Consider the following 288358-nt stretch of genomic DNA (forward strand, 5'->3'; position numbering starts at 1 on the left):
AGTTTTCCCATCTGTAAAAAGAGGATAACATTTTGCTTCTAACTGGGGTTGCGATAGTTAAAGCAAATTCACAGAGTATCTCACCCACAGCATGCAGTAGACATTTAGTTAGTGGTGGGCTGTAATTTTTATTACTAGGAACAGTTCACTCACGGAACATTTATTTTAACCAATGAGCCTGCTGAGGCAAAAAATGTTATTCCTGAATGATGAGAAGGTTGTACTCAAAGTGCTTTAGAAAATAATTTTTCAAAGAGTGGTTCCATTAAGTACTTTCTTTTGATCACAGAACGCTGGAACACTAGGATAAAGAAAGACTTGTCCACAAAGCCTTGTTCAGGATCACAGAATTAGGCCTTGGCAGAACTGGGCCTACTTCTAATTTCTAGTTTTGAGTTTCCCCGCTGGAAATAAGTCTTGCACAACCACTACGTGCAGAAATTACATATAACAAAGTGCACCTTTTACTTTATGCTGGGACAGCAGAATTGGTGTCACTTTCACATTTTCATGTCATTTGATGATAAGGGGACACCACTGGGTACCATTTCTGTCCCAGTCAATTAAAAATGTGAGCAGTGTTTTTTCTTTAATTGTTCAGTTTGCTAAAGCCTTGCTTATTTCTCCTTAGCGACTATTTGCTTCTGTGTTGCTCGCTCTAAGACCCCAGAGACAAATAACTGTGATTCTTCCTACAAGGTCCTGAAGTTGAATAACCACAATAGTTCCCTAGAGAAATTAAGTCCCTAAGAGCCCAAGGAAAGGCCTATCAGCAGCAGCCAAGCAATCTGTGATGGGAAACGTGGCACCAGGGACTCATGTTCACGTTTTCATCTAAGTCAATTAGGAAGTGGTTTCCACCTTTGAAATATTAGCCATCTGCAACAAACTTTGCCATTGATGTCAAGGTGAAATCTTCAACATGATTTCCCCTTAATGCTCAGAACTGCGTCAGGTGATGTGTTCTAGTCAGGTGGGAGAACTTGGATGGTCACTGGAAATGAGGATACAAGCAAATCTGTTATTCCACCCATGGGACTTGCGCTGCTTCCTGTGCTGCTGAGTGAGCTCTGTAATCCAGCCTTTGCTGAAGGCAGTTTATTGGGACCCCTTCTCAGATACGTAAGGCACCAGAGATTTTGGGACTTGTTTTTCTCTGTCCTGTTTCAGAGATTGTCATCCCAGCCTGGAAGCTGGGAGCCCATGAATCCTTTCTTCAGCAGCTGACGTGGTGATCAAGGCCTGTGTGTTGTGCTGCATACCACCAGTTATTTCTTGCTTCTTTCGATCTCAGTTCAGGCCTCTTTGTCTTTTGCCTGCATTGCTGCGTCAGCCTCTGGTCTCACTGAACCTTGACTCAAGTTGTGCTGAAGTCAACCCCTCCTAATTAACTGCGACCTTGCCTATGCTATCTGCACAGTGACAGCTACTGGAACAAAGACTGATGTTGTCATTGCATGTGGCTTCAGGGGACCTCCTGACTCCTGCAGATAATTACAGAGGCTTATCAAGTGGTAGGCACTGTTCTGTATTTTAAGTATACTAATTTGTTTAATCCCTGTAACATGAAGTAGGCATGATTATCTCCAATTTGCAGATGGGGAAACCAAGGCACAGAGAAATCAGTGAAACAAAGTGGTAGAGCTGAGAATTGTCCCAGCCAGCAGGACCAAGCCCTCCAGGCTCTGCTGCCTCCGGTTCAGGACGCAGTCTGTATGTTTTTGAGTACACTGACATACTCTGAACCACGAGGGGAGCCGCCTTCAGTCCCTGTCTTGTGATATAACATACAATCCAGTTAGTTTACCAAATAAGCAATGCCAGATTAAGTAGCCAAGATTAAAAAAACACTGTGTACTGTTGTTCCTAACGTAAAACCAACGTGGCCTGCCTGATATTCTCGTAACATCTTATATATGGCTGAGTTTTAAGTAGTGCATTTATAATTATGAGTTAATTGGCTGTTGCTTCCACTTATCTGGCTAATGGTTCTAATTTCAGGATTATTACTGATAGAAACCAACTTAACACCATAGATCTTTTCCTTGTGTTTCCACCCCTGGGGGATGCAGCCTTGGAGGAGACCCTGTTTCTCACCACTTTTGGCTCTGCTCCAGCTTCTTTGAATTGTTGGAACTCTTTTTTTTTTTTTTTTTTAATATCAAATATTTAATGATATCTTTGCCTCAACTGTACCTTTCAAACACCATGCTACAAAATACCATGCTTGTTTTGGTAAAACAAGAAATCATGTAATACAAGAAATCATATAAAACAAGAAATCATGTAATACAAGAAATCATGTTAATACAGTGTCAACCACTTCACAACTACCAAAGGACGTGATTTTGTATAGGTAGAATAAAATTGTGAAACTCGTCACTCAAATCTGGAGACCTTGAAAGGAGGTATCTGACCGATTATAACTTCCTTTGCTTAGATGTGCACTCCCCAGGAGTTGCTTGACTTATATTTAGGTTGTAGCCAATTTCTAGATTTGGAAAAACAAGCCAATCTCACTAGACAGGAGGATGCTTTTCTAGGACGTCTTCTATGATACATAGGCTTTGACAACCGAAAGGGTCTTCTGGATTAGGATCAGAGTCAGAAAGGGCAAAGCAAAACAAAAAAACAAGAGACCCACACTCAGAATTGTGACAAGGTCTATGAATGATAAAGTGGAAGAAGTCTTCCAATCCTATTTTGCATCTGTATTTTTCATTGAGAGCTGGAAAGGACCAAGTGGATACCTTCAGTCACCTAAGGTCTGTGAGAGCAGCCAGTCTGTGTGAGTGGAAGTCTCCTGACCCAGGCGAGTTCACATCCTGGGCACTCAGATCTATCAGGCTGCGGCTGAATCTCTGCCAGCACGTGGGAGAGGCGTCCAAGGTGTGGGTGCCACGTGGCACCGATGCAGTGCTGCAGAAGAATTTGGGTGTTTAGACGTGGCTTGAACCCAGCTGTCCACCTTCCAGCTCTGACTGTGGGCAAATAACTTGGACTGTATATCTTTGGAACAGAAATGACAGTACCTACCTGGCAGGGGTGTTGGATCATGGGAGATGAAAAATGCAAATGCCGAGCACTTGACAGAGTCTCAACAGACATTAATACAGAGCAGCATGTTTATCAGAGATCCAGGGAGAGTCTGCAGTGGGTTCTTTGGAGTATTTGTAGAAATCTGATTACAGCTTCTCTAACTCTCTTTCTCCTCTGGAGTAGTTTATTTGAAAGAAGATGCTAGTCTCATATTTTTAATCTTCACGAATCTAAGTGCTAACGGTTTTCTTTATACATCATATCATGCTCTGATGGCTTTTTTATTCTGTGAAAAATGACTGACATTGAATGAAGTTTCCATGGTGACTTTTCAAAGGAACTCAAGGATTTTAATAATCACGAGAGGCACATAGTGACCTCGAGGATGCTGCAGGGATTCACTAAGATGACCAGCCACTGCCCTCTCGGACACAACTGTGGATTGGATGTGGGAAAGAGGACACATGGGAAAGACGGCATGTTTGCCTGTCTGTGAGGCAGACAATTGGGTCTTTCCTAACGTTCTCAGGACAGTTAAGCAGCAACACACCCTACAGGTCGAAGACCGTCATCCATGGGTGCTGCTCTTTACTGGAAGGGAACTGGTTGGTCCAGTTTGTTAACTGTACTAGGTTGGTCTGGTCCTTCTCATCTTTTCAATGATTTGCATGAAAATAAGGTAGCATGTTTATTAAATCTGTGGATGTCATTCATTGTAAATAAAAAATCGTGCAAGAAATATAGCAGTAAAACAAAAATAAAACAGTTGTGGTCTCTGTGCTCAAAGCTAACAAACTAGCTGACAGAGCTAGGAGCTAAAATGACCTTGGATGCATGGCCAGTCCTGCTTCTGGGCCAGAGATCTGGCACAGCAACAAATCTTAGAAAAGGACTTCAGTTCACAATATGCTCAATATCTGTCAAACAGCAACTTTCAAAAAAGAAAAGAAAAAGCCAAGTGATATAAAGCTACATCAATGGAAGTATCGGCTCCAGAACAGTAACACTGGCTCATCTAAACACCCAGAGAAACGTGCACATTCCCATGAATCACTACTGTGGCTCTGGAAACATGCTTTCTTGAGAGTATCATCATTTTCTGGGGGTGGGGAAAGGGCACAGAGTTCAAAGCCAAATCTTGGCAACACACCGCCCACCCAGCACTCAGGCCAGTATCGCTCACTCTTCTGCAGACCTGCCCAAATCTAGGACTAGGCATTAACAGTTCACCTGCTGCTCTGTGGGGCATAGGCTAATGTATTCTAAGCACACCTGGTGTAAAGCTGGTGTTCAGGAAGGACCTGACTGAATGAGTAAGACAGAGATTCGCAATTTGTACATCCAGTAACTGGTCAGTAAGTGGTCAGCACAGGGACTCGAAACCGAGTCCTATGAGAAAACAAATATTTACTGAGAGCAAGAAGAATTTGTTTTTAAAAGCCTGAAAACTGCCACGTGGAACATGGTTTAGACTTTTTTTTGTTACACAAGGTAGAACGAAGGCGGGGAGACACACTGCAGTCCACTGTGAGGAAGAACTTCCTAAAGGTCAACGTGTTGGAGAAAGGACTGGGCCATCGCAAGGGGATGCAAGGCCCCTGGGTGAATTTCAGCGGCTGTGCACACCATCAAAAGGTACCGCACGTAATACGTGTCTCAAAAGAGAGAAACCAGCAGCTTCCGAGTTACCTTTTCTCGTTTGCTTATGCTGTGATATGTTTTCTGAATGGAGACACAGAGGTGGCCACAGCGCACATCAGGGGTGTCAGTGGGAATGTGCAGCACATGGGGACTTCTTTGGGGGAAATTCCTGGCTAGAAGGCACTAGAGTTTTGTAAAAAAAAAAAAAAAAAAAAAAAAAAAATTACTTTTAAGATGCTTTTCCAGCCCATAACTGCTATCTGAACATACACATTTTTCTTCTCTGTATAAATACTAAGAACACTAATATCTCAAAAGCTATATGATTTTATGTTTTAAGGGCTGGTAAAAGATAGATTTTATACATAACCCCAGGGTACTGCAGTCAGTGTCTCTCTTTCCACCTCCCTATACATACATTTTTTGGTAAACTAAACCAAATTAATTATTTTTGGTAAAATTTTTGCAAAACTCATCACAGACTTATTTTAGAACAAATGATAAAAGATTATGGTTAAAGAACAGATTTATAGTAAAATGTTTAAAATGTTTTTTCACTCTGATTTGTTTGAGAATTGCTTTGGCAAGATGGTTCAGCTACGAAATATTCAATATCTGCTGAATAAATGCATGGCTGGATTGTGGCTAATGTTCTCCCTACAAGGGGAAGCTACGGTGCTCACACCAGAGGAGAAGCCAGAAGATTACTGGCTGCCCCAATCTGCATAGTTGTGTACAAAGGAAAGAAGAAGTAATCATATCTCCTTTCTTCCTCAGGGAGACACAATAAAGAAACATGAATAAATAAGATGAACGGGCTGTGCCGTCCTCAATTTCAGATTTATGTAATTTTCCCACTCATAGTCTGTCTCCTAAAACAGTTCACAGAATAAGTGACACTGACTCTGTAAATGAAGTTAAGACTGACATGGAAATTTGATAATCTCCACATTTCTACATCAGAGATTTTTAACCGACAATTTCTTTTTTCTATCTACCCCACCACTGAGCTATATTCTCAGTTCTTTAAAAAAATTTTTTTTTTTTTTTTAATTTTGAGTCAGGGTCTCCTAGTTGCCCAGGTTGGCCTTGAACTTGTTATCCTCCTGCCTTAGCCTCCTGAGTAGCTGAGATTATAGGTGTACACCACTGTACGTACCCAGCACTAATAAGCTTTCCTCAAAACAATGACAAAACCCCATCATGCTCAGTTCAGTTGCTAAAGAGCTTAAATCTGTTCAAATTCACAGAAGTCAGGGTGGCATATTGTTATAGGCCCCCGTCTTGGAGAATATCCAAGTACTGAAGAGGGGCACCGAATGGAGAGCCAGTTGTCAATATCAGACGCAGAGGGGAGTCCTCCTGAGCTCCCCGAACAAATGCAGTCATTCTGTTCGGTCCTGTCCTTAAACACTCAGCGTATGAACAGTTACTGAATGCTATGTGGGGGCAAGGGTACCATGATGGCCCAGGGCAGACATTATCCTGCTTCCAGGGAGCCTGCACTGCAGTCTGCTGAGAGAAAGACATTTCAATGAGGTCATTACAGATTTGATAAATGCTATGAAGGAAAAACACAGCACATATTACAAGTGTCCTCACAAGGATATTTACGCTCATGTGGAGGACGGAATGTTTGAGATCCACAGATTATGTAAATGGTAAAGGATATGCTGGGAGGGAGGACAGTGTTGATGGAAGTAAAAGAAGGCCATCAAGTCTAGAGCACAAGAAATGGAGGGGAGATTGGGCATGGTGGCACTCGCCTGTAATCCCAGTAGCTCGGGAGGCTGAGGCAGGAGGATCACTAGTTCAAAGACAGTCTCAGGAACTTAGTGAGGGCCTAATTCAATTGCTGGTATTAAAAAAAAAAAAAAAAAAAAAAAAAGAGAGCAATGAAGAGGAAGGAAGACCTGGGAAGAGAAGAGGTGGCTAGTGACATCACGTAAAGTCGGAGGCAAGCGCTTACGTTTCTGTGGCTATAATTTTTGGCTCTAAGTCAGACTCCTGTTATTACCCAATTTTTTTTTTTTCTTTTTAGCACTAAATATCTGCACGTGGACATTTTCATGTTATCCCAACTGTAACTCATTGTCTTTTATCTGGGCAAGGCAATAGTCTCCTAACTGCTTCTCCAGATACAAACCTATTCACACTAGTCACAGAAACCAGGGTGCATCAAGCTCAAGCAGGAAGCAGGGAATGGATCAAAGATCCACAGGACGGTAATAATCAAAGCTATGCAACTCTCAGAATCAAGGACCTCCATTTGATTAGTACTGCTTTCAGTAATATTAAAAACCCCTCCCCAAATCTTAAATATCAAGTTATATAAATACTGGAAACCATGTAAGTTAAAAATGAAGTACTATGATTATACATTAAAATACATGACAGCGTGATTTTGGAAAGTGCATAATTTATTCCATGGAAGAGTTCATAATAAAATGAATTCTTAGGAACTTTAAAAATGAGTCAGGAGTAACAATTAGATGTAAAATTCCCAAATCTTGGAACCTGAAATATTAAGCTCTGAAATTTTCGTAAAACCTCTTTCTCGTGATTAGCATAGTTTAAAAAGTACCATACTCTTCCAAGGGAAAGGGGGGATTAAAAAATAGACACACTGACGAAGCCCACAGTTCTTCTTGGCTGGCTTTATTCTCCACTGAAGCTCAAATATGGGATCATGTTTCCTTTACTTTAAGGACGCTGTCACTGCTCTGCTCCCAAGACCCTTAAGACAGAACGGAAAATGCTCATGCGAGACCACACAAGCCTCAGCCATTCTCTGCAGGCTTCACCATTCAAATACCTCTAGGCCAACAGCTTTCCCAACTCTACAGTTCTGGGGGTGAATTACGAATATTTTTAAATATTTTCCAGATTCATCATGGAGGCTGCTTTTCTTCTCTGTACTGTAATCGCACTGAGCTGCAATTAAAATAAACAATCAGTAAGTAGTTACTTTTTCTACAGAAAATCTTAGATTAATACAAAGTATAACGCATCACAACCTACAGTTTTTGAAAATCTCATGGGAAGAGGTCTTGAAAGAGGTTACTTTTTTGTTTTTATTTGTTTTACTCCTGTGTGTTTAAAGTATCTGTATTACATGAGAGAAATGCATCCAAGCATGACCTTCCACGGCTCAGAGTGACATTCTCGGAATTCCCAACATGTTCCAGAGGGATGAAAATCACCTAAACAAAAGTTAATCAGAAAAATGTCTATCGCACACATTAAACGTGAGCAAACAGAATGCAGGCTGGTAATAAAAGGATGATAGGATGTGGTGAGAAAAGTCTAATGGGAAAATAATCTTTACTAATTTGAATTGATAAAATACATACATAGCAGAAAAGATCTAACAGTACAGAAGAACGAGCAGCACAGGGACAGTACCTTCCCATCTGGGCCTTCATTCCACAGACACAACCACTACTTCCCGCTCCTAAGTGTGTTTTTAGAAATACTCTAAAAGAGAATATGTATATATATGCACACAGACACACGTGTATGCATTTTTTTATTCCTTTGTATTTAAAAATGATAAAGTCTACATTCACTTTTCATAATGACTCTTTTCTTCTAAATGATCTGAGTTAGAAATAATTTCATATTAGATCTACTTCATTTCTTTTAACATTTGCAAACTATTCCCCTGTGTCGACACTCCACAACTTAAGTGGTCTCCTATTGTTGGGTATCTACATGGCTTTTAACCTTTTAAAATTGGAGACATGTTGCAATTAGTGTTTTTACAAGTTTTCTTCCTTACAAAGACTTTTCCAGGTATAAAAATGGGTCAAAGATTATGCACATTAAAATTTCTAGAGAGATACTGCCAAGATGTCTCCAAAGAGACTGTATCAGTATACACTTACATCAGTAATGTGCACAAGTGCCGGCACAATGCATTATCAAGTTTCATGATCTGATAGGTGAAATGATATGTGATTAAGATTTAAATTTATATTTGTCCTGTTGATGCGGATGAGCATCATTTTAAATTATTAAAGGCCATCTGTGTTTCCTTTTCTGTAAAATCCCTTTTATCCACTGCCTGTTGCACTCTAACACTTCTTTTTTTTAAACGTAGGCACTTTAACATGGATACGAGTCCGTATGTGTTGCCGTATGTGTTGCAAATGTTTTTCTCAGTTTGTCACTGGGTCTATGACCTTTCTTCCTGGCGCGGGGATCACAGCAGGTCCTTGTGCATGCCAGGCAAGTTCTCTACCATCGCGCTACCTTCCTAGCTGTATGACTTTACTTAGATGCAGATACCTGAAATTTTATGTGGTCACATTTATCCAATCTGTTTTTATGTTCTTGCACAGAATGCCTTTACCAAGCTGATTTTAAAAATGGTTCTGTTAAAGAACATAGTGTCCGAGTTGTACAATAGGAGTGGCTGAAGAACACAGACGAAGGTGCTCGGGTAGCCCTTGGCCGGCCAGCACACTGCCCTGCCGATCCCGAAGGACGGCGCTGGGCTGTGCGGTGACCTGCAGACTTGTGACAGGCACAGCAGCTCTTCATTCCTGTTTCATTAAGCTTCATGCCAGTGTGGGATAGTATTTCTAAGAGCAATGTCCAGTTTATAGAAGAAGGAAAAATTGGGACAATTGGAAAGCATTCAGAGAAGGCAAAGATAAAGATGAAAACATGAACATATGTTTTATAAAGAAAAATTTTCATTTGGTCTCATTTAAAATAGAAATAAAATCAACTCTAGAGAAGAAATTCCTTTTTGTGTATGCTAAATGGTTACCTTCCATCTTCAAATAAAAACAGAATGGAAGGAGGAAAATTTCTAGAAAAAATTTATTACCAAAAACATGTGAAGTGGTTAACTGTCAAAACATAAAAGAGCTCTCAAAAAGAATGGAAATGTTGCCACTGGAGAGCTTAAAGATCAGAAGGAACAAATGTTGGACAGTTTAGGTTTCTTTTTGTCAGGAGGGAAACTTCACTAGATATCTTATAGATTAAGATTCTATAATTATACCCTTTCCACTGTTCAGTGCATGGTGGTTGGCTTTAAGGAGGCATTTTCTTTACTATATTTCTTAAAAAGGTAAATGTGTTAGCCAGGTATGGTGTTGTGCAGCTGGAGTCCCAGCTACTTGGAAGGCTGAGACAGGAGGAGCCCTTGAGCCCAGGAATTGGAGGCTAGACCGTGTAACATAGTGAGGCCCCATTTTAAAAAAGGAACTGTGAAGCTGTAAGGAGTATGATACGTAAGTTAATTTATCACATAGCTATCTAACTATTTAGCACTATTTCATCCTTCAAATAACTATATGAAGGAGGTGTAACTATCCCATATCAAACAGGAAACTGATTAGGAAGCTGAAATTGCCCACTCACCTGGCTACTTAATGGTATTAGGCCATGCCATTTATATCTATGAATAATATTTATTTCGACAGAAACAGTACATTCATAATTAAGCATAAATTAATAATATAGCAGCACGATTCTTTCTTGTTGTCTGCTGCTTCATCTATCTGTCCATCAATTTCAACTGTTTCTAGCTTCTTTGTTACTACTGAACTGGTCTCATTTCATTCCAAATAGGAAGGACTATTGCTCCCAAGTTAGTTCAAATGGCTCATTTGATTGATTGATTGATTTAATGCTGGGGTGGAACTCAGGGTCAGGTGCATGTGAAGCAAGGGCTCTACCCCTGAACTACACCCCAGCCTCTGGCCCATTTCATTTATATGACGTTATAAGATGTATTATAGGAAATTATTTGATTCATGTTCCTATTCTATTTCCCATTGGACAATTTTCATATTGTATTTTAGATTTATTTGGTTATACATAAATGTGCATTAAATAAAGTTAACCTGTAAGTGAAATAGTTTTTCCACTTAAAGTCAGTGTGATCTGAAATAATATATTCAGAGCAATATTATCTATCTGTGGATGAATATCTGCCTAGTTTTAGACAGACTGTAAATCTAGTGCAGTGCTGTCTCAGAACCCTTTCGGATGGCAGGAAGGTTCTGTAGCTATACCATTCACTCTGTCACAGAGACACAGGGCTACTGAGCATTTGAAATCTGGTTATTATGACCAAGGATCTCAATTTTTAATTTTATTTAATTTTAATTAATTTAAATTTAAACAGCTACCTATGCTCAGCTGCTAGATAGTGTAGTTCTAGATGCAGATGTCAACTGCAGGACATTAATATTTATTTTTGTTTCTAAAGTTCACTTTTTTAACCACAAGTATTAAAGGGACCAATTTTAAATAGGTTAATCAGGTAAAAATAAAACTACTAGTCTCTGGGAACTTCTGAGGAGCTCTGTGCCTCTTTGATCTACTCTGATTGTTTACTATCTGGGGATAATAAGGATGCTCCCTACCTGCTGGGAAGCTGAAGCTGCTCTCTCTTCTGCCTGAGTCAGACGCCTTTGAAGTCTGTTGGCTTTTTCTTGATGCTCTAGAATTAACTTTTCATTCTATTAAGAGAAAACACAAAACAAATTAGAAAACCATATGTGACATGAAAATGTTTCATGGAGAAAAAAATCAATGAAAAATCTGGACATCATATTCCCACTTAAAAATAAAAGAATATTATCTCCAAATTTCCATTTTCCCAGATATGAACTTCAAAGTACAAAGCTGGTTTTACATTCTTTCTAAATGTTTTCTCCCCTTCTCTACCTCCAGAGAAAGCAAATTTAGAGATTCAAAAAAAAAAAAGTGAATTAGACGTTAAGAGCAAGGCTTTCTGTTTCTGACCGGTAATCTTGAGATGCTAGCTCACTGCTTCAGAAGCACGTGGAGAGCTTGTGCAGGTAAGGACTGTTGGGCCTCAGCAGCACAACCATGGCAACAGGGTTGGGAAGAACGCTTTATGCATCCCTGGAACACCTGCATGCTGCAGAGGCTACCAGAATCAAGATGCTGAAATGTGAACCTCCAGTCCCGTGAATGTGGCCTTATTTGGAAAGGGTCTTTGCAGATGACTAAGATCAGATCATTATGGCAGGCCATAATCCATGTAACTGATATCACATTAAAATGGAAACGACACAAAGACAGACGTGTACAAAGGGAAAACAATGGGAAGACACAGAGAACACCATGCACAAGCCAAGTGCCGCCTGAGGCTACCAGAAGCGAGGGGCGGGCCTGTCAGGCTCTCCTTTCAGAGCCCTGGGAAGGGTCACCATGCTGACCCTTCCATCTTGAACTTCTGGCCCCCACCTGTGAGAAAGTAACTTTCTGTTGTTACACTTCCAGTTCGTTATACTTTGTTACAGCAGGAACCACACACCCATCCTCAATACCAAGCTGTCACTAATTTTAATGTCGCACAGACAAGTTCAACTACCTAGCCATTAAAAATGTTTGCTTTCTTCATACTTTGCCTGCCTGGTCACAGAACATCGAAAAAAAAATTTTTTTTGTGCAACTAGAAATGCTGGATGGTTTTCTAAATTGAGAGAAAAATATAAGTCCAATCAGGATGGTTAGAAAATGCCTGACAAGTCCTAGCACACAACGATTAGAGTAAATGCCATGCTAGTAACATAAAATACTGAAATAATGGAATATCCTATTAAAATGAACTTATTTTATTTCTTATTATGCCTGAAAGCAAAATTAAATTTTACGGAGAATTATATTGGTTGTACCAATTTACCAAGATGTTTAAAAGGGTACTCTTAAATTTTAAGAGGTACATCATACATTAGAGAACACCTGAGGAATAAAATCACATCATTTATAATAATCATTTTTATATTTATAATCAGACTATATATCATGTACATTTATCTGTGCTGCTACCATAATAGCTAAGAAACAGTTCAGATTGTGTAAATCACAATGAAAACAACTTTTTTCCCAATGGATTCTTTTTATTTTTCTTTTGATCTTTGAATATTATCAACATCACTATGTTGAAAATCTTCATTTTTTTCTTAGAACAGATTTCTGGAAATGGTAATTATATTAAGAACGATTCCTTGTTTTCTAAGTTGCTCACAGCACTTTATACTGCCATGATGCTTCACCGTGGCTCGTACAGTAGACTACAGAGGTGAACCATCTAAACCATTAAGGAAATTCTTTTTTTTTGCGGTGCTGGGGATTGAACCCAGGGCCTTGTGCTTGCAAGGCAAGCACTGTACCAACTGAGCTATATCCCCAGCCCACCATTATGGAAATTCTAACAAACACAAAGTTTGAACATCCAGTGAAAAACCAGAGTTCTGGAAAGCTCCAATTATAATACAGAAATTGTTTAATTTTTTAAAGCCTCAAGGAAAAAATAATGTGCTCTTGCTATATTTAGTTTTAAGATATCAATCTAACTATATTTTAACATATTTCAGTAAGCAAAAATATTTTCTGTGGGTCTTTTGTGATAGATTAAAATAAGAAAAATGGGTTAAATAAAATAATCTTAGAGATGCAGAGGAATAATGAGACTCCCAATAATTCTCTGAAGCACTGCACTAGTGATACTAGTAAAACTGAAAAAAGACCTCTACCTTTTATCATTTACAGATGACGAATCACAGGCCCTCAAAGCTTTTATTCACATTATATTACGTGTGGATTTTAGGGTTATGGACGATTTCTATGTGGCTATTTCCACGTAAAGAATTAATCTGGACTTGGTGTAGATAAAATTCTCTAACACGTGTATCAAGCTGCAGTAGAAAGTACTTCCCAAGGGAATCATTATCTTACCTCAGCTACCTTTTCATTTGCCATTTCTAGCTGAGAAAGCAGCTCTTGGGTATGAAGTTTCTGTCGACTCAGCTCACTCCTATCAATCAGAAAGAAAGAGAGAGACCCATTAAATAATTTTTCCAAATCTAAAATTTAATCTTTATTAGTGAGACATATATTCATGTTCTGAACAAAAAAAATCTCGATGTGCAAAATAAAGTCACAAAAGACCACATCTGAACTCATTCTTTATTAAAAAGCATATATATTCCAGAGGTTAGTTGCACAATACACATATACTTAGCACTACTAAACTGTACACTTAAAATAGTTAAGATGGCAAATGTTTAGTAATACATATTTTGTCATAATTAAAAATTTTATAATTAAAAATCACAATTATCATATGGACAATTTTGTGTTTTTTTTATATATAACATATATACAATATATATATTTTGGTACTGGGCATTAAACTCAGGGGTACTTGACCACTGAGTCACATTCCCAGTCCTATTTTGTATTTTATTAACAAACAGGGTCTCACTAAGTTGCTTAGCACCTTGCTGTTGCTGAGGCTGGCTTTGAACTCATGATCCTCCTGCCTCAGGCTCCTGAGTTGCTGGGATTATAGGTGTGCACCACCATACCCAGCTTGTTATATATATTTTACCATAATAAAAAAAGAGCAAAACAAAAACATATTTTAAAAGCACAGAAGTATCTTCAATTTTATTTTTAAAATTATTTTCATACATCTATGTAGGGTAATAATGTGTCTCAATTTACGCTTCTTCCCATTCCCACCTGCCCTACCCCTCTGCTCACTGCCTCTGTAAAATCCAAAGTTCCTTCATTCTCCCCTACGCACCATGCTATGAATCAGCATCTGCTCATCAGAGAAAACATTCGATCTTTGTTTTTTTGGGATTGCCTTATTTCATTTAGCACGATAGTCTCCCACTCCATTCATTTACTTGCAAATGCCATAATTTCATTCTTCTTTAAGGCTGAGTAATATTCCATTGTGCATATGCACCACGTTTTCTTTATCCATTCATCTGTTGAAGGGCATCTAGGTTGGTTCCATAGTTTTACTATGGTGAATTGAGCTGCTATAAACATTGATGAGACTGCGTCATTGTAGTAGGCTGATTTTAAGTCCTTTGGGTATAAATCAAGGAGTAGGATAGCTGGGTCAAATGGTGGTTACATTCTTAGGAATCTCCATACTCTTTTCCAAAGTGGGTGCACCAATCTGCAGTCCCATCAACAATGTATGAGTGTATCTTTTCCCCCACATCCTCAACAGCACTCATTATTGCTTGTATTCTTGATAACTGCCATTCTGACTGGAGTGAGATGAAATCTTAAGAGCAGTTTTGATTTGCATTTCTCTAATAGCAAGAGATGATGAACATTTTTTCATATGTTTGTTGATCAACTGCATTTCTTCTGTGAAGTGTCTGTTCAGTTCCTTAGCCAGTTTATTGATTGGGTTATTTGATTTCTTGGTGTTAAGTTTTTTGAGTTCTTTATATATCTTGGAGATTAATGCTCTGTCTGGGGTGAGTGTGGTAAAGATTTTGTTCCCATTCTGTAGACTCCCTCTTCAAATTAATGATTGTTTCCTTTGCTGAGAAGAAGTTTTTAGTTTGATGACATCCCATGTATTGATTCTTAATTTTACTTCTTGTGTTTTAGGAGTCTTGTTAAGCAAGTCAGGCCTAAGCTGATATGATGAGATTTGGGCCTACTTTTTCTTCTGTTAGGCACAGGGTCTCTGATCTAGAGTCTTTGATCCACTTTGAGTTGATTTTTGTGCAGGGTGAGAGACAGAGGTTTAATTTCCTTTTGTCACATATGGATTTCCAGTTTTCCCAGCCCCTTTTGTTGAGTAGGCTATCTTTTCTCCAATGTATATTTTCGGCACCTTTGTCTAGTATAAGAAAACCATATTTTGTGGGTTTGTCTCTGTGTTCAATTTTATTAAGATACTGTTAAGATTTTAAGATACTTCTAGGCATTAAAGTAAAAGCATACTCATTAAACAGATACGATGTTTGTTATTAGAGGATTTCATGAGTGACTGTGTTCTTAGCTGCAGTGTGTGATTTTCTGGTGGGGCAGTCCCGGGGATCGAGCCCAGCCCTCACAAATGCCAGGCAAGCACTCTGACCCTGGCCACACTCTCAGTCCCAGGATGCATTTTTAAGATGCATATTCAGTGCTTCGCAGGGAAGTTCAGCTCTTAGAAATTTAAAGTAACGTGAATCACTCCAAAGTCACTCTGGTATAGTATATCCAAGGCTGATCGTGGCAGTGTGTGGACTCCTTTTATTCACTCACCTCCTTTGTGCTTCATTAGCTGAAACGACATGTGCACAGAACTCTGTGGTCATCTTTTTTTGTTTAACATATAAGCATTACATTATTTTTGGTTAAAGATCATTTCAAGAGTCCCAGGTGAATAGTAGATACAATGTATCTTAAAAAGTAATCGGAACAGAGATCAAATCAACTTCTTAGTATTAATTGGCTTCTGTTCTTTGACCTCACTGGTACTTGTTGAATCATCAACAAACTTAACACTTCCAAAATAACTTGAGCTTTAATTTTTTCAGATAAGCCATGCAAGAAGCTTAAAAGTTTAGTCCCTTGAGTGTCCTATATTTGACTGAACAATCAAAATTAGAAAGCAATTTGTGATAAATACATAGGCTAGAAAGGAAAGTCGTGCTGCTCACTAACCAATTACACTAAGTTGCTGCACACTCCTTGTGGCCGATGCAAGCAAGTGGCAGTAAACAACAGGTGTCACCACTACAGAATCAACATACTAGGAAGGGGACCATGTATTCCAGCTCAGTGGCACCGACCAAGGAGTGAGCGTCTGCCACTGACTCCACACGAGCAAACACAAATGTTTTATCTTAGTTTTATTTTGTGGTGATGACAAGAAAGAATAAATTGTTGTGTTTACTTTAAAGTCTTCTGTGCAGCTTAAAATTACTGCCTTCCAATGGAAAAAAAAGAAACAAAACCGAGCAAAACCAAAATGACTAAGGTGGCCAGTCATCTAGGCCAAGTGTAACTAAAGGCAAAAATCATACATATTAGTGCTGATGAAAAATAACCTTTGAGCACAAATGAGATTAGAGTGAAAGAATGGTCCCATCTATAAAGTTAGCCAACATCCAGTTTACACAAAACAGGAAATCATCTATTGCAAAATTGGATGCTTCAACTATTTATTACTCAAGACAGCTGCCTCAACAATGGATAGCAATAAGTTTCCAAAAATCTTATGATCAAAAAGATCAGAACCATTAAATAAAAATACACTTTACTTTTTGTCTTTATAAATATTCATCTCTGTATGACAAGCTGTCACTCCACTAGATGGTGAGAAACCTTTTTCTTCATCTCCGTATGTTTATAGGTCGCACTGGGCAGCAGAGCCTGGGACGGTGATGTAACAGCGGACACATTCAGAGCTTCCCATCTCCAGGTGCTGCTCTAGGCACGCTCACAAATTCAGTTTTAGTGAGATCCCATTTTTACATATGAGAAAAGGAATCGACAGAGAAATTTAAAAAGAAAGTTAAGAAACTACCTGAGGTCACAAAGCTTGTCAGTTCTGAGGATTCAAAAAGTTGGCCCTTCGAATCTAAAGTCTGTGCTTTGAATGCGTTTTTGTTTTTTGTTTTGGGTGCTGGGAATTGAAACGGCCTAGCACATGTTTCTTAGAGACAGGGTCTCACTACATTGCCCAGGCTGGACTTGAACATGTAATCCCTCTGCCTCAGCCTCCCATGTAGCTGGGATTATAGGGTTACACCACAACACCTGGTCACACATTTCTCTTTCTAAAATACCAGTTTAGTAATTTGTTTTCTTGAGCAATAATCTCCAGTGACTCCCTGCCATTGGACTAAACAGGACAAGCTCCCGAGGCATTCCAAGTCCTGCAGGATTTTGTGTGATTCATGTCGTCAAGCAGACCTCGAGTAGGAGACTTCCACTTCACATGGACGCGGTGCCTCGTGAACTAGCCATACTTTTGTTTATGTCATTTTCTGTACCCTCTTTTAGATTTCTCATTAAAACCCTGCCCGTTCTTTAAGACTCTATCCTTGCCTGACTTCTCTTCGTGCTTCTCCTCAGTTCATTTTAATCCAGATTATTCTCTTCCCCCATCAAGCCTTTAGGATGCTTATCCATCCTGACACCTGCTGATCAGTGGTCTGTACACGTGTGCATGTACATGTGCACTCACATGATCCCACACACACACGCGTTTCACTCAGTACTTCACACATAAGGAATCAACATATACTTGCTGATTTATGTCTATATTTCTATAGATAGCCTTGTGTTTAGAAAACTTTATTTGCTCAACAAATATTTACTGAGGAAGCTACCAGAAAAAACATTTTAGATAAAGATTATTTTTATTTATTTAGATTTATTTATATTCTACTTCTTTCTACAAAGAACTTGAAGTACTTAACCATTTCCATCAGTCTTAGAGCCGTATTAAAAGGGGAAGAGAAAAGCAGCTTCCCTGATTCTGTCCCAGGACTTTCCTGGAGCCTGTCTCTAAGTACTTGAGACTCCTCATTTCTGTTAGGAGATTTCACTGCAGGGTAAAGGAGAACCCCAGAGGGTGATCCACCTCTGCATGGGAGATTTCCTCTTCATCAGAGAACATAACTGAGAGTTCCCTGTGTCATGCCATTGAGGATAAACATTAAATACAAATTCCCAGAAATTTTCCTAGTGGTATTACAGTTGAAATACTTGGCAAATAAAGCTACATAAAATCTTTTCCCTGGAAATCTTTAAAAACAGAAACAGTCTTACTATCAGGAATGATTTAAACGTAGCTTGCCAGAAGGAATAGGGACAGACGACACTGCCAATTCCTACGTGACATTATGATACTTAAAGAATTTAATATGAATTTAAATGAAACTGTGCCCAATTCCTCTTCATTTTCTGGCATAGTACAATCTTCTGCTAATTTAAAAGTATACTGAGATGAATGAGGAGTCTTATGGTATCGCTAGGAATTGCCTAGCTCATTAGTGTCCCAAACATTTTTAATTCATTTATATAATTCATGTTTACGTGATACAAAATCCTAATCAGGTCTACAGAATATAATCTAGAAAAATAGTTGCAAAACATAATTTCTGTGTAAGTAAAATTTGAGTAAATATGAAAACATTAAATGTTTTCTTAAAACACTACATCAACATTGATGAGCCATCAGATCAGGCCACTTGTGGGTGGTCAGGGTGACAGAACACACTCCAGGAGAACCCGCTGTCCTGTCTGCAGCGTACCCTGCTTCTCCAGCGTCACTCAGCAGTCCACCCACAGTGCAGTAGGCAGGCGGGTGGGCGCCTGAGGCCGGAGTCCCATCTGTGACCTGTGGACGGGCTCCAGGCACCTTCACGAACACCCTGAAATCCTGCAAGATCGCATGTGCTTGCTTACCCTCTCTGGGAAGAGGGTCCACAGATGTAGTCAGATTTTCTAAGAATTCTGTGGCCTAAGGAAGGATAATGTCCAACTTTTGCCTGGATTTAGTATTGATTTAAGGTACAGATACACTGTTTCTATGTTCCATGTCTTTTACAAACCAAATCCATAACTTACATTCTACCATTATTTCCACTTCTGGTTGCAGGAATTTAAAGGGCACTTGGCAAATCACCTCAGTGCAAAAAATTTTCTAGATTTTTATAGCATTCCTTTTATTCTTTTGGAGTTGGCTTGCCTATACCTACTTCAATAGCAAAATCTTCAAAGTTTTTAGCTTGTTTTATAATTTTTTACTTTTGTATTCATATATCACTGGGGTTCATTTAAAGTTTAAATTGTGTGTTTCCAAAACAAGTATAACTAGCATAGCCTGGTTTAGGAACAGACACACTGACACTCGCTGAGTGAGTGAGAGACCAGGACACTACAGTGCGGGGGGGGGGGGGGGGGGGAGGGGGCCTGAACTAGGTGTAGGACGAGGCAGGGGCGCAGGGTGCCGGGAGGTTGGAGCCGGCAGAGAGCCGTGGGCACCGGGGGGTGGGGGGGTGGGGGGGTGTAGCGTGTTCCATGGAAACTAAGTTCACTGTTGAATGTCACAGATGATCAAGTGGTACCAGCTCACAGTGAACCTTTTCTTCTGAATGTTTTCACTTCAAGGCTGCAGGGTCATTATTAATCTCATGTCATAAGTAAAGGAACTGAGATCAAGTTATTTAATGTCCCTAAGGCCATGCAGTGATCAAATGAAAAAATGGGGTTCCTACACTTTAAATCATGTTTTCTCGACTAAACCACTCTGCTTTTCACCTGAAGTCCAAGAGCTGTTAGTGAAGCATCACTGGCATGCAATCTCCAGATCTAACAGGAAAAATGATGATTTTTCTGAACAACAACAAAAAGCGTAATCCTAAAAAGTGACAGAATGGCAACTGTAAAAACTGATCTCAACTTTTTGGATGGTTTCAGTGAGAAAAGGGAACTCACTGCAAGGTTTCCAATCTTTTCTTGCTCAGCTAAGGAAATCTCCCACAGGCCCCAGCAGGCAGGTCGGCTGTGGACGCGCCCGAGCGCTCCTTCCCTGTCTGTGCTGCTTCTCACACAGCCTACCCTGCACGTGCCCACAGTGCACCTTTAACCTGACCTCTGAGCATCTCACCTGCACAGCCAACGACCTAGCCGACATGTCTGCTAGGAGCACCACAGGCAATGTCCCAAGTGGACACTGCTTGCCTGTCCTTTACCGGTCCTCTCCACCCTAGTAAACAGCACTCACCAGCAGCTCCAGCCAGAAGCCCAGCACCAGCTTTAACTCGTCTTTTTCCATCAGCTGTTTCTGTTTTATCACCAAGTCCTGACCTACCTCCCTGATGTATTTAAAAACTCCACTTCTCTCCATCTCCATTGAAAATAGTATTCCCAGCCGCTATCACCTGTTGCCTGGCCTTCTTAATATTCTGATGTGCAGTCTTTCTGACTTCTTTTTTGCCTCTTCTCTGTTAAAAACGGTCTTAAAAAATCTAAGGATGTTAAAATGTTCCAATGATTTCCCAATACAGCACTCTGGCTTAAAATAGTCTTACTTAAATATTTTATTCAAAGTAAATAGAAATATCTTACTTAAAATAGCCTCTCATGATCTCACCTCTGCTTCTCAGCCCCTCGACTTTACAGAAGGTCATTCCTCCTTCACAGACTGCTGCTCCTTATCACAGGACCTTTGTGCCTGCCATTCTTCCCCCCCACTCAGAATACTTTCCTTTTTTTTGTTCTATTTGACTTCTCATCTTTCAGGTCTCACTTTAAATGGTACTTTTCAACTCCTTTTTCTAAAATAATCTAGTTCTCTAGAGCTCCTAATCTCTCCCAGTTCCTCTAGCTTACCCATTTACTTTCCTCACTTCACCTACAATGTCTAAAATCATTTGTTTATTCATTGATTCATCTTCTTACTCTTTGCTCCTCCCCACTAGAATGAAAGTTCCAAGCCAGGCCTAGGGGTGCATACCTGTAATCCCAGCAGGAGGCTGAGGCAGGAGGATCAGGAGTTCAAAGCCAGCCTCAGCAACTCAGCGAGACCCTAAGCAACTCAGCGAGACCCTGTCTCTAAATAAAATACCAAAAAAGGGCTGGGGATGTGGCTCAGTGGTTAAGTGTCCCTGGGCTCAATTCCTGGTACAAAAAAAAAAAAAAAAAAAAAAAAAAGCTTGGAATGGTAAGCTGTATTCTTAGAATACTGTCTGACAAATATAAGGTGGTTTTTTAACCTGGGAAAATTTTAGTTAATTCTACAGAATCAACTGACTTGTTCAACAATATTTCTGAAAATTTTCCATGTCATGCTTTTCCAAAGTTTTTGTTAACTACATGTTCCTGTCACAACAAATAAGGTAATTCAGGGATCCTATCTTCAGAGTAGCCAACAAATGGTGTAATACATTTGGGAGATCACTGCATTCTAAAGCTTTTGGGGAAGCTTATTTCAAAAAAGCTATTTGAAAAATAAACTCAAGGTTACAAAGTAATAGGTGAAATTTTCTCACAACACCAACTTAAGTGCTTCTCTTAGATGGGGAAAATCACAAAGTTCCTCACAGAACATGCCTGTCGCATGCCACATACTGTGCTAGGCGCTAGGGAGAAGAAGAAGATCAAGTCACTGCTCATGAACTACTAGAAACACTGGACTAAACCAGGCCTAAAACAGGCGGCCAACACTGGGAGAGTGTGTGGTGCTATGGGACACACACAGGATGAGGGATGAGAGCTATCTTAGAGGAAGCAGGCAGACAGATGTATGAGAGAAAGAGAAGTCAGGCGGACGAAGGCACGGGAAGGAGAAGACCGTGCTGTAGACAACGGAATCCATGTGTGAAGCCCAGGAAATACGCAAGGATGGTAACTGTAAGCAACTGAAACAAGTTCAGTGTTACAAGGGGGCGGGGGTGGGGAGAGAGAGGAAGGAGCTGGAAATGCAGGATCACACAGGATTTTGTATGTCAGGATAGGAAATGAGATTTATTCTAAATACAGCAGAGAGGCACTGACTTGCTTTAAGAAGAGAAGTGACATGATTAGATTTGAACATCTGAAAATCTTGCTGATTGCAGCAGGAAAAATAGGATGTAAGACAGTAGTCAAATCATGAAATTTTAGCAGTAATTCAGGTAATGTTGATAGCTTGAACTACAGTAATTGGAGAGAAATGGACAGATTCAGAGATATTTAGGAGGTGGAATTAGGAGCATGGGATTTAGAGATGTAAAGAGAAGGAAGCTCAGGATGACACTGAGAATTCTGCTCAGGCAGGGGGTGGATGGCACTACCCACGGAAGTGGGTGATACAAGATGAGGTAAAACCTTGGGCTGGCCGAACACACTGAGTTCAGGGTACACGGAGATGCCCAGCAGAGAGCTGTAAATATGGATTCCTTCGGAAAGGTCAGCAGTTGAGTGTTTTATAATCATCATCAGCTCCTTTCTGCTCGTCTCTACACAGAAGTGGGTGCCCCCAGCCATAGTGGAGGACAGAACTTCTGCCCCACGTGGACTTCAGTCCCAACAGCACAGCATGCACGCTAACTGAAATGGCACAGTTGTGGGGAAGAGCGAGGCTTCCCCGCGGCGTGTCAGCTCTGGAAACGCCAGGTTCCGGATAAGTGAAACAAATAAGAGATGTTCCTTAACGATGGGAGGAGAAGTTTCCATTTGGGCCAAGGTCTGAGGCATTACAATTAATTACTACAATGGCCCAGATCATCCTGTGGTAATTAAAGCACAGTTTACGGGAGGGCTGAGCCGTGTAGATTTTGGTTGCCATAACATGAAGGAAAACTCCCTCAATACATGAAATCCTGCAGTGATGACTGAAGATTAGCTCACATAGCATTCAATTCTATAGTATATGAGAGGATTTAAAACAAAAGGTGTACTATTCATTTCAGGGAAATGATGGATCTGCCAGCTGCAGCAAGCGTTTCCTTCGAAACTCTCTTATGACAAATTAACATAGCATGTGCCAGATGTTTTTTTCCTGCTGAATTATAGTATAATATGCTTCAGTTACTTTTAGTAATTATGCATTTTGTAATCTGCCAGTACCTGCAGCTGCCTCTCATCCTATTAAAAAAAAAAAAAAAAAACCTTAAAAAAAGCAGTTATGGCAGCCAAATATTACAGATGTACAGCCAAGAAATTATGTTTTAGAGAGTGAAGGGAACTTCCTAGGCTCAAATGCTGTATAAATAATTCAACACACACACACACACACACACACACACACACACACAGAGACATGCTGAGCATCACTAATCCGAAGAGTGGAAATTCAAAACGCTCCAAAATCCAAAACTTTGCAAGCAATGACACTGACACACACACACACACACACACACACACACACACACACACACACACACACACACAGTTTGTTTTGAATGAGAAGCAAATATTCCATACTGTATAACCATTTGTTCACTTTTTTGTTCAATATAATCTTATGAAATAGCTTGTTTAATTTTATGGAATATGGCAGGTAAGCTGTAAGCTGTTAGCTCAGGGTTCTGTAGAAGACAGACATAAATGATAGTTCTACCATCATCCAGTTAGTGCCCTAAAAAGGAGTCAACAGGATGGTGAGTGTGTAAGAAAAGGAAGGACTGAAATTTTTCAGGGTAAAGATGATCTTACAGAAAAAGCGGCATCTGAGTTGGGGTCTGGAGAGAGACCATTTTTCCGAGTGGGAGCCGGGAAAGGGCACCCTTGGAAGACCATGCGTGCAAAGGAGCCCAGGTCACCTTCGCTCCAGCGCTCCTTCACGCTCCACCTCTTACCTCTACTCAGCACCGTTTATTAATTCTAAAACTAAGAAAGGAAAACCCATAGGCCACCTTTCTCTTTCTTTGTTCAAGCCACAATCATTTTTCTTTTTTAAAAGTCATTTTAAACATGAAAAAAGTCTGAAAAATTCTAACCTTAAAAGAGTTTATTATTTAAAAGTTTTCTTTGATCAAAATGGATTTATTTTTCTCTCATCCATCAGAAATATTGATATTCAGCTCAGGACAGGAGAAGAATAGTTTATGTCATCTTTGGAAAGAACCTGTTATTTCTTTTTTTTTTTCTTTTTTAGTTTTTACAGATTGCATTTTGATCCACTATACAAATCTGCTGATTCCTCTGTGGTTATTTTTACATATATGTATGATTCCTTTCTATTAAAGAATTCTTTATTTTAAAAAAAAGTTTATTATTCCAATTCCTTCTCTTTTAAATTGACACAAATCAGGGTAATTAGATTTTCCCTACCATAAACATTTTTTTTTTTTTTTTTGGTACGGGAAACTTTGAACTTCTGTGTTCTAGTTCTTAATAAAGGATAAAATACATAGTAAACTACAGTGACCTTACTGTGCTTTAGAGCACTACAGCTTATTGCTTACTCCCCATGCACAACTGTACTTTGGTAACCATAATCCAACCTCCCTCCACCCGCTTCCTCTACTCTTCCTAGTTTCTAGTGACCACTATTCTATTATCTACTTAGATTGATCTTTTTTCTTCAGTTCTGAGGATCAAACTCGGGCCCTTGTGCATGCTAGGTAAGATGTACAGCCAAGAAACGATAGTGTTTTAGAGAGTGAAGGGAGCTTCCTAGGCTCAGATGCTGTGTAAATAATCCACTGCACACACGCTGAGTATCACTAATCCAAAAAGTGAAAATCCAAAATGCTCCAAAATTGGAAGTTGTTAAGTAGGCAGGGCTAGGATCATGTTTGCTTTTTCAGGAAAATAATTCTGAAAGCAGCATAAAACCTGGAATAGAATGGGGCAAAGCTGAAGACAGCAAAATCCGTGTCAAGAGCCACCGTACCTCCAGGAGCCACAGGTAAGGGTGTGAGAGACCTACCTGACGCAGGGAGGGCATGCTGCCACGGGTTAACGGGGAAGGAGCCCTGGAGGTCCTGTACCGGGAGCCACAAAGGACCCACGCAGAGTAGCTGCCTGCCAGTTTGCCTTCCCACCGGTACCGTCGATGACTCCACTTCCCAGGTACTTACAGGCAATGGATGTTAACCTCTTTGACATTTCTGCCAACTTGCTGAATAAAATTATTGCTTAAAATTGCATCTCTCCAATAAGAGTGAGGCCAAACTTGCTCTGACATGTTTAAAGGAGTTCTGTCTTCCTGCTTTTGTGAGCTGCCAGTTCATGCATGTTGTCCATGTTTCTACTGGGTTGTTAATGTTTTTCTTAATTTGTGGAACTCGGTGAAGTTTGCATATTCATCCTTTGTTTTATTTTTCCAGTATACTATTTAAAATACAAATAGTATTTATGTTTAGTATCTTTCTTCATACAGAATATTCATTTTTACTTTTATGGTTAAATCAATTAGTTACTCTTCCTCTTTTGGATTTTGTGTTTTGATTAGAAACGCTTCTCCATTCTGGGAGAACAAAAAAAATCTTATTTATTCTAAGGTCTTCTTTTTATATTTAGCTCTTTAATCTATCTTGGATTTAGTTTATATACAGAATAAGGAATACTCTTAATGATATTCTACTTTGCTAAAATCATCTTTCACCATTTACCTTTTGTTTTTGTTTTGTGGTACTGGAGGGTCTGTGGAAGCTAGGTAAGCACTCTACTACTGAACCTTGCCCCAAGACCTTCGTAAAATTTTATTTTGAGATAGGGTATTACTAAGTTGCCCAGGATGGCACTGAACTTGTGATCCTCCTACCTCAGACTCCTGAGTAGATTACAGGTGTGTGCCACCATGCTCAACTTCAACAATGATTTTATTTAACTACTTTTTAGCTTTTTTTTTATTTGTTCTTTTTAGTTATACATGACAGTAGAATGTATTCTGACACATTACACATACATGCAGTGTAAATGCTCATTCTTGTCAATGCTGATTTGAAATGCTAAGATCAAAATTAACAATTTGACATGGTTTCTGCTTTTCTATATTCTGTTAAAATGATCTATCCCTGTTCTAATAACATCATACAGATTTATATATTTTGATATTTGGTAGGGAAAATAACATCGGATTTTTTTCCTACAAAGTTTTAAAATTTAATATATAATAATAGCAAAGATTTCTTATTTCTGTAAGATTAGTAGAGATATTAGTTAAGAAGTTACATATTAATAAGTTAATGATTAAAATTATTTTCTTTGGGAAGTTCAATATTCTGTTACACACATTTCAAGATAAAACAGTTTCAGAGGGAAAAATTAAAAATAAAATAAAATTTTATAAATTAAAATTCATCGAGCATCTACGTACATAAAAGGAAACTTTCTCAATTTCAAAAATCAAAAAGACCACAACACAGTAATACAGCGTGACTTTAACACAACTGTCTCATCACTGGATAGGTCTTCCAAACAAAAACTAAACAAAGAAACTATAGAACTAAATAATACAATCAATGATTTAGACTTAACAGACACATATAGAGTACTTCATCCATCATTGAGCCAATATACTCTTTTTCTCAGCAGCACATGAATCCTTCTCTAAAATAGACCATATGTTATGCCATAAAGCAACTCTCAGCAAATATAAAAAAATAGAAATAGTACTCTGCATTCTATCAGATCATAACAGAATGAAACTAGAAATCAATGATAAAATAAAAAAATAGAAGCTACTCCAACACCTGGAGACTAAATACCATGCTACTGAATGACAAATGGACAGCAGAAAAAATCAGGGAGGAAATAAAAAAATACTTAGAGGTAAATGAGAATAGTGATACAACATATCAAAATCTCTGGGACACTATGAAGGCAGTGCTAAGAGGAAAATTCATTGCATTGAGCTCATACATTTAAAAAATAAAAAGTCAACAAATAAATGACCTAACATTACATCTCAAAGTCCTAGCAAAAGAAGAACAAATCAACACCAAAAGCAGAAGACAGGAAATAATTAAAATAAGACCTGAAAATAATTAAATTAAAAAAAAAGAAACAAAAAAATTGACAAAACGAAAAGTTGGTCCTTAGAAAAAAATAAATAAAATTGATAAACCCTTAGGTACACTAACATAGAGAGAGAAAAAAAAAAAACTCAAATCACTAATATTTGTGATGAAAAAGGAAATTCACAATGGATACTGCTGAAATACAGAAGATAATTAGAAACTATTTTGAAAATTTATACTCAAATAAAATAGAAAATCTTGAGGACATCTACAAATTTCTAGAGATATATAATCTACCCATACTGAAGTAGGAGGACATACACAATTTAAACAGATCATTTTCAAGCAATGAAATAGAAGAAGCCATCAAAAACCTACCAACCAAGAAAAGCCCAGGACCAGATAAATTCATAGTTGAATTCTATAAGACCTTCAAAGAAGAACTAATACCAATACTCCTCAAAGTAGTCCATGACATGAAATAGAAAAAGAAGGAACCCTTTCACACTCATTTTATGAAGCTAGTATCACCCTGATAACAAAATCAGGCAAAGACACATCAAAGAAAGAAAATTTCAGACTAATGTCCCCAATGAACATAGATGCAAAAATTCTTAGCAAAATTCTGGCAAACTGCATACGAAAACATATTAAAAAGATAGTGCACCATGATCAACTGAGGTTCCTCCCAGGGATGCAAGATTGGTTCAACATATAGAAATCCATAAATGTAATGTAATAGACTTAAAGACAAGAATCATATGATTATCTCAATAGATGCAAAAAAAGCATTTGACAAAATACAGCACCTCTTTATGTTCAAAACACTAGAAAAACTAGGGATAGTAGGAACATACCTTAATATTGTAAAACCTATCTAGGCTAAGCCCAAGGTTAACATCATCCTAAATGGAGAAAAATTGAAAGCATTCCCTCTAAAAACTGGAACAAGACAGGGATGCCCTCTTTTACCACTTCTATTCAACATAATTCTTTTTTTTTTTTTTTTTTTTTGCAGTGCTGGGAATTTGAACCCAGGGCCTTGGCAAGCACTCTATCAACTGAGCTATATCCCCAGCCCTCAACATAATTCTTGAAACTCTAGCCAGAGGAATCAGACAGATGAAAGAAATTAAAAAGATGTGAATAGGAAAAGAAGAACACAAACTATCACTATTTACCGATGACATGATTCTATATTTAGAAGATCCAAAAAAAATCACCAGAAAACTTCTAGAACTTATAAATTAATTCAGTAAAGTAGCAGGATATAAAAATCAATACCCATAAATCAAATGCATTCCTATACATAAGGAATGAATTCATTGCAGAAGAAACTAGGAAAACTACCCCATTCACAATAGCCTCAAAAAAACCCAAAAAACAAAAAACAAAAAATCCTTGGAAATCAATCTAACAAAAGAGGTTAAAGACCTCTGCAGTGAAAACTACAACACTAAAGAAAGAAAGTGAGGAAGACCTTAGAAGATGGAAAGATATCTCATGTTCTTGGATAGGCAGAATATATAGTGTCAAAATCGCCTTACTACCAAAAGTGTTATCCAGATTTAATGTAATTCCTATTAAAACTCAATGACATTCTTCACAACTAGAAAGAGCGATCATAAATTCATTTGGAAAAATAAGAGACCCAGAACAGCCAAGGCAATCCTTAGCAAGAAGAATGAGGCATCACAATACCGGACCTTAAACTATACTACAGAGCTATAGTAACAAAAACAGCATGATATTGGTGGCATGTCTGTGTAGACCAATGGTACAGAATAGAAGACACAGAGACAAACCCACAAAAATATGGTTATCTCATATTAGACAAAGGCGCCAAAAACATACATTGGAGAAAAGATAGCCTATTCAACAAAAGGGGCTGGGAAAACTGGAAATCCATATGTAACAAAAGGAAAATAAACCTCTATCTCTCATCCTGCACAAAAAACAACTTGAAGTGGATCAAAGACTTAGGTACTAGAACAGAGATCCTGTGCCTAATAGAAGAAAAAGGAGACCTAAATCTTCATCATATCAGCTTAGGATCTGACTTCCTTAACAAGACTCCTAAAGCACAAGAAGTAAAATTAAGAATCAATAAATGGGATGTCATCAAACTAAAAATCTTCTTCACAGCAAAGGAAACAATCATTAACTTGAAGAGAGAGCCTAAAGAATAGGAGAAAATCTTTGCCAACTGCACCTCAGATAGAGCTTTAATGTCCAGGATATACAAAGAACTCAAAAAACCTGACACCAAACAAACAAATAACCCAATCAATAAATGGGTTAAGGAACTTAACAGGCACTTCACAGAATATGAATGGTCAGCAAATATATGAAAAAATGTTCATCTCTAGCCTTAGAGAAATGCACATAGAGGTAACAGTAAATGTTGGTGAGGATGTGGGAAGACAGTTCACTCATAGATTGCTAGTGGGACTGCAAACTGGTGCAACCACTGTGGAAAGTAGAATGGAGATTACTCAGAAAACTTGGAATGGAACCACCATTTGACCCAGTTATCCCACTCCTTGGATTATACCCAAAGGACTTAAAATCAGCATACTATAGTGTTGCAGCCACATTAATGTTAATAGCAGCTCAGTTCACAATAGGTAAACCATGGATCCAACCTAGATGCCCTTAAACAGATGAATGGATACAGAAAATATGATACATATACACAATGGAACATTACTTAAAGAAGAATGAAATTATGGCATTTGCCAATAAATGGATAGAACTGGAGACTATCGTGCTAAGTGAAATAAGCCAATCCCCCAAAAACCAAAGACTGAATGTTCTCTCTGATAGGTGGATAGTAACACACAATAAGAAGGATGGGTGGGAAGAATAGAAGTTCACTAGATTAGACAAAGAGGAATGAAGGGAAGGGAGAGGATGTGAATAGGAAAGATAGTGTAATAAATCAGACATAACTTTCCTATGTTCATATATGAATGCATGGCCAGTGAAATTCCACATCATGTATAACCTCAAGAATGAGATCCTTGTTAGAATTAGTTATATTCCATGTACGTATAATATGTCAAAATACACTCTACTGTCATGCATACCGATAAAGAATAAAAAAAAAATCAAGCTGCTCTATGGTATCTTATTTCACTTTGAAGTTTTGTTGTTGTTTTTCTAATTGGTTATACATGACAATAGAATGCATTTTGACACATTATACACAAATGGAACATAACTTCTCATTCCTCTGGCTATACATGGTGCTGAGTCACACCAGTAGTATAATCATACATGTATATAGGGTAATAATGTCTGTCTCATTCTACCATCCTTTCCATCCCCACCGCCCCACCCCTCCCCTCACTTCCCTCTGCACAATCCAAAGTTCCTTTGTTCTTCCCAATGCCCCCTCTCCCACTATGGATCAGCATCTGTTTATCAGAGAGAACATTCAGCCTTTGGTTTTTTGGGGGATTGGCTTATTTCACTTAGCACGATAGTCTCCAGTTCCATCCATTTACTGGCAAATGCCATAATTTCATTCTTCTTTAAGTAATGTTCCATTGTGTATATATACCACATTTTCTTTATCTATTCATCTGTTGAAGGGCACATAGGTTGGTTCCATAGTTTAGCTATTGTGAGTTGAACTGCTATAAAAATTGATGTGGCTGCATTACTGTAGTATGCTGATTTTAAGTCCTTTGGGTATAATCCGAGGAGTGGGATAACTGGGTCAAATGGTGGTTCCATTCCAAGTTTTCTGAGGAATCGCCATTCTACTTTCCACAGTGGTTGCACCAGTTTGCAGTCCTACCAGCAATCTATGAGTGAACTGTCTTCCCACATCCTCACCAACATTTACTGTTACCTCTAATCTTGGTAATTGCCATTCTGACTGTAGTGAGATGGAATCTCAGTAGTTTTAGTTTGCATTTCTCGAAGGCGAGAGATGAACATTTTTTCATATATTTGCTGATCATTCATATTCTGTGAAGTGCCTGTTAAGTTCCTTAACCCATTTATTGATTTGGTTATTCGTTTTGTTTTGTTTGTTTGTTTGGTTTTAGGTTTTTTGAGTTCTTTGTATATCCTGGACATTAAGCTCTATCTGAGGTGCAGTTGGCAAAGATTTTCTCCTATCTGTAGGCTCTCTCTTCAAGTTAATGATTGTTTCCTTTGCTGTGAAGAAGCTTTTTAGTTTGATGATATCCCATGTTTTGATTCTTGATTTTACTTCTTGCACTTGAGGAGTCTTGTTGAGGAAGTCGGTTCCTAAGCCGACATGATGAAGACTTGGGCCTATGTTTTCTTCTAGTAGGTGAGGGTCTCTGCTCTAATGCCTAGGTCCTTGGTTCACTTTGAGAGATAGGGGTTGAATTTCATTCTTCTACATATGGATTTTCAGTTTTCCCAGAACCATTTGTTGAAGAGGCTATCTTTTCATATCAGATAAAGTGGACTCCAAATCAAAGTTAATCAAAAAGGACAAAGAAGGCCATTTCATACTTCTTAAGGGAATTATACATCAAGATATAACAATCATAAATATTTATGCCCCAAACAAAGGAGCATCTATATACATCAAACCATGAAATACATCCTTTTTCAATTTCAAGAATAAAACAGAGCACGACATAGTAATAGTGGGTGACTTTACCACGCCCCTCTCATCACTGGATAGATCCTACAAACATACACTAAATAAACTATAGAACTAAAAAATACAATTAATAATTTAGATAACAGACATATATAGAATATTTTATCCTTTAATGACTCAAGACACTTTTTTCTCAGCAGCACATGGATCTTTCTCTAAAATAGATCATATCTTAGATCACAAAGCAACTCTTAGCAAATAAAAAAAGTATAGAGGTAATACCTTGCATTCTATCAGATTGTAATGGAATGAAGTTAGAAATAAATGATAAAATTAAAAATAGAAGCCACCTGACACCTGGAGACTAAATAATATGCTATTGAATGACCAATGGAATGCTGAAGAAATCAGGGATGAAATAAAAAAATACTTAAAGGTAAATGAGAATAGCGATACAACATATCAAAATCCCTCAGACACTATGAGGGTGGTTCTAAGAGGAAAGTTTATTGCACTGAGCTCATTCATTAAAAGAATAGAAAGTCACCAATAAATAACCTAACATTACATCTCAAAGCCTTAGAAAAAGAACTTCTTTTTCAACACCGAAAGCAGTAGGAGACAGGAAATAATTAAAATCAGAGCCAAAATCAATAAATTAAAATTTTAAAAAAGCTTCTGATCCTAAGATTTTTTTTGATGTTGTCATGAAAAATATTTCCCACATGAAAGTTATCTTATTTTTTATTCTATTTAATTATGGCTATAGTTACTTATAAGAAGTTATGGGTACTTTGTGATCACATTTAATTGTCCATTGCTAGAAGGAACAGAGGTTTTCAAAGGCAGCAAAGAGGACTCTAGCATCTTAAATATTTTTTTGGCTGTACTTATATTTGATTTTGTCTCAAATATTCTCCTAGCTGTAACAAATAAGAACACAAGCAGCAAGCAAGAAAATAGCCAACTTATAAGGACAAGTAGCAAGCCTGAAAATAGCAACCTTACCAGAATTTAATTGTCATGGAGTAGAAAGGGCAAAGGCAAATTGTCAAGTATTTCCAGGATCTGGTGAGTACAGCCTAACTGGGAAGCCAAGAAGCACTAGCATTTTTTAAAGGCATATGTTCAGGGGAAACCTTTGATGTTGAAGATGGCATGATCAAGGCATACCAGGAAGAAGGATGCTGGGATTCAATCTAAAGAGGCTCATTTTGGAAAGCTGCTAATAAATACATTTAATATGAATGACATGATATGTAGTGAAACTACTGTGAGGAGCCAAATGCATCAAATGAACTATTTGTTTTTTTAATGTATTGTTTTGTTGCCTACTTTTCCATTTATTATTAATGAAAGACCTAACTGGTTGAAGACTTGGGGCTGTGCCACTTAATCACTCTAAAAACAAAACTACCTCTAAGAAGAGCAAAAGACTCCTTCTGTAAAGAGATGCAGTACCGTGCAGCACCTGGTACCATCACTGGCACGAGGTAAGCACACCAACTGCTCGTGCCCAACAGGACAGCCACCATAAGTATGTCCAGATAGAACATCACCTTCAATACATAGTTTTTCAATGGAATAAGTATAAATGTTTCTACATCAAAAATGATAAATTTATTATGAGTGTCATGTGAATCTGCATCATGACTAGCAGGTGCTACAGGCCAGTGAAAACACTTTAGTAAATACATCTTATTGATTTGATGCATATTTGTTGGTATTATTTATGTTTCCCATGAGCAGGAATATGATTCATGCATATAAATCTTACCTAAAATCCGGTGCTTTCTAGAACAAGTAATTTTTCATGTAATTAAAGGTGAAATATGCACAAAAGCTTCTCATACGCATCTAATACATTGTATCATGGTTTAGTTTGAATGCAACAATCTCTTAGCACTTAATAAAGGCTACTCCCTAAACCCAGTGTTCCCTATTTGCTTTCTAAATATTTAACATGCTAGGCATGGAGTCAAAAGCTCATATTTGTTATCATAAAAATAAAGCCTTATAATAGCATTTGGGGGTTTACAGATAAGTATAAAGGGTTGAAGCTATATGGGATTCAAATTCAGGTCTGACTGACTCCTGAGTTAGTATTCTTATCTATAATACTGTACTGCCTCCTTCTATGATAAAATATTGTACTGTTTTGCATCATTATTAAAATATAATCCATTTACAAAGGGGAATAGTCAATGCAAGAATCTTGTGAAATGCTTTCTACTTTGAAAGTAAATGCTTTAGATTTGCTATGTCAGGGCACACCAACACAGCAGAGAACTACAGAAAGGCTTTCTTAGTATATTAGAATGTGTTTCCATTTCTAATCCGGTGGTTTCAATAGCCAGCATAGGCACATTAGGCCAAGGCTGAGTGTCCACGAAAACCAGGTCTTCCTACATATCCACAAGGAAACCTGGATCACAATGCTGTGTCACATTTTCATAATCTTATAAATTATATAATGAAGAAATAGTTAAACACAATTATCCTTTTTAAAAAAGATGTCTAAAGATAATGATGATGTCCAGAAATTTCAAAGCATATTAAAAATGTAACCTACTTTATTTTTGCTAAGTACTTTATCATTTTTGGTGAAACTTGGGATTGAACCAGGGCCTGTGCATGGCAGACAAGTGTTCTATCCCTGAGCTACATCCCCCACCCTTTTAAAATTATTTCATGACAGGGTCTTGCTAAGTTGTCCTGCCTTGGTCTTCTGAGTAGCTGGGATTAGAGGCATGTGCCACCTCTCCTGGCCTTTATTTACATTTCAGTATGACTGAGCATCCCCAATCCAAACTTGAAATCTGAAGTGCTCCAACTCTGAAACTTTTAGGGACCAGCATGGAGCCACAAGTGAAAACCCCACACCTAACCTCATGTGCTGGGTCACGGTCAAAATGCAGGTGCAATAAAATGCTGTAAAAATTACTTTTAGGCTATGTGTATAAAGTGTTTAAAAAACACAAATGTATTTCATGGGGCTGGGGATGCAGCTTAGTGGTAGAGTACTTGGCTAGCATGTGAGAGGCCCTGGGTTTAATCCTAGCACACAAAAAAGAAAAAAAAAGTAAAGAATTTCATGTTTCAAGTAGGATCTCCTTCCCAAGACATATGGAAAATTTCCAAAATTTGAAAGAGCTCCAAATCCAAAATGCTTCTGTTCCCCAGCATTTCTGATAAGGGATACTCAACTGATAATCCTCCTTAACCCACTCTACCTACCCAAAATGTCACAGAACATGGAATTTTTCAACTATAATAAAAACAGGGGGCTGGAAGTGCAGCTTAGTGGTATAGTGTGAACCTAGTGTGCACAAGACCCTGGTTTCAATCCCCAGCCCACCCCCGAAACAACACCACCACCCACAGCTGGGCTCTGATCCACAGAGCAAAGACCAAATTGTCAAAAAACAGGAGAGGTGATGGCTGGAAATTCTGGCTCACTGTCCTCTTTCTTTAAAAAGAGTTCGAAGGAGGATTCTTCCCCTGTGTAGTTACTATGGATTTATTAAAAACTGTGTTACACTGAGCTGAGATGACATAAGGAAAAGGACAACAATTAACATCCCTTTGCTCTTGAAAGGATAAGAAGAGAAAATCAAAAAGTTGAAAATATTTCAAGGACATTCAAGGACTAGCAATTCAGGGACAGTAATTTAATTCAAAAACTAAAAAAAAAAAAATCTGGATATAGACTATTCCTAACTCATTACTGTGTTATATTTGCATGATGCTTTACAGACTAGATGCTTTGATATTTTGATATTTACACTACTTCATAAATAAGCCTGCAGTCTACTGTAGCTTTTTTTTAAAAAATATCTTTTTGTAGTTGTAGATGGACAGCATGCCTTTATTTTGTTTGTTTATTTTTACGTGGTGCTGAGGATCGAACCCAGTGCCTCAAACAAGCCAGGCAAGCGCTCTGCCACTGAGCCCCAGCCCCAGCCCCTGCTGTAGCTTTTAATCTTATAGATGATAAAACAGGTTTGGAAAAATTAAGTGATTTATATATAATCAACATTTGCGGGACAGAGCTTGCATTTGAATCTAGTGTTCTGACTTTTTATACATCAGAATTGACTTAAGAGTTTAAACCGGTCACTCACATTTAAGAGAAAATTTCTAGGTCAATAAAACTAACATTTCAATCTTTAAGGCTGTTGATAAACATGATTCTAAGGCTTATGGTTTTCAATATCTAAATTGAAAGTAAGTTAAGCAAAAAAGATGAGACTATTTTGGAAAGAAACGCTGTGCTATAGGACTGCATAAACTGGAAATGAAATGAACATAATGCTTTCAGTTGCTGTGCTGAATGGTGTGAAAAGTTCATTTTCATTTTGAACCATTACTCAATCAGCTTTGAGAGCAATGGATGTCCTTAGCAATGATACATAAATTGAGTTTGACATAAACTTAAATTCATAGAAATAAGGAATTAATTTACTAAAAGTGAAGATCAACTTGCTAAAAACTTGGTCTCAGAGTTCACCTCCATTATTCTATTATAGTTTGACTCCCCAACTCAGAATGCAGTGTTTTTGGCAACAGGGACATGTCTGCCCACTTTCATACTGATGTTAACAGCTTTATTGTTTGTCTGTCTAAATTGCATAATATAAGAAAAACAATAATCTTACCCACATTTGATGTCATGTGATGGTATTATTCTCTTGATTTTGAAGGAAATATTCCATTTCCTTTTTTCCTTTTATCTAAAGGGTAAAAAAAATCACTAAATTACTAAAAATTTGATAGTTTTAACTTATTTAGGGCTTGGGAAGTCATTTAACCAAGACTTGGTTTTTAAGGCTGGGCAGTAAAGAAGGTAAGCTTTGAAATAGAAAAAAAAAAAAAAAAAGAAAAGAAAAAAAAAAAAAGAAAAAAGTTTAGCTATACTGAATTTACGCACACAGCTGGAGTCAAGACACAAACTGCTATCTGGACTCTAGGCCAGGCATGGCTCTGTAACCTAATGTGACCTGCTGGGCAGAACTGATTGGCTGGGGTGAACATCCAAATAAATTTATAAGCCAAGATTTCACTTGAGCAGGAATGCTCCTTAGAAAGTCAGTCGGTTGGTTTTAAATTGCTTATTCCATGGATTATTTCTGTTTATTTCTTTCTTATTTCTTTCTTTCTTTCATGTCATGATGCCATGTTAGGCACTGTATTTTTATGGGAAATTGGTGTCAAAAAACATTCTTTGTATTTAAATGAGACTCCAACAAGGAGGCAGTGTAGCCAAGTAGAAATGGAACCTAGGGACAAATGAAGAGTGTGGCCTTATACCCAAGAAAGGACAGATAATTGTATAGCAGAGCAGATCAGAACAGATGCACAGAACATAAACAGTATTGCAAACTATGGAATTCCCTACTGATGCTTTCTCTTTTCTCAGTGAAACAGGAACTGAGGTTCTGAGGTCATCAATTCGAAGTGACGATGGAGGAGTAGATGCCAAAGATTTGAGGAGAGTGAAGAGGGTATTAAATATCACCAAAGAGAACAGAATATACAGAATGATTGCCTGGAAGGCAGCATTTTGGGGAACGTGAATTTTTTTTGGCGACAGAATCCAGGATGCTGCACACGCTAGGCAAGAGCTCTACCATCCCCCGTACCAGCGGTCATGAATTTAGAGACTACCCAGCAGGGCCGGGCGTGTTTCTCCCCCAGCTACCTTGACTTGTATACTGAGGACAATGAGCTGGATCTAATCCGTTTTGTCCTGATTTGGACAAGGAAACAGAGGAGGAGGGGCAGAAGGGCAGAGAAAGGGAAGAGAAGGAAGGGTAACGATTCCTGTTGACTCCTTCTAAGACCGTTTATGTCAAAAATAAACCCATTGCCTATTCCCTTTTTCTGCTTTATTTTTCTTTTTGGCATTGATCACTATCATATAATACGTCTAATTACTTTTGTTTACTGTCTGTCCTATTAGAACGAAAGTGCTATAAAGACAGGAATTTTTGCCTGTTTTTTGTCCCCCTTCCCCAGATATTGACTTTTAAAAAGAATGCTTCTTTGCTGGGTAATTGTCATTCAACAAAGAGAAGTAATTGGCTGCCTCAATACCTAACAACTATTTTTAAGGCACTGGGCACTTTGGGTATTATTTTGATCTTTAAAATCAGTAATATTAGGGGCTGGGGATGTGGCTCAGTGGTAGAGTGCTTGCCTTGCATGTGTGAGCCACTGGGTTTGATCCTCAGCGCCACATATAAGAAAATAAATAGAGGTTCATCAACAACTAAAAAATACATGTATATATTTAAAAAAATAAAATTGGTAATATTAATCTCTTATTATCATAAAGAGACCTCAGGTGATAAAGGTTTCTCTGAAACTTTAAGTAGAGAAGAGTAATAAATGGGAAGTTATGATAAATGAGGTTGGAAACATATGAAGGCCAGATCAGAAAATCCCTACAGCCAGACTCTTCCTGATGAAGGACAGAAGACGGGGGAGATTCCCATTATGTAAGTGATTTCCTGCAGAGTAAGAGTGGCTTAGAGGGAAGACAAGTGTGAAATTTCACAAACCAACCAGAAAGCTCTACCGTCATCCATCACCGAGGTGAGAGATGACCTGAATTAAGGCAGGGGTAGTAGGAATGAAGGCAAATGAACTTGAAAAATATTAAGGCAGCAGAATCAGCCAGGCTTGGTAACTGACCATGGCGGTGCAGAGGAGGAGGCAGAGAGAGCAGCCCAGGGCAGTGGCTCTTCTTGTCATTCTAAGGACCACGTCCAGGTGATTTTCAAGAGCACAGCTACTGGAACTACAGGGCTTCTTCCAGAGTATCTAAATTTTAGCTAAAAACACCACCAAACCCCCTGAAAAACAATTTCCAATGCTCAAGTGTTAGGAAGCTATGCTGGTGCTAACAAGAAGCAGGGCTGCTGAGGGGTTCTGACACGGGTGGCACTCCAGCGCACACTCCCAAGTCAGCTGTCTGCCAGCTCCGGGGGCTCGTGATACTGGTATTACAGCAAGAATTTAGGCCCTGCACTGCTAGCTAGCAAACTTCCTTGGCCCTGCACTGCTAGCTAGCAAGCTCCTCTTATCGCACTCCGATAATTCCCCAATAAGTCACCTTTAAACTTTTAAAGGATACTTACTTAGTACCCAGCACTATGCTATGGATAGCTATGTGTACACAAATATTTATGTTCATACGTACAGATCCATTCAACAAATATGATGTGTCAGTAACTGCCAGGGACAAGTGCCTGGCATACACACATAGTTCACAGCGGTCTGTGTTCTGTGATCAATGCATAATTATATGTTAGCACAGGAGTTCAAACATGATTGGAGAAATAGTCCTAGCCACGTTTTTGTTTTATGTAATGTTTCCTCTGGAAGTAGAATCTTGATTATGAGCAGTATTGATTTCTTAAAAAAATATTTCATTCAATTAATTACAGTGCCTGTATTCCAAACTATACATCCCTTTAACAGTTTCCATAATAATTCTTAGATCAGTGGCACTTTCAAAAGTTTATAAGATGAGAAACAAGTTGCAGTATAAAGTAATGGCATAATTATAGGAGTTCAAGTTTCTTAGTGATGTCTCTTAAATACTAGGGTAACATTATACTTGATCATTTTTCACAAAGCTCAAATAGATTTTGGAAGCTAAAATTCTGCAGAAAAGAAGCAATAATTGACATAATCCCTGAGCTTTCATTCATTCACTCAGCAATGGTAGACTTTTAGAGGTTAGAATACAGTGGCGAACAAGAGACAAGTGACTTTATGGAGCTGGTAGTCCCATGCAGAAGACAAAAAATGCAGAGAAATAAACATGAACTAGAATCACTGATAATGTTGGATACTACAAGGAGAAATGGAGGTGGGAAAGGGGATAGAGGAACTTCTTAAGGGGAGGCCTTTATATTTTCACCTTGTTTCTGGCATCTAGCAGAATGCTTAGATTACGAACAACTTCAGTCGCCTGTTTGTTATACAAATTGAAGAGATTCAGGGATCTGCTTTTGTTTATGGACGTATTTGTGTAAACGAGCAAACTGAGTATTAGACATTTTAATCTGCAAGGTGTAATTCTGAACTTAACAGAGTGAAGAGTAGCCCTGTGCGGTGTGTGCTAAGACTCTTTCCACTTTCTCTCTCTGGATTCTCATCTGGCTACCATATGTCACGCAAGGTAACAGTTAAAATAGAGTTGAGAAATAATACTAAGATCAACTGCTAATGTTCCTTAATTAAAAGTAATAAGTGCAACATTAGTTTTAATGACCCTGATGCTAATTCCCTGCGACAGTTCGGATGACTTGTTTTGTCGCCACAATCTATTTCAACTCCCCGGATACTGTAAATCACACAGTACATGGAGACTCTGTATGAGTTTTCAGAGCCTGCCTTTTGCCAAGATATACTGCTCTATGCCAAATGAGGTAGAATACACACACATATACACACATGCACATATATACAACTGTTGTTGTTATTTATTTTTTTGTGATACTAGGGATGGAACCCAGGGTCTTGTAAGTGCTCTACCACTGAGTTCCAGCCCAAGGTAGAATATTTTTAAAGATCATACATTTGGATCCATTAAAGTCACACTGAATTACCCAGATTAACCAACCCACTGAAAACTCTATCACAATACTTTAAAAGCATTAAAGAGAAGAAAATAGAGTGAAAAATTCCAAGACCAGTTTTGAATGAAAGTAATCACTCTACAAGCAAGTAGAACAGTGGAGCAAAGCACTTCCTCTACCTCGAATGGCATTTTCAATACCCCACTCTTGAGATCTGGCTCTGTTACCATACAGAGACAGCAGTATGGTGGACAGACCTCTATCACTGATCTGGGATCTCAAAGGTATTCCCACAGGGTAAAGGTGAGGCACATCTGAATTTAGGCCTCTTCCTCAAAGTCATAGGACTACAGAGAATTTACTTTGGTCATAAGCAAAGCAGGAGGAGAAAAGAAAAAAATATACCTAAGAAGTTGTGGCCACAAACCACAGGTTTACCTCAAAGCACAAACATCTAGGGTATGGAAGAAACCCTTCCCATGGCTGAAGTACTCAGGGCTAGTACTGTTCTCAGGCACCCAGAAGATGCAAAGGCAAAGTCTCTCCATGGAAGCACCATGACAAAAAACTTCAAGGGCAATCACTAACAAACAGAGAAACCGGACAACATGTATAGAAATCAATAAAAACAGACATGTCCAATGACAGACACTGGAATTATCATACACAGACTATGAAATGATGTTTACGATTTTTAAAGAAACCTACATAAAAAGTTTGAAAATATCAGCCAAGGATTCGGAGGCAATAAGAATATAAGGACGCCTTTTTTGAGAGCAGATTGCTCACTATCAGGCGTCTATCATCCGCCATTTGCCTGCCTCTCGCCTGTCCATCGACTGCCTTACCCCTATCCATCACCCAACGCTCAAGGTTTACCTCCCGATCATCCAACAGCTGCCAGCAGACTGACTGTAGACCGCCAGTGGAGAACCAGCTGCCTGCTGCTGCCTGGAAGTTCACTGTCACAGTACCTGCAGGTTTGATTACACGTGGCTGCCGCCATTTTGAGACAACAGCCAGGCCCTGTAGGACCCCTGGCCGGACTGACTGAGTCCCGTCTCCAGGATCCCTCAGCCCGACTGATCACTCCCTGCCTCTGGGGCCCTCACATCAACTGAGTGCTCCCTGCCGCCAGGACCCCCAGACCAACTGACTGTGCCCTATCACCGGGAACCCAGACCGACTGATTGCACCCGGCCTCCTGGATCCCACAACCACACCAAACACACCCGACCTCCAGGACCACTGCCGGACCAACTGCCTCCTGTCTCCAGGACCTCCAGCTGACCACGTCCACCCCTGAGCTGCAGCTCCCCATTTGCCAACACGTTTGGAAGCCAGAGCGGCCATCTTGGATAATCCTGGAAGCCATAGCTCTGATCTTCAGGTGGGGCAAATCCCATCCTGAGACGCCTGCTGGAGGCTTGAAGCTCATTGTCAGGTACCTCTCATACATCAGGCTACTGAACACTGGGAGGTTTCATTAGTATATGACTGTTATACAGTAGATTTTCTTTTTTCTCCTTTTTAAAAAAAAAATATTTAAGTTTTTATTTCTTTACGTTTCTTGCTTTCTTTTCCTTTTGTTTACCTGTTCCCTCAGAGTCGCTTTCTCCCTTATGTACATGCTTACATCCGATTTCTTTTGATTACATTCTCACCTTTTCTATTTTCTAGAACTTCTGCATATTCTTTTATTATCCCATTAACAGCCATATTCTTCATCCCTCTGCATCCTCTTTGTCCTCCATTAGAAACTGCAGACATTATTGTAAACCTGTTTGTTTTACTGAAGATAACATTTGAACTCATTTTGTTTATTATGACAATTTTGTTATTGTCCCCATAGGGGCTATTTGGTCTAGGATTGCATAGTGTCTGATTTGGGCACTGCTAATATTGATCTCCCCTTAAAGAAAGGGTTTTGGAAACCTAGAGGGCCACTATAAGCCTATAGAGGGAAATCTGCAATACCCCAGATCTGCAGCGCTAGAGGGGAAGATACATGAAAAACATGAAAAAACAAGGGAAGAAAATGATCCAAACAAACCTAGATTCTATAGTAATAGAATCCAATGACAGTATGTTAGAAGAAATGTCAGAAAAGGACTTCAGATTATACATGATTACGATGATTCGCGAAGCAAAGGATGAGATAAGAGAGCAAATGCAGGCAATGAATGATAATACCAATAAGCTGAAAGAGCACCTGCAGGAAGCAAAAGATCATTTCAACAAAGAGATAGAGAGTCTCAAAAAACACCAAACGGAAATCCTTGAAATGAAGGAAACAATAAACCAAATAAAAAACTCAATGGAAAGCATCACCAACAGACTAGACCACTTGGAAGACAGAACCTCAGACAATGAAGACAAAATATTTAATCTTGAAAATAAAGTCGCCCAAACAGAGAAGATGGTAAGAAATCATGAACAGAATCTCCGAGAACTATGGGACATCATGAAAAGACCAAATTTAAGAATTATTGGGATTGAAGAAGGCACAGAGATACAAACCAAAGGAATGAACAACCTAGTCAATGAAATAATATCAGAAAATTTCCCAAACTTGAAGAATGAAATGGAAAATCAAATACAAGAGGCTTACAGAACACCAAATGCATAGAATCACAACAGATCCACACCAAGGCACATTATAATGAAAATGCCTAACATTCAAAATAAAGGCAGGATTTTGAAGGCCGTGAGAGAAAAGCATCAGATTACATAGAGGGGGAGACCAATATGGATAGCAGCCGACTTCTCAACCCAGACTCTAAAAGCTAGAAGGGCCTGGAACAACATATTTCAAGCTCTGAAAGAACATGGTTGCCAACCAAGAATCCTATACCCAGCAAAACTAACCTTCAGATTTGAAGATGAAATAAAATCCTTCCATGATAAACACAAGTTAAAAGAATTTACAAATAGAAAGCCTGCACTACAGAATGTTCTCAACAAAATATCCATGAGGAGGAAATGAAAAATAACAATGGAGGTCAGCAAAGGGAGGAACTACCTTAGAGAAAAACCACTCAAAGGAGAAACCAAGCCAACTTAAAAACCAAAAATAAGCCAAATGACTGGGAATACAAATCATTTCTCAATAATAACCCTGAACGTTAATGGCCTAAACTCATCAATCAAAAGACACAGACTGGCAGAATGGATTAAAAAGAAAGACCCAACAATATGCTGCCTGCAAGAGACTCATCTCATAGAAAAAGACATCCACAGACTAAAGGTGAAAGGATGGGAAAAAACCTACCACGCACATGGACTCAGTAAAAAAGCAGGGGTTGCCATCCTTATATCAGATAAAGTGGACTTCAAGCCAAAGTTAGTCAGAAGGGATAAAGAAGGACATTTCATACTGCTTAAGGGAACCATAAATCAGGAAGACATAACGATAGTAAATATTTATGCCCCAAACAATGGTGCATCCCTGTACATCAAACAAATCCTCAATTTCAGGAATCACATAGACCACAACACAATAATTCTGGGTGACTTTAACGCACCACTGTCACCACTAGATAGATCTTCCAAACAAAATCCAACCAAAGAAACCACAGAACTCAATAACACAATCAATAACCTAGACTTAATAGACATATATAGAATATTCCATCCATCAATGAGCAGATACACTTTCTTCTTAGCAGCACATGGAAACTTCTCGAAAATAGACCATATGTTATGCCACAAAGCTGCCCGTAGGAAATGCAAAAAAATAGAGATATTGCCTTGTGTTCTATCAGATGATAATGGACTGAGAGTAGAAATCAATGACAAAGTAAAAAAAGGAAATTACTCCAACACTTGGAGACTAAATAATATGCTATTGAATGAAACATGGATAACAAAAAACATCAGGGAGGAGATTAAAAAATTCTTAGAGGTCAATGAGAATGATGATACAACATATCAAAATCTCTGGGACACTATGAAAGCAGTACTAAGAGGAAAATTCATTGCATGTAGTGCATTCCAGAAAAGAATGAAAAGTCAACAATTAAATGACCTAACATTACAGCTCAAAGCCCTAGAAAAAGAAGAACAGAATAACAGTAAAAGTAGTAGAAGACAGGAAATAATTAAAATCAGAGCTGAAATTAATGAAATTGAAACAAAAGAAACTATTCAAAAAATTGACATAACAAAAAGTTGGTTCTTTGAGAAAGTAAACAAAATAGATAAATCCTTAGCCACACTAACAAAGAGAAGGAGAGAGAAGACTCAAATTACTAAAATACATGATGCAAAAGGAAATATCACAACAGACACCCCTGAGATACAGAACATAATGAGAACCTACTTTGAAAATCTGTATTCCAACAAAATAGAAAGTACCAAAGACATTGACAAATTTCTAGAGACATATGCTCCTCCCAAACTGAACCAGGAGGACATACATGATTTAAACAGATCAATATCAAGCAATGAAATAGAAGAAGCCATTAAAAATCTACCATCCGAGAAAAGCCCAGGACCAGACGGGTTCTCAGCCAAGTTCTACAAGACCTTCAAAGAAGAACTCATTCCAATACTTCTCAAAGTATTCCAGGAAATAGAAAAGGAGGGTACCCTACCAAACTCATTCTATGAAGCTAATATCACCCTCATACCCAAACCAGGAAAAGACACATCAAGGAAAGAAAGTTTTAGACCAATATCCTTGATGAATATAGATGCAAAGATCCTTAACAAAATATTGGCAAACCGTATCCAAAAACATATTAAGAAAATTGTGCACCACGATCAAGTGGGGTTCATTCCTGGAATGCAAGGATGGTTCAACATTCGTAAATCAATAAACGTAATCCATCATATCAATAGACTTAAGGATAAGAATCATATGGTTATTTCAATTGATGCAGAAAAAGCATCTGACAAAATACAACACCCCTTCATGCTCAAAACACTAGAAAAAATAGGGATAGTAGGAACATACCTGAACATTGTAAAGGCTATTTATGCTAAGCCCATGGCCAACATCATTCTTAATGGAGAGAAACTGAAACCATTCCCCTTAAACATGGGAACAAGACAGGGAAGTCCTCTTTCACCACTTCTATTCAACATTGTCCTCGAAACTCTAGCCAGAGCAATTAGGCAGACCAAAGAAATTAAAGGGATACGAATAAGAAAAGAGGAACTTAAGCTGTCACTATTTGCGGATGACATGATTCTATATTTAGAGGATCCAAAAACCTCCTCCAGAAAACTTCTAGACCTCATCAATGAATTCAGCAAAATAGCAGGCTATAAAATCAACACGCATAAATCTACAGCATTTTTATACACAAGCGATGAAACAGCTGAAAGGGAAATGAAGAAAACAACTCCATTTACAATAGCCTCAAAAAAAAAAAAAAAAAAAACAAAAAAAAAACTTGGGTATCAATCTAACCAAAGAGGTAAAAGATCTCTACAATGAAAACTACAAAACACTGAAGAAAGAAATTAAGGAAGACCTTAGAAGATGGAAAGATCTCCCATATTCTTGGATAGGCAGAATATTGTCAAAATGGCCATACTACCAAAAGTGCTATACAGATTCAATGCAATTCCAATTAAAATCCCAATGACGTACCTCACAGAAATAGAGCAAGCAATCATGAAATTCATCTGGAAGAATAAGAAACCCACAATAGCTAAAGCAATCCTTAGCAGGCGAAATGAAACAGGGGGTATCACAATACCAGAACTTCAACTCTACTACAAAGCAATAGTAACAAAAACAGCATGGTATTGGCACCAAAATAGACAGGTAGATCAATGGTACAGAGTAGAGGACATGGACACAAACCCAAATAAATACAATTTTCTAATACTAGACAAAGGTGCCAAAAATATGCAATGGAGAAAAGATAGCCTCTTCAACAAATGGTGCTGGGAGAATTGGAAATCCATATGCAACAGAATGAAACTAAACCCATATCTTTCACTCTGCACAAAACTCAACTCAAAATGGATTAAGGACCTTGGAATCAGACCAGAGACTCTGCAGATTATAGAAGAAAAAGTAGGTCCCGATCTTCAACATTTCGGCCTAGGACCAGACTTCCTCAACAGGACTCCCATAGCACAAGAAATAAAAGCAAGAATCAATAACTGGGATAGATTCAAACTAAAAAGCTTTCTCTCAGCAAAGGAAACTATCAGTGATGTGAAGAAAGAGCCTACAGAGTGGGAGAATATCTTTGCCAATCATACTTCAGATAGAGCACTAATCTCCAGAATCTATAAAGAACTCAAAAAACTCTACACCAAGAATACAAATAATCCAATCGACAAATGGGCTAAGGAAATGAACAGACACTTCACAGAAGAAGATCTACAAGCAATCAACAAACATATGGAAAAATGCTCAACATCTTTAGTAATAAGAGAAATGCAAATCAAAACTACACTAAGATTCCATCTCACCCCAATTAGAATGGCAATTATCAAGAATATAAGCAACAATAGGTGTTGGAGAGGATGTGGGGAAAAAGGTACACTCATACATTGCTGGTGGGACTGCAAATTAGTGCAGCCACTCTGGAAAGCAGTGTGGAGATTCCTTAGAAAACTTGGAATGGACCTACCATTTGACCCAGCTATCCCACTCCTCGGCCTATACCCAAAGGACTTAAAATCAGCACACTACAGAGATACAGCCACATCAATGTTCATAGCGGCTCAATTCACAATAGCCAGACTATGGAACCAACCTAGATGCCCTTCAATTGATGAATGGATAAAGAAACTGTGGTATGTATATACAATGGAATATCACTCAGCTATAAAGAATAATAAAATTATGGCATTTGCAGGCAAATGGATGAAATTGGAGAATATCATGATAAGTGAGATAAGTCAATCTCAAAAATCCAAAAGAGGAATGATCTCACTGATAAGCGGATGATGACACTTAATGGGGGGTGGGAGGGGGACAAGAATGGAGGAAGGAGGGACTGTATAGAGGGAAAAGAGAGGTGGGAGGGGTGGGGGGGAGGAAAAAAATAACGGAATGAATCAAACATCATTACTCTATGTAAATATATGAATATGCAAATGGTATATGCTGTTACTCCATGTACAAACTGAAACAACATGTATCCCATTTGTTTACAAAAAAAATGTATTAAAAAAAAAGATTATAAAATAGTAGTATTAAAAAATAGCCAAAACAAACTTCTAGACATTTAAAAAGATAAAAACTCAACAGAATGATGGAGTAGCAGATTGAACATAAAAAAAGAATTTATATTAGATCACAAGAAACTGCATATAGCACAATGAAAGAAAAATGTCAGAAAATAAAGAGGGTGAGAGACAAAGAATGAAATGTCAAAGTCCAATATACCTTTGACCAGGCGGTGGGAAAGAGAAGACTATGTAAAACCACATAAAAGCAGTATTGGTTATCCATCCATCCATTCTGCAGTGTAGGGAATGGAGCCCTGGGTCTCAGGCAGGCTAGGCAACCTGCTACTGAGCTACATCCCCAGCCCATTATATTGTTTTAAAACCAGTCTGGTGGGATATAATCATGGAAAATGAAGTGTACTCACTTTGGGCAGTTTGGTGAGGTTTGACAAATGCATGTATTCACAATTAAGTCACAATTAAGATATGGGATATGTCCATCATGCTAAAAAGTTCCCTTAAGTCCCTTTGTGGTCATCTTTGCTACCTGCTAATCCCAGCCCTAAGTATCCACCAAACTGCTTTGTAATTACAGACTTGAACTGCCTTTTCCAGCATTTCCTATGAATAGATCATACAATCTGTACTCTTCCATGTCTGGTTTTCTTTTTCATCTCTTTTTTGAGATTCACCTGTGATGTTTCATATATCCAGTCATTTGGTCCATCATTCACGCATCTGTAACTGGACATTTCTGTTTCTCATTTTTGACATTATAAATACAAATACTCGTGCACAATTTTTGTGTGTGGATATTTTCATTTTTCTTGGGTACATACATATCTATAAGTAAATTACATGGTTTATGTTAAGTATATGGCTAACTTTGTAGTAAACTGCCAAATATTATTATTGAACTATAAAATTTTAAAATGATCTGAATACAGTCCTTTATTAGATGTACTAATTGCAACTCTTTTCTGTTTTGTTTTAATTGTCTTTTGGTGGCTTTTGAAGAGTAGAAGTTTTTAAGTTAACGTAATCCAATTTATCAATTTTTCTTTTAATTTGTTACTCATATCCTATGTAAGAAATTTTTGCTTATCACAAATCTTCAATTTTCTTCTAGAGGTTTGATTATTTCCTTTTACGGTTTGGGCCAATGACTCATTCCACGTTACTGTGTATATGGTGTGACGTGATGGTGTGGTAGCTACTCCCACCAGCGACCCCAGTGATCCTCACCTTCTAACTGAGGGAATACAGGTAGTGATGGGATGTGGCTTCAAGATCGGGTTAAAAAGACACCTGACTCTTCCTGTTTCACTTCTTCCCCATCTCTCCTGGCTCTGAAGGAAGCAAGCTACCATGCTGTAGACTATGAAGAGCCACCAGGAAGCAGCTCATGTCTCCTGCAGACACCTGTGAAGCCAGGGTGCCCCACAGCTCCCCACTGGCTGGCTTTGAGGCCCTGCAGCTGCAGTTGACACAGCCTCACCAGAGACCCCGCATCAGAGGAATTCTGACCCAGACAGCCTGCATTCTTGATCCTCAGAAACATAAGTGTTCTAAATCAGTGGGATTTGGGAAACAGATCTTAAGATAGTAACAAGACAGAGTAAATGACTTGTAGACAGTTATGAAATTAGACAAATATCAAGTGAGATACAGAGCTGGAGGAAGTGCAGTGAAGAATTCACAGAGATGATAACGTAAGATCATTTTCAAGAAAATAATTCAAGATGATCATGAGGCCCAGGTTCTTTGAAGCTTCTGTGTAAACAGACTTAGAGAAAAAATAAAATAAAAATTATTGAGGCAGTTGGATAAAATAAGCTTGCTAATAAAAATAGGGAAGACAGGGAAAGAAAAACGAATTTTTATTGGTCCATTTTAGTTACACCTAACAGGATTCATTTTGACGTACATACTGAAGCAGGGAACATAATCTGCTCCACTTGAGTCCCCAGTCTGTCCCCTCCCCTCTTCCCCTCCCTCCTGCTGCTCTGTCCCCTCTACTCGACTCATCCTTCTGCTATCTACTTACAGTTTCTTTTCCAGCAGGGCGTGGGGGTGCACACAGAGGTGGCTCCCTGTGGTATGACCATGCTCTGCACGGGGAAGCTGGGTCAGCTCCATCCACTGTCCTTCCCTTACCCCGGCCCTCCTCCCGCCCCTCAAGCTCCTGGGACTCCACTGATCTTTCTTCTGGCTTGATGGGATTCTTCCCGCCTTAGAAAAACAATTTTTATTTCCAATATTACCAGAGACACCTAAAACCCCATAAGGGAAGGAAGAAGGGTGACAAAAAGGGTTAGGGGAGATGAAGGGGGAAACTAGTCAGTTTTTTGTGGGGACAGAAATCATGATTTCTTTTGTTCCCCAAATGGGGCACAGTGAGAGCTTCAGGAGAAAGAGAATTGTAATTCAGCAATAAAGTTGATAATGAAAGTCCTGTACAGTGACATCAAATCAAAAGAGTCTCTGTGGGAATACTAATTCCATAATATGACTAAAAAGGAATTCCCTTTTGTGATAATCTCTTTAGATTTCAGAATTAACTATGTTTTATTTCAAGATTTGCTGCATCTTAAAAATAGATGAATACAGATATACTTCAATATGTAAACATTTGTTACTGAAGAATTTTAAACCAGAAACCATTAAGGATGTCATTTACTGTTAAATTCTGGTCACCAATGTCTTTATGTTCTAGTGAGTAAGTCCCTCCAAAACTGTTGTTCACTAAAAAGCGTTTTCCTACCTTAAATTTTCAAGGTGGTGATTTATGTTTATTCCTGAAAAACTATTATTCCTAAAAACTATTATATTTATTAATATTTGAAAACTGAGTTTGAATAATCAAGAAGGCCTGGTTTTTTTTTTTTTTTTTTTTGGCTTGACTTCTTCTTTTGAAAGAATTTTACCAAAAGATAGATGCCTTTCCAGTCTAGTATCAACCTGTTCATATTATCAGTAGGTGCTACAGTTGTTGAGGGAGTGTACCAAGTAACTCCAGCTTCCAGAGTTCCATGTTTTGCAAGTTACTCTGCATATTTCACTAATAAAATATTGTATCCAGCTTTCTAAAATGAGTGTAGCTAATGGGGGTCAGTGCCCCTGGTGGGTTCTCTGCTTTCTGAAGTTGGCTCAGGCCCCTCTGTTCTCTTATACCCACTGCTGGCTTTGGCTTTCGGCGTGTGCCACACGTGGCAACACGTATCTGTGGGTCACACGTGCTACATCTCTGCCTATACTTAGGTTTTGATAAGAACATAGATTTATCTACAACTAAAAACAAATTGAAAACATTTTCCTTTCTAGAGTACCTACTTTAGAGATTATTTTTAAAGTATAAACTATTTTAGAGCATTTAAAACAAGATTTCAGTTGTAAGAATTTAATTTACTGAATGAATTAAAGTGTTTATTAGTCAAATATGACTTTATAAAATACATGTATAAAATCTAAGATTGCTCAATTTAAATAAGATCTCTGTAATTTTTGAAGTTATTTTTTGATTTTTCTAGATAAATTATTTCCATTGAAAATACAGATGTACCTCAACACAATAAAACGTCTCAAACCCACAGCAAATATTACTCTCAATAGTGAAAACCTGAAAGCTGTCCCCCTAAGATGAAGAACAAAGCAAAGATGGCTCTCTTGCCACGTATATTCAACATAATACTAGAAACTCTAGTCTGAGCAAATAGGTATGAGAAAGAAAAAAAGTTATCCAAATTAGAAAGGAAGAAGCTAAACTGTCCCTGTTTCTGGATGAAATGATCTTAATTTAGAAAGCACCAAAGACACCACAAAAACAGAATTAATAAAAATAGAAACAACCCTAAAATTCATATGGAACCACAAGAGACTTTCAAATAGTTAAAGCAACTATTATGGTTTAGATATGAGGTGTCTCCCAAAAACTCATGAGTGAGACAATGCAAGAACATTAAGAGGTGAAATGATTGGGTTATGAGAGCCTTAACCCAATCAGTGAATTAATCCTGACAGAGATTGACAGAGTAGTACTTGAAGGCAGGTGGGGTGTGGCTGGAGAGGTAGGTGGCACTGGGGGTGTGTCTTTGGAGTAAATATTTTGTGAGCTGAGCTTAGTCTCTCTCTGCTTCTTGATGATCATGTGAGCCACTTTCCTCTGCCACCCTCTTCTGCCGTGACTTCCTGCCTTACCTTGAGCCCCAAGGAATGGAGCTGGCTGTCTATGAACTGAGATTTCTGGAACAGTGAGCCCCCAAATAAACTTCCTCCTTAACATTGTTCTTGTCAGGTCTTTTAGTCAGAGCAACGAAAAGCTAACTAAAACAGCAATCGTGAGCAAAAAAGAACAAAGCTGGAGTCAACACAATATCTGACATCAAAATATATTACAAATCTACAGTAATCAAAATTGGATGATATGAATACAAAAACAGACCACATGGTCCAATGAAACAGAGAGTCCGTAAGTACATTCATGCATTTATAGTTAAGTGAACAAAGGTACCAAGAATATGCAATGGGGAAAGGAAAGAATTTCTTCAATAAATGGTGCTAGGAAAACTGCATATTCATATGCAGAAGAATGAAATTGACCTTCATCTCCACATACAGAAATAAACTAAAAATAGGTTAAAGAGATATTTCAAAACTACTAAAAAAAATAGGAGAAAAGCTATATAACATTTATTGGCCTAGACAAAGAGTTTTTGGATATGACCATGTTGTGGACTGGATCTAGAATGTCCCCCAAAGTCTCATGTGTTGAAAGGTTTGGTCTTCAGCTTGTGGCATTATTGGGAGGCAGTGGAAACCTTCAGGTGGAGCATAGTTGTTGGAAGTTACCTTATTGAAGGTGTCCCCCTAAGGGGGACATTGGGACCCAAGTCCCTGCTCCTACTATGTTTCCCAGCTGCCATGGGGTGAACAGTCTCCTTTGTCACATGCTTCTGCCATGATATACTGTGCTGCCACAAGCACACAGAAAGGTGGCCAAGTGACCACAGACTGAAACCTCTGAAACCAGAAGCCCAAATATACCTTTTCCTCACTTTAAGTTGATTTTCTCAAGTATTTTGTTACAGAGATGGAAAGCTAAACAGAGAGCTCAAAGCAGAGGCAACAAAAAGTGGAAAGACAAATGTGGTACCAACCTGCCCAGTAAAGGAATCAATCAACAGGGTAAAGAGACAACCCACAGAATGGGTGAAAATACTACAAACCATGTATCTTAATATGGAGTTAACATTCAAAATAAACAAGGAACTCAATTCAATGGCAAGAAAACAAATAACTTGGTTTAAAAATGGACAAATGACCTGAATAAACAATTCTCAAAAGAACACATACAAATGGTTAATAGGTACATGAAAAAATACTCAACATCACTAATCATGAGGAAAATCCAAATCAATGAGATATTTTCTTAAAATAAGACATCACCTCACAACCTGACAGCATGGCTATTTTCAAAGGGATGAAAGATAACAAGTGCTGGTCAGAATGTGGAAGAAAAGCACCCTGTGTACTGTTGTTGGTAGGAAGGTAAATTAGCACAGTCATTATGGAAAACAGTATGGAGGTCCTCAAAATATTAAAAATAGAACTACCAGAGGAACCAGCAATCCCACAACTGGGTATAAAAACAAAGGACATGAAATCAGTACATCAAAAAGACATCTGCATTCCTGTGTTCACTGCAAGATTATTCACAATAGTCAAGATACAGAATTAACCCAAGTGTTCATCACTGGATGAGTGGATATAGAAATAGGAGAACTATACACACTGGAACACTTTTTAGCCTTAAAATAGAAGGAAATCTTATCACTCGTGACAACAAATGGACCTGGAAGACATTGTGCTAAGTGAAAAAAGCCAGGCACAGAAAGACAAATAACACGAGCTCGCTTATATGTGGAACGTAAAAAAGTTGAACTCATAGAAGTAGGGAATAGAATACGGCTTACCAGGAAATGGGTAGGGATGAGGGTTGGAGAGATACTACTCATAGGACACAAAATTTCAGTTAAATAGGAGAACTAAGTTCAAGAGATCTGTTTCAACAGTGTGATGATAGTTTGTATCAATGTACTGAATTTTGAAAATCCCTGAGAGTAAATTTTAAGTGTTCTCACCATAAAAAATGGTAAGAATGTGAAATAATGCACATATAAATTAGCTAGCCAGAACGATTTCATAATGTATACACAGTTTAAGACACGTTGCATACAATAAGTATGTACAGATTTGTCAATTAAAAATTAATTAAAAAAGACAAATAGGGCAAAAAGAAAACAGCAGTTTCCTCTTTAATCCATAGGTAATATGTTCCAAACCCCCAGTAATTGCCTGAAATTTCAGATTAATACTGATCCCTGTACATGTAGGCAGAACATGAAACTGATATGATGCTCAATTTCAGAGTCTGGAGCATTTGGGAGTCTTTGAATTAGGGATGCTTAACTGCTAAAGTCTAGGTAAACATTCCAAAATCTAAAAAAAATTCAAAATTAGAAACAAGTTTTTGGACCCAAGCATTTTGAGAAAGGATACTAAGTTTGTAATAAGTCAGTTTAATTTATAAACTTATAAATTAGGAATAGTAAGAGAATAATAATAATAACTAATAATAAAAATATATCTTATAAGATTTTTGGATTTTGGAATTATAGATAATAAACAAACTTATTAAACTATCAATTATAATCACAGCCTACATGGATAAGGTTTTGGATAAACTATCATTGCTCACACAGAACACTGACATGAATAAGGGATATGATGATGCTAAGTGCACCAGAGAACTTTGAGAATGAAAAGAAAGAGCTCAGTTTTAAGTTCTAAGCTCAAAGAACAGGTGAGGACCTGAATCTACTATGACAACCCTAAAAGCAGTCTTCATCTCTGCCTACAAGGATGAGGTTTTCAATAATCAGACCCAAAGTCTAAAGGTGTGGGTGGCTGAATTATGTACATTACAAAACCGAATTCCCAAGCTTGCAGGGCACCCCTTCCTTTGGAATGGGACAGGGACTTGTACAGGACTCCTGTGCAGCTTGGGCCTTGAATCCCTAAATTCTGCCACACTTCCCCTGCCAGTGGCAGCAGTCCTTCACCCTGTTTGGGAGGTCAGAATCCCTGTGTGAAGTCTGTAAAGCCAGGAAGTTGCCTTGTGAAAGGTGAGTCTCATTGTTTCTCGACTTGTAACCAGACTCAAGTCCACTTTGACATAGAGAATGAGGGATAAGACATGACTTGTTAGGAGGCAGAATTTAACAAAATAACTGCATGATTCTTTCAATTTTGTGTAGACAGAAATCTGGGGAATGTGTATGAGAATGAATTCTCTGGGCTGGATTATGGTGCTAGAAATAAAATTTTGATTAGTTCAAATTTAATAACGGGCTCACACTGAATATCAATTTTTTGGATTCAATGTGTTAGCTCGAGTGTCTTGGTTAGTCTGGTTGGTTGAATAAAATCTGAACTCAAAGGTGAATGGTATCAAAACATCAGAATTCCCTCTATTATACTGTAGAGCAGAACCCCTCCACTTGGCACTTCTGACATTTTGGGTGGCAGAGTGGGGGGCTGTCCTATGCACTGTAGGATGTTTAGCACCAGCCCTGCCTTGGATATGCAGCAGTCCTCGAATGTGTTCAGATGTTGTTGAGACAAATGTTCAGGCAAAGGGTAAGGGAAGGGCAAGATTATCTCCATTTGGTACAGAGGAAGTTACCAAGACTTGGGGAGACTGAAGATTAAGTGGGGTTTTAAACGTAAAACCAGCTCATCCATCCTTCAGCTCAGTCCCTCAGGAGCACCCAGAGGACATTCCTTCACCAAGTCTGTGATGCAGTATCCCTGCAGAGCTCTGGGGCAGATATTCTTTGTGGCACAGAAATGACAGTGGGAACTGCTGCCATGGAATTGGGCTTTCTGAATTCAATGGAAATGATAAAGATTCTTCATGGCAAGAGCTACACAGTGTCACTGAAGACGATGGGGACACGATAACTGGAATGAGTCAGAGCAGTAATCAGAAGAGTCTGATCTGCAGAGATCTTTGGGGTTCTCTAGTGTGATCACTGTGTTCCTAGAAATGAAATAGACGGATAACTTACTAACATCTTCCTTAATTTATTGAAACTAGAAAATCTCTACATCTTGTGACTAGCAGACTGACCTGAATCACTGTGACAGTCACGGCCTTTCAACCAAATAGAGCCCCTGAAGGAAGGAGAAGCAGGAAGCCCTGAGGAGGATCTGGTTATACAGTCATATATTCTTTCCTCTGGCCTTCCTCCAAGGGACATGTGAGCATCGCAGGGTGACCGTACAACAGGGAAGGAGAAATCCAGACACGCTGGTGATTACTAGATGCTACTGCTGAAATGACAGATTCCTGGAGATCTCAAATTCCACTGTGGTCCTCAACCACAGGAGACACTTAGGTTGGCTGAGTTGTCAAAGGAGTTCTGTATCACAGTATCACAGTGGGCCCAGTGTATAAGCCGGCCCTGTGCTTACTTCCTTGGCTCTTGAATGCGTAATTGGTATAGACATACTGAGTAGCTGGCAAAATCTCTACATTGGTTCTGATCAGTGAGTGAGAACTGTTACGATACAAAAGGCCAAGAGGCATTTGATAAAGCATAGCAAGTAAAGGAAGGACAGACTATATCGCCGATCATTCCTTTTGCTGATCTTGTTTCAGAGTTGATTCTATAGTTATTTTCCGAAGGACCAAATACTTTTTCTCTTTATTATCATTTTGAGGTTATAGATTTTAAACATATACTTCATATATACCACGTTGTTAAAGATAATCTTTTTTGATGTTCAAATTGTCGCCACATGGGCCAGTGGGAGCCTCCTTGAGTTGGTTTGTGGGTCCTTTTGATATGACCCCCAGTAATCTTGAAACCTTGCTTTGACAAAGTGTTTTATAGGCTCAACTTTTCTGTCCCAAATCTGTAAATCAATCGTTTCTCCAAGGAGTCCTCACTGCAACTGAATACTGGTCATTATTTTTACTGCCCAATGAAAGGACAGAACTAAGAAATACATGTTTTTAAAGAGTAAAACATATCATGAGTTCATATACAAGTATTTCCCAATTCTAATTTGGAATTATAGTTTATTAATTTCTTCTCTTTTATGATGAAAATCTTGATTCTTAAAGACATTTGTATAATTACTCAACTGCTTTATCTTATGATTCTAAATTTCAGAACATCTCCAATATTATACCTACTATTATGATTCATAAAAAGTTTTGTGATTTATGTTTCTTTTTATCCTTGGGATGTATCCTACTAGGAATATACATTCTATAGTGTACATAGTTTCACTTGAAATAAGTCATTAACTTCCTAAAAATTGGGTTCATTTAATTTTACTTTTGATTTTTAAGTATTGTTTTTAAAATTCTGATTTAATTTGAAAAATAATTAAACAGTTACATAGTTTCAAACTCAAGCCAATCTACAACACTAGAAAATCTAAGCTTTTGTTTCATATCACCTTTTTTTTCCCAGATTAGCACTTAAATTATTTTTGGGTTCACTTTTCCATTTAAAAAAACAGAAATGTGCATGAGTATATAAGTGAATGTATAGATAGATTAGCATGTTTGTAGATACATTTATATATGTAACACAAACCACAGGCACACATGTACTCTTCCCTTTGATAAACTGATAAACTAGTTGTTTTTTTTTTCACTTAATATATTTTGGATAATGTTATACATGTTAGGATTCAGACTGGGATTATACTGAATCTAAAGATATTTGGGAATGAAATAGACATAATTATAATGTTGAGTATTTCAATCAACTCACAAAGTTTATGTCTTTATTTACTTGGGTCTTCTTTTAATATTATTCATAATTTTCACATAGAAGTCTTACACATCATTTATTAGATTTATTCTTGGGTATTTAAATGTTTTTTTTTTAATTTTTTAGATGTTGGTAGACCTTTATTTTATTCATTTATTTATATAAGGTGCTGAGAATCAAACCCAGTGCCTCACACGTGTTAAGGCAGGTGCTCTATCACTGAGCCACTGCCTTGGACCCCATTAAATGTTTTTTAATGCAATTGTAAATCTTACTCTTTTTAGTTTTATTTTTGAAGTGCTTATTGCTGGTAATGTATACATATGAGCCTTTTGTATATCTACCTAATAATTTGTCTACGAATTATTTTGTACTTTCTATATACACAACTGTATTTTATGCTAAGGATGCCTGACTTCTTTTTGCCCTTGTCAACCTTTCATTTCTTTTTCTTACTATAATGAAGTGATAGGAATTTCTGGGACAAAAATGAACAGAAGTGCTAATAGTGAACTTTGTCCTTTTCTTAATCTTAAAAAAGAATGTTATTAATGTTTTCTGTCATTAAGAATCATGTCTGCTGTAGAACACATACATTTATAAAATTAGGAAAATTCTATTCCTAGTTTTCTGGGATTTTGAAAAAAAGTCTATGAATGGATATTCAATTTTACTAAATGGTTTTTTGGTACTGATTGAGAAGACCTTATAATCTTACTCTTTTAATAATGTGGTAAATTAAATTAACTGATTTCTAATATCATACCAACTTTACATTCCTGAAATAGAGGCAAACTGAAAATAATTTTTTGCTAGTTACTGAAATGCTCACAGTGGATATTCTAAAAGATAATTTATCTAACTCATACAGCTGTGTGAAGGATTGCTCCAAGCAATTGCTTAGCACTAATGACACAGAAATTCTCTTTCATTTGAACAGATTCCATTACAGCATTCTACCCAAACTCCTCTTATCATGGTACCAGGTTGAAAGGTCCATTTTCAGCACTTGTTGTAATCAATTAGTAGCTTTTTATAAAACATACTGATTAAGAGCATATTGTTTTACCCAAACTGAATTCGAAACTGATCTGTCACTTTGCTCGCTGTGTGAACTTGAATAAGTCACTTAACTTCCCTTGGCCTCAGTTTCTCTATCTGAAAGCATGATCAACGTCATACACTTTGTAGGATGTTGTAAGACTGATAAAGGCCACGTAAGCCACCTACAACGATGCACACATTGAATATTTGATGCACACATCCGTTATTGCTGAAAAGACTTTTCACAGTTGGTTCCCTCTTGTTGCTATTTTGTTCTGGCTCCTATTTCTCTGGACAGTTTTTCTCAGTCTCTTTCAGTGGAACTGTCACCTCCCCAAAACTTAAATTTTGGAAACTCTTTCTCCACAACTTCATTTTTCTACCTATTACTTTTTTCCAACAAGTTCTCATTCCATGATTTTAAGAATTATGTGTATACCAGTGATTCCCACATTTTTAGCTCCTGTTGCAACCTCCTCCTTGAGCACTGAACTTATATAAAACTGACTTCGATGTCTTCTGAGCAGCTCTTACTTATCAAGGCCCAGAGCAAACTTTTTTTGACTTACAGCATGGCTCTCATTCTCCCTTCTTTTATCCTGGTCCCTTTTTGTTTTCTTTTTTAATGTCCTTTATTTTTCAGAGTGATTTTAGGTTAAGTTGATTCTTCATAGAGCAAATCCATCTGTTCAATATAATTATGTCAGAACACATCACTTCGATCAAAGCCTTCCAATCACATTCCCAACTCAAAGTTCTTGAGCTTCCCATTTCATTCAGCACAAAAATCTCAAGTTCTTTCTGAAAAAGGGTTGGGAAATTTTTCTTAAAAGGCTAGAGATTAAGCATTTTAGGCTATGTAGGTCAAATGGATTCTGTTGCAACTACTGAATACCATGCACGCTACACATATATGCAAATAGTAGTAAGATCCTAAACTGCCATGACCAACAAAAATCATTGCATTTTGTGAAATAGCATGAAATTTACAAAAACATAACTACTTATTTTAATTTATAATGCTGAATATTTTTAGTAGTTCAATAAGTAATTGCTGAACAAAACATGAATACAAGGTCCAGAATTATACATTTTTTACAAAAAGATTATGTCAAGAACATTACACTACAGGTTTAAATAATTTCTTCTGTAAAACGTCAAAAAACTGTTAATAGTGTACTTACTTTAGATTGTTGATTCTAATTTCTGCACTTTCAGTAAGTTGTTTTGCTTCTTCTTTCCACCGATTGGCTGCCTTCTGTTGAGTATCTAAGAGATGCCTCAGTTCAATAGTGGAATTTCGATTACTGTCTTCCATTTCTCTCAATTGAACTTCAAAACCATGTTCCTTTATTAACAACTCATGTTCCATTGCACTGATCTAAGGAATAATGTGAACACAGTAACTTTTCCTCAAATTCTAAAAATGCCTGTAGGAAAAAAGTATATTATATAATCTAAAACCATTTTCTTTACCTTCTCTTACTTTTGATGCCAGAATCCACAGAAAATGTTCACACTCTTAGTAATTGAGAGCTAAGTTTTTTTACTCAAACCATTTTTGATTTATATATTGATTTTAAGATTGTCTTTCAAAAAAGCTTTGTAAAGTAGAAGAAAACTGTACACTGGAATTCCTTTACCATTTCAGTTGTAATATAAATAATACATTTTTTAAGAAAACATAAATAATGGTCTCCAGAATCTCATGTGAAAATGTCTGAATTATATTGCTATGAATTTATGTTATAATAGTAAAAACATCTTTAACACAATGAAAATATAAGTAAGCGGTCTTTGGATGCCGTGGAAGATTCCTCGGCAGGTTCAGAGAGAGGAAAGTTCTAATGTCTTCAAGGCATCACATGTCCACAATGAATTGCCTTTTCTCGAATGCACCTACACTGCAACTACTTGTCCTATCTTTAAGGTGGCTGAGAAAGTGGTTACTGGGATAGTTTCTTATGTTCTGTGGTTCAGAAGAAAGACCCTGGTGGGAAAAGCTGGGAGTGGCATCTCAGGCCATCTTTATCTTGCTACCTAAAGAAAAAGGGTGAAGAAACCTGTCTTGTAATATTTTGAGGTAATGTGCTTTAAAAGTGGCCACAGCTGGCTTGGCTTCTAGGAATTCATTTAATGTAACTACTTTCAAACTGAAGATACAATGAACAAATTAACTTTACCAATTCGAAAAACAACAAACATAACTGAACAAAAATATCCAAAACTCATGGGGAAAACTTCAAACATCCTATCTTTAGTACCTCTGATAAATTCAAGATACCTTCTAAAACCCTTAAAAATGCTTTCTCAAATAGTATACAGAGAGAATTTAAGCTCTGATCTATAAGGACACTGGAAAAACCACCTTGGACTTCTTATTTTGTGCTCTATTGCTGCTGTGCACTCTTCCTGAGGCTCCTTGACTCCTGCTGCTATCTTAATGACTTTTAAATGACTGGATTCTGCAAATTCAGATTTGAACATGCTTTTCTTTCCTTCTCTGCCTCAATCTCCACTTCTTTTGGTTCCCTGTGGTTCTAACACCTTAACTGGAAAACAAGAAGCCCAGCTTCTGTCGGAGTCTGTCTACCACGTGTATCAAACCTGATTCAAGCGTCCACACACAGCTTCAGAACTGTGCCTGCCGAGCCACCCTCCTATTGTCACTTGGAAGTTCTGCGGCTCCACAAGCCTTGCTCCGAGGTCCTTTGCAATGATCTGATCTCTGCCTATTTTTCCGAGCTTGTGTTATTCCCTCCCCTCTTCCCACCACAATGTCTTCTCACTCCTAGGTCCTTCTCACATCTTGTTCCTTTTGTCTGGAATAATCATTCCCCTCCAATTACCTTAGTTATTTTTATTCAGCTTTTAGAATACAGCTCAATTATTTCTTCTGAGAAATTCTCCTACCATCTAACTAGATTGTCAGGTCTTTCTGTTATAAGTTTGCACAGTGCCCTATACTTGGAAAAGAGAATCTGTTAATTTGTAATTTTATGCTTAAAGTTTGCCCACCTCTATGCAAATTACATGCTTTTAAGGATGGGTACCATATTTGCTTTGTTTACCATTGTATCTTCAGCACTTGGAACACAGGTTGTCAAAAACATTTGCAGATTAAATGAATGATGACTTTTTGATGTCAAAATTAGTCTTAAACCCTAGAGCCTTTAGTTAGTGCAATTCCAATAGATAGGGGTGAGGTCTGTGCAATGTTGAAAGGCCAATGGCCACAACTACATCTCTTAACTGTAAAAATTTCATTTTTGATGAAATTCAGAATGTTGAGTTGGAAAGAAGGATTTAATGGTCTTCTACCCTTACTACATTATGACTTACTTCTGCAGAGAAATACTGTGTAGGCAGATAGCAGGTTTGCTGAAAACTACTCCATTTCTTAATTTTAGATACTTACGAGGGGTATTCAGACCACAAAGAAACTGAGAATCTTGACAGAAAAAAAGGAAGAATTGGAAAATGAGAGAGTTGGGGCTGAAATGAATGCAGAAGCTCTAAAATCCAAATGAAAATGTCATAATAAATTGTTAAGGTTTTCGTCTGACTGGCCTCCCACAATCTTCCTATCTCTTGGCTCCTTCCAGTGTATCTACTGAAGACTATGCTCTTTTCCAAGGGAAACAAAGAAGCAAAGTGTAGCACTAGTTTCTATGTTGTCAAAGAAATAATTAGCTGTAAAGCAGCAGTTTCTTGGAGAGCCTGCCTCCTCCATGGAGTAGAATCATAGCTACCTATTTTGGTTCCATCAAAGTTAATTATGGGAAAGGTTTAGTAAGGGAACTTTCAAGCATACGTCAAATAGATACAGTGAATTCCTGTGTCCATCATCCAGGTTCTATAACCACCGAGCTATCAAACTCAGCCACCTTTGTTTGATCTATATTCCTACTCACTCTCCTCTGCTATTATTTATCTTTTTTCCCTTACAATGAGTTGTGTAAGGTCTTTTGTTGTTTTGGATGCCTTTAAAGCACATGAACTGTTTTCCACTTTCACTCTCTTAATGGTATCTTTGATGATTAAAAAAAATCTTAATAAATTATGAAATCCAATTCATTTGTCTTTTCATTACAATTAGAGCTTTTTGTGTTCTAAGAAATCTTTTCCTACACAAAGACATGAAGATTTTCTACTAGAAATTCCATAGTTTTTTATGTCATATTTAGGTCAACAAGGCAGCTCAGATCAATTTGCATATGGGTGAGATATGGGATGGTTTACTTTTTGAAATATGGGTCTAATTTATATAGTATCATTTACTGGAAGATAATTCTTCCTCCACTGCACTGCAGTGGTGCTTGTGTTATAAACCTGGTGATTATTAAAAATGAGTTTGGTTTTAGATCCTATTTTATGCCATTGACCAGTTTGATTGTTCTGATGTCAATAACACTATCTTAATTACTATAGCTTTATCTCAAGTATGATTCCTCTCCTTGTTTTTCAAAGACTTCCTGCAGCCTAAAGCATAAAGTACAAACTTCTTTGTATGATATATAAGACTCCCTTTTCATAGTTCATGTTGTTATAAATACCTACAGTGCTTGTTATTTACAATAGGAGGCATTAAATACATGTTGATATTAATGAGGCTGGAATGTGACTTCTCATGGGTCCTTGCAGCAACGACAAAGTAAAACACTAATAGTATCACTTTATATCCTTCCTATGAAACTGTAAGAGGTAGATCTTTATCACGGAGAATTAGTGCCACTTTTTGCAAGAGTTCTGTGGAATGGAGAAAGGTTAGTGAGATTCTGATGGGGATTCTGGCTTTGTTTCTTGGAACTCCCTTTAACCAGGTTATCAAAGGGGAGAGAAGACAAAAGAAAGGTTTTTTGCTGTTGTTTTTTATTTTTTTAAGATGAGACTTTTGCTCCTTGCCTTCTTCCTGGCGTGGAGTTTTTAGACCCACTGAGTGGTTCTCAGAGCACACTGACATAACATCCTCTTACAGTTAGTTTTAGAAAAGTTCAATTCTTGAGAGGCTACAAGAGAGGGAGACAGGAGGAGGCACTCTGTAAAGTTATCTAATCTATAGTTTTGCTAGTGCTGCTTAAATTGCTTTGGCAAGAATATCAGTGTATTTCATGGTTGGAAAAGAATTTTGTGTGTGTGTAGATAGTGAAGGCAATCATTTTCAAGTGTGCTTGCCAACTTCTACAATACTGAAATGACTGGTTGACACTCTGAATTGTGATCTAGTGCTATCTGATCAAAAGGGGGAAAAAAGGCCTTGAAAATGTTTTACATGGTCTCTCTCAATATTCTCTATACTTTGATTTTCCTAAGAACACATTAATTCTAACTAGTCTTGAAAAATACCTTTAATCTGGCTTTTTTTTCAGCCTCCAGAGCAATCTTTCTTAAATTTTCAGTCTCCTTCAGTAACTGTTCATTTTCTTGCTGAAGTTTCAGCCTTTGTTCACTGACGAAGCTACAATTCTCCCTCTCAGACTCCAATATATTTTGAAGTTTCTGAATCATTTCATGGGAACGTGATATCTCTTCTGAGGAGCTGATTTTTAAAAAAGGCAAAAAGAACTCTTAACATTAATGACCAGCAGTAGAAATCAAAATGTCTATCTACCTTTTATAGTATAGACTTCTGTTTTCTTTATTCTGAGCCATTTCTTTTTACTTTATACTTACGTGGTTTCAAACGCTATGTAATACATTCAACAATCAATGCAAATACATTTAACAATCTTAACTAAAAACAGACAGATTGAACTGTTACCACTCATCTGGAAAATAAATGTGAAACTTCTTTGAACTTTTTACTAACACTGAGACTCACTGTATAAGGACTTTTCAAGGAACAAACTGAAGTCAACAGTAACATAATCATAAATAAAACTTTGCTTCATTGGTAAACACCACAGGAAAACATAACAGTTGACTACAAGATGATGATAAAATCAAAATTTACTGTTTCATGTCTTAGAAATGGTCTTACAAATTCTAGTTGTGTAAACTTGTTTTACTACAGGTTATCAGGTTGTGTTTCTTAAACTTCCTCAGTCATGGATTATTAGGTGAGATAAACTCTTAATATGTATGGTTCAACATATACTTCAATAAAATAACTTCTAATTTTTATTCCTAATTTCTAAAATTTCCATCCTTTCCATCCCAGATAATCAACCATGCTGAACATTCTCCAGTCAACAGGCGTCATGGTAAACACCTATCAATACCAAACAGTATCAATTCTATTTATACTGTAATGGTTTAAGAAAAATACTGGTTAAAAGTATCTGACAAGCAGAGAAACTTTAAAAATACACAACTGATTTTCACATGGTGGCAGTTTTACCACCACGGATCATGTCTTTCTGGTCTTACTTGGAGGGCAAGACTTGCCTGTATTGGCCAGTGGTTCAGGTAGACACGGTGAGTGATTTTCTGACCTTTCCCTCCTCCCTTCTATACCTTTGCCTCTCCAGTTCCTCCAATACTCTTGTATGCTCTGATTCCTGTATTAATCCTCAATTCCCACTAAACATGTTGCTTGGTTCATCTGTCTAAACCGTGGTTGACAGAGTTTCTAATGAAAGGAGGTATTTAAGTAATGATAATAAAAGAATGCTAACATCGGAAAGATGGTAAGGCCAGAAAAAAACACATATCATTATGACTCTTGTCCAAAGTCCACAATGGAACAGAAAACCAAGTAAGTCACAGCACATAAAGGCCTTGAGTAGAGGAAACTTTATAGTACAGAGAACTAATCTGTTTATTCAACAAATAATTTGGTGAAAAAAAACAGAAGAAAGAGGGACATCTAGAGACAAATGAAGACTTACGAAAAAGCAGTACTAGCATTCCTGAAACCAGAAGTGGACAGGAAAACTCACAATTAAGAGAAACCCTCTGAATGAAGTGACGGTAAGGAAACTTTTATCTAGTATACCTGTAAGCACATATGAAAAGCTGCACTGGAGAAAAGCCCTATATATGTAGAGAATGTGGGGTAGTCTTTGCTACTTTCTCATGTCTTAATACGTATGGAAGAATTCATCCCAGAGAGAAGTACACTATTTGTACAGCGTTTGGAAGTCTCAAGCAACTCCCATTTCCTTAATAAAGCAAAAGAATTCAAGAAGCCTGTAAAAGGAGAGAAGTTTTGTGCATGTAAGGAACATGGGGAAGCTTTTCATCTAACCTTCATACTTTATTCTATATGTTAAAATGCATTCTGGGAAAGATTTCTACAAGTGGGGGTTGTGGGAAAGACTTTAAAACACCTTCATGTCTTATGTAACATATAAGAATTTACAGTGGTGAAAACTCATATGGAAGTAAGGAAAGTGGGAAAGTCTCTAGACAATACTAATCTTTTACTGAATATGTAAGAACTCACACAGAAAAAAAAATTTATGGTGTAATGAATATGGGGAAGTCTTTAAAAATTTTCCATTGTCTCATGTTTACACTAGAGAAAAATCCCTATGCAAGTCAAGAACATAGGAAAGACTATATATTTTATACACCTTAATGAACATGAATAAACTCATGGTAGAGGGAAGCAATATATATTTGTATATACATACACACAAGGATATATCTATATGCATGCATGTATCATACATACAAGGATATATCTGTATGTGTATACATATACATGTATACATACATACCTGTGTGTGTGTATATATATGTATGTATGTATACATATATATGTATGTATGTGTACATACATATAAATCCTTGTAAGTAGGGAATATGGAAGTCATAGTTGATCCTCAAACCTTACTATTTATATACAAGCTCACATGAAGTGAAGGCATAAGGACATGTCTTAGTTGCTACTCAGCCTTTAGAAAAAAAAGAGGGAACCCGTGCTGGGGTAAGACTCCGTGAAGTGGAGCAGCCTTAAGTTGTTAATCTTCCTTAGGGAGTAAATGAAAACCCCAAGAGAAACAACATTAATATGAAGAATGTGAAAAAGTCTCTGGCTTTTCCTTATATCTCAAGTTCATGATGAATTTACAGTAGAATTAAATCTTACAAATATATGAAATGTGGAAAAATATCCACTTTCTTCTCATTCCTGAGGAAAAATGTGAACATACAACTAAGAAACCTCACAAATGTAAGGAATGTGGGAAAGCCTTCAGTTTTTCCTGGATAGTTGAGGAACATATGCAAATTCACACCTGAGAGACACATTATGAATGAAAGAAATGAGGAATAAGTTTTCTGTAACTGTATCCTGTAGGAAATATGTGCAAATTCACCCTGCAGAAAGACTGAATGTAAGGAACACGAAGAAGACTTCACTGACTTCTTTTTACTTTACGCAGAAAAACACATAATAGAGAGACAATGTGAATGAAAACAAAGGTAGGATATGCAGAAGGTGTCTCCCTTAAGAGACACACAGGGATGTGTGGTGGAGAAACACCTATGAACACATGGTATTGAGAGAAACCTTCACATGTGACCTGTCCTTGAGACATACAAGGATTTCTACTGCAGTACACTGGCTCCTCCTGCATGCTTGCTTTATAAATAATCACATGAGCACATTATCAGAATAGATTACTGAAAATCACATATATATTTATAAGATAAACATACAGAATCTTCTTTTGAAAAAAAAAAAACTTAGGTATTAGTGTATATATATTAAGGAAATAAAATTGTCTTCACTTTAAAAATATCTTTTAAATATACAGAGATTGAAATTTCAGGTAGTTTAAATAAATTTCTACTGTACTTAAGTAACATCCCGGGGAAAAAAGGTAAATTTAGAATGCATATGGCATTTTATAGATTTATCATTTTTATAGATAATCTAATAAATAAACATGATGGTTCATTAAAGAATATGTAATACCACAAGAAATATACTAAATATAAACAATATGAAAGCAGTAATTAGAAACAAACTATTACAATAGCTATATAGTATGAAAAAAATAAAATGGTAAAACACTGTTAAATCTTTTCCTTCTGAGGAAATTCGTTTTGGAAATAATCTTGAAAAAAACCATATTTGGTCCTTTCAACACAAGATATATGAGCTCCCCACCCCACCACACACACAGGTCAGGAATCTCAAAAATCATGGGAATTCTGAAGATGTCATTAAAGAAAACTTACTTAATTTCAAGTTGTTTTAGTCTACTTTCTGCTTTCTTAAGTCTTAGCTGAAGATCGTCTTTTGAACTCTCTGCAATCAGATATCTTTGGTGCATTTCTTCCAGTTTTCTGTAGTCACTTTCATTCCCTCGGCCTTCACGGTAAATCTGCAGAAGAGGCTTGCTTACACACGTATTACCTTACAAAGGAAGCCCTCTTAATAAATGATATAGTTTAGGTACTGAAATCAATGATGACAAAAAGTCACAATCTGTGTTCATCTGTTCCCACTGTAAAGTATTAAAACGCATCAAAGATTAATTCTAATTGCCTCACATTTACAGAATAAAATGCTGAAAACTGAAATATAATCATGTATTTTTAAAAAATTACCCATGCTCATAATACAAAAATGTAAAGCAGCCAGAGCTAAACAAAAACCAAAAAACTATAAATGTCAACTTAGAGATAACCATCGGCAGTTCTTTGATAAACAACCTTCGAGACAATTCTCCAATATTAAAAAATAAAGATATAGGCCACACTGCAGTGAACGGAACTATCTGGCTCTGGGATCTTCCTCTGGCTTACCTAGACGGTGATGTAGCTGGAATGGGAGAACCCCAGCTCAGCTCTCCCAGCACAGGGGCTGAAACACCACAGGGAAAGCAAGGTCTTCAGATGCTAGACTGCTCTCAGGTTCCATAAATGCTACACAGCTACCCTCCAGATCCAGGCTACCTGGACGAGCAACCTGTGTCTTCTCCACTGACAAGACTGCTGTCACCCCCACACTGTAAAAATGTAGAGTACCCACATGTCTGCACTGTGCTACTAGCATAACCACACTTCCATCTCAGCAGGACTGTGACTAGGCAGCTGGTCTGTGGGAAGTGAGAGAGCTGAGCGTGTGCCTTCCTCTGCCTGTTGCCTTTAGCCTTAAGGTTTTCCATTTCCCCGGTGGAGCTATTCCGTAATCCAGGCCAAGTAATGTTTAAAAACTCATCCAAACCCCAATCTGTGGCAGTGGTGGCCAGCTAAAGAGGACCTAACATGACAGATGGAGGCGCAAAAGGATTTACCTCCCAGGAGCATGGTAACCACGAAGGTCTTATTTGGAACACATGTGCACATTTCTTTTCTCACCAAGTTCTGCTTTGTTTTACTACCTGGTGTCATGATTTTGATAACATGGATGTAACACATGATTTTTGTTCATCTAGCTCATCTTTGAAAGTCAAATGCTTACTATCATTTACTATTTTTTAATACTGGGCAAGTTGTCTACCTGCTCTGAAAGTTCCTAATACAGCACCTAACACACAGTATGCAAGTGCTCAAATGTGATCTTTTTCTTTTCCAAAGGCACTTTAAAAGAATGAAATATTCACTGATAAAAAAAAAAAAAAAAGTTATGTAAGAAAGAAAGAAATTTTAAAGTTTATCTTAAGTATCAATTGAGGTATTTTTCCTAATTATTATACTTTTAAAAGGCAAAAGTCATAGCAATGTTACAATTTTCTAGTTAAATATTTTGTTATTTTTGTAGAGAGCTGACATAAAATTTAAAAATGAAACCTATTATTGGGATACAGTTTAAGCAAGGAATATAACTACTTTATTTTAAGGTCAAATAATATGATTGCTCTTGGAAAGAAATGTATGCAGGCAGTATCAGAATTTAAATGTAGACTCTGAGTATATTCCAAGAAAACAAAAACACTCACCAGGAGCATACTTAGAAATACAAGGGTTGCTACAGAACGTGATGAAAGCAGACAGTACAGGTGTCATTTGCTAGGTATATTTCCCTTTTCTTTTTACCTTTTCTAGTTCTTCTTCCACAGCCTTTTTTTCCCTAATGGCCCGTTCAATTTGGCTTTGTTTTTCATCACACTCCTAAAAATTCAAGTTATAGTGTAAATAAATGTGTTTAGCAAAATCTTAAGGAAAATAGGGGAGAATGAAGAAGTAGAATAACTTGCTCATAACAAAAACATCATAGTCACTTTAACGACATAACAAGGCCATAGCGATCAGAAACAAACAAAACTCAATCTGCAAGAGCTACCTATCCCAGGATTTCAGAAGCGGCCTCCCGTGGCAGGCTGCTGAGGACTTCTAATTCAACTGACTAGGTGGGACACAGGTTGGCTGATGGGGAGAGAAAAGTTATCAGGGTCCCTTTCTCAAGATCTTCTTTTATGTACTCTTACTAAACATTCTGGAAAGGGGATATAGAGCTGGATAGTAGCATAATATCCTGGGGGATATCCTGAGGCTCACAAGGTGGCAGGTGAACAAATTCTAAAACAGTTAATTTTTCTTTGCAAAACTTACAAACAGTCATGGAAACACTCAATACATTTTATTAACAGAAACATAAAACATTTTTGGTCAAAAATTTTATGCTCAAAAAATTTTAATCAGTAAACTCAGAAAGCATATCAATCAATAAAATTTGATATTTTGCGATTAAGACTAAAACAAAAAAATATTTCTAATTACTGGTTCTTCACAATTAATTATTTTATGTGTTTATTTATTCTTGAGAATGAGTATAAATTATTTTTTACTATTGTGAATCATGCTTCAGAGGAGCCTGCTTTGTTCACAGTATTCTGCTAAAGATATTTAATTATCATCCTCATAACCTTACATCAAAATTTAATTTTGATGCTTCAAAATTTTAAAATAAGTTTCTAAACTGTGACCCCCCTCCCAAATTTATCACCTTTGGTTATAATGAAGACCTTTACCCTATGTTACAAATCAAATGAAAAATTTAAGTTTAGTATCTTTTATTAAGATAATATGTTTATGCAAAAAAAAGATAATATATTTAGTATATACCAACTGCACCTTTAATGTCCTATATATACTCGTATATACGGAAGTTGTTTATCTATGAAAAGGTAGCTTCATGGTGATACATTTGGGATTTCTTCTATGTTTATTAACTCCTCCCATGTGACTTTTAATATGTGTGTTAGTAACAGAGTCAGATTACACTTCTGGGCCTGGGTAAGAAGACCAGCATGTTATATATAGGTAAGTTACATACACATGGCCATGCAATTCACCATATCACATTGACAGATGATGCTGACTAAAAGAATATTTGATTAGCTTGGCGTAACAATGGCAAAATGAGACAGAAAAGTTGAAGACTTTGTAGAAAATTATCATATTAATTCTATTAAAAACACTATTAACACTAAAGCAAACATTAAAATTTATTGTTAAAAGGTTTTTAGAGTTATTAGTTAATCCCACTGATAAACCTATCTTTGGGGAAAATATGACAAAATGAAGACAGATATTTTTCAAGTACTCATGGAGTACTTCTGAAATCATACCCCAGCATAAAGGAAGTCTCAGCAAATTTTAAGACCGATATCATATAGACCATGGATCTGTGTCCCTCTGTAACCAAATTAAAAATCAAAAATAAAAAGTTTAAATTTCTGTGCATTTATAACTGATCCTCTTCCTCTTTTGCTAGAGATTCAAAGCAGTCTGCTTCATGGCAGAATTAAAACCTTGAGTGTTCTTAAAAAAAACTCTGTCTTGCAGTAGAAGCTGAAGGCTGGTAGGTGTGTTGGTCTCTAGGGAACAGCGTGGCTTGGAATGCACTGCTGCTGGCTTTTTCTTAACCTATTTTAAAAAGGTGCACAATAACCTAAAATATAAGCTTTTTTCTTCCTGCAAGCATGACTTAATTTGGGGTTAGTCAAAGTATGTTGAACTTACTTTTAGACTTAACTATTTTGGTAAAGATGATATAACTGCTTTTTAATAACAGAAAACAATAGCAGGCACCAAGTTGTTATGTCTGAGACTAGAGCCTAGATTTTTCGGAGAAAATATGCTTTTTAAAAGTAAATGAAAATGTCTTCATTTGAACACATTTTATAACATATTTAATATTCAACAGTTTTCGATTAAACAGAACTTTTTTTTTTTTTTTTTTTTTTTTTTTTGCAGTACTGGGGATTGAACCCAGGGCCCTGTGCTTGTAAGGCAAGCATTTTATCAACTGAGCTATCTCCCCAGGCCTAAACAGAACATTTTTTTAACACAGAATCAACATGACATCAGATAATGTCTCATGTTTAGAAAAATCACTTAGCTATGAGAAATAATTGTACCATGAGCATTAGAAACATGTTTAGAAATAAAACTATAATTGTCAATTTTTTTAAACTATAGAGTGAGTTTAATATAACTTTGGTTGTTATCCCAATAGGACTTACTAGTCCTCACTCCTTTGGGAAAACAGAACTAATTTTCTTGCTCTTGCAGTTTACAATCCACTAAATGGTCCTAGATGGGGTAAAGACTGCTATTTCTCGTCTAGAGAAGGGAGTCTTCTGGCAGCTAATCAGCCCATGAAATAGAATGAGCAAAACAACAGGGTGAGGCAAAACTGTGCAACAATGAATGGCACATGACTAATTAGCCATACTGCATCCCATTAATTTTACCCAATGTGCCTATATCACTAAAACAAGTGACATTTAACAAATAAATAAAAAGGAACACTGTTTTTGGTTCTGTACATTCAGGGCCTGTACATAATGTACACTACAGAGTTTGTAGAATGATCCTTCTTTCAGAGGTATTTAAATATCATTCAGTTGATAAATGTTTATTTTAAAATATACTGTGTAAAAACACCATATGAGGCATGGGAGAAATAAAGGAAGGCAGAAGACTTTCTACACTGAGTGCTTCCAATCTAACTGAAGGGATAAGATTCCACGGAGAGAGGAGCAACCAGTGTGTGTGTGTGGGTGTGCACCTGACATCCACTAATGCATCTTCATTAAAAGACAGCTCACTGCTAAGTCTTGTAACAGACGACAAGTGATAACAGGGATTCAGAAAAGATAGGAGTTTGTGAGTTGTAAATATCTTTCCAATTCCTGGTATTGTCTTTATTTTTATTCCCTTACAAGTAAAATTTTAAAATTTCATTTCCACAAATTTTTAAGTTCAATTAATATTTCTAATGCATCTCCAGTCACACAAGCTCTGTCTTCCTCTTCCCTTTTGCCTACTTACTCTTCAGTACCCCTTTCTTTTGGGAACTTCCCTGTCTTGCTTCCCACTGGCATACACATACTCTCTCTCCCCGTTTTCCCTGGTTTCCCAGATGAACCTGGCACAGGAGAGCAGTTGCAGCTGGGTGCTCAATGGCACTGACTGTTCTGTCAAAGGCAAGAGATTATCAAGTAAGTGTGTCGAATGCCACCTATCATTCCTGCTAGACCAAGGCACAGGACTGCAGAAAACACGTCTACCTGGATTTTCACTTGGTGCCTGGAACCCAGCGTAGGTCATGGTTCAGAAAATGTATTTTGAATGAATAAATGTCCAATAACATCTATACTCGCTTTTAAGCAATATTTGAAAGAAAATTTCAGTATAGTCTTCTCACGTACCATTTGAAGGGCTGAAAGTTCTTCCGTTAATCGAGAAATCTGTATGTGATATTGCTTTTTTGTGTTTTCAACCTGTAAATTAAGACATTACAAATTATTTAGGTAAAAAGTAAAAATGACCAGTATCTGATATACATTTAGGACAATTAATTTTTTCTGGTACGATGGATGGAACCCAGGGCTTTACTCATGTGAGGCATATGTTCTACCATTGAGCTACATTCCCAAGCCCTTAGGGTAACACTTTTTATAAAAAAAAAATTCTAACTTTTAGGGCATAAAAGACACATAAACACTTTAAGAGCCCAGAATTTGTCATGAGAATGGAAGAAACAGGATGATAGCTCTAGAAGGACACTGAGTTTTGTTTATGTAGCTTCTTTCTAGCAATATTTTACAGTTATTAGAAATAAAAACTGGAAACACTTTATGAAACAATTATTCAATCATTTAAAACAATAATTAAAATCATACCAATTAGTATAAATAATGTATTTTTGTGAAAAATAAGTATATTCTCCAAAACTAAATATCTTTGAGAAAAGTGGCGTTATTTTACATCTCTGTGAGTCTCCCTCATTCTGGTGGAATAGAAGCCAGCTGATTCTCGGGTCTGTTTCTGTATGCAACCTGCTGTGTTGCTGCCGATCAGGCGGCCTCTGGAAAACGATGCTGCACGCCTGTGAGAGCACAGGTGTGAAGAGAGCAACGGTGTGCTGCCGTCACTCTGAAAGTAGGTCTGACCACGGGAGTCTTGACAGTGCTCTCAAGAGCCAGTGCCCGGGCAGGGTGAGAGGAAACAGCACTGAAAATGCCACCAACAACCTCGAAGGCACTCGTATTTCACAGACAGAACACTACGCTGAACACTACGCTGCACACACAATCAACATCCTAGAGCAAGTAAATGGTTTTTTAAAGGAAATCTGCATTTGAATTAACACTGAAATATCTTTGGAAACAGTACAACTTATGTGCACGAAGTATTTTGAAGAATTAGTCACATCTTGTCAGGATGCTTCCTATGACAATAATTTTTTCTAACAGCTGTTCGTGCTTTTCAAAAGGAGTGTGAAGAATACTGACGGCAATGGTATATTGTCAAGAAAACCTCCATGATCCAAAAGTCTTTGGGAATTTTCTAGAGAGTTATTAAATGAACTATTTAAAAAATATAATGAAAATTTTCTTTGGACCATTTAGAAAAATGCCATGTACTTTATTTGGTTTATTAATATGAGCTATATTTTTGAAGATCTGTCAACATTATATGTGGCTCTATTTTAGGTTATAATTGATGTTGACTTCCCTTATAAATTAAGGATTAGGTCATCGAGGATCAATGTATTCTGTTCATGGGTCAGTAATAATAAGAGTTTAGCATTTTGAGGATTATGTTTTAGGTACTATTCAGATGCTTTATGTATATTATCTCAATAATTCTAACAACAGGCACATGAATAGTTATTATCTCCATTTCAGATCGGGAAGACTGAGTGTTATGGTTGGGATCTGAACGCCTCCCAAAGGCCTGCATGGTAGGGGTGTGGTCCCCCCTAAGGCACTGCTGGGAGGTGGTAGAACCTTTCAGAGGTGGGGGTGTAGTGGGAGGCCTTGAGGTCACTGGGATGTGCCCTAGAAGGGGATACCAGGTCCCCAGTCCCTTCTTATTCCTCTTATTCACTTCCCAACCACAGGGTGAGTGCAGTTTTTTTTAACCATTATTTTTATTGGTGCACTGTGATTGTACATGTGGTGGGATTTACTGTTACATATTCATACATGCACACAATGAAGCAATCTAATTTGGTCAGTATCATTCCCCAGCAGTCCCTGTTCCCCGTCTTCTTCCCTCCCCCTGCTCCCTTTCCTTTACTCTGCTGGCCTCCCTTAGATTTGCACGAAGGGAAGTGCTTCTGATCTCCCAATCCACTCCTGCCATGATCTGCTGACTCATTATAATCCTAACTAAAAGTGATGAGGCCAAATGATCACAGACTGGAATTTCTGAAACCATCAGCCAAAATGAACCTTTTCTCCTTACAAAGTAGAAATGGAAAAGCTGACTAACAGACTGAGGCGAAAAGAAATTAAGTCATGAATGTTCCCATAATACAAACATTTTGATCCTGATAAGCAGGGTCATGTCTATCACTCACATAACTTCTAAAAAGTGTTAATATTAAGTGTCTAAAATGGACATAGCTAACTTAGGGTTTATGACAATAGCAGGGTATATTCTGAAATACTTTTACACCAATGCTGGCAAATCCAGATAAATTCAGCTGTTCATACTTTTAGAAAAGACTGTGTAGAACTAGTAACCCTGATGACATATCACCACTACTCTATGCTCCAAAGTTCACAGGGAATTTTCTAGTACTAGTATCTGATGAAACAAAATGTAAACCCTTGGTATAGGAACAAATATACACGTCTGTGAGGGATTTGCTGTACTTGGGGCTCTGAATTCCACACAGGGACAAACATCTCCTCTCATTCCAACCTTATTTAAGTAAATGTTTCCTTCTATAATTTTGTGAATAGTAAGTATGCTTATCAACCAAACAGTAAGACAAATTAACAGGAAATAGGAATAGAAATTGCCAATGAATGTGCTACCCATGATTTAAAATCAAAAGCAAACAATGTTTAGCTGGGCACAGTGGCAAACACTTGTAATCCCAGCAACTCAGGAGGCTGGAGCAGGAGGAACACAAGTTCAAAGCCAGCCTCAGCAAGGCCCTAAAAAATGAACTTTGCTATTTTTTTTGTTCAAATTTATGGCCAGAATAGAAGTATGCAAAAATGTATACTTTATATTTATTTTAATCAATAAAAATAAACACCTATAAGTTAATTCTCAAACAGGTTAACTCTACATATTTGGAGAGCATGTAAAATTTTAATAAGTAGGTAAATTATTGCAAACAAATGCAAAACTTCAAAGAAAAACTTTTCAATATATTTTAAAGTACAAATAGTGTAAGCAATGTATATGTTATATGTACTATATTCTATGAGATATAGCATATAAAATATGTATTTTGTTTATAAAATATCTACTCTTTGAAATTTCAAACACTAGAGAAATAAAAAATGTTAAAATGAAAGGTGTCTTATTCTACCTCTCAGGTTTATTATTCACAGGTGGAGATATATAAGTAAATTTTAAATATATGTATTAAAATATACATTAAAACATTTTAATATTAAAACACTTTAGCATATGTATCTTAACAAATATTTTAAAGTATTATAGCTATAAACAACAGAGGGGTTCACACACATATTACAGATTTCTCCATTTCAATCCCCAGTACTGCATGCATCCCTCCCTCCTGCTTCTCTCTGATCCCCTTCCTCTATTCTATTGGTCTTCCTGCTATTTGTCTATTTCTTTGATTTAAACATTATAGTTATATACACATTAGGGTGCACTGCAGTTTATTCATACATGTACCTAGTAGGATTTCGCTGACTTCATTCCCCAGTTCTTTGCCTGTTCCCTTCTCTCCTCCCTTTCCCTTGGTTCCCTACTTCTACTCTACTGATCTCTCTTTTATATTATTGTACATATTCTTATTCCACATATACCATGATTTTGGATTAAATGAAAATTCAAAGGAAAAATTCTAAATATATTGATTATTATTATTTTGAATACTGGGATTTTAATCTTAATTTTCTTTTATATACTCTTACATATCTTCCATTTCTTTTAACCACATGCCTGTATTATTTCTAATAATAATTTTTAAGTTTATATATATATATGTATATAAAAACCCTCATACTGGCAGCGGTGTGGAATGCAGAGGAGGCAGGGACCCAGAAAAATGCTTGGTACATAGAAGTACTCATTAGATACTTCCTGAGTGAATGACCAGAGCAGTATTTAGGGGCTGGGTGTAAGGAAATCCACAGGAGCACAGGAGAAAGGAAAGCCCCAAGAGGAAGAGAGTGAGTCCAGTTTTCACCCTGAGCTTCCCATGCCTGCAGGGCTACGAGATGGGGAGATGACAGGAGGCATGGGAGGCAGTTAATGCTCACATTTGTGAGGTGTTTGGAGTTAACACAGAGATCAAATCGTCTTGAAAAACTCCCCAGAGACTAGCTAAAGGTTAATGCAAAACACAACCTCCACCAACCTTAAAATCAAAGTGAATATATTTTAGGTTTAGAAAATACAATTGGAATGCTAATACCATGATAGAATACTTTGATAAAATACTTTTACCATAAAATACATACAATGTGTTAATTACCTATTTTAAAAATAAATCTTCAAGAAAATATTAGGCTGTGGCCCAGAGTTACAGTATCTGAACTTCATAAAGAGAGAATGGTTCTAGTAAGAGATTAGATTAAAAAGCCCAGGCATTAGTTGGGACTCTGCCTCAAAATGTAATTTTTATATTTGGAACTGGCAAGTTTTAGTCACAGAGTGACAAAGGAGTCGTGTATTGCTTAAGAACAGGGTTTGTTCTGAGCAGTATATTGTCATTTAACACAAACCTAGAAGGTACAGCTCACACACACACTTGGCCGGATGGCATGGCCTACTGCTCACAGGCAACAGACCTTAACGGTATGTCACTGTACGGGGAACTGGAGGGACAACAGTGGGTATTTGTGTATCTGAACATACTTCAACCAGAACAGGAACAGTAAAATCATGAGGTGACAGGAATTTTTCAGTGCATTATAACCTTAAGGAACCACTGTCATATACACAGTCTGCTGCTGACCAAAATGTTGTCACGTGACAGGACTGTAATAGATTCCCAAGAAATACTTTTGTAGGAAGAAGCATTATAGGGTGGCTTTGTAAGAATGCAAACTTTACCACTTAGTTGCCTGGGAGAAAGTAAATATCTTAATTTTTTTAAACTGACAAGGCTATTAAAAACCAAATGGTAGAGAAGTAATGTTAAAGAAAAGGAACATTTGTTCTTAACCATTTGTATTAATAATTTCATACACAGTCTTTATGAACATGTACACAGAATTTTTAAATCCTGAAGTCTCTAGGTAATACTTAGTTTATAGCTGGGACTTAGATTTGAAATTTTAAATATAATTAAAAACGCCTTACTTCTTTCTTGGTTCTTAAGGAGGTATTTTGAATAAGCTGAGAAACTGCTTCACTCATTTTCTTTTTATCTTCTTCATTTTGTTTCTTTTCAAGCAGAGCCTTCAAAACAAACCAATCATTTTATGTTACAGATCACATAATTATTAGTAAAGAGAAGAGATTAGAAACCTACCCAGTGATCACTCTCTTCACAGTAAGGTCGCATTCTGAATTTCAGGGACATCTCCACCCATCGTTGCCTGGGCCATGAATGAGCACTTTTCCAAACCTCATCCACTCTTGTCCTAATTAAAAACTCACTCTCTGACATTTATTTCGGCCAGTGTTTCCATCATTCTTCCAATCTCTATGGAGGGAAATCTTAGAGATTTCTGAATTTTTTTTCTCTTCCAAGTGCCCATACAAATTAAGTCATCCTATCTAGATATCATAGTCTTGAAAAAGTCTTTTGGATTTCTTCCTCTTCACATTATTTGATATTATTACATTAAGTCCTTCAATGCCTCACACCTGGATCACATTTCGTCCCTTTGATGCGTTTTTATCATTACCAATCATCTCCATCTCCCACTAAAAAACACTGTCAAAATTCTAGCTGTTTTTCAGTCACACTCCATTTCTCTGCTTTCCTGTGGGCAAAACTCTACAACTTGCTCACCTCCAACATTTCCTCCCACTGTCCTTTACACTCTCTCCAATCCAGTTTCGTCACCGTGACCTGACCTTTCCATGGCACCCGGGCGGCTGACCACGTTCTTCTTGCTTTACTCTCTGGACCTGGCTTTCAGAGCACCCAGTGCTGGTGCTTCCTCTACCTCTCTGATTGTGCCTTTTCGGTCTCTTCTTCTGGATTTTTTAACACTGACCCACCCAAAGCTCAGTTCTTATTCCTTTTCTCTACGTCCTTTCCTTAGGGATCTAATAAAATCTTCTGATTATTAAATACTTACATGCTGACAATGTCTAAATTTACATTTCTAACTCAAACATCTTTCTGAGCTGGGAATTCCTCCAATTAGATCAGATTGGATCAATCTCTCTCTCTCCTTTTAAAAATTCTTCTTCTTCTCCTCCTTCTCCTCCTCCCCCTCCCCTCTCCCCCCTCTTTATGGTACAGGATGGAATCTAGGACCTCGCTCCAGGCAACTGCCATGCCACTGAGCTATATGCCCCAGTCCCACATTGAATCTCTTTTCTCATCAACACATAGTAAGTGACCCTGTATTCTAACCTCACCATCTTCAAAATGTACCCTAAACATTCTCACAGATTTCCTCCAGCTTAAAGAGTAAGCCAGGGGGACGTCCTAGCTGTCATGACGTAACAGTCCCCGGGAGGAGATGGGATGAAGAAGGGGAATGATGCCAGGCTCTGCTGCCTGCCTGTTTGTGCAGTTAGTCAACCCACCTTGTCACAGTGTCCCTGCAAAAACTTAAACTGAGCAGCAAATATACCACTTATAGTAATTATTCTTGAGAGAAAAGTAATAGATGAGTGACTAGGGTACTTATATTTTCAATTCATTGTGAGAATGGCATAAATTTTACTACAAGAATTATTCTACCACATATGGATTTCCAGTTTTCCGTAGGTGGCAGAGTAACTTTTGTAGTAACCCCTATTTCTCAGCCTGCATAAAACTCAGATCAAAATAGATCAAGGACCTAGGTATTAGACCAGAAACTCTGCACATACTAGAAGAAAAGATAGGCCCAACACTCTAACAAGTCAGCACAGGAACCGACATCCTTAATAAAACCCCTAAAGTGCAAGAAGTAAAATTAAGAATCAATAAATGGGATGTCATCAAACTAAAAAGCTTCTTCTCAGTAAAGGAAATGATAATGTGAAAAGAGAACCTACAGAATGGGAGAAAAGCTTTACCACATGCACCTCAGGAGAGCACTAATCTCCAGGACACATAAAGAACTCAAAAAACTTAACAGTAAAAACAAAATAATCCAATCGATAAGTGGGCAAAGGAACTGAATAGACATTTCACAGAAGAAGAAACATGAATGGTCAACAAAATATGAAAAAATGTTCAACATCTCAAGCAATTAGAGAAATGCAAATTAAAACTACTGAGATTCCATTTCACTCCAGTTGGAAAAGCAATTATCAAGAGTATAGGCAACAATAAATATTGGCAAGGATGTAAGGAAAAAGGTACACTTATATTTTGTTGGTGGGACTGCAAATTGGTACAACTACTCTGGAAAACAGAATGGAGATTCCTCAGCAAACTTGGAATGGAACCACCATTTGACCCAGCTATCCCACTCCTCAGTATATACCCAAAGGACTTAAAATCAGCACACTACAGTGATGTAGCCAAACCAATACTTAAAGCAGCTCCATTCACAATAGCTAAGCTATGGAACCAACCTAGGTGCTCTTCAATAAATGAATAAATAAAGAAAATGTGAGATTATATATATACACATATATATATATATACATACATACATACAATGGAGTATTACTTAGTCATAAAGAATAACTTTATGATGTTTTCTAGCAAATGGATAGATCTGAGGACTATCGTGCTAAGTGAAATAAACCAGTCTGCAATAAAACAAAGGATCAAATGTCTTCTCTGATAGGTGGAAGTTAACCCACAATAAGCAGGGGAAGAGAGGGGAAGAATAAAATTGCAGAAGATTAGACAATGGGGAATGGAGGGAAGGAGGGGGGTAAACAAAGGAAAGACAGTGCAATGAATCTCACATAGTTTTCCCATGTACATATATGAAAACAACACAGTGAATCTCACCACCATGCACACCTAAAAGAGCAGGATTCTAACTAGAACAAGATATATTCCATGGTTGTATAATTATGTCAAAATAAATTCTGCTGTAAACTAAAAAGAATCAATTAAAACAATAAAAATTTTAAAAAATGTAAAAAACGTTACTCAGCTAAATGTTCAACTGAACAAAGTATCTACAAAATTGATAAGCAGTATAAAAATATATTCATAAAAGTATTCTCTAGAACAGGGCTGTCCTTCTACCTGGAAGAATGTGCTGCATTTCAAATCATCAATGTTCAAAAGGAGCTGTCCTAGGAGGAGGACACGGGGACACATGTGCTGTACAGTGACGGGCGGGTACTGCACTGCTGTCTGACTTGCTAATGTGCTGCTACTTATGGATATTTGTGACAAGTTGTGACCCACGCTTCCACATTCCAGAGAAAATATGAAAGAAGACATTTACTCTGAACGCTGGAGGAAAGTGAACATGTTATATTTGAAGAATGTTTAGCAGTGGATAAAATGATTATCAGATATTAAGGACAATTCACTAAAACAATCCATTAAGAGGCAAGACCATAAGATTTGGTTGTCAATTCTATGGGGAATATTGGGATATTGTTATAACTGTGACTTATATTGTGGAAAAAGTGCTTCAGAAGCACCCGATGATGACCTTTTGCTTTGGAATCAGGTAGTTCTATAAATGCCTGAGGTGGTAGAGAATCCACAAATATACTCTGCTTTTTTTCAGTGATCTATTCACTGGTTATGATCGCTTGGTACACCTTAAATTACAGACACATAAGGGAAAACATAAAAAAGTGTCCTATGAAACCAAGAACGCTAATGAAAAAATAAGCAAGAGGGTTGTATGATACAAATGATGAAATTCTCATTGTATAAAATGGTTACATAACAAATGTGCCATTTCTGGAACAAACTACAATATAATAGAACCACCTGCAAAGTTTAATGAAGGAAAAAATTCAGAGCAGAACCAGTGTGCCTCAAGGAAAGGCAAGGGGACCTGCTTCAATTTCAGTGGTGTGGATACACACGATTGGTTGGCTGCCAAGCATCTCACTTTTGTTAGAGGTAAAAAATGATTTTGGCCTTTGTTCATTTAGATAATTGATAAAAGCATGGTTTACTCACAAATCTGGGAACAAAAACAAGAAAGAGCTCATAAATTTGCTGTACTTCAAAAGAGACATTTGCTTAGCGTACCTAAAATGATGTAATGAGAAACCTTCACAAGGAAGTATAATATTCTCAGACCTACTACTGTCCAAAATGATGTAGGATTTGATGTGAGAAGCCAAGTCATTCTCAAATGGCAAGAACATTGATGACATCAAAACAAGTCATCTTATGTGAAACTGACAACATACTGTCAAGTACATAATGTAACCCTTTGAAGAGTTTTGCTCCTTTCCAACACAATGAATTGATGACTAGATCACGAGAGCCACTTCTTTGTATATTGTATAATTAGGGCCCATTGCCCTAATTATACGACAGTTTATAGATATGTAAAAGATATTACATTGTCCCAGTGTCCTATTTACAGGACAATTTTTATTTTCATTCTTAATGAAATAAAGAATATATAAGCTCTAGATTATGATTTCCAATCTGTTTTAATGGACCTGTGTCAATTTTGTCAAAATAGTCACAGAATTGAAAACTTTGGACTTAGTGGGTTAAGAGGATGTCAAACAAGTAACTGAAGATGGGACCCTCCAGCAGTTAAGCGAGGAGTCAGATGGGAGCTTGAATCTCTACCAACAGGCAGCCTCCCTGAGAATCTACTGACTTAGGACTTACATGATAAGACCTTGTGGGAAAGGCAATCAGTGTCCTCACAACCTTTTCTGTCCACTGTACCCTACGTACGATCTTCATTTTTTTGACCTGATGGTAATTCAAAGTACTCACACAATTAGGTTTCAGAGGATAGAGGTAAACAATTTTGTCCTGTCCTTAATTTTTCTAGTTAACTTGGATGATTAAAACAATATCCAAACATATCGTATCTATTGTGTGCTCTTTGTGCACAGTGCTGGGAACGGAAACTGGGGCCTTGCCCAGGCTAGGAAAGCACTCTACCACACTGAGATCCCCCGCCCTGCTGTGTTCGTTTTAACTGGACTAAGAGACAGGACTCAGATCACATAGGGGAATACCAGCTGAAAGGCAAGTTAAGCTCTTCAGTATTTAGCTTGTTCTGTTTTTAGTAGCTCTTGGAAAATTCTCCATTTTGTAAAAAAGGAAATAATCCATTTCCTTTACACCCCTCACATTTCCTAGAACATTCTGCATATATTAGGTATTCAATAAATGCTGGTAAATAAACTAGTGATAATTTGGGCTCTACATAAAAGGACAGTGACATTCAAATATCTGTACCATTCATATAGAAGCAGTACAAGACAAAAAACATGGTATATGATGGCACAGAAATCACAATGTTTAGAAGGTTATAAAAAGGAAGAGTGACATAAAGGATCTAGTTAATAATCTTCAAAGTAAAAATTAATTCTGCCAATTAGACTTCTGTTCTATTAGAGTCACTATGTAGGAGATGAAGAGGAAAGAGGATGAATAAGATTGAGCTGATCCAACTGAAGAAAATATAGGGTATACAGTGGCAAAATACTGGAAGAGATTTTTAAGAAGTGTGACTACAGGACAGGAAGATCAGTTACACAGGGAAGTCTGATACTTAAATATTAGCTTTTGGAAAGGATTAACATTTTAGCATATTTCATGGTTGTGGTTTGGATATGAGGTGTCCCTCAAAGTTCATGTGTGAAACAATGCAAGAAGGTTTGGAGGAGAAATGATTGGGTTGTACCTTAACCTAATCAGTGGATTAATCCCTGATGGGATTAACTGAGTGGCAACTGGAGGCAGGTAGGGTGTGGCTGAAGGAGGTGGTTCTTTGGGGGCGAGGCTAGGGGGTATATATTTTGTATCTGGAGAGTGGAGTCTCTGCTCTGCTTCCTGATCATCGTGGGGGTCACTTCCCTCAACTATACTCTTCACCATGATGTTCTGCCTCACCTCAAGCGCCCAGGAATGGAGCCGGCCTTCTGTGGACTAAGACCTCTGAAACCACGAGCCCTCAAATAAACTCTTTCACCTTTACTGTTGCTCTGGTTGAGTCTTTTGGTCACAGTGGTGAAAAAGCTGACTAAAACATTCATGATATTAAGTCTTACCATTAAAAAACAGAGCATGTCTGTTTACAGAGTGCAGAACAGTGTCATGTTCCTGCCTTTGTGCTGCGGCTAATGATTCACTTACCATTAGGCCACAGGGGACTGTCTGGCATTTTATTATTTATAAATATGTTTATGAGTTTTATTTTGTTTTTGAGTTTTCTTACCTGACTTTTTTGAAGGTTAGCCTCTTCTAGGAGTTGCATGCTATCTCTGGCTCTTAGAATAGCCTCATATTTCTCATTTTCTAATTTATTGCATATTGCTTGTAGGTCTCTGGTTTGTTTTTCCTGATGTGTTTTTTCTGTTCTTAACTGGTTGGCTTCTTGGATTGCAACACATAATCTAGAAATTAATAATCACATTATGAAAATTAAATATTTTTAAAGAAGGAGGGAAATGAGATTTAATGAGGATATATTACAAGAAAGGTATTATGCTATAACTTTCATATGTATTTTCTCATTTGATCCTTCCCACAATTCTGTAGTGGGTTTTATTTTCTCCATTTTAAAGAACAACAAATGCACCCAGAGAGGTTTAGCTCTTTGAGGTCATATGGCTAAAGAGCACAGGGGTGAGACAGCCTAGATATTCTCTAATTATGTTATGGTATCACACTGTATGATGTGACAATAGTATGACACAAATCTTTAAAGACTGCTTTGTCCTTTATATTTATATGGTCTTCCTCATTTCTTTTTTTTGCATGGCTCTCTTTTCCTGACTTCTACTCAGGTAAGCCTGTTAACTTATTAATGAATACCTTTGAATATTTTTCTCCATGTTCCTATAATTATATATATACATATATACACATAGCATATACACATCTATAGGCTTCTGCACATATTTCCTGTTACAAAAATTAAAATCATAATATTAAGCTGTTTTCTGTACTTTTCTCATTCAATATATGAGAAAATTCCATTAAACAATACATCCAAAGCTCTTTCTCTTCCTAGTCTGATGGATATAAGCTGTTCATTTCTATTTTCCTGACTACTGGGGAGTTTAAACATTTTTTCTTATTGTTTTATAAGCCATATATATTTTTTTCTTTGAATTCCTTTTTCACCTTATCCATCTATTTTTTTCTGATAGCTGTTTACTCATCCTTTATAAGAACCCTGAATAATACAGTTGTTAATCCTCAGTATGTGCTTTATGCTGCAAATGTTTTCCAAATCTACTTTATTGTTGTCTATTGACTGTGTTTAAGGAATCTTTAACTGAAAAAGTTTTTTATTTGTTCTTTTTAGTTATGTATGACAGTAGAATCTATTTTGATATCTTTATACAAACATGGAATATCTTAATCTAATTAGGCAGGGATCCTAATGCTGAGATTCACTGAACACAAGACAATTTGATGATTTTTTTTTCCTTTTGAGATTTCAACTTTTACACAGATAGTCTTCCTCTGCCATACCTATTCATTACCAAGAAACTTATTTTTCATCATAATATCTGAGGTGCTATAAGGCTTTTAAAAACTATCTCAATATATTTTCCTTGATAAAAATAAAATTAAAAAATGAATATAACTAGTTCACAACTAGAACATTTTAAGACATACATTAACATACATACAAAAATGCCCTATAGAGAAATGATATGAAAGCTAACATAATTTCATCTAGTCAATAGAAATATTTTTAAATATTTTTAGATTAATTTATAAACATTTAATAATAAGCCACTTAACGGAGTATATAGAAACCAGACAAGTCTTTCCTAGAGAGACCTGCCATTCCCTGAATCCCTTTGTCATCTAAAGCAGGGTGGGGTTTTCGGGGTAGATCTTTAGAAGAAGAAAGGAAATAACATGCTTTTAAAACATTTATGGCATCTGAAAGGATCGTAAACAATTTTAAAACTCCAAATAATAAATACTTAATGATACTAAAATGTCTTTGACTTTATAAAATAGCAATAATTTAATAACACTAAAAGAAGATCAGTATAAAAATACTCAAGGAAGAGTACCTGAAATATGAAAACTGAACTTTACATGAAGTATTCTTAGATTTGATTTTTTCTTTCTTTTAATATGCAGTGATCTCTTCTTAGAGAGTTTTTTAGTTATAATATTAAAGTTTTACACCAAAAACAACAATAAAAAAATGCCCAAAGATAACTTAAAGCATTGTTGAATAAATAAACCTGGTTATGATTCAATACTAACAGAACCAACAGGAAGTGAAGTTCCTCATTCAGAGGCAACAGTCTGTCAGGTCACGATTTCACTGTTTCTAGTCATTAGCATAGAATAGCACAGAATGCTGCTAAAATAAAAGAAATAAAAATATTCGAACACAGTGGTTTTCTGAGGTTAACTCGAAGAAATTCAGGAAAGCAATAAAATAATCAAGTGCTGTAAAGTTGAAAAAAACGAAAAACCATAAACCAAAATCCCTAATACTTAACAATTACAAATCCTTTCATTAGTCTCAAGTAAGCAGTTAAAATCAATTAGTTCTCAACCTGCTGTAAGCAAAGTAATTCTTTTATTAACATCTGGAGAAGAGAAATTCAAATACACATATTCTGGACATACAATAAATTAATTATGGATCTATGACTAGAACTAAGTTATCAGTTCTTGATATGCTCAGGTCAGGAGATTACATCTGTGTATTACAGATTCCAATCATACAGGATAAATTTTTCAGATATAAATCATAATGTGAATGTGAATCTTTAATGGATTACTAATGACAATTTTCAAGTTTCTTAAGGGAACAGTCAATAAGCATTAGGAAACAACAACAAAACCAAAAGATGCTAGAGTGATCTTTTGTAATAAGATAGCAATTTATGACCAAGCTCCAGAATATACTTAATAAACAATTCAGACCTTCAATGACAAATAAATATTATGCTCCAGAAAACTCCAGGGAAAGCACTCTGGATGCGGGAACTCACGCAAGAGATTTTATTAAGCGGACAGGCAGAGTGTCTCCCTGTAAAGGATGGGGAGAGAAAATGGTGGGGGAGCCCTTCTTAAGTAGTGGAATTTCGGGGGCTAATAACAACGGACCAATGGCTGGCCAGGAAGTTCGCGGGCTAACAATCTGGGTTGAAAAGTGATATGGGGGAGGGAGAATAATGGCGGCAGCAAAATAGCAGATCTAATGCCAATAGAAAGCATAATGATTTCTCAAGTATTTTTCCTCTTGTATATCTATTTAGTAAGAAACAATTTTTTTCTTTATAATTTTTACTCCTCATTATTATTTTTTCCCTATTTTGAAATGGAAAGAACATTTTGATTTTGAGATTGATTCAACTGACTGACTGCTTTGGGGAAAAGGTAAAGGTAATAAATAATGAATTCCTTGCACATGAAAAAATCCTCATTGTTTCTTTAATTACTCAATATATTTTACATTTTATGATTTTATTACATGAAGCTCTTTTGGGGGTGAGGTGGGAGTTGGTTCTAAATCCTACACTTATTTTCCTCCTGCCAGTCAACTGGCTTATTTTCTCTTGCATTTGGTAATTCTTGAAAAAATCATTTCTGCCTGAATTTAATCTATGGGAATCCTTAGGGGCCTAAGTTAAACGCGGCCCCCCCCCCCCCCCCCCCCGCCGCCAAAGAGATTTACTTTTCCATTTCCCATGCACCATGACTTGCTACCAACGTAAATGCCACTTCAGTTTTTTGGCCCGAGTTTCCAAATGAACAGGTGTGTAAGTTTGAAGCCCAGGCAAAACTGCAGCCAGGGCTGTGTTTACACATTCCCAGAGAAGCCTACAATGGTTGGTTATCTTGTTTTGTCTTTTCCACCTGACAGTATGGAAGCAGTTTTCCAGGTCATCTGTCTTAGCTAAGAGGCATATATTTTTCCTGTCTCACCTTCCAGTGAGGCTGTAGTTCTTGAAGGGTTCCACTTCAAGCAGGCTCCACTAGGTTTAGGGTCCTGCCACTTTATAGAGTCCCAGGCCTGGCCTCCTTCTTTATTTACTACTCTGAGTTAGCTCCCTGCCTTTGCTTGTTTATACTCTGGGGGATTTACTTCTCTTACATTTAAATGCTCACTTTATAAAAAGATATGCTTAGTTTATCATCAGGGTGCTCACATTAAGAGGGCTTTCCTAGAACTTTCAGTCTGCCATTATTTCAGTCTGCACATTCATTGAGTCATTTTGTTCTCTTTGCTTTCTAACTGCAGCAGTGGTCCACCCAAATATCTGCTTCTGACCTTGAGAGCAGATCCTGCGGCATATTACACCCAAGGTCCCTGGCTTTCGTTTTTCCTCTGTGCTGATAACATTGATTACACTTGAACCCTGTACTCCCAGGAAAACAGGGATGGCTAAGAAATACCCCTACCCTTGTTGTCCAGAATCCTCTATCCTCTGGGGTTGGAGCAAAGGTATGAGAGCAAGCACTCAATATTCCAAGAACAGACCCCCTCACCCTTCTCATGACTGCCCAAAGACTCAAGCCCACTACCCTTGTTTTCCTGCCTAAAGGAAACCCTCAGCTCCCCTCCCCTCCCCCTTTTTTTTTCTTTTTTTGAAACAATCCTCATTAATGAATGTTCTCCCTTCTGCAACAATCTGAATAAAATCATCTCCTATATTTGTCCGGTGCATTTGGTCTTTCACAGTACTAAAGAGCCCCTAAACTACCCAAACAAACCTCGACAGGAAAGAAAATTTTACTAAATTCTATTTTTTAATCATTTTCACATAACTCACTCTCAAGCTCTTAAATGCATACACACAACACACACACACACACACACACACAGCCCTATGCTTTTTTTAGAAGCTCTAGCTTCTAAAATGTCTTCAGTCTAGGAAATGAGGATTTGCTGAAGAAAGACCATAAAAAAGTGATTTGCATTCTGATTAAGTAAAGATATGTAAATCTGGATGCATTCTTTAGTAAATAAAAGTAAAATCTCAAACATCCATTTAGGTTGACAGTGGTAGCAAGACTGTCTCAAAACAAAACAAAAGGGCTGGGATGTAGCTCAGTTGTAGAGTGACCCTCAGTTCAAACCCCAGTACCTCAAAAAATAAAATAGAGTAAGCACATTTTTTTTTTTTTAAATAATCTACAACATTCAACTTCTGGAATTAATCATTCTTGCAGTGTTTATGGCCCATGATTCTGAAAATAAAGTTTAAAAACTAATATTTTCCTTTTCCTTCCTTCCTTTTTTTTTTTTTTTTGTAGTACTGGGAACTAAACGCATGCCGTCTTCTATTTCAATGGCTTACTTCTACTATAAAAGTACTAAACTATGGGGATGCTCAGGTAATATCAAATTTCCTTTGATATTAAGATTTAGAAAATTTAAGCAGTCATGAGAAGAAAGAAGGATTTTAGGTGTCTAAAGATCAACCAGGTTCACTTCAGACTTGCAGGGTGACCTCGAGATGGATGAAAATGAAGGTGTACTTTGTCATGCAGTACTAAAACAAAGACCACAGAACTCAAGAGTTGTTCTTTTTTTAAAAAAAAGCACTGGAATAAAATTGGTACAACTGTTCTCTTTCAAAGTTATGAATACTATAGAACACTATGAAGGGTACAGGCTCATCAAAGAAATTATTTTTGAATATATGTTCAAAGTGTAATAACTTTCTGAATGTGATTTTAAAAAAATAATGTCCAAAGTATAGGACTTTAAACCTATAATTACAGTTTTGATTTAACACTATTAATATATATATATATTCTAATACCATAAAAAGAAATTCTGCTTTGGCACATCTGTTGAGGCACATAGACAGCTACATGTCCTTAACAACTCACCTTACTTCTAATTGTTTTATACTGGTTTGTAACTGCTGTAAGCGCTTATCTGATGCATCTTCTCTTCCCTGGGCAGAAAGCATATCTTCCTCCTACAAAATAAAGAGACTGGAAGCTTACTTCAAGTACATGAAAGTTTAATACACCTCTTAGAGCATGAAGGAAACAGTTCACAGTACAAAGTTATATTGCTATAATTCTAATATGTAAGTTTAAAGAAGCTATATGATTTTGGAAAGGGATCATGTATCTAATAAAGAAAGGGGAGAACTTCACCTTCAATACTGTATTAGACAATCAATCAAAACAGTCATTACATATAGACTTCTACCAATGTTTCAAACTGATTTTTAAAAAAATTTTTTTAGATATTGATAGACCTTTATTTTATTCATTTATTTTTATGCGGTGCTGATAATGGAACCCAGTGCCTTACACGTGCTAAGCAAGCGCTCCGCCACTGAGTCACGACCCCAGTACTCACAACTGATTTGATAGTGCGAATCCAACAACAAGGCAGGTATTTCCATGCAGATGGTTTGCCTTTAGAATATGGTCTTTTAACTGTTACACTATTTCTCATTATCTACCAAAGTAACCTCAGGGTATTTCTCCTGACATAGTGATGCTCTGACACATATTCATAGATTTTGTTTTATCATCTTCCTAGAAAAATTTGTCTATCCTTTCCTGCCTTCTTTTATGTTAAATATTTTTATGATGCTATTTTAGTTTCTCTACTGTTTTTAAATGTATCTCTGTTGTAGGTATTATAATATATTTCTTTGATTCATCCCTATTTAAAGTTAATATTAAATTAATCCAGAGAAGACACTGGAACCTTGCAACAATGTATTTCCATATACCAGATTAGTCCTTAATGCAACTGTTGTCATTTACTATAGCTGCATACTTAAATATGTTGAGAAAAGAAAAAAATACACATATATCTTATCTCGTGTTTTCCATTTGCTGTTTTTACTTCTTCCTGTATCTGAGTTGCCCTCCATGCAAATTTTCTTTCAGCCTAAAAAACTTCCTTTAGAATTTTTTGAAATGCAGTTCAATGGGGAAAAATTCTGTTTTTGTTTATTTGAAAATGTTTTTATGCTGTCTTCATTTAAAAATATAGTTTCCCTGGCTATAGAACTCTTAGTAAGCATGTTCTCTCTTCAGCACTTTGTGTCTATTATTCCAATGTTTTCTGTGTCCACAGCTTTTTCCCGAGAACTCAGCCATTAATCTTATTGTTGTTTCCCTGTGCAGGCCACTGTTTTGTTGCTATTTTCAATTTTTTTCCTTTAAAATTGATTGTCAGTGTCATGATGGTGTGTCTAGAAGTGATTTGCTTTGTGTTTGGCTCCCTGAAATTCTTGGATCTGTTCATGTTTTCCACCAAATTTAGGAAGTTTTTGGTCATTATTTATTTATCTGCTCCCCTTCTCCTCCCTTCTGTAATTTCAATTATACTTGTTGCTCATATTGTCCCATAGATTGCTTTGTTTTGTTTGGATTGGGAAATTTCTATTGTTCTGTTTTTAACTTCATAGATTATTCTCCTTTCCAATCTATTTTTGGGTCCATGACATGAATTATTTTTCATTTGCTATACTTTTAAGCTCTATAATTGCTGTGCTAAAAATTATTTTGTGGTTCTTAAATTTCTCTATATCTCCTTTCACTGAGACCTTATTTTACTCTAATTTAAAAACAAATGCTTCAAAAAAATTCTTGAACATATTCATAATTGCTAAATTGAAGTCTGCCTACAAAACTCAACAGCAGTGTCCAGTGAGAGCTTCTATTGACAGCCTCACTTTCATCTCCCAACTCCCCACAAGTACAGATCCTACTTTTCTGTCTGGTAATTTTGGGTTGAAAATTGGATATTGTAGATAATAAACTTCAGTTACTCTGTATTCTGCTTTGTTCTTTTGAGGATTACAGCTTTGTTGTTGCTCAAGTAGACAATTACCTTGCCTGGACTTGAATGCTCAAATCTGTTTTCCCGTAGTATGTAGCATCTTACATCTGTGACTACTTCTTGCTGCTTCCCACAGTTATTTTATAGCTAAATCTAAAGGGAATACCCGTGTACATAAACTGAGGATCTGTCCAGACTTGGGCAGAGACAGGGTTCACTCTCTTTGTGATTTCCTTGCTGCCAGAGATTCCCCTGTAGTTTCTAGCTTTGGTGTCTTCCCTCTGATACTTCATAAAGTATAAAGAAAAAAGCTTCAGTTTTTTGTTTGCTCAGATGTACACATGTTTAGAATGTACTCAATTATAAAAAGTAGCAAACTCAAATATCTATTTCCATGTATTTCTATCTTTCCGGAGCAGGTTTCTCTAGGACCTCTGCCTGTTTCACTGGGCTTCCTGGGGTCCCTCCCCTCCACCCATATGCATAAACTGAATGTTAGGTATGAATCTGGAAAGAATTTAAACTTAGAAGCAGGGTCCTATTTTTTTGTGTGACTCCTGTTACCAGTATTTCCTCTCTAAATTTCCAATAGCTTTTCTAGTTCTAAACTTTAATTTTGAATACATAAAAGTCATTTAAAGGCCTTCAGAAGGCCTTAAAACTAAGAATTCTTACTTCTTTCACTCCTTTTTGTACTGGGGTAGCTTCTAGTGTTTTTTAAAAAAATTATCCACATACCCCCGGCACACACCCAGTACTGGGCAAGTGCTTCTACCACTTAGCTACATCCCCAGCCTTTTTTATCTTATCTGAAACATGATCCAACTAAGTTTTCAAAGGCTGGCCTCAGATTTACAATCCTCCTGCCTCAGTTTCCTGAAAGGGATTTCAGATGTATGCCACTTTGCCTGACTCTAATTTTTATAATTGCTATTCATGGGAAAGTTCTTATAACCCCTTCATAAATCTAACATTATTGGAGATCTGAAGTCAGTTATTTAGAGACCAGGAACTAAGGCTTAGAAAGTTATATAGTTAAAGAGTGTTAGAGGTAGAATTTTTAATAATCAAATCTATCTAAATCTAAACCCTATTGTTTTGGGCAGCTTTTTCACTGCTGTGAACAAAAGACTTGGCAACAGCAATTTTAGAGGAGGAAAAGTTTTCTGGGGGGCTCATGGTTTCAGAGGTCTCAGTGCACACAGAGCAGCTCCAATGCTCTCAGCCCAAGGTATGGCAGAACGTCACAGCGGGAGAGTGTAGAGGAGGAAAGCAGTCCAGAACATGGCCACCAGGAAGCAGAGTGCCTTCTCACCAGGAGACACAGCCTCAGTGACCCACCTCCTCCAGCCACGCCCTACCAGTTTATAGGTATCACCCATTTACTTCATTCAAGTGGATCCATGCACTGATTAGGTGAAGGTTCTCATAACCCAATCATTTCACCTCTAAACCTTCTTGCATTGTCTCACATGAATTTTGGGGAGTGACACTTCACATCTAAGCCATAACACCTATCTTTCCTTGATACCCTTCTGAAATTTCTCTATAACATATAAAAATGATCACTCTATTATGCCAATAAATATTTTAAGAAATAGAAAATACCTTCTTTTGCATCTGTTCCTGAAGATCTTCAGTCATTTTAGTTAACTCTTCCACTTTTGCGACTGCAACTCTCAAATCTAACTTGGCTTGCCTAAAAAACCAAGTAAACAAATGAACATTGTTTGCATAGACAATAAAGAATAAAAAATTAGAGAAGAAATCTAAGTTTGGGGAAATCATTACAAACTCATGTGCTTAAAAAATGGATCTGAGGGGTAAACACTGAAAGATTCCTTTATCACTAATAAAATACATGTGAAAGTGTAAAGAAGAAAAAGTACAGTTGATTACAGAGAGGTACAACGTTTGAGTCATTAATATTTTATTTGGATAAAACATTTAATGTACAAGTAATTCAATGTATTTCAAGAAAAAGAACTTGAACATCTGTATAAATTAATGAGTTTAGGTACACTAAGTAGAATATGGTTATATCTATAATTTCTTGAATTTATAATTAGAAAAACACACTTCTTGAACACGTCCTGTGTGGGTGAAGGAAAGGGATCCTGGTCCGAGGAATGGACTGGCTGCAAAATAAAAGCTAAGAAATATATACACATACATATACATATATACATGTATATGTATGTGTATATATATGTATTCTTTATATATAAAGACAAAAAGTCAAGAATATTTTTGAAGCGGGGGCATGACCAGTTGAGCTGTTCAGACTGGTCTGGTTCTAACAAAGGAGGGAGCCGCCCTTGCTTTATTTATAGCGGTGCAGATCAAAGGGGACCAGTAGGAGCTTCTTTTTTTTTTTTTTTTTTCTCTTTCTTTTGTGGTGCTGGGGATCAAACCCAGGGCCTTGTGCTTGCAAGGCAAGCACTCTACCAACTGAGCTACCTCCCCAGCCCTTTTGTTCTAATTTTTTAATTAAAATTTTTATTTATTTTTACAGACTGCATTTTGATTCACTGTACACAAATGGAGTACAACTTTTCATTTCTATGGTTGAACACAATGTAGATTTGATGACTCATTCTTTAGGATAACGAGGGAGTGAACAGCTGGGTCACATGGTGGCTCCATTCCTAGTCTTTTGAAGAACCTTCATACTGATTTCCATAGCAGTTATAGTAGTTTATAATCACACCAACAGTGTATAAGTGCTCTTTTTCCACATCCTTGCCAGCATTTATTAATAATTGTGTTCTAAATGACTGCCATTCAAATAAATATTTTAAAAAGTACATTATTTCATTTTTGGGTATGCTTCCTTATTAATCCATTTTAAATTACTGGGATATTCATTAATATGCTTTTTTCTACTACTTAAAATATTAAAGAAATTTGAATTAAATCTTTAAAAATCAAAATTTTGCTATGTTAAGCAAGTATAGCATAAAGGAAAGGATTAATTCTAGATTTAATTATAGCATCAATTTGGACAGAAATCAAAATGCTTTAATTATCAATATATTTTTGAGACAGCATCAAACACGATAAGCCTATTTTAAGATAAATTTATCTGTTTCTTTCTGCATTCCTAAATTGTATCAAGGGAATCCTATAAATGTTTATAATATTTTTTCACTCAAATAAAAAATGGTAAAATTCTGAGAAATAAAAACCAGTTTTTTTTTTTTTTTTTTTTTTGGGGGGGGTGCTAGGGATTAGAACCCAGAACCTTATGCTTGTGATGCGAGCACTCTACCAAATGAGCTATATCCCCAGCCCAAAACCCAGTTTTTATTGATTTGATATATATTCTTAATTTTTTCCTCCTAAAATTATACAGTATAATAAAGTCAATCATTTATATTTAAAGACTTTAGAAAATTCTTAAGCATATTTTTAGACAAGTTCCTAAACTTTTAAAATCAGTAGTGTCTTTAGGTAACTGACTTATCAGTTAACTGGAAATTTTTATTTCCATTTTTTTCCCTTACCAATCTTCACTGGCGGTCTAATGGTTAAACCTATTCTACAGACAGAGACTTGTGAAAAAACTAAACGATAGACATGAATAATCAATCTGAGCTATCAAAAACTTGACAAAACAGGAGTTCTTGAGTCTTTAAGCAGTTCATCTGCACACAAGTTATACACAATTTAAGTTAATTAAAATCATACACTTAAAGATAATTCACAAGTCTGAGTTCTACATTGGACTTTACTAGCATGACTAGTGGTAGTTTCTCTCCACTTTCTGCGTGTGAAAGTGCACCTTTGCCCTGTATGTGCACAGGTATTTGTAACTATCTCTGCACAGGCTCCACTTGAGACTTGCTCATTCAGAATGTCTGGTTGTCTCTGCTTTTCAGAATCTCTGCAGGTAGTTCTTTTGTATAGCTACTATCTTGGAATTTACAAAATAATTACACAACTGACAGGTTATTCTTTTTGTAAACAATGATTACAAATATTTTAGGGTCATGCGAGTTTCAGGACCACTGACAAAGTGGACAAAATATTAGTTTGTATTCATTAACAAGCTGGCAATTCAAATCTCTTATGCGATGAACATGCTCAAAACATGTTACCTGTGTGTCTGCGACCGACATCTGACACACTGTGGAAAGGATGTTCGGAACATACAAAGATGGATGAGATTCAGTAATCTTTAGGAGGCCCACAAAACATGCTTTAAGCAATGCAAAAGATTAAAATAAAGTGTGGGCAGTACATCTGCATTTAGCTGAGAGAATACCGAAGTAGGAGGTATTTAAAATAAAAAACTGGCAGAAGAATTATGTACCTCCCAAGGAGAGACAGAAAGATAGCTCCAGGAAGCAGGGAGAGGATGTGAACTACGCTAAGCACTGTCCATGGAGACCCCACCTCAACTATACCAGAAACACTGTCATCAGCCTCGTGATGGCAGTGGTAAGAAGGAAGACAGTCTCTGCCCTCATAAGTTTACACTGTGGTGGAGGAAGACAGATGATCAATCTATAAACAAACAAGTAACAGAATTTCAGAAATTGAAAATGCTACAAAGAAAATGATACAAAGCAAGGTCAGAGGTGTGGGAATCAAGGACAGCCTGTGTAAGCTAAGGATATCTGAGATAATGACTAAATAAATGATAATAGGTCAACTTAAAATCGAAGTGGAAATATTATAGGCAGAGAATTAACAATAAATGCAAAGAACAGGAGTAAGCTACTTAAAGAAATGACAGTTAAGATGGGAATTTTACAGAGAAAAACGGAAGATGTAGTCAGAGAGGAAGGCAGAGGTCCAATTACATGTGTCTTTTGAATGCAGGAATAATTCTGGAATCTGTTCCAAGTGCAATGAGGATCCACGGGAAGGCTTTAGGCAGGTGGGTGACAGGATGTGTTTCAAGCTCTGAGGGGACGAGTTCTGCAGCAAATGGAGAATGCACACAGCAGGCGGAGAGTGAGAGCAGGGAGACCAGAAGAGGCTGCTGCCAACCAGAGGCAAGAGGACAGCTCAAGAGAGTGACGAGGACTGCATCTGTGATGATCTGGATGTGGAGCCACTGTGATGAGGGTGCACAGTGAGCAAAGGAGGACGATCCAGCAGAACTCCTAGACCTGATCGATCACCAAGAAGGAGACCTTGGTGATTGCTACTGTTCTTCCATCGCAGCGGCTCACTTTTATCAGTGTTGTGTATTCTGATTCCATCAATAAGACAGCTTGCTTGCTTTCTTTTTTTTAAAGGGATTTGGTGTTAAAAAACAAGGTTTAAAAACCATGGATCCAGTAATTCAAGTACAGAGCCCAACAAAGCAATCAAGGCTGGAGGTATACATTTGGGAAACATTATTATTAATATTTTAGATGTTATTAGACCTTTATTTTATTCATTTATTTATGTGTGGTGCTGAGAATCGAACCCAGTGCCTCACCCATGTTAGGGGAGCGTTCTACCACTGAGCCACGACCCCAGCCCGGGAAACATTATTATTGAGATCAAAGTTTAAGTTGGGTAGGGTAGATGTTGTTATCTAAAGGGGGGGCGGGCTGAGTAACATGGTTAGAAATTTAAGAAATGTTTACTTTTAGTAGGTAAGATAAGGAAGTGGGGCAGCAAAGAAATGGCCACAAAGATCAGAGAAATCAAGGCACAAATACAAAATACCTAGAAGAGAAGTGTTCAGGAAAGGAAGAAAAATTATCGAAGAGAATTGAAGGGTGTGGAGAAGTCTGTGTAGGATTTAAAATGTACTGGTGATCGTGAGAAGAAGAATGGAGTGGTGGGGCTCACCTAAAATCCTTCACGGTGACTACAGTACAGGTTCTTCAAAGCGGAGGGAGAGCAGGAAGGAGAAGAGAGTAATCCGAGGGGCCATCAGGGAGGTCTACACAGGGTTAAGAGAACACCGCAAAGAGAAACTAAACTTGAAACATTTTTCACAGAGAAAGATACAAGAAGAGATGGAATTTGGATTTCCCAGCTACATGGGTTGGCTGCTAGAGGAGAGAGAGGAGGGCAGAGAGAAGAGTCACAGGGCACTACTCTGCTTCAAGGAAGGCCCTGCTGTTTCCATTACAGAAATGAGGACCCTGAGGGTCATGCAGGTAAGCAACCTGCCTAAGTCAATGTACAGGAGTGGCGGTTAGGTCCTGAACCTAACCTGATATTGACATTCCTGAACACAGATATTGACATTCCATAAGAACACAATATAATCCCCAATGTGATGGCAGGAGGAGGTGGGGCCTTGGGGGAGGTGATCAGGTCATGACTGCAGAGTCCTCAAATGTGGGACTAATGACCTTATAGAGGAGGCCCCGGGGGTTTGTTTGCCTCCCTCCCATTATATAAAGACACAGCAAGAAGACACTCCCTCTGTAGCAAGAAAACAGACCCTCGCTGGACACTGAATCTGTCAGGGTCTTGATCTTGGACTCCTTAGACTCCAGAACTGCAAAGAAACAAGTTTTTGTCCTTTATGCCCTACCAGTCTATGATATTTTGTCACAGCAGCCCAAATAAATTAAGACAATGCAGCACAAAAATAAAACAACAGAGCTGATATCAAAGCCTACGCCCTTTATACTTCATACACACAACAGCAGTTTCAGGATAGGTTTACAGATGGACAGTATTTGCAAAAGAAGTTAAAAATATTAGTAAAAAAGAACTTTAAAAAAAAAAATGGTAATCTACTATTAGAGACAAGTATTCTGAACACTGATGTCATGAATTTGTTTTATTTTTGCCAAACCCCAAACAAGAAATCTTTTTAAATTTTTTTTAGTTGTAGATGGACATAATACCTTTATTTTATTTAATTATCTTCGTGTGGTACTGAGGCTTCAACCCAGTGTCTCACACGTGCCAGGCAAGTGCTCTACCACAGAGCTACAACCACAGCCCCCAAACAAGAAATCTTAATATTAATTAGCTGTAGTTGAATGGAGCTAAGCTAAAACTCCATTCATGACCAATTGTTCAAGAAGTAAAAAACAATATTCTTTTCTGCCCTTTAAAGATTAAGATACAAACTTTTTTTTTAATAAGAGGTGATTTAAGTATCTCTCACATAACATGAAAGTGAAACAGGGTGAAGAAATAGGAAAATGACAGCAAAGCCCTAATTTTTTTCATCTTAAAACCTGTTTTCTAAGCTCAGAAAACTAGCTGCCAACACATAAGGAACTGTCTGGCAATTCTATGACTAAGCACATCTGCTCAGGGCCATTGCTCAGATGGGACAGTTTCCAAGACACTATGAATCAAAACTAGTGATCCATGAATTCCAGATTTCCATAGCATTTTTATAATAGACGACACAATATTATTCAAGTTGAAACATGAAACATCTGAGAAAAATCTGTTGTCTCAGTTAAAATAAAACTATTACCTGGCATAAATACCTTAAAATGCATATAAAAATTACTGGCATATGAAACATTTTGGAGAAAAAAGTGTGAATTTGTAAAAAAGATCAAAAACGAATACAATGAATACATATAAACTTTGATTATACAATTTACCTCTTGCATTCAGCATGATAAGAGTGATATCAAGAACTGTATTCCTACTGTATCAGCAATTCTTTTCTTCAATAAAATAGCTTACTTGTAAATCATTTCACTCTCAATTTAAAATACTTCTTGGGTTTTATGTTAAATTTACATACAGAAAACACTAAATATAAAGAAAATTAAATGCCTCTATCACCCATTGAAACTTTGAGATTATTGATAATGGAAATGGATCTAAAAGTACATAGCTTAAAGGGTGGATCCATAATGAGAATCTTTTAATTCATTGTGTGAAGTTCCAATTAATTAAGTGATTTTTGTCAGGTGCATAGTTTTGAAAATCAAATTAAGTGGTCACACAGTCCCTTATAGCTGAATGGAATCGATTTGGAAGGTAGCTCAGGTGAGATGGACTGAGCAAAGGCAGTAACAATACCATGAGGGAGAAGGGAAGGTCTGAGAGGCACTGATACCATAGAGTTGGAAGAGAGAATTTATGATCCTTCCTAGTTTTCTGAATCAGGAATTGGATGGTGCCATTCACAAATACACAGAAAAGACTCAGAAAATATGATAATAAGCTCCGTTTGGAGTCTGTTGTATTTCAAGTGCCTCAGAGCCACCTGGGTGAGGAGATCTCATTAACCTAAAGAACTCTGAGCTAGAAAAATTTAATGAGATCTCACCCTCACAGAGACTTTCGAAGTCACAAAAGTGTGCATGAGATGAAATGGGGCAAATTAATTTGGGGCTATCATGTCACACCATACATAAACTTATTAAAGACTCTTTTCTATCCTCAGAGGGCACATGTACTTTTTTAAGTTCTTAAAAATTATAAATTGAATGGCAAGTTACATATTCTTTAAATGAAGATGGTTATCTGTCCATTACTGAGACCACTCCTTAGTGACTAAAGTTATTTTTAACCAACATTCAAATGAGAAATTAATACAAACCCCTATGCAAATACTTTAGTCCATCTTTAAGGTACATCCTTTTATAAGTTAGTTTTAAAAGACATACACAAATGACAGTCCTTTCCTTCAAAGACTTTATGAGGCAGATATAAAATCTGAGTACATGTGACTTGGAAAATAATCATTCCACAACTCTGCTGGATATATATTGTAAACGAGTATATAGAATGAAAAGGATTTAAAGAGAAACAGCAGTTCAATCTCAATTTAAATGATTAAGCACTGAGTAGAGCCAAAAGAATAGAAGAGTAAATATGTGCTAAAAATGAATGAGATAAGTCTTCCTGGAGAAGGCAAGCTTTAGCCAGGTTTAGAAAGACTAGCGATAAAAGGCAAAAAGGAAGGAAGCAAAAGATTTTCTCTGAGAAACAGCAGAATAACTAGTCTGAGCAGTTTATATATAAATGGAAGCTGGGGAGGACCAGGTTAATGAAGGTTCTTAAGAAGAGGTTGAAGAGTTTTATCTGCTCTGACAGGTTATCACTAAAAACTCTCAAAAGGAAAATGATAAAAGGTTCAATTATAAATTCACATAATTTTAATCTTTTACACATTATCAGACAACAAGTGAAACTAATATGGTTCAGTGTAAGTACAAACTTGTGTTTAAAGAGTTTCTAATTTAGTTATTCTTGGCATGGTGATATAGAGCATATCAAAACCTAAATTCTGGTAATGTCAATATGCCCATCATTCAGAATCTGTCAAACTTGAAAGCAACACCCTTTTCCCTAAAAGAAGCATCTGTTTATCCTTCTGTTCCTTCAAATCTGTGGCAGGAAAAGCAAGCATAGTTTTATGTATACAACTCTGAACTGCTTAATGTTAAGCTATGGAATGCTGCCAGTAAATATTATGGCAAAGTTGCTCATGGACAACTCAACACTTGAGACCTTCTAGGCTTTAGAAAACCCCGACTAGTTTAATCAATCTCAATTTACTTAATTTCAATTTGTAATCTTTAGTCCAAGGGTCCACAAGCCAAAGGAATCTTCCACACAGATGTCAAAAATCAACATACCCATTTTTTCTTTCCCAATCCACTCTCATTCTTGATTTCCTTATCGCTGTGAATACTGTCAGAGAGTCAGGCTTAGAAGCTTTCTAGATTAGCAGTCAGAAGATGTAGGTTTTAATATGACTCTTCCATGAACCCTGGACAAGATAGCTTCTCAGTTTTTGCTTCAGTTTAGCTTATTTTATAAAACTGGGAATTTAAATTAGATGATCGTTAAGATTCTGTCCAACAATAAAATTCCAGGATATTTTCCCTTGACCTTAAGCCTAATAGCACCAAAGTTCCACCCATTTTCCTGTACAGAATCTTTCATATGCATTTTTGTTTCCTAGTTCCATTATGGTTTTATGATTACAGGTTTTTATGAACTACTTTTCTTACTCATCTTACTTCCAGGATCTCTGCATTCTAATTTATCCTAAATATGCCACAAGTCTTATTTTCCTTCCATTCTTTTCTGATCCTCAAATGTGGAATTGAGTTAATCACACAATTCCATGACCTATTATCATTATTAGCTATAAAAAATTCTTATTATTTATTTTTGTTTCATAATTCCTTTCTTATTTCTCTCCATTTGGTAAGTTCACATTAAAATATGGTAATATCCTTGACTATATTACATACCCTGGTAAAACACACATTGTATATGTTTTTATGATACCTATATCTCTATATAAAACATTACTTTTTAAATCTATATATGTGGTCATAACTATTTCTTTACACATGAACACTTGTTTCTAAATGTTTTCCAAAGAGACACGATCATGCTTCCTTAATCATTTCCTTAGTGATCGATACCTAGGCTGCCTTCAATTCCCTGCTTCTACAGATAGCTTCACTCTGCAGAGACAATGACTAACTTGAAGTTGGGGTACATGATTTCTGGGAATGTTTTTAATATTCTTTTATAGATACAAGTATACACAATATATACATTGCATTCTTTTACTACATGTATATTGAGGATATATATACATATATATATGGCTAAAATATATATCCATAATCAATACACACAATTGTTTAAGTCATTTTAAATCTATATAAATTATATCATGCTATATAATCTTTTGTACTATGTTGTTACACTCTGTATTTTTGACACTGATAGTTGGGTATGAAGAGGCACATGTTAAATATCACTAATCCAAATATCTGACATTTGAAATGCTCCAAAATCTGCACCTGTGCACTAACATGATGTCACAAATGGGAAATTTCACACTGGGCTCATGTGACAGGCCACAGTAAAAACACGGGTGAACTAAAAATAATATATAAATTCCCTTAGGCTATGGGTATTAAAGTATACATGAAACGTAAATGAATTTTGTATTTAGACCTGGGATCCACCCTCCAAATATCTTATAACATATATGCAAATTTTACAAAATTAAAAAAAAGATCCCAAACCTGTAACACCTCTGGTCCCACACATTTTGGATGAGGGATACTCATCCTGTATCACATGGTTTCAACTTGCATTTTCCTGACTGCTGTGACTTGTAAAATGTTTGCTCACAGTCTGCTCAATTTTCTGTGTTTTTATTTATTCTTACTGATGTGTAATATGTCCACAATACTTCTCTGTTGTCAGTTATGTGCATTACAAATGTCTTCTATCAGACTGTGGCTTGTCTTTTCATTTGACTTATATTGTTCTTTGTAACAAGTTTTACATTTTAACATACTCAAATATATCAATCTTTTCCTTTTTGACTTGTATTTATAAATCCTGATTAAGAAGTACTTTCCCATATATAACGTATACATATATTTAAATAAGAAACATCATGTTACTTCATTAATATGTACAATTTTTTATGTTTATACGGACTGGTTCAAAAATAAGTACCATTAAAAAGTTTTTGTTTTGTTTTTCAAAGAAATACTTCTGTAGCAGTGTTAAAGAGAGATTCTTGGATATTTAAAAACAAAATCTGTAAAAAGTTTTGCTTTTCACATTTGCTATTTATTCCACAAAGCTAAATAAATACAAAATGTGAAATGCAAGATTTTATCAGTTTTTCTCATAGATAACAACTACTCTTAATATGATTCTCTCCCTACTGATTTATAATGCCAATGCTCTCATATACCAAACCTCTACATATACTCTATATTTCATTGTATTCACCAAACTCACTCTTACAAATAACTTGCATTTTATTCCTGTACACAATGATACTGGTAGTTAGGATTATATTATCAAAGCTGTCTCTTTTACACACACACACACAACTGCATGTGTGAAAACACTAGGCATTTACGCTGATTTGGATCATAAAGATCTGAAAAGACATTCTCATTAGAGAATTAAATTTTCTCACCCAAGTACAGGAGTTCTAAATTTTCTATTTAGTTCTTTGGAAAATCTTCTAATTTGGGGGGAATTTCTATTTTTTCCATTTGTTTTAACTTGTTTATAATTGCTCACTGATGCATTTTTAGTATGACAGTTGAAAAATCTTTGTCAAATAGTTTTAACATCTGTCATCTAGGAGTTGGTTCTAATAGATTGTCTTTTCATTCAAGTTGAGATTTTCTTGGTTCTTGAAGTGATGAATAATTTTGAATAGAAACAAGCATTCTGGGTACTAGGAGATTCTGTACTATTACTTAAGCCTGCTTTGACTGATTTCCTGTGACTCTGTTCTTTCGGGGGAAAAGAGGTGGCCTTGTTACTGCCAGTTAGGTAGAAGCCTGTCCCCACTAGGCCTCTGGTGGTACAGGTGACCCGGGTACAGGTGGAGTGGAGAGTTATTCTCTAAAAAATTGTCATGCTAGGTTGCCCCTTTCTAAGTCTTTGGCTTGAGAGCAACTCACTGTGGGGTCTTTTATCTGGTCTGTACTAGGTAATACCAGAGTTCTAGTTTCTTCAGCTCCAAGTCTCAAGCATAGGAGGCAAAAAAGAAAAAGAAAATAGGCATCATGCCTTGGTTCCCAAGGAACCGAACTGATCAGTTCTTTGTTTTGTTTTCTTTCCTGTTCTTTCTCCATCTTTTAGACCTGATCCAGGGTTTTTAGTTGTACCTCCCAAAAGGAATAGGCAAAAATACAGCTCCACTTTCCTTCCCATTGTGGTTTTGTTTGTTTTGTTACTGGGCATTGATCCAGGTGCACTCTGCAGGAAGCTACATTGTTGCTCCTTCTGCTCAGATCATGTAGAGCATAATGTTATACATATACTACTTGGGCTTGTATCTTGCCTCTAACGTTCTGCCAGAAAATTAAGTACCTCTCCTAACCATGACACCTCTTGATGCCACAAGTCATCTTGCAGAGGCTATGGGTAAAGGTAGCCAGGAAGGGCTGAGGCCACATCTGGGAACTGCCACAGTTCCTGTTAGTGTGGCCCTGCCTCTGGCCTCTAGATCTCTTCAGTTTGTCCATCCTTGTGCCAACGCCTCCTTTTGCTTTGTATTAAGTCTTGACAGCTGGCTTTGGAAGTCCCCCTAATTTATTCTTCCTCTTGATAAATGTCTTATCTATTTTTAACCTTTTATATATCTATATAAATTTTAAAATCAGTTTTTCAAATTCTTCAAAAATCCTACCATGTTTTTGATGGAAATTCATTGACTACAGGAATACATTAAGCTGTGCACAAATGTTGATTTCCAAACATAAGGTAATTATCTACATTTTTTCTGTTACTGATTTATAACTTACTAGTATTGTCATGAGAAACTGTGGTTTATGTTAATTCAGTCCTTCAAAAATTGTTAAGAATTATGTTTACAGTCCAGAATGAGGTCATTTAAAAAAAAAAAAAAAGTTTTGTAGGGATATAAAAAGAAAGTGGGTCCCTAAAGTGCTTTTGTCAAAATCACAGAGCCCTCCACCCCTAGCCCAAACACAGGTCAACCTAAAAGCTTACTTGGAGATATAATTAAGTTAAGGATCATTTTGGGTTTGAGTGGATTCTAAAACCAATGACTAGAGAAGACACACAAAGAGACACAGAAAATAAGCTCATGTAAAGAAAAACAGGTCGAGGTTGGAGCTACACTGCCACAGGCCAAGGAAGACCAGACCAGAGACCAGGGACCACCGAAAGCTGGAAGAGGCGTGGAAAGATTTTTCCCAAGGAAATACGCAGTTGGAGCTTCAAGGAAAAGCTTCAAGCTCTGGCCAGGTGCTGGAAAATCTTTCCATGACTCTGCTGCTGATACCTCAATTTCACATTTGCAGTCTTCAGAATTAGCATGTAGTCTGGGGGAATACTTTTCCATTTATTTTTGGTCACCACGTTTGCAGGAGTTTGCCTGGGAAGCTGCTATAACTTCCAGGTTACTAACCTCAGCGGTCAGTGCACAGACCTCCTCCCACTCTATCATTGGCCACTCCTTCCTCCTTCCCTTGGCTGTTAGGACACTATCCTTCCTACTTTTCCTCCTAACTCATTGGTTTTTCCTCAGCTTCTTTTGCTGATTCCTACTCTTTTCTTTTCCCTTTTCAATATTAAATATTTTAAAGTCAGAGTTCTTATCATATTTATACCCTAGAGGATCTATTCTACATTTATGGCTTTAAACACTATTCTTACGTTGATCATCAAAAATTTATATCTCTAGTTTGAAATTTTTACTTGAACAACTTACTTGCTCACTGAATATATACACTGGAATTCCCAATAGTCACTGAAAACTCACTATTGCTCATCCCCCACCACCTCACCAATTTGGCTACTAAAGACTTCTCAGTCCATGGCATTATCATTTTTCCAGTTGCTCAAGAGAAAACTTTGGAGTCCTCTATATCTGTCCCTGTTGCCTCCAGACAACTTAACAGAGAAGCTTCTTGAATCTTTAATACAAAACACTAAAAAACATAAAGACCAATCACATCTCCCACTATCTCCATCAGGGTCCTGGTCAGTGTGACCTTCTGGCTGGGTTACTGCAACAGCTTCCTTGCGGCTCTTCTTGCTACCACCTGCTATCTATCTTTCTACAGTCTACTTTTAAAGTGGCAGCCAGAGGAAGATTTGTCTTATTAAAACACAAGATATGTCAATCCTCTATTAAAAACCACTCTCTTTTTTTCCACAGTAAAAACCAGAGTTCTCATATGGTCTACAAGGCTCCACATCATCTTATGCCCACTCTCCACAACCTGTTGGACTTTATCTTTTATTATTCTCCTCCTTGCTCACTCTGTTCCAGGTATACTAGGGAAGACTGTACAGTGGCCACAGATTCTTCCTTCTCCACATTCAAACTTTTCAATATGACCCTGAAAATCCTCCTATCAAGAGGAGGACTTCCCCATCCTTTGAATTTGGTCAGTCAGGTGACTTGCTTTTCTATGGGGTATTAGCAAACATAATTCAAGGAAGGCTTAAGAAGTATTTACATATTGTGATTTTCTCTTTTGCTTTTCTTGGGAACCTTGGCATGCCAAGAAAAGGAGGAGGACTTTTCTTGTGACCCTGGTGAAACCTGCCAATTGCCAGGCAGCCTGACCATCACTGTAGAGTACCATCCATCCGGCCAGAAGATGGCTGGAAATACACAGGCAAATTCAGTAGCTATCTGCCAAGTAGGCCCCAACAAGAAAATCTCCTCTGCTGATTCCCAACAATAATCCAAGTAAATCAGTGTTTTGAGTCACAACATTTTAGAATGGTTTGTTACTCAGCAACAGAGAGCAGAGACAGCTCACTTCCCTTCTTGTTCCTCCTTGCTGTTATTCCCGCCTTTCCAACAGCTTTGTCTTTACTTGGAGTCCTGGGCCTACATTATAAGTCTGGTTTACCCACATCCTCCCACCTTTGTTCAGATCTCAACCCCTCAATGAGGACCACTCTGAATCTCTGAAATGCCACCCCACCACGACCACCAGCACTTCAGAAATCTCTTATCCTGATCTTTTTTTTGTTTTCCAGTAGTTCTTTTTGCCTCCAAGCTTATTTTACTTGAATACTCTAAAAGGTTCAAAAAGAGAAAGGTCTTTATTATAAATTGATATACCCAGGTACCAAGATCAAAGCCTGCACATAGTTAAGGCTTGCCAAATAATTACTGAATAAATGAATGAATTCAATGTTCTAGAGATGCCTATTCGATCAATTTGTTGATCACAATCTACTGTTACTTGCTTTTTCTTTATTTATCAATGACATACTTTATAATTATTATGTCCAATGCCTTGTATTGGTCAGTTTTTGCTTTAACATCTAGAATTTTTACTATAGAACCATTTTGAAAGAAAGTTTTCAAAAAATTGTAACAAACCATTAACCAAGATGACCTTTATTTTAAATGTCCTAAATCACTTTTCACTTTATAAATATCAGTAATCAAAATATTATTTAAGAGTAGCATTAAGGGGTTTCAAGATGGCGGCCTAGAGGGTGGCTGCATTTCATGTTGCTCCAGGACTCAGGATTCAAAAGAGGAGATATTGAGACACTTGGGACCAACTCAAAGCAGCCGGGTGACTCTCACCCATTGGGAAGGCGTCCCAGATGGGACAGTGGTCCTGGAACGCAGGGAACTTGTGAAGTAGAGCTGCCGGCGAGACGCCCCTCCCCCCGCTGGAGCAGTGAACTCGGACAACTGGGAGCGCCGTAAAGAAGGCCACTGGGCACAGCGCTGGGACTTGGAGCCCGTGGCTCCGGCGGCTGCCCAGGGGAGGAATGGCGAGGAGAGCTGTGTGGACTCAGGACACCGGGGCCTGCCCTGAGGAGGAGGAGGAGGAGCGTGGCCACTTGGATTCGGAGTGACTGCACCAGAGCTGCAGGCGGTTGCCAGAGGAGAAGCTGCGCGGCGAGCTGTTTGGACTCAGAACGACGCTTCTGAACCCCGGGGCCTGCCCTGAGGACGAGGAGGAGGAAGAGGAGTGCGGCCACTTGGATTCGGGTGACTATACCAGAGCTACAGGCGGTTGCCAGAGAAGGGGCGGCGTGGCGAGCTGTTTGGACTCAGACCACTTCTGAACCCCGGGGCCTGCCCGGAGGAGGAGGAGGAGGAGGAGGAGGAGCGCAGCGGGTCCTTTGGACTCGCAGTGACTGCATTAGCGCTCCAGGCGGCTGCTCAGAGGAGAAGGCGAGTGGTGAGTTGTTTGGACTTAAAGTGACAGCGCCTGAACACAGGGGGGCTGCCTGGAGGAGAAGCGTGGTGGGTCGCTTGGTCTTGAGTGGCCGCACCAGAGCTCCGGGCGGTTGCCCAGAGGACCTGTGCTGCGGGTCACGTGGATTCAGAGCCACTCAGAGCGACTGCTCCTGAACACCCGGGGGGTTATCTGGAGAAGGAGGAGGAACGGGGAGGGTCACTTCGACTCGGAGTGATTGATTGCCCCGGGCTACGGGTGGTTGGTGGGAGGAGGAGGCACGAAGTGAGTTTCTTGGACTCCTAGTGACCGCACCGGAATACTGGGCGGCTGTCTGGAGGAAGAGGCGTGTGGCGGGTCTCTGGGACTCAGAGCGATTGTTCGGGGCCCCAGGTGGCTGCTCAGAGGAGGGGCCACACAGCCAGGCGATTAGGTGCAGAGCAGGGTCCCAGGATCTAGGAGGCTTCTGGGTGGAAGAGCCGCACAGAGACAGGCTTAGGGCGGAGTGAAGGTTCCAGGCCTGCGGGCAAATTCTCTGAGGAGGGGCAGCCTAAGGAGATTCATCTGCGAAGGGTGAGGCTACCAGGCCCAGGAGGTAGGGCCGGGCCCCTGGGAACTTTGCAGAGGAAGGCAGCCCAGCCCAGGTGGTAGCTGTAAATTGAGGGGAACCTCTAGGAGGGAACTGACCAGCGAGACCTCCCCACCGGGTGAGTCTTCCCTGCTGGGTGAGGTTTCCCCACAAGGACGGTAAAACCAGAGACTCAGGCCCAAACAGGCCTTGCCTCAGCCCGCAGCCTAGGTCCCCTTTGGATGACCATTGGTTAACAAGTGGAGGCACCTCTGCCCACTAGCAGGGATTATACCCCACCTGAAGGCCACCACTCCTAGAGAGGCAGCGTCCTTGTGGAGCACCGCATTATCAACTTCCTCCAAGACATCAGCCTACTGAAGGCTAAGGGGGGATATATATAGAAATCTTCAGGGACATTGTAAGTCAATAGAGGAAATCTGCAATATCTCAGCGGTCCACTGATACCTGAACAATATGAGAAAACAAGGAAAGAAAATGCTGCAAACAAATCTAGATGTTACATCAATAAAACCCAATGACAGCATGGCAGAAGAAATGACAGAAAAGGAGTTCAGAATGTACATAATTAAAATGATCAGAGAAGCAAACGATGAGATGAAAGAGCAAATGCAAGCATTGAATGATCGCACCAATCGACAGTTAAAAGAGCAAATACAGGAAGCAAAAGATCATTTCAATAAAGAGTTAGAGATATTGAAAAAAAACCAAACAGAAATCCTTGACATGAAGGAAACAATAAACCAAATTAAGAACTCCATAGAAAGCATATCCAATAGGATAGAACACCTGGAAGACAGAACCTCAGACATTGAAGACAAAATATTTAACCTTGAAAACAAAGTTGAACAAACAGAGAAGATGGTAAGAAATCATGAACAGAATCTACAAGAACTATGGGATATCATGAAAAGGCCAAATTTAAGAATTATTGGGATTGAGGAAGGCCTAGAGAAATGAATGAACAAAGGAATGAACAATTTATTCAATGAAATAATATCAGAAAATTTCCCAAATCTGAAGAATGAAATGGAAAATCAAGTTCAAGAGGCTTATAGGACTCCAAATACACAAAATTACAACAGACCCACACCAAGGCACATTATAATGAAAATACCTAACATACAAAATAAAGACAGAATTTTAAAGGCTGTGAGAGAAAAGAACCAAATTACATTCAGGGGGAAACCAATACGCATATCAGCAGATTTTTCAATCCAGACCCTAAAAGCTAGAAGGGCCTGGAACAACATTTTTCAAGCCCTGAAAGAAAATGGATGCCAACCAAGAATCTTATACCCAGCAAAACTTCCCTTCAAATTTGACGATGAAATAAAATCCTTCCATGATAAACAAAAGCTAAAAGAATTTACAGAAAGAAAGCCAGCATTACAGAACATTCTCAACAAAATATTCCATGAGGAAGAGATGAAAAACAAAGAAGCAAATTAGCAAAGGGAGGAATTATCCTAAAGGAATTGTCAAATAAAGGAGGAAACAAGTCGTGTCAAACAAATAAATAAACAAAATTTTAAAAATGAACCAAATGACCGGGAAACCAAATCATTTCTCTATAATAACCCTGAATGTTAATGGCCTGAATTCATCAATCAAAAGACATAGACTGGCAGACTGGATTAAAAAGAAAGATCCAACAATATGTTGCCTGCAAGAGACTCACCTCATAGAAAAAGATACCCATAGACTAAAGGTGAAAGGATGGGGAAAAACATACCATGCACATGGACTCAGCAAAAAAGCTGGAGTATCCATCCTCATTTCCGATAATGTGGACTTCAAGCCAAAGTTAGTCAGAAGGGATAAAGACGGTCATTTCATACTGCTTAAGGGAAGCATAAATCAGCAAGATATAACAATCATAAACATCTATGCCCCAAACAGTGGCTCATCTATGTATGTCAAACAAATCCTTCTCAATTTCAGAAACCAAATAGACCACAACACAATAATACTAGGTGATTTCAACACACCTCTCTCACCACTGGACAGATCTTCCAGACAAAAATTGAACAAAGAAACCATAGATCTCAATAACACAATCAATAATTTAGACTTAATGGACATTTATAGAATATACCATCCAACCAAGAGCGAATACACTTTCTTCTCAGCAGCACATGGATCCTTCTCTAAAATAGACCATATATTATGCCACAAAGCTAATGTTAGCAAATACAAGAAGATAGAGACACTAGCATGTATTCTATCAGACCATAATGGATTGAAGTTAGAAATAAATGAAAGAGTAAAACACAGAAACTATTCCAACATCTGGAGATTAAACAATATGCTATTATATGATGAATGGATAACAGAAGATATTAGGAAGGAAATTAAAAAATTCTTAGAGGCAAATGAGAACAAAGAAACATCATATCAAAATCTCTGGGACACTATGAAAGCAGTACTTAGAGGGAAATTTATTTCATGGAGCGCATTTAATAAAAGAAGTAAAACTCAACAAATAAACAACCTAACACTACAGCTCAAAGCCCTAGAAAAAGAAGAACAGACCAGCACCAAAAGTAGTAGAAGACAGGACATAGTTAAACTCAGAGCTGAAATCAATGAAATTGAAACAAAAGAAACAATACAAAAAATTGACAAAATAAATAGTTGGTTCTTCGAAAAAATAAACAAAATTGATAAACCTTTAGCCACACTAACAAAGAGAAGGAGAGAGAAAACCCAAATCACTAAAATTCGGAATGAACAAGGAAATATCACAACAGACAGGATAGAAATACAAAACATAATTAGAAGCTATTTTGAAAATCTATACTCCAACAAAATAGAAAATTTCGAAGACATCAACAGGTTTCTAGAGACATATGAATTGCCTAAACTGAACGAGGAGGACATACACAATTTAAATAGACCAATTTCAAGTACTGAAATAGAAGAAGTCATCAAAAGCCTACCAACAAAGAAAAGTCCGGGACCAGATGGGTTCTCAGCCGAGTTCTACAAAACCTTTAAAGAAGAGCTCATTCCAATACTTCTCAAAGTATTCCATAAAATAGAAGAGGAGGGAACCCTCCCAAACTCATTCTATGAAGCCAATATCACCCTGATACCTAAACCAGACAGAGACTTATCAAGGAAAGAAAATTTCAGACCAATATCCTTAATGAACATCGACGCAAAAATTCTCAACAAAATTTTAGCAAATCGCATACAAAAACATAGTAAAAAGATAGTGCACCATGATCAAGTGGGTTTCATCCCAGGGATGCAAGGTTGGTTCAACATCAGGAAATCAATAAACGTAATTCACCATATCAATAGACTTAAAGTCAAGAATCACATGATTATTTCAATAGATGCAGAAAAAGCATTTGATAAAATACAGCACCCCTTCATGCTCAAAACACTAGAAAAAATAGGGATAGTGGGAACATTCCTTAACATTGTAAAGGCCATTTATGCTAAGCCCATGGCTAATATCATTCTAAATGGTGAAAAGCTGAAAGCATTCCCCCTAAAAACTGGAACAAGGCAGGGATGCCCTCTTTCACCACTTCTATTCAACATCGTTCTTGAGACTCTGGCCAGAGCAATTAGACAAACCAAAGAAATTAAAGGGATACGAATTGGAAAAGAAGAACTCAAACTATCCCTGTTCGCTGATGACATGATTATATATTTAGAGGAACCTGGAAATTCCACCAGAAAACTCTTAGAACTCATAAGTGAATTCAGTAAAGTAGCAGGTTACAAGATCAATGCCCATAAATCCAACGCATTTTTATACATAAGTGATGAATCTTCAGAAAGAGAAATTAGGAAAACTACCCCATTCACAATAGCCTCGAAAAAAATAAAATACTTGGGAATCAATCTCACAAAAGAGGTGAAAGACCTCTACAATGAGAACTATACAACACTAAAGAAAGAAATTAAAGAACACCTTAGAAGATGGAAAGATCTTCCATGTTCTTGGATAGGAAGAATTAATATTGTCAAAATGGCCATACTACCAAAAGTGCTATACAAATTCAATGCAATTCCAATTAAAATCCCAATGACGTACCTTACAGAAATAGAGCAAGCAATTATGAAATTCATCTGGAAGAATAAGAAACCCAGAATAGCTAAAGCAATCCTTAGCAGGAAGAGTGAAACAGGGGGTATTGCAATACCAGATCTTCAACTCTATTACAAAGCAATAGTAACAAAAACAGCATGGTATTGGTACCAAAATAGAAAGGTAGATCAATGGTACAGAATAGAGGACACGGACACAAACCCAAATAAATACAATTTTCTCATACTAGACAAAGGTGCCAAAAATATGCAATGGAGAAAAGATAGCCTCTTCAACAAATGGTGCTGGGAGAATTGGAAATCCATATGCAACAGAATGAAACTAAACCCATATCTCTCACCATGCACGAAACTAAACTCAAAATGGATTAAGGACCTTGGAATCAGACCAGAGACCCTGCAGATTACAGAAGAAAAAGTAGGTCCAAATCTTCACCTTGTTGGTCTAGGACCAGACTTTCTTAACAGGACTCCCATAGCACAAGAAATAAAAGCAAGAATCAATAACTGGGATAGATTCAAACTAAAAAGCTTTCTCTCAGCAAAGGAAACTATCAGCAATGCGAAGAAAGAGCCTACAGAGTGGGAGAATATCTTTGCCAATCATACTTCAGATAGAGCACTAATCTGCAGAATCTATAAAGAACTCAAAAAACTCTACTCCAAGAATTCAAATAATCCAGTCAACAAATGGGCTAAGGAAATGAATAGACACTTCACAGAAGAAGATCTACAAGCAATCAACAAACATATGGAAAAATGCTCAACATCTCTAGTCATAAGAGAAATGCAAATCAAAACCACCCTAAGATTCCATCTCACCCCAATTAGAATGGCAATTATCAAGAATATAAGCAACAACAGGTGTTGGCGAGGATGTGGGGAGAAAGGTACACTCATACACTGCTGGTGGGGCTGCAAATTAGTGCAGCCACTCTGGAAAGCAGTGTGGAGATTCCTTAGAAAACTTGGAATGGACCCTCCATTTGACCCAGCTATCCCACTCCTTGGCCTATACCCAAAGGACTTAAAATCAGCATACTACAGAGATACAGCCACATCAATGTTCATAGCTGCTCAATTCACAATAGCCAGACTGTGGAACCAACCTAGATGCCCTTCAATTGATGAGTGGATAAAGAAATTGTGGTATATATATACAATGGAATATTACTCAGCCATAAAGAATGATAAAATTATGGCATTTGCAGGCAAATGGATGAAATTGGAGAATATCATGCTAAGTGAGATAAGCCAATCTCAAAAAGCCAAAGGACTAATGATATCACTAATAAGTGGAGGATGACACATAATGGGGGGGAGGGAAGGGTTAGTGTTAGGGTTAGAGTTAGGGTTAGGGAGGGGGGCAAGTATGGAGGAAGGAACTACTGTATAGAGGGTAAAGAGGGGTGGGAGGGGTGGGGGGAAGGGAAAAAATAACAGAATGAATCAAACAACATTACTCTATGTAAATTTATGATTACACAAATGGTATGCCTTTACGCCATGTACAAACAGAGAAACAACATGTATCCCTTTGTTTACAATATAAAAAAAAAAAAAAAAAAAAAAGGAACAAAGGCTTCCTAAAAAAAAAAAAAAAAAAAAAAAGAGTAGCATTAAAATAATAACCAAGACTAATTTAGGGTTGTTTGTTATTTACTTACTATTCTAATGCTGCACTAATTCTAAATATTAATGAATGGGCAGCCCTTAAAGGTTATTCTACTAACGATGATACAGAAATAGCAGTGGACAGAAGGTAAGAATTCAAGAAATAAATATAGCACATCCATTTAATAGTATACTACACAACATTAAAAATGATAATATTTTATCTGGCACTGAGTAAAAGAATGATAATATTGATACGATCCTCATATATCAGTAAGTGAAAAAGGTTCTTTAACAGTATTTATATTATCCTATTTTTACAAATATCCAAGTACACATACAAACCTAAATTAAAAAATAAACGTTATTTTAAATAATAGAATCATGAGATTTTTATTTTCTTTTGTGTTGTATCATAGTTGTATAATAGTGTATCTTGTCTTTGTCCCAGATTCTATATCCCTAGTATTTCCTGAGCATCAGAATTATTTTTGTTATTTGTGCTAAGGCCCTGGGACCACACCTATGTTCATGCTAACAGAATGACTTGTGGCAGGCACCCAGAGAGCTGCAGAACCAGACTGGCTGTGATGGAAAAACCAACCATGTGAGCAGAGGGTTAGGGCTTTGAGTCACATGATGTAGGCCCAACCTCCAGATCTCTGGGGAGGGGAGTAGGCCTGGAGATCTGCTTCAATAATGTGATTAATGATCTAATCAGTGATATGCATGTCATAAGCTTTAGTGAAAATTCTGAACACCACCGCGTGGGTGAGCTTCTTGGCTGGTAAACACACTGTGGTGCTAGGAGGGTGGCACATCTTGTTTCCACAAGCAGAGGACGTGGAAGCTCCACATCTGGTACCTTCTTAGATCTTACCCTATAGGTGTCTTCTTTTGGCTGTCCCAGTTTATATCCTTTATAATTAAACTATAATCATAAACATAATGCTTTGCTAAGTTCTGTGAGTCATTCTAGAGTATTACTGAACCAGAGGGGAGAGGTGAAACGTCCACATTTGCAGCCTGTTGGTCCAAAGTGAGATGACCTGGGAGGTCCCCAAACTCATGGCTGGTATTTGAATAAGGGCAGCCTTCTTGGGGGCTGCGCCCTTAATCTGCGGAATCTACACTAACTCTGGGTAGTTAATGTGAGAATGGCATTGTAATTTGTTTTAATCTACTATCTAGAGTATTTTATAATGAGCTTACACTATTTTCATAATTTAAAAAACTTGCATTTTGAAGACAGCAAGATCTTTTAATTAAATAAACCATTGTTATTTTAAGCTACACAATCAGTAACATCTAGAGAAATAAAGAGGATCACGTAAGAGCCACAGTAAAATGGCTACAGAAAAAGAAAATAAACATCTTAAATTAAATTTGAAAGTTGACAAAGGTAATAAGATATAAAAAGCTGTAAAGAAAATTTTAAAAAATAAAAGCTTCTGCTTTTAGAAAACAATATCTTATTTTGGGGGTAAAACACATGCTGGTATTTTGAAAGGCATAATGAAACAAGTTTATTAAACAAACCATAATTTACGTTACATTATTAAAATATTAAAGATAGTTTCAAATGAATGCTCAAGAACAGAGCCTTACATGACTATACTTCTGAATTTTAGATATTAGGACTAAGAAGAATGAAAGTGAAATTTATTTTAGTTATTTGGAGATTTGCCTATGAAACTTATTAAATGCAATGATTACTAAACCAATGAATACTATATATAATACAGTATTAAATTGTATAATTTTTAAAAACCCTGTACAGATGGTCCCTGATTTATGATGGTTTGACATTAAAGATTTGAAATGGAGTTATATTCATTAGAAACTGTACTTTGAATTTTGATCTTTTCCTGGCCATTGACAGGTATGTGGTATTCTCTCACTAGGCTGGGTGGCAGCAGAGAGCTACAGCCCAAGTCAGTCATGCAATCACTTGGGTAAACATGGATCCTCTATGATGCAGTGTGTTGCTAGCTAGGATGCTCATTTGCTGGTATGATAAATGCATTAATGACTCAGGGCATTTTCAACTTGAGATGGTTAGATGGTTTTACTGGGACGTGACCCACCACATGTCTAGGGCAGCAGAATTGGCTGCCTGTACTTTCCTTCCCTGTTTCACTCTCCATTCCTCTACTGGTTCTCCTTGTACTACCTACCAAAGAAAAAGCAGATGTGAGACAACCCCCCCCCCCCCCCAGCATCTGCTTATGCGGAGTCCAAAAAAAGGAAGGAAGTAGTGTTCTGTGTGTGGAAATATTTTCCTAAGGGAACTAGTTTTCTTTTGTATCATACTCTTCCACATATATGTTATAGTTAGTCTCTTCCTGTCCCACATGATCAGATATACAAGAAGTTACTGACAGACGGAAAAAACAAAACAAAACCCATAAGCAAATTATGTATCACCAGCTCCTGTAAAGAAAAGCAATTACTAATAAAATAACAGAATTCAGTTTGGAAAATACCTAAATTGTGCTCGGAGTTGCTCTGTTTCCGCATTTTGTTCAGTTATTGTTTTCAGAAAGTGTTGGTTAGTCTGTCACAAGAAAAGAACAAAACAAATCAGTACTAGAACATTAAGAACTAACTTTAAAGATTAACCATAAGACCATAAGAAAAAACGAAGTGAGATTCATGATAACGATTATATGTTTTGAGGGTAAAACATGCCCCTGGCCTTCTTTCCTCACCTTTTTACTTCAGTGAACACCTGTTTTCAGTTCCAACTACCTGACCTGCATTTCTATCTTACGGCTTTCTCTGGAAATCTGGTCCTCTTTGCTCATCTACCTGTGAAGGCTTGCACATGCAGAACCAGAGTTCCGCCCTGCTATAAATAGTCTGACATGACTACAGGTATTGGTGTCCCTTGGTCCATGGGTGGGAAAACTGAGGCCTGTGTTCTACATTGGCTTTCAGATTTCATTAGTGGTTTTAAATTTGAGTACAGAGCTAACTTGCTCAATTTTAAAAGCCCCTATTAACTTCCTTCTCTCCCCCACTCCCTGGCTGGTGCTACTCGGTATTATCTCCTAAATAAACAACATGATTTGGAATCCTTTCCTCAGGACCACTTGCAGAGGAACTCAAAGCAAGATACCTGGCAGCCCTCTAACTGGAGAAAAGTTTTTTCTAAGGGAAGCGATTTTTCTGTGTCAGTTTTACCATGGTGGTACAAATTTCTTTCCCTTCACACACACACACACACACACACACACACACACACCACGCACACACAACATGCACATTTATGTTGGGCAGGAAGAAAATTAAATCAAGACTATCCATAATTATATTATACATAATATAATATATACATTATAGTTACCACTTGACGATAGTTTGATTTCAGTCTCTTCTTGCCCCAGCAGATCATGCCTGCATCTCTCCTACTAAAGTCCCTGAGGCAGCTTTCACATGCTTCTCTCATCTTCTATCCAACTTCATTGACTTTGTATTTTTAACCCATGATTACATTTCCCTTGCCTGGATACCCTCATTCTGCCCAAATTCAACCCTCAACACCCTGACTGGTCCATGCACTGTCAGGTTAAAATGACTATTTCCTTTCTGCATTTTGATAAAATTTAATACATACTTCATAATGCACACTACATTATATTTACAAATTATATTTAAAGTCCACATATTCTTCGTTACTATCTGAGCTTTTTTGAGGACTGTTTCTCTCAGAACTCCCAGAGCCTGGTATACGATTCAGTACATCCGGGCACCTAGACCTTGGAGGAATGAAGGAATGAATGAATACCTTATTGAGACATGAAAGAAAGCCTCAGGATTTAGTTATTATCTGAAAAAGCTGATTACTACAGATGAGAATTTGGTATTAAGTTCATAAAGCATAACTGATAAGATCAAAAACATCAGGGAAAAATAATATTGAGAGGTAGGTCGATTACACCACACAAGTAAAGTGAAAAAACAAAAAACACCCAAACAACTAGGTGTAATATTGGGCTTGTGACATTGTGATTTACACTAAGAAACAGAGTTGATAATCCCGATTTCTTGGCAAGCTGCCCCCAAAGCCCTTGGAACATCCAAATTAGTGGTCTTTTTATATGCTAACGAGACGACTTTGGCTGCAGATATCCAGGAAAACCTCAGGATGGGGGCTGGTCACCAGGGGAACAAACCCTGTGGTTAGAGGGCTGGAGTTTTCACCCCCCTCCACCTTCCCCTTCAGATTCCAGAGAGGAAAGGGAGTTGAAGGCTGACTTCATCAGTCAAAGACTTAAACAATCCTGTCTACCTAATGGAAGTCTCCACAGCAAATACACAGATGGGGTGTAGGGGCTGGAGGGCGGCTGTCCACTGGGAGTGTCTGGAGGATGGTGTATCTATGGGGTTTTATGCCCCTTCCTCCTATGCACTGTGAAGCTGAAGTCTTCCAAAGAAGCCTTATCTCTATTAGAGATCTTGCGGGCCGCCTAGCCACGCCTGAGTACAACACTATGACTGTGGAGTGAAGGAATGCTTCATGTCTACAGCCAAGATGATCTTGTGCTGCTGGACACCCTGGCGTTCACCAGTCGTCCCAGCTACTAAGGAGGCAGAAGCAGGAGGAAAACAGGCCCAAAAGTTTGAGGCCAGCCTGGGCAATATTGCAAGAGCCCACCAAAATAACAAAAGGAAATGTGAAGCATTAAGAATCATGGTAGAGAAATGTAATTTGTCACATATCCATGTATCTATTTACTATTATACTAAAGGACTCATATGTGTTAATTCTTTTTAAGCATAATTAAGGATGTGAAAAACCTATATACTCAAAACTACAAAACAGAGTTTCTTTGATGAAGGAAATTTTAAAACTTCAAAGTTAGCAGAAGGAAGAAAATAACAAAGATTAGAGCAAAGAAAACAAAATACAACAAATAAAAACACATTCACTCTCTGTTCAAGGATTGCAGAACTTAATATTGTGAAAATGTCCATATTACCCAAAGTGAGTTACAGATCCAATGCAAACCTTATCAAAATTCCAATGGAATTTTTTGCAGAAATAGAAAAACAAAATCCCGAAATTCACATGAAATCACGAAAGTTCATACATAAATAGCCAAATCAGTCTTCAGAAACAATGACAGAAGTGGAGGCATCACATTTTCTAATTTCAAAATTTCAGAATATGTAATAGATCAAAACAGTAGGACATTGGCCTGAAGTCAGACACACTAGTGGAACAGAACTGTGATCCCAGAAATAACAACTGATCTTCTGACACAAGAATGCCAAGAATATACAAAGTGGCATGGACAGTTCTCAATAAAGGGCACGTGGAAAACCTGGAGATCCACACAGAAAAGAATAAAACTGGACTCCTATCCCATACCACAAACAAACTAAGAAAAGACTGAAGACTTAAACCCAGGGCATGTACCTGCAGAACTCCTGGAAGAAAACCAGAGGAAAAGCTTTGGGACAGTGGTCTTGGCCATGTCCATTAAAATGACACCAAAAGCACAGGCAATTAGAACAAAAATGATCAAGTGAAAACTAAGGAAAAGAGAAAGCTTCTGTGCAGCAGAGGAAACACTGAACACTGAAAAGGCGATCCAAGGGCTGGGGAAACAACCTGCAAACCACACAGCAAATACGGAGGTGATCTCCAAGATATCCAAGGGATTCCTACAATTCAATAGTAAAAAACGAACAGCTTGATTTTAAAACGGGTTACGTATTATTTTTTCAGCCTATGTGCCTCCTTAAATCTAAAGTGAATTTCTTGGAGATAGCATATAATTTTTTTTTTTTAATCCATTCGTCACTCTGTGACTTTTCACTGAGGAGTTTAACCCATTTACATTTAAGATAGTTGTTGGTAGGAAAGGATTTAATACTGCCATTTTATTAGGTATTTTCAGTGAATCTTATATTGTTTTGTCTTTTTCTTCCTTATTGTCTTTGTGTTTTGTTGATACTCTGATAATATCCTGATTATTTTCTCTTTCCTATGTAAACTATGCAGGCTGTGGCTGGGGGGCGATATCCCCTACCAGTGCATTTTAAGTTGATAACTATTTTTAATTGCATATAAAAACGTCTACATTTTAGCTTCTCTTTCCTACATGTGTTACTGCTGTTACAATTCACATCTATTCATATTATGTATCTTCTAATATATTTGTACTACTTTTTTTAAAAATATATTTTGTAGTTGTAGATAGATGCAATACCTTTATTTTATTTTTATGTGCTGCTGAGGATCAAATCTAGGGCCTAATGCATGCTAGGTGAGCACTCCGCCACTGAGCCACAACCCCAGCCCCTATTTGTACTACTTTTGCCTTTTAAATTCTATGTTGGAATTAAAGGTGGTTTACTCGCCACCATTAGAGTAAGACAGTACTCTGTCTGTATGTCCCTTTGCTAACACGTTTCATACTTTCTTAGGTTCTCGTGCAGCTGTTTAACATTCTTTCTCTTCAACTTAAAGAATTTCCTTTGGCATTTCTTAATAAGATGGATGTAGTGGTGATAAACTCTCTGATTTTTTTTGTTTCTCTTTCATTTGAAGATGAGTTTTGCTGGGTATAGAATTGTTTGGCAGTGTTTTACTTTCAGTACTCTGAAAATATAATCCCACTCCCTGCTCGTCTGTAAGTTTTCTGCTAAAAAATCTTTGTTATTTTGTGGGTTCCCTTATTATGGGTAAGTTCCTTTCTCTTGCTGCTCTCAAAATATGCTGGCTTTCAAAATTTGACTATCATATGTCTGGATATGAACTTCTTTGGTTCATTTAAGTGTTTTCTGGATTTCTTGGATTTAAATATCTATTTCCTTATCATGACTTGGGAAGTTTTCAGCCACTGTGTCTTTAAATATCTTTGTAGTCCTTTTTTCTTCTTGTTTTTGAATTTCTAAAATGTATATATTGGTCCACTTAATGATATCCCTTAAATCAATCTTTCTTTCTCTCTCTCTCTCTTTCTTTCTTTCTTTCTTTCTTTCCTTTCTTTCTTTCATTCTTTCTTTCTTGTTGTTCTAGTTGTTCTTGATTTCTACTAATCTCTTTTTCAATTCTGTCATTCTTCCTTTTGACTTAGCCTTCTATGGAATCTTTAGTGAATTTTTCAAATTCAGTGTATTACATTCTTTAGCTTTATGATTTCTGTTTGGTATTTTTATATATTTTCTCTTTGTTGACATTTCCATATTGCTCATGCATTGTCCTCTTAACCTTGGTGAGCACATTAATGACAGTTACTTTTAATCCTCTATTTGGTAAACCATAACTTTTTTTCAGTAGGACTGATTTCTGGAGCTTTATCTGGTTCTTTTGTTTGAAACACCTTTGGCTGGTTATTTTTCTGTGACTCTATTTTGCTGTCTGTGCCTTAGAGAAAGCAGATAATCCTCCTACTTTTCACAGATTTGCTTCTTACCAGAGAAGACCCCATCAGTCAGTCAACCAGAGATGTGAGAGGCCTTTACCAATTCTCTTCCTCACCAGGGAGATGGTGGCAGTTGTGGTTTTTGTGATTCTTCTCTATGCTAAACTGGAGATTGGCAGAGAGCTATGACCTATAACATCCCAAGCCACCCTCTCCACTGTTCCCTGCTTGTGCTGGATTGGACAGGGCCCAAGACTGGCAAGACAGATGAGTTCTCTGGGAAATCTTTGAGAAGCTGGGGTGTAGGACACACAGATCTCTTTCCTCCTTCAGGGGAAGCTGAAAGCTGATTTTTTCCATTCCCTTGCTCTGTAGTGAGCAAGAGAGAGGATCAATGGTATCTATCAGTCCCAGCCAGTGCCTGCATTCTCCTGTGGGAAGCTAGACTGTGCTGGACCTGTTACAGCGTCAAAGGTAGCAGGATGAAAGCCGGTCTGGAGCCCCTTTAGAAACAATGGGGCTCTAGATGTGCATATCAAACCCTTACTTCCTCCGAATGATGGCAGGTGTTAGGGGCTCCTTTTAGATAAAGTAGTGCTACACTGGAAGCAGAGTCCAAATCCCCCTCCTGAGATCCATGGGACTGGTTCCACATTTTCCTGGGATATAAGAGCCTTTCAATTAATTTCTGATTTCTCACGAAAGAAATTTGTCTATGAGTAATCGGTAAATCAAGGTCTATGGGGAGAAAGAAGGATCCAATTCTTTCTCCTCTGCCATGTTGCTCCAGTTACACCAAAATACAGCTTATTTATTCGCTGCAAATTCATTAAGTCATTATACATCTCTAGGAACCTACTCATTTAGTGAGTTTATTCATGTAATCAGAAAACAATTTTTAATGGAAACTGCTTGATTTTTAAAAGGAACTTTTTCTTCAAATTTGATCTTGATTCAAATTTGCTCTTATAACTAAGCTCTGAGTGCTCTTTGGGACACACAAGATCTTTAAGGTCATTTAGGCTGTTCCTTTTATACTTAGTCTTGTTTGACATTCTTTACATAAATTTAAAAAAAAACTCAAGTTTGAAAATTTCTCAACCATTTTCCTTTATTTTAAATAACTACGGGATTTTTTTCTCTGCTTTTTTTCTTATTTTTCTGTTTTTGGTCCTGAGGATTGGACCCAGGGCCTTGCACATGCTAAGCAGATTCTCTACCACTGAATTATACAACCAGCTCCTTCTATTGTTTTTACAACATTCTCCTTTATCCATCTTGCCACTCCTTTATCACTTTATTTAGTCTCAGCTTTGACCTGACACCACAAATTCTTCTGCCTTAGATTTTAAGGTATTCTTCAGTAATCAAAGACTGATTCTCCGTGACTTTTGCTTTCATCAAAATCATTTTGGGCTATTTATAATAAAATAGGGTCTATGTGGTATATTAGATACAAAAGGATTATATAATTCCCACAAATCTAGGAGATATACTGAAAGAAATTACAAACATTTGTGATTAGGTTAAAGTATTAATTCCCTACAGAAATACATTATTAAAAATACTCAATTTTAAGAATCAGTAATCATTTTATTTTAGAGTGCATCATGAGCATTTTAAAACTTTAGAAATATTGTCAAAAATTCTAAGTGACTACAAATTCTAATTTTAACATAAGTAGAACAGGGAGACATTTGTTGATTGACGTTTTATATGTTTAAAGGAGAAAAAAATTTTAAAGTAGAATAAAATTGGATAACTTACTTTTGATGATGCAACTCTACTCTTAAACAAAGACATTTTTATTGAATACTAATAAGGATCAGCAGAGTAAGCAAGCAAGAATGAAGAAAGGAAGGAGAGGGATTACCAGGCATGTCATAATCCTATTACTTAACAATAGAGTAAAAGTAAAATTCCAAGTAAAGAAAACAAAAGGCAAGTAGGACAACAAAAAGGTAAAGAGTGAAACTGGAAAAACTAATGATATTTGTTATAGGAAACTATAGGGAAATTTAGGTGTATCCAAGTTGCTACTGATAATTGACACATGGTTCTTAGTTTCCTATTTTTTTAAAGAAAATGAGCAATTCATTCATTCAACAAACAAGTGAACTCTTCTTATTATACACCTGGCAGTACGTGAGATGCATTACAATATATAAAGTGTGTGGTCCACTCGTGAGAGCTCAGTCTAGAGAATCTTCAGATTTGGAAATATTTCAGATACATATTAGTCAGATCTCCATAAGGTACTATGAACTATGTCATGTGACTGAATGTATAAAAGATAAAAAAAGAACTGTCTACCTATTTTAATGTCATAAATGTTTTATGGTTTTTGATTTAAATTAGCATAAATAGACATGAATATTTACAGTGACAATTTCTAGTTTATATAAACAAGTACAGTAAAATGGTTCTTTTGCTTACCAATTCTACATTCTCTTTAGTAACATTCAATTCTTTGGTCAGCCGTTCATATCTGGTCAGTTGATCCTAGTGGGAGAGTAGGGGGAGAATATGAACAACATTTTCTTGCAATTCATATTTGAAATGAAACTAAAATTAAGTTTAAAGTCATTATGACTAAATTTAGTGTTTCTTCTATTATTGTGTGAATATTCAAAGAAATAAAAAAAATTTAAATGACTAAAAAATTAAATAAGGAAGCAATGTTGATACTACTGTAGCTATTTATGCTTCATATAAAATCATTATTTCTAGAAATCAATCCATTAGTAAATACTATTTTAAGACTCAAAGACATATTACCAAAAATTTGAATTAATTAGTAGTTCCTAATGCTAGAGGAACCCTACCCAGTATTGGAAAACCACATTCAAAACTATTCAAAAGCCTACAAAACAAACCACAGCAGAGCAATTACTGCCTGGTGCTTTTTAAAAAATTCTCATGCCTACAAGGGTAAAATTGTTTGATTAGCTGTTATGATCCTATTAAACATTATTTGTGCAGGTAACACAAAGCTGGGAGAGGCTGTTAGTAAGATGACAGAATTAAAGATTAAAAGGCGACCAGGGAAATAAAGATGAAGTGTTATTTTAAAAGTCCACATATTAAAAAAAAAAAAAAACCTTTCTGCATAGCTACAGTACAAGAATGATCTTATTCAGGTGGAAAATCAAAAAAACGAAAACCTCATGGGCTTTGCTGACCTAAATGAGGCAACAATTCTCAAGAACTTACTTTTATTAAAAATGGTTTCTAGTCAAGCACGGTGGTGCACTCCTGTAATCCCAGTGACCTGGGAGGCTGAGGCAGGAGAGTTTGAGTTCAAAGTCAGCCTCAGGAATGGCGAGGCGCTTAGCAACTCGGTGAGACCTTGTCTCTAAATAAAACACAAAATAGGGCGAGGGATGTGGCTCAGTGGTTGAGTGGTTGAGTGGCTGAGTTCAAACCCCGGCAGTACCCCCCCCAAAAAAAATGGTTTCTAGATCTGAAAGTTTAAAGTTTCGGCTCAAATTGCATGTGTATTATTTCAAACCAGGGCATGTATAGAAAAAATTATTTTTTAAACTGTAAAGCATCATGTAAGCATTGTTTTTTGACTTCTGTGAGTAGGAATTAACTATAATGATTATTATTAGAATAGTCATAAATTAGAATTAAGAAAGTCTATAAATGGGAGTTAAAAAATTATGAGAACCAACTTAAATAGTTGCTTCTCAAGATACACAGAAAAGGGGTTAGAATTAGAATTTGTTCAGAGGGCTCAATGAACGTGGCAGTCAAAGAATCAACAAAGGAACAAAGACAGATTTTCCTGTGGAGTGGCTGGTGGGTCTCCTAAGGCAGCAATTTCTTGTGTTAGAGGCAAAGCAAAAGCTAGCAGTCCACTTGGAAAGGATGTAAAATGACTCTTGCTTTTGGTAGGAAAAAGTTAAAAGTTAAAATGGTTATCTTAATAACCATTAAGAGCTCTTTATATTATATGACTTTGATAAATTTATGGTAGATAAACTTGACATCTACTTTTAATAGACCACATGTAAGGACATAAACATTTTTATTTTACATAGTGCTGTCACCATAATCTAAGGCACAGTTCTGTTTTGTTTCAAAATAGGTAGGAAATCAGGCAAATGAAAGCTTTGGAGGTCTATTTATACAAAATAATCTAATAGTTGCTTCTTAGAACTAAATACAGCTTTTATTGCTAATCACATTATAAAAGCAAATGTGCACTGGGGCAGTGCTTCAATTATCTTATCTGTTTAAGAGAATCTGAGCAGCAGAGATCCATTTATTGTTAACATAAAAACACAGTGGAGACTTTCCTACTCCTCCCTAATGCAGTTTCTTTGGAATGCAATTTCTTACAGACCCATAAGGAAATCATGAAATCCAAGACTACCTTTTGCTTTTTGCTTTCAAGTACTTGAATTCGGGCCTCGGTCATATGCTCCTGGTAAATTTTCTGAAGACTGTCCAACTCCTGAGCAACAGTCTGCCAGAGTTCTACGGCTTGAATTTTTTCCTATGGGGGAAGGAGAAACTCATTAATTATTAGCAGGCTATTTACTATATAGTGCAAAGGGATCATGTTCTTTTACAAATGAGTTCTTGTAAAGTTAGAGAGTGAAAATAGAACTTGCATAAAGAGGTGTAGTTACGCATGGTTTAATGACAGGAATAGGTTCTGAGAAATGCAATTTCGCCATGTGTGAACATTACATGTTTACACAAATGGCTACATGTGAGGAGGTGATAAAATGCTATGGGACCACCACTGGACACACAGTCCATCACAGACTGATATGGATATGGCACATAACCATATCACAGTTGTAATATGTACATATTTTCCTTTGCAGTCCTTGAGATCAACCCAGTCCCTCTCACACAGAAGGCAGGTGTTTTACCTCACAGCAACATCCCCAGCTTGAGTTAGAACTTTTGATGAAGTTTTATTAATAATAATATAGAGAATAAACCCGAAGATGAAAATTTTCTTTCTCTGAAATTATCTTTTTACTCAGATTTCACAGCTAACATTAAAAGCCTTATCAGAGATAAAGACTAAAACCATTCTACAGGAGGATCACTTGAGCTCATGAGTTTGAGACCAGCCTGGGCAACACAGCAAGATCCCTCTCAAAACAACAAAACACAATAGTAATGAGAAGAAAAGAAAAAGAGAAGGAACTAAATAAAGAGTTAACAAAGAAAAAATTAACTTATAAAACAGAAACTGGTACTTGTTCCACAAGAAAGTATAAACCTTAGAAATTATGAAGAAAAGCTGGTTTTAATTTATAATACAATTAATATTGACAGATATATAAAACACAGAACAAAAACAATAGGCTCTTTAGGGTTCTAAATAATTTTTAAGTGTTCTGAAGAAGGGTCCTGAAACCTAAAAAGTTGAGGAACACTAACCTAGTAGGTAGAGGCCATTACTGTCTGTTTAGGGAAGTAGAAACCAAGGTTCAGGTAACTCGCCTAGGGTCCCTCAGCAAGTTGTTGACTGAGTCTGGAAGAAATTTTCATCTATTTGTCTATAAGTCCAACTTTTCAAATCCCAGGTCTGCACAAAACCACCCTCTTAGCTTTAGTAAGAAGGTGCAGGGGAAAAGTATGCATTTTTAAAAAGAACACAGTGAGTAAATACAGGTTTCTGAGTTCTACAAAACTATTACTAAAGTATAATCTGTATTCAGAAAATGTAGCAATCATGAATTTTTATAGTGAACACAGTCACAGAATCAGCATGCAGTCTGAGACAGTGAGCATCATTACCATCACGAACACAGGAGCCCCACCGGAGCCCCCCCATGTCTACGATTCCCATCAAATGACTGTGGTCCTGTATTCTAATGTGTAAATACCACCATGGTTTTATAACGTGTAGACCAATACAGAATCTGAAACCAGAAAACCTGGGTTAAATTCCTAATTTGGGCTGAATAATCCTGGAAAATCCTCTTTGTTTCCTTAAGACTTAGTTTCACTTCATTTTATTAATGACTGAAGTCACAGAAATGTCTCATACTTCAAAAGGTTCTATTATTTCCCAAACTGGCCTGATGACAAGTATCACCTACACTAGTAGTTAAAAAACCCAGATTCTCCTAGAGTAGTGGGTTCTCAAAAGACTAACATTACCGGCCTCATCTGAGATTGTTAGAAATGCAAAGTATTGAGCTCTTCTCAGGTATCTTGGGTCACAAACTTGAGTGTGGGCAAGAGAGTAGTAATCTGTTTCAAAAAGCCCTCTGGTGATTATGGTAGACACTAAACTAAATCCTGAGTATCACTAAGTAATGTATATTTTTTAAGTGGGACAGTAGCACATGCCTCAGTAGGCTGAGGCAGGAGGATTTCAAGTTCAAAGTCAGCCTCAGCAACTCAGAGAGGCCCTAACCAACTCAGTGAGACCCTATCTCAAAATAAAAAAGGCTGGGGATATGGCTCAGTGGTTAAGCACCCCTGGGTTCAATCCCCAGTACCAAGACAAAACAAAAAACGCCTAGAACTAATATATTATTTTTAAGTAGTATGAATTTATCATTTGGACCAAGTGCAATTTAACTGATTCCATATTTTAGAATTTAAACTATTTCCAAATTTTCATTGTCACAAATATTATATGAACACATTTATTCATACATTTTCACATATAATTCTTTAGGAGAGATGCCTAGAATCTATTTGATATCATTATCTAAATATGTGGTCAAAGTATACAAACATTTCTGAAGTTCTTAGTGACAAATTTGCCTTCCACAAAGATTTTTTTAAATTGCACTACTGTAACAGAACAATATATTTGAAACTAAAAATAATGTTACTTAATACTGTGCTCTTACTATCAGCTCCTAAAGCAATATATTTGCTCTACACTATATCTTTTGCATATAATTTTAATTCTTATTTGTCCATCTTGCTGTTCAGTAATGATAAAAATATAGCAAGTTAATTAACTACATATGTGCTCAGCATTATAAAGTGCTTTATGGGAATTTAAAAAATCTAATTGCCATAAGAACCCCAGAAGACAAAAATCATTATAATCTCCATATATAAATAAGGAAGGTAAGACATAAGAAGTTTCCCAAGATCACAGAGTCTAAAAGTAAAATGGAGACCAAACTCAAGAAATCTGACCAGAATCAACACCTCATCACCGGCCATAACTTCTTCCTAAAGCCTGTGTGTACCAGGCCAGCAGGAACCAGCACTTTCTACTGCTTCGCCAGTACCTGGCTCAGCAGCTCTCATGGAATAGGTAGCTATACACATGTGCGGAATGAATGAAGGTGTTTATGCTGTCAGTCTACCATCCCCTGCTTGTTAACAGTGCTCCCTTGGTATCCAGCAGGGTCCTGGTTCTAGGGCCTTGCCTCACTGCTGTCTACCCAGACACCAAAACCTGTGTGCAGTAGTCCTTTTTATGGCAAAGGATCTGTAGATAACCTACGTGCATCACCTTGTATACTATCTGCAGTTCATCCATGATACCTAATACAATGTAAATGCTACATACATACTTTGTATGCCATATTGCTTAGACAGTAAATAACACAAAAGTCTGTATATGTTCAGTACAGAAAAAATTTTTTTCCAGCTATTTTTGATCCACAGTTGCTTCACTGATGTATAACACACAGATACAAAGGACTGACTGTACTTTGATGAAGTATAATGTTACAAAGAATTATTTTTTCTCTCAATATTTGACTTTAAGTTGTATTTAATTTTTGTCTGCTTAGTTTGGATTCATGTAGTCCTCACACATGACACAAAGTTCTTTCAATTTGTAATGGATAAAAATACAATTGTGTTTTATTAGACCTATATAAATAAATACAAAAATAGACATGTATAAGTAATAAGCAAAAATAACATTTGACCCATTGTCTTAAAACTTACTAAGAAATAAGAAATGCACACTGTTTCATACCTTTTGAAAGATAAATTTAATATCTGGTAAGAAATCATTTAAGTATAAATTAATTTCAATTTACTTCTGTATGAAAGACTGTAAATCATTCCTAGTCTGGAACAAAGAATATGCTAATTAATTTTCCTAATTAATTTTAAACTCCCTCCATTTACATAATTTTAAAATTCAATGTTTAATACGTGCTTCTTATCAAGAAAATACAACCTTTCTGACTTAAAATATCACTTTCATAAGTAAAGAATTTCAAAACCAAACTTTCAAGGAATCAAATTATGACTTTTCACTGATAATTATAAAGTCAAAATTATAATCTATAATTTCTAACCCCATTTACAAATGAGGAAACCGAGGTCCAAAGAAATTTTTCTGTAATTACACAGTTAGAAAATAGAATAGCAACTCAAAGATATACAAGATACTCAGGATACAAAGACACTTAGAATATGAGGTTGTAAAATAAATTTTCCTATATATAAATTGACAAAAATTTACAGTGCTGAAAAACAGGGTAGATAGAACACAGCTATAGCTTCCCAAAGATTTTAATCACTATGAGGGAAGAAAACAGGAGAAAAAGTATAATTCTAGAAGTATGACTTTAGAAAAATGTAATATACAATATTTGAAAATTGAATAAAATACCAGAAGAAAACACAGAAAAATGTAAACTTAGGGAAGCGGGATAACATGATTTTCTTTCTTTCTCTTTTTTATTTATTTTATTCTATTTTATTATTTTATGTGTGTGGTGCTGGAAACTAAATCCAGGAATACCCTGATACTGATCTACACCCTCAATCCTCTTGTTTATTTTTTATTGTGAGACACAGTTTTGCTAAATTGTAGAGGCTGGTGTTGAACTTGTAATCCTCCTGCTTCAGTCTCTCAATTCATTGAGATCACAGGTACGAAATACCACACCCAGCTGATGGTTTTATTTTTTTCAATTGTTAATGGACCTTTATTTTTACTTATATTTATGTGGTGCTAAGAATTGAAGCCAGCACCTCACACACGCTAGCCTAGTGCTCTATCCCTCAGACACAACCCACGTTCTGTGTTTTGTTTTGTTTTTTCTTTAAAAAATTTCTTTTGACATTAAAATATTCTTAGAGGGCAAAAAAAAATTAATTATGTCAAAAGCGTTATGATTCAATTACACAGTATACTGGGCAAATACCAAACGGTAAGGGTATTTATACAATTTTTTTAAAAAACAATTCTTATAAACTATAGAAAATCATCAAGTGCTAACAGCTTTGTTATTCTCTATCATTCATAAATAATGACTAATGCAAACTCTTAAAATCTCTGTAAAATCAGTCTATAGCTTTAAAAAATACTGTCACTTACTTGATTGGCTAGTTGCAACTGTTCTTGAAGGTTCTTGACTGTTTCTTCATCTGTATATATATCACTTTCTATCTCTGAGCCAAAGGGAAGGGCCTCCAATTGCTTTTCAACAACATCTTTTAATTCACTGTGCAAACTTTGAGACAAACAATGTAATAACAATTTCAATTTATTTTAATGTAGTAATTACTGTTTTGGGATCAATTAAATAAACATTCAGTTCAAAAATAATTCTTTGTAAAAGATAATTAGGTAGACATCAAATAAAAAATTAGAAGTGCTTAATCACCATTAAACACTATTTTGTGGATAAAAAGACGAACAATTTCAAATGCATTAAATTGATAATAATTAACTCAAGCAGAGTTTGGTTTGTCCTTGAGATATTACTTTTTCAAGAAAAAAAGCAAAATTTAGATGTTATACCTTAGTAAATGATAAAAACAAGCCACTTAAGAAAATAATTTGAAGTGTTAGTATCATGTAGTCAAATAAATGGAATCTTTTATCTTATAGAATTATTTGTTACTTTCTTTGATGTGTTTCATAAAACTCCTTTGAATTAACTAGTTCAGTTTAAAAACAGAGCAGAATAAAATGGTTGCTGGTTATGAAACCAAGACTACCAGAAACTCTTGGGAACATATTTATATAAGCTTGATGATAATTCTGAGAACCTTCAATCTTAATATTAAATTACAGATATTTCAAGCTTTAAAACAACTATAAAAAAGCAAAGTATACCTTGACTGTTTTATTTTAAATGATATAAACCTAAAAGGAATAAAATTTTATAATATTGAAAAATTTTGAAAATACATATTTAATATAATTGCTAGCATCAAATATTACTGATAGCAAACACATCTCAAGGTGAAAATTCATAGGAAATCACATTCCAACTACTTAAAACTTTCAGAGGAGAATTATCTTTTCATACTACAAATCTCTGAAACTAGAAAAATTCAGAACATACTTATCAAAATTGAAGTTCTCAAATATAATAAAATGAAATAATTATTTTAAAAACAACAAAACACTCTCTAAGGAAAGGACAAGACTTGTAAGTTATTTTATAATTAGAAAAGTACTTAGAAGTACCAATAACAGGAATGTTTTTATTGGTAAATGTCTAACAGTATTTTTAAAAGATTTATCTTTTGGATATAAAATTATACTTAATAGAGAAAAATGAACAATATAGAAATATAAGCAAGATTTTAGGAAAGACATGCTCAATTCCAGAGAAAAAACAGTAATGCTGTGATGTATTTCCTAGCAGAACTTTTACTGTTGAAAATAAACAAATAGAATTTTTGTCATACTGCTGATATAATCTGCTTTTAAACTATTATTAAAATATTTACATTCTATTATAAAAACTTTTCTATGAACATTTTAATGATGACATGTATTTCTTTGTCAATGATTTACTGCATAATAATCTATCAATTCTCCTAATGATTTTAAATAAATAACAAAGGAAATGGACAAAATAGTAAAACAAACTTTAATCATATATCATTACATGTGTTTTTATTTCAACTATAAAGGGTGCATGTATGGTCTCTGTGTAAGTTTTAATAAATGTTTACCTTTCATTTGTGTGTATTTTATGATAGTAAATTGTAAAATATACTCTTATCTCCATATATTTTATGTAACCATGACCTATCTTTTAAAAACTTTTTTTAATATTTCTAGTCTACATAGTTTGTTAATCAGCCAGATTTTTCAAATTGTTGGAAATTTGCCCCCATTAAAAAAAAAACAAACAAACAAACAACAATAACAACAACAAACTGTCTCTAAGTGGATCCATGGAGTCTGAATCCATGTTGTTCAAGGGCCAATCAGACATAAATTTAAGCTCTTTTCTCTATTTTCCCTGTGTCTCCTACCTTACTCTCATATTTTCTCCCCTTGTCTCTCTGATCTTGTAGCATTCCAATTATTCTCTCTTCAATTACACCTCATCTCTAGTAATCTACTTTTCAGTTTAGAATTTGTATTTGGTCCTTTTTTTAAAAGTATTTAGTACTCATATCAAAGTTCTCAATTTGTATCTGATTTCATTGGAACTATTAAGCATAGTTATATTAGAGCCCAACCTGTGGATCTATTTCTATTTATTTATGATTTAGAATTTTGTTTTACCATGCTATCTTTAATCTTCCAGTCACTTGTTCTTTTTATGCCACACATGAGGTAGATATTACATATTAGAAAGTACAGTGATATTTTGTGGCCTAACAATGTGATCTTTAAAATCATCATCTTGTTTTTTCTAGATGGCGAGGGGCATTCTCAAATCCTAATCATTTTATGCCAATATCAAAGAGTCAAGATACATCAGAGCCATGTTTTAGATCAGTCCATGTCTGAGGCACCCTTATTCCTAGGCTATCCCAATCCAATGTCTAGACGTGTGTGAGACACTTAATTATAATTTCATGGACCCTGAAAGTAAATATCCACCTTTCTAGCCATGTGAATTTGTCTCAAGCTCACCTCAGTTTTTAAGCCTCTTTCCACGACTCTTTTGGGACAGCGTACACCCAGGGAAAGCAGTCCCAGATTCAGACTTACATTTCTGCATTTCTTTTCCTGGTCCTTGATCTATAATACCTCACTGATTTTCATTCCTTTACACAGATTTGGTTTTCTTTTTTTTTTTTTTTTTCATTTTATTTTATTGTAAACAAATGGGATACATATTGTTTCTCTGTTTGTACATGGCGTAAAGGCATACCATTTGTGCAATCATAAATTTACATAGAGTAATGTTGTTTGATTCATTGTTATTTTTTCCCTTCCCCCCACCCCTCCCACCCCTCTTTACCCTCTATACAGTAGTTCCTTCCTCCATACTTGCCCCCCTCCCTAACCCTAACTCTAACCCTAACATTTACCCTTCCCTCCCCCCCATTATGTGTCATCCTCCACTTATTAGCGATATCATTCGTCCTTTGGCTTTTTGAGATTGGCTTATCTCACTTAGCATGATATTCTCCAATTTCATCCATTTGCCTGCAAATGCCATAATTTTATCATTCTTTATGGCTGAGTAATATTCCATTGTATATATATACCACAGTTTCTTTATCCACTCATCAATTGAAGGGCATCTAGGTTGGTTCCACAGTCTGGCTATTGTGAATTGAGCAGCTATGAACATTGATGTGGCTGTATCTCTGTAGTATGCTGATTTTAAGTCCTTTGGGTATAGGCCAAGGAGTGGGATAGCTGGGTCAAATGGAGGGTCCATTCCAAGTTTTCTAAGGAATCTCCACACTGCTTTCCAGAGTGGCTGCACTAATTTGCAGCCCCACCAGCAATGTATGAGTGTACCTTTCTCCCCACATCCTCGCCAACACCTGTTGTTGCTCGTATTCTTGATAATCGCCATTCTAATTGAGGTGAGATGGAATCTTAGGGTGGTTTTGATTTGCATTTCTCTTATGACTAGAGATGTTGAGCATTTTTCCATATGTTTGTTGATTGCTTGTAGATCTTCTTCTGTGAAGTGTCTATTCATTTCCTTAGCCCATTTGTCGACTGGATTATTTGAATTCTTGGAGTAGAGTTTTTTGAGTTCTTTATAGATTCTGGAGATTAGTGCTCTATCTGAAGTATGATTGGCAAAGATATTCTCCCACTCTGTAGGCTCTTTCTTCGCATTGCTGATAGTTTCCTTTGCTGAGAGAAAGCTTTTTAGTTTGAATCTATCCCAGTGGTTGATTCTAGCTTTTATTTCTTGTGCTATGGGAGTCCTGTTAAGGAAGTCTGATCCTAGACCAACAAGGTGAAGATTTGGACCTACTTTTTCTTCTATAATCTGCAGGGTCTCTGGTCTGATTCCGAGGTCCTTAATCCATTTTGAGTTTAGTTTCGTGCATGGTGAGAGATATGGGTTTAGTTTCATTCTGTTGCATATGGATTTCCAATTCTCCCAGCACCATTTGTTGAAGAGGCTATCTTTTCTCCATTGCATATTTTTGGCCCCTTTGTCTAGTATGAGAAAATTGTATTTATTTGGGTTTGTGTCCGTGTCCTCTATTCTGTACCATTGATCTACCTTTCTATTTTGGTACCAATACCATGCCGTTTTTGTTACTATTGCTTTGTAATAGAGTTGAAGATCTGGTATTGCAATACCCCCTGTTTCACTCTTCCTGCTAAGGATTGCTTTAGCTATTCTGGGTTTCTTATTCTTCCAGATGAATTTCATAATTGCTTGCTCTATTTCTGTAAGGTACGTCATTGGGATTTTAATTGGAATTGCATTGAATTTGTATAGCACTTTAGGTAGTATGGCCATTTTGACAATATTAATTCTTCCTATCCAAGAACATGGAAGATCTTTCCATCTTCTAAGGTGTTCTTTAATTTCTTTCTTTAGTGTTGTATAGTTCTCATTGTAGAGGTCTTTCACCTCTTTTGTGAGATTGATTCCCAAGTATTTTATTTTTTTCGAGGCTATTGTGAATGGGGTAGTTTTCCTAATTTCTCTGAAGATTCATCACTTACGTATAAAAATTCATTGGATTTATGAGCATTGATCTTGTAACCTGCTATTTTACTGAATTCACTTATGAGTTCTAAGAGTTTTCTGGTGGAATTTCCAGGTTCCTCTAAATATATAATCATGTCATCAGCGAACAGGGATAGTTTGAGTTCTTCTTTTCCAATTCGTATCCCTTTAATTTCTTTGGTTTGTCTAATTGCTCTGGCCAGAGTCTCAAGAACGATGTTGAATAGAAGTGGTGAAAGAGGGCATCCCTGCCTTGTTCCAGTTTTTAGGGGGAATGCTTTCAGCTTTTCACCATTTAGAATGATATTAGCCATGGGCTTAGCATAAATGGCCTTTACAATGTTAAGGAATGTTCCCACTATTCCTATTTTTTCTAGTGTTTTGAGCATGAAGGGGTGCTGTATTTTATCAAATGCTTTTTCTGCATCTATTGAAATAATCATGTGATTCTTGACTTTAAGTCTATTGATATGGTGAATTACGTTTATTGATTTCCTGATGTTGAACCAACCTTGCATTTCTGGGATGAAACCCACTTGATCATGGTGCACTATCTTTTTAATATGTTTTTGTATGCGATTTGCTAAAATTTTGTTGAGAATTTTTGCGTCGATGTTCATTAAGGATATTGTTCTGAAATTTTCTTTCCTTGATGAGTCTCTGTCTGGTTTAGGTATCAATGTGATATTGGCTTCATAGAATGAGTTTGGGAGGGTTCCCTCCTCTTCTATTTTATGGAATACTTTGAGAAGTATTGGAATGAGCTCTTCTTTAAAGGTTTTGTAAAACTCGGCTGAGAACCCATCTGGTCCCGGACTTTTCTTTGTTGGTAGGTTTTTGATGACTTCTTCTATTTCAGTACTTGAAATTGGTCTATTTAAATTGTTTATGTCCTCCTCGTTCAGTTTAGGCAATTCATATGTCTCTAGAAACCTGTTGATGTCTTCGAAATTTTCTATTTTGTTGGAGTATAGATTTTCAAAATAGCTTCTAATTATGTTTTGTATTTCAATCCTGTCTGTTGTGATATTTCCTTGTTCATTCCAAATTTTAGTGATTTGGGTTTTCTCTCGTCTTCTCTTTGTTAGTGTGGCTAAAGGTTTATCAATTTTGTTTATTTTTTCGAAGAACCAACTATTTATTTTGTCAATTTTTTGTATTGTTTCTTTTGTTTCAATTTCATTGATTTCAGCTCTGAGTTTAACTATTTCCTGTCTTCTACTACTCTTGGTGCTGGTCTGTTCTTCTTTTTCTAGGGCTTTGAGCTGTAGTGTTAGGTCGTTTATTTGTTGAGTTTTACTTCTTTTATTAAATGCGCTCCATGAAATAAATTTCCCTCTAAGTACTGCTTTCATAGTGTCCCAGAGATTTTGATATGATGTTTCTTTGTTCTCATTTGCCTCTAAGAATTTTTTAATTTCCTTCCTAATATCTTCTGCTATCCATTCATCATATAATAGCATATTGTTTAATCTCCAGGTGTTGGAATAGTTTCTGTGTTTTACTCTTTCATTTATTTCTAACTTCAATCCATTATGATCTGATAGAATACATGGTAGTGTCTCTATCTTCTTGTATTTGCTAACATTAGCTTTGTGGCATAATATATGGTCTATTTTAGAGAAGGATCCATGTGCTGCTGAGAAGAAAGTGTATTCGCTCTTGGTTGGATGGTATATTCTATAAATGTCCGTTAAGTCTAAATTATTGATTGTGTTATTGAGATCCATGGTTTCTTTGTTCAATTTTTGTCTGGAAGATCTGTCCAGTGGTGAGAGAGGTGTGTTAAAATCACCTAGTATTATTGTGTTATGGTCTATTTGGTTTCTGAAATTGAGAAGGATTTGTTTGACATACATGGATGAGCCACTGTTTGGGGCATAGATGTTTATGATTGTTATATCTTGCTGATTTATGCTTCCCTTAAGAAGTATGAAATGTCCTTCTTTATCCCTTCTGACTAACTTTGGCTTGAAGTCCACATTATCGGAAATGAGAATGGATACTCCAGCTTTTTTGCTGATTCCATGTGCATGGTATGTTTTTCCCCATCATTTCACCTTTAGTCTATGGATATCTTTTTCTATGAGGTGAGTCTCTTGCAGGCAACATATTGTTAGATCTTTCTTTTTAATCCAGTCTGCCAGTCTATGTCTTTTGATTGATGAATTCAGTCCATTAACATTCAGGGTTATTATAGAGAAATGATTTGGTTTCCCGGTCATTTGGTTCATTTTTAAAATTTTGTTTATTTATTTGTTTGACACAACTTGTTTCCTCCTTTATTTGACAATTCCTTTAGGATAATTCCTCCCTTTGATGATTTGCTTCTTTGTTTTTCATCTCTTCTTCATGGAATATTTTGCTGAGAATGTTCTGTAATGCTGGCTTTCTTTTTGTAAATTCTTTTAGCTTTTGTTTATCATTTGGTTTTCATTATTTTTGTCCGAATTTGTAGTTTTAACCCTAACTCTCATAAGAAGATTAAATACCTATTCTGCCATTGATGGAAACAACACTATTTTCAATTTTATTTTTTAACTTATTAAAAATGATAAAAGGTTATGAATACTATTTTTGGCTATATGTCACTAGTTTGATATTCTGTTCTTTTTTTGAGACAAGATCTAGCTATGCTGCCCAGCTGGCCAGAACCCCTGGGCTCAAGGGATCTACCTATCTCTGCCTACCAAGTAGATGGCATTATAGATGTGCACTGATATGCCTGGTCTGTCCATTTTCAGTAGTTTTTAATTTTAGTGTTTGATTCTTTTTATCTATAGTAAAGAGAAATTGTTTGTGTCCATCTTTTGCTATGTCTTATTTTATTACAGGTGTGGTTTATGTTTTTTTTTAAATTTGTATGTGTGCATGTGGTGGGGAGGGCTTGCCATTTATAACTATGTGTGTAAATGTTTCAAGTCTCTGAAAGACATGTTGTTGTTGGTTCATACATGAGTGTATGCAAAAGATATCCACGCACATATACTTGATACTTTTTCCTTATATTCTCCATGACCTTTCTTATTTTTGACCTTGTTTTCTTTGATATACACAAATACATATTTGTAAATATTGAAGATAAATTTTATCTGATTCTACAAGGATATTAGCAATATAATTGAGAAAACCATTAAAGTACCGTAAGGTTTAGGGAATTAATCTATTTTAAGGCATTATTTTTATGTATGTGTTATAGTTTGAATATGAGGTGCACCCCTAAAGCTCCTATGTTGGTACAGGAATATTCAGAGGTGAAATGATTAGGTTAGGCAAGCTGTGACCTAGTTTGAATGGACTAAATGGATGGTAACTGCAGACCAGTGGGGCCTGGCTGGAGGAGGCGGGTCACAGTGGGTGTGCCCTGGAAGGGTTCTTCTTCCCTGTGCGCCTTATGCTTTTTACATTTTGGCTACCATGAATGGAGCAGTGCTCCTCTACCATGCCTTTCCACCATGCTGTTCTGCCTTAGCTTGGGCCCAGAACAAAGAACTCAGCTGATCATGGCTAAACCTCTGAAACTGTGAGCCAAAATAAACATTAACTCCTTAAGTTGTTCTTATCAGGTATTTTGGTCACAGCGATGAAAAAATGACAATGCAGTGTGATTAAAAAAATCTTGACGATCAGAAGTCCATAATTTTAGTTCAACAAAGTTCTGAACAGATTATATACAGGTTGACAAGAACAGTTATGGTTATATTCATATTCATTCAAATACAGGAGCAAGTCAAAATGCAAGAGTCATAGGAAAACAGAAAGGAGAAAATTCTATCATACTTACTTGGCCTGACAGTAAGAAAGGAAATATGTGGAGATTCCAGAGGCAAACAGTGTATCCTTATTATTAATAACACTAACAGTACCACACATCCAATAGTACCATGCATAGTTGCTTTTTTGGCTGTTACCATTAGTCAATTTCCATAGTGCACTCCAAATTCTGGGGAAAAATGTCAGTCTTGCTGGTTAGGCTAATTGCAGAACTGGCTTGCTGAGGGAACAGCTACATTGGCCACTGTGAGAAAGCTGGACAATCAGGAAGCAGTTATACAGGATCGCACCTGTTGGCTGAGATCCTGCAGTCAGGAAGTTGCTGGCAGCTGCCATCCACAGAAACACCCTGTCTTGGCTGTGAGAGGTGACTGCTGGAGCTGGGGGCTCCAGAGTCACACTACACTTGTTAGATTGTCACCCTCCAATACACGCCTCAGGCTCTGTCTCTCTTCCCACTTGAGTCCCAATGTAGGTCTCTTCAAGTGCTATCATTAGCAGCACCCAATTCATATTCTGAACTAGTTAACAGTTTTCTAGTCTCTGAAGCAAGGGAAAACACATTAAAAGGAGGTTGCAGCAGATGTGACTGAAGCTAACATATTTGCCAAAATTTGTTTATAACTTCACAATTTAATTAACTATGACACAAACTAATAAAAGTATGAGTTATTTTTTCTGTGAAACCTAAGCCAAATGTGAAAATCTCAATAAATATGAATTGAATAACTGCTGTTAAGCTGGAAGTAGTGAAGATAATTAATTACAAAAAGTCAGAAAAATCACAGAGGATTAAAAGGAGATAAAAAGGAATTGAGTGAGACTCACTCTTCTTCAAAGAAACTGAAAAGGAAATTATAAATGAAATACACTTTATATGGTTTACATTTGACGGACAACAAAAACTACAATTAATAGACTAAAGTAAAGACCTTGGCATACCAAAAAATTAAGGAATGCATGTTCCTTGACAAATTTTTTAAAGTATCCATTTTTTATGATTCCCCATTTTGTTTGACTTTCAAACAAAATACCAACCGGTCTGCCAGAAGACAAGAGGGCTTCCACTATATTTGATGCCAGCTATAATGTGAAGAATACAAAAAAGAAATAGACTTCCTGACCTAGTGTTAACTATTTTTCGGGAGAAAAGATATTTCTGATGAAATCTTTTTAAAGAAAATAAATATTGTCCTATAATAAAATATAGTACCTTTACATTCAATTGTTTTGTATTTATATTTAGTGTTTAAAGTTATTTCCTATGGTTTTCATCATTATTCTCTTTCCAATACCAGTGTCATTTCAAAAAATATTTAAAGAGCACTTATTATAATCACAAAAACAATAAAGCTGAAAACTTACATTGCAAAGCTCTCGTTTTACATATTAAGGAACCAAGGTTCAAACAAATTGAAGTACCGAGACCAGGAAAGTCACCAGTGAGTAGCTGCAGTAATGAAGTTACAAATGATCATCACAGACAAGAGAGTTGGCAGATGTGATCTTCGTAAAGACAAAGAAGAATCAAACATAATTCCAGCCTGCATTTCTTTGAACTGAATTTGTTTTTGATAGTAAGATGTACTGTTCTTTTCTGTACCATGAAAAAGAAAAATTACTGCCTGTCAACCTTTGACATGCCATGGACTCTGGCCACATCTCAATTTGAAGGTGTTAAAATGGATGAGGGAGAGAAAGCCCATCTTAGAATCAATTAGATGAAACAGAAGAGTTAGACAAATATATGTAAATACGAAACATTCTAGACAGCTGCTTCATATGACCTCTCCACATGCTCCCCTCACAGGACGGACTTTCTTTATCCTCTAAATCCAAATCTCCTGGGTGACAGTGTCCACACTGAAGGGTTATGGAAAATAATATTCCTACAAGACAACTCCCTGAGAAAAATGGAGGGGCAGTTTGGCTCGGGAGTAGGGAGGGGAAATGGCCAAACATTAAACCTCTCCCAATGCACCCTTTCCTAATAACAATGGGCCCTAAAGGAAAGGGGTAATTACTGAATGCTGGACCCTAAACTTTGACCTTTCCCCATCGCAAATTAGTTCTAAATGGAGGCATAGCAAATATTCAAATTCTGGGAAACAATAAATCTCAGAGAAAAAATAGCAATGGGCAGAATTTGAGTATTCAACCCTCGGGATCTGGACTCCTCTCTCCCCAGATAACAGTGAGTTTCAATCTTTTTACAACTACCTGCCCTAAGTTAAAGTTCTAACCTGTAGAACTAGTCCCTGACTGTCAGAACTGCTCATCCACAGTCTCCAATAAAACTATAAAACCCAGACTCCTTCTGTAACTCGGGGGGGCCAGCTCCATACCCAGAAAAAGGCCCCTCCCATGCCTGATAGACGGACTTTGCTGCAGAATAAAGGAAAGTTTGCTGATCTGAGGTTTGGTTCCTGTCTCCTGCCTCTGTCATTTGTGGGCCATGAGTTCACACACACCATGACCATGGGGCAGCATTTCTTCTTGGGGTTAATGCAGAATAGCCTAATTAGCCAAATTATTGCTTCTCTTCTTAGGCCACTCCAAGGAATCAACACATTCTTTCCAAAACTATCCAGTATTCTCCAGCTTTGAGGTGTAACTGGAAACAATCCTAAAGTGCACGCTCTCCTCTGTTTAAAATCCTTAAAGGGCTCACTGTGGTGCTATCTAGGAAGTTCAAACTCCTCAGGAAAGTATACGGAATCTCATGCAGTCTGATCCCTATCCCCCATCCCAGTCTCATCATGAATAATTTCCCTAATTATGCTGAGATATAGTCATATTAATTGACCTGTAATTTATGGAACATATATTTTACTTTCAGCTAATGAACTCCCCACTCATTCTGAAGAGTCATCTTGAATTTCACCAAGTTATTTGAGCCTTGTCTGATATCTCCAGTCAGAGAAAGGTTTTCACAATTCCATCCTGATCTATAGAGATAGGTTGTAGTTACTGTGCCTGCCGTGCCCAGACTTAGGTCGCCTCTGTCGCTCATATTAGTATTTAGAAAATATGACTCTTAGGAAACTGCATGGGCTATTCTGTGTACAGGGAAGCCGATGATTAAATTAAAAGTCTGCATGTTTTTCAAAGGCAGCCCTATCAAGCAAGGTCTATCATAAGATGGCTGGTATAAAGAGCTCTGATGAGCACGAGTAATGGCAGGTGGTTAAACCAACAGGACTGGGCGTCTTGACTTTGAACTACAGAGCAGACAGAATTCTCCTTTTGGTTAGTAGAAGAGTAGAAGGAGCAGCTACACAGAAGGCAGGTGTCACTACAGAGGAGACCGTGAACTGGAAAGAGGAGCACGTCCTTAGAGATGGTCCTGAGGTTTCCCCAGAGCTAGTTACAGTCCACATACTTCCCTTTCATATATTCCAACCGCCTTAAAATAACATAAGCCCAGTCTCTTGACGCATACAGAGATAAATATGAATATATATTAATATATGTAAATAAAAATATATAAATGTTTTATGTTATACATGTCATCATTCAACAAATATTAATTGGACGTTTGACTGAATTGAACATTGGCACACACTAAAAATATAATTAGGAAAAGTGAAGTCAAATTTAAAACCTTTATATATCAGAAAATGAAAACTGACAAACTTATTACAACAATATGCGAAATAGCACTCTAATTTAATTTACTAAGTACTAGTACTTTATAGTCTTTAGGTTTCCTGCTTCTGTATTCTAAAGCTCCATATATGCTCAAATAAAAATCTTGAGAGTTTATTCCACTATCTTAAGATTAGAAGAAAAAAATAGAAAGCTCTGTTCCTTGAATATTACAACCTGGGAATAGATATTTAAAACATCCATGAGCTACCATGTTGTATGGATAATGCCACTCATCATTCATTTCTGCCTCTATCAGAGTGGCTAAAGCCTGCAACTGTATTTCTCAGATGTCCCTGAAGCTGGAGTTGGAGATAATATTAAAAAGTTACCAGTAGGAGGTATGTAAGGGAAATACAGATATCTTAGTAAGAAAAAGATAAATAGAATATTAGGGGAAAAATGAAAAAGTATTTCATGAGAAAAGATAACCAAATGGATAAACAAACATGAAAAATGATTAACCATATTAGTATTTAGAAAATATAAATTTAAACCACAATGAATTTAATAGTCCAAGTGACAACATTGAAGAAGGTTGATGAGAGCTAGTGCTGGTAAAATGTATTGGTCAACATAAACTTAGAAATATCACTGGTGAAATTTAAACTTGCACAACTACCTTGAAAATTAAGTTGCCACTATATCGTAAAGTTGAACAGGTGCATAATCTATGACATGGCAATTTCACCCCTGGAAACACTTGTACTTGTGTATGATATTCAGTGAAAAAAAAATAAGTACCAGAACACTAGACGACATAATGTTTATACAGTTTTTAAAAATGAAAAACTAAACAATATGTTTTTTGTGGATATACATACCTATAAAAATTTTTAGAATAACAAATACAAAATTCATGGTAGTGTTTACTTCTGGCAAAGGGAAGAAGGATGGAAACAGGGATGAAAATGTGAATAGATATATAAGTACTGGCAACATTTTAGTCCCTACTAAGCAGGATGGGGGTTGACAAAGTTTCCATTTTTATCAGTACATTTCCTAACATATATATGACGCTTGATTGATAATATTTATAGAAACTTAATATGTGCCCTATTCCAAGTCCTTGAAAAAAGGGCTTTATCCTTACAGACAACCCTATGAAAAAGGTTTTGTTAATATTTCCAGTTTGTCGACGAGAGAACTAAGCAGAAAGAAGTTCAGTAATTTGTTTAAGGTCACACATTGGAGCCAGAGCATGATGCTCTTGTAGCCAGTAGATTTTAAGTATCAAATAACAAAACTGAACGTCATCAAAAACAGCAATAAAAGAAAAAAACAAGAGCTAATTGATCTACCTTTCATTTTCCTTGATGACATTTTCAAGTTGCAGTTTCATCTCACCCATCTGTTGCTGAAAGAATAAGTTACAGTGTCATGATACATGTCCCAGACAGTTAAATCTCCATTAACTAGTTCATTCACATGGAAGCAATTAGACTTTATATTACTCTACAGATAAAAAAAACTTATCAATTTTAAATATGAATAGTTTGATAATTCACAGAACATAGTAAAACATTCATTTTGAATAGACTATAAATAATTTTAAGTAGCACATTGAGAAATATTTATAATTTCCATGATTTCTAGCCATGAAAAACAGATGAAAGGTTTTTCTCAGTATCACACTATAACAAATACAAGATGATGCCTGTATCTTGACTGTATATCTTAATTCAGCTTAGATGAAGCCCACTCAGAAGTGTGTGCATTTTTCTAATATTTCAATGGGTACAATGGTAATGGGGAAAGAGAACGGAGATCTTCTTCAGCAGCTGTTCATTTAGTCTCTGAATCAGCAGCTTTATTAACTATTTAAACCCTCTGCACTAGGCAGGACTGCTGTGGAAATCAGGCATGGTCACTGACATATAGTTAGCAGGAAAGAGAGTTTAAAAGTAAAACACATTCTGAAGAATAAAAGACTGTACAGGAAAGAGTTGAGGTTCTGATGAACTTTCTCTGAAGGAATAAAGGGATTCCTAGGATTTCAAAATGAAAGCAGGAACTTTTCAAGGAAAGGGAAATATGAGTAAAGGAATAAAGGCAAACAATGAGTAGTGAGCTCTCAAAAGAAGTAAACGGGTAAGCGGAAAAAGGGCGCACAGCGAGGCGGCCAGGTGAAATCACACTTGAGCACGCCCATTAGTTTTGATTGTGCACCCTGGTAAAGGACAGGAGCCAGGCCTGGAGTGAACCCTGCAAAAGACGCATGGGACAGTCCATGGGAGTCCAAGTCCTCCTCTCTCCCTTCCAACCAGACAAGCTTAAGGCAGCTCAGTCCCGAAAGCAGCAATAGTCAATTCTAACTACAAAGCTGGTGTGAAAGGTGAATTTTTCCCAGAACGCTGCTATGCCTGAATCATACTTAAACCAAAATGAATTAACTTACTACCAGATTGAGTACTGACCGTACATGGAGAAAGAGATAAAACTGTAAAAGGAATGTGTGGGATATCTTGAATGTGATGCTTAAAGATTTGGATTTTATTGTAGCAATTATCCCCATTTAAACAATTTTTTAAAAAATTGATCTTTAAAAACTTTTAAAATAGCAATGTATCTTGAAAAGTATTTCTTACTTTCAAAAACTTACAAAGGATATATCTGCATCCGTTACATTTATAGATGGATGATAATGATCACATTAAAATTCCTTACTGTAAAATATTTCAAAATATTTAATATTTGAGAGGGAAGGAATTCTACACAGTATTTCTCACATCATTTAATCTTCCCCTACTATTTACATTTTCCTAATAGAAAAATCTTTCTATAGAGAATTACAGCAATATTTTTCCTGCTTTGAAGAGAGACTATTTTTGGATTGAGTCAGTAAGTCCTAAGAATTAGTTCTACTAATTAATAATATCAATCTGAGCAATTATTCTAGAAGTAGCTGTCAACATCTTTTTTCCCTCTCTAAAAGAACAACTCCTCTTATCATCATAGATTCTGGGTTTTCTACTGTAATTTCTCCTAGCAATTAATTCAGTAATCACCCTTAAATGGTAAGAATGCCAAATGAAAATGAAACTAAACATTATAGTAAAATAGCTGATTAAAGAGATACATAAATCATATAATAAAAGTTTAAAAGACTTTAATTTCAAGATAATCAGTTACTCTATGCTATAACAATTAGAGCACATAATATGCTATTTCAGCAATTTACAGAAAGTAGATTCAGAGAAACTTTAGATTCACTAGTCCTAAAGATAAAAGCAAAATATCATTTGTGCAAAAAGGAGCTTTCTATTGTTCTTTAATTGTCAATTAGAAAGATGAAAAGACATTACTGTGGTTGGCTTAAATTTAAATGACCACAGGCTAAAAAGTACTAGTAAAGACTAGAAAATGAACCAAGAATTGGCTTATGATAAGGTAGAAAATGCAATATAAGGAAAAGACTGTTTTTGAAATTTTTAACTTTATATATTGAGGAATAATCTTTTTAGATTTTTAAAAATTTGTTCTAACTGGTTATACATGACAGTAGAAGGCATTTTCACACACTGTTCACATTCCTATGGCTGTGGGGATGGGAAGGACAGTAGGATGAGACAGACATTATTTTCCTATAAACATGTATAATTACACTACTGGTGTGACTCAGAAGAATAATCTTCTAAAAGAAAGTCTACATATTTCCAGATGCAATGGAATAATTAACTTTATGCTTAGGAATTGGAAGCATGTGTTTGTTCAGTAAAGTTACATATCAACCCATCAACTGAAAACTAAGAGACTATTAAGCTCTAACCATCATGTTTTCATAAGCCCTGTCATTTAATCATTCATCAGATATTTAAAGACTTACTATGTGCTATACTTTAAACGTAACACAGGATCTCATCCTACTAATGTATACAGAGAAGAGTAACGAAGTGAGCAAGTGCTTAGTGGCTGCCATGCCTAAAGTGGCATTCTGAGAAAATCAGTCTCAAGGGTTTGTTTTTATGTCAATTCATTATACTGTCTTCCATCTGCACTAAATTAAGTCAACCCTGCTCGCCTTTCCACAACAAAACTGATCCAGGGATTGGCATCTTAGCCAAATACAATCATGAGTATATTCAAGCTCTAACAAAGGGAAGTCATTGCCAGCTGGTGGGCCTAGCTTTAGACGTGTAAATTCTAATTAAGAAATGCTTCTATTGTATTGTTATCCCAGTATTATAAAATTTGGGAAGAAAATGTAAAAGACATTTTCAGTTCAAAGAAATACATTATAAATATTAGTTATACTCTAAAAAAAGGAATGCATTGAAACTCAGATTGTATCCTGAACAATTCTGTGCTATTATTCTAATTTTCCATGATTCTAGTCTCAGAAGCCCTGGAAACCAGAATAATAATCTGTCTGAAGAGACAGATTTCTCTGTTTCTTTTTTCCCTCATTCCTAAAATAAGCTCTCATTGCTAAGAGAATTTCAGAAAGAAAGAAAGAAAAAAACTGCTACGGTTCAAGCCTATATTAGAAGTGGATTAATAATATTTAAAAAACATAAAACAAAACATCTGACAGAGACAATATTTGAAATTGGGGGGAAAGTCCATTATGCAAACAGTAAGAAAGACAGGTAGAATGAAAATAAGAAGGGCCTGAAAGGATGAGTCAATTTGAGAGAGAGAAGTAAATAAGCAAGCAACAATGCGACCAAAAGATTCTACTAAGCATCAGGGATGTTCCTGTCAGAGAAGAAGAACAAGTAAATACTGAATTAAAAACGAAACTGAAGAGAAACTTTAAACACACACACGTGGTTACAGAGTCAAAAATTGATTGATTACAGCAAAATATTTTATTTCTAATCAATTTTTTTAAAGAATGTATTTTTTCTTTTCAAAATAAAATATTACAAAAAATTCATAATTAAGACTTCATACCTGATAATATTTTAGCTGGCGATTTAGCTCTTCTAGTTGTTTATCATACTCAGTAATAAGAGGTGCTAAAAAGCTAAAGAAAAAAATGAATATGCTATATTTTAAATGTTATTTAGTTTAATAAGTATCTAACAAGTGAAATAATTTACATGTCAACATTTAATAGGAATCAATACCTGGCCTTTTTTCCTAGATCAAGGGTTTTCAATCTTAGCACAATCGATATTTTGGACTGAAAGTTCTTGGTTGTATGTGGGGTTGGCAGTGGCATAGGAAGCTGGTCTTGAACATTTAGGCTATTTAATAGCATCCCTGATCTTTACTCAGTAGATGCCAGTCACTGCCTCCCACTCCTTGGGAAAATGTTTCTGGACATTGCCAAGTATCTCCTAGGGGACAGGGGCCAAATCATCCTCCACTGTGAATCACTCTACAGACTCTGTAATACCCGCTGTTCCTTATCAATTCAATAACAAGTCATTTAAAACTAACTGTAGCAGACCATGACATAACTTTCCTAATACTGAAAGAATTCTTTCAATGATAATTAATATAATTAATAAAATAACATTTTTCTGGTAATACTTTACCTTTGGTCAACAACAGAGTTTACTGATATGTTATCTCCATCTCCTTTGAAGACAGCTTTCTAAAATAGAAAATATGGAACTTTAAATGTTTAAATTAAATAATTAAAAATTTTTAAAATCTTATAAAATCTATTGATATAATTCAAGAAGAGAGAAAAAGGGAAAAAAAATCAACTTAATTGATATTGAAACACATTTTGTAAATTTACCAGTCATATATGCTAAAACAAAATAAAAGCAACCTCTTAACAAATTAGAAATGTAAGTAGTTTTTCTTGATTTTATAAAAATATCTACCAGAAACCTACATTAATTACCATTCTTCATAATGGCAGAGCAGAGGCACTGCATTAAATTCAGAAGTAATACAAGGCTGTTCACTGTCACTTTTAAAATTCAACATCATTGTTATGCTTTGGATGTGAGGTGTTCCCCAAAAGCTCACGTCTGAGACAATGCAATAAGGTTCAGAGGAAAAAATGACTGAGTTGTGAGAGTCTTAACCCATATAGTGAATTAAATCCCTGATAGGGATTAACTGAGTGGCTGGAGGAGATGGGCATTGGGGATGTGGCTTTGGGTTACACTTTTATATCAGGCAAATGAAGTATTTCTCTCTGCTTCATGATCACCCATGTGGGCTGCTTCCCTCTGCCACACTCTTCCACCATGATGTTCAGCCTCACTTTGGGACCAAGGAATAGAGCCTGCTGCCTATGGACTGAGACCTCTGAAACTGTGAGCCCCTAAACTTTTCCTCCTCTACAATTGTTCTGGTCGGTCCTTTCAGTCACCGCAGTGAAAAAGCTGACTAAAACAATCATACCAAAAGTTCTTGTCAATACAACATGATATGGAGGAGAATTTGAAGGTAGAAAAGCAAAATAACAATATTATTATTTACAGACAATTTACCATTTACCTAGACAATGTCACATAGACCGCTAAATATTAGGACTAATAAGAAATACACTAAGTCCCCAGATAGAAGAAAAACAATTAAAAACAAATCAGTAGATTCTTCAAACACTAGTACTTTCCTTCTTGATCTACCGTGAAAGAGATTTATGAATTTTATGGATCTTTAAAACAATCAACTTTTTTAGCTTTGTAGCTTCTTATGTTTTCCCCCCATTGATTTCTACCTCTTTCTTCTTTTTTTTTTTTTTTTTTTTTTTGGGGGGAGGGCACTAATTTGCTGTGCTTTTTCTATTTTTTCTTCTTAAATCCTTGTAATGAAGACTGCGAACTTCCCTCTAAGCACAGCTTTAGTTACATTCTACAAATTTAAAAATGTTCAATTTTTGATTTTGAGATAATTGTAGATTTACAGGCAATTATAAGAAATAATAGATATCATATAACTTTTGATCAGTTTTCCCCAATGGCAACACCTTGCAAAAACTAGTTTAATATATAGATACTCCTCAACTTCTGATGGGCTCATGTCCTAATAAACCCATTATAAGTTGAAAACATGGTAAGTTGGAAAATACACCTAACCTACCAAACACCACAGCTCAGCAACCCAGTACACTGAAACACAGATAGTTCACCTTCTGATCAAGTGGCTGGCTAGGAGCTGTGACTCACTGTGGCCTCCCAGCATGACAAAAGAGTGTCGTACCAGGTATAGCTTACCCCCCCAAAAAAGATGAAATTTGAAAGTACAGTTTTTCTACTGAATGTGTTTGCTTTGCACCATCCCAGAGTGAAAAATAATCTAATACCAAACCATGGTAGATTGGGTACTACCTATAGTACAATGTTACCACCAAGATGCTGACGCTCTGAAGATATACAATAGTTCCATAACCCAAGGGTCCCTCATGCTGCCAATTTTGCCATACCTACTTACCTCTCACCATCTTGTCCCTGAACCTTGGGCATTCACTAATCTGGACTCCATTATATTTGTCAGTTTTACAATGTACATAAATGGAATCAAACAGTATTTAATCTCCTGGGATTAGCTCCCTCTCCCACTCAGTACAAGATTCTAGACATTTGCTGCCCGTATCAATAACTAATTTCTTTTTATTGCTGAATAATATTATATTGTAAGCATGTTACTACTGCGTGTTTAACCACTCCCCTACAGAAAGGTATCTTGGTTGTTCCCTGTTTAGGATATTATGAACAAAGCTTCCCTAAATATCTGTATACAGATTTTTTCTGTGAACATAAGATGCTTAAGAGTGCAAATGCTGGGTCTAATAATAATTTCATGTTTCCCTGTTTAAAAAAAATTACCAAACTGTTTCCCGAGTAGCCATAACATTTATATTCCCCCCAATAATGCATGATTATTATTAGTCCCATTTTATGTTGCTATAACAAAATATCTGAGGCTGTGTAAAATACCAAAGAAAAGAGGTTTACTTAGCTACACTCTTCTGGAGACCCAAGAGCACATTTTGTTCTGGTAAGAACCTTCCCTTGAGGTGAAGGCACATGGCATCATGGTGGAATTGTATGTAAAGCGAGGCATCACCCGGCAAGACAGAAGGCCAGAAAGGGATTCTTAACAACTTGCTCCCATGAGAACAACTAACTCGCTGTGAGATTAGCAGCACCCCTAACCACCTAGACACCTCTCACTAGTATACCTCTGAACAACACCACCCTAAGCACCATGCCTCCAATAATGAACCTCTGGGAACCAACCACACCCCAAATCACAACAGTGATGACCTGGTTTTTCACCATACTCATCAACATTTCTCACTATATTTATTTAAACCATGCTGGAAGGTACATAGTGCCTATTTCATCATGTTTTTACTTTAAATCTAGTGATTTAATTTAAATTGTGGTAGGCTGAACAATGACCACCAAAAATGTTTACATCCTAACCTCTGAACCCGTGAATTTGGCTATGGCATATGGCAAAAGGAATTGGGGAGATGTGATTAAGAATTTGAACTGGAAGATAATTCTAGATTACTCAGGTGGAAAATCCATGTCATCATAAAGTTTTTATCAAGAAGGAGGCAGATGAAAATCAGAAAGAAGGCTACATGAAGAAGAAATTCAGAAAAGGGAAGACATGAGCCTCAGAACCAGAGCACAGCCTTGTGGACACTTTAATTTCAGTCAGTGAGACCCATTCAGAATTCTGGCTTCCAGAACTGTAGCATAATAATTTGTGTTGTTTAAGTGTCTGTGTTTTATGGTGATTTGTTCAGCAATATGAAAATGATGATGATGAACACTCTCACATGTGCTTACTAGATACTGCATATCCTTTTCAGCGAAAAAGGAGTACCCCATCTTCATGTCTTTGGCTGTTTACTAGGCTACGCTTGAGGTATGATGACAAAAAAAAAAAATGGTACGTCTCTCAGGTATACAAAGTAATGATCTGATACACCTGTATATAGTGAGATGACGGCCAAATCAAGGTTATCCATCTCTTCCTATAGTTAAACTTCTTGTGTTTTGTTTTGTGGTGAGAAACACTGAGATTTACTTTGTTAGCAAACTTCAAGTATAGCACATTATTATTTTTTTCTTTTTCTTTTGTTACCAGGATTTAACTAGGAGGGCTTTATGTGAGCACATCCCAAACCACTTTATTTATTTTTTTTTTTTGAGTCAGAGTTTCACTAAATTGCTGAGGGGGCCTCGTTAAATTGCTGAGACTAGCCTAAAACTTGTGAGCCTCCTGGCCTGAGTCTCCCGAGTCACTGGGAATGCAGGTGTGCACCACCAGGACTGGCTATACTATATTATTCTTAACGATATTCACCATGCTGTATATTAGATCTCTGGAACTCCTATTTCCTCATAACTGATAGTTTATGCCCCCTTACAAAATCATTGTTTCTGCAACACCCCAGCCCATGGTGCCCACAATTCTCACTCTTTGCTTTTATGAGTTCAGTGCTTAAAATTCTACAGCTAAGTGATGTCATGAAGTATTTGGATTTATTTCACAAACCAATAAGTTACGCCATGTTGTCACAGATGGTCAAATTTCCTTCGTTCTTAGACTGGGTAATGAAGAACTCTTCTCTCTCCATATATGACAAAAAATCATTGTCAAGACCACTGTCAAAGAGCTCTCCTCTTGTTTGTGGGAATATTATGGTTTCAGGCCCTACATTAAGTATTTAATCCATTTTGAGTTGATTTTTTTTTTTTTTTTTTGTATGATACAGCAGTCTACTTTCATTCTTTTGCATCTGGATATCCAGATTTCTTGACCACCATTTATTAAAGATAATTCTTTCCTCATTGTACATTCTTGACACTATGTTGAAGTATAGTTGACAGTATGTTGTGAGTTAACGTCTGTGTTCTCTATTTCTGTTCAGTTTGGCTATGTGTCTGTTTTCATACTGTTTGATTAATATGGTTTTGAATGTAACTTGAAATTAGGAAGGGTGATGCCTACATTTTGTCCTTCCTCAAGAATTTCTTAGCTATTCAGGGTCTTTAGTGGTCCTATACAATTATTTTTTCTCTTTCTGCAAAACTGCCAATGGATTTGATGCAGACTGCACTGAATCTGTAGACTGCTTTGGTAGTGTGGACATTGTGGCAGGCGAAACCCAGGGCCCAGGGTTACGCCATGTGCATCTAAAGATGGCGACTGGCAGAGAGCAAAGGGTATCCTGATTACGCCTGGAGAAGGCGTAATCAACGGTATCCTGATTGGCTGTATGATAATCAGTTCAGCGGCCTAGCGCGTGGACAGATATACTTTACATGTATGCTCGAGCGAGTGATCGCTTGACCTTTAACAGGATTGGATGGACATATCTGGTTACAATTGCTTATGCATGAGACTGCTTATATATTGAAGGTGTTATTTGAATAAAGGGGAAGCTGCTTCATGAACGTCTGAAGTGTACGTGTCTTTCTTCCCGCTGGTTGGGCCGTAAGAGCGAGAAGCAACTGTGGAGCCACTTGGAGCAGCCTGGCAAAGAAGCCGTGGTTTTCCGTAGGACACTTTTACAATACTAAGTCTTCCAATCCATGAATACAGGGCCTTTTACCATTTATTTTTATCTTTTATTTCTTTCATCACTGTCTTATAGTTTTCAATTTCTTAGTGTTTTTCACTTCCCTGACTGATTTTTTTCCGAAGTAGTTTATTCTTTTTGATGCTACTGTAAATAAGATTGTTTTAATTTCTTTTTCAGATAGTTTACTGTTAGTGCATAGAGAAGCAACTGACTTTAATGTTACTTTTCCACCTAGCGAATTTACCAGTTTTTTAAAATTAATTTTAATACTTTTTGATGGAATTTTTAGATTTTTTTCTGTATATAAGACAATGTCACAAAAACAAAGGAGTTTTATTTCTTTTTTTCTGATCTGGATCCAATTTCTTTCTTTTTCTTGCCTAACTGCTAGAACTTTCTTGCCAACTTTTGCTAGGACTTCCACTACTTTTTGACTAGAAGTGGCAATAATGATCCTGGAGAATATTCCAAGCATGCTTGAGAAAAATATGTTGCCGCGTTGGAATCTTCCACATGTCCGTGAGGCCCTTTGGTCGAAAGTACAGTTCATGAGCAATGTTCCTTGTAGACCTCCTGTCTGAATGATCTATCCATTGTTGAAAGTGAGATACTGAAGTTCCCTATTACTATTAATTACTGTTTACTTCTCCCTTCAGATATATTAGTACTGTTTTACATATTCAGGTGTTCCAATTTTGAGTATATGTGTATTCACAATTGTCATATTCTCCTAATGATTTGACTTTCATCTTGTCTCTTGGACAATTATTACCCTATGTGTCTAACCATAGCTACCCCTGTGCGTGCTCACGCTCTCTCCCTCTCCTCTCTCTCTGCCTGTCCTGTTTGCACCATCACGGAGTATCTCTTCCTAACCCTCCATTTCCATCCTGTGTGTGTTATTTAATTCTTTGATTTTTTTTAAATCTACTCAGTCACTTTGTGTCTTAGAGAATTTAGTTCCTCTAAATTTTAAGGAATTGCTGCCAATACTTCCTAGTGCCATTTTATTGCTTGATCAGTGTTTTGTAATTCCCGTGTTCTTATCTTCTCTTGCTTTCTTCTATTGGGTTTAGTAATCTTTCTATAATAGCTTATTTTCATGTTCTTCTCTTTATCTTCTGCATATCTATGACAGGATTTTGCTTTGTAGTTACCATGTTCTTACATAAAACATTCCATAATTACAATAGTCTACTTTAAGCTTATAGTAACTTAACTTCAATCACATACAAAAACTTTAAGCTTTTATTCTTCAATTTCTCATAATTTTTAAAAAATCTCACCATTAACTTTTTATGAGTATCCTTTAGCAAACAGTTATAATTATTTTAAAAATGTATCTTTTAATCTTTATACAACTGTTAAAAAGTGATTCACACACTACCAGTATTAGAATATTCTTAATTTGACCCAAACTTAACTTTTAGTTATTTTCATATTTCAACACACATCTGATGTCTTCTCATTTAAGAATTCTCTATGGTGAACCCCTTCAGCTTTTGTTTATCTAGAAAAGTATTATCTCTCTTCTGTTTCTTTCTGATTGAGTTTTGCCAGGCAAAGTATTCTTGGTTGACAATTCCACCCCTGCCCCTGCCGCCATACTTTGAATATATCATGCTACTCATTCATGGCCTGTAAAGTTTCTGCTAAGAAGTCCACTAATAGTCTTCTGGAAATGACCTTGTATATGATGAGTCTTTCTATTGCTGCTTTCAAAATTATGTCTTTGATTTTTGACAATTTGATTACAACATGTCTTGGTAAAGTCAACTTTGGGTTGATTTTGTATTGAAAACTTTGATTCTCATATACCTCAATATCTAGATCTCTTGCCCAAGATTTGTTAAGTTTTCAGACATTATTTTTTAAAGTAAGTCTTGTGCCTTATTCCATTTTCTCCCTGAGAGTGGTGCCCTGAAATGCTCAAGTTTCGTGTGTTTTGTCTTCTGCAGAATTGAGCCAGATGATCTTAAGTGCTTAGAAGCCCTCTACAAATGTGCATGCTCATATGAGGGTGGGGGGGAGTGCAAATATGGGGAGTCAGTCATAGGGCAGGGGCAGAATGAGGTACATGAAGCACTGGAGTGACCCGTGGTCCAGTAGTGGTGGTGGAATCTATAGAAGAATTATCCCAAGAGCTCTGTGAGCTGTCCTGCTGATAGAGTCTACAAAGTACTTAATAGGTTACAAAGCCTTTTGTTGAGTTGCTATGAGTCCTGGCCTATATTCTGTGCTTACCTCTCCTAGTCATTCAGTCATGCTGAAGCCCTCAGTATTCTGACTGGGTCAAAAAAGAAGTGGGGGCTGGGATATAGCTCAGGTGGTGGAGTGCTTGCCTCCCAAGTATAAGGCCCTGGGTTCAATCCCCAGCACCACAAAAAAAAAAAAAAAAAAAAAAAAAAAAAAAAAGAAGTGGGCCTCTTGGGAATATCCTACACAGCTGGGAAGCCAGAGCTCACTTGCTACGTCCACAGGAAGAACTACAAGCCAAGGGACTCTCTCTCTTGTAACTGAGCAGTGCTACCATGGGGGAGGGGTAACATGGGTAAAGTGAAACTGCTCTTACTCTTTTCAATCCATCTATTCTCTAAATTGTTTTCTCCCCTCAATGGAGTGGTAGAACTTAGCTGCTGGACCCTTGGATTCCTAAAAGGTACTCTTGTCTGTGAATGGTTGTCAAAATGTATAGACTGAAGGGAAATGATGGTAGAAAACTCCTACCTTCTTGCTCTGCTGCTCATTTTCTATTGGATAGTTTTGTTTTGTTTTTTAAATATTAAAGTTTGAGTGTTTATCTTCCCTGTAAAACCTCTTAGATGTGCATTTAGGGACATGTCCAAGAATATATTTAAATAATATGGCAAAATTAAAGAACCAGAAAAAATCTGAATTTTCTCAAAAGGACAACAATGATAAATTTTGGCAAAGGAGTATAATAGAGTGTAGTAGGTAGCAGCAATAGTATATAAATGGTAATAAATGTACCAAATATTAAAAATAATATTAAGCACAAAAAGCAGTTCTGCAGGATATATGTAATACGGTATTGTCACTTATATTAGGGTTTAAAAATGTGGCAAATGGTAACATAAAATGATCACATATATTAAAAGTATTAAAGTATGTATAGTATTGAAAAGGACTAAATTCAGGTTAGTGACTATCATGGGGAAGGAACAGGGTACACAGGGAGATTCAATTATTTCTATAACACTTTATTTCTTAACAAAAACAAAACAATACAATATAATAATTATGGCAAAAAGTTAATGACACAGTCTTTGTTTTATTTCTATACTTGGAAGTATGCTTAAAATGTATAAATTTAATGAAAAAATAATAGTAATATAGAAAGTGTTTAACCTAATTCCTGACATATGGCAAGCTCTTAACAAATCTTAGCTCTTTAACTTTTTCTGAATATGAAAAAAACACAAATGTAATGGCTAACCCAAAGTACATAATAAGCATTCAATCCACATAGGAAGAATTAGCTCTCAAAATGAAAATCCTCAAATGACATTTTCACATGGTCCAGGAGAAATGTAACAGGAACTGGATAAAATCAAAAGGTAAGCTTACAGAGTTAAAGAACGCCATCACCTGCCACATAACAACATTCCAGTCAGTAACACTCTGAACATATGACAGTGGTTCCACGAGTTAATACCACCTAGTGACAGCAGTGTTAGGTTTGCATGATACTCTGTATGATGTTTGCACAGTAAGAAACTTACGTGACACATTTCTCAGAACATGCCCCCTTTGTTAAGAAACAGCACATGAGTGTAAATACATCCAGTGGCTTATGTAATCTCAGAAGGCAATTTATCCTAGGTTATTAAAAATTACCTCCGAAACCAGGAAACTTGGGGTCCACAGGTTACGTAGTGGACTAAGAATTGGCTTCTCCACCACACAAGTGGAACCCCGGAGATATCCTAGGGTGCAGTCTTCCAGTGTGGACCAGCAATTGCTGGGCCCTGGAGGTGCGCTGATTTAGAATCTCCAGCCAAGAGCCTGGAGCATGCCTAAGCCTAACCTCCCCCTCCAGGAGTTCTGCCTACAGGATTACCTCTCTCTCCCTAGCAACCCGACCCTGAGGGTGGAGCAAGCATTATACTCCAAACACCACCACCAACTGCTAAGAAGGGAGGCTGAGAATCTTTTGAACTCTAAGGGAAACAACTCTAACTTTTCATTGAGATCTGTTTTTTTTTTTTCTTTCTTTCCTCTTTTCTCTAATTGTGACCTTAATGATTCATGGACGCTTATACATATTCATATATTTTTTTCATTTCTCATTTCTTTCATTTTTGAAACCAATTAGTTTTCATGGGCCAGTTTTTTCATGACTAGAAGTTTGATTAGTATATTTCAGTTTATTGTGATTCTTTTATTTTTTTATTTTTAATTTTTAAAAATTTACTTCACCTATGCATTTTTTTCTCTTACTTATCTGTTTCCTTTGAATCTTTTTCTCTCTTTTCTTCTGCTAATAGCCAGTCTCTATTGTTCTCTTTCACTCTTCCTTTAATTTTTTACTTCTATGCTCTCTCCTCCTCATAATCATCACATCCTATATCACTTCTGTCCTCTCCCTTTCCACAATTCAAAAAAGTAAACCGTTTTGCAAACTCACTGGTTTTATTGTAGGCAATAACTAATCAAATCATTTCTGTTTATTGTGACAACACTGTAGATGTCGTAGCAGGAATTATTTAGTTTAATGCTGCACATAATTTGCACTCGTTGTTGCTATTATTTGTCTCCTCCTAAACAGTGAGGTACTATAAGTCTACAGGATAGAAACTCTACTGCCTCACGTCCATACAGTCAGATGTGTAGACATACAAAAAACATGAAAAAACAAGGGAACAAACTGCCCCAAACAAACCATGATTCTTCAATAACAGAATCTATCACTACCCCAGTGGAAGAGATGTCAGAGAAGGAGTTTAGAATATACATACTTAAACTAATCTGCAAGGTAAAGGACATATCAGAGAGAAAATACAGGAAGTGAAAGAACATTTCAATAAAGAGATAGAGATCCTGAAAAAGCTCAGGCAGAAATCCTCAAAATGTAGGAATCAATAAACCCAATTAAAAGTTCTATGGAAAGTACCACTAACATACTAGACCATTTGGAAGACAAAGTTTCAGGCAATGAAGACAAAATATATGATCTTGAAAATCAAGTTGACCATGGAGAAAAGTTGTTAAGAGTCCATGAACAGTACTTCCAAGAAATATGTAATAACCTGAAAAGATAAACTTTAATATTTATTGGGATAGATGAAGGCTCAGAGATATAAACCAAAAGAATGCACAACCTTTTCAATGAAATACAAAAAATTTTCCAAACCTAAAGAATAAAATGAAAAATCAGATACAAGAGACTTACAGGACCTTAAATACACAAAATTACAACAGACCCACACTAAGACACATTATTATGAAAATGCTTAATGTACAGAATAAGGATAGAATTTTAAAGTTGCAGAGAAAAATAACAAGTCACATTTAGAGGGAAGCCAATCCAGACCTCAGCTGATTTTTCAATCCAGACCCTCAAACCTAGGATGTCTTGGAATAATATATAACAACCTCTGAAAGAAAATGGATGCCAGCCAAGAATAGTATACCCAGGAAAAATTAAACTTTATAACTGATAATGAAAAAAAACCTTTCATTATCAACAAAAGTTAAAAGAATTCACAACTAAAAAGCCCGTTCTAACAAACATACTCAGTAAAATATTCCATGAGGAATAAATGAAAAAGAGAAAATCAGCAAAGAGAGGAACTACCCTAGAAGAATAGGCAATCAAAGGAGAAACTTATTCAAATTAAAAACCAGAAATAAATCAAATTGACAGGAATAAAAATCATATCTCAATAATAACACTGAATGTAAATGGCCTAAATTCATCAATCAAAAGACACAGACTGGCAGATTGGATTAAAAACAAGACTCAACAATCTGCTATCTCCAAAAGACTCACCTCATAGGCAAAGACATCCACAGACTAAAGATAAAAGGATGGGAAAAAGCTTATCATTCACATGGATGGCAGAAACAAGCAGAGGTTTCTATCCTTATAACAGATAAAATGGACTTCAAGCCAAAGTTAGTCAGCAGTAACAAAAAATGACATTTCATACTGCTTAAGGGAATTATATCTCAACAAGATATAACAATCGTTAATATTTACTGTTAAGGTGCTAGTCCAATAACCAAATGAAAACTCTGGTTCTTTTTGAAGCAAAGACAAAGGATTTATTATGGCCAGAGCCAAGGGAGCAACAAGCAAACAGCTCTGAAGCCTCCAAAGATGAATGCAGGTGGAGAGCATCTTAAGGAAAAAAAAAAAAAAAAAAAACCAAAGAAAGGGGGTGGGAGAGGCAGTTATAATCACAAGATACATTTTGTACATTTTCTCAGATATTACACCTTTTCAGAAAAACAATTTGGTATTAGTCCTATGGAGCAAGGATGTTGTGGTCAGGGTCCAAGTAGGAGGGAGTGGAGGTGTTAGCTTTCACGTGAGTGGGCTCATGTGGAGGGGGTCCAATTTTACATGGGGTCAGGTGTCTGAACAAAACGGAGTAAGTCTGGCTAATTATCAAATCAGTCCATAACATAATGCCCTAAACAATGAACATCTACATACATCAAGCAAACCCTTCTCAACTTCAAGAATCAAATAGACCACAACAAAATAATACTGGGTGATTTTTACACAACTCACTTACCACTGGATAGATCCTCCAAACAAAAACTAAACAAAGAAGCCATAGAACTAAAAAATGCAAGTAATATTTTAGACTAAACAGACATATATAGAATATTTCATCCATCAATGACTGAATAACTGTCTTCTCAGCAACACAAGTCATTTTCTAAAATAGATCATGTCTTAGGCCACAAAGAAACTCTTAGCAAATACAAAAAAATTGAGATAATACCTTACATTCTATTATATCATAATGGAATGAAATTAGAAATCAATGATAAAATAAAAAATAGAAGGTACTCTAATACCTGTACACTTAATAATAAGTGACTGAATGACCATCTGATAGCTGAAGAGATCAGGGATGAAATAAAAAAAATACTTAAAGGTAAATGAGAATAGTGATACAATACATCAAAATCTCTGGGAAACTATGAAGGCAGTGCTAAGAGGCAAGTTCACTGCATTGAGCTAAATGATTAAAAGAACAGAAAGTCAACAAACAAATAAACATTACATCGCAAAGTCCTAGAAAAAGAAGAAATCAACACCAAAAGCAGAAGGAAATAATTAAAATCAGAGCGGAAAACAATGAAATTGAAACAAACAAAAAATGAACAAAACATAAAGTTGGTTCTTTGAAAAAATAAACAAAATTGCTACGCCAACGAGAGAGACAAAACTCAAATTCCTAAAATTTGTGATCAAAAAGTACATATCACAACGTACACTAATGAAATATGATAATCAGAAGTTATTTTGAAATTTTGTACTCTAATAAAATAGAAAATCTTGAAGACATCAACAAATTTCTAGAGACATATGACCCACCCAAATTGAATCAGGACATAGAAAATTTAAACAGATCAATTTCAAGCAGTGAAATTGAAGACGTCATCAAAAGCCTATCAACAAAGAGAAGCCTGGGACCAGATGGATTCTCAGTCGCATTCTACCAAACCTTAAAGAAGAACTAACACCAGTTCTCCTCAAATTAGTCCATGAAATAGAAAGGAGGGAAGCTTTCTAAACTCATTCTAAGAAACTAATATCACCCTGATACCAAAACCAGGCAGACACATCAAGGAAAGAAAATTTCAGACCAATATCCCTGAATAATATAGAGGCAAAGATTCTTAATAAAACTCTGGCAAATCAAATAAAAAAAGATATTTTAAAAGACAGTGCACCATGATCAAGTGGGGTTCTTCCCAGGAATGCAAGGTTGATTCAACATATGGAAATCAATAAATGTAATTCATCACAACAATAGACTTAAAGACAAGAGTCACATGATTATCTCGATAGATGCAGAAAAAGCATTTGACAAAATACAGCATCCATTCATGTTCAAAACACTAGTAAAACATACCTCAACATTATAAAAGCTGTATATGCTAAACCCAAGGTCAACATCATTCTACATGGAGAAAAACTGAAAGCATTCCCTCTAAAAACTGGAACAAGACAGGGATGCCCTCTTTCACCACTTCTATTCAACACAGTCCTGGCAGCTCTAGCTAGAACAACTAGACAGACCAAAGAAATTAAAGGGATGCAAATAGGAAAAGAAAAACTCAAACTAACCCTATTTGCCGATGACATAATTATATATGTAGAAGACCCAAAAAACTCCACCTGAAAACTTACAGAATTCATAAATTCAGCCAAGTACCTTAATATAAAATTAACACCCATTAATCGATTGCATTCTTATGCATCAACTATAAGAAATAGAAAAACTATCGTATTTACAATAGACTCAAAAAAACTGGGAATCTAACAAAAGAGGTAAAACAATGAAAACTACAGTACTCAAAGAAAAAAAAAACTGAAGAGGACCTTAGAAGATAGAAAGATCACAGTTTTAGATAGGCAGAATTAATATTGTCAAAATGGCCATACTACTAAAAGCACACTACACATATTTAATGCAATTCCTATTAAGGTTCTGATGACATTCTTCATTGAAACAGAAAAAGTAATCATGAAATTCATTTGAAAAAATAAAATGCTCAGCATAGGCAAAGCAATCCTTGGCGAGAAAAGTGAAGCAGGAGGAATATCACAATACCAGACCTTAAATTACACTACAGAGCTACAGTAACATAAATAGCATGGTATCGGCACCAAAACTGAAGACCAATGGTACAGAATAGAAGACACAGAGACAAACCCACATACAAACAATTATCTCATACTAGACAAAGCTGCCAAAAACATACGATGGAGAAAAGACAGCTTATTCAACAAATGGTGCTGCGAAAACTGGAAATCCATATGCAACAAAATGAAATTAGACCCCTATCTCTCACCCTGCACAAAACTCAACTCAAAGTAGATCAAGGTCCTAGAAATTAGACCAGAGACCCTGTGCCTACTAGAAGAAAAAGTAGGCCAATTCTCCATCATGGCAGCTTAGGAACAGAAATCTCAACAAGACTCCTAAAGTGCAAAAAGTAAAATCAAGAATCAATAAATGGGATGGTATCAAATTAAAATGCTTGTTCACAGCAAAAGAAAGCAATCAAGATGTGAAGAGAAAGTCTACAGAATGAGAGAAAAGCTTTGCCACCTGTACTGCAGATAGAGTACTAATCTCCAAGATACATAAAGAACTCAAAAAACTTAACACCGAAAGAAAACCAAAGAACCCAATCAATAAGTGGGCAAAGGAATTGAACGGGTACTTCACAGAATTTGAAATATGAAAGGTCAACAAAGATAAGAAAAAATGTTCCACATCTCTAGCAATTAGAGAAAAGGCAAATTAAAACTACACTGAGATTTCATCTCACTCCAGTCAGAATGGCAGTTATCAAGAATACAAGTAACAGTAAGCGTTGGTGAGGATGTGGGAAAAAGGTACACTTATACTTTGCTGGTGGGACTTCAACTGGTGCAACCATTATGGAAAGCAGTGTGGAGATTCCTCAGAAAACTGGGAATGGAACCACTCCTCAGTTTATACCCAAAGGACTTAATTTTAGCATACTATAGTGATGCAGCCATATCAATATTTATAGCCTCTCAATTCACAATAGCTAAGTAAGCTATGGAACCAACCTAGGTGCCCTTCAACAGACGAACCGATAAAGAAAATGTGGTACACATATACAATAGACTATTTACTCAGCCATAAAAAAGAATGAAATCATGGCATTTGCTGGTAATTGGATGGAACTGGAGAGAGAGTGCTAAGTCAGTCCCAAAAAACCAAAGACTGAATGTTCTCTCTGATATGTGGATGCTGACTCACAACAGGTGGCAGGGAGGGTAGGTACACCAGATTGGATAAGGCAGACTGCAGGAAGGGAGGGACGATGGGAATGGGAAAGGCAGCAGACTGACTCAAACGGAACTTTCCTGTGTTCCTGTGTGAATGCACGACCAGTGTAACTCCACATGTATGGCCCTAAAAATGGGAAGTCACACTCCAGGGGTGTGTATATATATATGTCAAAATATATTTCACTGTTACGTATAATTAAAAAGAACAAATAAGAAAATTACTTAGTTTTTTTAAAGCACTACTTAAGAGAGATTTTAACTTTCGATTATTGGAAAATAGTTTAAAAGCATTCTACTGGGCACCAGTGGTACATGCCTGTAATCCCAGTCTCTGAAGGCTGAGGCAGGAGTATCACAAGTTCAAAACAGCCTCAGCAACTTAGTGAGACCTGTCTTAAAAAATGAAAAGGGCTGGGGATGTGGCTCAGTGTTTAACTGCCCCTGCGTTCAATCCCTAGTACAAAAAAAAAAAAAAAAAAAAAAAAGCCTCCTGGCAGTTCAAAATTTTTAAATATTTTCAAATTTCTTAGAGATTTTATAAAGTCAAAATCTTACAACAATTAACATTATGACTCATAGTTAGGAATGTATTACATTTTACAAAAGAGTAGCTTAAATACTCATCAACTCCCTATCAATCGATTTGTAAGAGTTTCCTACGTTGCTCTAATTACATTTCTCTGCATGTTTACGTCTGTCCTATTCACTATCAAATTTCAAGAGTCTAACACAATGTCTCGCCACACTGACAGAGGCACAATTAGTGGCAGTTAAATGAATAATAAGTAAATTTCTCTCAGATTATTCAGAAAGTAGTTTTTATTCTAAAAGTTTAGTAGTCTGCTAATGCTTAACAAATGAAATCCAGACTCCTCAAGGTAACCAAGGTGACCCTCTGCAACCTACTGTTTTTAATGTTGTTTTCTTCTACTTCTCTCATGTAAGCTGAACGCTACATAAATGGAAGAACATTCTATTTCCTAAACAGCTCTCACTTCTCACCTCCTGTGGCGTCTCATCATGTCAGCAGGTGCATCTGAGATGCTCCCATCACCCCCTCTTCTGGCTTCCAATCAAGTTCCTCTGAAACCTTACTTGCGCTTTATTGCCCATCAGATAATGCTACATCCTTCAAACTGTTTCTCAATCTTTCCAACTACATTTTTTTGTGACATACTTGGTTTTAATGCTTTTAAGATACAAATAATATACCTTTTTACCTAGTTAGTTAATATTTGCATCGCCCCATCTTGTCAGATTTTAAGTTCCTTTGATATGGTCATTTTATTTTATTCACCCTCACATCACTACCTGGCACGGTTCCTTGCACAAAGGTAGTACTTGATAAGTATTAATAAACTGAATTCTGTGAAAACAATGTTCAAAAAGATTTTGCAATAACAGTTGCTAAGGAATAAAAATGAATGACCCAATAATCCAAAGCAATTATAAAAGTTGTAAGATTCTAAGAATAAACACAATAAATTTACTTAGATTTAAAAAGTCTTTGGAAGAATAAAATGTAGATTTAACAATCCCTTCCCATTTGCTAGTGAAATTTTTAATAAAAAAGACTCTATTACTTAATAATTCAAGATGTAGTTGAAAAAATCATGCTGGAAGAGTAAGACTGAAATTTGCTAAAGCATTTATAAATATACTTCCCTTCTACATTCTCTAAAAAAAGTGAACAAATTATGCTAAATAAACAAAACATTTATAGAACTTTATATATCTTGAATCTTAAAAAAACCTGATCCAGTGATATTAATTTCTATTCATCTCTGACCTCAAGATGACTTCCTGAGATGATGGTGATTGTATAATACAGAAAAATAATGCCAATAATAATAGATTGCAGTTAGGAAAGCACGTTCTCTGAACATTTTTTTTCCTCTAACAAAATTAAAAACTCACTAAACATCCTAATTACAATTGTGAATTTTTAATTTGCCTGATTCTAATAAGTATTGTCTATCAAATAAGTAAATGGCATATTCTCCATTCTTTGGAAGGAAATAAAGTACAGCCTAAGTAGCATTTTGTGATGATGTTCTTGTATATTTTAGAGGATTTCAGGAAATCCTTTAAGCCTTTCATTCAGATCACAGGCAGAGTGATTTTCATCTGTTATCAGTACAGCATAAGATAAACAGCATAAACTCAGCTGGATTCTTTGTTTAAAAATGTATTAAAAATCAATATCTTAATATCATAGGACGATGAAAAATCAGTGCTCAAGGATGGGAGTCTAGAACTACACTGATCAATGCAAGAGATAAGCATACAAGACTAGCTAAGCCTAATTTCATCCATTTAAACCCAAATTAAATTTAAAAATTCACTTCTGTTTTTCAAATGTTCAAAAGCTTCACGAGACTAGTGGCTACCAAAATGGATGGTACACAATTACACATTTCTATCATCAGAGAAAGTTCTATCGCACAACATGGTCCAGAACACTAGGAATTAGACTCAAGTCAGAGTCCACGTAGATGTTGTATTTTATTATTGAGTCTTATATTGGTTAACTCACAGTAGTCTGTCTGCTTCCCTGCAGTTTCATATATCCATTATTTGATCTGAGTTGGGACCAACTCCTGTACCCCTGCATAAGACATGCAAGTTCTTTCCTGCCTCAGGGCCTCTTCTTGGTACATTCTTTGGTTAGTTCATTTTCTGTCCTAGCTTGAATTTTACTGGGGTAGAAAGGCCTTCTCTGACCTTCCTAAAACAGGCCTCTGTTACCTGACTACCTACAATGACTACATCACTGTATATGGCTTATTTTCTTTGTAGAAATTGATGCATATCTCTTCCACAGAAGGAAGACCCTTCGTCTATCTTGCCTAGCACAGGCATGCACTGAGTGAATAAGTTAGTACTGTCGGATAAGGAACGTCCTTTCCCACCTGCATAACTCATACATCTTTGACATTGTGCTTTTATGTTCATTCCTCCATCCTTTAATTTCAGCTTAACATATCTTTTTTCCTAGCAAAGTATTCTTTTTAAATTTAATGTTGAGTACAGGGATAATGAGCAAAAAGAGAATTCCCAAGATAGAGGAGGAAAATATTTTTAGGAGAACTTTCAGAGAAAATAACTTATTTTTAATACTTCACCCTGTCTCCTCGGCATAAACCCAGAGAACCAAAATATCAGCCTCACCTCTTAGTACACACATACTGCCAGGGCAGAGCTACAAGAGGATTCAATGAGCCTGGGTGCAAGAAAAGGCAAGAGTACAGGGGAAAAGGAAGGAAGAATTAGCAAAAGACAGAAATTAATTTTCCACTCACTTCCTTGAATGAACTATTTTCTAACTCTTTGCATATTTGCCATCCAATGTCTACTACAGCACTATAAGAGATCAATGCCACTTGGAAATATTTTCTACTTACATAGAGAACACAAAATAATTGAAAAAAAAAACCACTAAATTTCACAAGAATCCTGAAGGGATCATTTAAGAAATCAGTTATCTTTATCAGTTAAAATATCTTTAGAAAGTCACATATAATTGCAAAAACAGGGATAAGAGTTTTCAAACACATTGGAAAACTCCAATTTTCAGAGATGTCCATAGAATTTAAGTCTCATTAGTTCTAAAGGTAACCTGTATTCTTCTAAGAGCAATACTCTTTGAAATGGTCATTGTAAAAAGCAACTCACAAAACTCACTTCCCCAATATAAGCTTTGTACTAACGCCACTTAGGACTTTTCACCATCACACATCTAATTTTCACAGAAATTATTTTTGAAGTTCAAACTAAAACTACAAGAAATACATACAAGTTCCTGTAACTTTATTTTTTCAATAGAAAATATGGAAAATCATAAAATATGTCCATCTAACACAAGTCCTGGTAATTTAGGGTACTTAGTGTAAGGAGAGGGAGGGGGCATTTCTTTAGGAATTTATCTTGAAAAACAAAATGATAAAGTAGGTTCTTATATTTCCCAAGCTGATCATAACATTTCACATCTCTGACTTTCACTGCATATGACAATTCAAACCACGTTCAAAGATCAGCAGTAGGGATGGAGGGGAAAGATCAACAATATCGATCAGGCACCTTCTGATAAGAACTCTGACATCTGGGACACAGAGTTGTATAAAGAGGCAAAAAATGTATGAAGGATTTCTATTGCTTGCAGTAGCAACCAGGTTAAGTTACAAGAGACCCCGGGCCAGTGCTCCTGGGTCCCACATACTCCTTGATACTGATTTCTTTGTACTTCTTCCTTACTATAAAATGAACAGAAAACAAAAATTTTCTTGAGGATTTTTTCTAGAAATTCACATAATGTTTCTGAAGTAAAGAACCCCAAAAGGAACACTCAATGCACAAGGCCATGGCTGTGGGTATTACTGCAGAAAGCTGATTAATCTCCCTCTCTGCTATTGTCTCGCCTCCCGACTCATGATCACAAACTATGCAGGAAAAAGCAAGACCCCTGGAAACGGGAGTTTTGAGACAGCAACATGTGCTGAAGATCTGGGGAACTGTGGAGGAATTTTAGGCAGGAACAAAATGCCACCACTAAAAATAAGAGATAGGAATCAGGATTTGACTGACTAATTACAAAAACAGTCCATGTAAGAGAACCTGTAATTGCTCTGAAGAGTATACTACTGGGCAAGGGAAGATTTGTCCCTCTTGGTCTGCTACCTCAGGCTTCAACTAATTATAATCACAATGCATAATGCAGCTACACCTGAAGGGCTATCTGGAGTCACTGCTATGCTATCTGGTAAAACCATCTTCATAATCAAGTCAGTCACAGCTTCAAGCAGATACAGTGCAATAACATGCCCAGAGATCTTTTCAGGCCTATGCTACAAAATATTCAGCAGAGGCAAAACAAAAGAGAACAAAAACCCTAAGAAACTAAGTAAAAATGAAAGGTTGCTGGATTATGAAAGATTTCTGTCATTTAAATGATTACAGTTCTTAGTTAAGTATCCATAAAAAAAGGTATATATAAAAAAAGAATACGATAATCATAGTGAAGAGAGATGGATAGCTTTAGGACTCTGTACTCTGAGTTCAATTTCTAGAAATAAAAACACAGAGCAGCAACCTAATGTTGAATATACATTAAAAAAAAATGTATACGTACACCCAAGCCAATAATAAACTAGCCCTTTCTAACACTCAAAAACAATACTTTCATTTTTTTTATAATTAAAAACATTTTCTGTTCCAATTATAAGATAAACTTATACAAAACAATCTAATTAGGAACTACGACTGTTATTTTAATATTCTATAATGTGGGGTTCAATAAGTATATCTTATTGGCTTAAAAAAGTTCTTACACCCAACATTTTTATGAAAACAGGATATTCAAGGAAATATTAAAAATAATACCATACATTACTATTTGAGTTAATTTATACTTTTGTCATAATTTACAAGAATTGAAAGTTACAGCACACAACTACATACATTTGAGAAACAAACTAAGGATGTTTCAAAACAAGAATGAATTTTCTTTTGGAATTCTGACCATTTTAACATCATATATTCCTTCAACATTGGGGGAAAATAAGCAATTTCTGTGGACAAAAAAATTTACTTTCATTAAGCAAAAACAACTTTCCTCTTACAAGAATCAAAGTTGTAAGCAAAATTTCAGTGCTGTAGACAACATCACACAAGACTAATTCTAAGTGGAATTTATATGCTTGCATACTGATGTAGATATATTTACAACTAAATATGAATCTGGTTCATTAGAAATTCACAGAACATAGTAAAACATTCATTTTGAATAGACTATAAATAATTTTAAGTAGCACATTGAGAAATATTTATAATTTCCATGATTTCTAGCCATGAAAAACAGATGAAAGGTTTTTCTCAGTATCACACTATAACAAATACAAGATGATGCCTGTATCTTGACTGTATATCTTAATTCAGCTTAGATGAAGCCCACTCAGAATGTGTGCATTTTTCTAATATTTCAATGGGTACAATGGTAATGGGGAAAGAGAACGGAGATCTTCTTCAGCAGCTGTTCATTTAGTCTCTGAATCAGCAGCTTTATTAACTATTTAAACCCTCTGCACTAGGCAGGACTGCTGTGGAAATCAGGCATGGTCACTGACATATAGTTAGCAGGAAAGAGAGTTTAAAAGTAAAACACATTCTGAAGAATAAAAGACTGTACAGGAAAGAGTTGAGGTTCTGATGAACTTTCTCTGAAGGAAAAAGGGATTCCTAGGATTTCAAAATGAAAGCAGGAACTTTTCAAGGAAAGGGAAATATGAGTAAAGGAATAAAGGCAAACAATGAGTAGTGAGCTCTCAAAAGAAGTAAACGGGTAAGCGGAAAAAGGGCGCACAGCGAGGCGGCCAGGTGAAATCACACTTGAGCACGCCCATTAGTTTTGATTGTGCACCCTGGTAAAGGACAGGAGCCAGGCCTGGAGTGAACCCTGCAAAAGACGCATGGGACAGTCCATGGGAGTCCAAGTCCTCCTCTCTCCCTTCCAACCAGACAAGCTTAAGGCAGCTCAGTCCCGAAAGCAGCAATAGTCAATTCTAACTACAAAGCTGGTGTGAAAGGTGAATTTTTCCCAGAACGCTGCTATGCCTGAATCATACTTAAACCAAAATGAATTAACTTACTACCAGATTGAGTACTGACCGTACATGGAGAAGAGATAAAACTGTAAAAGGAATGTGTGGGATATCTTGAATGTGATGCTTAAAGATTTGGATTTTATTGTAGCAATTATCCCCATTTAAACAATTTTTAAAAAATTGATCTTTAAAAACTTTTAAAATAGCAATGTATCTTGAAAAGTATTTCTACTTTCAAAAACTTACAAAGGATATATCTGCATCCGTTACATTTATAGATGGATGATAATGATCACATTAAAATTCCTTACTGTAAAATATTTCAAAATATTTAATATTTGAGAGGGAAGGAATTCTACACAGTATTTCTCACATCATTTAATCTTCCCCTACTATTTACATTTCCTAATAGAAAAATCTTTTCTATAGAGAATTACAGCAATATTTTTCCTGCTTGAAGAGAGACTATTTTTGGATTGAGTCAGTAAGTCCCTAAGAATTAGTTCTACTAATTAATAATATCAATCTGAGCAATTATTCTAGAAGTAGCTGTCAACATCTTTTTTCCCTCTCTAAAAGAACAACTCCTCTTAGTCATCATAGATTCTGGGTTTTCTACTGTAATTTCTCCTAGCAATTAATTCAGTAATCACCCTTAAATGGTAAGAATGCCAAATGAAAATGAAACTAAACATTATAGTAAAATAGCTGATTAAAGAGATACATAAATCATATACTAAAAGTTTAAAAGACTTGTAATTTCAAGATAATCAGTTTACTCTATGCTATAACAATTAGAGCACATAATATGCTATTTCAGCAATTTACAGAAAGTAGATTCAGATAAACTTTAGATTCACTAGTCCTAAAGATAAAAGCAAAATATCATTTGTGCAAAAAGGAGCTTTCTATTGTTCTTTAATTGTCAATTAGAAAGATGAAAAGACATTACTGTGGTTGGCTTAAATTTAAATGACCACAGGCTAAAAAGTACTAGTAAAGACTAGAAAATGAACCAAGAATTGGCTTATGATAAGGTAGAAAATGCAATATAAGGAAAAGACTGTTTTTGAAATTTTTAACTTTATATATTGAGGAATAATCTTTTTTAGATTTTTAAAAATTTGTTCTAACTGGTTATACATGACAGTAGAAGGCATTTTCACACACTGTTCACATTCCTATGGCTGTGGGGATGGGAAGGACAGTAGGATGAGACAGACATTATTTTCCTATAAACATGTATAATTACACTACTGGTGTGACTCAGAAGAATAATCTTCTAAAAGAAAGTCTACATATTTCCAGATGCAATGGAATAATTAACTTTATGCTTAGGAATTGGAAGCATGTGTTTGTTCAGTAAAGTTACATATCAACCCATCAACTGAAAACTAAGAGACTATTAAGCTCTAACCATCATGTTTTCATAAGCCCTGTCATTTAATCATTCATCAGATATTTAAAGACTTACTATGTGCTATACTTTAAACGTAACACAGGATCTCATCCTACTAATGTATACAGAGAAGAGTAACGAAGTGAGCAAGTGCTTAGTGGCTGCCATGCCTAAAGTGGCATTCTGAGAAAATCAGTCTCAAGGGTTTGTTTTTATGTCAATTCATTATACTGTCTTCCATCTGCACTAAATTAAGTCAACCCTGCTCGCCTTTCCACAACAAAACTGATCCAGGGATTGGCATCTTAGCCAAATACAATCATGAGTATATTCAAGCTCTAACAAAGGGAAGTCATTGCCAGCTGGTGGGCCTAGCTTTAGACGTGTAAATTCTAATTAAGAAATGCTTCTATTGTATTGTTATCCCAGTATTATAAAATTTGGGAAGAAAATGTAAAAGACATTTTCAGTTCAAAGAAATACATTATAAATATTAGTTATACTCTAAAAAAAGGAATGCATTGAAACTCAGATTGTATCCTGAACAATTCTGTGCTATTATTCTAATTTTCCATGATTCTAGTCTCAGAAGCCCTGGAAACCAGAATAATAATCTGTCTGAAGAGACAGATTTCTCTGTTTCTTTTTTCCCTCATTCCTAAAATAAGCTCTCATTGCTAAGAGAATTTCAGAAAGAAAGAAAGAAAAAACTGCTACGGTTCAAGCCTATTAGAAGTGGATTAATAATATTTAAAAAACATAAAACAAAACATCTGACAGAGACAATATTTGAAATTGGGGGGAAAGTCCATTATGCAAAACAGTAAGAAAGACAGGTAGAATGAAAATAAGAAGGGCCTGAAAGGATGAGTCAATTTGAGAGAGAGAAGTAAATAGCAAGCAACAATGCGACCAAAAGATTCTACTAAGCATCAGGGATGTTCCTGTCAGAGAAGAAGAAACAAGTAAATACTGAATTAAAAACGAAACTGAAGAGAAACTTTAAACACACACACGTGGTTACAGAGTCAAAAATTGATTGATTACAGCAAAATATTTTATTTCTAATCAATTTTTTTAAAGAATGTATTTTTTCTTTTCAAAATAAATATTACAAAAAATTCATAATTAAGACTTCATACCTGATAATATTTTAGCTGGCGATTTAGCTCTTCTAGTTGTTTATCATACTCAGTAATAAGAGGTGCTAAAAAGCTAAAGAAAAAAATGAATATGCTATATTTTAAATGTTATTTAGTTTAATAAGTATCTAACAAGTGAAATAATTTACATGTCAACATTTAATAGGAATCAATACCTGGCCTTTTTTCCTAGATCAAGGGTTTTCAATCTTAGCACAATCGATATTTTGGACTGAAAGTTCTTGGTTGTATGTGGGGTTGGCAGTGGCATAGGAAGCTGGTCTTGAACATTTAGGCTATTTAATAGCATCCCTGATCTTTACTCAGTAGATGCCAGTCACTGCCTCCCACTCCTTGGGAAAATGTTTCTGGACATTGCCAAGTATCTCCTAGGGGACAGGGGCCAAATCATCCTCCACTGTGAATCACTCTACAGACTCTGTAATACCCGCTGTTCCTTATCAATTCAATAAACAAGTCATTTAAAACTAACTGTAGCAGACCATGACATAACTTTCCTAATACTGAAAGAATTCTTTCAATGATAATTAATATAATTAATAAAATAACATTTTTCTGGTAATACTTTACCTTTGGTCAACAACAGAGTTTACTGATATGTTATCTCCATCTCCTTTGAAGACAGCTTTCTAAAATAGAAAATATGGAACTTTAAATGTTTAAATTAAATAATTAAAAATTTTTAAAATCTTATAAAATCTATTGATATAATTCAAGAAGAGAGAAAAAGGGAAAAAAAAATCAACTTAATTGATATTGAAACACATTTTGTAAATTTACCAGTCATATATGCTAAAACAAAATAAAAGCAACCTCTTAACAAATTAGAAATGTAAGTAGTTTTTCTTGATTTTATAAAAATATCTACCAGAAACCTACATTAATTACCATTCTTCATAATGGCAGAGCAGAGGCACTGCATTAAATTCAGAAGTAATACAAGGCTGTTCACTGTCACTTTTAAAATTCAACATCATTGTTATGCTTTGGATGTGAGGTGTTCCCCAAAAGCTCACGTCTGAGACAATGCAATAAGGTTCAGAGGAAAAATGACTGAGTTGTGAGAGTCTTAACCCATATAGTGAATTAAATCCCTGATAGGGATTAACTGAGTGGCTGGAGGAGATGGGCATTGGGGATGTGGCTTTGGGTTACACTTTTATATCAGGCAAATGAAGTATTTCTCTCTGCTTCATGATCACCATGTGGGCTGCTTCCCTCTGCCACACTCTTCCACCATGATGTTCAGCCTCACTTTGGGACCAAGGAATAGAGCCTGCTGCCTATGGACTGAGACCTCTGAAACTGTGAGCCCCTAAACTTTTCCTCCTCTACAATTGTTCTGGTCGGTCTTTCAGTCACCGCAGTGAAAAAGCTGACTAAAACAATCATACCAAAAGTTCTTGTCAATACAACATGATATGGAGGAGAATTGAAGGTAGAAAAGCAAAATAACAATATTATTATTTACAGACAATTTACCATTTACCTAGACAATGTCACATAGACCGCTAAATATTAGGACTAATAAGAAAATACACTAAGTCCCAGATAGAAGAAAAACATTAAAAAACAAATCAGTAGATTCTTCAAACACTAGTACTTTCCTTCTTGATCTACCGTGAAAGAGATTTATGAATTTTATGGATCTTTAAAAACAATCAACTTTTTTAGCTTTGTAGCTTCTTATGTTTTCCCCCCATTGATTTCTACCTCTTTCTTCTTTTTTTTTTTTTTTTTTTTTGGGGGGGGGGCACTAATTTGCTGTGCTTTTTCTATTTTTTCTTCTTAAATCCTTGTAATGAAGACTGCGAACTTCCCTCTAAGCACAGCTTTAGTTACATTCTACAAATTTAAAAATGTTCAATTTTTGATTTTGAGATAATTGTAGATTTACAGGCAATTATAAGAAATAATAGATATCATATAACTTTTGATCAGTTTTCCCCAATGGCAACACCTTGCAAAAACTAGTTTAATATATAGATACTCCTCAACTTCTGATGGGCTCATGTCCTAATAAACCCATTATAAGTTGAAAACATGGTAAGTTGGAAAATACACCTAACCTACCAAACACCACAGCTCAGCAACCCAGTACACTGAAACACAGATAGTTCACCCTTCTGATCAAGTGGCTGGCTAGGAGCTGTGACTCACTGTGGCCTCCCAGCATGACAAAAGAGTGTCGTACCAGGTATAGCTACCCCCCCAAAAAAGATGAAATTTGAAAGTACAGTTTTTCTACTGAATGTGTTTTGCTTTGCACCATCCCAGAGTGAAAAATAATCTAATACCAAACCATGGTAGATTGGGTACTACCTATAGTACAATGTTACCACCAAGATGCTGACGCTCTGAAGATATACAATAGTTCCATAACCCAAGGGTCCCTCATGCTGCCAATTTTGCCATACCTACTTACCTCTCACCATCTTGTCCCTGAACCTTGGCATTCACTAATCTGGACTCCATTTATATTTGTCAGTTTTACAATGTACATAAATGGAATCAAACAGTATTTAATCTCCTGGGATTAGCTCCCTCTCCCACTCAGTACAAGATTCTAGACATTTGCTGCCCGTATCAATAACTAATTTCTTTTTATTGCTGAATAATATTATATTGTAAGCATGTTACTACTGCGTGTTTAACCACTCCCCTACAGAAAGGTATCTTGGTTGTTCCCTGTTTAAGGATATTATGAACAAAGCTTCCCTAAATATCTGTATACAAGATTTTTCTGTGAACATAAGATGCTTAAGAGTGCAAATGCTGGGTCTAATAATAATTTCATGTTTCCTGTTTAAAAAAAAATTACCAAACTGTTTCCCAGAGTAGCCATAACATTTTATATTCCCCCCAATAATGCATGATTATTATTAGTCCATTTTATGTTGCTATAACAAAATATCTGAGGCTGTGTAAAATACAAAGAAAAGAGGTTTACTTAGCTCACTCTTCTGGAGACCCAAGAGCACATTTTGTTCTGGTAAGAACCTTCCCTTGAGGTGAAGGCACATGGCATCATGGTGGAATGTATGTAAAAGCGAGGCATCACCCGGCAAGACAGAAGGCCAGAAAGGGATTCTTAACAACTTGCTCCCATGAGAACAACTAACTCGCTGTGAGATTAGCAGCACCCCTAACCACCTAGACACCTCTCACTAGTATACCTCTGAACAACACCACCCTAAGCACCATGCCTCCAATAATGAACCTCTGGGGAACAAACCACACCCAAATCACAACAGTGATTGACCTGGTTTTTCACATACTCATCAACATTTCTCACTATATTTTATTTTAACCATTCTGGAAGGTACATAGTGCCATTTCATCATGTTTTACTTTAAATCTAGTGATTTAATTTAATTGTGGTAGGCTGAACAATGACCACCAAAAATGTTTACATCCTAACCTCTGAACCCGTGAATTTGCTATGGCATATGGCAAAAGGAATTGGGAGATGTGATTAAGAATTTGAACATGGAAGATAATTCTAGATTACTCAGGTGGAAAATCCATGTCATCATAAAGTTTTTATCAAGAAGGAGGCAGATGAAATCAGAAAGAAGGCTACATGAAGAAGAAATTCAGAAAAGGGAAGACATGAGCCTTCAGACAGAGCACAGCCTTGTGGACACTTTAATTTCAGTTCAGTGAGACCCATTCAGAATTCTGGCTTCCAGAACTGTAGCATAATAATTTGTGTTGTTTAAGTGTCTGTGTTTATGGTGATTTGTTCAGCAATATGAAAATGATGATGATGAACATCTTCACATGTGCTTACTAGATACTGCATATCCTTTTCAGCGAAAAGAGTACCCATCTTCATGTCTTTGGCTGTTTACTTAGGCTACGCTGAGGTATGATTGACAAAAAAAAAAAAATGGTACGTCTCTAAGGTATACAAAGTAATGATCTGATACACATGTATATAGTGAGATGACGGCCAAATCAAGGTATCCATCTCTTCCTATAGTTAAACTTCTTGTGTTTTGTTTTGTGGTGAGAAACACTGAGATTTACTTTGTTAGCAAACTTCAAGTATAGCACATTATTATTTTTTCTTTTCTTTTGTACCAGGATTTAACCTAGGAGGGCTTTATGCTGAGCACATCCCAAACACTTTTTATTTATTTTTTTTTTTTGAGTCAGAGTTTCACTAAATTGCTGAGGGCCTCGTTAAATTGCTGAGACTAGCCTAAAACTTGTGAGCCTCCTGCCTGAGTCTCCCGAGTCACTGGGAATGCAGGTGTGCACCACCAGGACTGGCTATACTATATTATTCTTAACGATATTCACCATGCTGTATATTAGATCTCTGGAACTCCTTTTCCTCATAACTGATATTTATGCCCCCTTAACAAAATCTTGTTTTCTGCACACCCCAGCCACTGGTGCCACAATTCTACTCTTTGCTTTTATGAGTTCAGTGCTTAAAATTCTACAGCTAGTGATGTCATGAAGTATTTGATTTATTTCACAAACCATAAGTTACGCCATGTTGTCACAGAGGTCAAATTTCCTTCGTTCTTAAGACTGGGTAATGAAGAACTCTTTCTCTCTCCATATATGACAAAAAAAATCATTGTCAAGACCAATGTCAAAGAGCTCTCCTCTTGTTTGTGGGAATATTATGGTTTCAGGCCCTACATTTAAGTATTTAATCCATTTTGAGTTGATTTTTTTTTTTTTTTTTGTATGATACAGCAGTCTACTTTCATTCTTTTGCATCTGGATATCCAGATTTCTTGACACCATTTATTAAAGATAATTCTTTCCTCATTGTACATTCTTGACATCTATGTTGAAGTATAGTTGACAGTATGTGTGAGTTAACGTCTGTGTTCTCTATTCTGTTCAGTTGGTCTATGTGTCTGTTTTCATACGTGTTTGATTAATATGGTTTGAATGTAACTTGAAATTAGGAAGTGTGATGCTACATTTTTGTCCTTCCTCAAGAATTTCTTAGCTATTCAGGGTCTTTAGTGGTCCTATACAATTTATTTTTTTCTCTTTCTGCAAAACTGCCAATGGGATTTTGATGCAGACTGCACTGAATCTGTAGACTGCTTTGGTAGTGTGGACATTGTGGCAGGCGAAACCCAGGGCCCAGGGTTACGCCATGTGCATCTAAAGATGGCGACTGGCAGAGAGCAAAGGGTATCCTGATTACGCCTGGAGAAGGCGTAATCAACGGTATCCTGATTGGCTGTATGATAATCAGTTCAGCGGCCTAGCGCGTGGACAGATATACTTTACATGTATGCTCGAGCGAGTGATCGCTTGACCTTTAACAGGATTGGATGGACATATCTGGTTACAATTGCTTATGCATGAGACTGCTTATATATTGAAGGTGTTATTTGAATAAGGGGAAGCTGCTTCATGAACGTCTGAAGTGTACGTGTCTTTCTTCCCGCTGGTTGGCCGTAAGAGCGAGAAGCAACTGTGGAGCCACTTGGAGCAGCCTGGCAAAGAAGCCGTGGTTTTCCGTAGGACACTTTTACAATACTAAGTCTTCCAATCCATGAATACAGGGCCTTTTACCATTATTTTTAATCTTTTATTTCTTTCATCACTGTCCTTATAGTTTTCAATTTCTTAGTGTTTTTCACTTCCCTGACTGATTTTTTTCCGAAGTAGTTTATTCTTTTTGATGCTACTGTAAATAGATTGTTTTAATTTCTTTTTCAGATAGTTTACTGTTAGTGCATAGAGAAGCAACTGACTTTAATGTTACTTTTCCACCTAGCGAATTTACCAGTTTTTTAAAAATTAATTTTAATACTTTTTGATGGAATTTTTAGATTTTTTTCTGTATATAAGACAATGTCACAAAAACAAAGGAGTTTTATTTCTTTTTTTCTGATCTGGATCCAATTTCTTTCTTTTTCCTTGCCTAACTGCTAGAACTTTCTTGCCAACTTTGCTAGGACTTCCACTACTTTTTGACTAGAAGTGGCAATATGATCCTGGAGAATATTCCAAGCATGCTTGAGAAAAATATGTTGCCGCGTTGGAATCTTCCACATGTCCGTGAGGCCCTTTGGTCGAAAGTACAGTTCATGAGCAATGTTCCTTGTAGACCTCCTGTCTGAATGATCTATCCATTGTTGAAAGTGAGATACTGAAGTTCCCTATTACTATTAATTACTGTTTACTTCTCCCTTCAGATATATTAGTACTGTTTACATATTCAGGTGTTCCAATTTTGAGTATATGTGTATTCACAATTGTCATATTCTCCTAATGATTTGACTTTCATCTTGTCTCTTGGACAATTATTACCCTATGTGTCTAACCATAGCTACCCCTGTGCGTGCTCACGCTCTCTCCCTCTCCTCTCTCTCTGCCTGTCCTGTTTGCACCATCACGGAGTATCTCTTCCTAACCCTCCATTTCCATCCTGTGTGTGTTATTTAATTCTTTGATTTTTTTAAATCTACTCAGTCACTTTGTGTCTTAGAGAATTTAGTTCCTCTAAATTTTAAGGAATTGCTGCCAATACTTCCTAGTGCCATTTTATTGCTTGATCAGTGTTTTGTAATTCCCGTGTTCTTATCTTCTCTTGCTTTCTTCTATTGGGTTTAGTAATCTTTCTATAATAGCTTATTTTCATGTTCTTCTCTTTATCTTCTGCATATCTATGACAGGATTTTGCTTTGTAGTTACCATGTTCTTACATAAAACATTCCATAATTACAATAGTCTACTTTAAGCTTATAGTAACTTAACTTCAATCACATACAAAAACTTTAAGCTTTTATTCTTCAATTTCTCATAATTTTTAAAAAAATCTCACCATTAACTTTTATGAGTATCCTTTAGCAAACAGTTATAATTATTTTAAAAATGTATCTTTTAATCTTTATACAACTGTTAAAAAGTGATTCACACACTACCAGTATTAGATATTCTTATTTGACCCAAACTTAACTTTTAGTTATTTTCATATTTCAACACACATCTGATGTCTTCTCATTTAAGAATTCTCTATGGTGAACCCCTTCAGCTTTTGTTTATCTAGAAAAGTATTATCTCTCTTCTGTTCTTTCTGATTGAGTTTTGCCAGGCAAAGTATTCTTGGTTGACAATTCCACCCCTGCCCCTGCCGCCATACTTTGAATATATCATGCTACTCATTCATGGCCTGTAAAGTTTCTGCTAAGAAGTCCACTAATAGTCTTCTGGAAATGACCTTGTATATGATGAGTCTTTCTATTGCTGCTTTCAAAATTATGTCTTTGATTTTTGACAATTTGATTACAACATGTCTTGGTAAAGTCAACTTTGGGTTGATTTGTATTGAAACTTTGATTCTCATATACCTCAATATCTAGATCTCTTGCCCAAGATTTGTTAAGTTTTCAGACATTATTTTTTAAGTACGTCTTGTGCCTTATTCCATTTTCTCCCTGAGAGTGGTGCCCTGAAATGCTCAAGTTTCGTGTGTTTTGTCTTCTGCAGAATTGAGCCAGATGATCTTAAGTGCTTAGAAGCCCTCTACAAATGTGCATGCTCATATGAGGGTGGGGGGGAGTGCAAATATGGGGAGTCAGTCATAGGGCAGGGGCAGAATGAGGTACATGAAGCACTGGAGTGACCCGTGGTCCAGTAGTGGTGGTGGAATCTATAGAAGAATTATCCCAAGAGCTCTGTGAGCTGTCCTGCTGATAGAGTCTACAAAGTACTTAATAGGTTACAAAGCCTTTTGTTGAGTTTGCTATGAGTCCTGGCCTATATTCTGTGCTTACCTCTCCTAGTCATTCAGTCATGCTGAAGCCCTCAGTATTCTGACTGGGTCAAAAAAGAAGTGGGGGCTGGGATATAGCTCAGGTGGTGGAGTGCTTGCCTCCCAAGTATAAGGCCCTGGGTTCAATCCCCAGCACCACAAAAAAAAAAAAAAAAAAAAAAAAAAAAAAAAAAGAAGTGGGCCTCTTGGGAATATCCTACACAGCTGGGAAGCCAGAGCTCACTTGCTACGATCCACAGGAAGAACTACAAGCCAAGGGACTCTCTCTCTTGTACTGAGCAGTGCTACCATGGGGGAGGGGTAACATGGGTAAAGTGAAACTGCTCTTACTCTTTTCAATCCATCTATTCTCTAAATTGTTTTCTCCCCTCAATGGAGTGGTAGAACTTAGCTGCTGGACCCTTGGATTCCTAAAAAGGTACTCTTGTCTGTGAATGGTTGTCAAAATGTATAGACTGAAGGGAAATGATGGTAGAAAACTCCTACCTTCTTGCTCTGCTGCTCATTTTCTATTGGATAGTTTTGTTTTTGTTTTTTAAATATTAAAGTTTGAGTGTTTATCTTCCCTGTAAAACCTCTTAGATGTGCATTTAGGGACATGTCCAAGAATATATTTAAATAATATGGCAAAATTAAAGAACCAGAAAAAATCTGAATTTTCTCAAAAGGACAACAATGATAAATTTTGGCAAAGGAGTATAATAGAGTGTAGTAGGTAGCAGCAATAGTATATAAATGGTAATAAATGTACCAAATATTAAAAATAATATTAAGCACAAAAAGCAGTTCTGCAGGATATATGTAATACGGTATTGTCACTTATATTAGGGTTTAAAAATGTGGCAAATGGTAACATAAAATGATCACATATATTAAAAGTATTAAAGTATGTATAGTATTGAAAAGGACTAAATTCAGGTTAGTGACTATCATGGGGAAGGAACAGGGTACACAGGGAGATTCAATTATTTCTATAACACTTTATTCTTAACAAAAACAAAACAATACAATATAATAATTATGGCAAAAAGTTAATGACACAGTCTTTGTTTTATTTCTATACTTGGAAGTATGCTTAAAATGTATAAATTTAATGAAAAAATAATAGTAATATAGAAAGTGTTTAACCTAATTCCTGACATATGGCAAGCTCTTAACAAATCTTAGCTCTTTAACTTTTTCTGAATATGAAAAAACACAAATGTAATGGCTAACCCAAAGTACATAATAAGCATTCAATCCACATAGGAAGAATTAGCTCTCAAAATGAAAATCCTCAAATGACATTTTCACATGGTCCAGGAGAAATGTAACAGGAACTGGATAAAATCAAAAGGTAAGCTTACAGAGTTAAGAAACGCCATCACCTGCCACATAACAACATTCCAGTCAGTAACACTCTGAACATATGACAGTGGTTCCACGAGTTAATACCACCTAGTGACAGCAGTGTTAGGTTTGCATGATACTCTGTATGATGTTTGCACAGTAAGAAACTTACGTGACACATTTCTCAGAACATGCCCCCTTTGTTAAGAAACAGCACATGAGTGTAAATACATCCAGTGGCTTATGTAATCTCAGAAGGCAATTTATCCTAGGTTATTAAAAATTACCTCCGAAACCAGGAAACTTGGGGTCCACAGGTTACGTAGTGGACTAAGAATTGGCTTCTCCACCACACAAGTGGAACCCCGGAGATATCCTAGGGTGCAGTCTTCCAGTGTGGACCAGCAATTGCTGGGCCCTGGAGGTGCGCTGATTTAGAATCTCCAGCCAAGAGCCTGGAGCATGCCTAAGCCTAACCTCCCCCTCCAGGAGTTCTGCCTACAGGATTACCTCTCTCTCCCTAGCAACCCGACCCTGAGGGTGGAGCAAGCATTATACTCCAAACACCACCACCAACTGCTAAGAAGGGAGGCTGAGAATCTTTGAACTCTAAGGGAAACAACTCTAACTTTTCATTGAGATCTGTTTTTTTTTTTTCTTTCTTTCCTCTTTTCTCTAATTGTGACCTTAATGATTCATGGACGCTTATACATATTCATATATTTTTTTCATTTCTCATTTCTTTCATTTTTGAAACCAATTAGTTTTCATGGGCCAGTTTTTTCATGACTAGAAGTTTGATTAGTATATTTCAGTTTATTGTGATTCTTTTATTTTTTATTTTTAATTTTAAAAATTTACTTCACCTATGCATTTTTTTCTCTTACTTATCTGTTTCCTTTGAATCTTTTCTCTCTTTTCTTCTGCTAATAGCCAGTCTCTATTGTTCTCTTTCACTCTTCCTTTAATTTTTTACTTCTATGCTCTCTCCTCCTCATAATCATCACATCCTATATCACTTCTGTCCTCTCCCTTTCCACAATTCAAAAAAGTAAACCGTTTTGCAAACTCACTGGTTTTATTGTAGGCAATAACTAATCAATCATTTCTGTTTATTGTGACAACACTGTAGATGTCGTAGCAGGAATTATTTAGTTTAATGCTGCACATAATTTGCACTCGTTGTTGCTATTATTTGTCTCCTCCTAAACAGTGAGGTACTATAAGTCTACAGGATAGAAACTCTACTGCCTCACGTCCATACAGTCAGATGTGTAGACATACAAAAAACATGAAAAAACAAGGGAACAAACTGCCCCAAACAAACCATGATTCTTCAATAACAGAATCTATCACTACCCCAGTGGAAGAGATGTCAGAGAAGGAGTTTAGAATATACATACTTAAACTAATCTGCAAGGTAAGGACATATCAGAGAGAAAATACAGGAAGTGAAAGAACATTTCAATAAAGAGATAGAGATCCTGAAAAAGCTCAGGCAGAAATCCTCAAAATGTAGGAATCAATAAACCCAATTAAAAGTTCTATGGAAAGTACCACTAACATACTAGACCATTTGGAAGACAAAGTTTCAGGCAATGAAGACAAAATATATGATCTTGAAAATCAAGTTGACCATGGAGAAAAGTTGTTAAGAGTCCATGAACAGTACTTCCAAGAAATATGTAATAACCTGAAAAGATAAACTTTAATATTTATTGGGATAGATGAAGGCTCAGAGATATAAACCAAAAGAATGCACAACCTTTTCAATGAAATACAAAAAATTTTCCAAACCTAAAGAATAAAATGAAAAATCAGATACAAGAGACTTACAGGACCTTAAATACACAAAATTACAACAGACCCACACTAAGACACATTATTATGAAAATGCTTAATGTACAGAATAAGGATAGAATTTTAAAGTTGCAGAGAAAAATAACAAGTCACATTTAGAGGGAAGCCAATCCAGACCTCAGCTGATTTTTCAATCCAGACCCTCAAACCTAGGATGTCTTGGAATAATATATAACAACCTCTGAAAGAAAATGGATGCCAGCCAAGAATAGTATACCCAGGAAAAATTAAACTTTATAACTGATAATGAAAAAAACCTTTCATTATCAACAAAAGTTAAAAGAATTCACAACTAAAAAGCCCGTTCTAACAAACATACTCAGTAAAATATTCCATGAGGAATAAATGAAAAAGAGAAAATCAGCAAAGAGAGGAACTACCCTAGAAGAATAGGCAATCAAAGGAGAAACTTATTCAAATTAAAAACCAGAAATAAATCAAATTGACAGGAATAAAAATCATATCTCAATAATAACACTGAATGTAAATGGCCTAAATTCATCAATCAAAAGACACAGACTGGCAGATTGGATTAAAAACAAGACTCAACAATCTGCTATCTCCAAAGACTCACCTCATAGGCAAAGACATCCACAGACTAAAGATAAAAGGATGGGAAAAAGCTTATCATTCACATGGATGGCAGAAACAAGCAGAGGTTTCTATCCTTATAACAGATAAAATGGACTTCAAGCCAAAGTTAGTCAGCAGTAACAAAAAATGACATTTCATACTGCTTAAGTGGAATTATATCTCAACAAGATATAACAATCGTTAATATTTACTGTTAAGGTGCTAGTCCAATAACCAAATGAAAACTCTGGTTCTTTTTGAAGCAAAGACAAAGGATTTATTATGGCCAGAGCCAAGGGAGCAACAAGCAAACAGCTCTGAAGCCTCCAAAGATGAATGCAGGTGGAGAGCATCTTAAGGAAAAAAAAAAAAAAAAAAAACCAAAGAAAGGGGGTGGGAGAGGCAGTTATAATCACAAGATACATTTTGTACATTTTCTCAGATATTACACCTTTTCAGAAAAACAATTTGGTATTAGTCCTATGGAGCAAGGATGTTGTGGTCAGGGTCCAAGTAGGAGGGAGTGGAGGTGTTAGCTTTCACGTGAGTGGGCTCATGTGGAGGGGGTCCAATTTTACATGGGGTCAGGTGTCTGAACAAAACGGAGTAAGTCTGGCTAATTATCAAATCAGTCCATAACATAATGCCCTAAACAATGAACATCTACATACATCAAGCAAACCCTTCTCAACTTCAAGAATCAAATAGACCACAACAAAATAATACTGGGTGATTTTTACACAACTCACTTACCACTGGATAGATCCTCCAAACAAAAACTAAACAAAGAAGCCATAGAACTAAAAAATGCAAGTAATATTTTAGACTAAACAGACATATATAGAATATTTCATCCATCAATGACTGAATAACTGTCTTCTCAGCAACACAAGTCATTTTCTAAAATAGATCATGTCTTAGGCCACAAAGAAACTCTTAGCAAATACAAAAAAATTGAGATAATACCTTACATTCTATTATATCATAATGGAATGAAATTAGAAATCAATGATAAAATAAAAAATAGAAGGTACTCTAATACCTGTACACTTAATAATAAGTGACTGAATGACCATCTGATAGCTGAAGAGATCAGGGATGAAATAAAAAAAATACTTAAAGGTAAATGAGAATAGTGATACAATACATCAAAATCTCTGGGAAACTATGAAGGCAGTGCTAAGAGGCAAGTTCACTGCATTGAGCTAAATGATTAAAAGAACAGAAAGTCAACAAACAAATAAACATTACATCGCAAAGTCCTAGAAAAAGAAGAAATCAACACCAAAAGCAGAAGGAAATAATTAAAATCAGAGCGGAAAACAATGAAATTGAAACAAACAAAAAATGAACAAAACATAAAGTTGGTTCTTTGAAAAAATAAACAAAATTGCTACGCCAACGAGAGAGACAAAACTCAAATTCCTAAAATTTGTGATCAAAAAGTACATATCACAACGTACACTAATGAAATATGATAATCAGAAGTTATTTTGAAATTTTGTACTCTAATAAAATAGAAAATCTTGAAGACATCAACAAATTTCTAGAGACATATGACCCACCCAAATTGAATCAGGACATAGAAAATTTAAACAGATCAATTTCAAGCAGTGAAATTGAAGACGTCATCAAAAGCCTATCAACAAAGAGAAGCCTGGGACCAGATGGATTCTCAGTCGCATTCTACCAAACCTTAAAGAAGAACTAACACCAGTTCTCCTCAAATTAGTCCATGAAATAGAAAGGAGGGAAGCTTTCTAAACTCATTCTAAGAAACTAATATCACCCTGATACCAAAACCAGGCAGACACATCAAGGAAAGAAAATTTCAGACCAATATCCCTGAATAATATAGAGGCAAAGATTCTTAATAAAACTCTGGCAAATCAAATAAAAAAAGATATTTTAAAAGACAGTGCACCATGATCAAGTGGGGTTCTTCCCAGGAATGCAAGGTTGATTCAACATATGGAAATCAATAAATGTAATTCATCACAACAATAGACTTAAAGACAAGAGTCACATGATTATCTCGATAGATGCAGAAAAAGCATTTGACAAAATACAGCATCCATTCATGTTCAAAACACTAGTAAAACATACCTCAACATTATAAAAGCTGTATATGCTAAACCCAAGGTCAACATCATTCTACATGGAGAAAAACTGAAAGCATTCCCTCTAAAAACTGGAACAAGACAGGGATGCCCTCTTTCACCACTTCTATTCAACACAGTCCTGGCAGCTCTAGCTAGAACAACTAGACAGACCAAAGAAATTAAAGGGATGCAAATAGGAAAAGAAAAACTCAAACTAACCCTATTTGCCGATGACATAATTATATATGTAGAAGACCCAAAAAACTCCACCTGAAAACTTACAGAATTCATAAATTCAGCCAAGTACCTTAATATAAAATTAACACCCATTAATCGATTGCATTCTTATGCATCAACTATAAGAAATTAGAAAAACTATCGTATTTACAATAGACTCAAAAAAACTGGGAATCTAACAAAAGAGGTAAAACAATGAAAACTACAGTACTCAAAGAAAAAAAAAACTGAAGAGGACCTTAGAAGATAGAAAGATCACAGTTTTAGATAGGCAGAATTAATATTGTCAAAATGGCCATACTACTAAAAGCACACTACACATATTTAATGCAATTCCTATTAAGGTTCTGATGACATTCTTCATTGAAACAGAAAAAGTAATCATGAAATTCATTTGAAAAAATAAAATGCTCAGCATAGGCAAAGCAATCCTTGGCGAGAAAAGTGAAGCAGGAGGAATATCACAATACCAGACCTTAAATTACACTACAGAGCTACAGTAACATAAATAGCATGGTATCGGCACCAAAACTGAAGACCAATGGTACAGAATAGAAGACACAGAGACAAACCCACATACAAACAATTATCTCATACTAGACAAAGCTGCCAAAAACATACGATGGAGAAAAGACAGCTTATTCAACAAATGGTGCTGCGAAAACTGGAAATCCATATGCAACAAAATGAAATTAGACCCCTATCTCTCACCCTGCACAAAACTCAACTCAAAGTAGATCAAGGTCCTAGAAATTAGACCAGAGACCCTGTGCCTACTAGAAGAAAAAGTAGGCCAATTCTCCATCATGGCAGCTTAGGAACAGAAATCTCAACAAGACTCCTAAAGTGCAAAAAGTAAAATCAAGAATCAATAAATGGGATGGTATCAAATTAAAATGCTTGTTCACAGCAAAAGAAAGCAATCAAGATGTGAAGAGAAAGTCTACAGAATGAGAGAAAAGCTTTGCCACCTGTACTGCAGATAGAGTACTAATCTCCAAGATACATAAAGAACTCAAAAAACTTAACACCGAAAGAAAACCAAAGAACCCAATCAATAAGTGGGCAAAGGAATTGAACGGGTACTTCACAGAATTTGAAATATGAAAGGTCAACAAAGATAAGAAAAAAATGTTCCACATCTCTAGCAATTAGAGAAAAGGCAAATTAAAACTACACTGAGATTTCATCTCACTCCAGTCAGAATGGCAGTTATCAAGAATACAAGTAACAGTAAGCGTTGGTGAGGATGTGGGAAAAAGGTACACTTATACTTTGCTGGTGGGACTTCAACTGGTGCAACCATTATGGAAAGCAGTGTGGAGATTCCTCAGAAAACTGGGAATGGAACCACTCCTCAGTTTATACCCAAAGGACTTAATTTTAGCATACTATAGTGATGCAGCCATATCAATATTTATAGCCTCTCAATTCACAATAGCTAAGTAAGCTATGGAACCAACCTAGGTGCCCTTCAACAGACGAACCGATAAAGAAAATGTGGTACACATATACAATAGACTATTTACTCAGCCATAAAAAAGAATGAAATCATGGCATTTGCTGGTAATTGGATGGAACTGGAGAGAGAGTGCTAAGTCAGTCCCAAAAAACCAAAGACTGAATGTTCTCTCTGATATGTGGATGCTGACTCACAACAGGTGGCAGGGAGGGTAGGTACACCAGATTGGATAAGGCAGACTGCAGGAAGGGAGGGACGATGGGAATGGGAAAGGCAGCAGACTGACTCAAACGGAACTTTCCTGTGTTCCTGTGTGAATGCACGACCAGTGTAACTCCACATGTATGGCCCTAAAAATGGGAAGTCACACTCCAGGGGTGTGTATATATATATGTCAAAATATATTTCACTGTTACGTATAATTAAAAAGAACAAATAAGAAAATTACTTAGTTTTTTTAAAGCACTACTTAAGAGAGATTTTAACTTTCGATTATTGGAAAATAGTTTAAAAGCATTCTACTGGGCACCAGTGGTACATGCCTGTAATCCCAGTCTCTGAAGGCTGAGGCAGGAGTATCACAAGTTCAAAACAGCCTCAGCAACTTAGTGAGACCTGTCTTAAAAAATGAAAAGGGCTGGGGATGTGGCTCAGTGTTTAACTGCCCCTGCGTTCAATCCCTAGTACAAAAAAAAAAAAAAAAAAAAAAAAAAAGCCTCCTGGCAGTTCAAAATTTTTAAATATTTTCAAATTTCTTAGAGATTTTTATAAAGTCAAAATCTTACAACAATTAACATTATGACTCATAGTTAGGAATGTATTACATTTTACAAAAGAGTAGCTTAAATACTCATCAACTCCCTATCAATCGATTTGTAAGAGTTTCCTACGTTGCTCTAATTACATTTCTCTGCATGTTTACGTCTGTCCTATTCACTATCAAATTTCAAGAGTCTAACACAATGTCTCGCCACACTGACAGAGGCACAATTAGTGGCAGTTAAATGAATAATAAGTAAATTTCTCTCAGATTATTCAGAAAGTAGTTTTTATTCTAAAAGTTTAGTAGTCTGCTAATGCTTAACAAATGAAATCCAGACTCCTCAAGGTAACCAAGGTGACCCTCTGCAACCTACTGTTTTTAATGTTGTTTTCTTCTACTTCTCTCATGTAAGCTGAACGCTACATAAATGGAAGAACATTCTATTTCCTAAACAGCTCTCACTTTCTCACCTCCTGTGGCGTCTCATCATGTCAGCAGGTGCATCTGAGATGCTCCCATCACCCCCTCTTCTGGCTTCCAATCAAGTTCCTCTGAAACCTTACTTGCGCTTTATTGCCCATCAGATAATGCTACATCCTTCAAACTGTTTCTCAATCTTTCCAACTACATTTTTTTGTGACATACTTGGTTTTAATGCTTTTAAGATACAAATAATATACCTTTTTACCTAGTTAGTTAATATTTGCATCGCCCCATCTTGTCAGATTTTAAGTTCCTTTGATATGGTCATTTTATTTTATTCACCCTCACATCACTACCTGGCACGGTTCCTTGCACAAAGGTAGTACTTGATAAGTATTAATAAACTGAATTCTGTGAAAACAATGTTCAAAAAGATTTTGCAATAACAGTTGCTAAGGAATAAAAATGAATGACCCAATAATCCAAAGCAATTATAAAAGTTGTAAGATTCTAAGAATAAACACAATAAATTTACTTAGATTTAAAAAGTCTTTGGAAGAATAAAATGTAGATTTAACAATCCCTTCCCATTTGCTAGTGAAATTTTTAATAAAAAAGACTCTATTACTTAATAATTCAAGATGTAGTTGAAAAAATCATGCTGGAAGAGTAAGACTGAAATTTGCTAAAGCATTTATAAATATACTTCCCTTCTACATTCTCTAAAAAAAGTGAACAAATTATGCTAAATAAACAAAACATTTATAGAACTTTATATATCTTGAATCTTAAAAAAACCTGATCCAGTGATATTAATTTCTATTCATCTCTGACCTCAAGATGACTTCCTGAGATGATGGTGATTGTATAATACAGAAAAATAATGCCAATAATAATAGATTGCAGTTAGGAAAGCACGTTCTCTGAACATTTTTTTTCCTCTAACAAAATTAAAAACTCACTAAACATCCTAATTACAATTGTGAATTTTTAATTTTGCCTGATTCTAATAAGTATTGTCTATCAAATAAGTAAATGGCATATTCTCCATTCTTTGGAAGGAAATAAAGTACAGCCTAAGTAGCATTTTGTGATGATGTTCTTGTATATTTTAGAGGATTTCAGGAAATCCTTTAAGCCTTTCATTCAGATCACAGGCAGAGTGATTTTCATCTGTTATCAGTACAGCATAAGATAAACAGCATAAACTCAGCTGGATTCTTTGTTTAAAAATGTATTAAAAATCAATATCTTAATATCATAGGACGATGAAAAATCAGTGCTTCAAGGATGGGAGTCTAGAACTACACTGATCAATGCAAGAGATAAGCATACAAGACTAGCTAAGCCTAATTTCATCCATTTAAACCCAAATTAAATTTAAAAATTCACTTCTGTTTTTCAAATGTTCAAAAGCTTCACGAGACTAGTGGCTACCAAAATGGATGGTACACAATTACACATTTCTATCATCAGAGAAAGTTCTATCGCACAACATGGTCCAGAACACTAGGAATTAGACTCAAGTCAGAGTCCACGTAGATGTTGTATTTTATTATTGAGTCTTATATTGGTTAACTCACAGTAGTCTGTCTGCTTCCCTGCAAGTTTCATATATCCATTATTTGATCTGAGTTGGGACCAACTCCTGTACCCTGCATAAGACATGCAAGTTCTTTCCTGCCTCAGGGCCTCTTCTTGGTACATTCTTTGGTTAGTTCATTTTCTGTCCTAGCTTGAATTTTACTGGGGTAGAAAGGCCTTCTCTGACCTTCCTAAAACAGGCCTCTGTTACCTGACTACCTACAATGACTACATCACTGTATATGGCTTATTTTCTTTGTAGAAATTGATGCATATCTCTTCCACAGAAGGAAGACCCTTCGTCTATCTTGCCTAGCACAGGCATGCACTGAGTGAATAAGTTAGTACTGTCGGATAAGTGAACGTCCTTTCCCACCTGCATAAACTCATACATCTTTGACATTGTGCTTTTATGTTCATTCCTTCCATCCTTTTAATTTCAGCTTAACATATCTTTTTTCCTAGCAAAGTATTCTTTTTAAATTTTAATGTTGAGTACAGGGATAATGAGCAAAAAGAGAATTCCCAAGATAGAGGAGGAAAATATTTTTAGGAGAACTTTCAGAGAAAATAACTTATTTTTAATACTTCACCCTGTCTCCTCGGCATAAACCCAGAGAACCAAAATATCAGCCTCACCTCTTAGTACACACATACTGCCAGGGCAGAGCTACAAAGAGGATTCAATGAGCCTGGGTGCAAGAAAAGGCAAGAGTACAGGGGAAAAGGAAGGAAGAATTAGCAAAAGACAGAAATTAATTTTCCACTCACTTCCTTGAATGAACTATTTTCTAATCTTTGCATATTTGCCATCCAATGTCTACTACAGCACTATAAGAGATCAATGCCACTGGAAATATTTTCTACTTACATAGAGAACACAAAATAATTGAAAAAAAAAACCACTAAATTTCACAAGAATCCTGAAGGGATCATTTAAGAAATCAGTTATCTTTATCAGTTAAAATATCTTTAGAAAGTCACATATAATTGCAAAAACAGGGATAAGAGTTTTCAACACATTGGAAAACTCCAATTTTCAGAGATGTCCATAGAATTTAAGTCTCATTAGTTCTAAAGGTAACCTGTATTCTTCTAAGAGCAATACTCTTTGAAATGGTCATTGTAAAAAGCAACTCACAAAACTCACTTCCTCCAATATAAGCTTTGTACTAACGCCACTTAGGACTTTTCACCATCACACATCTAATTTTCACAGAAATTATTTTTGAAGTTCAAACTAAAACTACAAGAAATACATACCAAGTTCCTGTAACTTTATTTTTTCAATAGAAAATATGGAAAATCATAAAATATGTCCATCTAACACAAGTCCTGGTAATTTTAGGGTACTTAGTGTAAGGAGAGGGAGGGGCATTTCTTTAGGAATTTATCTTGAAAAACAAAATGATAAAGTAGGTTCTTATATTTCCCAAGCTGATCATAACATTTCACATCTCTGACTTTCACTGCATATGACAATTCAAACCACGTTCAAAGATCAGCAGTAGGGATGGAGGGGAAAGATCAACAATATCGATCAGGCACCTTCTGATAAGAACTCTGACATCTGGGACACAGAGTTGTATAAAGAGGCAAAAAAATGTATGAAGGATTTCTATTGCTTGCAGTAGCAACCAGGTTAAGTTACAAGAGACCCGGGCCAGTGCTCCTGGGTCCCACATACTCCTTGATACTGATTTCTTTGTACTTCTTCCCTTACTATAAAATGAACAGAAAACAAAAATTTTCTTGAGGATTTTTTTCTAGAAATTCACATAATGTTTCTGAAGTAAAGAACCCCAAAAGGAACACTCAATGCACAAGGCCATGGCTGTGGGTATTACTGCAGAAAGCTGATTAATCTCCCTCTCTGCTATTGTCTCGCCTCCCGACTCATGATCACAAACTATGCAGGAAAAAGCAAGACCCCTGGAAACGGGAGTTTTGAGACAGCAACATGTGCTGAAGATCTGGGGAACTGTGGAGGAATTTTAGGCAGGAACAAAATGCCACCACTAAAAATAAGAGATAGGAATCAGGATTTGACTGACTAATTACAAAAACAGTCCATGTAAGAGAACCTGTAATTGCTCTGAAGAGTATACTACTGGGCAAGGGAAGATTTGTCCCTCTTGGTCTGCTACCCTCAGGCTTCAACTAATTATAATCACAATGCATAATGCAGCTACACCTGAAGGGCTATCTGGAGTCACTGCTATGCTATCTGGTAAAACCATCTTTCATAATCAAGTCAGTCACAGCTTCAAGCAGATACAGTGCAATAACATGCCCAGAGATCTTTTCAGGCCTATGCTACAAAATATTCAGCAGAGGCAAAACAAAAGAGAACAAAAACCCTAAGAAACTAAGTAAAAATGAAAGGTTGCTGGATTATGAAAGATTTTCTGTCATTTAAATGATTACAGTTCTTAGTTAAGTATCCATAAAAAAAGGTAATATATAAAAAAAGAATACGATAATCATAGTGAAGAGAGATGGATAGCTTTAGGACTCTGTACTCTGAGTTCAATTTCTAGAAATAAAAACACAGAGCAGCAACCTAATGTTGAATATACATTAAAAAAAAATGTATACGTACACCCAAGCCAATAATAAACTAGCCCTTTCTAACACCTCAAAAACAATACTTTCATTTTTTTTTATAATTAAAAACATTTTCTGTTCCAATTATAAGATAAACTTATACAAAACAATCTAATTAGGAACTACGACTGTTATTTTAATATTCTATAATGTGGGGTTCAATAAGTATATCTTATTGGCTTAAAAAAGTTCTTACACCCAACATTTTTATGAAAACAGGATATTCAAGGAAATATTAAAAATAATACCATACATTACTATTTGAGTTAATTTATACTTTTGTCATAATTTACAAGAATTGAAAGTTACAGCACACAACTACATACATTTTGAGAAACAAACTAAGGATGTTTCAAAACAAGAATGAATTTTCTTTTTGGAATTCTGACCATTTTAACATCATATATTCCTTCAACATTGGGGGAAAATAAGCAATTTCTGTGGACAAAAAAAATTTACTTTCATTAAGCAAAAACAAACTTTCCTCTTACAAGAATCAAAGTTGTAAGCAAAATTTCAGTGCTGTAGACAACATCACACAAGACTAATTCTAAGTGGAATTTATATTGCTTGCATACTGATGTAGATATATTTACAACTAAATATGAATCTGGTTCATTAGACCTTTACCTGTATAGAAGAATGCTTGAAAAAATTTTCCACTTGATGTCTTCTAAAATCTTCATTTAGTTGTTGATCTGAAACAAAGGTCAAAACCAATTTAAGTTTATTGGATAATGTTCAGTTTTCTAAAATTAGAAAACTAGTAATAATTATTTGATGTAACCTATGAAAAATGGCTAGTTTCTACCACCACTGCTTCTCAACATAAGATAATCAATCAATTTCAACACACCATTTGAGAACTTAAAATGAGGCCCTTTTATATTCCTATATACCAACTAACTGTTGTCAATGGGAAAAAAGTTTTGAAGTTTGGATTTTCAGATTAGGAATGCTCTATCTGTAGTAGGAAAAGAAAAAAAAAAAAAAGCTTGAAGCTACAAATCTATTCCAAAAAAAGCTAGAAAAAGAGCAGCAAATTAAACCTGAAGAAAGTCAAATGAGGGAAATAATAAAGATAAATCCAGAAAAACAAATCAAAAATAAACTCACAAAAAGAGGATAGTGCACACTTACAATCTCAGAGGTTCAGGAAGCTGAAGCAGAAGGATCACAAGTTCAAAGTCAGCCTCAGTAACTTACGATGCCCTAAGCAACTTAGCAAGACCCTGTCTTAAAATAAAAAGGGCTGGGATGTGGCTCAATGGTTAAGCACACCTGGGTTCATTTCCAGTACAAAAAAAAAGGCAAGAATGTCAAAGAAGCATTGATGAGATTCAAGACACTTTCATAACAAAGTCAGGAAGGTAGGACCAGAAGAAAACAAACAATATGATAATGAAAACTTACAAAAACATAATAAATATCACAGGAGGGTGAAAAATGTTGAAAAACTTTCTCTTGTAAATCAGGCTGACACAAGGATAAATTCTCATGGCATTTACTCAACACTTTACTGGAAGTAAAGTAGCACAATAACTAAAAGAAACAAAAAGTATAAAGGCCACAAATAAAGTAAACTCTTATTACTTATAATTAAAAGTGTGTGTGCAGTTAAAGCATACAAAGAAAACAAATCTTAAAATCAATAATCAAGTTTAGCAAGGTTGTTGGACATGAGATCAATATACAAAAATTAATTATATATAAAAATGACTGGCACTATACCCAAAGGACTTAAAATCAGCATACTACAGAGATACAGTCACATCAATATTCAAAGCTACTCAATTCACAATAGCCAGACTGTGGAACCAACCTAGGTGCCCTTCAATTGATGAATGGATAAAGAAACTGTGCTATATATATACAATGGAATATTACTCAGCCATAAAGAATGATAAAATTACGGCATTTGCAGGCAAATGGGTGAAATTGGAGAATATCATGCTAAGTGAGATAAGCCAATCTCAAAAAGCCAAAGGACGAATGATCTCGCTGATAAGTGGATGATGACACATAATGGGGGGTGGGAGGAGTTAGTGTTAGGGTTAGGGAGGGGGGCAAGAATGGAGGAGGGGTGGAGGGAAGGGAAAAAATAACTGAATGAATCAAACAACATTACCCTATGTAAATTTATGATTACACAAATGGTATGCCTTTACTCCATGTACAAACAGAGAAACAACATGTATCCCATTTGTTTACAATAAAAAAAAAGAATGACTGGCAATATAAAGTTAGAAAACAATAAAAGATGTCATTTGCAGTATCGTCGAATAACACCAATGCCTAGGAATAAATAAAACCAAGAAGTATAAGACCCTTACACACACACACACAAAAAACAACAACAACAACAAAAAAAAACTATGAAACATTCAGTAGAGAAATTAAAGACCTAAATAAATATAGAGAGATATTCATGACTTAAAGAGATATTCATGCTTTACTATTAGGCTGTCAATTCTCCCAACACTGATCTGTAGATTTAATGCAATTCCAATCCATACTCAAAAGAAAAAATTATGGAAATTGAAAACCTGATTCTAAAACATAGATGGAAATGCAAAGAAAATAGCCAAGACATTTTTACTAATGAAAATGAACAAATTATATCTATGTACAATGATATGAATAAATCTCCAATCTCAGGTTGGAGAAAATAAGTCACACACAAAAGAATACACAGTTTACGATCTTATATTTTAAACTTCAATACAGTTAAAACTAAATCACCGTGTAAAATTAAAGACTGGTTACCTCTGCCAATATTTGAAGAGGAGGGATCGTAATTACAAGGGGTTGGTTATTCTGGGGTTCTAGCAATGTTCTATTTCTTGATGTTAGTGGTGGTTACATGAGTTTTGCACTTTATAACACTTTGCTAGGCTTTATATTCACATTTTCTGTTATGTATGTTACAAATAAGCAAATATATACATACATATATACACATGTTAACTAGTTGCTCCTGTAACTGGTGTAGTCATTTATCGATGATATCTTTTGTGATAACGAAGTTTTTTTTTTTAACTTGTCAATGGACATTCATTTATATGCAGTGCTGAGAATCGAACCCAGTAGGCCCACTGTTTATTTATAATGTAGTCTATTCATATATTTTGTCTTTCTAGTAAAAAAACTGTTAGTCTAACTGAAGAAATCTTCCCCTATCCTGAAGACATAAAGACACCCTCGTAGGCTTTTTTCTGAAAGTTTAAACAGAATTTATTCCTTCAATCAACCTAGAGATGATTCTTTACATATTGTGGGAAAGATATTTTTATTCTTTCTTTCTTGTTTGGATGGCCAATTGTCCTGCTATCATTTACTGAGCAGTTGGTCCTTTTTCCATTGCTTTGTTCCTTGCTTAGTATTTGTGAATAAAAATTTCTAAATTTTTATTTCACTGACATATGAGCTATCAATTTGAAAAGATTATATGGAGTGAATAACTGGATGTTTATGGTAAGTTTTAATACCTAGTAAAATGAAATTTCCCACCTGGCTTCTCTTTAAACTCGATTACGCGTTCACAAAGCTTTTAGAACTAGATTGTCAAAATGGATTGTATTGAATCTATCCATTAGTTTATGCAAGAACTGACGTTATTTACCATACTGAGTTTTCTAATTCATAAATTTGATGTTTCTTCATTAATCCAAGAATTCTTTTATATACTATATTTTATAATTTTATAATAGCAAGCTATCTTTTCAGTGCTCAAATCAGCCCAATAATTAAATGATTATATGCGTATGTACACACACACACACACACAAATTCACTGCTGGATTTGTTAAAAGTTTATTTTGGATTTTAGTTCTAATACACATAAATAACATGGGTCTATAATTTTCTTTTCTTGCAAGTCTGTTTTTTACATAATAGCTAAGAGCATGGACAACAAAACTAGACTGCCTTGTTCAAATCCCAGGTCAGTCACCTATTAGTTATTAGTTAATCTTGACTTTGTGGTGGTACTTATCCACTTGAGATCTGTGGCATATGGAGATTAATAGCAAAGGCAAAAGTAAGCAGCTGATCCCTGATAAGGTGTTATCGGGCATATGCCATACAGAAGGAGGGGCATAATCATATTGATTACTTACAAAAGGGCAGATGGACTAACGGGCAGCAGTTACAGCCTGGGCCAAGAAAGTAATAAAAATGACCTGGCAAAGCATTAGGAGAATGCAAGACAATAAATAAAGGGTTCAAAGAACAGAACTCCTGACGAGGTCCAAGAACAGCTGTAGCTGGAGTACATTGAAAGTGGGGCAACTTGAGTACTTTTGCTTATGCCTATAAAGATACAAACAAAAACCAAATAAACAAATTGATGGTGTGCAGGTCATTGGACACCAGATAATAATGATCAGAGATATAACACAAACGAGATAAGCTCTGTGACTGCCCCAGCTGAATGACTGCAGAGACTGTTCAGGTTATTTCACAGGGAGAACATGAGGCAAAGTCCATCAGTCTGCAATGAGAAGAAGCTGGAGCAGAGATTTGGTGAAGACCAACCAAACTAGAATAGGCAGGAAAAAATGAAGGTTGAGTATCTCTTATTCAAAATGCTCGGTACCAGAGTGTTTCATATTTGGAAATTCATTGTATTTCAGAATATTTGTGTAGACTTTAATAGTTAAGCATCCTAATCTAAAAATTGGAAAAGTTCAAAATTCTACAACGTTTTCATGTTGACACTTGAAAAGTTGGATTTCCAAGCATTTCAAATTTCACATCTTTGAAATAGCAATCTGTATTAGAAGGCTGTACAGAGAAAGAAGTATGGGCGTTCAAGAAGAGACTACTCTACAAGTACATGACAAAGTAGTGAATAGCTTTCTAAAGTTGAATTTGTAGTTTAAGATCTTTCCACAAAGAAAACTCCAGGTCCACTTGGCTTCACTGGTGAATTCTACCAAACATTTAGGGGATAAAATAATACCAACTCTACACACACTCTCACAGAAAACTGAAGAGGACAAAATGTTTCCCAAGTAATTCTAAGAGGTTAGCATTACCTCATACCAAAAATCACAGAGACATTAGAAGAAAGCAAGTAAAGAAAGAAAGATAGGGGGTGGTTAGATTCATGAGCACAGATATTAAAAATTTAAGCAAACTTCAATAAAATCAAATTCAACGATGTAGAAAAAGGATTGTAGTACAAAGTAAGGTTTATCCCAGGAAGGCTGGTGGATTTAATAACTGAAAATTAATCAGTATAATTTCCCTATCAAAATAAAAATTGAAAAAAAATCTGATCATCTCATTGGATGCAGAAAAAGCATTTGAAAAAATACCCAGTATCCATTCTAATAAAAAATTTCAGCAAACTAGAAATAGAAATGAAAATTCTCAACATCCTAATGAAAATATCTATAAAAAATATAGTGGGGCTGGGGTTGTAGCTCAGTCATAGAGTGCTTGCCTAGCATGTGTGAGGTACTGGGTTTGATCCTCAGCACCATATAAAAAATAAATAAATAAAACAAAGATATTGTGTCCATTTGCAACTAAAAAAATTTTTTATAAAAAGAAGTCTTAAAATAAAAACATATAGAAAGATATTTTCTCCCTAAGAACAGGAATAAGATAGGGTGTAGATTCCCACCTATCACTTCCATTTAATTCTCTACTAGAAAGTCTAGTGAGGGAACTAAAGCAAGAAAAGGAAATGAAAGGCATTCAGATTAGAAAGAGGCAAAACTATTTCAGATAAGATTGTCTATGTCAAAAATTTAACAAAACCTACATAAAATTTACTGTAATTAATGAATTTACCAAAAGTTATTTCTATATATTAATAATCAAAAAATCAAACTGAAAGTAAAAGAATACCATTGACAATAGCATCAAAAACTTCAATACATAGGGAAAAAATTGACAAAACCTACATATTAAAAACTATAAAGTATCACTGGTCAGAGGACTCAATATCATTAAGCCATGAATTCTACACAAATTGATCAACAGATTCAATATAACGTCTCTCAAAATCCCAGCATCTTTAACGAAAAAGAACAAATTTAAACTTTATTTGATTTCAAGAGTTATCACAAAACTGCAATAATCAAGATAGTGGGGTACTGGTGTTCAGATATACAAATAGATCAGTGGAACAAACAGGTTCAGAAATAAATCAACACACATAAGGACAACTGATTTTTAACAAACATGCAAAAATAATTTGGTGGAGAAAAGACTGTCTTTTCAATTGAGCAATCACATATGTAAAAAAGTAAACCTGGACTCTTACCTTATGCCTTGGACAAAATTATACTATTTAACAGTGGGTCTAAACATAAAGCCTAAAACTACAAAACTTCTAAGAGAAAAATCTTGCAGCCCTAGACTAGGCAATTATTTGTTAGATATGACACAAAAAGCACAACTCATAAAAGAACCAAATTAAAAACTTCTGCTCTAATAAAGACACAGTTAAGAGAATGAAGAGAAAAAAATGAGTCTATCACTGCCCATACGGGCAGGAATGAATACATGGTTCCTCAAACAGATTTAAAAGTTCCTCTTTGAACAAGTCCCTTAAGGACTATGAGATTTCCCTTTCCAGATGGAGGTGGAAAATGGTATACTGCCAATATGCTAGAAGTTTACTCTACTAGAAGCATGACTGGATATAGACTGGTCTGTGCTTAACACATGTAAAGATGAAAAAGTAATTCTCAAAGGTAATGCAGTAGAGAGCTGGCAGTTGAAAAATACCAAAACAAATAAACTGCCTTGAATGAGGCTACCAAATTCAACTGAAAACAATAAAAGGAGGAATCAAGATCCGCAGAAGTCAAAGTAGAGAAGGTGAGAGGCAGGTGGGAAGATGGAACTCATTACTATGTGTGAGCTGGTGGATAGGTGGTTTTCTTAGGTAACCCACCATCTTTAACTGGCATGTAAGGTACAGTTAAAGAAAAAAGAAGAGGGGTCACAGACACCTCATTCTCATCTCATCATGCAAACCCTACCATTCTACGCTCCACCTTCCTGAATAAACAGTTATTTCAAGACTGAACCTTTGCTTCTCCTTCTATTTGAGATTTCCTTCTTCCACTCCACCTGTCTTCTGGTGGACTACCAATCATTTTTGAAAAAGTAAATTACCATGTTTTGACTGTCTTATTTGGTTATTTGGTCTAGTATTTGGATCTCAGTTTTATCTAAGAATTCCAATTGGCTGATTCTTCTAAAACTCAGGTATTCTCCCCTAGCCAAACTCCTCAAGTTACTTAATGGCATTCTTCTATCACACATGTTCCTCATAACAGCCAGAATGGGCTTTCCAAATCACAACTTGATCAAGTCAATTTCAACTGAATTCCTTACAGTGTTTACTATAGCCTATGAAATGGTCCAAATTCCTCAGCACATGGAAGACAAGGCCTTTGATCACCCAATTCCATTCTAGACCTTCAATGTCACTTGCTATTTCTCTATATAAACCTTCATATTCCATTCGTGCCAACCCTGTTGCAAGTCTTTTAACAACCGATATCCTAATCCCTTCCAATACTGTACTATTTGGGATATCTACGCAGTTGTTCACATAATAAATTTATGCTGATACTTCAAGTTTCGGCCAAAGAGCACCTTCCTTGACAACAGTTTAATAATATAAATTGTGATGGTCGATTTTTGTTTAGCACAATGCATCTGGCACTACTCTAAACCCTTTATGTATTTTAACCGTTGTTTAATAATTACCCTATGAGGAAACAAGTTAGAGAGCTAGCAGTTGCTGCCACTTCAGTATATTTGTGGGATTTATACATTTCCCTCCAATAATTTAACACTGTTTTGTCCATCTCTGCAACTGCTAGGCTTGTATAGTGCCTGGCACATAATAGAAACAAGTTCAATGAACATCTTCTAAACAAATGGCGAGAGTTGTGCCTCTAGGGTCTCAGTTGGAAACTCTTCCTGGCCATTGGCCCTCTCATTTCTCCAGAGCACGAAAGGCGCATAGTAAACACGTTCAGGGTCTAGCAGCGTCCCAAGCAGGCTTAAGCAAACCTCAAGCACTGACCGAACGCTCTGCGTAGCATCGAGACATCCTCGCGTATACATCGCCATGCTTTTTATGCAGCTAACTTTAAGTTTTTACAAATTTCCATGCTGGGACCCAACAGCATTCAAAAAACACTGCTCCACGATGACGACATTACATGTGAATGCCCAAAAAAAGGAATATGGAGCTTACTTTGGTCTCCCAGAGAGTCGACTTCTGTGGCCATTTCCATAGTTTCAGTCGGGAGCTTCGAGCACCTTCACCTTCCTCGGAACCCGGAGCTCGCGGTGCGGGAAAACGCAACTCCGGCCGCGCTCGCCAGGCTGTCAAGCGCCGAAGCGGGGCATCGGCATCCAACTCACGCAGCGTCCGCCACCCGCCGCGCCTCCGGCCCGGCGTCGCAGCGAGTCCCCCGCCCCGGCAGGGACTTCGGATTTCAGAGCTGCTGCGGGCTCACCAAGTGGATCGCGGCACGTTCGGCCGAATCCCACCGGGAGCGAAGAGGACGCGGGTGCAAGAGGTGTCCCGCGAGTCTCTCGGGGTCCCGCGAGCCGCCTGCGCGAGCGCCGAGGCGGAGGCGGGCAGTACGGCGGCGGCGACCTTCGCGAGGTGGGGGACAACGCCGGGACCGCCACGAAGCCCCGGGCCAGCAGCGGAAGTCCACTCGGCCCGCCCTGCGACTTTGAAACCGGTGCCCCGGACCGCTCCTTGGAGACGGTGACGCTGCCTCCGTCATCACGCGGGCGTCAGCGCTTACGTCACCGCGCTTCCTACGGCCCCGGCACGCTATTGGCTGGCTGTCAAGCGGTGGGCGGGTCCGTGGGAACCTGGCTGACAGCGGGCAGAGCCACCCGCTTAGCGCGCCGGGCCAGTGCGCGGGAGGTGGCGCCAGGTGGGTAGGGCATTGTGCCCATATTTTAAATCCCCTCGGCATCTACGGTTGCTGATATGCTGAGCATTTCTGGAGTGGGAAAATCCGCTGGCCAAAGGGGGTGGGCGAAAAGCATGTGGGTGCCCACCGCTGCCGGGGAACCGGGGCGGCAGACTCCCTCACCAGGGCTACTTCGGGGTATGGACTTGGTAATCTCCGGAGTACAGTCCTGCCCCTCGTGGGTCTGTAGAGAAAAAAGACAGCTGTGGATTGAATATTTAACTCCTTCGTGATAAGGTCTGCACTCGCAAGTACCCCAAAGATCCTGCACAGTTAGCAGTTATTTCTTCAAAGATGTTTGTTTCCTCAAGAGAGAAAATTTACATTTTGTGCAAGAAAAAAAGGTAAAATTTACATTTGTGGATAGATTAGTTTCCAATTTTAAAAAATTAATTTTCTCTGAGCTTGAAACTATTTTTTACAAAAATACATAACATTGGAAGAAATTATAACACTAGCAATAAAAACTTAACTTGAAACAGCCCCTGGTTGCTTCCCCCCTCCACCGTCCGCGGTACTGGGGATTAGAACCCAGGGCCTTGCTGCTTGCGAGGTAAGCACTCTACCGACTGAGCTATATCCCCAGCCCCAGTGCTTTTTAATAGATTGTATTTTAGTGGATTGAAATAAAGTTCCACTAAACTAACATGTCATAAATGCACCTTTATTGAGTTTTTCATTTAACGGTTTGAAAAGTCTTTCCCCCTGTATTCACACTGTAATATAAACAAAATAATGTTAGCAAAATGCATCAAGACATTTTAATAATATATTCGAGTATGTCCAGTTAGGTATGTGAGGACTGTTATGGGTTTTACTCCATCTGATTATTAAGAAAATGAGATTGTTCTTTCCTCTAATGACTGTTAAATATTTATGTGTAGGCACCATAGAAAGATTTAATTAGTTTTAGTCAGTTAAGATTGAACTTGTTCTGATTTTTAGTGGTCATGAAGTTAACACAAACACTTATTTGAAGGGAGAAGTGAATGTGCAAGCTCCAACTCTTTTTTAAAGTTCAGTGACTTTTCATGAACTTCTCACTGACTGCCTAAAGACATGCTTGTAACTTCTCCTACATTTGAACCTTGTATGTTGTCATATTGTGATTTAAGCGGATATCAAGTCAGTAGTTATAAAACTACATTGACACTCAAATTTGATAGAAATATTAGTGTGACTGCAAGCAAAGAGTTTCTTCTGGATGTAAATGAGGTGTGGTTTTTAAATAAACTGAATAATGAGACCAGAAATATTTTTGTCTACATTTGAATTGTTGGCTTATATGACTGTGGTCAAAGTGATTGCAAACCATAATTTTTTGTTTTTGTTTATATTTTGTGTGGGTACAAGACTTTTCTGCTTGAATTTTAATAGTGTTTTCAAAATAACTTTCACCATTAGTAAACAAAATTGTAATGATTCTTACTTATCTTTAAAATAACCTATGTAGTGTTTTCTCCTTAAATCTTCTCCCAAGCTCTCTATCCCGTTTTCCCCAAGGTAGGAGCTTTTTCCCAAAGCTCTCAAATTCTTCCTGCAGTCTTCATCAAACTAATCCGTGATTCGTTTCCAGGCTTTATCATAAAACCTGGGACATAATAAAGTTTTTTTTTTAATCTCGTGTTAAAGAATTCAGTGAATGTGCATGGAAAGTATCTGTGAATGTAAAAGTATCTATGACTGAAAAGAGGCAAAGAAAAGTACTTACATGTTTATTCTTAAGGCATTATATCATGGTTAATATTAGATACTTTTCTTCATTAAAGAAAACCCTTGAAAATTACATAGATTGAAAATTAATGAAAGATTTTACTCATATGAATTCAATCAACTGACATCTAGCACTATATGCAGACTATTATGAAAAATATGAATACAAAGTGGAAAATACAAACTTGACATTTAAGCAAGGTTCAAAGCTGATCACACAGTTAAAAAGTGTCTGAGCTGAGATTTGAACCCAAGAGGTACAGCTCCAATTTCACAATTGTTAACCACTATGTATGTTTCCCACTAGTATAATATAATATATGGTAGCGTTTTATAATTAATAGTTTTGTTTATAAGGTCGGTTAGCCTTTAACTGCAATAAATGAACGACTGCTGTACAGGTTCTCTTGTGGCCTTAACTGCTTACGGGTGATTTTCAGATGGTCGCATAGTATTCATACTGCCGAATTACCCTTCCTGCTTTTAGGAAACCGCTCAAACTTCAGCGGAATGATGAAAAGTCCGCAGACGCCGGTCCCCGGCTCTGGAACGCATTTCTTCCCTGGAAAAGCCCGGCGTCTGCGCGGGTCCTGCGAGCCCCGCCCCCAAGGCGTGCGCGCGGCGGGCGGGCCAGGCCACGCCCCCGGACCGGCCAGGTCACGCCCCGCGGGGCCGCCGCGCCGGCTGCCTGGACGCTGCGTGGCTTCCGGGTCTGGGCGCTCGCGACCCCGCCGCTCCCCGCTGGCCGGCGGGGCCTGGGTCTTCTCGCCGAGAAGTGCTGCCAGGTGCTTAGCTGCGCCGCCGCCTCGTGCTGGCACGGTGCGCCCCGCTTCCCAGGCTACCTTCCTCATTTCTCCGTTCTCGTTAGTGGGCGCGGCGGGAGGGTGAAAAGAAAGCGGTATTGTTGAATGACTAAAGGAACTCTAGCCAAGAGAGGAATTGGGAAATCTTCCTTGCAAATTGTTTATTAAGTAAGCACCTTTCCCTTAACGTCCTTCTTTTAAACTTTCTGGAATATTTTTTTTCTCCTATGCTCTTCATGCTCCGGGGTCTTGGCGCCTTTCCTTTTCCTGACTTTCCTTACAAAGGTCTTTCCGCAGTGAGGATAAAGCAGTGATTATTGGGAGAAGTATCATTTTTACTTCTTTTGTTGGAAGAGTAATTCGAAGAACAAGGGCTAAATGTGCGAAAATTCAAATTAACAATAAACATTTTAAGAAAGTCTAAACATCCAGTATTTCAAATTACAGAGTAGGACCGTGATCACCATAATACTAATCTCGTTTATGGAAATGTTCAGTCATCATGCTATTTAAGACTTTCGGCCTTAAATTAGAATTTAAGAATATTTTTGAATTATTTATTTTAAAATACCAATGCATATTTATCATAGCATGAAATTCAAACAGGTTAAAAAGAAAAAAATGATAAAATTCAAAGTAAGCCTTCCTCCATGTCTCAAGCAGATAATTTCCTCCAGCAAATTAATCAGTGCTACCACTGGTTTCTTAATATGCTTCCTGAGAAGCACCACTAGCAGATATGCAAATAAGCTTGCTTTTTATTAAACAACTGCACAATTTTACACCTGCTTTTTTCACCTTGCAATATACTTTAGATGAACATATAAAACTGCCTCATTGATTCTGAAAGCTATGTAGTATTTCATTGTATGATTTTTTTGCCAGTCCTCCACAGAAAGTTGCTTCTAATATTTTGTTATTCTACACAGTGTTACCTACCACAAAATACTTATAGTGTTGTCATTTTGATAATGCCCAGGCATTACAACTCTTAGAACTATTGAGTTAAAGGATATTTGCATTTTTATTTTGATACATAACTGATATATTGCTCTTCACAAGAAGCTGTACCAATTTTACTCCAATAGCAATGTGGTTTTTTTGTCTTCATTAACACAGCACGTTATCACACTTTTTGATCCTTGCCAATCTAAGTGAAAATTTGCTGTCTTAGTTTGCATTTCTTTCATTGTCAATGACACTGAATATTTTGTGTTTTCTTTCTGTGAAAAGACTGTTCATATCTTTAATCCACTTTTCTGTTGGGATTTTGTTGTTTTTTATTGATTTGTTGAAGCTCTTTATGCATTAAAAAATAGCTATTCATTTGAAATATGAGCCACATATACGTTTTCCAAGACTGTCTTTTGATTTTGTTAATGGGAGGCTCCGTTTCAGTGGTGGAGGAGGGAGGCTCCTCCTTTTGTTTGATGGTGGAGAGGGAGGCTGCTGTTTTTAATTTATGTAGTCAAGTGTTTAGGTTTGGAGACATATTTTAAAAGTCTCTACCCAAAGATCTTATTTAAAAAAAAAACTTTTTTTGTAGTACTAGGGATTGAATTATTGTTTTTATATAGGTTAATATTTTATGTTTAAATCTTCAATTTATCCAAAACGTGGTTTGATGACCCTTCATCAAACTATATTTCTGGATTGCAGAGTGAAACAGGTGAGTGGAAGTGGGGACCTGGCCTGGCCAATGGCGACATGAGAATCATCCCAAACTCCCCATAGATTTCTCCCACTTTATTTCCCCAGCACCTGGCATATATCCAAACAAAATGGGTGCTTAATAAGTGCTTAGTGAACTAATTGGAAAGGAAATTTCTGGGTATGACAGATCATCATTATCAGCCATTGTCTTGATGTGTAGTGTTAAAGGGATGAGGACGCCACTAACAACAGGTTTCTCCTGAACACAGCTTGACAGTCATGGAATTGTAGATGCAGAACCTAAAACAATATCCATCTAACAGACTGCCAGTGAGCTCCTATTACTTACAGGCGTTCTTGAGGCTGCTGGGGAGACAGTCACAAATCAGTAAGTCATGCACAGTGAACTCTGTGATTCAAAGTGGAGCACTGTACCCCAATAGAGAATGACTGAAGGCAGTGCCAGGCCCCGGGGTGTGGGGCAGTGGCAATCAAATTGTCTCCACTTAATGAGCATGTGGGCAGAGAAACTGAAAGGCAGTAGGGGTTAAGACTCAGGAATTTAGAGAATTGTCAGTTGTCTGTTTGAGTCCATATCACCTTTAGATTAGATTGTTAACTAGTAGTCAGGACTATACTTTTCAGGTTAGTTTTAAAGTAAGTGTTATGCATACTTAGGTTGACATGAGTATTCTTTAAGTAGTAATAAAGTCTAAAAAATTAATTAGTCATTCTAATAATAAACTAAACTTATTTTATCCCATTAAAGTCAAACCTATATTCTGCCCTTTGATATATCAGCCATGGTGTTACTGGTACTTGTGAAAGTTTGGTCACTATTTCTTGCAATAATTTTCAAAAAAAAAAATGCTCAAAGAAACCTTAGGGGAAAAGGGAAGCAAACAAACAAATAAGACCCCAGTAGAAAGGTTTGGGGTATCATTACCTCATTCTCAGCAAGAACATCTCTGCTTTTTTTAGTTCTTCCAAATTAAGGAACATGTTTTAAAGTAATTTGAAACCTACGAAGTATACCTCACTCTGTCTATGAGACTCACCTTGTGTACATGGAAGTGACAGGTCACTTTTAGGAGCATATAAGTGGATTTGGTTTTATTCCATTTTGACATACAGACAGTTGCCTGACTATTGGGATTTGCCTAGGGATCCCTTTAGTACATGCAGCACTTTGGAGAATATGGTGGTGTATGAAGAATGAGTGAGTCTGCAAGAACTTGTTAGTTACTGAGCTGTATTATATTTTTCAAGAATTGTCAAGGATGGTCACACTCCAAATTAGGAAAAGAGCATACTCTGTCAGCATTGTTGGTGCCAGAATCAAAGTGAATTAGCTTTTCTAACACCTTGGTTTAGTTATATTTCTTCCTATAGGCCTCAAGAGGATACTTACTACAACCAAAATTTGGGATGGGGAGTTCCACGTTTATTTTTGTAGAATATTCCCTGATGTTTCAATTGAAGAAAATTAAATTATCTTTGAACTATTTTATTCCTTATTAACCAAGACTACATTCTGTATAAATCAGAGTCTGTTTATAGTCTTAGTGCTCCTTGAGCTTATTTCAGTAGTGAAGAATAGGAATTACTGAACATTTTCTTCTGAAGTACTATCAGTTTTTATGAATTGTAATAGAAAAACTAAATTTTTGAGATTATTAAAATTGCTGGCAGAGATGAAAATTATCAAAACTATATACTTTTGAAAAAGGATTACAGAGATCTTAGAGCAACACAGCTTAGATATGTGGCCTCCCACTGCTTGGCACACAGTAGAATATATATTGATGGAATTAAATTTATCCTCAATTTCATAACTTCATTACTTGATGTAAAAATAATGTGAAGCAAGGGAATGCATTAAAAGATTTCAGATAATGGAAGTTACAGTTTGGAAATATCATTAAATACTAAATCAGGATTATCTTCTGGATAAGACATAGAAACCAGTATTAATTTGGAGAATCTATCACTTCTAAAATAAAGTTTTCGTCCTACAATGTCTTTGTCTGGGAACACATGGCTGACATTGGTTTGGATGCTGGTCATGCTAGTCATGTGATCTTGGAACAGTCTGTTTCTTCATTTGTAATGAGTATAATAACAGCTCCTCTGCAAGTTTGTAGTGAAATAATTAAATGGTACTCGTGAAACTCTGGTCAATGGCGTAGTGTTTACAAAATGACAGACTCATGATGTTCAGCAAATTAATTTTTCTGATCTAATATTATGTCCTTCCACTGGATACTTGGGAAAATAATTTAAAATGCAAAAATCTGTTTGTTTCATATGTACTTAGTCTGTTTCAAAGTTTAAACAACAGTATATATCCTGTTCCTTTTTTTTTTTTTTTTCAGTTGTAGAAAAAGTGATTAACCAAACAAGAGGTCATTTAGTAGTTGAAGTGTCAAAAATTGAAAAGCCATAAAACATATTTATACCAAGACAAAGGAAGACAAAATTCCACTCTACTAATCTTCAAATTGTTGGAGACTTCCCTCCCGCCACAAAAAAAGTTTTTAACCAAAAGAATAGGTGTTAATTGTATAGCTTCTATTTTTATCAAGTTGAGTTTTGTTATAATGATCTTGATTTCCAGAGGATACAGTAACTCAGACTTCTTTGTACTTCACAATGAAAAAAGACAAAGGTTAAAATATAAATTCATGGTTTTATTGTTAAGTATATTAACAATTTCTGCAGTGAACTGAATTAGAGCTTTTGAAAATGATTTCATCAAACTCTTTATGAGGAAACTAGAGCTGAATCTAGATCAAAAATTTCTTAAAGCTTTTAGGACCCTACTACCTGTTTTAGAATAGAACTCGAATCTTATGACTTGCCAGAACAGATGGCCTTTGGACTCCCAGGACCCTGTTCTTGTCACTGCTGCCTTCCGATTATTTGGTAATGAAATTTCCATTTCATTCCTAACTAAAGGAAACTTGTATATTGTTAAAGCATTTATTTGAATGTGCTTCTTCCTTCATAGTCTCGGGATGGATTTTAAACTCGAACACACTTGGGACGGTTTTCCAGTGGAGCATGAGCCCGTGTTGGTCAGGCTGAATCCAGGTGAGGGAGGGGTGATGGTGGAAGTCAATGCCCCGTTTTTCAACGATCCTCCAGCCCCACTTGGAGAACCAGGAAAGCCTTTCAATGGCCTGTGGGATTACGAAGGTAAGTGGAAGTACCGTGTTTTATTACGAACATAAATCTCTTTATAGTAAGCTCTCACAGAACTGTTATTCTATCTTGCTGCTAGAAAGGGAGGGCAGTGCCCTGGCACGGCATGGCCGCTGTTCCCCACCACGCTCATTCTGACTCTCTGCTACCTCCGTGACCTCGACTGTGTAACTACCACAGTGAAAGGCGGTAATTACAAATTTACATTTTTAGATTGCTGCCATATTTCCTTCCTTTACTTCTGTAACCTAACCTGAGAGGAGTTCAGAATTGCTGTTTTGTCTTTATCTTCAAATTACCACTGAAGCCTTATAAATCTTTATGGAAGTTTTGGAGTGTTTTACTTTTTGTAGAAACGCTGTCAACTCCAACGTGAAATTTAGTTTTTACTTTATACTGGCAAGTAATCTCACATATCAAATTAAGGCTAAAAAACATGCCATGAAAATACATGATTTTAGGTTTGTTCTGAGAAATTCTTGTACTTTTTATCTGTTTTAGTCAGCTTTTTCAACATTTTGACTAAAGGCAATGTAAAGAAGGAAAAGTTTATTTGATACACAGTTTCAAGATATCAGTTCATAGACGGGCAACTCCATTGCTCTCGGCCCAATGTGAGGCAGAATGTAATGGTGGAAGGGTGTGAAGGAGGAAAACGGCTCAGGACGTGATAGTTAGGAAGTAGAAAGCTTTGCCTACCATGGAAAAATATAAACCCAAAAGGCATGTCCCCAGTGACCACCTCCTCCAGCCACACCTACCCACAGTTACCACCCAGTTAATCCATATAAGTGGATTAACCCACAGATTAAGGCTCTGATAACCCAGTCGTCTCACCTCTGAAAAATCTTGCGTTGTCTAACACATGAGCTTTAGGGGTTCACCTTAACACCACCCTAATCAAGGTACTGGATTAATCTTTCTGAAATGCTTAATGATGCCATTACTATTTCTAGGATACAGTTCAAGCCATTCCTGTATGCCTTCTGCACACTCATGAATTGAGCCCCCATGTTCAACCAAAAGCTCTTAACTTCCGAAAGGTTAATGGCCTTACTGATGAAACATATTCTCGCCCCATATGGCCTCATGCTGCTCTCTCTGCCTCTAATGCACATAGTTCCAGGCGTAATTTAGATTACCTTTCTTCAGAGATGTTTTAATGAGTCTTCTAGTCAATACTAACATCTTTCTCTCACCTTTCATATAGCATGCCTTTGTCAGTGTTAATTTGTCATATTTTAAACATTTAGTCTTTTATTGATACAGAACTTGTATAGTAGGTTCCTCGTAGTAAACATACCAGTATGACTTCCCTTGAGACGCTCATAGGCACCACACTTAACCATCCTAATCAGCTCATCTGCTTTCTCATAAACCTGCTTCTTTTCCTAATTGTCCAATCTAAATAACACTAATAATGCCCCATATCATCAAACATGAAAATTGTGAGATCTTTCCAAGATATTCTTCTCTCTCAGTCTCCATATTAGGATTTACTTACAAAGGCCGATTGGTTTTTCTAATTCATTGCCTTGCCTGCATCCTCATCATCCTTGCCTCATCTTCTACCTTTGGTTAGGGCACAGCCTTCTAAATAGTCATTTTGCTCTTAAATCCATCCTTCCCTCAGAACCCAGAGTGATCTATCTAAAATGAAAATTTAACCTCATCCATCAGCTAAAGTCTTCTCATGCTCCCTGTCCTCTCAAGGTGAATTTCACCTTTCTTAATAGGACCTCTGTGCAAGGCTTTCCCTGACCCAGCCCCTTATTCTTTCTGTAGTGTTACCAGTTCTTACTACATTTTGCCAAGTTTTCCTAATTGTGTACCTTTGAGTCTATGGCTGTATCCCCCAGAATGCTGTTTCCACCATTCTTCACCCAATTTCAACTCATTTTTCAAGGTGGAGCTTATTAGCTAGCACCCCCTCTAGGAATCCTTCCCCCAGTCAATCAACCAATCTCCCTCTCTCTCAGCCGTATAGCAACACATATATCCCTCCATTTTTGAAAATTTTTCCAATTTAGTGTCTGAATTATGTGCTAATCAAGGTACTTGTAGAATCTGATATAGTCTTTAGTACAGAGAAGCCACAAAAGTGTTTTTGTAGGGTGATGATGGACAATAGAAATAAGAAAGGGTCTGTTGGTAAGGGGAAGACAGTGACTTGTTTTAAGGAATTGGCTCACACAGTTATAGAGGTCTGCAAGCCCAACATCTGCAGGGCAGGCAGGCCTAGAGACCCAGGGAGGAGGTGATGGTGCAGTTCAAATTTGAAGGCTCCCTGGTGGCAGAATTCCTCTTTTAGCGGTTCATCTTTTTTATTCTATTAAGACTTTCAGCTGGTTAAATGAGGCCCACCCACACTATAAGGGTAATCTGCTTCATTAAAAGTCTAATGATCTAAATGCTAATCTCATCTTTAAAAAATACCATCACGGAAATATCTGGAATAATGTATGACCTAATACCTGGGCACTGTTGAAATATAAAAGTAACCATCGGAGTAGACATTTTTTTTTTCCTTTTCTTTTCTTTTCTTTTTTTTTTTTTTTTTTTTTTTTTTTTTCAGTGCTGGGGATTGAACCCAGGGCAGGGTCTTGTGCATGGTAGGCAGGCACCATACCACTGAACTATATATAGCCTCAGTCCTCACAGTTGACATTCTAATTTAAGTAAAAGATTTAGAAAGGGACAATTCAATTCTCAGAATTATTAATGGAATTGTATCTTAGCTATTGTATTATAAAAATAACATGAAATATCCGAAACTAAAATTTAAGTACTTACTGATAGAGCATTAGAGGAATAAATTATAACATTCTAATTTATAATACGTGATCATTAAAAGAATATATTCATATACCGGAAAGTTTTTTATGAAAACAAGTTCTAGGCAAATATTATTCCATTTTTATTTTTTAAAAATCTAAACAAGTAAAATAGTTTGTAGAAGGACAAAAAAGGCCTGGTAGGTTTTAGACCAAAGGGGGGAAAAATACTTTGGCTTTTTACTTTATATGTGTTGCATTATTTTAATTATTTACAAGAAACATAGTATTTTCATAACTAAATAATTTTTTTTTTTAGTGGTGGTGCCGGGGATTGAACCCAGGGCCTTGTGCATGCTAGGCATGCACTCTACCAGCTGAGCTATATCCCCACCCTTAATTAAATAATTTTAAAAATAACACATGTCCCCCAAATTTCAGAAAATTGTAATAGTATTTTTAAAAGATCTCTGACCTGTATTCCACAATCAGAGATAAACAGTCTTTACATTTGTGTGCACATTTTACAGACCTCTGGCCACAGGCACACATGCACATTTTAACTGCATGTACATTTAACAGCTGCTCTGCAGTCTTCCTATCAAATATCACTGATAGCTTCCCATGCTGTTGAGTCAGCTTTTTCACTGCTGGGACTAAAAGACCTTCCCAGAACAATTGTAGAGGAGGAAAAATTTGTTTGAAGGCTCGTGATTTTAGAGGTCTCAGTCCATACACAGCTGGCTCCATTCCTTGGGGCTCAAGGTGAAAGAGGACATCATGGCGGAAGAGTGTGGTAGAAGGAATCAGCTCACATGATGATCAGAAAGCAGAGAGAAAGACTCTACTCATGAGATACAAAATATATACCCCAAATGCATGCTCTCAGGGACCTACCTCCTCCAGCCACACCCTCCTGTCTATAGTTCCTACTCAGTTACTCCCATCAGGAGATTAATTCACCAATTGGTTTAAGACTTTCATGACCTAATCATTTCTCCTCTGAACCTTCTTGTATTGTCTCACACTTGAACTTCTGGGGAGTACCTAATATCTAACTCATAACACATGCCAACAAATATTTAACTGTATCTTTGATTTCAGTGGTTCCATTGTATTCCATTGCATGGGATACATGAATTTTATGATTATTTATCAGCTCTCCTATATGATAAGAGATTTATTTAGAAAAATAGGAACTAATCCTATTTAAGAGGAGATAAATATTTTCATCATTTTTATTTTTCAAGTACTACTTTGATGAATAAAGCTGTACTTATGTCTTTTCCTGATTATTTCCTTAGGATAAATTCCTAGAAAGAGATAACTGGCTTAGAGTCTGTCAATGTGACAACATTGACTTCTCTATCGTTGACAGTAGGCTTTATAAATCTTTTCAATTTATGACAATCCGCTATGGAAAAGAATTGATGATGATTTATTTCTTATGTATTTCTTATTCCAGGCAGTGTCTCATCTGTTCTACCCCTCTTCTTACTGGGGATAGTATGATAATTTTTAAAAATGTAATTAGTTTTATATTCTAAAGGAATATGAAATTATTCATTGTTGAAGGAAAATTAATTTCCTCAATATATCTTATCTCTGTTTTCAAAAGTCGTGGAAGCATTTTTCTTGAATGATGTAACTGAACAGTATTTAGAAGTTGAACTTTGTCCGTAAGTATAAAACATTTTTTCTTAATCATTTCTACATAATTTGAACACATTATTTTTAATTTATAAATCATGTGCTTACAGTAGACTCACTAATTGCAGCTAATTAGAGGCAGTGCTAACTTCATTTTCTTTTATTGTCAAATACAATTCATATATTTAGAACACATATTTAAAATATATATTCCAATGTGTTCAAATACATTATTATGTCAGTGTTATTTTTAATTCACTAGTATTGTTGACTTTTGTGATCAATTTGAAGAATTTTTTTTTTGCAAAAAATAAATTATAAAACAAAAACTCCCTCATTATTTACTCTATAAATTTGCTTTCTTACATTTTAACTGTTCTAATATAGGGAAGCATGTAGATATAATGAATATAACTCACGAAAATGTTTCTTTTAGGGGGTTTTTAAAATAACTATATTAAACTTTATTTTTTTGTATTGTATAGTTGTGTGTTTACATATTCCTTTCTTTATTCATCAATCATTTTTGTGGTATGCACTATGTCATTTTTGCATTCAGTGTCATAAATTTTCCTAGACTCACAGAAAATATTAACCTTGGAGTATCTTTGTTGAAGTTTATTTCTTTGAGAAACTTCTTTACCTTGTTGATAAACTGTATTTCTTTCCTTCTTGTAGATGTGAAAAAATAAGTATGCTCACTTGCCATCTAAGTTATAGCAGATTTTAAATTAGTATTTAATGAACAAAATATTCCTGTGTATTGCTATTATACATTTCATATGCCATTTAGATGCCTCTCAGTAACAATATCCAGTAGCCTTTGTTCCTCAGTGGACTGTTGAGAGAGCTGCAGACAATTTATCTAAATGAGATTTTAGATATCTTTTTTTGTTTTCCCTCCTCTTGATTTTTTTTACTAACTCTACTGTGGAAAATCTAGCTGTTTACAGTAATTTTTTAAAGAAGTACAGTTATATGTCTTTGTGTGTTATCCCTCAATTAACACAACAAAATCTTTTATTGAAAAATATGATGAATTCTCATGAACTGTCATGGAAGGTAAGGCAATTTCAAATATTGTGTGATTGCTTTCACCCTGTAGGTGGAAGAGTTAAGGCAAACACCATTTGTTTAGAAGTCAGTAAAGAAATTGGAACTGCCAGAACTCTCAAGTTTGATCCTTAGTTTTAATTTTATTAGATGATGATATAGTTTATTTTGATAAAGTGATGACATAACACCGAATGAGTAGTATACTTGATTATCCTTTGTTAAGAAGCCACACAGTGGCCATTGCCTAAAAACTTAATAAATTTTAAAAATTAAAATCCTCAGAATAGTTTGGCTTCATGAACATCAGGATAGCTAATAATCAAGAATCATGGTTTTGCCTCAGGCAAATAATTCCTATAATGGCTAATTAAATTCTAGAAAAATAACATGAAGAGTATGATTGTTTTAATTTGTAAGAAATTCTATTCCTCCTAGGATATTCCTTAGGCTGTATTAAAAACAATAAAAATAATCATAGAATTTTAAATAGAAAATAACATTTTTATTCTGTTAGAATACGTAACTGAAGCCAGGCATGGTGGTGTACACCTGTGATCCCATTGACTCCAGAGGATGAGGCAGGAAGATGATGAGTTCAAAGCCAACCGCAGCAAATTGACAAGGCCCTAAGCAACTTAGTGAGAACCTGTCTCAAGAAATAAAAAGGGCTGGGGATGTGGCTCACTGGTAAAGTGCCCCTGAGTTTAAGCCTCAGTATCAAAAAGAAAAAAAAAAGGAATACTTAACTAAAGAAAATCTTTCCTCACAGTCTCACAAAAGTCAATTTGTGTGGAAATGTTTGATAGTCTTCCAGAGACAATACATTTGCTTCGTGTAAAATGTGAAATCTTTTTGATTCTTACTGACCTGCTAATCCCTATTATACATTCTCATTAGAGTTTCCTTTTGAGAATGTATTGTTTCTTTTTGAAAATGGCATTGTTGTTAGATTCAGACTTGGAAACTGGTCCCATTTCCCCTTAGGGCACTTCATTCTTTAAAACTTGTCTTGTTATAAACCCCACAAAATGTGATATCCCTTTACTCCTTTTCCATACTTTGTGCCATAAAACCAAATGAAATATTTTATATTATTTCTTACTTAAAAGATGTAAAAAGCCATATTAGCATGTGAAAGTTTATGCATTTGTTAGCAGTTGTCTGGAAACGGAAACCAAAGATGTCATTTCTAAATAGCTGAACACACTGGCTCTCCCTGTAATGGTCCAATATTTGTATTGCTTCTTTTCTTTATTTACAAATTTAGTTATAAGCACACATATTCCAGAAATTAAAGATGGTGAGGAAAAGAGCATTTGTTTCACATGGTGTAAGCTTTCCTTTTTCTGCTTATTCTGTCTCCTGTCCTCTTGTCTTAGGTGTCATTCCCAATAAAACTTTTGCATTTAAAAAGTTAAAAAATAACATTTGTTTCTTTCGAACACTCATGGTGAACCTTAATTTTACAGCCATGGACAGCACTTAGTTCTGTTACTCTCTGGAAGAAGAAATGTGTGGAAAGTAAGTGAGTAAAATTATGAAACAGAATCTTTTAAGTGTGCAAGTAATATGTGTGTGTTTAAAGTATTAAGTCTGAATTTACCTTTTGTGTATCACGTTGTTTCTGTAGCAAGAACTTGCTTTATCATTCCAAGTGTCCAGAGGAGAGATGAAATGGGAAGGCAGAGCTTTTCTTCCTTGGAGCTATTTTCCACCAAATGTGACAAAATTTAACTCGTTTGCAATTCATGGATCAAAAGATAAAAGAAGTTTTGAAGCCCTTTACCCCATACCTCAGCATGAACTGCAGCAAGGACAAACACCAGACTTGTAAGTAGATAGACCTGTTCCATCCGTAGAGATTTTAGAGAATTCTTGGTAGAGCACTAGTAGCACTTCCTTTTTTTTTTTTTTTTTTTTTTTTTTGCATTGCTGGGGATCAAACCCAGGGCCTTGTGCTTGCCAGGAAAGCACTCTACCGACTGAGCTATCTCCCCAGCCCACTAGTAGCACTTCTTAGTCAACAAAGATGATGTGTCCCAGCTCCTCGTGGGGTCAAGAATTCCCTGATGGTCCTCAGTAGGGACATCACAGGTTACTTTTGAACTGATAGTCTCACTGCTGTCTGGACAGTACTTAAGTTTTCTCTAGCATTATGAGAAAAATTTCGTTTAGCAAGTGTTGCATCAAGTGCTATAGAAATATGGTTTCAAATTCATTTATGAGTCCTTTCAGAGCTAAATGGCCAGAGGAATCAGGGTTCCTGGTGTGAACAAAGGGCTGATGAATCCTTTTCCTGCTGCAGGAGAATCTGTACTTCAGTTATCTCTGTGGTTCTTCTCTCTCGGTAACCTCACTAGGATGAGGATGTCAACTATCTCCCTAGGCAACATTGCTGATGATAAAAACGATGGCCTCTAATTGGCAATTTACATCTGCACTGAGAGTGATTTTGAGTGAATTGTAAATACATGATGGAGGCAGCATGACCATGATCTCCCTTCAGCAGTCATGTTCCCTGCAGGGCCCTGGAAGCTGTGCCTGCGGAGTTACTGCAGGAGATGTTGGCTCTTGTGGGGCAGCAGGCATTTAAACCAAGGCATCTTCAACACTTCTCCAGGTGAATCTTGTCTCCTTCACCTGAAGCAGTGACCTAGGGAGAACATAGCTCCTGGTCAGGCTTGTGAATGCTTCCGGCACTCCTGCAAGGACTAGTCCCTCTAGGGAGCAAAGCCAGATACTGTCCTTGGGGCAAACTGATTCCTGCTTTCTGTTACCTCTCAGTGTGCTCAGTGTGGTTCAGAGTCTGGTGAAGAAGAGCCAGTCAGAGACATCCCAGTGAGCATGAGAGCAGGGTAGGCTGACCTCCCCTTGGGATGTACGCACTGTCCTTCTCTCCGTCTGCCGCTGCCTTCCTGGCATGCTCCTAGTTCGCTCTACCTTGCCTTCACTCTACCTGGCACACTTTTGCCATTTACCTTTGCTTTTCTCCCAGTCCTGATCCTTCTTACCTAGTCTCATCTCTTTTTCTCTCATTCTTCACTGTTGTTTCCTTCTTACTCTGAGATCAATAATTTTCATTCTAAAATTGCTGGGCAGAAAGGGATGGGAATCTAGGTGCAGCTGACTCAGAGCCCACATACCAAGACAGCACATCACTCTGGCTCATCACCAGCAAATGTCTTCCTGTGTTCAGTCTCCCAATTCCTACATCATGGGAGGCTTACCTTAAGTGGAAGTATGAGTGTACGTTGGCCAGGGTATGGAATTTCCTACGGAGCAGAGTCCCACTGCAATGAGACTTTTCTGCCCTCATTAAGACATAAGACAAAGTTTCACAACACTTAAGTGGTTTTTCTGGAAGGAAAAGAGGAAGATGAGCACTCTCACACATTACCCTCATTAGCTTTGACAAAGAAGGGAATTAAATCCATTCTCCAACATGGAATCGAAACTTTGTAAAACAATTGCTCGTATGACTGCTATAAATTATATCAAAGTTTGCATATCAGAACACATGCAAGGACATTTTATGATTTGTTTAAAGCTAGATGGAATGAGTTAGGTTTTAAGGGTAGATTTTTATTTCTCCCTTTGTGAGGGAGCTATTTGTAGAATTGAAAGGATAGTGCTTTGAGAAATAGGTGAATGTATTCAGAGTTAAGTGTTTGATAGCTAGAATGAGAAAATTGTACATGTAGAACATATCTTACCTTTGGTATTTCTTAAAATAGATTGTTGTCCTGTCACAGATTTGACAAAATAAATAGCTTTTCAGGACTACTTTTTCACAAATGCATAATTCGTTTCAATTCCCACCTTTTCTTTGCTTTTAGCCATCGTCTAGAATATTTCAAACCTTTCACTTTTAACACATTGCTTGGAGAAGAATGGAGACAACCAGAATCAGACCTATGGCTAATAGAGAAACCTGATGCACAGGAGTATAAGCAATAACTATTCCAGTCATTTTCCCTCTGTACCTTATAAGGTAAATCAATAAGTACAATCTAAGACACATTTCAACAAAAAAATATTTTCATAGTGATCACTCTAAATGTAGTATCTCTGTGGGAAATTATATGCGGTTAACAAAATAGAGAGTTTGTAGATGATTTCATCTTTAAATGAAATGTTTCTTGGAGTCATTTAGTCCAGTCATTGGGTTCTGTCTTCTGCCTGTATCACTGTCACCCCAAAATTCCTTATTCTGTCAACCAAAATCATTATTTCTCTCCCCATTTCTTTACGTTTTAGCCAGCCTGAGACTAAGAGATCTTAATTGCACATCTTTAAACTCCAAGTAATATACAGTATTTTTCTTTACTATGAATATACTATCCATTTTTGAAATTAGTAGAAAACATTGTCCCTTTTCAGTTGAACAGGAGATCCACATCTGTTAAGATATCACTAAGATACATGAGTTATTTAAACAACTGTTTTTTCCTGACTTGAGACTGTTTATAACTCTTCAGAAAGAAATTAAGTAGTCTTAAATTCAGCAAGGGCCTCTGCTTTCATTTACAAATAAATGACTTTTTTTTTTGCACATAAAGTATTTATTTTAAATGTTTTAACGTAGGATAGAGTTACATTGTATTTATAAGAATTACTTATAGATTTAACAGATTTATATTGACATTTTTAAATACTATTAAATAAGATGTCAAAATGCCTTCATTTTATTTTTGAAGCAGCAAACATTCCTATTACAGAATCTTAAATTTTGTGTTGTAATGTTTCAGAGTTCGAATCCTTCCAGTAGATTATATATGAGCTTCTCCATCACACTTAGTCTTAGCATTCTGAACCGAAAGACTAACAGTTTTCCAAAGATGAAGCTTTGTTACTTGTGGAGACCCCTGGTTACCTACCCAACAGTGTACTTTCTGCTCTTCTTTACCAACAGAAATATAATATACTCTGCTTAGGGACTACATTTTTACTAAACTGAGACAAAAAGTATATTTGCCCACCTTTTTTTGCAGACTGAAATGACTAGAGGTCACTGAGATGAGTACAGTCATGTGCTACATAGCATTTGGTCAGCAAAGACTATCAGTCCTGGTCCCATAGGATTCTCACTAAGCCAAAGACTCTCGTCTAGTGACATTATAGCCATTGTAACATTGCAGTACAACACATTACATTTGTGATGGTGCTAGTGTCTAAAAGTGTAGCATGCGCAATTCTGTACAGAACACAACACTTGGTAATGATTAATAAACAACTGTGTCCCTGGTTTATGTATTTATTATACTGTGCTTTTGCCATTACTTTGAGCATATTCCTTCTACTTGTAAAAATCCAGCTTATTGTAAGATAGTATGCTGTGTTATGCCAGCAGATGCCTCAAATGGCATCTTTCAGCTGCATCCAAAGTAATCTATACCATCTAGGTTTGTGTAAGCGCACACTGTGATGCTTGTACAATAACAGAATCACCAAGGACATATTGCTGAGAACCTTTCCCTGCTATTAAGTGACATAGGATGTATGTAGGATTAGGTGGGGCTTCAAGAAAGATGTTTTGATGATGAAAGATCCAGCTTCTATGAAAGCCAGCTTGGTACTCTTTGTACTTTGCCCTTTCTTTTCTTTTTCATGACTTGTAGAATTGATATTTAGCATAATGACTGTGTGATGGCGAGACCACCAACGGATGACTAAGTAGGAAGACAAAGGAGGCTGGGTTTCAACAGCACAGTGCAGACTTGTTAATACACGAGTACAGCTGCCTGATTTATTGTTATTGTTTGTATCTGGAGTGTTCTCCAAAAATTCCTGAGCTAAAGCAGGAGCACCCAGAGGTGAGATGACTGGACTGCGAGAGCTGTAACCTAGACAGTCCATCCTGCTTTGACTGAAGAGACTGAGTGGCAGCTTTGGCCAGGTGGGGTGTGGCTGGAGGAGGTGGGTCACTGGAAGGATGGCCCCTTCCCCCTCCTTCCCTCTCTACTTGTGACCCCACCATGAGCTGAGCAGTGTTCCCCTGGGCACTTCCCCATGATGTTCTACCTCACCTCAACCCAGAACTGGAGCGGGCCATCTGTGGACTGAGACCTCTCAAACTGTGAGCCCCAAATAAACTTTTCCTCCTCTAAGTTGTTCTGGTCAGGTATTTTGTTCACAGTGACAAAATACTAAGAAGTTTGTTTACACAGCTTTTTAAAAGAATAAGTGTTTCTATTATGTTCAAATAAATGTAATTTCTAACAAAAACATCATTCTTTTTAGTAGATGGAAAATGTAAACTGTGTTCCCCCTAAAAAAAACAAAGTGGTCTGGGGATATAACTCTGGTAGAGTGTTTGCCTCGCAAGCACAAGGCCCTGGGGTGAATCCCCAACACCACAAAAAAAAAAAAAAAAAAAAAAAAGAAAGCAAGGAACAAAGATCAACATTGTATTAGAAGTTACAGCAGTGTAATGAAGGAATAAATAGGAGTAAAAGACAAATATGTGAACAAAAAATTTAAAATATTTTGAAATGTATTATTTACATTTGAAATTACTATAATTTTTAGAAAATCCAAAGGGATACACAAAAAAATCTCTGGAAATAAAGTGAATCTAACAAAATTGTGGGATACAAGGCCAATATATACAATAAATCAATTATATTTTAATATGAACCAGTTTAAAACTGAAAACTGTTTATAATGTCATCAAAAATATGAAATGACAAGGGTTAACCAAAAAGTACAAAACCTGTATACTGAGTAAATTAGGCTCAAAATTATTAAAATTTCCCCAAATTGATCTATAGATTCAGTGCAATCCCAGTCAAAAACTTCAAAAGGCTTTTTTGGGGGTAGAAAATAATAAGCTGATTGAAAATTTGTATGGAAACATAGAGGGTCTCAAACTGCCAAAACAGTTTTGAAAGGAACTCATTTGGAGGGCTTCTACCTCACCTCAAGACTTTTTGTTAAACTTTGGGAATGAAGACAGTGACACATAAACTTGGACCAATACCTGAATGACAAGAGAACCAGAGAGAGACCTGCGTACATACAGCCAACTGATTTTTAACAAAGGTGCTAATGCATTTAAAAAGGAAAAGGATAGTTTTTCAACAAATGGTGTGGGAATAACTGGGGAAAGAAGTGAGAAATTGAAACTTTACCTTAATGTGACTGTGAAATTAAAATGCCAGGAGAAAATCTTTATACTATGGGATAGGCAAATACATATTTTTTCAAATACATAAAAAGCACTACCCCCCAAAAGCAATAAATTGGACTTTACCAAATTAAAAACTTCTTCTCATCGAAAGTCTCCATTATGAAAGTTAAAAAGCAAGCCATAGATTGGGAGAGAAAACATTCAAAATTCATATATCTGACAAAGGATTCTTATCCAGTATATATAAGGGACTCCTACAGTGCAGTAGTCAAAAGACAAGCCAATTAGAAGGGCAGGACTTGAACAGACAATTCACAGAGGAAAACAGAAAAGACCAGTAAGTACATAGAAAGGCTCTCATCTGTTCTCATCATCAACGAAATGCAAATCAAAACCACAAGATACCACTAAATGACTAAAAAGATACAAACAAAGGTTGAACAGCTCAACTTTAAAAAGCATTAATAAGGATGTGGAGTAACTGGAGCTCTCTACAGTTGCAGAGAGGAATATAAAATGGTAAGCTTATTTGGGAAGAGGGTTTGGTAGCTTCTAATTAAGTTAAAACATGCCTGCCTACATGTGAAGTAGCTTCACTGTACACTGGTTGTCAACTCATTTGAGTCTCATGAGACAAAACAACAAACAGGTTATATGAAGCAGATGTATTACTTAGGCATCAAGGGAGAGCAGCACCTAGGATTTGTTACAGGCAGATACGCCAGGCTCAAGAACGCTGCCTGGAGTTGATAGAGTCTCATCTGCATGTGTCCACTTGCCCTGCAGCTACTGGGCCCTGGAAATTGTCCCACTCCAACTGTGATGTGCCAGGGTCACAGAAAGTGCTGGGCTACAGTGTTGGTGACATCCTGTTTCTAGAAGGCACTGGGAAAGTGTGGTCAGTTCTTCTTTGTCTCAGGAGGTTTAATTCCCAGCAAATTCTGCAGTTATTCTTGAGAACTACGATTGAGAAAAGGGAGAGAATTGGGTTTGGTAAGCCTTCCAAAGAAATCTCCTGCACCTTCTCAGCCATTTCTTTCTTTAGATATATATCCAAGAGAAATGAAAGTTTGCAGCAGCTTTATTCAAAATAGCAAATAAATAAATAAATAAATAAAATTTTCATCCTCAGGAGAGTGAATAAATCAACTGTGATGTAGTTGTACAATGGATATGCTAGTCAGCTTTCTGTTACTGTGACGAATGTAAGAGGTAATTACCTCAAAAGGAGAAAAGGCTTATTTTGGCTCATGGTTTCAGAGGCTTCAGTCCATGGTCACTTGATCCCTTTGCTTTTGGGCCTGTCATGGTGGGAACATGTGGTATAGGAGGCCTGTCCTGTCCACCTCGTGGCTGCCAAGAAGCAAAGAGAAAAGAAGGGGCCAGGGTGCTGATAACCTCGTTAAGGGCATGTCCCCAAGGACCTAACTTCTTCCACTAGGCTTTACCTCCTAAGGGTTCCACACCCCCCTGCCAAGTGGTGCCACAGCTGGTGACCAAGCCTTCAGCTAGTCATTAAAAATGAATAATTACCGATACACGTAACAACCTAGATGAAGCTCAAAAGTCCTGTAGAGCAGAATAGACCAGAATAACATCCTATATGATTTTTTATGTTAAGATCCATCATAGGGTGCTGGGGTTGTGGCTCAGGGGTGGAGCACGTGCCTAGCACATGTGACGCACTGGGTTTGATTCTCAGTACCACATCAATTTAAAAAAATTTTAAAAAGATCGATCATAGGCAAAACTAGCATATGGTGACTCCTGTGGGTGAGGGCAGGGGATTCAGTTTGCCTGGAAAAGGAGTACAAGGAATTTTCTGGTGTGATCATGATGCTTTATATTTTAAATAATGGTTATGTAGCTGCATAAATTTGTCAACATTTCTTAGATGTATATTTAAATTTGCAATGTCTATTTGAATTATACCTTAATAAAATAAGGTAAACTGGAAATTAAATAGATTTGACTTTAAGTTTATATTGAGTTTATATTTATCCATTGAACAATTACTAGTGTTAGTTAAATGTGGCTAATCAACTTCTTTTCATTTATTAAATATGTTCCTTGTCTGCAAAGAGAATTGGTGTGACATAAATGCTGACTTTTCCCAAAGGAACCTTTGAGTATCTTCCTGACCACATATCCTGGTGGCAGTGTTAGGCATCTCAGGTAAATTCAGAAGATGATTTAAAACTGATAATAGCAACTAATTTATTTGACACAGTAACAATCTGCCTGTTTGGTATAGGAAATACATATTTAAAATACTATCAGATGATTCATAAATTACCAGAAATATTTTATAATGTATATAAAGCTATCAAAAAAAAGCATCCTGATTTTAGAAGTGAATCAATCACTTTGAATCACAGCTTCAGATGTAAATCATAACTGCTTATAATATTGGAAAAAGTAAAGCACAAATATAGTCATACCCATATAGAATATTGATTTTGAATATTGTGGTTTGTGAGCTTTCTAAAGCTAACCATGTATTTCTTTTATCTAAGATGTTTTTAAAACATCTGGATAAGCAATATTTTCCTTTCTCCAATACCAAGCAAGCAAAAAAAAAAAAAAAAAAAAATTAGATAGAATTTTTTTTTGAAAGGAGCACTTACATTCAACCACGCAATTTTGGAAAGTTTGTCCACTAGTCAGAAACAAATAATGTACTATAGAAACTCAATATTTAAAAATGGGTGTTAGTAATAACTGTTTCTGATTTGTTTTTCCATTTCAGGACTATGAAAGGATAATCATTCCTTTGTTTAAAATATGCACAAATGCATTTCCTAGTAGCATTCCGAATTGTTCTCTGCAGCAGAAGCAGTCTCTTGTCACCCCCTGAATAGGTTATACAGTGTGTATTTATTCAGGTGCTTTCTTGTGCTGTTCCCCAACTCCAATAAAGTGTAAGTCACGGTCCAGAGAGAAATATGCCTTCTTATTTTTAGTTTCAAATTACTTTTTTTTTTTTTTTTTAGCATTGTAATGTTTTTGCCACAGAAAAACTCATCATTATTCCTCCTCTTCTTCTGCCCCTTCTCTTTTTTTCCTCCCCTCCTCCTCCTTTGAATGTTAGGCTTTGGGGGCAACAGAGGATGATGAATCAAATTAATCTGATACTTAAGGAAAAGTAGCCGTGACCAGATAGTGCGGTTGCAATGAGCCCTTGCACTCTGATGCCTCCAAGCCCAAGGATTGTCCCTTCTTTCCCATTTAAGTTCCCACAGTATTTTGCACACTCACTACTGCGCTTTCCTGCTGCGTATTGATCGGCAAGCTTTTCGGTTACTCTTCCCATCTTCTCAGTCTTTTCCTCCAGCAACCAATTGCACACTGTGACCTGACCAGCGGTTGCCAGGCTGCCCAGTACACTCTTGCTTCCTGCCCCAAGGCCTCTCTGCATGGACCACCTGCAGGAGTCCACTTAGCCGCTCTCACCCATAAGCTTGCAGTTTGGTTGGATGACCTAGGATGAGAACGGGCTCCATGGACACATTCTTCTCTTTTCCGTCCCTCCAGTTAACAACACTGAGGTCCTTTCACACATCTAATAACACACCTTTGCATTGTCTTTCCCTTATTTCCTGTCTTCTCTTCCCAGTCTCACTCCTGTTTGGATGACTTAGCCAAAATCAGCATCTGTGCAAGCCATTGTCCCTGGTCTGTTTTATGGAGAGTCCAGGCTAAGTCGATGGTTACCTGAACTGACTTTTGAAAGCAGCCCATCAAGGTGGGAATCTGGAACTGTATTACTCACAGTGGACTTGGAGGGAGGGACTCCGTTTCTGGTGGTCATGATCCTGGTAGGGTGATGCGACAGTTACTAAGATTTCCATCAGGTAGAAGACTGACTTGAGATGCCGGCGAGGTGACCATTCGGGTGAAACATCAGTGTCTATGACAGGTAGGTAGCACTTGGCATAGAGGCAGTAGTAAGAGTAAGGACTGTGGAGTTGCCTGATTTCTGAAAAAGGTTTAGAAGCCTTGAAAAAAAAGAAAAGGATGGCCAATTTCAGAGTCAGGGTCCACCGTAAGAGACGCATGGCAGCATTCAGAGAAAACCTTGTTTCCAGCAGTTGTAGGGCAGGCTGTGGGACATTGCTCCCAGGGTTTAATGGTAAAATTAGCTATTCTATCGAAGAGGATGATGGCTTAGCTTTAGCAGGTTTCCTGTGTTGAAGTGGGAGCTTTATTAGCACCCCTGAGACCTGGGGTAGGAATGTGTGTGTGAATGAGCCTGTCAGCATATCTTGAACCCCAGATTTTTGTGTGCTCTCTGCAGTAGCAGAAAAGCTCCATTACTGGGTTTTGTGGGCTTTTTGGAGGTAATTATCCTCAAATTTGAAGATAAGGGCCCTATTGATAGATAATATCCTGGTATAAGTTATTAAGTTTACAAAGATTTGCCTAGAAAGTCCACAAAAGTCACCTGAGACAGGTTTTGCACAAATAATGCTCTTCTCCTGAAATATGCGTCCAACTCTCTTCATGTCTTCAATCTGAATTCCCCGAATCAACTGAAAGCCTTCTGATAGCAGATCTGGGGGCAGCCTACTTAATCCCTCACTTACACTCTAGAGAATTATCTTTTTTTTTTTTTTTTTTTTTTTTTTTTTTTTTAAGAAGGAAATACTCTTCATTAAATATTTTTAATAATGAAAAATGTTGGAAAATGTAACCTCTTTGCTTCTTATATCCCTTTAAAGCCTGCTCTGTATGAACTGAAACTATTTTAGTAGAGTTTGGGGGAAACAGTGAATGTATAGCAATGACACACAATCTGAAATGAGGTCTGAAAAGGTCTGAAAGTAACTTAGATAACAAACAAGTTGCAAAGCCTGTGATTTTTAATCACTGATTAGATCACTGGATTAAAATCCAGAACTAAAGCCCAAGTGTGACTCACATTCTATCTCTGTAAAACAAAGTGAATTACAGACTTATGAACCATCAAGTTTATTTCATTATGAGAGAAAAGGTACACATCCCCAAACCCTATCAGATCTAAAACAACTTAATCAATCAAATCTGCAATATTATGAAAATTTTCCTTCCTCAGTGTTAAATACCTATTTATGAACTTCCAGTACATGAAATGGCCAGTTTATTCCCTCTTTCTGACTCAAATACTCTCTCTCCACAGTGACCTTTAGGAATGATTTCAGCTGCAAATAATAGAACAGTGACTTAGACAAAAGGACAATCTAATTATCTGACAAAACACAAGTCCAAAGTTGCAGTTTGGTTGGTACGGTGTCTCAATGATGTCATGGCACAGAGTCTTTCTGACTTTCCACTCGGCTATTCTTAGTATGTTCATGTTTTCTTTTGTTAGTCCCAAAACAGCTGTCACAGCTCTGAGCATATCTTCACACTAAGATTCCTAACACAAAAGACATGACCAGGCAGCAAAAAAGACTCACCTTACTATTTTTATCAAGGAGGAAAATCTTTTTCAGAAGCTGTCCTGTAGACATTTCATTAGCTTTTTTCCCCCCTTAAACTGGTCAATGCTGCTTTGCTAGAGAATTATCTTTAAGGACAAATACTTAAAAATTTCTGGCAAATGGTTGACTGGTTAGTTGTGGGCAAGTTGTGAAGCTGGGAGGCAAGGTAGTCTGGAAAAGAGACCTATGGGTGAACTTGAGGGAATGAGCAGAAATCATGGAAATCTTTGTTTCACATAAACTCCCACTAAAGAAAAGATACAGAGGAATTCCTCCTATAGAGGAAGCCCTCAACAACCAGGTGGACAAAGTGACTTAACCTCTGTCCTTGGCCACCCTAAGTTTGCACAAGTACCCATGAACAAAATAACTATGGTAACTGGGATAGAGTCTATGCGTGGGCCCAATAATATATATTCCTGGTTACTGTGCTAGTTAGTGCTGTATGCTCAAATTCGTGGAAGCGCAGACTAATATTGAGACATTGATATGATTACTGACCCTTGAGGACACTTGTGAAGCACTTGGTGGCAAGTTGATTATATCAGGCTCATATTTGAGGATGCCATCAATTCATCTGCACTGTGTCAACACCTCCGCCACATTTGGATTTGCTTTCCATGCCTACAATGCCTCTGTCAACACCACCAACTCAAAGCTTGGAGACTGCCTAATCTACTGATGTGGGATCCTTTATAGCATCACCTACAAACCAACTGACCTGTTTGATGAAAGATAAGAAAATACCCAGAAGATCTATACATCTTATTATATTTTGTGTCACCTGGAAGTAACTAACCTGATAGAATGAGAAATGGCTTATTAAAGGCTGAAATACACACTTAGGGAAGTTCCCTGTAAAATGGACCACTGTTCTTCAGGATTCAGTAAACTGAGTCAATAATCCAGGAACCAGGAAATTGGCACCCCTCTACCTCATTCACAGTGATGTAGCCATTGGTTCATCTGAATTGTAGGTAGGGTGGGAAGGAGTTCACCACAGGACCCATGAAACATACCACTGAATCAGAAGCTATGAAAACCACCTAGTCACAGTGACTCTGTGTCAAGAAGTTAGTAGGCAAATGGAGACATATTGGAAGAGATTGCTGATGCTGTCTAACATGAAGAGCTAGAGTTATATCTATTCATGTTGGCAGGATGGACTGTGTCCTTCCTAGGGGCTTTATTAGGGCATCTCCATGCCTCAGGGTCAAGTCGTAACATTAAATGGGCAACTGTAGCAACCAAAGCCAGACAAGGTCAAGCAACCAAGAATCTGACGCTGACCACGATGTTCAGTTTTACCTTTCCAACAACCTGAACCCATGAAGAGCTTGCAGTAGAACTTGTGTTAGGAGAAAGAGATGGTAAGTATTGGTGATGGCCCTAAAAGCTGCTTCCACTAAATTCTTTGCACTAAGTCTGTGAATGCAGGCTAGCCACCACCTTGAAGACTGATCGCTTGGACTTGATATGACCTGGGCAGCTCCAGATGCCACACAGAGTGGATTGTACTGGATGCCTCTTGTATTCCACCTCATGTCCTTTAGGCCATTTTTAAGTCTGACTGTTTCACAATCCTTCTGTTTTACCAAGTATCTCTTGCTTTCTGTCTTGGTGTTTTTCTGATACCCCCTGCTATATGGAACACCTGCAGAAATCTAATAATCTACCTTGACAGGTGAAACTTGGAAGTTTGAGGAATTAATATTCTTGGACAACAGGAACAGGAATCAGTGGATAAATACCCCCTTTCTATCCTTTGGGCAGATCATTCTGAGGTACATGCCATACAGTTCCCCAGTAGTGCCTGGTGAACTGAGCTCAGTGTCTGCAGCAGCGACAACCTTAGATTGCCTTATTTAATTTTTTTGAAGTCCCGGTTCATATTTCTTAGAATCATATTCCCAAATTAATGAATTGCACACAGACTATTATTTTTTTGGCTTTGCTTGAAAAACCCTGAAAGAATCCAACCTAAGTCTCTTTCAAGTCCAAGAGGTAGCATTTGAATTTGATAGGAATATATTTGCCTTATGAATTCTTCTGATTAAAATTAATCTTATATGTAATGAATTATACATATATGTACACACATATACATATACACACACACACATGATTTTGTTCACTCATTTTTGTGTTCTACCCATTTTCTGATCATTTCTTTTCCTAATTCTCCTTGGAAAGAGCAGAATTTATAAAATGGACTATGTTAACCATTTATTTTTACCAACTATCATTTGTCATGTAAGAAATGGTAAAAGGAGTTTTACCAAGGCATATGAGAACCAGAAGTCATGAATCTATGAGAAGTGAAGAGAATCTGTACAAATTTTATCTTGTGATCTCATAATAAATTTCTAGTAATTAAAATTCTCTGTAATGAGATCCAATCTAATACATAAAAAGAGAAAGGAAATATCATGAAATGACATTTCACTTAACCATTTGTTTGGATAATAATAAAGTAATGTACAGTTACATCCTTGGCTTTTAAGGGAGTTTTATTTCTGTTCATTTACTTTGTCCTCTTGGGAAGAGCCACAGGGGATGGAAGATTTAGCGCAGGCTAATTTCCTCTGGCGCATGGTCCCCAAGGTCTATTAAGGAGTACTTCTCACCCAGTGGTGCACTGGAAGCCTTGTGTGTGACAATGCCCAGAAGCACTGAATGACCAGAGGTCTCTGAAGAGGAAGCTTTGCTGAAGTAGAAAACCAAGCTATAAATCAGTCAGCATTCCAAGAAGCCAAGGTCAGCTAGATACAAATGTACGTTTTTGAATGAGATTTGAAAAAAGAAAGAATCTTAGAGATTGTGTGCGTTGGTATATCCTGCAGAAACACCAAGCATCCTGCATCCCAGAACAGTTCTGGATTTTCTTCTAACTGCCTGACCTTGTGCAAGTCACCTCATAAAAATATGAAATACTTAAATATTATAATATTATTTATACATATTATACTTGTTATTTAGTAACGTTACATTTAATTTTGACTGCTACCTCAAAGAAAGTCAGATAGTCTTGGAATGCTTATTTTTAGTTTCATAACCTAAGACCTACAGGGATTGCATGTTGCCTAAAATCACACAATTTGAACCCAGGGACTTTGATTCTCAAGAGGAAGCCCTGGACTACTGCCTCTCTGAGTCATAATGACTCTTCTCCATGATGACCCGAGTGGACCAAGAAGCCTTCCTTGCTGATTCTGTAAACAGAAGACAACATGGAAGAAAAGAGAGGTTCACAATCCCCTCACTTCATGGGACGCTCAGCGGGAGTGAGTGTTCAGGGCACTCCTCGTTAATATGCACTGTGAGGGAGACACATTTGCCCCCAAGCCTTCCTGGAGGGTATTACAGTCACATGCACATGGCAATGGTGCTCACAGCAGGTGTACTTTGGTGTCTAATCTGAATGTGGCTGTCTTAGGATTCATTATGCTTAGGGCATGAATCCTAGTGTGGTAGTGTGTTAGAGAAGAAGGAAATCCAGGCTTCTTCCATACTAAATGCTTTTATCTACTTTTTTCTGTTTTGTTTTGTTTAGTTTTTTCAAAGATCAGAAGACAAGCATTAGATGACATGGCAACTGGAGCAACCAAAACGTCCCTCCTTTAACGGGTGGGGCCTAGCATGGATGTCTTTCGGTCTTCGGGAGGCCTGCCCTAAGAAGGGAATGCTGGTCTTCTGGGAGAGATCATGAAAGAACCAGTTGCTATAAAAGCCCCAACCTGCCCCCTGAACTGTTCTCTGCTTCCTGTCTTGTGGTAGGATTTCTCTCTCCCATGTGCTGCCACTGTGCTGGCATCCACCCTTCAGCCCTCACCAGAGGCTGAACCAAGGGGGCCATCTGATCTTGAATCTTCAGCCTCCAAAACTGAGCTGTATTTTTCTTTATAAATTTACACAGCTTTGGGCACTTTGTTATAGTAAAGAAAAATATTCTACTTTTTGCATGAGGACAATGAAACATTTTTTTCTCTTGAAAGGAATGTCTTCTTTCAAAATTAATGAAGTGGAGGAATTTATATTAGTGATTTTTTAAACTACACATTACAAACATTAGTGAATAGATTACAGAGTCTATATAGTGGGTTGTAATAAACAAGTAAATATAACAAAATATCAGTGCATTGCATGTTTTACATATATGTTATTTTAAGGGTTTTGTTCTTTATTTTGGATTTAATCACAAAAATCCCAGTGGCTCCAGAGGCTGAGACAGCCTTAGCAATGGTGAGGTGCTAAGCAACTCAGTGAGACCCTGTCTCTAAGTAAAATACAAAATAGAACTGGGGATGTGGCTCAGTGGTTGAGTGCCCTTGAGTTCAATCCCTGGTACCCCACCCCAAAATCTATTCATTTAGAATTTTTTAAAAAAACGTTTTAAATGCTCTGTTTGCTACAATCTCTCTTGGGTAACTAGTTAATATCCAAAAGAGTATCCACAGATTAGTCATAGGAAAAGATTCAAAGGGGTAGTTATATCCAAATTTGTCTTTGATGAATCTTAAAAACTAAGTAAAAGCAATTTTCAACTTAAACTTTATTTGTAAATTGAGAATTTGTAAATATATAGATGGTTAATTACTTGTCTGGAGACCTAAAATTTAAATCTACTCATTGAAAGTGTTTCCTTTTTATAATATGCAGCTCCTTCCCTGTATGTTAGGATGATTTAATTTACAAATAAAAATAAAGCTGACTTAAGCCGGTGTAAGCAATAACCAGAGGTGGGTGAACTTCCAGCAGTGTTGGATCCAGAGATTAACAATCCTATTGTGTCTTTGGCTCCATGACTTTCTTGCTCTGCTTCCTTGAGGTCATCATTCAAATGCAGCTTTTCTTCATGTAGATAAAATATCTGTGGCTGTTCCAGGTCTCATAATTGCAGACCATAAAATCCAGTGTAAGGGAAATATTCAGTGATGTATGATACCCGTCCAGATACTTTCCATACATTTTAGAAAACTGTAGAGTTTTCTACTCTCTGGATTTTGGTAAATGTTATTTCCTGCTTTCAGATGTCTTTCTGTCTCCTATATTTTTTGTGAATTAAATCTCGAAGCTTGATCATGTTCAAGTTTGGTTTTTAGTAAGATCATTTCATGGGTGGTGGTGTATTTTTCTATCATGAGACACGTGTCTGGTTCTCATTTCATGGTGGTAGAGCACACTGGTGAGCATCACCTGTATGCACAGACTTGGGAGAGCTTGTAAAAGCTTGATGTTCCACTTTTTTGTGACCTCCATATTTCTCAGTTGGAATAATTCTGAAAGTAAATGTGTTCCTTTTTTTTTTTTTTTTTTGCAGTGCTGGGGATTGAACCCAGGGCCTTGGTCTTGCAAGGCAAGCACTCTACCAACTGAGCTACATCCCCAGCCCTGTAAATGTGTTCTTGATTCATCCATTTGGATAACAAAGCACTGTTCTCACAGGATAAACGTGGGATTCTTTCCCTTCATTCAGCAGCTTTCAGAATACCTATTTTTCTAGCATCCTGCAAAGACAACCTATGAAATTTTTAAAACAGGATTTTCAACTCATGGATTAAAAATGTTCAACGTGTACCAATTGATCACAGTTTTCTTATTGATGCTGAAGTGGTCCATCTTTGGCCAGTGGGAGTCTAAACTGGTCCCTGAGTCTTTTGACATGACTCTTATTAGTTTTTAGTAGCCTATTTGTTTCCATTTCTGCATTGGAAATTCTCTTTGACCTAGAGTAATAGAAGGAGTCTTTAAATGAGGTTTGTGGGTGACCTCACATGGCAAGGGGGGTTAAGTTAGGAAATGCTTTCACTTTGCACTCAGAGTGATAAAGGACTTACATATTTTCCTGGGAGACACGCCCTGTGAATCCCACGTCTAGGGATAATCCAACTAAGAGCATTTTACAGATAAGGACAATCCTGCTAGCAAATATCTGTAGCCCAAGGAAGTCCATCAGCACAATGAAAGGTCAGAGTGGGACACTTAACTGTCTTCCTTCCCTACACAGCGTCCCCTGGGAACTGGAGAGGAGCAAAGGACAGGGGAGCAGTTGACTTGCCCTCTCCCCTCCACCTTCTGACCTCGGTCAGTGTGTCTTTGCCATGTATTTCTCAGGTATTTTTTCATTATTTGTCTTTCAACATTTCTGTGATACATTACACAAAGGATGAACCAATTAACTATGTCAGCTGCCAAGATTTGAATTGATTTATTGAGGAATGAGAATTCCCTCTAAAAAAGCAACTACTTCATAGATCTTTTGATATTCTACTAACTCAGTTACCCTCTTTTGTTCTTTACCTACATTGATTTGAAACATTTTATAATATGTTGATGGAGCCATTTTCATTTAGTATACAAATTTTCTAAAACTAAATTCACTTCCTTCTCTAAATTCACTTCCTTTTCTGACCAACAAATTTCTGTCAGGAGATTTAATTCATTTTCCCAAAATATTTTCTCATCCTGGGGGGTCAACATTTACATGAAACTTGCTTTTATTTTATGGTATAAAGAAACATACACATCACTTTTTATACCATATAGATGGAACAGAGGTTAAAGTAATGTTCAATACATCATGTATCAGTTAATATTTCAGGATTCTTTGCAATAGAAACAGCTTTTTCCCATTTGTCATATTCCCTATTAAAGGGGCAGTATCAGGAGTCTATTGTCAATAAATCCTAGAGACTATAAGATTGGTTTCAGATAGAATAGAACAGGCTTTTACAGGTATCATTAGATAACATCTGCCCCCAGGAGGGAAGATGCGATGTTGCTTCTGTATCTGAAGCTGCTTACTGCTGATTTCAGGAATCCAGGAAGCTATCTCAGGAATCTGATTAAGGCAACTGCTTTAGCATTTTGGCCTTCTTTCTAAGCATCTGTACAATCCACTTTAATTCCTAATTCCCACCCAGATCTCCTTAATTGGGTATTCTCTATTGTCCAGTCATCTAGAACCCATTTGCCACTGGCAGTAGCCCAAAGTCTGTAAATATCCAAATGTTCCTCTGAGATTGTAATTCTTCTCCCATTGCTAAATCAGCAGCTCTCAATTCTGCCCGATTTGCACAGTTGCCCACTCCTTCTCTCCTCCATGCTTTTTCTATCATTAAGGCACACAGATACCGATTTCTAAACACTGGCCAGGAACTCCCATCAGTGAACCAAGCAGGGGCTCTGTCTCAAATGGGAAAGGATCAGAGAGCTTGGACTATGGTTTGGCTCCTTGTAGGAGTCCATCTCTGACTATGTGGGCAACTTGTTCACGTGTACAGTGCACCCCTCTGAATCTCCTGCCTTACTACACTTGTCCATGTAGCATTTCCTCTTTGTCAGTGAGTTTGCTGTGCTGCCCCTTCCCTATTCAATGTCTCTGAAATCATTCAAGGCAAGATAAACATCTGTCTCAGAATTATTTGATGCCCTTCTGTGGTGAGGATAGTTTTGACCAAGTCCCAAGATGGCAGTTATCTTTCAAATGGGCTATCATGAGCAACTGCTTCAGTTAGTTTTCAAGTTCAAAATCCATGAGGTCTTTGGTGGGTGTCCCTATTTGATGTCTCCTGTGGGCTTCAAGTCTGTCTAAGTTCTAGAGGCAGATGGTCTAGTATAATCTGAATGCCTGGGTCATAAAGTCTTACTAAGACTCCCTGGGCCACCATCCTCTGTAGATCTCTTAATGCCTGTTTCACATTGATGTTTTATGACTTTGTGACAGGGTATAACAGTATTCTTTTAGGAGTAATAAGATTTTACCAAAACTCAAATAGCCCTGTTACCTCTGAGCTTCCTGCTCATTAGAAGTGTCTGGGGGAGACAGTGACTTATTTCTCACAGTTTGAGGAATATCTCTACTTGCTTCAGGCATCTCAGATTCTGCTGGACTTGACTTTTAGTTAGTGATTATGGTCCTTAACTCTTCTTGATTTTCTTCCTCTGAGGAAGTAATTAGTATGATAGCTTCAATGCAGTGCACCAACGTGTTCTCAATGGTTATTAAGTCCACTAGACTGACTCACTAGTTTATGGTAATATGCCAGGAAATTCACATATTGTGGTAATGCAGTAAATTTGCATGATTTCCCTTCCATGGAACTGCAAACACCTGGCAAGACTCCGAACTTGGAATTGAAAAGAGGCATACCATACATGCTTACTACACTTCCTGTGTATTCTTCACATAGCTGAAGCAGCCAGAGGAACCCATCTTGTTTGGTCCTTGACAGTCCACTGTTTACTTCCAGGAACCAGCTGTCTTCGATAGTAGGGAAGGACCAGTAAGAGTGGGAATCAGAACTTCTACTTCAGTCATTTCATTAATTAGAGTAGTGATCTGTTGCCCTTTTGGAATTCTGTGTTGCTTGGTGTTTACTATAGAGAAGGATTCAGGCAATGCCAAGATTTCTCATTTAGCATGACAAATTAAAACTGAAGAATGAATGTAGGCAATATCCCTTGCAGAAAAGGTGAAGACAATATGATCCCTGTTTTCAGCTACTGGATTTAACATACAAAGGGCTATGTTTTAGTCATAAACATGTCCTTTCTATATCTACTTTGTTATGTTGCCAATGTGATATTTTCTAAGAACTCATTCCCCTTAAGAAAACATTCAGTCTTTTTCATCATAAACAATCTTAAACCAACCAAATACATCCTGCTAAAAGCATACCATAGATAAGGACTTTCCTGCTAGCATGCATCATTTGTTTGCCAGGAGGTTTGTCATTATCTGTTTTCCAAGTAGATTTAAGTGGTCTCTTTCTTTCCCAGTACATCCCCACGTAAAAGAAGAAAACAGATTGCTTTTCTGCTATGTGCTAGTTAGCCTTCCATTACTATGTCAAGGTATCTGAGATGATCAACTTAAAAGGAGGAAAGGTTTATTTTTGGTTCATAGGTTTGAAAATTCTGTCCATACTCATTTGGCCCTGTTGCTTTTGGCATGTGGCAGACTCCCAGTATTTCATGGCAGGAGTATGTGACAGAAGAGGCCTGTCTACCTCACAGGGGCCAGAAAGGAAAGAGTGAGACAGGAAGGGACTGGAGGTCCCAAAATCCACTTCAAGGACATGCCCCCACTGACCTTCCTCCTTCCTCCTTCAGGTCTCACCTCCTGAGGGCTCCATCAGCTCCCAGGAGTGCCCACACAGGGGCCAGGCCTTCAACACCTGGGCTGTTAGGGGGTGTTCAGGATCCAAACTACAGCATTCTGCTGAATTATTTGTTCCACAAAGACTTTTGTACTTTTGCTAATATATTGTTGGACTCTCTTCCTAAAGTGATATGTTCAGGGTAAAGGGCAAATGTATACATAATTTTGCAGGAAAGTACAAAATTACTCTCCAAGAGAAAATCTGTATTTTACCCATTGAAGTAGCTCCTCTTATATCAAAGCTTCTCCAATGAGATTTTTGCTATTCTGATGGAAAAGAAATGTTATCTCAGAAAATTTGCATTCACTTTATTCTAAGCTACTCAGACACCATCTTGCTTAAATATTGGAGGAATTTGACAATGCTGATGTTATGGTTTGGGTGTGAGGTGTCCCCCAAATGGGATGATGCAGGAGGTTCAGAGGAGAAATGATTGGGTTGTAAGAGTCTTAACCCAATCAGTGATGTAATGCCTGATGCAATTAACTGAAGTGGTAGGGTATGGCCGGGTGTGACTATGGGGAATATATTTTGTATCTGGAGAGTGGAGTCTCTCTCTCTCTCTCTGCTTCCTGATGATATGAGCTGCATTGATATTTCCCTATACAAATCCTTTTCTAGACCCTAACCACTGACCCCAGGCCACTACCATCTTGCCTGGATGACTGCAACCCTGAGTAATCTTTGAACTGGTCTCTTTGCATCTCCCCTTTCCTTGCTCAATCTTCTTCCAAGTCCAGTCTACACAGAATCCAGACTCTAGCTTTAAAAATCAACATCATTGAGGTAAAATTTACATAAAATAAAATGTTCCCATGTAAATGTATGATTTGATCACTCTATAATATTATTGTGTTTGTCTACAGCTAATTTGTGTCCTTACCTCTCAGCCCCAAGCAGTGTTAATCTACATTTTGTCCTTACAGTTTTGTCTTTGGTAGAAATGTTACATAATTATAGTCATAGTCTATGATTCCAGTCTTCTGTGTCTAGAAACTGTCGCTGGCATGATACATTTGAAGTTTATCTGTCTTGTTGCTTCTACCAGTAGATCGACCTTCTTCTTTCTCAGTAGTAATCTGTTGTATGAATATATTACTTTTGATTGAGTGATTGAGTCACCTGTTGATGAACCTTTGGGATTGCTTTCAGTTTCTGACTATTTTGCATATAACTATCAAAACATTTGTATATCTTAATATTTTTGTGAATGTAAGTTTTCATTTGCTTTGATAAATATCTAAAATCAAAATTACTTGTCATAAGGTAACTGTATGTTTAGCTTTAAAGAAAATGACAAACTATCTACAAAGTGTTTCTAAACATTTTATAATATCAACAATGCATGAGAGTTAGAAATGTTCCATGTTCTCACCAACCATGGTAATGTTAATCCTTTAAATAACACGTTCTTGGATGAGGTGTACTGGTTTATCAATGAGATTTTAGTTTGTATTTCTTGGTTAACCATGATTTTGAGTATGTATCTGTGTCCTTATTGGGCATTCACATATTTTCCTTTTGAAGTGTCTTTTCAAGTATTTTTCCCATTTTATTTTGTCCATTTATAATTGAGCTGTAGGTTTTTCCCTTACATTTAGAATACAAATCTTTGGACAAATATATATATATATATATATATATATATATATATATATATATATATATATATATTTACACATATATAAATATTGCAAATATTTTCTCCTGGTTTTCGACTTGGCCTTTTCATTTTCTTAAATATGCCTTTCAAAGGGAAGATGTTTGGGGACTTCTACTCATTGAATCCACAATACATCCTACTATTAGAATACATGTTTTATTTTTAGTCCTAAAACATTATTTTAACTTTTCCTTGAAATAATCAATTGTCTTTTATAAAGACTGAATCATGAGAAAATAATTTTAATATATACCACAAATTTACTCTTCCTTCTATTCTCTGTTCCTTCGAGGTCCAAGTTTCTTTTTACCTAATATTTTCTTATGCCTCAAGAACTTCCTTTAATATTTAATATAGTATAGGCCTTCTGGTAGGAATTCTTTCAAAATTCATTCTCTTGTGTGAAAACTTAATTTTTGAAAGATAGTTTCCCTGGGCATAGATCCTAGGTTGACTTTTTTTCTTTCAGCATTATGAAGATGAAGTTCTATAGGCTCTATGTTCATGTTCGTGATTGTTTCCTTTGCTGTGAAGAAGCTTTTTAGTTTGATGCCATCCCTTTTATTCATTCTTGATTTTATTTCTTGTGCTTTAGGAGTCTTATGGAGGAAGTCCATTCCCAAACTAACATGATGGAGAGTTGGCCTGCTTTTTCTTCTATTGGGCACAGGGTCTCTGGTCTAATGCCAAGATCCTTGATCCACTTTGAATTGAGTTTGTGCAGAGAGATATGAGGGTTCAATTTCAATCTACGACACATGTATTTCCAGGATATACAAAGAACTAAAAAAACTTAGCACAAAAAAAAAAAAAAAAACAACAAAAAATTAATAAATAGGCAATGAAACTGAACAGGCACTTCACAGAAAAAGAAATAGGAATGGTCAACAAATATATGAAAAAGTATTCAGCATCTCTAGCAATTAGAGAAGTGAAAATTAAAACTACACTGAGTTTCATCTCACTCCAGTCAGAATGGCAGTTATCAAGGATACAAGCAACAGCAGGTGTTGGTGAAGATGTGGGGAAAGGTTCACTCATACATCGCTGGTGGGACTGCAAATTGGTGCAACCACTCTGGAAGGCAGTATGGAGATTCCTTAGAAAACTTGCAATGGAACCACCATTTGACCCAGCTATCCCACTCCTCGGCCTATACCCAAAGGACTTAAAATCAGCATACTACAGTCACAGCCACATCAATGTTTATAGCAGCTCAATTCACAATAGCCAAGCTATGGAAACAACCTAGGTGCCTTTCAACAGATGAATGGGTGAAGAAAATGTGGTATGTATACACAATATTACTCAGCCATAAAGAAGAATAAAATTATGGCATTTACTGATAAGTGGCTGGAACTAGAGATTATCATGCTAAGTAAAATAAGCCAGTCCCCCAAAACCGAAGGCTGAATGTTCTCTCTGATTTGTGGATGCTAGCCTATAATAAGGGAGGGTAGGGAGGAGAAATGTAGAAGTCCATTGGTTTAGACAAAGGGGAATGAAGGGTAGGGATGGGGGATGGGAATAGGAAGAACAGTAGGATGAATCAGACATAACTTTCCTGTGTTCATATATGAATACAGGACCAGTGTAAATCCACATCGTGTACAACCACAAGAACAGGATCAGAACTGGAATGGGTTGTACTCTTTGTATGTATAATAAGTCAAAATACACCCTACTGTCATGTGTATCTAAAAAACAACAAATAAAAAAAAGATGATGTTCTATTACTTTCTGGCTTACCTAAATTCTGATTAAGCATACTGTATTCTTGTTTTATTACGTTTTTTAAATTTGTTTTTAGATATACATAGAGTACATTTTGACATTATACATATATTCTTGTTTTTAAAAGTTTGTAATGTGTCTTTTTTTTAACTTGGCCTCTCACCATAGAGGTTTTCCTTTTGTCATTGAATTTTTCCAACTTGTTCATAAGTACCCTGGTGTGTATGTGTTGGTATTTATTCTAATTAGAGTTTGAGGTTCTTAAATATCTGAATTTGTAGTCTTAAAATTTGAGAAGCTTTGGTCATTACTTTTTAAAATATTCTCTTTCTGTGCCCCCAGTCTTGGTTAGGACTGCTTGATTTTGTCACATGCATCACTGAGTCTCTGTCCATGTTTTCTAGTCTCTATGATTATTTTGGAGAGTTTGTATTGCTATATCTTTACATTCACCTTGCTGTTTCTTTGCAAAGCTAAGCTGCTGTCAATACTCTAAGGTTAATTTCAATTCCATATATTGTACTAGTTACCTTTTGATGCATATAACATGCTATGGTTGAACTTGGACTTTGCCGCCTCCAGAATCATAAGAAACAGATTGCTATGGTTTAAAGTTACCAAAGAAAGCCAAGGCCTGAGAGATTAGTTAAGTGGACATGAGCAGAACATTGATAGAAGTATGAATATGAAAGCCCACTCTGACGTGGTCTTAACTGAAAGTGAGCAGTGTCTTATTGGAAATTGGAAAAGGGACCATCCTTGTTACAAGGTGACAAAGAAATCCAGTGAATTATGTCTGTGTCCTATTGCTGTGTGTCAAGGAGGCAGAACTTATAAGCACTGAACTAGGATGTTTAGCAGAAGATATTGCTAAACCATTTTCAGGGTGCTGCCTGGCTTTTCTTAACTCTTTATAGTACAAGTGAGAAGAGAGGAATGAGTTCAAGATAGAACATTTAAAAAAAGAATAGAAGAAAGATCAATGGAATAGTAAAGGGGAATGAAGGGAAGGGAGGAAGGATGGGCTAGGGAAAGAGTAGAATTGATCTGACCTCACCTTCCTGTGTACTTATATGAATACACCACAGTGAACTCGCCATCATGTACATCCAAGACACTAATTAAAGAAAACTGTAAGGAAATAGCAGAAAGATCAGTAGAGTAGAGGAAAGGGAACAGGGGGAGGAAGGAGGGAGGAGAAGGGGAAGTACTGGGGACAGAATTAGGGCAAATTATATTCCATGCTTTCATAATTATGTTAAAATGAATTCTATTGTCATGTATAACTAAGAATGCATATTCTTTGAAGGAAATGGTTGGTGAATATAAAGATTTGGAATATTCTCAGCCTGGGCCTGCAAAGAATAGAAAAGCATGGTTCAGAGAGAAAGCAAAGGCATCACCAGGCTACCTTTTGATAAGGAAATCGGTGTGGATAGAAGGAAGCCAGTGGCTTTTCATCAAAACCACAGGACAATGACCCTGACGGCACCTGGAGGTCTTTGAGGCCACGGTCACAGGCTCAGAGTGCCAGGAAATTGAGGAGAGAATGGTTTCAGGGGAGGGGCCCAGAACCCCTGGGGACCTTAGTGCTTGTCATCCAGTCAAGTTCAAGTCTCTACTCCCTTGTGCTCAGTGCTGTGCTTCTTGGCTGCCCATCTGTTGGTAGGTGGGCCCAGGAATGGCTTGGGTTGCTACTCTAGAGGCAGAAGCTGTAAGCCTAGCAGGGTCCCCTGGTGTGCTCTCTGTAAGTGCACACATTGTACCAGTACTTCCACCCAGAGTTCAAAGGATGCCTCAGAGAGCCCTGAGCCCGGAGAGAAATGTCACAGGGGAAGGAGTGCCACAGAGGGCTTGCTAGGACAAATGCCCCTCAGAGCCAGAGGGTTGGGGCCTTGGCAGAAGTCCTCACCAGCACAGTGCCTAGAGCTTTGGAGCCAGGGCCACCACAGAGAGTCCTTGCTAGCACAGTGTCTAACTGAGTTGGGAGAGAATGGTTGTCCTCCGGACTCCAGAACAGCAGAGCCACCTAGGAGCCTTGCAGGCATGAAACTCCAACTCTTGAGCAAAGCTTCAGGACCACTGCCCCCAGGGCCTTGGGGTCCAGATCCCAGTGTGTCTAGAAGTGGGGGATGGGCTCAGGAAGATTATTCTCAAGCCTTGAGACTTCACATTGCTCCTGTTGGGTTTTGGATTTGGGTGGGACCTGTTAGCACCCTTTTCTTTTCTATATCTCCCTTTCGGAATAAGAATATTTGTCTTACATCTGTCACCATTGTGGGGTTTGTTTTCTTTTTTTGGGACCAGGGATTGAAACCAGGAGAGCTCAGCCACTGAGCCACATCCCCAGCCCCCTTTTATTTTTTATTTAGAGACAAGGTCTCACTAATTTGCTGAGGCTGGCTTTGAATTTGTGATCCTCCTGCCTCAGTCTCCTGAGCTGCTGGGATTACAGGCATGCAAACAGCCACCATTGTAGTTTTAAAGCACAAAGTTGTTTGATTTCACAGGCTCAGAGCTAGTAGAGGAATTTGCCACACCACAAGTCCCCCATATCAGATTTACATGACAATTAGGTAAGATTTTGGACTTAGACTTCAAAATTGATACTGGAGTAAATTAAGGCTTTTGGAGGCTATTGGAATGCAGTTGATATATTTTGTGTGCGTAGCGAGACCCTGTCTCTACCAAAAAAAAAAAAAAAAAAAAGAAATTAAAGGGGTTGGGGATGTGGCTCAGTAGCTAAGCATCCCTGGCTTCAGTCCCCGGTACTCACCCCCTCCAAAAAATAAAGTGGTGACAGATGTAAAAAGAAAGAAGAAATTGCCAAGATTTTCACACAACTGCATCTGGGTTATGATGCCCACTCACCAATATGAATTTGGGGGGTGGGGGTGGACAGGGAAGGATGCTATTGTTCAAATAATGTTTTGCAACCAGTGCACCCTGGAAATAATTTTGAATAAATAAAAATAATTTAATTAATGAAGCTCTCTTCCCAGTTTTAGTGCACAATGAATAACAAATGTCATATTGAGAGAGGATGTTTGCAGAAGTTGATGAAAATGTTTCTTTAAACTTACACAAATTTTGAAAAAATAAGTAGTTTTTCTTCCTCAACAATGTTCTCACAGTTTTAAAGAACAAAGAACCATAAAAGAAGAATGGCCCTCTTGGGGTTGGGCTTGCAATATTGGTCTTGGTACCTTAATCTGATGGTGTATTTACCACACAGATCTGTCACCATTATCAATAAATGAACAACCAAGGACGGTAAATATGAGTAATCATAAGGTTTCTGGTAAATGGTGAAACTTAATGCCTTCATCTTGATATAGATATTAAAGTATAAATAAGGTAGAAAATGTATTTTCATTTTAGGCCTTTAAAACTGAAGGCCCTCGGGATCCAGCTCTTATTGCAGCATGCTGTGGAGGAACCCCAGGCCACTCTTTGCAAAGAGGTGTTTGACTCATTTTTATCATTTTTCAATCTTATGGGGGAGTGAATATTTGTTAAGAAGGGTCATCATTCTTCTTGTCCTTTGAAAATTCTATTTTTTCTTTTTTCACCAGGTGTTCATAATAAAATTGGCTCAGCAAATGTCCTATTAGACATTATAGAGAAATGGATCCTATTGGTTATAAAGGTAAAATTACTGGAGTTTTAGATGAACTGTGTGTGTGTGTGTGTGTGTGTGTGTGTGTGTGTGTGTGTTTGAGAGAGAGAGGGAGAGAGGATTACATTTAAATGGTTGCTGAGTTGGGATAATCTTTCTCCGGAGCACCTGCAGAAACTTCTGTAAGAATTTCATTTCAAAAGATGAGATAGAGTTGAATGACAGAAGCCCTTTTGAAGAATTAGCAGAAACATTTAAAACTGTTGAAGAATACTCTGTACAAAATTTTGTCTTTCATGGCGGATAGAAAGATTTGATTTCTGTACAAAATTCTATGTAAGGTTTAGTAGTTTTAGTCAAAACCAGAACACATTTATTACTTCTATTTTAATTTATAATTATTTGTAGAAGACAAAGCAAGAATAATGAAGACTGCGAAAAACTTTTCATTTAGGGGATATAAAGTGTTTTAAAGTTCTCTTGTATTTCTTGTGGTTTTGAAAGTACTCCAGAAATAATTTCATGTTAAAGGTGAGCAATTAATAATCACAAACTGGTTTGGAGAGAGTGGATGAGGTGAGTGGGCATCATAGCCCAGAGGCAGTTGTGTGAAAATTTTAGCAGTTTCTCCTTAATTACAAAGAATAAACTTTCAAATCTTGAATGGGCACTTAGTATTGCTTTCATTCTGTCCAATATGAAAATATGTCTCTGTTCTTTTTCTTTTACAAAAATTTAAAAATCATAGTACACCTTTATTCTAACCCAGGCTTACATGGGGACAGAAAAATTGGCTGAATGCTTTGGAATATCTGATTTTGTTTTTTTTTTTTTAATTCTATAAGCTCACAATGTCATAAAAATACGGACTATAATACTTCTAGAAATTCACAATAGCTTCTATTTTTCAGGGTTTCAAAGTTTTTAATGATCATTTCATCTTTTTTATTCTTTAACAGATATGTCTTAAAATTTACATATGTGCTTCTTTTGTTTTAAACTATGTCTTTTTAAGATCCCTCAATAATCTTAAACTCTTCAGCTAAGATTTTTCTAAGGAATTCCCCAAATTCTATCAGACAGAAATATTAGAATTGATTGTAATTGATATTGGCTACCCAAAGACATGAAGGCAACCTAGAAAATTATTTCTAAAAATCCCATACAAAGGTAAGCAATGACAAGGAAATATCTGCACCAAAGAGAGCATTTTAAAATTTATTGTACAAACATATGTCAAATAAATATTAGATATTGTGTTAGTCAGGGTTCTCTAGAGGAAGAGAATCAACAGGACGTATGATTTTAAAAAAGGGATTGATTAGATTGGCTTACAATACCAGAAGTTGGATAGTCCATAATGAACATCTGTCGACTGAAGAGCTGGAGGAACCAGTAGCTGCACAGTTCAAGAGGCTGAGGTCTCAGAATAAGAGGGATCCCTGGTACTACCCTAGTCCAAGACTGAAGGCTTCTGGAAACTCCCTGGAGAATCACTGGCAGAGTCTCCTTTGGAAGAGTGAAGAACCTGTTCAAGAAGAATCAAGTTTGCATCTGCTGCTACTTCCTTTTTTTTCCAACTTTTATTCCATCCAAGCCACCATCCTATTGGATAGTGCTGCTCACACTTAGGGGTGTGCTTCAGTTCGCTATCCCACATGCCAATCATTTCTGGACACACTCTCCCAGACATACCCAGAAACCTCTTAATCATCAACATCTCTAAATTCAATCAAGTTGACAATTCAAATTAACCATTACAGATATCATATTATATGAAAGATAATGTACTACAAAATTCTTGGTACTACAAAATTCTATAAATAATAACATTTCTTATATATTGAGTGCCTTCTATTATTTGTCAAGTACTTTATATGCATTTTTCATTTAATTCATCCTAACAACCTTATAAGAGTACATTATCATTTTCTCTGTTTTGCAGATGGAAAAAACATTCTCCAAGACAGCATGCTTCCTCCCCTGCCCTGTTTAAATGAACAAGTTTTGGGGAAACTGAGACTCAAAGAAGTCGTGCAGCTTGCCCAAGCTCACAGAGCTGCTAAATGACAGCTGGGACGCCAGCCCAGGAAGCCATCCCACTGTGTTCATTCCTGTGCCTCTCACTGCAGAGCGTCTTCCCTTCTCCCTTGATTGTCCCCCCAAAAGAATGAGTCAGATAGCGATATCAGTGGTGATGTATGTAGGTTGCCTGAAATTCATTTCCAAGGAGCTTATGCAAAGCCTCTGGTTTTAGTAAAACCACCTTATAACACACGTGGGGGACCCACGCGTTTCAATAGCCTGTGATGTGGGGAAGGCCAATGGAACCATCTCCTGCCTCTGTCTTTTCCAGTGGAATTGCACAGTGATCCTACCTTCTCTGGCTCACCCTGTTCACATAGTCACTCCTCCACCTTACTTTCTCCTTAGAGTCTTAACATATTTTACAAGATTGACAGCTCTTAATTTATGCTGCCATTGCACATTGTTAACTGGTTCATTCAAATAGGGGAGGGGAAGATGCTTGCTGTCTTGGAGGATGTTCTTTCTATTTCTTCATAACCCACATTTAACTTCTAAAACATTAATTACATTTGCAGTGAGGCAAACAGAAAGTATTAGAAGGACAGTCAAACCCCGTGTATTGGGGATAAGCCGGTGGCCTTCAAGAGTGCAGAGAATGCTCAATTATGCTCTGCAGTGCATACTGTTTTTCATTAATGACTTGGGCAGCTCTAACAATGCAGAGCAGCTGATTCTGCCTCCTTTAATCTTTGCCTCTCCCAACCCCCACTCCAGCTGACCTCATGCCTCAGGTCATGAAGTGAAGTACTTCTGCAAAAGTATTTTAACTAGAAATTTCATGGGGACCATTCAATTCCAGAGGATCTCAACCGCACCTCTTAAACTTTCACTATCACAATAATTCTATGCCCATAGCTGAGGGAAATTACTAGATACTCAACAACTTGTTCCAGATATGTAACTCTCTATTCCCAATGTAAACCCACCCTCCCTTCATGTGGCATGACACATGGCTTTACATGCGTAGATGAGGTCTTTGTGAAAACATGCAAATACAAATATGAATTTAAGTAATTTTGATATTTATCCCAGCTAGATGCTTCCAATTTGCTAAAATAATTTTTGTAATTATATATTTGTAATTTAAACATTGGATGTTGAACTCCTGCCATTAATATTTCCTGAAATGGCATCTAGAGCTATTTGATCATGGTGTTCTTTTAGGACATTGTTTCTTACTGCCTTTTGCCACTAGATGGAAGAAGCAGGTTAACAAAATGATATTTTTGGTGCTTCATTCAACTCTACCCAGAAGCAAACACAGACCTGTGCTTAAAATAAGGACGTCCAGTCTCAGCATTCTCTTACCCATCTTAACAGCAGTATTTATTTTCACATGAATACTGAATTTAAGAACCCTAATTTTTAAAGATGATTAATTATTCTTATTATATTGAAGAATTCAAAATTTCAAAAGTAAGCAAGAAACGAAACAACTGGCAGGTGGAAGGAGAGAGGTATCACACCGAGATATTGGTAAATACGTTGTTGTCTGAGGAAGTGCATAGCCATAAAAAACCAAACCACATTTAGGTATTTCTTTGTGCCACAATGCTTCCGGAGCCACTGGCACACTGAAGACACAGGCGAGGTGGAAACACAGGGGACAACGGGACGCGGATCCGTTAGCAAGGCTTTTCATGATCTAAGAGGCCAAGCAGGTTAGCCCAGCGCATTCACGCACACTTTCAGAGCAAGAGAAACGAGTCAGTGCCAGAAACACCCACGCGATGCTCGGAGTTACAGGGTGGGTGGGGAGGGCGGTTCCAAGTACTGTTTTCACCTGAGCACAGTTAGAATGACTTCATGAAGAAACTGGAATTAAAATGTGTGCATGAAGCCAGAGGAACAAGGAACGACATTTCATCAATAGAGGCAAAGTGGACAAAGGCCCAGATGCAGGAACTGCCAATTAAAAAAAAAAAAAAAGTGTTCTGAGATGAAAGAACAGATTAAAACTAAGGTCGAGGGAGACAAGAGGGAGGAGCCTAGGAGGGACCGGCCCGCAGCGGCTCAGCGCGGGACCCGCGGAGCCGGGCGCGCTCAGCGAGGTGAGGAGCGGGCTCCCCGACGCGGTCCTGAACTGCAGAGGGACAACCCCGCCGAGCTCCAGGGAGTGGGTAGCGGGGCTGAGAAAGGCCCTTCCCACCCCAGCTCCCGGGGGCGCGGGCCGCAGGGCGGGCGGAGGAAGGAAGCCGCCCTGGGGGCCTGTGGTCCTCGGAGGAGGCTGAGCAGCGGACAGAGCCGCAGGTGGGCAGAGCCCGCTGGCGAGCCCGCCCAGCCCTGCGCAGCCCGGTCCGGGAGCCGCTCCGGGGCTGGAAATGTCATGAACAGAGACGCGGGACCGGGAACTCGGTTACCTGCAGCCAAGGAGAAACTCCCAGAGTACGCCCGAACCAGAGAGCCAGGCACCGAGCATCTTCCCTGGACCATCACCCTCGGATCCCAGGGGAGAACCCCGCAACTGGCGCCCCAAGGCCTGTAAGATGCCCACTGCGCCAGGCTCCGGCAGCGCACCTGCACCCCAGGGCGGGCACCTGCACTCCAGGGCGCGCATCTGTGGCCACACCCATCGCGGTGAGGTTCACACCTGTGGTGGCTCAGTACCCACGCCCTGAAAGTGGGTTTTTCTGATGGGGCTTCAGAACTCCAGAAGCCCAGCAGGTGGGAAGCGCCACACCAACAGGGTAAGTGGAATCTCAAATACCCACCAAAAGGGTTCCAAAGCCCACCCAAGTCCAAACCTACCACTGGAAGCCCCAGTCTAGAATTCCGCACCCGGCTGGCCCTCAGAATTACAAAACACAGCAGCACTCCCCAGTCTACCCCACCCACTACTGGGAGGTTGGAAGCAGAGCTACTACCCCAGCAGCTAGGCAGGAACACAATACAGCCAAAATTTCCTGTTGCCTCCTCCTCTCTTTCGTTTTTACATTACTTTCAGTTAACTTATTATTCCTTCTTCTTTATAGCTGACACCAGCTCCCTATCTCCTGCCTCTCCTTTGATCACTTTTTCAAATACTTCAAACTTTCTCTTGCCTTCCTACCCTATTTTCTCTTTCTAAGGAAACAGTAACTCACTGAATAATAGATACTATATATACTATGTAATTCCTACACCATTCAAATTGTTGTGATTATTAATGATACAGTGGACAAAATAGTAGAAACTTGTTGAATGCCTGATCTAGAACATGTGTTTTTTTAAAATTGTTGGTACTGTTGTTAAGTGTTGACCCCATCATGCCTATGCAGGTGTCAGTTAGTGTCATACATGTTTAAGTAACACTGGACATTTATCTTAAAGCTGTATATATGTTGCTGACATTATTGCCATTCCTGAATCCCCCCTCCCTGTAAAAGGAACTGGAAAGAGATTGAGACACTTGTAGATCACAGAGTAGAGATCCTCCTGCTAAGATATATTCACATCTCAATCAAGTAACAGTGACTGTCACTCCAAACACAATCTAACCTGACATGAGCCTTAACATTACTCCATCTCAAAGGATTAAGAGACCAAAGCCCCAAACCAACAATAAAGACACAAGAAGGAACAATCAAAGAGGGACCTTAGGTCCCACCCTCTGGCATCTACTCACATCAAAACAGAGAAAAGTCCCAAAACAAATTAGATAATTATACACAAAAGGATACATGTAAAAATAAGGAAGGGGAACCAATTTCAACTGATGCCCAAGTCCAAGATGTCTGAAAAATGAGGAAACAGGCAAACAAATATTCTCCCTCAAATTCATAATACCCCAACAAATGATCCAATGGATAGTGAACTGGATGAAATCTCAGAGAAAGATTATAAAATACTGATTATTAAAATGTCCAATGAACTAAAAGTAGATCTAAGGAATGAATTAAGAGAGCAAATGCAGGAGAGGATGCTTCAATAAAGGAATACAAACAGTGAAAAGAAACCAATCAGAACTCCTAGAAATGAAAGTCACAGTCAAATTAAAAATTCACTTGAGGACTGGGGATGTGGCTTCATGGTGGAACGTCTGCCTGGCAAGCACAAGGCCTGGGTTTGGTTCCCAGCATAAATAAATAAATAAATTTCCCTTGGAAGCATCACTAACAGAATAGATTGCATAGAAACAGAACTTCAACCTTTGAAAATAGAACTTTAGGTCTGGAAGACAGGGTATATAAACTTGAGTATACAGAATACAATAAAGGGAAAAACTATAAAACATGATCAGAATACACCAGAATTCTAGAACACCATCAAGAAAGCAAAGTTCAGAATCACTGAGATAGAAGAGAACATGGAGATACAAGCTAAAGGTATTAAGAAAATTTTCAATGAGATAGTTACAGAAAACTTTTCCTGTATCAGAAATGAGATAGATATTCACATACAGGATAAATACAAGATCCCAAATAAACTTAATCAAATGTGAAGTTCTACAAAACATCTTAATCAAAACGTCTAGCATGGAAAATAAGGAAAGAATATTAAAAGCTCCAAGAGAGAAACAACAGGTCATACTTGAAGGCAAACTAATAAAACTCATGTCTGACTTCTCAGTTCAGACCATAAAATTAAGAAGGGCCTGGAATGAAGATATTCCAAACTCTGAAAGAAAATAACCCAGCTAAGGTTACTGTACTCAGCAAAGCCCAGTTTCAAAATTGAGGGGTAAATAAAAACTTTCCATGAGAAGATAAACTAAAAGAATTCATGACTACCAAGTCAGCACTACAAAGAGTACTCAAAGATAAACTGCACACAGAGAAACTCAAAAACAAATTTCAAAACTCCCAAACAGAGGAAGATCAATAGAAGAGTAATCCACTAAGTGAGGATCAAGACAATATTAAATATAGCAAAAAATCAAAATGACAGGAAACAACAAACACATATCCATAGTAACACTGAATATTTATGGTCTCAACTCCCCAATTAAAAGACATATATTAGCAGAATGGATAAAAAAAAATCCAACAATATGCCATTCACAAGATACTCATCTTATAGTCAAAGACACCCACAGGCTGTAAGTAAAAGGATAGAAAAAAATATTCCACGCAAATGAACTCTGAGAACAAGCAGGAGTAGCTATCCTCATTTCTGACAAAGTGGATTTCAAGCAAAAAATAACCAGAAGAGACAAAGAAGGCCACTATATCCTGGTAAAGGGAGTAATCCAACAAGAAGTTACAATGATAGTAAATATTTGTGCCCCAAATGTCAGTGCACCCAATTATGTAAAAAAAAAAAGGGGGGGGGGGCTCAAAGACATTAAATCTCAGATAGGCCTCAACACAATAATACTGGGTTATTTCAAAACATCCCTATCACCAAGACAGTTCATCAAAACATAAAATCAATAAAGATATTTCCAACCTAAATAATACTATAAATCAAAGGGACCTAACAGACATCTACAGAATATTTCACCCCAAGACAATTGAACTTACCTTCTCAGCAGCACATGGAATTTTTTCTAAAATAGAACATACACTAGGTCACAAAGTAAACCTTACAAATACAAAAAAAATTGATATGATCCCATGCATTGTATCAGAACATTATGGAATAAAGCAAGAAAAATAATAAAAACCACATAAATACAAGGAGATTGAACAAAACCCTCTTAAATGAAGAATGGGTCAAAGAAGAAATGAGAGTAGGAGAGTAGAAGTCAAGGAGTTCTTAGAAGTGGATGAGAATGGAGCTATAATATTTCAAAATTTCTGGGACAGAATGAAAGCAGTACTAAGAGGAAAATTTATAGCTCTGAGTATCTACATTTAAAAATAAGAGATTCCAAGTAAATAAACTTATGTTTTACCTCAAGACCTTAGAAAAAGAAGAAAAAAGAACAAGATAATTCCAAAACCAGTAAAAGACAAGATACAATTAAGATCAGAGCCAAAATTAATGAAATTGAGAATTAAAAAAAAAAAGCATCAATGCAATGAAGAGTTGGTTCTTCAAAAAGATAAATAAGATTGAAAACCTTTACCCAAATCAACCAAAAGAAAGAGAATATCCAAGTCAATAAATTTGAGATGAAAAAGGAGACATCACTACAGACCCTTCCAACATCCAGAGGATCATCAGGACTATTTTGAAAATTTATAGTCCAATAAACTGGACAATCTAGAAAACACAAATTTTTAGACACATATGACCTGTCCAAATTGAACCAGGAAGATATAGAAAACCTAAACAGACCAATATCAAGTAATGAAATTAAAAGAGCAATTAAAAACCTTTCAGAAAAGAAAAACTGAGGACCAGATAGATTTTCAGCTGAGTTCTAGCAGACTCTTAAAAAATAACTAACACCAGTCTTTCTCAAATTATTCCATGAATTTGAAAGGGAGGTAACACTCCCAAATACATTCTATGAAGCCAGTATAATCCTGATACCAAAACCAGACAAAGATGCATCAAAGAAAGAAAACTATGTGCTGGGATTGTAGCTCAGTGATAGAGCACTTGCCTAGCATGTGTGAGGTGCTGGGTCCAATCTTCAGCACCAGATATAAATAAATAAAATAAAGGTATTGTGTCCATCTACAACTAAAAATATTTGAACACAAAAAGAAAGAAAACTCTAAACCAAAATCCCTGATGAACACAGAAGCAAACACCTTTAATAAAATATTGGCAAACCTTGTTCAAAACCACATCAAGTTGATACACCATGAATAAGTGGGTTTCATTCCAGAGATGCAAGATTGGTTCAACTAGCAAATCAATACATGTAATTCACCACTTATAAAGAATTAAGGACAAGAATCACATGATTCTCTTCAATCCTGATGGATGCAGAAGGACCTTTGATAAAATCCAGCATCCATTCATGTTAAAAATGCTGGGGACACTAGGGATGGAAGGATCTTACCTCAACATTATAAAGGCTATACATTACAAACCCAAAGTCAATATCATACTGAACAGAGAAAAACTGAAAGCATTTCCTTTAAAATCTGGTACAAGACAAGGTTGTCCACTCTCACCACTTCTATTCAATGTAGTCCTTGAAACATTTGGCAAAAGAAGGAACTCAAAGAGATACGACAGAAAAAGAAGTCAAACTATCTGTTTCCAGATAACATGGTCCTATATGTAGAAGATCCAAAAAACTCTTCCAGAAAACTTCTAGAGCTTATAAATGAGTACAGCAAAGAAGCATAATATATGTTCAACATCCATAAATCAATAGTTTTCCTATATTCCAACAGTGATTCAGCCAAGGAAGAAATCAGGAAAACCACCCAATTCACAGTGATGTTAAAAAAAAAAACAAAAACAAAAAAATTAATTTTTAAGTTAATTTATGGAATTAATCCAACCAAGGAAGTAAAATAGTTTTACAGTAAAAATTATAGAACACTGAAGAAAGAAAATTGAAGAAGACCTTAGAAGATAGAAAGACCTTCCATGTTCCTGAATAGGCATAATTAATATTGTCAAAATGGCCATACTACCAAAAGCAATATACAGATTCAATGCAATGCCCATCAAAATACCAATGACATTTTTCACAGAATTAGAAAAAACAATCCTTAAATTCATTTGGAGGAATAAGAGACCCAGAATAGCTAAAGCAATACTGAGCAAGAAGAGCAACACTGGAGGCATCAAGACACATGATCTGAAATACTGCAGAGCCAGAGTAACAAAAACAGCATAGTTTTGGCATCAAAATAGACCTGAAGACCAATGAAACACAATAGAAGACACAGAGAAAAACCCACATACTCAAGATTATCTGAAACTTGACGAAGGTGCCAAAAACATACTCGGGAGAAAAGACAACCTTTTAAATAAATGGTGCTGGGAAAACTGAATGTGTAGAAAAATGAAACTAGATCTCTCTCACCCTGCACAAAAGGCAAATCAAAATGAATCAAAGACTTAGAAATTAGAAGAGAAACTTTGCAACTGCTAGAAGAGAACAGGGCTGTGGGCACAGTGGTGCACACCTGTAATTCCAGCATCTCTGGAGGCTGAGGCAGGGGGATCACGAGTTCAAAGCCAGCCTCAGCAACTTAGTGAGAACTTGTCTCTAAATAAAATATAAAAAAGGGTTTGGGAGGGGCTGGGGTTGTGGCTCAGTGGTAGAGCACTTGCCTAGCACATGTGAGGCACGGGGTTCCATTCTCAGCACCACATAAGAATAAATGAATAAAATAAAGGTCTATCAACATCTTAAAGAGTATTTTTTTAAAAAAAGGGTTTGGAATATGGCTCAGTGGTTGAGTGCCACTGGGTTCAATCCCCGATACCAAATAAAAAAAGAAAAAAGAAAACACAAGGTCAACGCTTCATCATACTGGTGCAGGCACCGATGTGCTTAACACAATCCCCAAAAGGCAAGAAATAATGTTATGTGCATGTATAATATATCTTTATGTATAAGTAAAAAAATCAATCAAATACAAATAAACAGACCAGCAAAGGAAGCCTAGCAGAGTGGAGGAAGGAGAACTGGGTAGGGGAGGGCACGTATGAGTTGGTTGGATGAACCAACTGCTATATATAACTATAAGGCACTAATAACATAAACAGATGCAAGGACAGTGTATTTTAAAAGCAATTTAAAAGTTTGGCTGATATAGTGGTTCATGCCTATAATCCCAGAGACTTGTGACTCATGGGGCTGAGTCAGGAGGATGTCAAGTTAGAGGCCAGCCTCAACAACTTAGCTAGGCCCTAAGTAACTTAGTGAGACCATGTCTCAAAATGAAAAAGAAAAAAAGGGCTGAGAATGTAGCTCGGCGGTAAAGTACCCCTAGGTTCAATCCCCAGTAGGGGAAAAATAAGTTTGCAGACAGGATCTACTTGTTTTTTTTTTTTTTTTAAACAGAAGCTAGATATAGGAAATATCCTCATGAACTAAAGCACCGTGAAGAGGAGAAGAAAAGACATCTGGAAAAGCAAGGCTTCGGCTCGGAAGGGAAGGCTCCCCCAGGGTGAACTGACTGGGAAATGCGAATCTTAGGGTCCACCGACCAGGTCATAGCAGTTGTGGCTTATTGTGCACATGAATCTGGAAACTGATGGGCAGATTCAGGTAGAGAATCCTAAGTTCCGACTTGCAAAGCCGCTTCCTGCAGCCTCCGTTCTCCTTTGCTGCTCTTTACGTGTTGGAAAGGAGACTGAGGTGGTAAACCGTCATTTAACTCGAAGGAGCCAATATTTAACCTTTAAGACGGCACCTGGCCCCGCCCTCCTTCTTCCGTCTATTCACATAAATGAGCAAAGAATTCTACTCCCGCTGCTGAAGGCAATGAGCTTGAACCGTGATATTATGAGTGGCTATAAAATTATCCAGCTTTTAAATCCAACCACAGAATTTGATTTTATGACTTGCTGTGGAACTATAGCTACAGGTTAACTAAAGGTTATGAAGTAATATTTCCTTTTTATAGTTCTGAGCTCACTGCCTTATGATTTCAGTGATCACCTTGTTCTGTAGTGGGGCAAGTTTTATAGTGTTATAATTTGTATAACTCAGTGAAGATCTTGTAACTTTTTCTTTTCAAATTCAGATTGATATGATCACTATGCTATTGCATGTATCTAGTTTATCTCTGCCTTTATTGCTAAACACACCCACATATGAAACTTTATGTAATTTTTTAATTAAAAAGTTTCTTGAAACTTTATATAATTTAAAGCCTCGTTTTCTTATTGTGTTTTATACCTTGCTTGCAAGTATGATGCAGTTAAAATGTGAAGTTAAATCTTATTTTACATTTTAATGGGTAAAAATGCTTTGCATTAAATCCTATTTAAATTTGATGTATGTTTGATATTATATAGCAATTACTAGATTACCTGAGACATTTATGTTTATGCACATGTATATAATTTCAAATTTAAAACTTCATATTACAAACAACTTCACCTTTTTATTTTGTAAAGCAACTTTGTTTTAATAGCTATGTATGCTTGTTTTCCTGAATTCAAAATAATAATCCTAGTGATTTTACTATACCTATAAAATGATATTAGCCATGTTTGGTTCTCATTAAAGTTAATAGTTTTATTTTGCTGCCTTTCATATACTTTTTAAAAATATAAGTTGATTCCCTACAAGAATGACTTTAAGATTTTTTCAGTTCATCTACAATTAAAATCTTCCAAAAGATTTTTTAAGAGTATTAGATAGGAAAAATAACTTCAAATGTACTTATCAGAATGATAAAAATTGGTTTCAAAAACTTACATGCATTTTTTACTCTTTTTATGGCTGTGTGAATGTAGCCAAGGTAAAGAATAGAGGCAACTATTTGAAAAAATCTGAGAAAAAAAAATTAAAATATGTGATTGAAGAAATGATACAGAAAGGAATTTTAGTTACCTACACTGCATATTTGCATTATTCTATTGACTCAATGTAAGTGTAAAACTTTGTAACTTACAAATACGTGTAGAAACTCTAAAACACAGATCTCTAACTCTGGTACAACTCAGCCTAACTTTTAATGCAACTTGGTTTCCCTCTATTATCATTTGATAATCATTGGTGTTTCCCACATAGAGTTTTAAAAAAGAAATGTCAAAAAACGTTACATGACTAAACAAGATATGTACATCCGCTAAAAGATCTCTGTCATCTTTTATCTACCTTTAGAAGTTTATGTCTTCCAATTTAGAAAAATTTAATTTTGCCTTTTAGAAGTCATAAGCATTTTTGGCCCAATAACACCTGTTGCTATGGGTGATAAAATACTCCTGTGTGGAAATTCAGCTCAAGAAACAAACAACACCCCAAATCAACTCAAGGGGTCAAATACTGTAATGTGTGTTACTGACATCAAATGAGAATTCCACAAATTTAATAGAAAACAGACATTAAGCAGCTGAGAACTTTTTTATACTTATTTATTTATTTTTTTAATTTTATTGTAAACAAATGGGATACATGTTGCTTCTCTGTACATGGCGTAAAGGCATACCATTTGTGTAATCATAAATTTACATAGAGTAATGTTGTTTGATTCATTCTTTTTTTCCCTTCCCCCCACCCCTCCCACCCCTCTTCTCCCTCTATACAGTGCTTCCTTCCTCCATACTTGCCCCCCTCCCTAACCCTAACTCTAACCCTAACACTAACCCTTCCCTCCCCCCATTATGTGTCATCATCCATTTATTAGTGATATCATTCATCCTTTGGCTTTTTGAGATTGGCTTATCTCACTTAGCATGATATTCTCCAATTTCATCCATTTGCCTGCAAATGCCATAATTTTATCATTCTTTATGGCTGAGTAATATTCCATTATGTATATATATACCACAGTTTCTTTATCCACTCATCAATTGAAGGGCATCTAGGTTGGTTCCACAGTCTGGCTATTGTGAATTGAGCAGCTATGAACATTGATGTGGCTGTATCTCTGTAGTATGCTGATTTTAAGTCCTTTGGGTATAGGCCAAGGAGTGGGATAGCTGGGTCAAATGGAGGGTCCATTCCAAGTTTTCTAAGGAATCTCCACACTGCTTTCCAGAGTGGCTGCACTAATTTGCAGTCCCACCAGCAATGTATGAGTGTACCTTTCTCCCCACATCCTCGCGAACACCTGTTGTTGCTCGTATTCTTGATAATCGCCATTCTAATTGGGGTGAGATGGAATCTTAGGGTGGTTTTGATTTGCATTTCTCTTATTACTAGAGATGTTGAACATTTTTCCATATGTTTGTTGATTGCTTGTAGATCTTCTGTGAAGTGTCTATTCATTTCCTTAGCCCATTTGTCGACTGGATTATTTGTATTCTTGGAGTAGAGTTTTTTGAGTTCTTTATAGATTCTGGAGATTAGTGCTCTATCTGAAGTATGAGTGGCAAAGATATTCTCCCACTCTGTAGGCTCTTTCTTCGCATTGCTGATAGTTTCCTTTGCTGAGAGAAAGCTTTTTAGTTTGAATCTATCCCAGTTATTAATTCTTGCTTTTATTTCTTGTGCTATGGGAGTCCTGTTAAGGAAGTCTGGTCCTAAGCCGACATGTTGAAGATCTGGATCTACTTTTTCTTCTATAATCTGCAGGGTCTCTGGTCTGATTCCGAGGTCCTTAATCCATTTTGAGTTGAGTTTTGTGCAGAGTGAGAGATATGGGTTTAGTTTCATTCTGTTGCATATGGATTTCCAATTCTCCCAGCACCATTTGCTGAAGAGGCTATCTTTTCTCCATTGCATATTTTTGGCCCCTTTGTCTAGTATGAGAAAATTGTATTTATTTGGGTTTGTGTCCGTGTCCTCTATTCTGTACCATTGATCTACCTTTCTATTTTGGTACCAATACCATGCCGTTTTTGTTACTATTGCTTTGTAGTAGAGTTGAAGATCTGGTATTGCAATACCCCCTGTTTCACTCTTCCTGCTAAGGATTACTTTAGCTATTCTGGGTTTCTTATTCTTCCAGATGAATTTCATAATTGCTTGCTCTATTTCTGTAAGGTACATCATTGGGATTTTAATTGGAATTGCGTTGAATTTGTATAGCACTTTAGGGAGTATGGCCATTTTGACAATATTAATTCTTCCTATCCAAGAACATGGAAGATCTTTCCATCTTCTAAGATGTTCTTTAATTTCTTTCTTTAGTGTTGTGTAGTTCTCATTGTAGAGGTCTTTCACCTCTTTTGTGAGATTGATTCCCAAGTATTTTATTTTTTTCGAGGCTATTGTGAATGGGATAGTTTTCCTAATTTCTCTTTCTGAAGATTCATCACTTATGTATAAAAATGCATTGGATTTATGAGCATTGATCTTGTAACCTGCTACTTTACTGAATTCACTTATGAGTTCTAAGAGTTTTCTGGTGGAGTTTCCAGGTTCCTCTAAATATATAATCATGTCATCAGCAAACAGGGATAGTTTGAGTTGTTCTTTTCCAATTCGTATCCCTTTAATTTCTTTGGTTTGTCTAATTACTATGGCCAGAGTCTCAAGAATGATGTTGAATAGAAGTGGTAAAAGAGGGCATCCCTGCCTTGTTCCCGTTTTTAGGGAGAACGCTTTCAGTTTTTCACCATTTAGAATGATATTAGCCATGGGCTTAGCATAAATGGCCTTTACAATGTTAAGGAATGTTCCCACTATCCCTATTTTTTCTAGTGTTTTGAGCATGAAGGGATGCTGCATTTTATCAAATGCTTTTTCTGCATCTATTGAAATAATCATGTGGTTCTTGACTTTAAGTCTATTGATATGGTGAATTACATTTATTGATTTCTGGATGTTGAACCAACCTTGCATCCCTGGGATGAAACCCACTTGATCATGGTGCACTATCTTTTTAATATGTTTTTGTGTGCGATTTGCTAAATTTTTGTTGAGAATTTTTGCGTAGATGTTCATTAAGGATATTAGTCTGAAATTTTCTTTCCTTGATGAGTCTCTGTCTGGTTTAGGTATCAGTGTGATATTGGCTTCATAGAATGAGTTTGGGAGGGTTCCCTCCTCTTCTATTTTATGGAATACTTTGAGAAGTATTGGAATGAGCTCTTCTTTAAAGGTTTTGTAGAACTCGGCTGAGAACCCATCTGGTCCCGGACTTTTCTTTGTTGGTAGGCTTTTGATGACTTCTTCTATTTCAGTACTTGAAATTGGTCTATTTAAATTGTGTATGTCCTCCTCATTCAGTTTAGGCAATTCATATGTCTCTAGAAACCTGTTGATGTCTTTGAAATTTTGTATTTTGTTGGAGTATAGATTTTCAAAATAGCTTCTAATTATGTTTTGTATTTCAATCCTGTCTGTTGTGATATTTCCTTGTTCATTCCGAATTTTAGTGATTTGGGTTTTCTCTCATCTTCTCTTTGTTAGTGTGGCTAAAGGTTTATCAATTTTGTTTATTTTTTTGAAGAACCAACTATTTATTTTGTCAATTTTTTGTACTGTTTCTTTTGTTTCAATTTCATTGATTTCAGCTCTGAGTTTAACTATGTCCTGTCTTCTACTACTTTTGGTGCTGGTCTGTTCTTCTTTTCTAGGGCTTTGAGCTGTAGTGTTAGGTCGTTTATTTGTTGAGTTTTACTTCTTTTATTAAATGCGCTCCATGAAATAAATTTCCCTCTAAGTACTGCTTTCATAGTGTCCCAGAGATTTTTTTTTCTTTTTTTCTTTTTTTTCCAGAGATTTTGATATGATGTTTCTTTGTTCTCATTTACCTCTAAGAATTTTTTAATTTCCTTCCTATTATCTTCTGTTATCCATTCATCATATAATAGCATATTGTTTAATCTCCAGATGTTGGAATAGTTTCTGTGTTTTACTCTTTCATTTATTTCTAACACCAATCCATTATGATCTGATAGAATACATGGTAGTGTCTCTATCTTCTTGTATTTGCTAACATTAGCTTTGTGGCATAATATATGGTCTATTTTAGAGAAGGATCCATGTGCTGCAGAGAAGAAAGTGTATTCACTCTTGGTTGGATGGTATATTCTATAAATGTCCATTAAGTCTAAATTATTGATTGTGTTATTGAGATCTATGGTTTCTTTGTTCAATTTTTGTCTGGAAGATCTGTCCAGTGGTGAGAGAGGCATGTTAAAATCACCTAGTATTATTGTGTTATGGTCTATTTGGTTTCTGAAAATGAGAAGGATTTGTTTGACATACATGGATGAGCCACTGTTTGGGGCATAGATGTTTATGATTGTTATATCTTGCTGATTTATGCTTCCCTTAAGCAGTATGAAATGACCTTCTTTATCCCTTCTGACTAACTTTGGCTTGAAGTCCACATTATCGGAAATGAGGATGGATACTCCAGCTTTTTTGCTGAGTCCATGTGCATGGTATGTTTTTCCCCATCCTTTCACCTTTAGTCTAAGGGTATCTTTTTCTATGAGGTGAGTCTCTTTCAGGCAACATATTGTTGGATCTTTCTTTTTAATCCAATCTGCCAGTCTATGTCTTTTGATTGATGAATTCAGGCCATTAATATTCAGGGTTATTATAGAGATATGATTTGGTTTCCCGGTCATTTGTTTCATTTTTTAAATTTTATTTATTTATTTGTTTGACACAACTTGTTTCCTCCTTTATTTGACAATTCCTTTAGGATAATTCCTCCCTTTCCTGATTTGCTTCTTTCTTTTTCATCTCTTTCTCATGGAATATTTTGCTGAGAATGTTCTGTAATGCTGGCTTTCTTTTTGTAAATTCTTTTAGCTTTTGTTTATCATGGAAGGATTTTATTTCATCATCAAATTTGAAGGTAAGTTTTGCTGGGTATAAGATTCCTGGTTGGCATCCGTTTTCTTTCAGGGCTTGAAAAATGTTGTTCCAGGCCCTTCTAGCTTTTAGGGTCTGGATTGAAAAATCTGCTGATATCCATATTTTTTTCCCCCTGAATGTTATTTGGTTCTTTTCTCTCACAGCCTTTAAAATTCTGTCTTTATTTTGTATGTTAGGTATTTTCATTATAATGTGCCTTGGTGTGGGTCTGTTGTAATTTTGTGTATTTGGAGTCCTATAAGCCTCTTGAACTTGATTTTCCATTTCATTCTTCAGATTTGGGAAATTTTCTGATATTATTTCATTGAATAGATTGTTCATTCCTTTGGTTTGTTTCTCTAAGCCTTCCTCAATCCCAATAATTCTTAAATTTGGCCTTTTCATGATATCCCATAGTTCTTGTAGATTCTGTTCATGATTTCTTACCATCTTCTCTGTTTGTTCAACTTTGTTTTCAAGGTTAAATATTTTGTCTTCAATGTCTGAGGTTCTGTCTTCCAGGTGTTCTATCCTACTGGATATGCTTTCTATGGAGTTCTTAATTTGGTTTATTGTTTCCTTCATGTCAAGGATTTCTGTTTGTTTTTTTTTCAATATCTCTAACTCTTTATTGAAATGATCTTTTGCTTCCTGTATTTGCTCTTTTAACTGTCAATTGGTGCAATCATTTAATGCCTGCATTTGCTCTTTCATCTCATCATTCAGTGCGTGCATTTGCTCTTTCATCTCATCGTTTGCTTCTCTGATCATTTTAATTATGTACATTCTGAACTCCTTTTCTGTCATTTTTTCTGCCATGCTGTCATTGGGTTTTATTGATGTAACATCTAGATTCGTTTGCAGCATTTTCTTTCCTTGTTTTCTCATATTGTTCAGGTATAATGGACCGCTGAGATATTGCAGATTTCCTCTATTGACTTACAATGCCCCTAAAGATTTCTATATATATCCCCTCAGCCTTCAGTAGGCTGAAGTCTTGGAGGAAGTTGATAGTGCGGTGCTCCACAAGGAAGCTGCCTCTCTAGGAGTGGTGGCCTTCAGGTGGGGTATATTCCCTGCTAGTGGACACAGGTGCCTCCACTTGTTGACCAATGGTCATCCAAAGGGGAACTAGGCTGTGGGCTGAGGCAAGGCCTGTTTGGGCCTGTGTCTCTGGTTTTACCGTCCTTGTGGGGAAACCTCACCTGGCAGGGAAGACTCACCCGGTGGGGAGGTCTTGCTGGTCAGTTCCCTCCTAGAGGTTCCCCTCAATTTACAGCTACCACCTGGGCTGGGCTGCCTTCCTCTGCAAAGTTCCCAGGGGCCCGGCCCTACCTCCTGGGCCTGGGAGCCTCACCCTTCGCAGATGAATCTCCTTAGGCTGCCCCTCCTCAGAGAATCTGCCCGCAGTCCTGGAACCTTCGGTCCCCCCCTAAGCGTGTCTCTGTGGGGCTCTTCCACCAAGAAGCCTCCTAGATCCTGGGACCCTGCTCTGCACCTAATCGCCTGGCTATGCGGCCCCTCCTCTGAGCAGCCACCTGGGGCCCCGTACAATCGCTCTGAGTCCCAGAGACGAGCCGCACGCCTCTTCCTCCAGACAGCAGCCCAGTATTCCGGTGCGGTCACTAGGAGTCCAAGCAACTCACTGCATGCCTCCTCCTCCCACCAACTGCCCGTAGCCTGGGGCAATCAATCACTCCGAGTCGAAGTGACCCTCCCCGTTCCTCCTCCTTCTCCAGATAACCCCCTGGGTGTTCAGGAGCGGTCGCTCTGAGTGGCTCTGAATCCACGTTACCCGCTGCACGCGTCCTCTGGACAACCGCCTGGAGCTCTGGTGCGGCCACTCGAGACCAAGCGACCCTCCGCGCTCCTCCTCCAGGCAGCCCCCCTGTGTTCAGGAGCGGTCGCTTTAAGTCCAAACAATTCACCAATCGCCTCCTCCTCTGAGCAGCCGCCTGGAGCTCTATGCAGTCACTGCGAGTCCAAACGACCCGCCGCGCTCCTCCTCCTCCTCTTCCTACACCTCCGGGCAGGCCCCGGTGTTCAGAAGTGGTCTGAGTCCAAACAGCTCGCCACGCAGCCCCTCCTCTGGCAACCGCCTGTAGCTCTGGTGCAGTCACTCCGAATCCAAGCGGCCCCGCTCCTCTTCCTCCTCCTCCTCCTCAGGGCAGGCCCCGGGGTTCTGAGTCCACACAGCTCTCCTCGCCGCTCCTCCCCTGGGCAGCCACCGGAGCCCCAGTGGTTGCTCCGAGTCCCAGCGCTGTGCTCTGAGAATTTTGATAAATGTCAAACTAGTCTAGAAAGGGGTTGACATCATAATCACATCAGGGTTTAAGTGTTCCTGTGCCCAAAATAGTATATGTTGGTACATGGCTTTTTGGATTTTGTTTTTGCACATAAACTTTATATGTAAGAAAAGTTTTATGATATACAAATCTCACTTAAAATTTTCTGCAACAGGGAACATTTGATTTAAAAATACGTGCTACATGTCAACACATGTTCATTTTATCCTATCCCATAGAATTCTTGTTGGCATTTGATATATCTAAACTGTGTAACAAAACAACTGAGATTTTTTACTAAAATTCACCTTATTTTGACAGGCTGAATTTTTAGCAAAGGTGACAGTTTTTTTGAAATTTGCCAGTTGCCAAAGGACTGCCTTTGACCACATTGGGATGTTAGACAGAACATAATCTGTTTATAAAGAAAGGGAAAAATAATTCAATATAAAACTTGAGAAGTTATCCTAACTTTTTTTTTTTGAAGCAAAAGTAGCTGGGAGATTGACGTAATTCGAAAATGTTTAGGAGCAGACGAACAATGGCACCTCAGGATATATAGAGATTTAAAGTTTTGTGTATGTAAATTTCTTTTCTCTTGTGATGGGATCATTTTCTAAATGGCTGTTCAAACCGATAGCATTCAATGCTTCCGATAATTTATTCTTGACTCTAAATTTTGCTTTTTTCTCTCGGTCACAATCATTTTGGTTAATTTTCTATACATAATGAGAAAGGAAAAATCAAAGAGGCACGAGTGACTCTAACACTGGGAATTCAGGAAGTCTTGTCGCAGAGAGGGAATAAAGAGTGCCATTGAAGCGACTTCAGTTCTGTTCTTTAAGGTCCTTTCTCTTAATAGACGTTGCCTAAGAACCATTTGAAATAAAGAGTTTTACTTTGGGAAAATAAGAGCCTCCCAATGTGGTTAGGGGAAATTAGGATGAAAAATACCTTTTAAGTAAGACTTCAATTTTCTTAGGGTAGTTTTGTTCTTCTACACATGCACCAGAGTGATTTTTCTAAAATAAAAACCTCACCATTGAGTGCCCTGCTTCAAACCCTCCAGAGTTGCACGTGGCTCCAGCATGAGCTCCATGTTGGCCTCAGGAGCCACCCCCTGTGCCAGTCGGCTCTCAGCAGGCCTGGCCGCCAGGCACCTGCGCTCCGTCGACTCCCCCTCTCCTTCCAGCCAGCCTGCGGCTCTGGGCTTTGGCTTGTGCTGCTTCCTCCATCTGTGGCGGAAATGTTTGCTCTGCTCTCCAGCTCGGGCACTGGGAAGTCTCTGCCGCTCAGAACTAGGGGCTCCCTGGGGCATGCCGACACTTTGAAGGCATCTCCACGCTTTTATCACATGGTGTCTGCTGCCCTGTTTTCCACCAGATTAGGAGTCACCACATTGCAAGGGACAAGTCTTATTTTGTAATTCCAATATCTAGCACAGAAAGGGTATTGTTAGCACACACTTATTTGATTAATTGATTAGCACTTACTAAGCATTTAACTTGGACCTAGGTCAGAACGAGACTCTATTATTTAAACTTGGGAAATAGAAGTCAGCAGCTAGAATGGAGAGTGCACAAGTAATGACTAACTGATATCATCATTTCTTGTTCTTCAAGGTCTGAAATTAAAGTTAGCAAAAAAAAAAATCACCCACATTTAGCATGTATTTTTTATTTTTTATTTTTTTTTGTTATGGGTGAACCTTTATTTTTACTTATTTATTTTTATGTGGTGCTGAGACTCAAACCCGGTGCCTCACACATGCTAGGCAAGCACTCTACCACCAAGCCACAACTCCAACCCTGACACATATATTTTTAAAACTACTTTCAGTTGTAGATGCATGCAATACCTTTATTTATTTATATGTGGTGCTGAGGTTGGAACCCAGTGCCTCACACGTGTTAGGCAAGTGTTCTATCACTGAGCTAAAACCTTAGCCCCTGTGTTTTCTTTTTATGCTGCTCAAATTTCAGGAGGTGTTTTCTGCCTGCTCCAACTTATATTTACCTCTATGTGCCTATTATTTTTCTGCATTATCCAATCAGGTTGGATACATTAATGCTTTGTTAAACTGTTCCTTGATTTGTCAATATGTATTTTTTTCTAATTATAAAGAGTATATGTTCTTTTAGGGCAGGAATTAGATCTCCATTTCTTTGAATTTCCTTTGCAGGATGTGTGTGCACCTGCAAAAAGCTATACATAGTATGTCTTCAACAATTCTTCATGGAATGAATATATAACAAGTTCATGTCATTGTGTATTATAATACTGTCACAAAAAAAACAGTTTCTCAAAGCAATCTTGTATATTATACTTTGCAATGGGTGAAATATTTTACACTAATAGAATTCCTTAAAATGTAGTGAAGTACTTCTTTTCTTGGGGATATCAGTCAAAAATGTTATTCAAGCTTAATTTGATCAAGACCAGGGGAGCAAGAAATACCCTGCTTTATTTATACCATGGCATTTGCTTTTCTGTTCCATTTTGCAAGCTTTGACAGCCTGAGACAGTGTACCAGTGTTGCACAGGGCTGGGACTCTCAACTTCAAACCTGAGCTCATGCTTACTAATGGCAGTGAAGGCTTACTAATGACTTTTGAAGGTCCTCAGCACCACCAGAGGCACCTTTCAATGGACTCTGGGAGTGTGAAGATGAGAGATTTTGAGAGCCAAAACTCTGAGCAATGAAGAACACACGTTTTGATCCATGGAACCACTTTTACAATGTCAGTTGCTCCTCTCAGGGTTTCCAAATATGCCATACTGTTCCATGTGAACATCTGAAAATCCAAGGATACAGAAAGCAGGGGTCAAAAAATCTCGTGACCTGGAATTGAGAATTTGAAGTGAACAGTCTCCATCTGATTAGGCATTTAAGAAAATGATTCAAAAGCAGCACTAATTAGCAATTCATGTGAAAATGATAGTCCAAGTAATCAATATAGATAATTGTTTTATTTCAGGTGCTGTGTGGTGTTTGCAGCATGCATCACTGAGTCTAAATTGATAGTGTTCTCTAAGGTTCTAGGAACTATAAATTAAAACTGGACTCATTACATTTTAATGCAGTGTTGTGATACTTCTAAAAAATTTAACTATTTTGAAGAAAGATTTTACATCTAGGTAATTTATGTTTTTAACTCAAGGTTTCATTAATTTAGGGAAGACAAGGTGATCTTTTCATGGATTCACACTGCACTGGAACTCGGAGTCTGTGAGGGATTCAGCAGTCTAGCTCTCTTAAACACACTTGTGTCTTCAACGGAGGCCTCTTGACTTCAAATCCAGAACCTTCCCTGAAATGCTGATTTTCTATTGAAAGAAGTTTCATTTAAGCTACTAGAATTTAATTGGTAGAAGTTCATTGCTTGGAATCTCTCTTGAAACTGTATCTACAACTTCTTTGTGGACATGAATACCTGAATAAATTCTTTCTTTACCCTAAACCTTAACACATCGAAAGCTTGTCTTACGTATTTTGGTCGGAAAAGTTTTGGTTAATTTATTCTCCAAGTAGTAGTTTTGAGATCCTGCCATCATCATTGACCTTGTCTTTATTTTCTCCTTATTTTTATTTCTTTGTCCACAAGCAGTTATCAAATCCTCTTGATTCTTCTTTGCAGATGTCGGTGAACCTGTCCTTCCTTTCTACCCTCAGCATCGTTGCTCGATGACCATCTAGACTATTATAATTTGCTTTCAGGTGATGTGCCTGTTGCCAGAGTCTCCTGGATCCTGTCTGTCCCACCCTCAATAACCCGCCTCTTCATCCTAAAACACAGCTTTGATAATGACATTCCCCCACCTTTTTTCCCTCCCAGGAAGATTAGTAGCTTAGTCTTATTTGCAAGGTCAAGCTCAAAGTTAAGACTGACATTGAAGTCCTTTAATTGACTGTTCCCCAACTACGTTCAATCAATGTCCTTCCAGAAACCCCTGCCCCAAACAAACAGCTCTGCTCCTTTTAATCTAAGTGATTTAAACTTCTGGACATCCAAGTTTCCCTTTCCTTCTGCTCACCCAAATCTCAATTTTGACCTAAAATGTTTCCTCCTCAGTGAAGCCATAAGATAACTCCAGTTCATTGGGATTATTTTTGAGCTCCTGCAATATGTATTAGCTGTGCCATTCATTTACAACTTTATTATTTTGTGCTTTCTGGCATTTATATATAACACTATAAATTATTCTGTATATTTCTGATTGCTGTCTAAACTCTTAGGCACTATATTATTTCTATTATTCTATTTAAAACTCCTTCAAGGCAGGATGTGTAGTTTCTGTCCCCTGATGGATTTGCTTTTTAAAAATTCTTATTCTCTTTGCAGTGCTGGGGATCAAACCCAGGGCCTCACACATGCTAGGCAAGTGCTGTACCCTTGAGTTCACCCCCAGCTGCCCCTTGCATGGCTTTAGAGTAAAGCTTGCTTGGGCTCCTTCTAAGTTACTTTGCCTGATTTTCTCATTATTTTGTACTTCTTTTTTTTTTTTAAATCTAGACAGATCACCCCCAAATTGTACAGGTTTTTAGTTCCACACACCCTGGCTCCCGCCCTGAGTGGAAATGCTCACTAGCAGTTAATGTGTGCTTATCATTGAGCTGCTATTTTGCTGTATTATTTTTGTTTAGCTACAGATAGAATACCCCTCCCTTGCTCTACTGAAACCCCAAGATAATCAATTATATTTCCAGATTTGTAATAAAAAAGAATATAGAAATGTAGAAAAAGCAAAGACATCTAAGGCAGGAAAAGGTATAGGATTTCTCAAACCAGCTTCCTCTGGTCCCAAAACCCTGATATTGACACTGTCCCAGTTGTGTCCAGTCACAAAGGCTCTGAGAAGCTGAATGTTTTGCTATTATCACAGCTTTTTTGTGTGTGGTTGGGATTTATGTTATACTTGTCATAATATGTCCTTAGCTAGAAATATTTGGAGACATCTATATCCCACCTGGTTCTCAAGTGAAGCTCAGCGGCAGAGGGTCCTAGGGTCAGGGTGGAGGGATGGAGTCACAGCAGTGGCCAAGATGCTGGGGCAGAACCTCTGTCTCAGCCTGGTAGCTTTCTGGCAAGCGTTTGACATATATCGTTCCATCATTCCTCACAGCAGTCCTATGAGATGGTCATGGTGAACTTTGCCATTTTTCAAACGAGGAAGCAGAGGCTCAGAGACGTCCGTTATCTCGTCCATGATCATAAAGTGGTAAGTGATGGAGCTGGTACCCCAAACTGCATGGTCTGATTTTGGAACTAGACCTGGGCCCCCATGAACAGCTCTGGAACAGAAAAATTCCTTACTAGGTAGTAGTAGAAAGTGACAGTAATAGAGAGGTTAGTTTGTACTACCTTTTTGAAAGACTTTTTGAAATTTTCTTCTTATTATATTCCTAAGGCTGTTGATTGGCATTAGTTTTGAAAAAATGTGTAGAGGGAAAATAAATTTTTCATGGTGAAAAAAATTTGGAAAACACTGAACTCCTTTTGTCCTGTGAGGAATAACTATGAATATAGTATACTAATGACTCCAGAATCCTTCAGCAGAGACATGTTTCTTTATTAACTCAACATATCCCAAGCTAATAACCACAATGGTGGCTACCATGTATTAAGTGCCAGTCATTATTCTAAGACTTCAACATTAATCCTGTGATGTTGATGCGGTCTTATCCCTGTTTCACAGATTAGAAAACTGAGGCATAAGGCAGTTAAGAAATTTGCCTGAGGTCACACAGTAGTTAGACATAACTAGAACACAGCTTCTCTGTACCTGGAGCCCTTGCTTTAAATTACTATTCTAAACTGACTCTGACACTTAATGCCTGCTATCTGTAGAAATCCTGTGGAATTAGTTTGGGAAACAGTTGGAGCAGAATATTTTGTATGGACGATAGTAAATTGCTTTCACTTTTAATATTTATAAGGTCCCAAGATGCTACATTGCATTTTTTTTTTCTAAAACAGTTTGCAATAATGTGGAATATACAATTTTCTCTTTACAAGGTACTGAACTTTCCCTTTTTGGAGTATGATCCTTTACAAATCTTTACTTTCTCGAACTTTCTGAGTTAAATTTCTTAATATGATGGTTGTTTTTTATGTTCAGTTGTTGAACTGATTTTTTTTTTAAAACCAGGAAGACTAAATAGTGACTTGAGGTGAATTTCTGTCCAGAAGTTTCCTTTCAGTGCACACAAAAACTGCTTGCTGCTTTTGCCTAGCTTTATACATTGTTTTGAAAAATTGTTAAACGCTCAGACATTCTAATTGGTTATAAAGTATGCATAAGTCCTGTTCATTTTTCTTATCAAAAGGCAAAGCATTAAAGCAGAGAGACTATTTCCTCTGAAATGTAAAATCACACTGAAGATTGTGTTCTGATGTTTTCTAGGGCTGACCCACTTCCTGATTTAGGTTCAGCATGACTGCTGCCTTTCTGTGAAATGAGTCTCACGGATCTCGAAAGGGTGGAGCTTTTAGTGCAGTTATGATTTAGTGTTATTTATGATCTTTATGACCCTAATTTCCACTCTGATAAATTGCACAGTACACACACACACACACACACACACACACACACTCCTTATGCTTCATGGGTCCTGTCTTTGAGTCAGCAAGCAATCATAGACTAAAATTTCCTAATGAGGTGAATTCTGAGTTCCAAAACCCTTGTTTTAACTTAAGCATTTTAAAGGGTAAAGTGATGTGAACGCTTTCTCAGGACATCCCCTGTTTCTACACAAAGTCCGTTTGAGGACATTGACTCCTCTGGCCATCACCTGGCCTTCACATTATCTCTGGCATTTGATGGACAAACACTAATGATAAATGAGAATATTCTCAGTCAAGAAATTGATTTAGAGATGTACTGCATAGTCGTAACTTTAAAGAAAGAAATAATTCTTTAGATAGTTGTTTGGGATACTTAAATACAATTTCACCATGTTTAAAAAGCACTTTCAAGGCTCAGTGTATTTTAATCACTGTAAATTCTGCCCATAGACTTTTTTCTGTGTCAGACAATCATCTAAGGATGTTCTTTACCTCCTCAAATTCACATCACCGTCTGATCTCTCTCTTCCATTCTCTCTCCCTTTCCTCTGTCTTGTTCCTAAAGGTGCTCATTCATCTTGCCTTCTCCTTACAAGGTTTGCTTTGTGATTTTCTGAGATATCACAAGTTAACAAATTCAGTTTTAGAAGCAGTGGAACTGTTCACATAACTGTAATTTTTCTAAAAATCATATATCTTGTATATTTATGTTCTTTGGTGTTAAAAGGAAATAATAAAACACACCCAGAAATACAAATCATCTGTACATCTGTAATATTATAACCTAGGTAATTAAATTACAGATGTAGTAATATTACCTAATACTATCTGGTGTCTTCATTGGACATCTCATGTGTCCTGCAGATTTTTTTTTTTTTTAGCTTATAGTTTTGTTTTGTTTTGTTTCAATTTTGAATTTAAGTGCTCACATTGGGTGCTCTGGCAGTTATAGTGCATGCCTGGTCCTGCGCATATCTGAACATGAGATTTCCAGGATCGTAACACAACATTTTCCCAAGCACGTTATCCCACCATTGCAGAAAATAATGGGTTCTCACAGTCGAAGGCCCAAGTCCTAGTCAGATAATTTGCTCTCCATTGCATGACTCTCCCACGGGGGGAAGGGCAGGTAGCAGAGGGACTGCCACACTACTCTTGGCTTATCCCTACCAACATTGCCGTCATGCTTCATTAACTCTGATGTGTACCCACGAACATTTGTGCATCTACCAGGCAGATCCGCTTCTCGTTTTTTAATTGAAGTAAAGTGTGATGTTAAAATGAGCCAAGCAACGAGGCGTTTTAAACTAAGTCATGTGGATGGAATGTACGATCTGCTTATTGCAAAATCAACTATTTTGGAAAATAGCAGCAATAGTAACAACAATAATTAACACTAATGTAATGCATGCTCTGTGTCAAATACTGTTGTTCTAAGTACTTTCTGCATTTCACATATTTTAACTGCTTAACAATTCATCTTATAGATGAGGAAACATGTATCTGTGTTGAAATACTTGGCCAAGGTCCTCCAGTGAATAGTGTCTGAACCTAGATTTGAATACAGAGTCTGACTTTGAAGCCTGTGCTCTTTGTTTTATTTTATCTTATTTATTTTCATAGTCTCAGGTACTTTATTATTGTTGACATATTGGTCAGTGTCACATATATTTATTTATATATAAAATATAAAAGGGAATTTGTTTCATGATTTTCTGCCAGTTATTTATATGCAGGTGGATGTTTAGAATACATTAGGACCAAGTTTGAGTTTTTATATTATTGACATGGGAATTTACAATGATTCCTTAGAGAATTTCTTTTTTTAACTGGTTTCATTTAAAATACATTCTTCCCCTAAAATGTTGGTAAATTAGAATCATAAGTGGTATATGGTTATTCTGTGAATACTGGTTGACCCAACATCCAAATATTTGGTTCTATAGCTATTAAAAACATTAATAAAATATGTATCATGGTGTGGATAACCATCTGGTAACTCTTTTTAGAATGGAAATTTTTTTTTCTTCTTATTTCTAAGATCTAGTTTAATTTCTTTTTTGTCTTTTTGAAGTATAATTTGTCCAACAGTATTTGTGTTAGTTGACCAACACAGTCACTGTGATCAAAATGCCCAATGAGAGTAACTTAGAGAAAGAAAAGTTTATTTTGGGGTCATAGTTCCAGGGGTTCAGTTCATGGTTGGCTGACTTCATTGTGCTGGGCCCAAGGCGAGGCAAAATATCATGGTGGAAGGGTGTGGCAGAGGAGCATTGTCTGTTCATGCAGCCAGGAAGGAGAGAGAGAGGGAGAGAGGGAGAGAGAGAGAGAGAGAGGGAGAGGGAGAGGGAGAGAGAGAGGGAGAGGGAGAGGGAGAGAGAGAGGGAGAGGGAGAGGGAGAGAGAGAGAGGGAGAGGGAGAGGGAGAGAGGGAGAGAGGGAGAGAGGGAGAGGGAGAGAGAACATACAAGGTGCCAGGACAAAATATAAACATGTCTACAGTTACCACAGTTAGTCCATTCAAATTATTCATCCATCCAATGGATCAATTTGCTAATTAGGTTACAGCTCTCATAATCTAATCATTTCACCTCTAAATATTCCAACATTAACAGGAGCTTTTGGGGAATACTTAATATCTAAACCATGACAGTATTATTATTCTAATTTTAATTTTTCAAGTGACATGTATTATTAGTACTTATTTTTGTGGTATACTATTATAATTCTTACATATATACAATGTGTAATGATTAAACCAGGGTAAAGAGAAGAATTTCTACCTCCTCAAATGTCATCATTTGTATATATTGGGAACCTTCAAACTCTTCTCCAGTTATTTTGAAATAAATAATTAATTGTTGTAGACTACATTTACCCTATTTTGCTATTGAATATCAGTTACTCCCCCAATGTTATTCTAGTACACATGATCCTACCCTTTCTTTATCCTTCTTCCCCCTACCTAGCTTCTCACAACCTCTATTCTACTCTATACTTCTATGTGATCAACAATTTAGTTTCCACAAATGAATGAGAAGCAATATTTGTATTTCTGTGCCTTATTTCATTTAACATAATGTCTTCCAGTTCCACCCATGTTGCTTCGAATGACTGAATGCCATCCCTTTTTATGAATAATATTTATTGTGTGTACATAGCATAATTTTTAATCCATTCATCCATAAATGGGTAATATACATCTTTATTGATTCAATATCTAGGCTATTGTAAACAGTGCTGCAATAAACATGGTTGGGCAGACATCTCTTTCATGTAGTTATTTTCTTTCTATGTTAACTCTATGTTATCTCTAGAGCTGGGATTATAGGGTCATATGATAGTTCCATTTTCAGTTTTTTGAGGAACCTCCATACTATTTTCAATATGGTTGTACTAATGTACATACCCACCAATAGTGTATAAGGGTTCCCCCTTTTCAGAATCCTTGCTAGGATTGTTATTGCCTTTTTGATAAGAATCATTCTAACTAAAGGGAGATAACATCTTATCATGGTTTTGATTCACATTTCTCTGAAGATCTGTAATACTGAGCATTTTCTATATTTTTGGGGGATTTGTGTATCTTCTCTTAATTAATGTCTATTTAAATCATACCCACTTTAAAGTAAGAATACTTGTTTTGTTTTTGCTGTTGAATGGTTGGCATTCCTTTTATATTCTGGATGTTAACCCTTTGTCAGATGAATAGTTTTCAAATACTTTTTCCCCATTCTGTAGCTTATCTCTTAGCTCTGTTGATTGTTTTCTTTGCTGTGCAGAAACTTCTTAGTTTGATGTAATCTCATTTGTCTACTTTTGTTTATATTGCCTGTGCTTTTGGGATCCTATCTAAAACAAACAAACAAACAAAAACTCCCCTGAAGCTTCAAACTTTGCTAAGATCGGTGTCTTGAAGTATTTTTTTCTACGTTTTCTCAAGAAGTTATAGGGTTTTAGGTCTTAAACTTAGATTTCTGATGCATTTTGAGATGATTTTTGTGTGTGGCAAGAGGTAGGGATCTAATTCCTTTCTTCCACATATGGCCAGTTTTCCCAAGTTACCATTTATTGAAAACACTACCTTTCCTTCAATGTACATTCTTGGTTCTTTTGTAAAAAAATGGGTTGGCTTTAGGTGCATGGACTGATTTTTTATTTTCTATTTTTTTTATTGGCCTCTGTCTATTTTTTATGCCAGTATCATGCTGTTTTGATTATATAGCTTCGTGACTGTATTAAAGTCAGATATTGTGATATCTCTACCTTTGTCCTTTTTGCTCATGATTGCTTTGGGTATTTTTTGGTCTTTTGTGGTTCCCTATGAATTTCATGACTTTTTATTCTAGTTCTTTGAAGAATGTCATTGGTATTTTGATGCAGATCACCCTGAATCTGTACATTGCTTTAGGTAGTCTGGGCACTTTACCAATATTAATTCTTCCAATCAATGAGCATGGAATGACTTTCAATTTTTTGGTATCCTCATCCATTTGTTTCATAAGGGCTTTGTAGTTTTCATGGTAGAGATCTTTTATTTCCTTGGTTAAATTTATGCCTATGAATTTTATTATTTATGTGGATATTGTGAATGGGATTGCTCTCTTGATTTCTTTTTCAACTAGTTCATTTCTAGTGTGTTAAAAAGATACTAATTTTTATATATTAATTTTGTATCCCAAAATTTTATTGAATTCATTAATTAGTTTCAGTGGTCTTTGGTGGAGACTTTAAGGTTTTCTACACATAAATCATGTCATCTGTTAGGAATAATTTGACTTATCTTATCCAGTTTGGATGCCCTATATTCTTAGACTTCCAGTACCATGTTGAAAAGGAGTGGTAAAGTGGACAAACTTGTTTTGTTCATGACCTTAGAACACTTTCTGCTTTTTACCCATTTAGTATGACATTGGCTGTGGGTTTGTCATGATAACCTTTAGGAACTACTAAAATATATTTGTTGAAGATAAGATTGAAATTATTGAATTTTTGATTTCTTCTGTTATAAACACTTGCCATGTAGTCCTAGAGATTAACAAGATAGTCAAGTTTATCATTTGGGGTTTATTAATTTCTTGTGTGTTAAGATTTCTCTGAGTGTCCAACAAGATATACTTAACTTACTATACTAACTCCCTATTTGAAGATTTTATTATTTAGATTGTATATAAAGGTAAACATTTTAATGAGAATAGTCACTGCACTGCCTATATTATGTGGCTGACCTTGTCTTTCTAAGGCAAGATCCTGGAAGAAAATAGATTATTTTGACGTGTTAGAAGTCCAAATTAGTTTAATAGCAACAGAGAAAAACTTGCATATAGCTTCTAATTATTACAATAAATGCCTTTAATGAAGAATATGAAATTATTTTTATGTAAAAATATATCTTGATTACAGTATCATTTATTTAAAAACACTATCTGTGAGAGCCTACTGTACTTACTACAGGTCTATCTTAGGCAGTGGAGCTATAACAATGAGAAAAAAGGGGCAAAAAATGTTCTTCATGAAACTTTCTTTTAGGATTCTTGTATCAAATATTCATTTTTTCAATTTTTATTCGTGTATTATAGTTGTACATATTGATGGGATTTGTTGTTATATATTTGTACATGCAAACAATAGATTTATAGACTACAATATGAATGGTTGTATTGTTAGGTTCACATCATAGATAGTATTTGATTGACTTCCACTGCACTTCCCATGCCCAGAGCAGAGGCTCAGTGAATGACTGATGGAGAGAAGCATTTCCGAGCCCACTTACCACAACGGCATTGTGCCGGGCACTAGAGATGGTGTGAAGAGTGTGACATAGTCCTTTACCTTATTTTATTCCATTAAATTTTACTCATCATCTGGAGAGAATCACTAATCAACATGCTTGTGAAGTGACAGAACATAGGGCAGGCATAAATAGAAGCATGGCAAAGGTCAGCACCAGCATGTTGTAAGTTGGGACAGAAAAATGACTCATGGTAATGGCATGAATCAACCAAGGAGTCTAAAAATAAAACTGCTACAGTACATGATGAATAGAAAGGTTTTCAATTGCAATTAAATTAATCTCAAGGCCATGAGACACAAGTTTACTTCTGCACTCAAAATCTAGAGCTTACCCTCTAGAATCTCAAATAAGTTTTGCATGAACAATGTTATTATTTCATTTTAAAAGAAGGGTAGGGATATGTCATTGTATAAAATTAAAATTAAAGCATTTTTTTCTAATCATTAAGACTTACACACAGTAATATACTTCTGGACCACAAATGACTTAGTTCTAAAATTCCTTCTTGCCTTCTTCTTTCCTGTCCTTTAGCCCTGACTCCCATTTTCTCTCCTTTCTCCCATCTTTCCTTTTTCCACTGACAAAGAATCATAAAATATTGGGCCTGGAAGAGACTTTAAGGGCCATCTAGTTCAAACTTTTCTTCAGTTCAGAAATCTCTCCTTCTATCTCATTGGTGGATCATATTATTCAGCTTTTTCTCAAAAAGAAAATCTAATGTTGGAAGTATATCTTTCAAGAATGTCATGGTTAGAAAGTAATTTCCTATATTTAATTTAAATTCATTCTTTTATACCTGCTAGTCGTGAGTCCCACTTTTGCCTTTTATTTTTTGAGGACATTAAAAAAATTTTTTTAAAGACTGCATTTTTGATCTATTGTTTACAAATGGGGTACAACTTCCACTTTTACTTTTTAGATTAACAAAATCAAGTTTTATTTATCATCTGTGTGGTAATGATGTGTACCAGTCTAGCTGCAAGGGAGGCTGGGAAATATTACCTCTAGGCAGTTGTGGTCCACTGAGGCCAGCTAAATCAGTGGTATCTTTAATTAATGAATAGCATGGGAGAACAGATTCTGTTGGCAATCAGTAGACAGGTTGTGTGCAGAAAACAGGTAAAACATAAGTATCATGTTCTGTCCTTTTATGTGATGGATATTCAGATGCAGCCATAGGAGGAGACATAGAAGAGGCTCAGGAAAACCTAGGTATTATCATCACCGTTGATAGAAACAGGAGACTCACATGCCATTGCAGGGCCACATGCAGAAGCACCACAGTTAGAAGGCAAGGGGGAGGGATCCAGGGAGATCCTAGGCCTTGGGCTTTGTTGGAGTTTCTGCAGGAAAGAGGGCAGATTGAACAGTTTAGGAATTGCTACTTTGAGGAAGTTTAACAGGCTCTAAGCTTTAGGGGTGGTCCTTAGTTGCCTCGTACCTGGCCCTGAAGTGTGTAAGACAGAAGTTGCTTCCTGGGATATACAGAGCGGATAGAGAAGGCACAACTCTGGACTGGGTAGCTCACATATCAAAGGTATGCTCCCAGCAGAACCCTTTGCTGTTTCTAGGAACTGCCTATTCCCTGGAAAAAGTCCAGAAATATTTTTAAAAATGTTAAAACATCATAATACATAGGAAATAAAACAAGGTCATACATATCACTGAATAAGATTTAGGAATTAAGCCAAATAGTGCTAAATTGAGGCCATTTTTGTTTGCTCCTTATTGTAAATAAACTAAGAAATAATAATAAAGCAAATAAAGTCTCAAAATTCTGCAATTTAATCTGCATGCTATTGAATTTCAATATTATTAACAGTGTTAATTTTTTTGATTTAATTTTTTTTAAATGTAGTTACTAGGAATCTTAACTCGTAAGAGACACTTTTGAGATGTTCTTCCTTAACTTTATTGATAAAGCACCTTAGTTTCTGACCTTGTAAGTATGGCATTGGGCAAGAATTCCGTTAATGTAGACTTTGGTTGAAATGCACTTCTCTTGTGTGAAAGGACACAGTTGGAGTGGTTTGGATGGATGCTGGTACATTGCCCTGTGTATTTTGTGAGTGAACATGGTAGCTGATACACAGTGTGGTGCACATTATTAAAATGAATCCACAGAGTGGGTCCTGAAAGTGATGTCTTTTACCTGATAATTAACTTCCTCTGTTAACAGAAGAGTTGAAAAATTAGATAAAGTTTAGATTTACAGACAATGTTTAGTACACCATTAATAGTAGGGTTTTTAAATGTTGGAAAAGCATCTATAACACAGATGGAAAGAAAGGCAGACCTCTTCCTTCTGAGTTTGTGAAGGTATGTCCTCTGTCCCAATCTCATGTGCTCAGCTTCAATCAGTTGAGTAGCTTAGAGTTTTCTCAGAACAAGCTACTGGAATATCATGTGTAAGATTAGATTAAAATAATAACTCTTGGATGGCATTTTAATTTGAAAATGCCTGAGCTTTTGGCATAACATCCACCCTGTCACTATGATTCTCTTTATTTCGGCTCGGCATGGACAGCACCTACTCCGAGTGCTCTGTGATGGGAAACCATTTTCAGAAAAATGCAAATCTTTGCAAATTGATTTGACCATTACTTTATAATCACTATATTTTGAAAAGCAAGTCTAAATGTTCTTAGAAATTTACATACTTATATATATTTGATTTTTTAGCTTTGACTGTCTTCTCCAAAGTGTCTGGGACAGAACATAATAGATTTCAAGTATTTGAAAGAGCTTGAGTGTGGATTTTTTAAAAATGAACTATTAGTTTGGATGATTTATATGGGTGAGTCCTTAAGAAGAAAATTGCATTACATGTCCTCTTGTATATTGGGCTTGTTCTTAGAATAGTGTTTCTCACTCAGTTTTCTGAAAGGAAGGGCAGAGGATGGTATGTGCTTGGCTGGGAAACCTCACATACACTGAGAACGCTTTGACAAAGCAGAGGCAGAAACTTTTTTAAGTGAAGTATTTCAAAATGATTGGAAAGCATAGGAAACAACACCTACCTCCTAAATATTTTCCTAGGCTTGACAGATTTGAAAAAAGAAATTGTCACAGATGTCCCTGAAGCTTGCCTCTTAATTCTCTCTCCTCCTCTGCTCATTTTCCCCGTCACAATCCTAAAGCTGGTCCACATGATTTCTATAGTATTTTTGTTGTTTTTGGCATGCATATTTATGAAAAACTCTTTTTTTTATATTTTGAAAGTTTATGAAATTATATGTTCTTCTCAACAAATTGAAAAGTGGCACTAACCAAGATGCTTTGGTAAATGACAGAATCTAAAGCAAATCTAGTAATAGAAATGATGTGGATGTCTTTCCTGTCCCCCGATCCTGAGAATAGCTTACTGTACTGTACTCCCCCTTCTTGGAACGATGCGAGATTGTCCCTGAAAGGTATTTGACTGGATTTTGCTCCCCTTCTTGGAATGTCGTGAGATGAGATGTCAGTCTGAAGAGACGAAGGGAGGAGAATGATGCAGACATCCTGAATAGCCTACTAGGCTTTGGCGTGAAGGTTACTTGAACACCAGCACTGTGGTATTGGAAAGAGTCCATCTAGTAACCAAATGGCTACTGAGTGACTAAAACAGCTTAGATACACCAGATGAAACAACGACTCACATCTCAGAAGGGAAAGAGAAGATGAAGACTTCATCTTACTCTAAAGAGACTGCCAGTTAAAACTTATGAATGGTTTATTTCTGGAATTTTCCATTTAATATTTTCACTTTGCTCTTAACTGTGGGTGATCATGGGTAACTGAAACCTCAGAAAGCAAAACCACAGTTGCTCCTCAGCGGGAGCTTGAAGCAGCAGGAGTATTGCTTCTTAGCAAGATGGGTGGCAGAGGAAGTTCCCTGAAATTCAATATGGGACAGTAAAATAATCACAGAGATACGTAAATTCAGAAGCTTTGAGAACAGAATCAGAAACAACACATTAGAGATGAGCCAGCAAAGCTGGCAGGGGTGATGGCAGTGCTGCCAAGCCTCTATAGAGGGGAGGGTCACACAGGCAGAAAGAGAGAAGCAGAGTGGATCAGTTTGGCTGGGAAGGACCTGTGGAACAGAGGGGAAAGCTGATCTTTACTGACTCAGAGATGGCTGGGGAAGTTGATGATTGAAAAATGATCAGAATCTCCAAACCAGCAAGCCAAGAGTCGTGGTGGGAACCAGAGGCCAGTGGCCACGTGGCCGCCTGCACAGGCAGGAGATAGGCACTCATAACGGGGACTGCCAACCTGTCCTAGGACTTGCCTGCCATGGAGCGCAGAGGCTATCTGCACCTGCCTGACTGAAATCGATAGAGAGGATCATGCCCAGGGCAATCCACATTGGGGATGCTAGGGGAGAAAGGGTCCAGTTCCCTCTGTTGACAGTAGCCCATGCGAGGAGATGGGAAGAGACCAGAAAATGGTCACACAGGCACATCTGCACTCCAGGTCTGATACTGGGAAATTCACACCCATGGCAGTGGAATAGGTGAGGCCCTTGGAGGGTTAGATCCCCCACTCTAAGAGGGGAATTTTGGGGAGGTCCTTGATATCCATATGTCAAGCTGAGAGGAGCATCTGCCCCGCAACAGGACGTGTGGCTCTAACCTTGAATACCTTCCAGCAAAGTTACAAAGGACAGCCAGAACTCAACCCAGCTGCCGGAGTTTCCCATCTGGAACTCTGCATCAGCCCCAGTCTGGGAGAGTGTCAACACCGTCTGCCCAGACAAAACTCCAATCGTCAGAACTCCCAGTCTGTGAATATGTCCCAGTACTGAGAAGGGAAGCTGGGGGCTGCTCTAACCTGCTCTGGTTCCAGCCTAGCAGCTTGGAACTAAATGGTTGCAACTTGGTGAAAATACAAAAAAAAAAAAAAAAAGATTTTTAACAACACCCAGCCCTTTATTCCAAGGGTACACAGCTCAAAAAGAAATGCAAAGAATGGTACAACAGCATAAGCATCAGTTTGACCACCTCAACAGAAACAAGTCCTTTGTTTTTCATTGAGAATATTTTTCCTATTTTCCCTTTTTAATATTTTATTTTTTACTTTAACATTCTCTGTGTGTGTGTTCTCACTGCACTGATAGGATTGAGAATGTGTGTGTATATCTATATACATCTATATATATGATAGAGAATGTATATATATATCTATATGTAGATATATATTTATCTCCACAGAATGAATGAATGGACATATGTGAAATATATGTGATTATATATAATTATATAATTATGAACATATTCATATATTATGTGGATAATATTATTATATTATTATTGTGTGGTTTGTTTTTTTATTTGTTTTTTCATACCTTTGTTTTATTTCTTTTATTACTCCTTAAATTTATTCTCCATTTAATAACTAAATTTCTTGTTCCCTCTTCCTCTTCTTATTTTAAAATTAGTTACTTTATTATTTATTTTTGAATTAGTTTTTACTCCCCCTTCATTATAGCTGTCACCTGTTACCTCACCCCTTTCCTTTTGTTCACTTTTTAAATATTTCAAACTCTCTTGTTTTCCTACTTCATTTTCTCTTCACTTAAGAAACTGTAATTTCACTATCTGTAAGAACTATTTAGTTTATATAATTCCTATCCCCCATCTTTCATATTGTTGTCATTACTAATTCAGTGGACAGTGTAATCAACATCTGCTGTTTAGGGTTACATTTAGTTCATGGCTGTTTACTCTTGGTTCTAATATTAAATACTGACCCCAGTATTCTCTTTTATGTGGCAATTAGTATTATAGATTTCATATTAGGCATAAGACATTTATTTTAAGACTATAAATTGGTTGCTACCATTATTGTTAGTCCTTTCTCCCCCTTTTTCCAGGAGGGACTGGAAAGTGATTGGGAAAGTTCAAAAGATAGAGCTCCTGATGCTGAGTGACCCTCAAAATGCAGCCAAGTGACAGCAAACCCCACTCCAGGCATGAATCAGCCACACTCAAATTCTAATACCTCAACACATAGAATAGACAAAATCCCCAAACCAATGACCAGTCTACAAGTAGGAACAGCTAGAGGAGAACCTCAGGTCCCACTCCTGGACTCTACTCATATATCAAAAACAGAGAGAAGTCCTAAGAACACAAAAGATAACTACACACTGAAGGACATGTGTATAAAAGAGGAAGAGGAATCCATCTCAACAAATACACAAGTCCAATACCTCTTGAAAACATGAGGGAAAAGGCAAACAAGTTTTCCCCCAAATTTGAAATCCCACTAGAAAGAAATCCACAGATACAGAAGTAAATCATAAAATTCCAGAGAAAGACTATAAGAACCTGATTATTAAAATGTTCAATGAACTTAAAGAAGATGTAAGGAATGAATTAAAATAGCAAATACAGTAGATGAAAACCTTTTCAATAAAGAAATAAATATACTGTTAAAAGTCTATCAGAACTGCTGGATATGAAAGAAACAATGAACCAAATTAAAAATTCACTTGAAAGTTTCACTAACAGGTTAGATTACATAGGAAATAAAGCTTCAGGCCTTGAATACAGAACTTCAGGTCTTGAAGACAGGGTATATGAACTTAAACACTCAGTATGCAATAAAGGTGGGGAAAAAAGTCAATGATCAGAATATATGAGAACTCTGGGACAGTGTTCAGAGACGAACTTAGAGAGTCATCAGAATAGATAAGAACATGGAGATACAGGCTAATGGTGTTAAGTAACTTTTCAGTGAAATATTAGTAAAAAGTTGTTCTAGATATGAGATGGACATTCACATAAGTAAGCTTATAGAACCCCAAAGACACAATATCAAAAAAGATCCTCTCCAAGATACATCCATAATCAAAATGCCTAACATAGAAGATAGGGAAAGAACAAAAAAAAAAAAAAAAAACTGCAAAAGAAAAATTTCAGGTCACAGTTAGAGGTAAACCAATAAGGCTTACTTCTGACTTCTCAACTTAGACACTAAAACTAAAGAAAACAATTGATAGTCAACATTGCTATATCCAGCAAAACTATCTTTTAGCATTAAAGGAGTATAAAACCTTTCCATAATGAGGACAACTGAAAGAATTTGTGACCACTAAGCCAGCACTACAAAAAATAATTAAAGATGTACTACACATAGAACTCAAAAACAAAACCCAAAGCTCCCAAGTGAATGAAGATTTCTAGAAAAGCAACTAACTAAATGAAAAGATAAAATTAAATGTAGGAAATAAACCTAAATGTCAGGAAAAACAAAAATCTATCCACATAACACTAAATGTAAATGTCTCGGCTTCCCAATTAAATGACATAGATTGGCAGAATGGTTTTAAAATGATATATGCTATTCAACTATATGCTGTTTTCAATAAAAAAGATTTGTTATCAAACCATATGCTGTTTGTAAAAGATTCATTCCATTAGCAAAGACATCCGCATGAAGAAAGTAAACATGGAAGAAAATATTCCATGCATAGGGAGTTCAATAACAAGCAGGAGTAGCAATTCTTGCATCTGACAAAGCAAATTTCATGCAAAAATTAATTGTAAGAGGTAAAAAAGGCCACTATACACAGGTAAAGGGAATGATTCAACAAGAGTGTATAGAAAATATGCCCCAAATATTGGTGGACCTATTTACATTTAAAACATACACCACTCACACACACACACACACACACACACACACACACACACACACAATTTTTTTGACATTAAATCCCAGAGAGACCTCAATTAAATAATTCTGGGTGATTTTAACACATATATCTTTCACTAATGGACAGATCATCCAAACATGGAATCAACTTAATACCATAAATAAGTGGATCTAACAGACATCTACATAATATTTTATGAAGAAACAAACAGTTGAATTTGCTTTCTTCTCAGCAGCTCATGCAAATTTTTTCAAAATAGACCATATTCTAGGTTATAATATAATTCTTAGCAAATGTAAAAAACTTGATATAATCCTATTTATCTTATTAGATCATAATGAAATGAAATTAGAAATCAACAGCAAGAAAAATTACAGAAAGCACATAAGCACATGGAGATTGAAGAATACACTTTTATATGAGAAATGGATGAAAGAAGAAATCAAGACATGCTTAGAAACAAATGAGAACAGAGATAGAACATAAAATTCTCTGAGAAGAGTGCTAGGAAAAGTTTATAGCAGTGAGTACCTACATAAAAACAAAAACAAAAACAAAACCAGAAAGATCCCAAATTAATAATCTAATTCTATCTCTCAAGGCTCTAGAAAAGGAATAACAAACTAATTACAAAATCAGTAGAAGACAGCATATAATTAAGATCAGAGCCAAAATTAATGAAATCAAGAATAAAAAACAACACAAAGGAATGTTGCAACAAGAAATTGGTTCTTTGAAAAGATTAACAATATCAATAAACCTTGAGTCACACTAATCAAAGGAAAGAGGGAGAAGACCTAAATCAACAAAAATAGTGACAAAAAAGAGATATCACCATAGATACTTCAAAATCCAGAGAATTATGAAAAACTATTTTGAAAATTTATACTACAACAAATTAAAAAATCTAGAAGACACTGACAAATTTATAGACACATGTGACCTATTCAAATTGAACCAGGAAGATAAAGAAAACCTAAACAGACTGATATCAAGCAGTGAGATAGAAGCAGCAACTGAAAGCATTCCAACAAAGAAAAACCCAGGACCAAGTGGATTCTCAGTCAAGTTCTACAAGATCTTTAAGGAAGAACCAATGTTAGTTTTCCTTAAATTCTTCCATGAATTAGAAATGGAGACAATATTTCTAAATATATTGTTTGAAGATAGTACAACTCTGATACCAAAGTCAGATGAAGACACATTATGGAAAGAAAACTACAGCCCCATATCCCTGATGCATAGATGTAAAAAAAATCCTTAATAAAATATTAGCAAACTGCATTTAAAAATATATCAAGAAGATAATACACAATGATCAAGTGGGCTTCATTCCAGGGAGGCAAGGTTGGTTGAAAATATGTAAATCAATGAATGTAATTCACCATTTATAAAGAATTAAGAACAAGAATTTCATATGAACTTCTCAGTAGGTATAGAAAAGGCCTTTGATAAAATCCAGCACCCATTCATGCTAAAAACATTGGAGAAGTTAGGAGTGGTAGGACCTTACCACAACATTATAAAGGCTGTATATGACAAACTCAAAGCCAACATCATACTGAACATAGAGAAAATGAAAGTATTCCCTGTAAAATCAGGAATAAGACAAGGATGTCCACTCTCACCACTCTTATTCAATAGAGTTCTTGAAACTCTAGCCAAAGCAATCAGGTGAGATAAGGAAATTAAAGGGATAAAAATAGGAAAGGACTGAGTCAAATTATCTCTCTTTGCTGATGATATGTCCCTATATATAAGAAGACCCAAAAAATGTCATCTGAAGATTTCTGGAGCTGACAAAACAAATTCAGCTAAGTAACAGGATACAAGATCAGCAGTCATAAATCAATAGCTTTTCTATGCTTCAATAATGAATCTAAGAAAAATGAAATTAGGAGAACAATTCTGTTAACAAACTCAAAGAAAATATTGAGAATAAATCTACCCAAGGAGGTAAAAGACCTCTACGATAAAAACTACAGAACACTGAAGAAAGAAATTATAGAAAACTTCATAATATTAAAAGACCTCCCATGCTCTTGGATAGGCGCAATTAATATTGTCAAAATGGCCATACTAATAAAAGTGTTATATAGATTCAACAAAATCCCCATCAAAATTCCAATAACATTCTTCACAAAACTAGAAAAGAACAGTCCTAAAATTCACTTAGAACAATAAGAGACACAGAATAGCCAATGTAGTAGTGAGTAAGAAAAACAACACTGGAGACATTACAACATCTGATCTTAAATTATACTACAGAGCTACAGCAACTAAAACAGCATGGTATTGGCATCAAAATAGATATGAAGACCAATGGAATAGAATAGAAGACAGAGACAAACTCACAAAGATACAGTCATCTGACACTCAACACAGGGGCCAAAAGCATACTTTGGAGAAAAGATAACTTTTCTAAAAAATGGTGCTAGAAAAACTGGATATCCATATGTAGTAGAATGAAACTAGATCCTTATGTTTCATTCAGCACAAAATTCAGTTCAGATTTGACCGAAGATCTTGAAATTAGACCAGAAACATAGGACAAACACTCCAACACATTGGCACAGGTACCACCTTCTTTAAAAAGACCCCAGAAGTTCAAGAAATAAAACCAAGAATCAATAAGTGGGATGGCATCAAATTAAAAGTCTTCACAGCAAAGGAAATGATTAAGAGTATGCAGAGAGATCTACAGAATGGGAGAAGATCTTTGCCAGATCTGATGGGGGATTAATATCCAGATTATATAAAAAATTAAAATTTAAATACTGAAAAAACCCAAATAAGTCAATCAATGGACAAAAGAAGTAAAGAGACCCTTCTCAAAAGAAGAATAAAATTATGGCATTTGTTGGTAAATGAATGAAACTGGAGAATATTATGCTCAGTGAAAATAGCAAGACTCAGAAATCAGGGGTCAAATGTTTTCTCTCACATACAGAAGCCGGATCTACATAAGGAAAAAACATGGGGAGGGATCCCACGATAAAGGGGGAGAAACGTGGAGCAGAGAAAGGGGATTGAGGGGGATGGGGAAGGTAGAGGAAAAGCAGAAAGAAATCAACAAAATTATGATATGTACGTATGTGAATATACCCACACTGAATTTCACTTTAGTGTGTATCTGTTAAGCACTGTATTAGTCAGGGTCTCCAGAGGAACAGACTCAACAGGAAGTGTGATAATAAAAGGGGATTTGTTAGATTGGCTGACATGACCAGAAGCTGGATGGTCCACAATGGCCGTCTGCAGCTGGAGGGCTGGAAGAAGCAGCAGCTGCACAGTCCAAGATGCAGAAGCCCCAGAACAAGAGGGATCAACAGTACTACCCTAGCCCAAGACCAAGGCTTCGGAAACTTCCTGGAGAATTACTGGCAGAGTTCGCTTTGGAAGAGTGAAGAAGTGAGAGTCTGATATCCTCAAACAATCGAAGCAGTGATCAAGAACCTGCTCAAGAAGAGCCGAGCTTGCATTAACATTATTCCTATTTTGTTAGTTAAATCTTACCCTTTAAATTCCTGTTAGACTTGTTGAGCATTCAGTTCTCTTTTTTCTTCACATTTCCACTCTCCACCCGCTGCATCCCATCAGAAGTATTACCGCAAAGTTTGATAAATTATACACATTTATGCCATGACATTTTTTTTTCTTTTTACAGACTGCATTTTGATTCACTGTACACAAACGGGGTACAAATTTTTGTTTCTATGGTTGTGCACAATGTGGATTCATACCATTTGTGTAATCATATATGTACATAGGGTAATGATGTCTGTCTCATTCCACCATCTTTCATACCCCTGCCCCTTCCTCCCACTCATTTCCCTCTATGTAATTTAAAGTTACTAAATTCTTCTCCTACTTCCCACCCCACCTTCCCCATTATGTATCATCATCCACTTATCAGAAAACATTCAGCCTTTGGTTTTTTGGGTTTGGCTTATTTCAATTAGCATGATATTCTCCAATTCCATCCATTTATCTGCAAATTCCATAATATTGTTCTTCTTTCTGGCTGAATAATACTCCATTGTACATATAAACCACAGTTTCTTTATCCATTTGTCTGTTGAAGGGCATCTAGGTTGGTTCCGCAATCTAGTTATTGTGAATTGAGCTGCTGTAAACATTGACTTGACTGCGTTACTGTAGTATGCTGACTTTAAGTCCTTTGGGTATAAACTGAGGAGTGGGATGGCTGAGTCAAAAGGTGGGTCCATTCCAAGTTTTCTGAGGAATCTCCACACTGCTTTCCAGATTGGCTGCACCAATTTGCAACTCCATCAGCAATGTAAAAGTGTGCCTTTTTCCCCACATCCATGCCAACATCTATTATTGTTTGTGTTCTTGATAGTAGCCATTCTAATTGGAGTTAGATGAAATCTTAGAGTTGTTTTAATTTGCATTTCTCTAATTAATAGAGATGTTGAACACTTTTTCATATATTCATTAATCACCTGTATATCTTCTTCTGTAAAGTGTCTGTCCAGTTCCTTGGTCCATTTATTGATTGGGTTTTTTGTAATTTTGGTTTAAAGTTTTGTAAGTTCTTCATAAATTTTGGAGATTAGTGCTGTATCTGAAATGCATGTGGAAAAGATTTTCTCCCACTCTGTAGGCTCTCTTTTCACATTCTTGATTGTATCCTTTGCTGAGAAAAAGCATTTAAGTTTGAATCCATCCCATTTATTGATTTTTGCTTTGATTTCTTGTGCTTTGGGAGTCTTGTTAAGGAAGTCTTATCCTAAGGTGACATGATGAAGATTTGGCCTATTTTTCCTTCTGTTTGGTGCAGAGTCTCTGGTCTAATTCCTAGGTCAGTTGATCCATTTTGAGTTGAGGTTTGTGCAGGGTGAGAGATAGAGGTTTAATTT

The 288358-nt window shown here is 36.8% G+C and overlaps 2 protein-coding genes across 8 annotated transcripts; one reads left to right on the plus strand and one right to left on the minus strand.

Moving 5' to 3' along the window:
* Positions 1 to 7438: 7438 nt before the first annotated feature.
* Positions 7439 to 202042, minus strand: SCLT1 (sodium channel and clathrin linker 1). 4 transcript variants are annotated; one of them, XM_079153686.1, is made up of 21 exons: positions 201519 to 202042; positions 193916 to 193983; positions 148414 to 148472; positions 147824 to 147896; positions 144229 to 144284; positions 130972 to 131107; positions 126064 to 126186; positions 124119 to 124184; positions 116790 to 116860; positions 93058 to 93148; positions 89526 to 89617; positions 83914 to 84091; positions 77759 to 77857; positions 72661 to 72732; positions 69038 to 69112; positions 67235 to 67380; positions 63449 to 63641; positions 59287 to 59483; positions 13411 to 13489; positions 11067 to 11162; positions 7439 to 7614 (listed from the first exon to the last, which is right to left on the minus strand). In XM_079153686.1, exons 1-21 carry the CDS (start codon positions 201556 to 201558, stop codon positions 7552 to 7554), a joined length of 2073 nt encoding a protein of 690 aa, XP_079009812.1. In that variant the 5' UTR covers positions 201559 to 202042; the 3' UTR covers positions 7439 to 7551. The 4 variants fall into 4 exon arrangements, with proteins under 4 accessions (XP_079009812.1, XP_079009809.1, XP_079009811.1 ...); XM_079153683.1 differs by lacking the exons at positions 147824 to 147896; positions 148414 to 148472 and adding an exon at positions 173154 to 173212; XM_079153685.1 differs by lacking the exons at positions 69038 to 69112; positions 193916 to 193983; positions 201519 to 202042 and having other exon boundaries at positions 148414 to 148534.
* Positions 202043 to 202150: 108 nt separating this feature from the next.
* On the plus strand, positions 202151 to 222236 carry LOC306669619 (UPF0462 protein C4orf33). Of its 4 annotated transcripts, XM_079153661.1 has the most exons (7): positions 204626 to 204755; positions 209437 to 209624; positions 214023 to 214083; positions 216580 to 216631; positions 216741 to 216940; positions 218947 to 219101; positions 220729 to 222236. In XM_079153661.1, the coding sequence occupies exons 2-6, from the start codon at positions 209444 to 209446 to the stop codon at positions 219065 to 219067; spliced, it is 615 nt and encodes a 204-aa protein (XP_079009787.1). In that variant the 5' UTR covers positions 204626 to 204755; positions 209437 to 209443; the 3' UTR covers positions 219068 to 219101; positions 220729 to 222236. The 4 variants fall into 4 exon arrangements, with proteins under 4 accessions (XP_079009789.1, XP_079009787.1, XP_079009786.1 ...); XM_079153663.1 differs by lacking the exon at positions 204626 to 204755 and adding an exon at positions 202151 to 202218 and having other exon boundaries at positions 218947 to 222236; XM_079153660.1 differs by having other exon boundaries at positions 204627 to 204755; positions 218947 to 222236.
* Positions 222237 to 288358: the final 66122 nt, after the last annotated feature.

The sequence above is a fragment of the Sciurus vulgaris genome (assembly GCF_902686455.1).
Source record: "Sciurus vulgaris genome assembly, chromosome: 9".
In the NCBI taxonomy this organism is placed as follows: domain Eukaryota; kingdom Metazoa; phylum Chordata; class Mammalia; order Rodentia; family Sciuridae; genus Sciurus; species Sciurus vulgaris.

Excerpts from the sequence above, each read along its gene's own strand:
- SCLT1 (XM_079153686.1), bottom strand. The coding sequence starts at position 201,558 with ATGGAAATGGCCACAGAAGTCGACTCTCTGGGAGACCAAA. Across the intron at positions 147,897-148,413 it reads AACTCTGTTGTTGACCAAAG|CTTTTTAGCACCTCTTATTA; the intron begins GTAAAGTATTAC and ends TTTTTTCTTTAG. Across the intron at positions 116,861-124,118 it reads CTAAAGAGAATGTAGAATTG|ACTAACCAACACTTTCTGAA; the intron begins GTAAGCAAAAGA and ends TTCTTGTGACAG.
- LOC306669619 (XM_079153663.1), top strand. The coding sequence starts at position 209,444 with ATGGATTTTAAACTCGAACACACTTGGGACGGTTTTCCAGTGGAGCAT. Across the intron at positions 216,632-216,740 it reads GAAGAAGAAATGTGTGGAAA|CAAGAACTTGCTTTATCATT; the intron begins GTAAGTGAGTAA and ends TTGTTTCTGTAG. Across the intron at positions 216,941-218,946 it reads CAAGGACAAACACCAGACTT|CCATCGTCTAGAATATTTCA; the intron begins GTAAGTAGATAG and ends CTTTGCTTTTAG.